This window comes from Drosophila erecta, unplaced genomic scaffold (assembly GCF_003286155.1).
Source record: "Drosophila erecta strain 14021-0224.00,06,07 unplaced genomic scaffold, DereRS2 tig00000126-arrow-pilon, whole genome shotgun sequence".
In the NCBI taxonomy this organism is placed as follows: Eukaryota; Metazoa; Arthropoda; class Insecta; order Diptera; family Drosophilidae; genus Drosophila; species Drosophila erecta.
The window spans coordinates 15,219,422-15,487,500 of NW_020825209.1; the positions used below are offsets into that span (position 1 = coordinate 15,219,422).

At 44.5% G+C, this 268,079-nt stretch overlaps 24 protein-coding genes, 1 long non-coding RNA gene and 3 other non-coding genes across 49 annotated transcripts; 13 read left to right on the forward strand and 15 right to left on the reverse strand.

Moving 5' to 3' along the window:
• Nucleotides 1-21,824: 21,824 nt before the first annotated feature.
• Nucleotides 21,825-24,773, forward strand: LOC113564527. The gene is made up of 3 exons (XR_003408070.1): nucleotides 21,825-22,104; nucleotides 23,698-23,862; nucleotides 24,703-24,773. It is a non-coding gene; the product is annotated as an uncharacterized LOC113564527 (long non-coding RNA).
• Nucleotides 24,774-25,012: 239 nt separating this feature from the next.
• LOC6549926 (ATP-binding cassette sub-family A member 3) lies at nucleotides 25,013-32,559 on the forward strand. Its single transcript, XM_001978640.3, has 10 exons — nucleotides 25,013-25,954; nucleotides 26,014-26,157; nucleotides 26,386-27,681; nucleotides 27,806-28,185; nucleotides 28,882-29,334; nucleotides 29,547-29,887; nucleotides 30,041-30,364; nucleotides 30,462-30,810; nucleotides 31,263-32,012; nucleotides 32,084-32,559. Exons 1-10 carry the CDS (start codon nucleotides 25,079-25,081, stop codon nucleotides 32,262-32,264), a joined length of 5,094 nt encoding a protein of 1,697 aa, XP_001978676.2. The 5' UTR covers nucleotides 25,013-25,078; the 3' UTR covers nucleotides 32,265-32,559.
• A 154-nt stretch (nucleotides 32,560-32,713) lies between these two features.
• LOC6549927 (ATP-binding cassette sub-family A member 3) lies at nucleotides 32,714-47,931 on the reverse strand. Of its 3 annotated transcripts, XM_026981842.1 has the most exons (14): nucleotides 47,513-47,931; nucleotides 46,685-46,896; nucleotides 40,179-40,465; nucleotides 39,507-39,572; nucleotides 38,353-38,941; nucleotides 36,857-38,281; nucleotides 36,457-36,793; nucleotides 36,021-36,391; nucleotides 35,109-35,961; nucleotides 34,735-34,885; nucleotides 34,498-34,674; nucleotides 33,634-34,407; nucleotides 33,374-33,562; nucleotides 32,714-32,983 (listed from the first exon to the last, which is right to left on the reverse strand). In XM_026981842.1, exons 3-14 carry the CDS (start codon nucleotides 40,388-40,390, stop codon nucleotides 32,929-32,931), a joined length of 5,199 nt encoding a protein of 1,732 aa, XP_026837643.1. In that variant the 5' UTR covers nucleotides 40,391-40,465; nucleotides 46,685-46,896; nucleotides 47,513-47,931; the 3' UTR covers nucleotides 32,714-32,928. The 3 variants fall into 3 exon arrangements, with proteins under 3 accessions (XP_026837643.1, XP_001978677.2, XP_015010571.1); XM_015155085.2 differs by having other exon boundaries at nucleotides 32,937-33,562; XM_001978641.3 differs by lacking the exons at nucleotides 39,507-39,572; nucleotides 46,685-46,896; nucleotides 47,513-47,931 and having other exon boundaries at nucleotides 40,179-40,460.
• Trnay-gua lies at nucleotides 45,606-45,700 on the reverse strand. The gene is made up of 2 exons: nucleotides 45,664-45,700; nucleotides 45,606-45,641 (listed from the first exon to the last, which is right to left on the reverse strand). It is a non-coding gene; the product is annotated as a tRNA-Tyr (tRNA).
• Nucleotides 45,868-45,975, forward strand: Trnay-gua. Its single transcript has 2 exons — nucleotides 45,868-45,904; nucleotides 45,940-45,975. It is a non-coding gene; the product is annotated as a tRNA-Tyr (tRNA).
• Nucleotides 47,932-48,817: 886 nt separating the features above from the next.
• Nucleotides 48,818-58,389, reverse strand: LOC6549930 (ATP-binding cassette sub-family A member 3). Its single transcript, XM_001978642.3, has 14 exons — nucleotides 58,208-58,389; nucleotides 55,790-56,064; nucleotides 55,041-55,626; nucleotides 54,832-54,975; nucleotides 54,009-54,765; nucleotides 53,133-53,617; nucleotides 52,753-53,032; nucleotides 52,094-52,604; nucleotides 51,069-51,754; nucleotides 50,795-50,933; nucleotides 50,554-50,736; nucleotides 49,492-50,151; nucleotides 49,362-49,427; nucleotides 48,818-49,190 (listed from the first exon to the last, which is right to left on the reverse strand). The coding sequence occupies exons 2-14, from the start codon at nucleotides 56,005-56,007 to the stop codon at nucleotides 48,938-48,940; spliced, it is 4,968 nt and encodes a 1,655-aa protein (XP_001978678.2). The 5' UTR covers nucleotides 56,008-56,064; nucleotides 58,208-58,389; the 3' UTR covers nucleotides 48,818-48,937.
• On the forward strand, nucleotides 56,584-58,535 carry LOC6549931 (26S proteasome regulatory subunit 8). Its single transcript, XM_001978643.3, has 3 exons — nucleotides 56,584-56,779; nucleotides 56,842-56,986; nucleotides 57,416-58,535. Exons 1-3 carry the CDS (start codon nucleotides 56,762-56,764, stop codon nucleotides 58,468-58,470), a joined length of 1,218 nt encoding a protein of 405 aa, XP_001978679.1. The 5' UTR covers nucleotides 56,584-56,761; the 3' UTR covers nucleotides 58,471-58,535.
• Nucleotides 58,536-58,951: 416 nt separating this feature from the next.
• Nucleotides 58,952-59,735, reverse strand: LOC6549932 (acyl-CoA-binding domain-containing protein 6). Its single transcript, XM_001978644.3, has one exon. It carries the CDS (start codon nucleotides 59,718-59,720, stop codon nucleotides 58,989-58,991), a length of 732 nt encoding a protein of 243 aa, XP_001978680.1. The 5' UTR covers nucleotides 59,721-59,735; the 3' UTR covers nucleotides 58,952-58,988.
• LOC6549933 (SRA stem-loop-interacting RNA-binding protein, mitochondrial) lies at nucleotides 59,711-60,242 on the reverse strand. Its single transcript, XM_001978645.3, has 2 exons — nucleotides 60,132-60,242; nucleotides 59,711-60,065 (listed from the first exon to the last, which is right to left on the reverse strand). Exon 2 carries the CDS (start codon nucleotides 60,050-60,052, stop codon nucleotides 59,780-59,782), a length of 273 nt encoding a protein of 90 aa, XP_001978681.1. The 5' UTR covers nucleotides 60,053-60,065; nucleotides 60,132-60,242; the 3' UTR covers nucleotides 59,711-59,779.
• A 499-nt stretch (nucleotides 60,243-60,741) lies between these two features.
• LOC6549934 (CTD nuclear envelope phosphatase 1 homolog) lies at nucleotides 60,742-65,215 on the reverse strand. Of its 2 annotated transcripts, none has more exons than XM_015155084.2 (4): nucleotides 64,329-65,215; nucleotides 62,858-63,106; nucleotides 62,559-62,741; nucleotides 60,742-62,367 (listed from the first exon to the last, which is right to left on the reverse strand). In XM_015155084.2, exons 1-4 carry the CDS (start codon nucleotides 64,425-64,427, stop codon nucleotides 62,176-62,178), a joined length of 723 nt encoding a protein of 240 aa, XP_015010570.1. In that variant the 5' UTR covers nucleotides 64,428-65,215; the 3' UTR covers nucleotides 60,742-62,175. The 2 variants fall into 2 exon arrangements, with proteins under 2 accessions (XP_015010570.1, XP_001978682.1); XM_001978646.3 differs by having other exon boundaries at nucleotides 62,858-63,115.
• A 77-nt stretch (nucleotides 65,216-65,292) lies between these two features.
• On the forward strand, nucleotides 65,293-69,503 carry LOC6549935 (pyridoxal-dependent decarboxylase domain-containing protein 1). Its single transcript, XM_026981589.1, has 6 exons — nucleotides 65,293-65,847; nucleotides 65,982-67,094; nucleotides 67,157-67,441; nucleotides 67,500-68,015; nucleotides 68,075-68,268; nucleotides 68,332-69,503. The coding sequence occupies exons 1-6, from the start codon at nucleotides 65,737-65,739 to the stop codon at nucleotides 68,672-68,674; spliced, it is 2,562 nt and encodes an 853-aa protein (XP_026837390.1). The 5' UTR covers nucleotides 65,293-65,736; the 3' UTR covers nucleotides 68,675-69,503.
• A 2,860-nt stretch (nucleotides 69,504-72,363) lies between these two features.
• On the reverse strand, nucleotides 72,364-80,339 carry LOC6549936 (protein tweety). Of its 3 annotated transcripts, none has more exons than XM_001978648.3 (8): nucleotides 80,002-80,339; nucleotides 77,885-78,197; nucleotides 77,014-77,499; nucleotides 76,183-76,946; nucleotides 75,888-76,057; nucleotides 75,074-75,085; nucleotides 74,056-74,992; nucleotides 72,364-73,366 (listed from the first exon to the last, which is right to left on the reverse strand). In XM_001978648.3, the coding sequence occupies exons 2-8, from the start codon at nucleotides 78,020-78,022 to the stop codon at nucleotides 72,970-72,972; spliced, it is 2,904 nt and encodes a 967-aa protein (XP_001978684.1). In that variant the 5' UTR covers nucleotides 78,023-78,197; nucleotides 80,002-80,339; the 3' UTR covers nucleotides 72,364-72,969. The 3 variants fall into 3 exon arrangements, with proteins under 3 accessions (XP_001978684.1, XP_026837673.1, XP_015010569.1); XM_026981872.1 differs by lacking the exon at nucleotides 80,002-80,339 and adding an exon at nucleotides 79,415-79,831; XM_015155083.2 differs by lacking the exons at nucleotides 72,364-73,366; nucleotides 74,056-74,992; nucleotides 75,074-75,085 and having other exon boundaries at nucleotides 75,957-76,946.
• A 633-nt stretch (nucleotides 80,340-80,972) lies between these two features.
• On the forward strand, nucleotides 80,973-86,261 carry LOC6549937 (protein flightless-1). The gene is made up of 4 exons (XM_001978649.3): nucleotides 80,973-81,207; nucleotides 81,385-84,539; nucleotides 84,808-84,958; nucleotides 85,088-86,261. Exons 1-4 carry the CDS (start codon nucleotides 81,154-81,156, stop codon nucleotides 85,496-85,498), a joined length of 3,771 nt encoding a protein of 1,256 aa, XP_001978685.1. The 5' UTR covers nucleotides 80,973-81,153; the 3' UTR covers nucleotides 85,499-86,261.
• A 553-nt stretch (nucleotides 86,262-86,814) lies between these two features.
• Nucleotides 86,815-88,149, forward strand: LOC6549938 (putative peptidyl-prolyl cis-trans isomerase dodo). Its single transcript, XM_001978650.3, has 3 exons — nucleotides 86,815-86,998; nucleotides 87,102-87,443; nucleotides 87,956-88,149. Exons 1-3 carry the CDS (start codon nucleotides 86,941-86,943, stop codon nucleotides 88,063-88,065), a joined length of 510 nt encoding a protein of 169 aa, XP_001978686.1. The 5' UTR covers nucleotides 86,815-86,940; the 3' UTR covers nucleotides 88,066-88,149.
• Nucleotides 88,133-91,428, reverse strand: LOC6549948 (protein penguin). Its single transcript, XM_001978651.3, has 5 exons — nucleotides 90,868-91,428; nucleotides 89,594-90,296; nucleotides 89,123-89,525; nucleotides 88,580-89,043; nucleotides 88,133-88,386 (listed from the first exon to the last, which is right to left on the reverse strand). The coding sequence occupies exons 1-5, from the start codon at nucleotides 91,296-91,298 to the stop codon at nucleotides 88,201-88,203; spliced, it is 2,187 nt and encodes a 728-aa protein (XP_001978687.1). The 5' UTR covers nucleotides 91,299-91,428; the 3' UTR covers nucleotides 88,133-88,200.
• A 331-nt stretch (nucleotides 91,429-91,759) lies between these two features.
• On the forward strand, nucleotides 91,760-99,589 carry LOC6549949 (calpain-D). 7 transcript variants are annotated; one of them, XM_001978652.3, is made up of 9 exons: nucleotides 91,760-92,465; nucleotides 93,506-94,113; nucleotides 94,421-95,300; nucleotides 95,759-96,105; nucleotides 96,171-97,753; nucleotides 97,816-98,322; nucleotides 98,389-98,655; nucleotides 98,724-98,866; nucleotides 98,931-99,589. In XM_001978652.3, exons 1-9 carry the CDS (start codon nucleotides 92,206-92,208, stop codon nucleotides 99,106-99,108), a joined length of 4,773 nt encoding a protein of 1,590 aa, XP_001978688.1. In that variant the 5' UTR covers nucleotides 91,760-92,205; the 3' UTR covers nucleotides 99,109-99,589. The 7 variants fall into 7 exon arrangements, with proteins under 7 accessions (XP_001978688.1, XP_026838351.1, XP_015011406.1 ...); XM_026982550.1 differs by having other exon boundaries at nucleotides 96,174-97,753; XM_015155920.2 differs by lacking the exons at nucleotides 93,506-94,113; nucleotides 94,421-95,300 and having other exon boundaries at nucleotides 91,762-92,465.
• A 327-nt stretch (nucleotides 99,590-99,916) lies between these two features.
• On the forward strand, nucleotides 99,917-103,526 carry LOC6549950 (septin-1). Its single transcript, XM_001978653.3, has 5 exons — nucleotides 99,917-100,053; nucleotides 101,291-101,483; nucleotides 101,552-101,810; nucleotides 101,981-102,346; nucleotides 102,417-103,526. The coding sequence occupies exons 1-5, from the start codon at nucleotides 100,036-100,038 to the stop codon at nucleotides 102,664-102,666; spliced, it is 1,086 nt and encodes a 361-aa protein (XP_001978689.1). The 5' UTR covers nucleotides 99,917-100,035; the 3' UTR covers nucleotides 102,667-103,526.
• A 636-nt stretch (nucleotides 103,527-104,162) lies between these two features.
• Nucleotides 104,163-114,342, forward strand: LOC6549952. 4 transcript variants are annotated; one of them, XM_015155922.2, is made up of 5 exons: nucleotides 104,163-104,720; nucleotides 104,778-106,377; nucleotides 110,950-111,965; nucleotides 112,033-112,114; nucleotides 112,231-114,342. In XM_015155922.2, exons 3-5 carry the CDS (start codon nucleotides 111,007-111,009, stop codon nucleotides 113,488-113,490), a joined length of 2,301 nt encoding a protein of 766 aa, XP_015011408.1. In that variant the 5' UTR covers nucleotides 104,163-104,720; nucleotides 104,778-106,377; nucleotides 110,950-111,006; the 3' UTR covers nucleotides 113,491-114,342. The 4 variants fall into 4 exon arrangements, with proteins under 4 accessions (XP_015011408.1, XP_026837541.1, XP_001978691.1 ...); XM_026981740.1 differs by lacking the exons at nucleotides 104,163-104,720; nucleotides 104,778-106,377 and adding an exon at nucleotides 109,224-109,532; XM_001978655.3 differs by lacking the exons at nucleotides 104,163-104,720; nucleotides 104,778-106,377 and adding an exon at nucleotides 109,224-109,389.
• On the forward strand, nucleotides 104,259-106,325 carry LOC6549951 (translation factor waclaw, mitochondrial). Its single transcript, XM_001978654.3, has 2 exons — nucleotides 104,259-104,720; nucleotides 104,778-106,325. The coding sequence occupies exons 1-2, from the start codon at nucleotides 104,259-104,261 to the stop codon at nucleotides 106,323-106,325; spliced, it is 2,010 nt and encodes a 669-aa protein (XP_001978690.3).
• A 1,214-nt stretch (nucleotides 114,343-115,556) lies between the features above and the next one.
• Nucleotides 115,557-126,514, forward strand: LOC6549953 (proline dehydrogenase 1, mitochondrial). Of its 8 annotated transcripts, none has more exons than XM_026982576.1 (11): nucleotides 115,557-116,110; nucleotides 117,461-118,007; nucleotides 120,928-121,049; nucleotides 121,931-122,017; nucleotides 122,143-122,324; nucleotides 123,430-123,494; nucleotides 123,880-124,058; nucleotides 124,126-124,300; nucleotides 124,358-124,711; nucleotides 124,780-124,957; nucleotides 125,030-126,514. In XM_026982576.1, exons 2-11 carry the CDS (start codon nucleotides 117,546-117,548, stop codon nucleotides 125,233-125,235), a joined length of 2,010 nt encoding a protein of 669 aa, XP_026838377.1. In that variant the 5' UTR covers nucleotides 115,557-116,110; nucleotides 117,461-117,545; the 3' UTR covers nucleotides 125,236-126,514. The 8 variants fall into 8 exon arrangements, with proteins under 8 accessions (XP_026838377.1, XP_015011409.1, XP_015011411.1 ...); XM_015155923.2 differs by having other exon boundaries at nucleotides 115,557-116,029; XM_015155925.2 differs by lacking the exon at nucleotides 120,928-121,049 and adding an exon at nucleotides 121,307-121,428 and having other exon boundaries at nucleotides 115,557-116,029.
• A 412-nt stretch (nucleotides 126,515-126,926) lies between these two features.
• LOC6549954 (probable ATP-dependent RNA helicase DDX56) lies at nucleotides 126,927-129,293 on the reverse strand. The gene is made up of 4 exons (XM_001978657.3): nucleotides 129,138-129,293; nucleotides 128,325-129,076; nucleotides 127,703-128,131; nucleotides 126,927-127,644 (listed from the first exon to the last, which is right to left on the reverse strand). Exons 1-4 carry the CDS (start codon nucleotides 129,201-129,203, stop codon nucleotides 127,212-127,214), a joined length of 1,680 nt encoding a protein of 559 aa, XP_001978693.1. The 5' UTR covers nucleotides 129,204-129,293; the 3' UTR covers nucleotides 126,927-127,211.
• Nucleotides 128,196-128,288, reverse strand: LOC6549955. The gene has a single exon (XR_046805.2). It is a non-coding gene; the product is annotated as a small nucleolar RNA Z30a (small nucleolar RNA).
• A 647-nt stretch (nucleotides 129,294-129,940) lies between the features above and the next one.
• LOC6549956 (protein misato) lies at nucleotides 129,941-132,120 on the forward strand. Its single transcript, XM_001978658.3, has 3 exons — nucleotides 129,941-130,121; nucleotides 130,178-130,907; nucleotides 130,968-132,120. The coding sequence occupies exons 1-3, from the start codon at nucleotides 130,041-130,043 to the stop codon at nucleotides 131,879-131,881; spliced, it is 1,725 nt and encodes a 574-aa protein (XP_001978694.1). The 5' UTR covers nucleotides 129,941-130,040; the 3' UTR covers nucleotides 131,882-132,120.
• Nucleotides 132,121-138,138: 6,018 nt separating this feature from the next.
• LOC6549957 (putative polyketide hydroxylase) lies at nucleotides 138,139-138,516 on the reverse strand. The gene has a single exon (XM_001978659.1). The coding sequence runs from the start codon at nucleotides 138,514-138,516 to the stop codon at nucleotides 138,139-138,141; it is 378 nt and encodes a 125-aa protein (XP_001978695.1).
• Nucleotides 138,517-142,028: 3,512 nt separating this feature from the next.
• On the reverse strand, nucleotides 142,029-142,395 carry LOC113564524 (proline-rich proteoglycan 2). Its single transcript, XM_026982152.1, has one exon. It carries the CDS (start codon nucleotides 142,358-142,360, stop codon nucleotides 142,124-142,126), a length of 237 nt encoding a protein of 78 aa, XP_026837953.1. The 5' UTR covers nucleotides 142,361-142,395; the 3' UTR covers nucleotides 142,029-142,123.
• A 20,320-nt stretch (nucleotides 142,396-162,715) lies between these two features.
• On the reverse strand, nucleotides 162,716-194,508 carry LOC6549960 (neurotrimin). The gene is made up of 10 exons (XM_026981876.1): nucleotides 194,241-194,508; nucleotides 180,389-180,719; nucleotides 179,621-179,760; nucleotides 173,338-173,523; nucleotides 170,022-170,214; nucleotides 169,659-169,787; nucleotides 164,525-164,644; nucleotides 163,526-163,696; nucleotides 163,232-163,287; nucleotides 162,716-163,114 (listed from the first exon to the last, which is right to left on the reverse strand). The coding sequence occupies exons 2-10, from the start codon at nucleotides 180,651-180,653 to the stop codon at nucleotides 162,716-162,718; spliced, it is 1,659 nt and encodes a 552-aa protein (XP_026837677.1). The 5' UTR covers nucleotides 180,654-180,719; nucleotides 194,241-194,508.
• An 11,806-nt stretch (nucleotides 194,509-206,314) lies between these two features.
• On the reverse strand, nucleotides 206,315-207,994 carry LOC6549964. Its single transcript, XM_001978666.1, has one exon. The coding sequence runs from the start codon at nucleotides 207,992-207,994 to the stop codon at nucleotides 206,315-206,317; it is 1,680 nt and encodes a 559-aa protein (XP_001978702.1).
• A 37,863-nt stretch (nucleotides 207,995-245,857) lies between these two features.
• Nucleotides 245,858-247,692, reverse strand: LOC6549655 (probable cytochrome P450 6t1). Its single transcript, XM_001978668.3, has one exon. It carries the CDS (start codon nucleotides 247,676-247,678, stop codon nucleotides 246,089-246,091), a length of 1,590 nt encoding a protein of 529 aa, XP_001978704.1. The 5' UTR covers nucleotides 247,679-247,692; the 3' UTR covers nucleotides 245,858-246,088.
• Nucleotides 247,693-268,079: the final 20,387 nt, after the last annotated feature.

Below are 268,079 nucleotides of genomic sequence, written 5' to 3' on the forward strand. Positions count from 1 at the left end.
TGCTAAGTACTTCTGAAAATAACGCCACAAATCCCTACGCCACTCGTTTCATTAAAACCCTCAACACTTGGGCACATTTCCCATCTCAGAAACGCATTGAATCAGTCATCATTGATAATCCTTTGCCCCAGTTGAACGTCCTCAAAGTGTGTTGCACTTAATCAAATCAAATGGCATTCCATTTCCTTAATTTGGATTGATTCCCTCGCACCTATTTCTTAATTGTCGGTAATTCCACGTGGAGAGGATTAAGCTTAAAACAAAATAAAGGAATAAATATTATATTATGCTTTTAATATACAAAATGAAATAGTTTTCCAAGCAATTACTTCACTTCTCTGTCAATTTTTCCTGGGTATCAAGCTGCCTAGAGGAGGTCAAGTTTTTCGCCTGCACTGCTGAGTAAATGAAGAGCTTGGATTTGCTTTCCCCGCCGCCACTTTTCCACATATGGAGTGTGGAAAAATTGTGGCAGGATAATGGGGCAGCCGCAGGGGTCGGAGTTCAAGCCCGGACGCAGTTGGCCTGGCCCAGGTCGAGGACTCAACATTTTAATTGCCTCGATGTGAGAGCGCAGTCTTCCACCGCACGACTTCCAATTTTCAACTCGAAAACTCCAATTTCGTGTGCAATTTTCTTGGGTCTGCCGGCGGAAAATGCAGAAGGTAGCCGGTTGCCATATAAAAACACATAGAAAAGGCTAAACGACTTGCCTGATAACTCGCTAAGCCGCAAAACGTTCCGCAGTTCGTTTTAGTTGTTTTTATCCCGTAGCATTTCCACTGTCCTCGCCATGCTTTTCCCCCTTTTTCCCCCTGTTTCCCCCTGTTTCCCCCTGTTTTCCCCCTATTTTCCGAGCCCCTCCCACTCACGCCTCGGCAGTTTGTCCCTCAACTAATCCGCCTCAAAATTTATTTGCTTAATTTCATTTGTTGGCTGCAACTTTTCGGGGGCCAGAGGACAAGAACTGAACTCAACTGAACTGAACTGAACTGAAGCGAAGCTTTGCGGACGTGCGGTAATGTTTCGGCTTAAGCTCTCTTCTTCCACCGTCCAGCCGTCTCTTTCGCAGCTCCTATTGCTCTCTCTTTCGCACGGCGATTTTCTCCAACTGGTCAGTGGCCAAAAACCAACTTGGCTTTGGATCATAAATAATCAGTGCCAGTGTATAAATCAGGTCTGCACTTGCCACTGAAGCACAAGATTTGGAAATGGAGGGGCTACAAAGAAAAAACTCCTCAGATCATCCGACATTTTATTAATTTAACATGCCTAACAAATGAATACATTAGTTAAACAGCTCACACAATACCGTATTCTCGTTCTCTGCCACTCGAAAGCTTTCAACGGCGCCTTAAATTTCGCTCACACATCCTGCAGTTTGCATTTCCCTGCTGAAATACTTAAATTTCCATTTCATTGCGACGCGTCCCGCCTAAAACTATTTTTGCCCAACGGAGGGTATACGCTGGCAGAGACATGGGAACGCATCTTCATTATTTCATTTTCCGCGCATCGACTGCAAGCGTTGGCCTCGCGGAAAACCCTCGGAAAAGTCCTTGCGAAAATTCCAGCCTTCGTTTCAATTAATTTTCGCGACATTGATGCGCCTTGGCAGCCCGTAGAAGCTGCTACCCATTTCAGCTCGGTCCCCAGCGTTTCCCGCTGCAATTTTCCCAGCCCTGCTGAATTTTCCCACACCCACACCCACAACCCCACCCCGCCGTTTAACCCACTCTGAGATTGCCGCGAAAACTCCTTGACGCCCGCGTTTGTTGTCATCGCAAGCTTAAAACATTTTTGCCGGCGCGTTTTTAATTAATTTAAAGTTATTTTGCCTGTCGCCAGCCACTCCCCTTTTCGTATACGCCTTTATTAAATCCGTCGGCATTGCGTTTTAATTGAAATCCGCTTGTTGCTCAATAAATTTACATAAATATCGTAATGGCTGCAAGGAGAGCCAGTCAGCGGAAGAGACCGGCTGTTTGGAAAATGCGATGGAAATGCGGCGAAAACGCCGAGGATTCCGTACCATTTTCCATGATTTCTGATTAGCCCGCTCTACGCCAGGATCCCCAGGTGGGGGGCAGAGACAGATGCAATATCCGCAGACAGGAATCACCAGCAACTCCGGAGGCAGCAGCTGCAGCTGGCATAATTAATATTTCCTCTCGCCTCCGGTGAGATGCGGAATGGAAAGGGGGAAAATTCAGACGGGGTTGTCAAGTCCAACAGATATTAGCTCTCTTTCAAATGTTTCAATTGCCGCAAAACCTTCGCAAATATACTCGTATATGACAAAGCCCAAACTTTGCCTAAAATAATATTCACTTTGAACCATATATGTACATATTATTTAACTAATTTAAAAGGGTATACATGTAAATACTTGGATTTATAATAGAGGACTTTTTTAAGCGCATTAGCTAAGGGATTCTTGGCTCGACTTGGAAGTTAATTTGCAAACTCCCCTTAACTTGGGGGACTTGATACAGTTGCCTATTTCGAAATGAAAGTTTTGAGCATCCGCACACGAGTTTTCCATTTCGGACTTGCCCAAATCCGAACACTCGGTTTATACAAATTTTAGTCGGCTTGCTTTTTCCAGTTTTCCGTTTTCCGTTTTCCGTGCTCTTTTGCCGGCCTCTCTATTTGTGTTTGCATGTGTTTCTGTGTTTCTGTGTTGCTGTGTATTTGTTTGTCTGTTTGTTTATTTGTTTGTTTGTTTGTTTGTTTGATGTCAACATGGCCTAGGCATATGAGCAGCAGCAACTGGAGCCGTGCACTGCCAAGTGGCAAGTGCATCCTGGCATGTCCTCCTCTAAATTCAGGGCCCCATTCCGGCTCCCTCTGCCTTCATTAGCCTTTGGCAGCAAGTCAGAGGCGCCCTGTATTTACCAGTATCTGTGTATCTGCGTATCTGTGTAACTGTGCAGCTGTGTGCATCTGTGCGCTCGACAAAGAGCCTTTTGTGCGATACACAGCCGCACCACTACACGTGCATCTATGCTGCCGTAGTGCCATACATCTATGGCCGCACGGACATGGCATTGACTTTTGTCTCGTCCTGCGAGCCCGAATTGTTGCCATTTTCTATTGATTACCCTGTGGTAGCTAAAACTGCAGCCTAGGCAATCGCAAGGTAAGAACACGAAGTGTGGAAGACGGGCCTGGATGCAAATTTAATTAAAAGATTTGCCATATGAGTGTGTGATCAAAGAGATCTGTACTCCCAGAACGAGCAAAAGTTACATTTTAAATAGGATGTACAAAGATGATTACCTAATGAATTATATTTGCAACTTATGACACCCTTTTCAAAGCGATTTCATACATTCTTATAGTTCTTATTCCCTTAGACTATAGAACATATTTTCCTTCAGGTGGGCTTGGATGGCACCACTTGATGTTTTGCGTGTGTTAATGTCAGCAAGTGTATTATTATGCTTGACATGACGTCAAAAGCCATACAATGCTTGTCGGAATTGCTAGTGTGACGAAAACTCGACTATCAGATACCCTGGGCTGGATCCAATTTCACTTTAAAGACTTAAAGCATGGAATTTCCCCATACTCTACTGCATTTCTATATATAGATGTAATCCTGATACTCAAAATGCGTTCAGTTGTAGGTGTTAACATTAATTGATAGCAATCTCAAATTTTCCCAAATTGTAAAAGCGAATTTATGCTTGAGTAAGCTTTACAACCTCAATCCACTTTACATTGGCCTTATTAGAACATAATCAGCTTAGAAAAATTGCAGCAAACATCAGTTTCTATTTAATAAATAAAGATCTACTCCATTTCCTGGCCTGCCATTCCTGTTTGTATAGGTTTAACTGAGGCTGACAGCTCGCTGTTTGCATGTGTGTGGGGGTGTATGGTGTGCGGGTGTGCGGGTGTGCGGTTGTGCGGGTGTGTGTGAGTGGGCATTGCATTAAAGTCATCACAAGGCAATCTAATTTGAAGAAAGCGCCGCAAAGTCTGCAACAGAAGGCAGCAGCACATGCAATGCCAACTCGCATGTCACCCGGCGAATTTCGGCGAGGAAAGTCGCGGGAAAAGGTCGTGGAGAAAGGCCGGGAAAACGCGGGAAAGTGCGGGAAAGTGCGGGAATGCTAAGGCCCGAATGGCGGGGATGCCACACACGTTTAAACATAATAATTCTCAATTTCGTCAGCGATATCAATGGCAGCGGCAGCAGCGCGACAGGAAAAGCATGCACACATCAACATAAACTGGCGTTTTTTGTATGAAATTGAGCACACGAGCACCCGAAAAAATAGAGTCAAACTTATTCGCACAGCAGTGCTCGCAATAATAGGAGCTGTCCGTTTCAGTTGCCCATCAGAAGTGAAATAGAACTCTTTGAGCCAAAAAAGAAATTAGCACTTGCAGTAATCATTTCGAAGACAATGCCGCATATAAGAGCTGTGATCTTGAAATATGCTGCTCTATTATTTCGACCGCAGCTGTGCATTCATACATAAAAACCGAGCCATAGCAGAGGGCGGAAAAAAAGAAAATCAGGCAAACGAAGAAGAAAAGTCGGCGGCAAGAAAAACTCAAACGACATGCGGAAATCATGTCAGATGAAGCAGCAGCAGTCGCTGCAGTCGGAAAAAAGTAAAATTACACACAGACTCCAGCGAAATAAATGGAGGCCCACTCACACATATGCCAGTCCGCCATCCACACACACACACACACACACACACACACTCGCACATATGCACAGCGGAAACGGAAGGAGTTGTACATGTTTGATGGCAGGGTTGCAACTGCAACTGCAACTGCCGTTTAGAGTGCGCATAGCGGGCAAACACTGTACGGTGGAGAATCAGACTTATGAAATTCGATAAATATTTTGCATTTCACTTTGGGACGCACTAAAATGTAGCAACTACTATTGCTTTACTTCCCGTTAAAGCACCTTCAATGCCCTGGATGTGCAACTACATAAAGAATCACATTATTGTTTGTATATCAGCCAACGAAAGTCCATTTTGTGTGTGACCCGATTGCTGACATAGACAGCCCGCAATTGTATCGGGTTTGCAAGGCACGTTACCCGTCCAGTATTTCGTTCAATTTTTCAGCTTTCACAAACATTTGATATGGCATCTGGAACAAAACCGCAAGCACCACAGGGATTATCTTACACTCACACACACTCGATGGCATTAAAGTGCGCACTTGCACTGCAATTGATCCCACTGTGCGGCATTGTCATTACTATTTGCGCTCGTTTAGGGCTGCTGATGCATCTGATGCTTCAGATGCTGCTGCGACTATAAGTGCATGGTAATGTTTTAAAAACGCGACACAGACGCCTGACGATAACAGCCAACAGGGGGGAGGTGTGGAAAATTGGGGGAAATCGGTGGGAAATCGGGGAAAAGCGGAAAAGCGGAAGAGCGGAATGGTGCAGCCAACAAGCGATGCCATATCAATTTTCAATTTCCAGCGAGCCAGCAACTGTCAGGGTGTCTGGGACACCAGACTCGGCCATTCAAGCCCACACCTAATGCCTACACTGGGCGAAAAAGCGCCAGCACTGGGCACGAGGTTCTAGAAAGTAATGACGAAACTGCGCTATAAGTACGAACACGATATTCTAATATTCCTGCACAAATTCCATTCGCCTGGCAAGGAAACCGTTTTTTAGAAATATATTTCGATTGTTGATATATGTGAAAGAAAAAAAAAGAAGAAAAAAGTTTCTTTCACTGCATGTTGCACGCATCGCCAGCAAACTTCGGGCAGACCAAAGACCATTAGAGAAATATCCAAATCAACAATGAAATGCAATTTTTTCCCTAGCAAGACAGGCTGCATTTCCAGCCAGCTCAACTATAAATTGCCCATTGTGTTGATTGGGAAAAGCAGTGATCAAATAAAAAGACACAGCGCATGTCCAGCATTTGGTGTGGAAATTTAAAAATGCTTCATAAACAACACATTTAAATTGGCAAGTACAAATTTGCAGCACAGTACTGCGATACAGGGTTTTTATGCTATTAAGCAACTTAATCTAGCTACGTACACTCGTAGATGTTTTTTGTGTTTATAACGATAATATTCAAGTTTCAACAGAGCTTAGAATTAGTATAAGTAACATGAAGTTGACATAAAGGGTTTTGTGCTAATGCAAGCAGTATTAGTCGAGAAAAGGCCTTATAAGCATGCAGTTCCTTAAAGGCACGACTGAATTGAAGCAAACTATCGCACGGTCTGAAGCAGATGGTGGCCATTAATCTCATATTCCCACGGCGTTTCCAGGGTACGACCAAGTGTCTGGACAGTCGTTTATTGTCAACTCATTTGTTTTCGCTTGGCCCAATTTGGAGTTTGATTTATGTCGAAAATATTTTAATTTTATTGGCACAGCAGCACAGGTGAGAGTGGCCCCAAAATGTAGTTGTCGTTGTGTCCGGGAGGATAACCCAAATTCCACTGGCACGCACACACAAAACGTGCACACACACACACACACACCGGCTGTGTCCTTTCGTCCTTGCTGCATCTGTTTTGATAAACTGCATTGTTATGGATTCTCTTGCCGAATTTCTGGCGAATTTTTCGCCCTTGTGTGCCGTGTTGGCCCACATTCCACACACGGCCTATACGTTGTAATCACATGAATTGCAGTTTTTGTTCAGGCGTAAGTCCTTCTGATATTTTTTCATCATCTCAGCTTTCGTTTCATTACGCCCTGGCTGTGGGCTCAAGTCTGCTGTCTATTTTTGTGGGCAAAAATAAACGGAAATTGCATTCGAAATCTATTTATTTGCCACACTGCACTGGGCCGTGTTATCTGCATTCAAATCAAATTTGCAGTCCCAATGAGAAGAGAAATTATTATTTTGGTCAGTCAATTAATTGGCTTTTATTCTGAGCGACAGTTTTCAGCAATTAAACTTCTGAAATCCAATTCTATCTGCTGAAAGGTTATGCCTTTGATTGATATATGGGATAAAATGATTAAAAACAAAAAAAAAACAATATTAAAGAACAACGAGTAGAAAAAGACAATTGGGAAACTGATTGCCATTGGTAAATGCTAGTTTCACACCTTAAAGATCTATTTTTTATTGCTACCTGTAGTCTTGATCATTAAATAGCGCAAAAAAATGCAAGCCCAACAAAGGCACTTATTTGATATCAAACAAATTTGAAAGCAAACAATTGCGGCAGCCCTCTGAGGTAGGCAACAATTTGTATTCCCAAGATGGATGGCACTCGAGTGTTTTCGTCCATCTCTCAATCAGATTAATTAATTGGATTTTGTCAAGCGGCACTTCAATTAATCAAAATCAAATTAGAGCTAGAAAAAAGGCGAGAAAAATGTGTTGACTTGAGGCTTGCCACCCATTTTCCGGCCGCAAGTCCTCCGGGACTCATTAGGCCAAAGAGATATACGTTGACACACATTGATAGCCGCACATACATGTGTGTGTGTGTGTGTGTGTGTGTCTGGCCCTAATTAACCCACTAATGCCATTTGCCGACTAACGTCGCTAATTAAGCTTAAAAATGAGTAAGGGAAAGAGTGCACGAAAAAAGCGCAGAACAAAACGAGAAAAATTTTCCCTGCCTGCGGAAAAGGTCAAAGCATAAATCAGAAGGCGAGGGGCGGTGGGCGGTGGGCGGGGCCCTGCAGGATGCAATTGCCTGGCCTGGCCCACTTTTCCATTTTTTTTTCTTTTTTTTTGTGTGTGTGTTTTTTTTTCACCCAGCCAGCAGCAAAAGGGGTCACCATAAAGTTTTGCCATTTCTGGGATCCAGTTTCAAGCAATTTCATTTAGAAGTGGCCTTTCACAGGTGGAGAATGAAATGAAATCTGCCTTAACCGTGTCTATCTGGATATGGTGTGCATCTGGATAGCAAGTTCAGGCGGAAGTTCATATGCGATATCTTTTACGGCCATCTGGCAGCCACTAAAGAATGTAAACGTGCTTATTTCGGTCATTTTTTATCGCCTTTTTAGTGGGTGGGTGGCTCCATTGCGAGTCCTTCAAGCAGGATAATGCTCACATTCATGTGGCAGATCAATTCAATAGCCCAGCTTATTGCTGTAAGTCGCGCTATAGTCTTTTATTTTTATACATTTCAAACTGGGATACCGAAACCGGACTTGGAGGTGAAATGTGAAGTGTGGGGAAAATTAGAAACCAAATCTGAGCGCATATTAGTCTTTCTGTCTTTGGCTTTTCGAGGATCTCTGCGACTCCGCGCCGGTGACACAGTTCTCGTTCTCGTTCTCGTTCGCGTTCTCGTTCGCGTTCTCGTTTGCGTTCTCGTTTGCGTTCTCGTTCGCCCAAAATGCGGAGCTCCTTCGCAGGGGTCAGGGGTCAGCGGTGACGCTGGCGATGGCGATGGCGATGGCAGCACAATGTATTTCAAGTGGAGCGAGTGCAAATAAAATTAAAAAACAACAAGAGCATCAACAAAGCGAGATAGAAAAAAAAAGAACGAAGCCGAAAACAAAAAAATATATGGCGCCGACCTCATTTTGGAAAAGGGGTGCTGCTGGTGGGTAGTGGCAGCGTTGACTTGTTTTGCCACTTTTGGGTGCCACTCCACCTAACCCCACCCCCTGCAATTTCCAACCCCTCCCCCACTGTTTGTCTGTCGACACTTGGCGACCTCTGCCGCTGTCTCTGCCTCTGCCGCTGCCGCTGCCTCTGCCTCTGCCGGCGTTTTGTCATTGTTTGCATTTGGCGCGCATTTTTTTGTTTTCGCTTGTGGTTTTCTTTTGTTTTTGCCGCATCCAGTAAGGAGAAAAACAAGGAAAACTATGCAAAGAAAATGCGCATATGGCATACCCTCTAAAATAAGACAAGTATCAGCCGGTTCATAGTGTTGTAAAAGTAGTTACGAAAATATAACATCTAAACAAGTATTTATGGATCGAAAATAATATCATAGTTGAAGTAATATGAGTGGACCACCAGCATCTACTCGTATATACAAATTATATACATTTTTAAGTAGAACCGCCATCTTGAACGGGTGCTGATTTATAAAATACGTCAAAGATGCAGCGTAAATATTTTTGAAGTCGGTGGGAGGACACTGGCTTTGTTTGATTTTTCACCTCCTAATCTTGCCCATGTTCCACATACCCCTTGCCAGATACCTCTTGCGTCCAGAAGTATAAACATTTTACGTGGCACACATTTTTGTACATATTTGCCGCTGAGGGCTTTGTTGTTGTTTACTTGGTTGGCCCGAGCTCATTGAGTCGCCTGGCGGCCATTTTGTCATATTTGCTGGCACCTTTGTCAAGGACGCGTTCCTGTTGGCCACTTGCGCATCCTTCGCTGTTCCGCATCCTTCGCTGCCACATTCCATCAAGTGTGGCCAACCGAATTTCTGTGTTTTGCAACGTTTTCGTACTTTTTCTGTGGTAATTTGAAAAGGCAGCGGCGGTGATGGGCAGGGCAGATCTGCAGGAAGTTGTGCAAAATTTAAAACGGAAGTCAATTGCCAGACAGCCAGCAATGGCCGCCGGAAGTGGCAGCTGCATGCAGCATCAGCAGCGCCATGTTGGTTTCCCTTCTTTATTGTTTTTTTTAAGCCATGATTTTTTTGTCATTTTTGTTTTATTGAGTTATTGGCGCATTCATTTGCCATACGCCGCATGCAAGATTTATGCCCGCCATGTGTCATGTGGCTAAAAACAAACCTACCCCACCCATTTCCAGCAGCCATTTCCCAACATTTTCCCCATTTAGCATTTACCATTTCCCACCATTTCCATACGTAAACACACGCACACACACACACACACACACACATTCATGCTGGCTGGCCAAATTGTTTAAAAGCCTCGGCAACAACAAACGGAACGATTGCGGGACAAAAATATGTTCTCCACGCTCTCTCTGATCTCTCTCCTCTTTTGCGAAATGTTTGCATAATTTTCCCAGTCCGAAATTCGGTTTGGAGACATTCGGATGCGGATTTGGAATTTGGCAAAATGCTGCCCCAAAAAATGCCTCCAATCCCACTAAAAGCCTTTGCATTTGGTCTTAGGCAGACTTTAAAACGTGTGAGAAACATTGTTCTTAAGTCGCAACAAACACAAAAATAGTTGTGGTTCATTTTCAGGCAGATACTATCTAAAAGGGGTACTATTCAAAGTGCGACCTATGCGCAATTGAATAATCAAACCTAACAAGCTGATGGATCAAAAACACTCGAGGCAAGTTTTTGACATTTATCGTGCCAAGCCCCTTGACATTTTCTTTCCCATTGACACTTTGACATTGACACATCATTTGACAGATCGCCGTCATATTTCATTGAGTTATGCGCAAAACCAAAACAACCAAAAATAAAATATGTAGTATTCAAAGGCTAATGCGTAATTAATGGACAACGGACAATTGTTGCTCCACACATTGTTCGCCATTGCAAAATCGGATAATAAGCCAAACCCGAATCGTGTTTAGCAATTAAAACGAAATTAAAGTTCATTTTGATGTGCAATTAAATGCGAACCGGTGAGAGAAACGGCAACTACTGCCCATCCAATCCAATCCAATCCAATCCAACCCATTCCATTCCATTCCAAACCAAAACCAATCCGATCCGATCCGATCTGATCCACGCCCCCTTTTCATTCCGCCCAGCGCTACATGTCAAAGTTGAAATGCTGACGCAGTCGCGGCTTTCCCCCCTCCCCCGGGAAAACCGACCCCTGACCTCAACGAAGTCGTTTATTATTTGCCGCCTGCTGTTGCGTCATAAATAAATTTTGCAGTGCATTTAACGAATTGTGAACTCGCCAAAGGGAAATGCCTCGATATTCATACTGCGTATACGAGTATATGTTTTTTGGTAGGGTGTAGCCAATGCCAGTTATTCAATGAACCTGTTATTCATTGCCAATACTTATTGCACTCAATAGGAGTACAAATTTGTGCAATTTTAATGTACATAATGTACAAATGTACAAATCTATTGAAATGCAAAACAAAGTTTCTTTGCAAACAGATAATTGAAATTTGAAGGGCAAATCATTAGTATGAAAGGCAAAATTTTATACAAAACTGGAATTATAAATATATTTACAGTATCAATGCGCAAGGCAGCGAGCAAGATTTATACTCAACTGCAGCAGCTAGCGGCAATTAAAAGTAATTGTTTTCGTATTTTCGCGTATTGGTCACCCTAGTGTGCACATCACAGTATCTGTGTGTTTGCACGGCCATGCTTGTGTGCGGGTGAATATTTATCTCTTGATTTACTGTCCGAGTCTGAATGAAAGCCGGGAGTTTTGGGGCTCATCATTACGGCCATTGTATGGGCCCAATGTAAAACAGAACACAGCCAGCGGGCATGCTCGACCAAATGGGGCAATGAATTAAACGCGAATGAGTTGAAGGCCAAAAAATCGAGTTACGGAAGAAATCGGAGGAGCTATATGATTTATGCCTTGGAGTGAGTTTTCCGCATTCGGCCTAATTTCCATTATTTCCGCACAATTTATTCGCCTGCTAATGAGCCACTATCGCTTTACAGGGTATTACTTCGGTTCGGTCTACAACGTTTTCGCCATTTTCATGGGCGGACTTTGGCGATGAGTTGGCGATGAGAAAAAGCAAAACTTAATGCGCTTGCAAAATTTATTCATAATTAAATATAAATTTATGCTCAATTGTGGTTTAACACGATGACGACCCACACACGTGTGCATTTTCTTGCCCCGCCTGTGAAAATATATCATTTGTCAACTTTTCCCTGTGTGGATTTATGATAAATTCGTTCGAAGTTCACTCAATCATCGGCGACGTCATTAGTTTTGAACAGCACTTTTCCAGCCCATTTATTTTTGCAGGCAATGCAAATATTATTCAAATAAATCAAAATGAATTCGATTTTAATTATTCAGAAAAATAAAAAGAAAAAAAACAAACAAAGCCATGACTCACAGACTTCATTTTCCAACTGGAGTTTAGGCGAAAAACAATCACTTAAATTTTGTATACTGATTAAAATTCTCTCGTCTTGTTTAAGCTTAGGCTTTAGCTTAATTTTTATGACAAATTATTTCAAATAATGCAATGGCTATATTAATATTTAATGGCTTTGCAAACAATTAGTGTAAATTATGAATTCGAATGCGTTGCATACTGGCAAGCCAGTGAACCGTGTAAGTACATCCATTCAATCATACTATAAAATATATAAAAAATAGCCGTTTTTAGAAATCTTTCCACTCAATCGATACAATATTGTGCCTGGCATATTAAATACATCAAATTCTGCGTATATTCATAATAAATGATTTGCGATTTCCACAGAGCTGATAAACCGCAGGGCGGAAAATGGAAAACGAGCGACGGACGGGGTGAGGCGTGGAAAATCCCAAACAACAATAAAGTTTAATAACCCAAAGGAATCCGGCGAGGAGACGCGTATAATCAGCATCATCAGCGACATCAATTTGTTGGCCCCGCCCCCTTTTCATGTATAGGCGCTAAGCTGTTAAAGTGTAAATGACGTGTAAATGGGCGACCCAAAAAAATGAAGGAATAAAGGGCACTTTTTGGGAAGGGAAGTATTTTCCCCCATATTTGGCTCCCTTTTGAAAAGGAGACGAGCACGAAGTGTATACTCGCATGTATAAAAATAGAATTCATCTTTCAGTCACCGTTGATTGAACAAATTGTGAACGAAAATCTATACGTATATTTAAATGTTTGCATGTATTCCGCTATTATTTCCCAGAGATTTATCCAACAATGGCAACGCAACTCAGACGACGAGGCACTTAAAAAACTTTAGCATAAAAACCATGAAAAGGTGTGAGAAGCGAGCGAAAATGAAATTCCCCCAAACCATCCAAACATTTTTTGAGTTGGGTAAAGTTCGGCTCATAATTTACATAAATCACAATGGCCTTTTCAATTGCTTTCTTTTGTGATGAGGCGCACAGGCAGCCGCTCTGGCGATTCTTTATAATTAAATCATAAATTATACATGAAAAATTATATTGGCCCAATGGATAAAATCGGTGAAAAAATTGGCAGAGTTCTAGGTGACAGAGCGACTAGCAAATACTTCTGCATTTACGTGATTTATTTGGGGGAATTTCCGTTTTGGAAATGGAAAATTGAAATGGAAAAGCTGAAATGGGAAATCTATTTGCAATAATGTAATTTTAATTATGCTAAAACAAGTAGAGTGCCAACAGATTAGCAAATACTGGCTTAGTTTTTACAAAGCATAATGCGATCAACCAGCGAAAAAGCCAAAGCAGTTGCCATTCAATTGCGATACTGAAACACAAAAGGGGTAAAAAAAGCCAACTAATTTACAATGTCGCTGCCATTGCTAACGAAGTTTGTAATTAATGTGCAATTAAGTTGCCGCTCTGCGTGGAACCAATTTCCAGTTTTCAGTGACGTGACGAATGCAGTGACTTCCTCGGGGGTGCGCTTTATTACGCATACGTCGTGTGGTCCCCGGCCCAATCAACCCACCAATCCGCTCACTCGTGCTGACTCTCGTCTTGATTTGATTTGATTTATGCCCTGCTGAATGCAAAGCGAGCTGGCAAATGACTTAATATTTATGGAAAACATTACCGCAATATCCTTGCTAGACAGACACATGTAGACGTATGTACGGGTATGTACGTATGCATACATACATCATAGTACATATAGCAACACTCCAACCTCTGCTCCTGTTGCAGCGTTTTATGTTCTTTTAATTTGCCCCACCCACTCTGTGGGGGGTGTGGGGTTACAAGTGGGTGGCTGGGGGTGGCTGGGGGTGGGCAAGGCAAGCGGCTGTCTCAAGGGCGCCACAAAAACCGCGACATACGAAAAGTGGGAGGCAAAGGGCTGCGGTTGAGCTAGGATTGCAATAGCAAATTTTCGTGCAAAAATCAAAAAGTTTCACCCGCCGGCAGTTCGTGAGAAATTCGCATAAGTCCTCAGATTTCCAGGGGGTTGTAATAAAATATTTATTACTCCACTTATAGAAATGCATATACACCACCAGCTGCGCAAATCCCACAGAACATTGAACTGCATTGAGCGAAAGCTTTCAAGTTAATCAAAAATTCAAGCTCCAGATGTTGCTAAGATTTAAGAAATTTATACGAGACCTGATGGATCCCATAATAGGTTTTGTATCCTTATCCTGTCAATAAACGCATATCAAGTGTGCTTATTATGTGATTTCGTGCAGCTTAAGTTCACATCGAAATGGTTTACTAAATGGCAAATTTTATGACTCATGAAAAACAGTTCGTAGGTCGTAGTTCTCTACTTGTACACTCGTATTGTCTTTACACGCATATTGCAACAGTCTATTTTCCTAAGAGCTTCATAAATAATCAAGATATTCCGGTGTGATTCCCCAATGGATTTTCTTGAGTGATGCACAGATGCAAAAATAAACACATCCCGATGTGTTACTCACAATTTCACTCACAAGTGCTTGGGGGAATCATTAATGCCATGCAACACACTTTTACAACATAGTACTCCTACATGCCTCCTCTTATTTCCAGCTACGATATTTCCATCGCCTTTAATAGTAGTCGCCATGGAACTCCAACTAAATATTTGCAAAATTCTTATTCTCCTTTGAGCGACAAGCAAACGAGAACAAAGGCAAACAAATCAACAAACACACAATATCTGCTGTTATCTGAGCGCTTACACACCGACTTTATTCAATCGCAGCCCCTTCCTTAACCCACAACGACCAGTCCCCGTGTCGCCCCTTAACCCACAAGTAGCCCCGAGTCATTTCTAATGCGAAAACTATCGACAGTCCATCGCACTGAGTCCGAGTGAGCTGTAACTGCTACTGCTACTATTTACTGGATGGTGTTTGCTATATCTGTAAACGAATCAAATTGAAAAAGGCAAATGCGAGTGGGCGGTCGTGCACTGAGCGAAAAACGGGGCTCTGTTTGGCGGGAACCATTCACATAGGCATATCAGAAAAGTGCATCCTTTAGGATCATTTTCACTTTAGGCTATCACAATGGCTAATAGTCATCTGTAAAAAATTAGTAATATAAACGAATAGTTCATGGATAGTTCACTTTGAAGTCATTGTCTAACTTTTGTACTCATACTGTATGACCTTCTAAGCAATCGTAAGCTTATTGAAATGACAATTTTGAAGTGACAGCAAAATGTCACTGAATTCTTTACAGTATTCAAGTCTAATCTAGCAGTAGAAAGTATCGACTTTTTTCGCACTGCAATCCAATCCGGCTCAGAAGTGAGCAGATGACATGACAAATTTCGCTGAGCTGCAGTCAAAGTTGAAGCTGAATCCGAAATCCTAAATCGAAAATCGAAACCAGAAGCCAGGAGCCAGAAGCCAGAAACCAGAATCCAGAAAAGTGAGCAAGGATTCAGAAATCGGGGAAAACGGTACGGTGCTGACAATTCAATTGTCACATCCGCTTATAAAGTTGGCAACCGTGGCTGAGAGAGAACATTTCAAGGTTAACGCTGGCCAAATCGTGGCGAAATCGTGGAAGAAGTCCAAAGGCTGAAAGCCAGACAGACAACTTCAATTTCATTCCGTCTCGCTGTGCTGGTGATTCAGATCCAACTCGGATTCCTATTCCGATTCCTATTCCTATTCCTATTCCGAGTCCAAGTCCGAGTCCGAGTCCGACTCCGAATCAGATTCAGATTCAGATTCAGTTACTTCTGCCATTGCTATGACTGTTTCCTGTCTGTCTTCCACTTCCTGCCCTCGATTTTAATTTGGCCGCCCTTCAATTTCACAGATTCTCGAGCGGAATGTGGCATCGACAGCAGATTGTGAGGGGCGATTAGGATGGGGCCACTCAAAAATTGAAAACTTCTCCCTCATATTTTTTATTTCGAGCCACAAAATCAAGTCGAGCGTCAAATCACTCAAACAACTTTAGACGACCCTCCGTCGCATTTGATTTATTTCTTTTTCGGCTGTGTGTCGTTTATTAAATATTTAAACATAATCCCGTGGGGAAAATTGAAAGCAAATAGCTTATGATAAACAAGCATTGTCCTGTTAGTAAACGACTGGAAATAAAACGCTAGATAAAGTACATTCGCAATATTTATTTACCCTAGGGCTATTTAATGTCGAATCAATTTATCGAATGCATAGGAACAAAAAATACAGTCACCAAAGTGGCCATCAAATTACATTTAATACAATTTTATTAATACACGTTTTGATTGGGTCTCAATGCGGTTGAAAACACATTACAATTTTAAACAGCGTCACAGAATGGTTTCAAGTAATTTGGGTCAAATGAAATTTAAAATGGCCTTTGCCATATTCAAATGTAATCTTCCTCCTAATATATGCAGCAATTCATCGGGTATTTTACTACGTTGTTTAGGAAATAATCCGATTATTAATAGTTCGCCCTAATACACGGGCAGAGCTTTTCTCGAACATTAGAATTATATGCCACGAAAACGCTTTTCCATTCATATTTCTGAGGCGTATTTATGGGACACCTTAATTCTATAGAACTGACAGCTACGTATAACTTTTTATAATTATACAGCAAATCGCTAAGTCGCCCTGCCTCTCTTGTGGGGAAATACGCGAAGAAAAAACTAACAGAAAAATATTCGAGATTATATTATTCTAATGATCTTCGAAACGACCTGAAAACGCGGAGACTGTGCTGATGGCGATAACCCTTGGGGTCAGTTTGCTATCTGAAAACGTGTGTTATATGCGGGGCGCACAAATCTTTGTGCATAGTCCTACACTATACTCTATACATATACGAGTATTTGACTTTGTCTTCGTGTTTGCGGCATCTTAACCAATCTACACGTAATCCAATTTGCCCTCGCCGCCGACGAAGAAGCTCTCCAACAATTGTTTTTGATTATTTAATTTGCCAGAATTTTGCTTTGATTTAGTTTCGTTTCGTTTCGTTTCGCTTCGTTTCGTTTGGTTTGGTTTGGTTTGGCTTGGTTTGGGTCGGAGCAGATCCCTGCTTCCTGCCATAGCTTTATCCTGGGGCCTTGAGGCGGGTTCAGCCGACCACAAGATGTGTCCTTAGCCCTTTGCTTTGCTCTGCGTTGTCCCTGCCTATGATTTACTCCTGCCGCAGTTCTGGGACCTTGAAAATGTGGCAGAGAGCATTGTTACCAAACCTTGTTTTTGGCCCACAGACCGCAGTGCACCGAGTGCCACCGAATGCCACTGCCACAGTGGGCAACAAAAGCAGGTCGCCGAGTGGCGGTGGATCTGCGGAATGTGGCCAGTAATGCAGTAATGGGTGATTCGAGTACATTCGCTGATAGTTGAACAAACGCACCCATCTCGGAAGAACCTCTGAACTCCAATCCCTACTAATAAAGGGATTTCTGGAAATGCTGCTCAAGGACCTATAAACTGACTGGTTTCAATTTTCTTTGGCCTTTTAAAGAGTTATTTGAAGTATATAAAAAAAAAGTATATATAATATGGACGAATTATTTGGTGTCAGCATAGGACAATAAATTGGATACCTAACGGTCGACTCTCGACACAGGACGTGCAACATGGCTCATTTCCACCTCAGATGGCTCAAACCCCTTGGACCCTCTTTCACCGCTTTTGCACCCCTTTTAGCCTTTGTCTCTGTGCATTTGGCTTGACAGTCGCAGCAACCAAAAGTGCGCTATGAGCTTTTGTTTTTCGCCTTTCTCTCGATTCCAGTATTGTTTTGTTTCAGTTTTTGTTGTCGTTGCGCTTAGCCGATTTGTCTTGCCCTTTTCCCCGTTTTTCCCAATTTTCCCCGATTTCCTTGGCTATTTCTGCGGCTTGCCAGGCTTTCGGAGAACATTTTGCAGCACTTTTTGCAGGTTTGCATTATTAAAATACGTTTAAAGCTCGAATACCTTTAGACACAATTATCATCGGTGTGTTTTCTGGGCATAACTTTCAATCGCAGCTAATTGTTGGCGTCAGCAAAAACTTTCGGAGATTCCCCCACAATAATGCACGGTCCTCGCCTACAAATTAAATTTTGCCAAGCAAAAAAGTTGCAAATAATTTGCTTGTGGGTCGGGGGATAATCGAATATAACTTAGCCCCATGAAAATTATTTGTTGCGAAAGTTTTGCCCGCCTAGGCAAACTTTGCGACTCGTTTTGCATAATAGCGATATAATTTTTGGCCATTTTTCGACTCTGATATGGGGGCATTTAATTGATTTTGATCGATAGTAGAAGACTAATTGAGTTCGGCCTTGGTCTTAAGATGTTTGAGATTATAGACTTGACTTTGATAGATGGGTTAATTGCTAACTTAGTTGTGTGAGCTGTAGATTTACCTCTTATACAAGAGGTTTTTGCAGAGTTTGAAACGTGTATTAAAGTGTTTGTTGCAGTAAACCTAAATTCTTTTGGCAAATAGGAAAAACAACTTTCAAATGAAATTGTGCACCAACTTTACCAAGTTTTAAATAATATATAGAGGCCACACAACTATGTTGTTCATCCAATAAAACCTTTGGCTTGAAACTGAATACGTTCCCTCCGCAATAAAATTGAAATATAATAACCACCGTTCTGCGTTTTCGTTGTTGAATTTTCAGCGCACTCATGAATTAAAAAACAAAAAAATGTCAGAAAAGAGTTGAATTAATTTTAGAGAAATTTAATATATACACTTTATATTTTTATAAAATAGAGTAAGGGGCGTACTCTATTTTCGTTGGAAAAATAGCACTACTGGCCAATTGATCAACATTTTCAATAAAATCTGCTATAAACACGTTATTCCAAACGATTGTCAAAAATGTTTTCCTGCCGCATTTCAGGCGGCTTTGCTTAAGTTTTCCTGATTGATTTGTCGGAACCCACAAGACTTTGCCGACTTTCCCAGCTAGAATGCAGCGAAACAAAAGTCGCAGTAAATTAATAAGCCTGCCGCAGACGCGGGGGGCAGTAAAGCCCCCGGAACCCCCGGAACACCCGGAAACCCCGGACCAAAATAGTAACACATGGCCAAATAGTAACACATACTGACCTGACCTACTCTCCGGTTGCGGGGTGGAGCACGGGATCCAGAACGGGAACGAGAACGAGAACGGGAACGGGAACGAGAACGGGAGCGTTGCACAGCGGTGGCAGTGGCGAAAAAAATAACATAAAGAATAAAACACAAAAAAATATGTAGAAAAAAATATAGAAAATTTTGTTATAGAAAAAATTGTACTCTATGTGGTATAGGCTTATAAGTACGGGCACTTGAGCGTACACTGAGCGCAATGGGGCAACTCGCCCTTTGAAGGCGGATCATTTCAGCGAGTTAAATGCAATGATTTTTCACTAAGTTGGATTGAATCCCTGAAGTGGCTGCAGTTCAGCAATTTGGTTATTTATTTTACTGAAGGGGGGGGGGGGGGGGGGGGGGGGGGCCTTAAAACGGCTGACAACTAGAATATATATTAAGTTAATGTATATCTCTAATGAATTTGCCGCTGTGTAAAGTGGAGACTGGGAGCCTTTGGAGCCCTCGCTGTTTGAAGCCCCTTTGCTGCCCCCTGATCCCCGGCGAGAGTCCTTCATGCTGAGCCCCCGGAACACGCGATGTTACTGGAGGGGAGTATATATACGACAGTTGGGGTAGGGGTCCACATATATATGTACATATATGTATATATATACATATATATTCCGGGGGATGCAAAGGGGTCTAAAACGGCGACGGTGGGCATGGCTGACTTTATTCTGACGGACTGTTGCGTGTTTTGGAGCCAACAACTGCGATGTACTCGTTGCCATTGTTGTTGCTGTTGCTGTTGCTGTTGTTGTTTTCGTTACTTTGTTGTTGCGGCTTCCATATACTTTCTATTGTATTATATTTTATATGCTTTGACAAAGCCCCAAGCCACTTAGACAAACTGCTTCAACTTTCTGCCCGGCTCTTGTTGCTGTTTATTATTGTTATTTAATGTTTATAGTTCGCCGAACAAGACGCGATATGTGGGTGGTTTCGGGCGGCATCCCCCCTTCACTTTCGAAGGCGTAAGAAAAGGGATTATTAGCCATGTATATTAGATGACGTTACACGACCCGGCGGCCTACAAAAGAAACACGGAGAACCTCAGAGGAAATTGCTGGACAAAGTGGAACACTCGACACTGATCATCGCAATTACATACATACTATATCGGCATTTAAAGGTAGTAGCATTAAACATAGTTGAATCATGTGTTATATGTTTCAAATCATTTTTCCAGATTTAATTAATGCGTAGAAAATGTTTTCGCCTTAATGTGTACAAGTCTTCTAAACCTTGAACTATTAATGTTTTGCGTTCGAAAATTATTTTCGATCATTTCGGATTTTTCACAAAAAAATTAAAAACTTTTTCCTAACAAGTTCAATGGCATTATTCGGCAACCTAAACAATGAACATATAAACTGAAAGCTTTTGCGGAATTTACCTATGCACTCGGCACTATTTTTTTTAACTTGGAATCAATCAATAAATTGAGCTGCAAAAACAACATTCGAATTGCTAATTAGCAAGAGAGAGAATCAAATAAGAAAAGGCAAAGCGGAGATGACGATCACGATCACGATCTCACACACTCGAAAAAAATCTATATGCAAATAAGTTTTTATTGAGCACAACAACAATGGCAACAACGGTGGCGGCACAGATTGGATTCACTTTGTTTTTAGCACTTTTTCGCTGAAAAGATGATTTAATGGCACACAAACGAACAAAAAAAATACAACACAATTAAAAAAATATTTAAGTTGCGAGAAAAAATCCCAAATCATTAGCACTTTAATTGTGTGTTTGGGTTTATTTTCAGTTTCTTTTTTTTCGTTAGTTTATAATGGTTTATTTTTTGGTTTTTCCTTTTCTTTTGAAGCGAAACGCGTTTCGTGAAATCACCGGCTTACGTACGTTTATAATTTGCGTCAAAATCGCTGAGAACTGCGTTCGCTGTGGGAGCTAAAAGTTAAACCGTCGGGAGCCCAACTGACACCTTCAGTGCTTCGTTTTGCACTGAGCGCCAACGCAGCGCCAATGTAGCGCCAAAAACCGGTTCGGCTCCACGTCCAACGGTTCATGGGGACTCGGGCATCTTCGGCAAATTGGCCTTCGTGCCCGCATCGCATCATCTCGCTCTTCCCCTCTCTGCCGCACTGCCGTCCTATCTTACCCCGCCATCCCCGTCGCACATACTCGATTTCAATGCCAAGCCAAAGCAGCTGTTTCCAGCGTGGATTTTGTTGTTTTGATTTTTTGTCGCGCTCGCACGTGCGCGAGTGTGTGCGTGTTTGTTTTGTTGGCAGCAAGTGCAAGCCTACGAATACCGTACAACTTTAGATAGCGCTGAATTGAAGAAGAAGAAATAACTAGCATAAGCAACCTATGTACATAGACATGTACATACATTATATATAAAATACATAATATCTAATATCTAATAATAAAATACATATATATAATACATAATAAAGCACTAATTTACAACTCCTTCAAACAAACATACAAACAGCCCTAACTTATGTAGCAGAAGCAATGTAAAAATAGTTTATTGTGGGTGTAACAGATTAATACTTATTCAACAGATTTATGTATTAAGAAAGACTGCATTCTTTAAGTCTTACTTAAGTGATCTTCGAACAAAAATTGTACATCCCTTCATGCGATTTTCTTTCACATACATATGTACGTATAACTGAATTAATAAGTAAAAAAGTTAAAAACGCGCGGAAGGCCCAACAGACTCCTGCATACCTTGCATATTTACCACTAACGGCACTTACTCACGCCGTAGTAAAAAGAAGAAGACGGCTGGCGAAGAAGAAGAAACAGCAGAAACGCCAGTTAAAAGAAAGTTAGCAGCGCAATGATTTTAGTTGGGAATCGTTTATGGGACAGAGATTTTTCTAATCCAAATGAGTTATTCGGTCATTAGTAAAGCTATTAGGGTTCCATCCCGCACATAGTGTCTCCCACTCCCTCGCACTCTCTGCTGCCTGCATTCTGTGCCGAGTGCCTTTCACTTGATACCCTATACGAGAGATTTGTTAATGTGGTACCCTATTTTTTTGTGGAACTGAAATGTCCAAATTTAAGAGGGTAAGTATCCACTAGGTGGCTATTAAACACATTAGGTAATACATCACTTAACATTTTCGGAAAGATTTCATAGTGTACTTTAAGATTCGGCTCGAATTCGTAGCTTTTCTTATTATTACATATATGTACATATGTTACATACATATGTATACATATATTTGCAGTTGTTGTCATAAGCAACACAGAACGAATTTTTCAAGTTCAACATGTCGCCGCTTATTTTAATTTTAATCACACAACACAAAACATGAGCCGTGGTTATTGCTGCTGTTGTTGTGGCTTTTTGTGTTACATTTTAATGTTATGCGGCCTTTGTTTGTTTGTTTATGCACACAAAACATTCATGAAAGTGCCCCAGGGTGGACTTCAATTGTTCCTAAAATTTAAGGGGACGTGCGGTGCAGTTTGTAGGATTTTATTTGAGGCGGAACAGCAATCTAATTAATTTAAATTAATATAAATGCCTAACATCTGAATAACAAGAATTAGTCATATATGTATGTATGGCACTCATCTATTTTTTTTCCGAAATGAAGCGAAACTAATATGTGATAAATGTTCAAAAATAAGGAATTTCTGAACCTTTTCGAAGTCCACTCCAAATGACGCATATTTTATGGGATATTTTTCTGGCCCTCCTTATTTCGACTTTTGGGCCTTAATGTCCTCTATGAGATATTATGTGCCATGCACACACACTAGCACATATCCAAAGATAACTGTAATGTTGTAATGTAGTCCATTTGCGACAAATATGCGCACCCAAAAAATGCTCCTCGGACAATGGCTGAAATTGTTCGCATATTCATGACCGAATTACCCACATTCGGCTGGCGAGTGAGCGAGAGGAGAGACCTTCCAGGGGGAGCGAGAGGGAAGACGAAAAGGGGCGCGGGGAGGGGCGGATGACTGGACACAGCAGAACAAACAAAACCATTGGCAAGGCACGCAAATCTCGGCTATGACCAAAATATTTGCCAAAGTTCGTCGAGTCCTAAAAAATCAGAAAAAATGTACACCGAACAAAAAACTCAAAGCAACCTTGAATGCCAGAAGATTGAGGACGACTTGCAATAGTAAACATGTTTCCTATTTCCTATTATTCAAAATTTTAAAACATCTAGTACTTTGTTTTCCTGTTTTGTTGTCAATATTTTGAAAACCTAAAGAAGTAGTTTTCAAATAACATAAACTTTATGCTACAAAGAGACGAAGAGGCAAGTTTTATAGTTTTAACAGATATAGTCAATAACAAGAGATATTTTCTAGACTATAAGAGACCATTTACTTGCCGCATCAAACGAAACTTGCAAAAATAACAGTAAATTCCAAAAAATTTTCGAAATTGTGGGCGTGACAGCTTTTGCGGCTTGTGGGCGTTAGCTTGGGCGTGGTCGAAACGTTCATACGGACGAACAAACGGAAAATGTTGTTCTGTAAATCCCTGATTTCTGATTTTAGTACAATATTTTATAATACATATGTACCTTTAATTTTGAAACGCATTTTTTTTGTTTCCAACGACTATTTTCCATAGGCCAAATTCAGTTTGTGATAACCTTATTCAAATCTGAAATATGTCATTTTTTTTAGTGTGCGAGTGTGTAAAAAAGCATTGCCAAGAAATCAAAGTGAGAGAGTTTGACGACGGCAACGGGGGGATGAAACCAGGCCGGATATATTAGCCAAGACAGGACAGGGACAGGGACAGCATCATCGTTTCATTTTGCTGCCTGCGTCAATGACAACAAATTTCATGTAAGTCCTTCTCCCAAAAAATTGGTGGGGATTCACTCCATTGACGATGGGCAACTAATATTTGCCAAGCGTAAAGTAATAAAATATTTCCTTGGTCAATAAATGCAATGGAATGTGTGGCCCAGAGCCGAAGACTCGAATGAAATGGAAACGAGTCCAAAAGCGCTAAGGACGCAGATACAAATTAAACGAGTTCAGGGAAACCCACGAACTTGATATGCTCTAGTAAATAGAGCATTTTGGAAAAGGGTTCATCAAAATATAAGTGAATCATATGTGTAAAGCAAAGATGTTTCATATTTTTAAATAAAGTAAAGCAAAGATGTTTTATATTTTTAAATATTTCAACTGAATATGTATGGAATACATATTGAAAAAAAATATTTCAAACTGGAGTAATCTATTTTTTCAGAATGCAATACCTCTTTATGCCAACGAGCATTTACATTCCATAGAATTCCATCGAATTAAACTAGAGTGATCAAAAACAATCTATTATAATAGAGTGAACAGCAAGTGTGAGGGAACTGACTTTGAATGTTGAGGATTATATCCTGTCATCGCCTCCTGAGCACCTCCCCCTCTCGCCTGGACCTTATAACAGTTTTTTCTCGTTTTCATTTTTCCTTTGGAAGCACTCTGGTGTCATTTTAATGCCCACTCCCGCGCTTTTCTTTCGGAGGAATATACGTAAAAGCTTTTATTGTCATTTGTTTGCTTTAGAATGCAATAAAAATGTTATGCCAAAGGATAAATAAATACGCCTGCATGTTGCCAAAAATCAACATGCGACTGACACGCTATTCTATCCTCCTATCTTATATATGCATTTCTATAAAGAGGAGCACATTTATACATCAAAGATGACCATCGAAAGGAGCGAAAAAGAGCGGATAGGAAAATTGTCTGCAAAAGGACTTCCATGGAGGAGGGCGCAGTTATCAAAGGTGCTGGAGAATAGCAAAAAGATAAAGAATTATATTATATTACACAGCTGCGTGTCTGGCGGTCAATATTGCTATTGATAATTTAACTTCCTTTGATTGAAGTCTCTTACTTGCAGTGAATGGTCGAAGGTAACAGCTCGGGCATCCACCATTATTTTATATTTGTTATTTTCAACAAGGCTCAGCACTCAATCGCAGTAGCAGTAGTAGGCACAAAAGCAAACGTAACATTTATAGAGTCCAACCCGACCCCATCTGAAACCGCTGGAATGATGACAGTGCGCGGCTACATCCGCAAGTTTTTGCTGATGAACTGGAAGAACCACAAGTTGCAGCTGGCCAATCCGTTGGAACTGGTGGTCATATTACTGCTGCCGCCACTGTTCACTCTCTTGGCGGTGCTGATGCGGTTCTTCATACCGGTGGATCCCCGATCCGATAGGGTGTACGATCCCATCGACCTGGACCGCAGCTGGATGCAGATGATCGACAAGCTGGAGCGGGCGCGACAGGTGGCCGATATGCACAACGTGATGGGGAACCCGTTTACGCCGCATCTGATCATTGGCTGGGCACCGAAACGCTATACCATATTTCAGGCCATGATGCGCAGGGTCGAGAAGCAAGTCGACCCGATGACCATGGTGGGCTTCGAGGATTGCGAAAAGATGCGAGAGTCGATGATCCAGAACAGCCTGTTCGCGGGCATCTGCTTCGATGGGACTCCCTTCGATGAGAACGAAGTCTTTGAGGAGGACACCTTGGAGAGCACTACGAACATTCTGCCGATGCTCAACTACACAATCCTCCTGCCCAGCGAGCTGAGGCTGCTGGACGGCGACTTTCGGATGGCCAATTGGATGACCCTCTACAATGACGATCCGCACACCTATGTTCTGATTCGACTCAACCAGCCGTATGAGGGCGGATTCGTTGGCTATGTTCGCGAGGGCTTCATTCGGCTCCAGAAGGCCGTCAGCGAGTCCTTCCTGCTTCTGACCAGTCACAAGTCCTTGCCGACCATACAGATTAGACGCTTTCCCGTCACAGGCCGCAAACAGGATCCGCTGATGGGCAATCTCGACTACGGCATGTCCTTCATAATCATAATAGGGTTCCTCTTTCCCGCCCAGCTACTCGTGTGGGTAAGCCGAAATCCTCAATGACGTCGTTGAAAGCACTTCTAAGCTTATTCTTTCCTTAGCAGGTGGTATCTGAGAAGCAGACCCAAGTTCGCCAGTTTCTGATCAACATGAACATTGGCAATCTCATCCACTTCGTGTCGTGGTACCTCAAGGGCTTAATATACGAGATGATAAGCTCGGTAATCATCGCAGGACTTTTGAAGGTAGGATACATTTCAATTTCCTTGTCATCGTTAGAAAGTCCTCCCTTGACCAGTGAAACCCACAATCATTTGTCATTTGCAAATGATTCATTCTTAGTCTTGGCCTTCTTGTATAAGTCCGCATGCTACTTAATCTACACTCGCAAAGAAGTTCGAAGCACACATCATTTTAGCTCGATGATTATCGTTATGCTAACATACGAATATGATCATTTCCACACTCTGCAGATAAGGTGGGACCAGGACCATGGGGTGCTGACCCAAACACCCTGGTACATACTGCTCCTAGTGCTGTTCTGCTACAACTGCGCTACGGTGGCCTTTGCCCTAATGGTGGCAGCCTTTTTCCGGAACGCCCTCAATGCCGTTCGGGTGTTGACAATCTTGTGGATAATGTCCTACCTGCCCACCTTCATTCTGTCGAACAACGTGGAGGGAAATATCCACGCCCTGCGCTACGTGTCGTATGTGCTGCCAAATGTGGTGGCAACTCTGGTGTTCGAGTTTCTCATCGAACGGGAGTCGATCGTCCATCTTACGTGGGAGGACAGTGGGTACAACCTCAACTACAACCCCGGCCCCATAACGGTGACCTCCAGCGCCTGGATCCTGATACTCAACTCGTTGGTCTACTGCACAATTGGTCTCTACGTGGACATGTGGCGAGGTGGCAATCGATCCGCTAAGAAGGCGAAGAAACCCACTGATGTCATTGCCAGTATACACGAAGATTCATACCACGATCGGGGGGACAGCTTCACTCATCAGAACCAGGCCATTGGCGTTAACTCCACGAAAATCTATGAGGTGGAACCCTCCCATCGCCGCTTCAAGGTGAAGATCAAGAAACTGTGCAAGCGGTTTGCGGCGAACGATCGGCCGGCATTAAATCTCTTCTCTTGGAATGTGTACGAGAACGAGGTCACCGTTCTGATGGGCCACAATGGCTGTGGGAAGAGTACACTGCTCAAAATACTAGCCGGCTTGGTGGTACCCAACCGGGGCACTGTGATGATATCCACCCACAATATACAGACGGAACGGAAGGCGGCCTTAATGGAGCTGGGCATCGCATTCAGCTATGACATGCTTCTGACCGGCTTCACTGTCCTTGATTATATGCGATTCATTTGCCGAGTCAAGGGACTGCACAATAACATCGAGATCGATGGCCAGTCCAACTACTATCTAAACGTTCTGCAAATCGGAGACCTAAGGACCAAGCGAATCCGCACTCTCACCGATCGCGATCTGTGCCTGGTTCTCATTTGCTGTGCCTTTGTCGGTAATAGTCCTATAGTCCTCATAGACGACATTCACGCGGATCTGGACAAGAACTCGCAGTCGCTGGTCTGGAAACTGATTAACGAGGAGAAGTCCAAGCGCACTATTATCCTGGTGTCCAACTCGCCGGCTCTGGCGGAGAATATTGCCGATCGGATGGCCATTATGTCCAATGGGGAGCTCAAGTGTACCGGAACGAAACCGTTTTTGAAGAATATGTACGGACATGGCTATCGATTGGTGAGGTTTTAAGTACTCCGTTCTCCTATTCCTGCAATTTCCAGAGCATACTACGAGCTCTTAAGAATCCGCGTATTACATTTCTCTAACAGTCTTGATTCCTCCTCCATCTGATTGCTTCCAGACCTGCGTAAAGGGCAAGAACTACAAAATGGAGGATCTGTTCGGCATGATGAACAGCTATATGCCCAACATGAGTATCGAGAGGGATATTGGGTACAAGGTCACCTTCGTGCTGGAGAACAAGTACGAGGATCAGTTCCCTATGCTGATCGATGATCTGGAGAGGAATATGCAACAACTGGGCGTGGTCAGCTTCCGGATTCGGGACACGTCGATGGAGGAAATCTTCCTGCGATTTGGATGCGAGGACAATGAACAGAGTGGCGCTTTTCAGTCGCACGAAAACACCCAAATCCTGCTGGAGGAGTACTATTCCACTCTGGCTTGGGCCAATGAAAAGGGTCGTAGGGCTGGCTGGAAACTGTTTTTATTGCATGGCAGGTATTTGCAGTATTCTATAAAAGCTATATACATATATTTTGAAAAGAGCTCCACCAATAGGTATTTCCTTTGAATAGTGTGATGCTTCAATAGCTGCCCTTATTTATATTAATCTCTTACAATTTTTTTTTTATTATTTTTTTTTTTTTTACAATTTCTATCGATAGGCCAAAAAGAATGTTGAACTTTCTCGTTGACACTCCCACCATTTCCTTTAAATAGTGTGATGGTTTAATAGCTGCCCTTATTATTTATATTAATCTCTTACTATTTAATTTTTTTTAATTTTTTTTTTTTTTATTATTTTTTTTTTTTGACAATTTCTATCGCTAGGCCAAAAAGAATGTTGAACTTTCTCGTTGACACTCCCACCATTTCCTTTAAATAGTGTGATGGTTCAATAGCTGCCCTTATTATTTATATTAATCTCTTACTATTTAATTTTTTAAAATTTTTTTTTTTTGACAATTTCTATCGACAAGCCAAAAAGAATGTTGAACTTTCTCGTTGCCACTCCCACTAGCTGAATAACGGGTATCTGCTAGTCGAGGAACGCGACAATAGCATTCTCTCTTGTTTTATATCGATACTAGTAAAAAATTATATATCGATACTGGGAAAAATAACAAATGAAAGAGGCATTAATATTATTTACCAAGCATTATTTGAAGCTTTAATATGTAACCCTAATGCCAGGGCGGTGATCTTGAAGCGTTGGATTGCGGCCCTCCGACACTGGACCGTTTTGATTTTCGAGATACTGGCCATGGCCCTGATAGCAGTGTGCACCTTCTCCGGCGTTTTCATCTACGACAGGAACTATGAGTTGGCACCGCTGACCTTTAACCTCAGCCAGCTGAACACAGTGGACGCCTTCGTGGAGCTCTTCTCCGACGAAGAGGACGTCAAGGACATGTACGCCTACTACACGGAGCTGCTCTATTGGTACGACGCCCATGTGGCGACGCTGACAAGAGGTCGGCAAAACGCATACACCTTGTTGACCCAAAACGAGTTCACCTCCCATGTCAACTCCCGCTACATTTTCGGGGCCACCTTTGATGAGCAGATCGTCACCGCCTGGTTCAATAATATACCACTGCACGCGGCGCCCTATGCCTTGAATATTGTCCATAATGCGGTAGCCAGGTGGGTTCAATTTGGTTTAACAGGTCAAACATCTTTGATAAAGACGTTCGAGATTTGCAATGCAATAAATACTTTCTGTGCGAACTTTCTGTTGCATTTTAATTAATTCGTTTCAAATACCTTTAAATATTAACCGCATGCATGCACATTTTCATACCCAACTAGTTCAGGGTTCATACACTCAACCTTTTTTTGTATACCATATGCCACAGGCACTTGTTCGACGAGGAGGCCACCATCGACGTGACCCTGACGCCGCTGCCATTCCGGACGACCATCAACTCCTTCCCGCCTAGCAGTCACACCTTTGGCGGCTGTTTGGCGTTCGGTATTAGCTTCGTGCTAACCTTTATCTGGCCAGCATTCTCGATTTACCTGATCACCGAGCGAGGAAGCGTGCTGAAGAAGCAACAGTATTTGGCCGGAGTCAGGGTGTGCAGCTACTGGACGTTCACGGTGATATACGATTTGCTGATCCTGCTGATCCTCTGCGCGAGCGTTGTGGCCATGGTGGCCATATACGAGGATCCCAGCCACGACGTCATGCTATACGGTGATTTGTCCCGCTGAAATGCCTGTCGGTTAGGTGACGATAACAAATTGTAAAATGAATTTTAGACATGCCAGAAATACGCATGGTTATCATCACTGAACATGGTAGTCATTTGCCGCACGGTATTTTGATCATGCCTATTCCCATCCACAGCTTACATAACGCTCACATTGGTGCTGGGTGGTTTCTGGGTGATCCTGCTCGCGTATATTATGGCAACCCTCTGCCGGAATCCGTGCTATGGATACTTGTGGCTGTGCGGCATTAACAGTGTCGGCCTCGTCTGCTTCTCGCAGTTCTATAAGACTGACACCAAAAATATGCTCTTTGAGCCGACCTTTTTGGCCATGTACACGGTGGGCACAGTAATATGCAAGCTTTTCATGATCTTCGAATTCAAGCTAATCTGCACGGATCCCATCGTGAAATTCACCTCCGTTGAGGTATTCAAGTGCAATAGCACCCCCAATTGCTGCAGTTGAGTACGATTCCATAAGAAACAAACATTTAAGATACGAAAATAATGTTCTTTGGTTGGCACAGACATTTCCTTAATCTCTCTAATATGTTATAGTAAAAATGGACTACAACACTGACACCGCGGGCGTCTACCAGGATCTGGTGGTACTGACCATACTTGATATAATCCTTCTGGCTTGTTTTTTTGTCGTCGAGTATCATTCAATCTTGGGTTTTGCGGACTGTCGTATGTCTTCCAGGACGCAGCAACCGTCGGATAGCAATCAGGATAGCGATGAGTTCCCTGGCGTTATATCTAAGGATAACAGGGCTTTTCCAGAAAAAGAACGGGCTAAGGACTTGGACGAAGTGGAGCGCAGAAAGTACGCCGCGGTCGGGATTGGGATTGTCGCCAAATATCGAGAAAACCAAGTGCTCAGAGATCTGGACTTCACCGTGGCCAAGCAAGTATTAGTTTAGGAATTACGCTCAGATTGTAGTATGCACGATTCGTTGTATACGGGTGTCCTGCCCTGTAGAGTATCTATATTTTTGTTCCGTCCATCTGTCCAAACAAGCACTATGTTTGTTCCAGGACACTCTCTAAAAGCATCACGCCTATACTTTTGTTTTCATTTTTTTAAGTGCTATTATTTGCCTTGTCAATTTCTATGTGTACGATCCAAAACTGCGAAATGCTGGCACACCCCACATTTTCAAAAGTAATTTTGTTGTATTATTTTATAAAAAAGTTTACAAATTTGCACTGCCACTAGGTGAGGAACAGGTATCTGATAGTTCTGGAGCTCGACTTTAGCGTTTTCCCTTAATAAAATATAAAATTACTGAATGTAATTTTCTACAACGTACAAATATAAACCGCCTTTGAACGTTAATAAATATTATTTGTTCCCAGATCGGAGTGCTTGAGCATCAATGGAGCGAACAACTCCGGCAAGACTACGCTGCTCAAGGTGATGGTGAATGAGATGAAGATGAACGCTGGACAGCTCTGGATCCGCGACTGCAAGGTGAACGAACACCCTCTCCGGTGCTACCGGATGGTGGGCTACTGCCCGCAGAAGGACAGCCTTCCGCCGGAGTTCACACCCAGGGAATTGCTGTACATTCACGCCATGTTCCAGGGCCACAGGCACTACATAGGCCGCGAATTGTCGGATGCGCTGCTCCGGCTGATGGGACTCACCCCATGCTGGAATCGGTCGGTGCGCATGTGCACCTCAGGTCAAATCAGGCGGTTATACTTCGCCTACGCCGTGCTGGGATCACCGGAGCTCATCTGTGTGGACGGTGTGCCGGCTGGACTGGATCCCACCGGCAAGCGAATCGTCCTGATGATGACCTCCAGCATGCAGGCAATGGGCTGCAGTTTCCTGTACACCACGCTCACTGGCCTGGACGCCGAGCGGCTGTCCCCGCGCACGCCACTTCTTTTAGAGGGCCAACTCTGGATGATACGGCCCATGGACGAGGGCAGCGAGAACTACCGGTATGGCTATCAGGTGGAGGTTCGATTCAAGAGGAAGGTCAATCCCAATGTCAGCATGTCACGCGCCACCTGGAACCTAATCAATCACTTTCCCATGTCACCGACCAAGAAGTTCAGTGCCTTCATGGAGATCAAGTTTCCCACTGCCGTGCTCAAGTAAGTCTAAGCTTTGGCTCTTCGCCAATAGGTAATAGCTGCACTCATAACAATGATGTTTTCATCTCCAGAATTGAAAGGGAGGACTCGATGGTATATCAAATTCCGTTGGGCACCACCTGCTTCTCGGAGATATTTCTTACATTGCGAAAAGATGCCTTTGAAATGAACATCGAGGACTACTTCATCACACGCAACATGCTCGTCGGCTTCCAGATCTTTACCTATGATCAACATCAGGACAATCCATAAGTTTCAAATTTTCAAAACGGTTTATCGGTCTGCTTTAAATCATTTGGACCCATTCAAGGAATTGCCTTGTCGGATTTAAGAAGTTCGCACTGCTCTCAAAAATACTAAAACTTTGGTTTACGTTTAGATAAAATTTAATTCAATCGTATAGTATTACATTTATATAGTGTACATTTAACACAGTTTGTAAATTCTCATATGTATCGTAGAGTTTGTGCCACATTTAAATTGACTTATTTACACGCTTTGGTAAGCCGGTCTAAGTACATCGAAATAAAAAACACGAAAAAACGCATATTACTATATGCAAAAGGTTTCCTTTGGGCGCTGGGAACAATTTCGGGCCAAATCTGGCCAATACTTTTAGAGGGCGAATAAATCAAAACTAAAAGATCTTGGGAATTTATCGTGCAAATCAAGCGTTTATATATGCATATATATATAAGCATATACATATATATGTATACATATACAAATTAAAGATCTCTCGTCGTTTGGTGTAAATTTCGCTAGATGATCACAATGAAATAAGGCATAATCGCTGCTATCTATTGTCAGGTCGAGCTTAGAAACTATTTGTTAGCTTTACAGGCATCGGCGTTGTTTTGGTGAGTGTAAGATCAGGTCAAGATCGGATCCCAACGGACCCGTCCAGGTAGTTGGTTTATAACTCATTAGCTAGCAGGCACTTGCACAGCTTCCTCAATTCCGAGAGGCGGCTGGATATGGGAGGGAAAGATTTCAAAAGGAAAAAGAAAGAACAGACATAACACGGTTAGCATCAGCTCTGCATTCGGGGCGGACGTTAGTTAGTAGGATTGTTAGCTCCTTGAGGAATATGCGCATGCAGCTGAGTTAGCTTGTAACATTAGGGTTAGGGTGTTGGCTAAAACTACAAACAAAAAATCATTAAATGACAGATGACTACTCCGAGAGCTGTTGTGCATGAGAAATAGGATGTTCTGGCGGTGCTGCGGTGCTCGTTTTGTTTAGGTGCTGGCAATGCGATGTGAAGCGACAGGTAGGAAAGAAGCCAGAAAGCAAGAAGCCCGTTAAAGCCCAGGTGGTGTTATCAACTGGGTGTCAGGTCTTGTTGGGTTCTAGCTCACTGATTGGCGCGCGTATCCTCGCGCTGGTATTTGGCGAACTCCAGAAAGATCTCCTCCAGCGTTGTTTGGCTGACTGAGTAGTCTTCCACATTCAGCTGGTCGCGATTGCTCTCCATCAAGCCGAAGATGCGCGACCACTTCACCCCAGTCAGTGGAATGTAGAATGTTAAGATGCCCTGGTACTCCTCCCTTTTAGAGAAAAGAAAAGATGGAAATATACACTCAATGAAGAAAAACGCTAAATGAAAACTTTAACTCACTGCAGAATAGAATTTGGATACTCGTGCTCCACGAACTCCTTGACGGCCTCTATGTCCTGCTGGGCCATTCGGGCGGACACGGTCTGGTCATCCGGATTTCGCGCAAAGCCGCCACTTAAACGCGCTTGACGCAACGCCTCCAGATCGCGGCGCACCTTGATCTTGAGTATAAGACCCTTGGAGAACTTGTTCTTTAGATGCTGCGTGGAGCCAATGCATTTGAATTCCCCGTTCACCATAATTGCCAGTCGCGTACAGAGTGCCTCACACTCCTCCATGCTGTGGGATGTGAGCACAATAGATTTACCCGAATCACGGATTTTACACACCATGTTCCATAACTGGCGCCTGGCCGCCGGATCCATGCCGGTTGTGGGTTCATCTAGGTAAATAACGGACGGACCTCCGATCACAGCAATGGCCGTACTTAGCTTGCGCTTATTTCCGCCACTATAGGCGTGAGTTTGCTTATCGATGTGCTTCATAAAGCCAAATGACTTGGCTAGATCCTCGGACAATTGGCGGATGCGAGTCTCCTGGACCCCGCGTAACATGCAGAAAATGCGGAGCACCTCGCGACCCGTCAGATCATCTAAGAGTGCATCGAACTGCGGACAGTAACCGATCATCTTGTAAATGCTGTTCATGTTCGACTCCAGGCTCAGACCTTGGACGTAAGCGGATCCCGAGGTAATGCGCTCGTCGCCGGTCATCATCTTAAATGTGGTCGTTTTGCCTGCTCCGTTCACGCCCAACAGCCCAAAACATTCGACTCTGTGGAAGGGAAAAGCGATGGTTAGACAATCTTAAAAAATATATACATATTATAATAATATAGAATGCATTTTAGCATATTTAACATACTCCTGTACGCAGAGCGACACCTGATTAACAGCCAGAAACTGTCCGTAATACTTGGTGACCCGGTCGAGCACCAAATTCTTGGCGGCCAGCTCATTAGAGGACATCTCCAGAATTCGTTCCCGCTCGCTAGCAACATCGTCATCCAATTGACCTTCCGGTGGTGGCGGTGGAGGTTTGCTAAATAAGATACACATCGTTAGACGGGACATAAGTCCGGAGTGGCAATATGTAACTTACGATAGCAGTTGACGGATTTTGAACATCAATTCGTTGATCAATCTGAACTCAAGCACAATAATGATGAGGAAGAAGACGACGCCGGTGACGGTCATGTACACAGTCTCGGGCAGAACACCAGGCTCCTCCCAAGCGAAGTAGGGCTTAATGTCTGGAATTAGAGGTATAAATTAATAGCTAGGAAGATTTTTTTTTTACTTTGTCTGATGAGGACCTTAAAACATCCTAAAATGTTTAAGCATCTCTTATATTTCGACAACTTATCAGCTCTACCTAAGCTAACTCACTGAAGTAAGATTATGTAAGCCAGTTTAAGTATATCCAAGGATTTCTTAAGAATGGTTCGTTACGGGGAAGATAAGACAAATACTCACTGCAGCATGGTGGCACCAACTCGCAAAGCAGAATGGGTGGAAGAGCTCCCGCCTTGGCGCAGGCATTCCTTGTGGCTGTGTTAATGTAGAGCTTATTCAAACTCATGGCAAGCGAAAAGTGTGGAAAGATTCGGAAGATCCAGCCCAATATGTCCGCAGTATCCTTCGTATCGAATAATTCCGAGGACATCACCACGACCACAATGAAAAGGGCCATGCCACAAAAGATATTAACAATGGATACCCTAGCAAAACCTGTGGCCGGTTCACTAAAGAACAACGACATAATGTAGATGAAGGGCAGCACGGCGATTCCGAAGAGCAGTAACAGTAAATAGTATCTTCCCAGTTCTCCGAAACTGGATAGCCCGGGCTCCTGGAAACAGACAATCGTAATCACCACGATCAGAGCCGTCACAATGTAGGATGCGAAATCGCAGATGAATTGCGACAACCAGAAGGTCCAAACTTTCACGCCGCCCACAAACTGCAGCAACTTGGCTCTGGACTCTCGCTCCTTGATCAGAAACAGAATATATATTGAGCTCACGAAGCACATGCAGAAGCACAGATTGGAGGCCAGTTGGGTGCCCAGATTATTGCCCGTGCTCAGCTGAGAAAGCAACGTACTGGTCGTGTAAGGCAGTGGTGCATTTGTCACCTGGATCTTCACCGATGGACCAAAAAGCTTATGGGCAATGGCATTGTGGACCATGTTCACAGTCAATGGAGCAGTGTGCAACGCTTGGTTGTTCAGCCAGGCAGTGATAGTGGACTCGTTGATTGTGGCGGCCACCAAATAGCGCGAGTTGATGCGCACCTGGATCGTTCTTCCCAGATCCAGGATGTAAGCCTAAAATTATGATAATAATGCGTAAGGAGGAGCAAAGACGATAAATAAAGATAACCTACCTGAAAGGCCTTGTCGTCCGTTAGTTCCAGACCATAATTACTTCCATAGGATCGAGCCAAATTCTCGTATTTATTAGCTATTTCATAGCTGCTAGTATCGTTTCTCACATTAGAACGATCTAAAACGGTTACAGCCAGGGGATATTGAGTCAACGAAATCGTAATCGGCTTTAATTCTTGGAAAGTTCCCTGCGTTTTTATAATCAAAATGGTGACAACCACGAAAAAGACGGGCATAATGTTTTGGATCAGCAGTAGCAGCTTGTTGCGCCACGTGTAGAGGAGCTTTTTGAGCAGCATAGCCTTCCATTGGTTTGATAGCAACTGCAATCCCTGGAGCAGTCGTCGATTCTCCGAGAAGATGCCGTCCGCTGCAAACAGTTAATTGAGCTTATCAAGAGTCCAAGATCCCAGATCGAGTTCAAACACTGCTTACACTGAACAGATTCGTTGTCATCCTCGCCACGGAATCCACTGCCTCCGTTCATAACCTCATGTTGGTCCTTTATGTTGCCGGCATTGTCTTTTTCTGCGCCAACCTTCATGAACACCTCCTCCATCGATGTGATGCCCACGCCATAGCCATTTAGATGCAGTTCGTCTGATTGTTCCTCCAGTTGTCCAAACATTTCCTCAAATTTGGTAGAGGCGCTGTCCGGCAGTTGATAGGACAGTTCCGCGCCAATATCGCACTCCGGCTTTAAGCCCGGAATGTACTTGTTCAGAAGAGCTGTCACCTCATTTGTCTCGCAGTCATCTCGTTTCACACAGATCTTAACGGATTGACAAGTTTTATAAGTAAATGTGCCTTGAAATAAATGTTGATCCCCACTTACCAATCGGTAGCCCGATCCATATTGCTTCTTTAGGAAAAATGAGGTTCCTTGGCACTTCAGCTCACCATCGCACATGATGGCAATCCGATCGCCCAGCACATCAGCCTCGTCCATAAAGTGAGTAGTCAGCAGCAGAGTGCGCCCCACCTTCTCCTGCTGCAGCAAATCCCACAACTGCCGCCTTGCCGACGGATCCATTCCTGAGCTCGGTTCATCGCAAAGCACCACCTTTGTGTCTCCGCAGAGGGCGCAACAAACGGACAGTTTGCGTTTCATGCCGCCGGACAGTTTAGATGAGGCCACATTCGCCTTGTCCTCCAGCTCGATCATCTTCAGATACTTGGCCACCTCCTGTTCTACGGCCTTGCCGCGCAGTCCCTTCATCCTGCTGAAAAACCGAATGTGATTCGACACACTCATCTCATCGAAAAGGACATTGTGCTGTGGACAGATGCCCAGGGACATACGGGCTCCTTCGATATTGGTGCGGATGTCACTGCCGTTTATAATGGCTGTCCCGCTCGTTGGCGGAAACATGCCCGTCAGCATCGATATGGTCGTAGTTTTGCCGGCTCCATTGTGACCAAGCAGAACTGTTATCTCATCCTCAAACATATTCATCGAAAGGCCTTTTACGACCATTTTATCACCAAAACGCTTTTTGAGGTGTCGCATCTGTAGGCCAATATGCTTGCCCTCCGGTTCCGTTTCGAAGGCCTTGGGATCCCGCTGCTCCATATGCCCATTGGGAATGTCCTCCACGCCCGTGTACTCCCGTTCGCCGCACCAAAACTCACGGGTGAACGGAAAGTTCCAGGGACGAGGCACTCCGAAACTACCCGGCATCACTTGCTCAACGTACAAGCAGATACACATGTAAATTACGCACGATACCAGCATCATGATCATCACGGCTCCCAAAGTCAACGTGTCGTCCACGGAAACCGGCGTGAAGAAGTTGCTCCACTGCAGACCCTCGCCTGTTCCTTCGAAGCCCAGGATCAGTTTGATACCAAAGCCCATGGCCGTGTTTGAGATCAAGCTCCAGCTCAACTTGGCGGAAAGACTCAGGTCGTCGTATTTATTAATGGTAAACGAATACGGAATGTAGGCGATGAACCAAATTAAGCCCGTAACGGCGGCCGCAGTGCTCGCTCTTGAAAAGAATGTGGCCATCATGAAGCAGAAGCAGATGCTCGATACGATGTATATTATCAGAAAGAAGACCAAAGCCGAAAAATTAGCATGTGTCAGTACGGCTACGCCCTCAGACCAATTGATTTTGACCAAAATGGCAATCAGAATGGCCGATATGGTCAGCATGATGAAGGACTTAACAAACCAAGCGGTCCAATGGAGCCAGTTGCTCAGCCCCATGATCTTCATCACCTCCTTGAGCTGTTTCTCCTTCTCGGCGGTGATGTACTGCAAGTGAATGAAATGCCGTGAGTGGAGAAGGTATTTTTAATAACCACAATCCCGGCACTGTCACTTACCTTGGTGATGTACGTGCAGGGATAAATAAAGCTCAACAGTATGATCAGCGACATTATCGAGGACATGCCCTCCAGGAGAGGATCAAAGATGTAGGAGGGATACGGATAACGTTGCATCACCACATGCGGCAGATCCTGTTCACCCGATTTTTGCCTTAAATAAGCCATTGAAAGGCTGTGCTGCAGGGGCAGGAATCCCTCTCGCAAATAGCCCGGCGGAATGCCACCATCATCGTCTCCTTCGTTTCGCGGTCCAGTCAGATCGATTGTGGGAAACAACCGCATCGTTAGCCAAGTATTCGCTATGGCAATCGTCGCCGTTCGAAGCTCCGCTGGGAATCTCAGTGCGAAATGGAAGTCATCGGGTAGGTTGTCATTCTCCGTAAGATTCGCCCAGCCATCGTCGAACTGGACGCCGGCAAAGGCGTTCCTGCTAACCGTATCCAACTCCAGTTGGGCGGCATTCTTCGATTCGCAGAATTCGCTGAATCCGAGGCTCTTCCACGCCTCTCTTACCAGTTTCTCCAGCACAGGATTTGCGGGCGAGTAGCACAGAGTGTACTCAAATTTTGGCATTCCGACCTTCTCCCTAAGCCATGAAAATCAACCGACATTAATATGAGTCTTGAGTACGTATTAAACATATATGGTTAGTATTTAAATGAATTACTGTTAAGATGGGAGTGCAGGCTTTATTACAATTCCAGGATTTCACTTTAATATCATAACTATATCAATCCGTTATCGCAACTGGTAATTGGCAACAATATAAGTGTGTCTCGTGTTAAAATTCAAAATAAAACATATCTGCAAGCAGTGCTTGCGTCTAAGTGCATGACAAGATTATTTTAAAAAGTTATTAGGAACTCGAAGAAAATAGTCTCATATTGGTCAAAAGCTTGAATATACATAACTTCAAAAAATATAATTTTTATTTAATACCCCATTATACTAAAGACTCGACTCACTTGACATTAATACATTCTTATTAAACTTGTAACTATGTTTTGTGTATTAGGTTATTTTTGTTTTAAACGTGCACGTGAAACAATCCGAATTGTTGCATTTTGTTATTAGCATTTGTTAGGATGGCCGGTTAAGGTTAAGTTGGTTAAACTTTGATTTGTGTTCGGTTTCATTTTGGATTTGTTTACCTCCGTCGATTGGGTGCAATCAGCGCTATGAGCTTGCCAAGGTAGGACGATCTATGCAACGAATGTCTTCAGGTTTTGTGGCCAGAACAAGACAAAAAACATTTACATATATTGGATATGGAAAAATCTAAAGGGGTGATTGCCTTGAACAGCCGTAAGCAAAAGTATAAATTCGCATAGAAGCCAATAAAGATAGGAAATTAAGCATTACTATTAAGATCTGTTTTGTTGGCGTAATGCAGTTGCAAACTAGCAACACAAATTATACAAAAAATAATACGAATTATGAAATGCAAATTAAATTAAAGTGATTAGATTAATAATAAGAATTATGAAATGCAAGTTAAAGTACTTAGACAAGTAAAACATGTAACTTGGCCAATCGCAAATTGTAAAGCTATAGTAAATTTAAGTGTTATATACATATAACATAAAACATCTTATAGTCGAACTGACATAAAAACATAAATTGACATTTGCGCAACTCAAATAAATCAATTTAATAAATACTGTAAAAAAGACAATAACATTTAATCAATTGCATAAAGCACTTAGGCTAATTCATTTTATGTGAGAAATAAATAAATCTCTGAAAATGTATACAATGAAATAAAAAAAATGAAATGCCAGGACAAGAAGCACAGATATCCAGATATCATGGTAAAAACTCACTCCAGCAGACTGAGATCTGTTAAATTCTGCGCGTTAAAGTACCGATCTCCTTTTTCCTCCGTATCCACCAAGGTGCGGACTAAAACGAGGAGCAGGGAGAATATCGCCGGTAGCACCAGCTCGATAGCCATCTGCCACTTGTGGTTCCATTGGAGGGTCCAGTTCTTCCACAAAAGCAGCACAAACTTATCCCAGTTCGTGACTTTTGCCATTTTGCAGATTTGTTCGATTGGCTTTTGGTTTTTTATAGTTTACCTTAACATTAAAATTTGTTAAAATATATGCATCTGTAGAAAAAGAAATATATATTTTTTTTAAACCTTGACGTTGAACGTAATAATAATGTACAATTTTTGGGTAGGAGATATTTTATACCCGTTACTCGTAGAGTAAAGGGGTCTAAAAGTATGTATCAGGTAGAAGAAAGCGTTTCTGGCCATATAAAGTATATATTTTCTTGATCAGGATCAATAGACGAGTCGAACTGGCCATGTCCGTCCGTTGGTCCGTCTGTTTGTTCGTATGAACGTCTCGATCACAAGAACTATAAAAGATATAAGAGAGTTTAAGCTTGCAGCTTCCAGAGACAAGTTTGTTTCCACCCAAACAATCACGCCCATACGTTTGAAAAATGTTGTATTTTTTTCATTTAATTATTTCTTTCCCTAGTTCTATCAATATGCCGGAAAAATGGGAAAAATTCTTGTTCGCACTTCCACTAGCTGAGTAATGGGTAACTGATATTCGGGGAACTCGACTATATCGTTGTCTCTTCTTTTTTTTACAAACGTTATTAAATAATTTTTATCTAAACAAACAAACGGTAATAATATTTTTATGTTTACGGAACTAAATGCCACTCAAGAGTGTTAATCATTGTAGTAATTGAACAACAATAGATTGTTGAATGTCAAGTGCTCTATCGATCTATGCGTTCTATGTGTAGTATAGCTATCTAATCATCGCCGCTGATGTTAGACTGATATGGCTGTGCCCGCCCTCTCAAAGCTAAAAAAAACACATGTACCGAAATAAATCATAACCCTTGTAAAACCATTGTTATTTCGCGGTCAGCCACACCAGAACATTGACATTCCTAGAAATTCCGAAGCTAGCAGTGTTTTTATAGACCTATTATAATTTAAGTGTGCTCATAACATGTACCTAAAACTATGAAAACCGAGTAAACGGTATATACGGATAATTAGTTTTAAAATTATACCCGATACTCGTATATTAAAAAAGTATACTAGATTCGTTGAAAGTATGTAACTGATGGACGGACCCGATAAGGTATTTATATTCTTGCTCAGTATAGTGCCAAGTCCATTCGTGTGTTCGTCCGTATGATCGTCGAGTTCATGAGAACCGTACAAGCGCAAGTTTGTTTGTCAAAACTGTTCTACGCCCAATACAACGCCCACAAACGCCTTTAACGGCCATTCCTAATGTATCCTAATGTAAATGGCATTTTGTTTAACTTACCAATTTTCATCTAGGTCCCAAATATTGTTATTGTTATTGTTTACTGTTTTCATATGACCATTTCTCTTGCACACCCATTAGCTGAGCAATGGGTATCCCATAGCCTCGGCACCCGACTATCGCATTCTCTCTTGTTGTTAGATTCGTTGAAAAGTATGTAACAGGCAGAAGGAAACGTGTTCGACCATATAAAGTATATATGTATATTCTTGATCAGGATAAATAGCCGAGTCGATCTGGCCATGTTCGTCTGTCCGTCCGTCTGTCCGTATGATCGCCTCGATCTCAGGAACTACAAAAGCTAGAATATGGAGATTAAGCATGCATGTCTTAAGCAGAGACATAGGCGCAGCGCAAGTTTATTTCCAAATGTTGTCACGTCCACTCTAACGGCCACAAACCGCAAAAAACTGTCAAGCTCACAATTTTGAAAAATGTTTAGATATTTCTTCACTTTTGAATATGTATATCTTGTAAATTTCTACAGATTTACCAAAAATACTTTTTGCCACGGCCACAAACCAAATCTGTCACGCTCATAATTTTGAAATATATTATGTTTTGATATTTTTTCACTTTTTTATATTATATATCTTATAATTTTCTATAGATTTGCCAAAAAACTTTTTGACGCGCCCACTCTAAAGCCCACAAACCGCCCAAAAATCTTACGCCCACATTTTTAAAATTTTTTTTATTTTATTATTTTTTTCCCACTTTTTACCGATATTTCAGAAAATTTTGAAATTTCTCGTTTGCACTTCCACTAGCTGAGTAACGGGTATCTGATAGTCGGTGATCTCGAACATTCTATCTTGTTTTACTCTAACAACCTTCGATCCCTTTAGTTACCTACCATAAATACATACATACATATACATACGTACTTTATTAACCCTGAAATACACATTTATTACTCTATTTCAGTTTGCATTATCAAATGCACTCAAAATGTCTGGTATTTTAATCTTTCTATGGCCTGATACCCTGTGTGTCTAAAATTAAAGATCGTTAGTCCAAAAAGTCTGCTTTGTTTAAAATATGAGAGTACATACATACATATGTATGCATGTATAACTCGGTTAGTAACAATGACTCTGTTAAAATCAGATTTATTGGCAGCTGCCAGCTACCAACTGGAACTAAAATTAAAATGGAATCTACTCGTATGTCTGGTTCTGATAAACATGAAGTGTTTGGTCGTCAATTAAAAAAACTTGCTGATCTAAGGATGATTCACATAAAATTAAAGTTTAATGTACACAAAATACGATAAGGTGAAAGCTACCGAGGAATTTCTTCTAAAACAGATGTTTTAGTTAATAAATACTGCAAAAAGATATGTCACGGTTTTGATTAAAATTTTTGGTAGACATATGTTTGCTATTTAGATTAGAAATAAATGTACACAAACTGCATCTTTTACACAATTATTTTTTGAAAAAAAAAAGAAAACGTCACAAAAAATGAACCAGAAATACGTGCCCTTTTACGCGGTAATTATACCCGTTACTCGTAGAGTAAAAGGGTATACTAGATTCGTTGAAAAGTATGTAACAGGCAGAAGGAAACTTTTCCGACCATATAAAGTATATATATTCTTGATCAGGATCAATATCCGAGTCGATCTGGCCATGTGCAGACGCACATGTCCGTATGAACGCCTCGATCTTAGGAACAACAAAAGCTAGAATATTGAGATTTGGCACGCAGCTTCCAGAGACATAGACGCAGTGCAAGTTTGTTTCCAAATGTTGCCACGCTCACAAACCGCCCAAAACTGTCACGCCCACAATTTTGAAAAAGGTTGATATTTTTCACTTTTTTATATATTTTGTAAATTTCTACAGATTTGCCAAAATACTTTTTGCCACGCCCACTCCTAAGCCCACAAACGGCGCAAAACTGTCACGCTCACACTTTCACAAAATTTTTAAGTGTTTTATCCACTAGCTGAGTGACGGGTATCTGATAGTCGGGGAACTCGACTATGGCATTCTATCTTGGTTTTATATAATAACACGACAATGAACAATATAAGTAAGCAGTATAGAAGATTACATAAATATAAATGCATATTATAAATTTAAAAATAAAAACGTAGTTATACCAAAAAGAACAAAAACATCGAAATAGGGATTTCTTGGTGGTCGACCGATTTGGACCAAATTAAAACCGAAAATGTATATTGTCAAAAACCTGCCGTATGCCAAATTAGATCCCTTTATGAGCAAAAACAGGGAAGGTAGATTTATTTACACTTAGTTTCAATTATTCCTATGACAGCTATATGATATGGTGGTCCGATCCAGCCAGTTCCGACTCATATCCAATTCAATTCAATTTGAGTACCCAAAAACTTTTTTTGAGATAACAATATGTATCGATTTCAAATTATTTAGCTGAATGCTTGCTTAACTGCACAATCGATTGGCTTTTGGTCAATCTTATCCGTCACCAGCTTATCCGTCAGAAGAGGCACTAATGCACAAACCCGTGTGGAACAGGAATAAACAGAGATATAGCGGCATAAATCCAGCAGGTGACTAGCGACAGGTACATACTAGCGATATGATAATCCGAAGGCGGATTGGGCCGTAGGCGATGGGTGTGGCATTTGCACCTGCCAAGCACCGGCACTTACCCGTAGTTTTGCCAAATAAAGATTGTCACACAGCCGCGGCACAAGAACAAATAAAAAAAACAATCGGTCTGAATGGATAGGCGGGAACTTGAGCTCGAGAACTCGGCAAATTGGTAAATCGAGAACTCGCGGACTCCACCGAACACTCGACCGTATCGGCGAGCGGACTTTTTCGAACTGAATCGCAACGCGAGCCAATCATCCTTTTTTATCAATAGAGCGCAATCTAGCCCTGTTCCATAGAAGGAAATCCATAAAACAAATAGCATTTATTCATTTGGTCGGCTAAAAAATGATAAGCTCAAACTCTTTTTCGGTACAGACATATGTCCGCGTTCGATTTTGTGATGTATCCCCAATACATAAGGAATGTATAAAGCCCCAATATCGGAAGGGAACCTAATACTATTGGATTACTCGCAATTCGATGGCATTACTTTTAATATTGGCCAATTACAAGGTTTATTTAATTACTCGATAAAAACAGCGACAAGTTATGACTAATTCAAAAACCCTTAAAACTTCTAATTCTTTTTCACTTATTCAGCCTTTGAGTTGACTCATAACGGACGCGTGGCTGTTGTCATTATGTGTGAGCCCTATTTTTTGTCGAATATTATTACTTTTCTGACATACGCCCGCCACTAAAGTATAAAATTTTATGATTCAAGTTAGTTATGGTTAATTGCTTATCTGGCTTATGTGAAGTTTGAGTTGTCATGTTAAGATGGTGACGAAGTTAACCCTTGACTATTGCGTTTGGACAGATCAGCTATTTGGCAAAATTCTTAAATACCGTGTTGCTCAAATCTTTGACTATACATATACGGATAAATTTTCACGAACCCTGCTCTTCGCCTAGGTCTTATCGCAAATCAATTTGAACGATAAATTTAGAACTAAAATCGAATATTATATTGCTGCTCAAGAGTTTCTGCATGCTTTGGGCCAAAAAGTTTGGAGTAAACTGTACGCGTTCTGTAACGAATGGCCAGATACTTAAGGTTCTCACGAATGGTAAAAAATATGATATAAATCTACTTGTGAGGGGTTGCATTCAAATACTATTTACCCACAAAGTTCCTCGACTATTAGATACTTTACTCAGATAGTGGAAGGGCAAGGAAGAAATTTTAATATCGAAAAAACAGTCAGGACTAGAATATTCGAATATTTAATTTAATTTAATTAATTTGTATATCTTTCACTTCAATGGCGAATGTTTCCATGGCAGCTCTATGATATATTTACTGGTTATATGTCTTTAGTGCAAAAAATAAAATGAATGTAGAAAAAAATCCTTCGAGCCGGATTTGAACCAGCGACCTATGGATCCCTGCCGTTGTGATTAACCATCTACAGTCCACCGCTCTACCAACTGAGCTATCGAAGGGGCGATGGGCGCTGCGGCTGAGCAGCTAAACTAGAGCTACGAAAAACGAAGCCACACGAACTAGTAAAAGTGAAAGGTAAGCTATGAGATGCGCATAGCTGGCATACATATATTATAGAGAAATTTAAAATTAAGCAGTGTCGACGGGGGCAGAGATTTTGACATAACCTTCGATAGCTCAGTTGGTAGAGCGGTGGACTGTAGACGGTTCCAAATTGAATGCAGAATGCAAAGCAGAGATCCATAGGTCGCTGGTTCAAATCCGGCTCGAAGGATAGTTTTTTTTTGGCCCCAACCCGTTTCGAAATGCCATGGTTTGCCCAGGGTGATCTTGAACCATAAAGTATTGGACTCGAAGGCACCCAATAGCAATACGATGCGGAATGTTGATATGGATTGTTTCGCAGAATGTATCGAAAGCAGTAAGAGCTCCATTCATCACGAGGACCTCTCGCACTTGCTGACTAATATGGAGCAATGAATCATCGATTGTCGTTGATGGCGACGCCTAACATTTTGACATGTGACGCACATAAAAGAAGCAGCACTGTACTATCGCCAACTGATTGGCCAATTTATCGGCTAATTTAGCATTTCTCTTGGAGGTGAGGTGATAATAGTGGCATTATCGTGCCTACCCACGCTACCCATTCACTTCCCAGGGGTCTGTTAGACTAGAAAGTTTAGAAACTGATAAAGCTTACTTATCGTAAAACAAACATATGTAAGGTTGGGCCTATTAGTCATATTAGCAATCTCATTGCAAGATCATGCTCTCAAAATCCAGATAAGAATAACGAATACCCTCGTTTTTGATTTTTAAGTAAAGAGTATACGGTATATGGGTTTAGTATCAGATATGTTCATTCAGTCGACCAATCGGAAATCAGAACATGTATATCCCCCAATGATCGTTATACACTTTTTAATAACATGGAACCACCCATAAAAAATTAAATAATGTTCAATTATTCTTGCACTTACCCCTTGTACGTTTTGCAGGCGATAATTGAAATTGCAACTCTGTTTGTTTTGCACAGTTTGTTGTTCTTGCGATTAAGTGCGGGCCCACTTAGTCATAAAAATTAGTACTACATTGGTCATTACTGCATAATGGATTGTCAATCAAATTGCTGCAATTGCAATTAATTATTTAGGCTGACGCGTTGCCCTTTATGCAGTTGTATTTGCAGTCACTAAAATTGGTATATTAATAATTAATTATTTGCGTATACTATATCAATTGCGTATACTATAACGCATTTATTAGAATAACAGGGCTGCACAGCACTGCATTAGTTCATCGAACTAAATTAAGCCCTGAATCGGGATTCGTAAACTATTTTAAAACAAAAACTCTTAAGCCACTTTGGTTAATTTCGAATATTTTGCACAGTATTTGCACATATATACAATATATACAATGTAAATGTATATCTATATATGTATGTATATTTAAAAACCAAGTTATGGGTAAGCATAAAACCTCAAGAAATGTATGTAGTTATTTGCTTATCTTGTGCATGGGTTTCGCCGTTAAGGGTGTTATGAACTTCAAAACCCTTGCGATCGCATTTACCAGCCCTGGGAATTAACGGTCAAAGTTCAATGGCGGTGCGCTCTAACTGTAAATGTCACTGCATCACTTGAGGATGCGCATGCAACACTTAACGCCCGGGAAAAATGTGTGTATGCACCGTTATACAGACAACTTTGGCGCCTCTCATAGAACCGTGCAAGTGTGTGCGTGCGTTTTGGCCAAAATATTCGAAAAACAACTTTTCACATGCGACAACAGCAACAACTACGAACCGGCGACTCTGCTGCAATAACTCCGATTTCGCCCACTGTACGCCGCCTAATGATTATTCCGCACAAACAATGCAATACACAAACAACAAATGTATATTATACATAAGTGCGTTGTATGAATTTAGGGCTGTTAATAGTTTTTATCTTTTGCTGCGTCATTGAGCTGCCCAGAAGTTCATAGGTTAATCAATTATGGCAACACCGTACGCACTTCTATTTGATTTGGTTTTATATCAATAGTTTCGCTTAATTTTTGTTTTTGGGACTGAACAGCTGTTGCCGACACACACACAGAAACGCACGAGAAAAAAATGATAAAAGAATTGTAGTACTTCTAATGTCGCCGGAGATGCCAAGCAAAATGAATAGAAACGAACGGTTAGGCGGCAATAACATCAATGAGCGCGCAGAGCGCAAAGCAGTGCTGAGCATTCAGATTCCAGCTATTGTTTTCTTTGCGGTAGAATTTGTCTAATGGCATTTATCAACATATTGTAAGCGGGCTAACAAAATCTTTTCAAAATATACAATATTCATGCTTATTTGTTTCCACTAATGTAAGTTAAGCACCACGAAAATAGGAGCAACTGTTGATTTACTTCTAAAGTTTCTCTAGACCTTTGAAAGCAGCTTTTTTAAAGCCAAAATGTGCGCCGCACTAGGGTAACAAAGAGAGCGAATTACAACTGTTACGTCAGCTGGCATTGAAAGTGAGAGCGAGCAATATTCTAACGACAAAAATATGACCATCGATTATTCGTCTATCGATAGCTGTTGCGCGCTTAGTGATAAGTCTTAAAATCTTTTTTGAAATTAGTTTCAAATCTACTTAAATCCGCTCAATTATTTTTAAAGTGCATTTTTGCAAAAAACTTCTAATGTCATTGACAGCTTATAGTAGTACAAAATGACACCTGCTGCTAAACTACCTATTCATCAATTATCAATTTCTAGTCCAAAATGTGTCAGTGGAACGATGATTTCTATTGGGCACACAAATGAAAAATGAATGCGTGCACGTGCAGAACTTCCCAGAACCTGTAAACTTCCCCAGGGATTATTATTAATTATGCAAAACCACACGTGTGGAACCCTCAAAGTTCTCATTTGTTAAAAGCGGGAAATCCCACATTTTCTACGGCCTTCGTCTGGACAACCGAGGCCAGACATTGACCTCCGAATGACTTGGCCAAAGCGTCAACGAGCATACATACATACATATGAATTACAGAGAGATATGAGGTATACTTCAGATTTGGTTGAGTTAGTTAGCCACCCCCCTTAAAAACATTTTAAATCATTGTTGAAAATGTAATAAATTTTACATTTCAACACTGCTTAGAAACATTTTATGGTACGGTTTATAGAACATGCGTGGCATAGCGTGGTATAGAACGGCACGGCTTCCCCTATAACTGATCGGAATTACTTCCTTTCCCTGCCCCAGTTGGGGCCCGCAGTTTCCAGGGGGAGGGGGCCCTCCGTCTGGACGAGATGGTGCTTCAACTGGGCCCGTGTCTCCTGCACCTGGGCTACCACACTGATCATGTCCGCCTGGTAGATGCAGTAGTCACTGATGTTTAGACGCGACTTGTTCTTCTCCATGGAGCCATATAGAAATGAGTAAACGATGTGGCCAACGGGCACGTAGAACTTGAACCAATTGTTAAGTCGACCTCTGAAACACATATAAGAAACACATCATAAGAAATAAGTTATTATGAAAAAACAAATTATTTAAGAAAAAATCAAGTATTGATCCAGTAAAAGTGAACCCTATTTAAACGATAACAAGTGAAGATTAAATTATATCCAAAATAAATTTATATGGCTGCGGGCAAAGACTTACACTAGCTCGGATCTGTTGTGCAGGAAGTTGACGAACTTGGCCAAATTTTCAACATCCTTACGCAAACTGAAGGAGAGAAAAGAGTGATTATTGAACGATGAACCAGAGGACATAGCCCTGTTAAACCCACTTCTCCTCCGATTCGGCGAGGGTGGATCCATCGCGGATGAGCCGAATCTCAAGATAGAATCCATGGCTGTACTTGTATCGCAGATACTGCAGACTACCGATGGCCAGCATCTCGCTGTCCTGAAACAGGATAATAAAGTCGGCAAGGATCTTGCACTCGAGTTCATCGTTGGTGGCAAAAATGATCGTCTTGCCGCAGTATCGGATATACCGAAGGATATTCCAGATTTCCCGCCTGGTAGTTGCCGGCATGCCGCAAGTGGGCTCGTCCAGAACGACGATCTTGTTGTAGGCCACCAGTGCCATGGCGATTTTTAACTTCTGCTTCTTCTCCGCCGTCAGCAAACTGCACTTTCGGTGCATCCACCCGGTCATGTTGAGCATGAGACAAAGATCATGCATCTTTTCCCCGATCTTAGCCTCGGGAACACCACGGATCATGCACAACAGCCGGATGTGCTCTCGGGGTGTCAAGTCGCGTAGGAGTCCTTGGTGCTGCGGGGAGTAGCCCATGTAGGTGTGGATGCTTTCCAGATCAAACTTGAAGTCCAGACCACGCACGTAGATCTCGCCAAAGGCGAATCCATCCTGGCCCACCAGCTGCCTCATCAAGTGACTTTTGCCAGAGTTGCGAGGCCCAAAGATGCCCATACTCATGTATCTAAAAAAACACACAATAGTGGTGAATAAGTAAAAAGTTCGAGCTTAGGGAAAAACAAGACTAATCTCACTAATCTTTTTTTCGAAAAAAATTAACATATAAGTAAATAACTTTCTAATGGCGCGATACCAACAATAAGTAGATGGATATTAATGTTATTAATTTTAATAACATTAATAATGTAGTGAGCGTGGGAACGTTTTGAAACAAACTGCTTAGAGCCACTGGAATCTCATGCCTAATCGCAGCCTTCTAGGTCTTATAGTTCCTGGGATCTTGTCGCTTATACGGACGGACAGACAAACGGACAATCGGGCAGACGGACATGGGCAAATCGACTTGGCTAGTGATCCTTAATGGGGCTTTCTTTCTTATGTATATAGGGGACTACTCCACACTCACTTGTTCAGGGCAAAGGAGACAGTGTGTACCCTTTTGCCAGCAGCTGGGACTCTGGCCTCCACCTGATCCACTAAGAAGACGGACTGCTTGGCCTTGGCGTTATCCGCTTCGGCGATCTTTTGCTTCACGTCCGCCACATCACCATCGTCGAAGGGATACGTGGCGGTTCTCATATTACTAAGACTGTCGGAGAATCGTCCTTTTTTATAGGAGGAAGCCTTTCCATATATTACAAACTCACTCTCTGGAGGTATGGAACTTCTTCTCCCTGCGATGCAACTCAATCCAGAAAATCAGCATTAAGAATATTAAAGCGGACACTACCATGTACACCATGGGCGGCAAAATCCCCGGTGAAGCCCACTTGAACAAAGTGTCAACTAGATAAAACCAAAAATTAAATAATAAAATGAGTAATAAATATTAGTATTAATATTAAAAAGCATTTTTAAATAAATTAAAAATGATAACTAAAATGGAGGGTAAATGATGGAATATCCAGACGGGAGACTCACATTTGCAATTCGGCACCTCCTCGTCCATGTTCTCCTTCGTGCAGGTGTCGAGCGCCTCGCACTTGTCCTTGCAGATTGCCTGCTCCAGATACTGGGCGTACACATTGCTGATTCCGTCCAGGAGCGAAAATCCGGGCGACATGCAGGCGGCGTAGAAGAAGATCTTATTGCTGTTCGCGACGTCCCAGTAGATGATATATACTACCAATCCAGACACTCCCTGCAGGAGTACGGAAACGAGAAATGCCCGGATAATCGACTTGTTCACGTACATGGACACCAGGTAGGTGAGTGGCAGGGCCGCCAGTCCGAAGATGGTCAATAGAAGCACCAGGATAGCATTCTCGTGGAAACCAAAGCCACCGATGCCCATCAAGCTCATGATAACCACAATGATGATCGAGTAGACGAAGAAGGTGAACCAGTCCCAAAACAGATTGATGCCCCAGAAGACCTTCAACCCAAGTCCGGCCATGTGCTGCAGGAATCGAACATCGCATATCTCCTCCTCCACCAGGGGGATGACGAAAACGGACACGGTCAGCGGTATGATGCAGCCGACAACCAAGGGCACATGGATGTGCGCGATCTTGTTGTCCAGCACATTGATCTTACGGGACAGCTGTGTGGGCAGCGGATGGTTCTCCACCAGGACAACTATATCCTTATCCTCGGGATATGCAAGTCTAAAAATAATAAAAAGCACAGTGGTCGATTTAGTCGTGTACATCGCCAATTAGAAACCCATAACTCAGCTAATAGAACTATGTATATACTAGAACGACTGAAATATGCAACCAGAAAGGTTGAGGGTGGTAGTGTGCGTCACTAGAATCTCCTCCTCTCTAGCTCGCATAGTTCCAGAAATCACGCCATTCATACGGACAAATTGACGGACGGACAAACGCACAAGGGTGATCCTAATCGATGGTATATATACTTTATAGGGTTGGAGAGCTCCCTTGTATACCTGCTGTATACTCTTCAACAAATCTAGTATTCTTTAATATAATGCAAACTCTCACCTAAGCATGACATTTTGCAGCAAATTGAGCATCATGGGAGCCGAGTGAAATATATCCTGGCTTATATAGCCGTTTAGGTGCTGGTCCCCGTCCGCCTCCACTGCCCCAAAACTGCTCAGCTCGTTCTTCTTTTTAAGATCGTTCCGATAGCTACCTTTTTCACAAACAAAGGATTGATCATTAAAAGTTCGGGAGACATCGACGCTTCTCTTCTTGTTAGCTTTCACCGCTGACCGGATGTCGATGTACCCGCAGTCCTGCAGTCTTGGCATGTTTTTGATCACGTCCTCTTGGTCCTTGAAACCGATGTGAATCGAGTTCTGGCGCTCTTTCGGCATATCGAGCAGCACGGACAAGCGGGCAATGATGGCAACCAAAATGAAACTGGTGAAGATCATGATAATGGGCCAGACATTAGGCGCCGTGTTGATCATCTTCTTGTAGAACATGGCCCGCATGCGTTGTATGGTCAGTTGCGTCTTGGAAACCACCTGGTATTTGAAAGTTTGCGCTGCAGAATTGGGTGGCATTTATATTCAATCTGTAGCACTTATTTTAAGTTACAGAATAGTTCCCCTCCCCCAGCTGGCTAAATATAAATTTACCAAATTACCAAAGTATATTAGGTATTTCCCCAGGTGTGATGGCTTTATACGTACTGACATCCGGAATCATCTGCTGCTGCAGTCGAAACGAGGTGACCAGTGTCATGTAAATGTCGGAGAGTTCCGCACCCACCACTTTTACATTCTCAATGCCCAGCATCTTGCTATCGATCTCCAGGTGAATCAGTAGTTTCTGCAGCCTTGGACGGTATATCACAGGCAGCTTGTAAGTCAGCGTATCACCGATCTCATTTTCCGGCTCGATGTTCGGAATAACCTGGTTTATGTAGTCAGTGATGGGCTGATCAGGCACATGTGGCTTCTTGATAATGACCTTGAAAATGATACCGATACAAGTTTGAGAAGAAATATTTGAAATCACATCAGTTATAGATCTGTTCGTATAAAATCGTATAAAAGCGGTTCATAAATACCAGATCCACACTGCTGCTGAACTTGGCTCGCAAAAAGAAGGGCGTCCCACTGGCCTCCAGGACGCCCATGCTGAGGATACCGATGCGATCTGCGACGTGCTCCGCTTCGCCAACATTGTAAGTGGATATGATAAAGGCGCGATTTTCCTTCTCCGCATGGACAATAGACCAAAACATCTGCGCCTCCCGTCCCGTCAGGCTTGCGGTCGGCTCCTCCATTATAATGATGGGCGTATTTCCGGCCAAGCAGCAGCACAGCGCCACCAGTTTCATGGCGCCCGCACTCAGCTTTTCGACCCGGACCCTCCGACTCTCGACGTGCTGATCCAGTATGGCCAACCACTTGCGCCTCTCGATTTCGTAGCGGTCGGAATCGCTGGGCGACAGCTTAAGACGCACATGGTAGTCGATGGTCTGTTCCACGGTCAAGTGCTTGTTGAGCCCATGCTCATCGAAACGGAAGTCCAGCATGCGACGGGCTTCGCCTAGATGAATTTCTTTTTATGAGTATGAGTATGACGACAGCGTGCCGCGACTATTGGATACCCTCGACTCAGCTGATGGAAGTGCGAGAATGTTGGAGATATGCAGCAGGAATTGTGTGCTTAGGCATGCAGACGGAGAAGTCTCATTTCAATGAACTTTTAGTGGGTTTCGATTGGTGGGTGAGGGGCGTTCTAGTGGGCGTGGCCAACTTCCACTGCGAGGAACGTTTATACGAACGGACAGAGATGCGGACAGAGGGACATGGCCAGATTAACTTGGCTATTGATCCTGATTAAGAATATGTACAATGTATAGGATCGGTAATTACCTCTTAATTACGTATTAACGCATCACATGTACCCTTTTACTGTTCAGGATCAACCAACTTACCACGGGGCACAAAAATTTTGCCCATAACGAATATACTGCCGCGCAGCGGGAACTTGAGCCCGGCCAAAATCCTCAGAAGTGTAAGTTTACCGGAGCCAATGTGGCCGAGGATCACATACACCTCCCCACGATAGATTCGCATGGATATATTCTTCAGGATCTTCCGCTCCGTTTCGTGATGCGAAGTGCTGACATGACGCAATCGCATGAACTCCACACTGCCCACATCGCCGAACTCAAAGTTCTGGAAACTCGGAGCCTTGCCCAAATACACAACGGTGGCGTCCGAGTCCTGCTGCTTCCGGGGCCTATTGTTCACTACCCGCCGACTGAGAAAGGTGCCCGGCATGCGCCACTGAATCGCCAATAGAATCAGAAGGTAAATCAAGGCCGAACTTATGGCCGATGTGAAGATCAGGACGAAATCAATAGTGTTCACCATATCCGGTTCCTCGATGCAGTTCCTGAACAAGCTCATGCTGAAGTGCATCTGGCAGTTGAAGAAAGCCACCAGGATGAAGAACACGTAGTACTTGTGGATGTCCCAGTAGCGTTCCAGTATAATGCAGAAAGCCGCGTACATGAACAGCCAGACCATCAAGGCGAAAAGAACCGCATTTGTGGGATTGGCAAACAGTTTGGCCACCACCATTCCCGTGATAATGATCTCCACGGTGTACAGTATGATGAAGCAGACGAAGGCTATCGTTCCAATGCCGGAAAACTCCCCTTCTCGTCCCCCAAATCCCCAAAAAGCCTAAATATATTGTTTCAATTAGTATGGTACTATGTAGGTAAGTACGGTAAAGTGACAAGAACTCACTAACAACATTACTGTATATATGGCACCCAAAATGGACATTTTGAGAAAAAGCACCAAAAACTTAATGCCCCACTGCATGCCAAAGGAGTAGCCGTAGTGCCACTGATGCACCATCACTCCATCCTCCACCTGGGCAGCCACGTTCTGAGAAATGGCCAGAGGGCTTTCTAATATTTGATGTTGCAGTGCTTAGGTGTGGGCGTACTCACTCTGATGATATTCAGGAAGGGCAGAAGGTATATAAAGTTATACAAGAATGTGGGCAGCTGGGCGACACTCATCACGGAGCACGGCTCGTCTGCGGCCTGCATTAGGATGTTGAAGACCTCGACATGGGGTTCGGTATAGGTGGTGATCACGTCTGTGCGCAAACGGTGGTACCATTCGACAAAGACCTGATGCTGCAGCTGCAGGAAACCCTCGCGAATGTATATATCTTGTTGCTTATCATGTTTGGCCCGATCCCGCACGGGATTAATGCGACCCGAGCAGCGGGTTATCCACAGGCGATCTTCAGTGAGGAACGGTGTGATTGTGCGGAACTGGCTGGGGAATCGTATCGAGATGGATAGCATCAGCGGAGTGCCCTCATCATGGAGGTTATTGAAAACAATGCCCGCCAGGGTAGTCCGCTCGTCGAACTGATTTTGCATTTCGGACTCGCTATCGTAGCCCAAGGTTGAGCTCAGTTCCAGCGTTTTGGCCACTTTGTTGACCACGTCCGTTGTAAACGCCGTTTCGGGCGTGAAGGCTAGAATGTACTTGGGTTTCTCCCGCTTTGAGTCCGTCATGCGTCTGCGGAAAGTAATATAACCATGGTGGTATGAGCATAAAGTTGAGACCCTTGGTATGGGGCTACCAGCTTTAGATGGCACTACATTAAAAGGTACTTTCAAAATGACGATGCCATGCGTTCATATTTCGGATAGGTAAACCCATTTGAAGACCTTGCACTTACGACAATATATTTATGTCCTGCAGCTTGTGGGATACGATGCTCTGTTCGTCTTCATTCTCGGTGGTCGTGTAAAGTAGTTTCTTGGAGTGGGCGATGGGATTTAGAAAGATCACAAGGACCATTACCACCAGGGTGATGATCTCGAAGAGCGTCCGTTGCCACAAGTTTAACTCGATCCGGATGTAGCGCTTGAACAGGAGTCCCTTGGTGGCCGGCATTTTAGACTTTAAAATAGGAATTTAACAGACAACAGGAAATTGGCTGTGAGATCTGCACTCTCGCACAAAATGTAAAGTTAAAATGTTGGAGGTTCGAGTTTCGGCAGGGGATTTTGAATATAATTTTTGTTTTGATTTAAAATATATCAGTACTTTGTTCTCAAAGCACATTTTGATCAATTCCGTTCCCTTTGATACTCAATTTTTTTACACGTTGAATGATAATGTTGACTGATATTCAACTTTGTTTTTGATTAACAAGGTCTTTAATTCACATTTACTATTCACAATTAATAAAAAGTACATTACATACTCCTGATTTTTCAATAGCAGCGATTATTCTCAATTACTTTTAAATTTGTGTTGGTGATATGCAAATAAAAACAAGTAACTCTATAGAGATTCGACTATCAGATACCCCATACTCGCTAAAGCGTCTACAACACGGATATCGCCTGTTACATATATTTAGAATTTTTTAATGTACTTTTAAGCTGCTTTTTTAAGCAATTAAATTTCAATTTAAAAAACCTTAGCTAGGTTTCCCACCTATCCATTTTATCGATTCCGATTACTCTGTGACATCGGTAGCAAGCTGCAGTCCGATTTAGGGCATGTTCCATCTCCAAAAGCAAATGCCGAGTCATACAAAAACCGAGCCATACTAAAACCCAACAAATAAACGTTTTTGCATTGCGAAGGAAGGACGACGAATAATAACAAATTAATCTGTAAGCACGCGTAGGCAAACAAAATGACGGTGACGAATCGGGTATGTGCATTTGAATCCCCTAGCTTTTCCACCGTGGAAAACCAATGCTGATGTTTTCGCAGATGGAAATCGAGTCGGCCTACCAAAAAGGCGAGGGATTCCGGTCTTACTACATCCAAAAGATCGAGGAACTGCAGCTGGTTGTGGCTGAGAAGCACCAGAATCTAAGACGTCTGCAGGCCCAGCGCAATGAGCTCAATGCTAAAGGTAAATTTCTTACTGGATGCCCATTATAGGTTATTTCCTTTGTTGGTTAGCTAAATTTCATATCTTCAAAACTGGACGTGGGCAAAAAAAAACTAATTGGTGGGCAAACATGGGCAAACGATTCCAACTTTCAAAAATTCCATTTTACCGAACCCAGCTTCTTTGAACTGTTAGCTGTAGGACATACATATACATAATACATAACTCTGAAATCTCGGTATAATCCACAATCACGATAAAGGGACTTACACACATTTAAGGCTCTTTATGCCAAGGTAAATTCAAACCACATTTTACGGAGGACCAAGAATTTACTTTCTTATTTGAGATTTTATCATCATAGCATTTTACCATTGAGAACCGAAAGATAAGTCTTGTTTTTGGGCTTTACATTTAAGAAACCAATCCTAATAAGCACGTCTTTTGCAGTTCGCATGCTCCGGGAGGAGCTGCAGCTGCTCCAGGAACAGGGTAGCTATGTGGGCGAGGTTGTGAAACCCATGGACAAGAAGAAGGTGCTGGTCAAGGTGCATCCCGAGGGCAAGTTCGTCGTCGATCTGGACAAAAACATCGATATCAACGACGTTACTCCCAATTGCCGTGTGGCCCTGCGCAATGAGAGCTATACGCTGCACAAGATTCTGCCCAATAAGGTGGATCCGCTGGTCTCGCTTATGATGGTCGAAAAAGTACCTGATTCTACATATGAAATGGTTGGCGGCCTGGACAAACAGATTAAGGAGATCAAGGAGGTAATTGAGTTGCCCGTAAAGCATCCAGAGCTGTTCGATGCTTTGGGTATTGCGCAGCCGAAGGGAGTGCTTCTTTATGGGCCTCCGGGTACAGGAAAGACTTTACTGGCCAGGGCCGTTGCCCATCACACCGAGTGCACCTTCATTCGTGTCTCTGGCTCGGAGCTGGTCCAGAAATTCATCGGTGAGGGTTCGCGCATGGTGCGAGAACTATTCGTAATGGCCCGCGAACATGCGCCTTCCATTATTTTTATGGACGAAATCGATTCCATTGGCTCCTCGCGTATTGAGTCGGGATCCGGCGGCGATTCCGAGGTGCAGCGTACTATGCTGGAGCTACTCAACCAGCTGGATGGCTTTGAGGCCACCAAGAACATCAAGGTGATCATGGCCACTAATCGCATTGACATCCTGGATCCCGCTCTGCTGCGTCCTGGCCGCATTGATCGCAAGATCGAGTTCCCGCCACCAAACGAGGAGGCGCGTCTGGACATCTTGAAGATTCACTCCCGTAAGATGAACCTCACGCGTGGCATTAATCTACGCAAGATCGCCGAGCTAATGCCAGGTGCATCGGGTGCGGAAGTCAAGGGCGTTTGCACGGAGGCAGGCATGTATGCGCTTCGCGAGCGCCGTGTCCATGTCACCCAGGAGGATTTCGAGATGGCCGTGGCCAAGGTGATGCAGAAGGACTCGGAGAAGAACATGTCTATCAAGAAGCTGTGGAAGTAGGCGTTGATCGGCCACTACAAACGAACCTTATTTCATCGTCAATAAATACATCAGTTAGTAACAAATTCATTCTTGTGTCATTGGAATTACTCCTTATTCAATATGGTCTGATTTCCTGAGCAATGATATTTCAAGAATTCAATAGATTATCATATTATAGTTGGAGCTCTAGAAAAAGTACATCTAAGAGTGTTTTCATCAGGCTGCTTAATCATAATAACAACAAATTTGCTATCCATCTCTTTCTTTTTCAGAGCATGACGCTTGTAATGCTTGCGATATATGTATGTATGTACACAAATCAGGTCCGAATGAAAAGATTTCCTAAAATTCCAATCCATTAGATAATTGTAGAGGAAATTACATTCAAAATTGCATTTACGAATGTTTATTATAATTTAACAACTTAAAATGTTAAATATCGTAAAAAGAAATCAAATGCTTTCGAACCAAAGTTGAAGGGGACTTGTCGGTGATTTACAATGGTGCACAACACCTAGCAACTTAAGATTTTGGCATCACGATGCGGATCCAGCGAGTCGTTCTCTTTCCATTTGAAGCACCTGGCATATTTGTTCATCGTCAGCCACGTCGTAAGAAGTCTGTCCATCTGCATCGCATAGCTCCAGATTGGCCCGTAGCTCCAGCAGGCATCGAAGCGCCTCCAAGTGTCCACAACTGGCGGCGTAGTGCAGTGGAGTCTGTTGTTCCGCATCTCGCTGATCTACACTGGCCCCACTCCGCACCAGAAACCGAATGATTTCGACGGCATTGCGATCGGTGGCCCAGTGGATGAGCGCCATGCCATGCTCGTCCAGCTTAACCAAATCACCGGGCTGCAGCAGTTCCCTGAGCCTGTCCAGATTGTTCTCTTTCACGTGGTCAAACAGGGTCTTTTCGCTGTCCAAACGCTGGTCCTCCAATGGTGCCGATTCAATAGAATGAACGACCCAGCCTGGGTTGCGCCGGGACCGCCAGTTGGGTTGCAGCTCCTGCAGCTTCTGGACGTAGGCCTGCCTAGCAGCGAGGGGGGACATTGTGCCCAGATTGCGCCACGCCTGCCATTTGCTCTTGGCCTTCAATTGAAGCAGACCTGGACTTGGCTCCTCGCAGGGGCCAATCGTGGCCTGCTTGTAGTATCCGTAAAAGAGAAGAAGGTCCGCGGAGCCAATGCTGGTCGAGTGTTTGGCCACATGCTCGGTGGCTAGGTGAAATAGCTCCTCCTCGGGATCCGATTCGCTGTCCGACATGTCAAAAAAAAAAAAAAACTACTACGCTTATAAACTAAATGACAATTGAAGAGGGGAATCTAGGATTTCTGTATGTTGAGGTAGTTGCCCTCCAGTATGTGTTTCTGTTCGTTCTCGATCTTCTCCAGCGCGGCCAAACTGTTGAAGCTAACGAAGCCGTAGCCCTTGGAGCACCCCGTTCGCTTGTCAAAGATCACGTTCGCGGACACCACGCGTCCGAACTCGCGGAAGTAGCCACGCAACTCCTGGTGGCCCACTGTCCACGGCAGATTGCCCACGAAAATGCGGTGCACTGATTTTCCGACTTTTGCTACAGCTGCGGCGGTGGCCATGGATTCGGTTTTCCTAAATACGGGCAGGCTTCGCGTTAAATATGGTTCAATGCTTCTTGGGGCCAAGGCGACTCCTTACCAGTTGCGTTGCGTAAAAACTGCGGCGCTTCTGTTTCACGGTAACTTGCTGTTTTCGTCGGAAAAGCGGGCGGTCATAACCTCAAAGTGACAGCTAACAGCACTTTGCGATACTCTCTATATGTCTCGTACATCGACTTACGCATATAATCGAGAAACTACAGTGAACAACGTATTGATTACATATTGGTTTGAAAAAACCTGCAATGATTTTTAAATTACGGTACGCTTAAAATAGTTGATACAAAATAAAATGTTTGTTTTGTATATCTACTATTCGCTCTGTTGGTTTTAATAGATTTATTTTTTAGAACCGTTTTCATTATAATTCATCGTTATCGTGCCTATCAAAGTGTAAGCATTTTTCTCACGGTAAAATTATTTTTTTCAAATTTCAAATAGAGTATCAAATAGTTTATGTCAACTTACCAAAAGCAGTCTTCATTCATTATATGTGCGCTTAACAGCACATATTTGGCCCTAACAGTTTCTTGGTAGCAGTCTGTTAAACGACGTAATTCTGCAGAACAGAAGAGAGCGCCAAATTAAAACATCAGATTAATGAAAACGCAATGTTCTTGATTTTGCATGATTTTGATGTATTTTTGTAATTCTTTTTCTGATTTCGTGTTCCCTTTCTCATTTATTTCATTTACTTTTCAGTTTAACAAATTTGCTACAAACTACTTAAAATTAACAACATCGCATACACGTATTATTCTCGTTTTCCTTGCAATAAATAAACAGATATTGATTGTTATAAATGTACAATACGATAAAAAGAACAATTGGATAAGGGTGGGGTTAAGGGTAAGGGCGTGTGCAAGCTTTTGTTGTTTAGTTTAGAGTGGTGTATTTATGCTTTTGGAAATAACATTAACTATGGAAGCAGTTTTCACGTGTTTCTTTCCCTCTATCGCTTAATTTCTCTGCTGCTATCCTGCTGAATATCCTGTGATGCCTCGGATGATGTGCCACGATTTCTCAATTCTCAGACCAACTCGGTTCTCGTATAATTAGTGATTTGGCTCTCTAAACTCCCTATATATTTCTGTCCCAGTCTGCGGCTCATTAACCTGATCTGATCCGATCCTATCAGAATTAATGTGATTTTTAATTCTTTTTGCTACTTGGCTCGCCTTACAAAATATAACTTTTGCCTTACTTGCTTGCTTGTCGGTTGTTGTTTACTTTAATAGTAGTTTATAGTTGTTGGTTGTTGCTTAGTCGTAGATTTTTATATATATGTATAAATATATAACTTCCCCGAAAGACAAAAATCTGATCCATAGAAAAGTGTTATGTTTGGTTTGCAAGCAATGAAACTCTTGAAGATCTTCCATCCGTTTAGTTTTGTACAGGAAACGAGGGCAGAACATATATAAGTCTTTACAGAATCGGTTACATATTCAATAATTATCCATAATAATGATGTTCAGGAAAGTTTCGTAATCAACTAATTTGTATAAATATAAATATTTTGCTTTGTCTCCTTATCTCCACAAAAACAACTCTAGAAATTACAAGACTCTTGTTGTAAGCGGCCTTAGATTTAATTTATAATAATATGATATACAACTTGACAAATTTGTTCTTAATGTTGTTGCTTCGCTTTCCGCTTAGCTCCACTTTTATATATATACTGTGTTCAAGAGTTTCCATTTGATATTATAATCAAAATATACACGCACAAAACAAGCAAAAAAAATAATAATAATTCTAATAAAAATAGCTGGTCTACATATGTATATGGTCAAATATGCATGTATAGTTAGATTGTTACAAAATCTGTTAGTCTCTATACACAAAAGGAAAAAAAACCATCGCTTTCAAATCTGCCAATCTATCCTCAACTTTCTCTTTTATCTGTGTGTCTCTCCGCTCATCTGACTGAATAGTAAAAATAATAATAATGAAAAAATTCGTTAATGTGTCACAGCACCACCATGTTTGTTGTTAATTTCAGAAGATATTATCCCCACTTCGCTGGCTTTCATTGCTCCTCCTAAATAGATAGACTAAACTAGCGACAGGCGGCCCACCTGCTACCAGAGGCGGTGCAGGTGCAAATTCCTCGACAGCACCGATCTCACGTCGTTCGTAAACCTCAGCGCATCCAGCATGGGCAGCAGCGACAGCAGCGCCGTGTCCATTGGGTCTGAGAACCAACTCTTGATGGGTATGGCGTTGTTGGGAAAACAGCGATAGGCCCCGGGCGAATTGTCAATGATGAATATCTGCAAAGAAGCGTCGGTCAATAAGGAATCAAATTCTCTTTCTGTTCCATAGATACTAAATAATATAAATTACATAATAATTTGGTATCTACTTAATATTGTATTAAATCCATGTCAATTTGCAAGTTCTCCTCATTATCAAGTTGGACCGGAAGGCTGGCATGGAGTGAGTTGCAAGTTCCCGAGCTTACCCTATTTAAGTCACTGCAGATGGCCGACAGGTCTTTGGTATAGGATCCGTAGTCGGGCGTGCAGTGTTGTCTGTAGTATCGCCTCCGGAGGATGTTACGTCCGTTGTCCAGCTTGTCTGCCACCGCCGCTCCGTAAATCTCCATGCTGGCCGTAAAGACCACCAGATCATACCATTGCGAGACCTGCGGGGAATGGAAAGTTAGTTAATGTGGCTATATTCTTAAAACGCACGTCAACGTGAGGAAACTTAAATGCGGAAGTGCATCTATCTGTTTGGCCAATCCCTTCAGGAACTTACCACGTCAAGGAAGTAGTCCACATGCGGTCGCTTGTGCACGAAAAAGCGCACTGGATTCCGATCGATGGTCACTTTGACGGTAAAATCATGCGGCGTGCCCGGCTTCACCGTGTTCCGGGGCATCGCATTATGATGGGAGTGGATCAGCGTTTCGTCCAGGTCCAGAACGAGGGTCTTTCGCTGCACCAGGCTCAGGCGATGCCGCGAGACGGGTGACAGCGGGAAGAGTTCGTATTTAACCGGTTGATACTGGATAAACTAAGAAAGTTAATACATAATCAACGGAGCAGTACTTGAAATGCATTCGACATGGGGTTCAGATGGGGTCAGATGGGCTTGATGGTCATACGTCTATAGACTAAGCGGGTTTGGGTGCATGGGGATGTTGGAGGTGCTCAAGAAGGCTAAGTAATTGCCTTTATCGCTAGTGCATAGGAAACCCCAATTTACTGATTTAAGCATGATTTATTACACCGAAATGGAGGCCGTTATCATTTAAAATAAAATATTAAAAATGTGTTATTATTATTAGCTGTGTTTAACATATGTTGATGTGGATTCCGCGATATCTACATAGACGTTACTTGAGCTTGTAATGGTGGGTGGGAAAGTACAAGTTAGCAGGCCAAAGGTCAGTGCTTCTTGCCGCGTCACGATTTCCAAAAATGCCGGCCCCGTGGAGAACATTGAAGGCGGGTGCTCGATAAGGTGGATGGGTGAACAGTGGACAATGGATAGCACTTCTGGGAGGAGCGGGGATTCGGTGGAACAAGCCCCATTAAACGTGTGGCGAAAAATCTTGATAGAGACTCATTCTAACACTGGTGTCACCAGCTAAGCAGTACCAAGAAAAACTATAACTTAAAAATATAACTATAATAACTATATAACTATAAATAATACCTATAAAAATTATACATTTTACTGCGACATGTTTAAGATTAGAAATCTGGTGCATGTATGTATTAAAAGTTACTCTAAAACTTGTTCCATTTCACTTTTAAAAACTATCTTTAGGATGTGAAGTAATGTAAATATATTTCGAAAAGTTAATAATTACTTTAGGAATTGAATAGATTTTAGATACAAACAGCAAGATTATATTAACTCCTTAGAATGACTTTTTAAAGAATAATATTTCCCTTTGGATTTCGTTTCAGAAAACATAAATTTTATGAGAATTTGTTTGGTAACCAGTTCAAATACAATGCTTTTATTCGTACAAATCTTCAGATATAGTTCCAAAGTGAATGCATCACACCCTCTGTGCACTGTAGTGAGTACGGACTGTAACATTAAAATTGTTATCAGTGTGTCCGCTTTTATTATTATTATTCTGTAGCAGTAGTACTTGAGTGCCGATTGCGGGAGCGGGTTGTGGGATATGTTTTGGCGGTTTCGGGCGGGTAAAAATAAAACTATTTTCGTTTTTGATTTATTCCTTCTGCTTTGTGACAATTTCAGTACTTACAGCTCGCACTTGGCGATTGAACATGAAACAGATGCATGTCCATACTTTTGATAGCAACAACAAAAGCGCATGGAATTTCATTTGCAGCAGCGAAATCATTTGAAACAATTCAACTACTTGTACGGTGGTTTTTTTGTCGGGACGATTTATTCGATAAATCCGACCACGATCCGCGATTGACCGCGGTGCGAGCGAAATGGCGCGATTTGCAACCGGCTAAAGAAGATTCCTGCTTCTTCTTTATTTCTCCTTTTGCAGCGAATTGTTGTTGTTTTTGATAACGCGCCGAGAGCACACACACACCCACACCCACACACACCAGAACGCTGGCGCGCTTCACACACACAAACACCCGGAACAAAATCGATAACAAGGCTTCGAGTTATTTTGGTTGAAAATAGTTTTTCCCCAAATTTTCGCGGTTTTTTTGGGGTTCACTTATTAGTTGTCGCCTAGTTTTATTACCCCTTTTTAGGGCGTGAGGAGGGGGTGGTCTTATTTCCACTTCTTTTGGGGGCCTTTTTATAGCTGGCGTCTGCTCTTGTTCTTCCTTTTTGTTGTCTTGCACGCGTGTGTGTGTGTTGTGTTTTTTTTTTGTGTAGTTGATTTTATTTTTTGGCGACTATCGTACCGAATTGTGGATAGATTTTGTTTTTGGTTGAGCAAAACGAATCAATTGATTGAGCTATTGCACTTTGATTGCAGTCGATTGAGGGGTGCATTCGCTTAAAAAGTACTACCTATCCGCGGGCTGCTCATTACACTTTGGCGCTGCGGCTTGGCGTTTATTACATAAATATAGTTTGTCCGCGTTTCGTTTTTGTTTAATAAATTCCCTCACTCATGCACACACTCATGTTTATTCGATACTATCGCGCATTCGCAGCATCGATGATTTTCCGCAACTATCGGCCTCTGCTTAGAAGGACCGTGCGCGGGTGGCTTCAAGATACCGAAATCGATTTTCATTCTCACCCTCAGCGGGGACCCAAACCGTGGTCCATATAGGTGGTTACATAAGTCACTTTGATTGTTTATTGTTTATTACAATTGAACCATAATATTTTTAATATTTCCGCCGGTGTTTATATACGCCTGTGTACTGCAATTCAACTTCTTTGAATACCGCGCATTATGAGGTTATGAGTTTTTCAATTGACCCGCGTACTTGTTCCATCGCCAGAACCATGGGCCAGCAATCGCACACCATTCGCGGTCTTATTCCGCCGCCCCCACTAAGGTCACACCATTCCACATCGGCCTCTCTCCTACCAACACACGCACACACGCCCTCCCCCACACACACACACACACACACCCACCCATACAGCCGCAGTGGCACGAAACGAAAACAATTATTTTGCATCGCAGGCGATAAGTTAAAAGTGATTTAGACCGCACTGAAACCATGTCAGCGGCTGGTAGATCGGAGGACGATCCCGGCCAGAGTCCGGTCATAGACCAAGAACCGGATCCGGGTCAATCAACGCCAGCGGTGGCCGAAATCGCCGCTTCCAGTGTGAGTGTTTCGTGTTTTTCGCCCTGCTTCTTTTTTTTTTTTTGCTGACGACGACGGAAGACACGTCAACTTCTGAGCGCTGTTGTTTATCTTGTCGACTATGCCGCCTAATTAGCCATGTATTCATCACATAGATTCGATCGGGCCTGGCGGAGCTGGAGCTGCGATCCTCGCAGGTGCTGCAGCGCTTGGAGAACGTTAAGGTGTCGTCCACGCCAGAAAACCCACATCTCGTCGAGAACGAGGAGGAGGCTGAGGAACGGGTGATCAGCGAGGACCTACTGCCGGCGAAGCACCGAGTGCCCTCCGACATTCTAAAGTCCCTGGAGCAATTGGTTTCCTACACGGACAGCGACGATGATCCGGAGTTCCCGCTGCCCGCTTTGGATGACGTCTCGCACTTGGCCCTCATATCGCACAGCATTGTGGCCTATTTGTCGCACCTGGACCGCCAGCAGCTGCTTCGGGTGACGAACAGCATTTCCGGGGACGCCACCCGATGGTTGGGCACGTTGTTTCACTTTGCCCACCCTGCGAGCAGCTTCCATGCGGACAATGCGGACGCAGTTCTGCGCACGGTGCGACTGGCCATCGTGGCCAGGTGTCCGGGATACTTGGAGGGTGGCATACCCGCCTTGGCGCAGCCCACGTTTTATATCTCGGAGAATACGACGCCGATGAGGCTGCACTACGCCTGCCGCCAGTTGGGCATCCCGCTGGAGGCTATCAAGGTCATACCGGAGCACAGCCAGTCCGGGACAATGGATGTGACGCTGCTGCAGAAGCAAATTCAGCAGGATGTGGGCAATAATCGGACGCCGCTGCTGGTTGTCGCCGACATTGGAGCCTCGCTGTGTGGCTATGTGGACAACCTGCTCCGGCTGAGGGACGTGTGCAAGGCGCACAACATGTGGCTGCATGCCAGTGGCCACGGACTGGCCGCCTTGGTCTGCGCCCAGAATCAGGGCCATGTGGAGGAGGTGCTCCACTCTATGGCCCTCAATTTGGGTAGCTGGCTGGGTGTGCCCAGTCTGCCGATCGTCCTGCTGCACCGTCCGCTACAGAACAGCGCTCTGAGTGCCTTCGAATCCGATCCCATACTGTCGCGTCGTCTCAATGCCCTGTCCTTGTGGACCAGTCTGCAGGCTCTGGGCCGGAAGGCGATTGCAGAGCGACTGCATGTGGCCTTCCAGACGTGCAGTATTCTCTTCGAGATTGCCTCCAAGTGTGAGGGCATCCGGGTGTTGGTAAATTGATGGAATATTCTCGGAAATGTTTTTAGTTTACCAAAGGTGTTCCCCTTTTTCAGAGCCATACTCCTGGAGCGCAAACCGGAGCTTCTTTGTCGGACATCATTCAGAGCCCCTTCGATGTGCAGGCGCTTTTTGATGCCGCCGCCCCCGTGGTCGCCTATCAGTTCGACGGCAGCACCACAATTCCACTGGGTGGAAGTGGCTCCACTGCCGCCGCCGCCGCCGCTGCTGAGCGGGAAACGGCCGAAGGCCTCAAGCCGCTGGAGAAGATAAACAATGCTTCCTACTTCGACCGCCTCAACTCATGGCTGGGTCAAATCTTGCAACGCGACTGTCCCAATGTATGCAGTGTGAAAATAATCAGCCCATTGTATGAACCTAATCACCATGTTTTTGCAGTTTGACTTTGAAGTGATTGAACACCCGACGCACGGCAGCTGCATCCGCTACTGTCCGCTAGAATTGGGGTTGGGTGAGCAGCCGCCGAGCTCCGAGAATCTGGAGAGCTTCGCTCAGAGCTTAGAGGCACATGTTGACATCCTGCGCGCGACCATCAAGCACAAGGCACGCTTCATTCATTTGGTGGAGCGCAGCGAGGTGCTGCGCCTCGTTCCACTGCCCGAATGGGCGGGCATGGGCGGCGTTCGCTTCGTGCCCGAGGGCTGGGAGTCCCTGCTGACGGACCAGGCCAAAACAGAGCTAAACAAGCTGAACATCGATCTGGTGGAGGCCCTGAAGTCCACGGACAATGCCTTTTCACTGGGCGAGGGCACCGATGGCCTGATTTGTGTGCGATTCGGAATGGTCACCCACGAAACGGAGGTCGAAGAGCTGCTAGACTTGGTGGTCACGGTGGGCAAAAGCGTCCAGGAAAACTCGCGGGTATTGGACACCATGTCGGAGATTGTTAAAAAGGTTGGCTACCACCTCCTGCTGAATTAATGTAACATGTGGTAATTTATTTGTACCCTCAGGGCATTGAGGCGGTCACCGCAGATTTGCAGCGCGAATCGGAGGAGAAACTTTGGCAGGAGGGCATCCTGCGCCACGTGCCTGTGGTGGGACGCGTTTTCAACTGGTGGTCCCCACCGGCCAAGGAGTCGGGCATCAAGGGGCGGAGCCTCAATCTCACCCAAGGTGTTGTCGAAAGCACCGAGAACATATACAAGTAGGTTCCAAAGGTCGTTAGATATTGTGCCCTGATTTAATGTTCATTAACTTTTCTGCAAAGGTACCACATGCAGATGACAGGAGCCACTGCACATCAGTTGCCAGCGAATCGTTCGCCTCCCACACCAATGGTGCAGACGCCCGTGGGCGCGCCCGCTTCGCCGCCCGTCTTTCCCACGGTGGAGCCCGTGCCAGTACCCGGAAACGGAGCCGGAACGGGTGAGGACACGCCTGTGCAGTCGGTAGATGCTTCAGGATCGCTACCAGGCGCCTCGGGAGCGACACCGTCTGCGGCGCCAACACAAAACCATGTGGATCATGCCCGCACTGTCAGTCAGAGCAGTGCCGCCTCCTCCAGCGTGCCCGAGCTAGTGGCCGCCAGCAGTGCAATTAACAATAATTAACACAAGTACGAGTATATTTCAAAAATAACTATAACTGAACAGCAGATACAAAATACTTAGATCAAGGCAGAGCCAGCAAAATGGATTTCAGAGCGGGAGAGGCCTTAAAAGCAGCAATATCAAACCAAGGCTTGAACAGAAACGCGTAGACAAAAACTGAGCAGATTACCATACATAACGTATATGGACGGCTTCATTCCCACTTTCCCTACTTAAATGAAAAACGAAAACAATTCCAAAGAAGATGATTGTTCGCCGGAAAAGATGATAACGCAAAATCCAATTAAATGGCTTTTATGTATTTATATATGGCTATTTTTATGATCTTTTATATATCTCTATTACATATTATATTATTTAACCTTATGCTTTACTCCCACCATTGTTGTTGATTATGATCAGAAAGAAATGCGCGGAATTTTGTCCCCTTTTCGCTTTTATTTTTTGTAATAATTTACCTTAATATTTGTTCGCCTTAATTTGTAATTATTATTCATCTGAATAGTACCTTTGAGAGACATAATATATTATATAGGCAATTCTTCAATGTTCAATTGTGCGAAGCAATAAATTGCGCTATTCTTATTTGTTAAGCTAAGTGACAGCACACTAAAGAAATTAAAGAAAACGAGGAAAAAGAATATAATTAAATGACAAGAATATATTTATTATACTGCTATTATGCTGCTATAAGAAAAAATCTGCACAAAATATGATAAAAGGAACTATATAAAATAAAATGTGAAATAATTTAGAAAGAGAAAGCATGTGGTTCTTCTTCGCCTTTCGTTTCTAAATGATAATGTCTTCTCCTATCAGTGGTACTTTCCTAAAGCGATCCGAAGTGTTTTTAATTTGTGGGTTTAAAAGTTTTAGTTTTCATATGCCAAACTTAACTCACAATAATTCCTAAGCTTATGATCCGATACTCAGAAACTTTCTTCCGCAGATTTACAAATTTTGTAGTATTTACTAATATTAAATTGAAAAAAAGATACTTGTTTGGTTTGTGATTTTCAGCAAATGGGTACTTTTTTGGAGACACTCCTATATGTTTCCCAAAAATAGTTTTGAATACTTTTTTATAGTCAATCATCGTTTGAAGTATTTTATGTTATGTTATGAAAAGTTACTAAGTTTTTATGACTTTCCCAAACCTACCTTCCGCATTCGTCGCTTCATTGGCGCCCAGTAAAAACAACAGTTTTCCATCTAACTAATGCAATTAAATTTTATATTTTTATTTTATTTAATATTTCTGTTGGATGTTTTTTAGCGCTTTACTTTGCCGCTATTTGCTTTTGAAAGAAATTCCTCTTGACTTCGCGCTCTTCGTTACCCGACTCTTTTCGATTTTTCGCATAAAATAATTCATTCAATTTCATTCCAGAAATTTGGTTTCTCCCGCTCATTGGAACAATTCCGAAAGCAGACGGGGCAAAAGTGGTTTCTGGAACGCACTTATTAGTTAATTTTGTATTTCGTTCTTATGCAAATTTTTAAACTGTTCTTACGATTCGTTAGAATCACCTTTGTGGTTCATTTTTGGTTTTATTCGTTTATTAATATGCCACTAAGCGCTTCGATTTATGCTTCTGTTCTTTACATTTTCTTTAACTATGCATACTATATATTTAAATATATATTTATATATATATATATGTTGTACAACTCGATCTTCTCTCGTCTTATTGCTGCTGCCGCCGAGCCTTCGAAAAAAATGTGCGAATTTCGTTTGGAATCTCCTGTTGGCATTTTCTCGGATTTAGGGTATTTCGAGTTCGGCGCACTTGTTTTGCGTTATTCTTAGGGATTTTTCTTTGTAATAACTACAACGCGTACGGTGACAACATTTAACACAGAAATATATTTACGAACTAATTGTGTTATATTTATATGTACGTGTATGTGGAGTTCCGATCTGAGCTCGGAACTCCCATGACCAAAACTTTGCCTACCAAGGGGCTTCTTCGGGGCTTTCCCATTTATTATGCGGTATCCTTAAATTGGATCCTTAAAGGATTCAGTTTCGATTCGTTTTTTTTTTTATTTATTTATTTTTTTTTTGTCGAAGGGGGGCCCCTTGAGTAGACATGTTGTTCGATTTTGTTCGTATTTTCGTTTGTTTTATAACTGGTAATTGTATAATAAGCGAATAAAAAACTTGATTAGTTTGTTCCGTCCTCTTTACAGCGTCTTTACATACATGCTCACTTTAAAAATGCCTTTCGTGTCTTGCGATTGAGCCAATTTCGATCCGAGTGCCCGATTGTTAATATCTTACAGTTGATCATTTCAATGGGAGTTCGCTCTAGCTAGGGTTCGTTAGGTGTATGGTATGGTATATTATGGCTAGTAAACGCTGAGAACTTTCGCTGTGTGGGCAGTGTTCGGGTGCGACTTAGTTGGTTGGCCGGCCACTTGGCGTCCGCTGGAATTGGCCTCCGGGAATCCGGCATTTAAAAATGCGTCGATTATTCTTGCTGTGAGTTGCTGGTATATAGTTGTCGATAGGCTTAAGTATCTTGTCTATAACTATTTTATAATACTCGTATCTATTCGTGTATATATCGCGTGTGTATATAAATATCTATATAACTTTGTAGTTCGGTTTGTCGTCTGCTTGTTTTCTTGTTTTGTTGTTGGGGGAGGAGGGGCAGTACTTTGCTTTGTGTTAGTTTTATATTGCTATCGGTTTCATACCAAGTCGAATTGTTCATCTCTCGTCTATTTGGTTATTGTTTACGCTAGTAAGCTAGTACTACGCATGCCTTTCGTTTAGCTACTAAATATACAGTTAGCCCACTATGTATCTACATATATCTTCGTTTAAGTTTAGGTTTAATAAATGCATTCCATGTTAAGCTTAGGTTAAATACACAATAAAATCGCGGGCTCGAATCCTCTACCGATTCAGCCCGCCAGTCCCGGACGATCCCGTCCAGGTGTGGGGATCGTCCGCAGCACAACCCAGACCCAGGACAGAGTCGAGCACTAAATGGGGGATCATCCCAGTGGAATGGGCAGTGGTTGGGTTCGGCGTCTTAAAGGTAGCAGTACCAGTACCAGTCCGTGGGTGCTTAAATAATTCTAAGTCTCCAACTAATGTGGGTTTGGCATACTCGAGGTCATATCGGTTCGGTTCGCATGTTAGCATTGCTAAGTATTTTGGAGTAGGCATAAATGCAGTCAGTCAGGAACTTAGGCCATGAAAAGTGTGTAAGCGAAAGAAGAATATCGCAAATAAACTTAGGTCTTTCGAAAATGAATAGAACGACTAGAAGTTATCACAAATGTGTATTACTATTGTAGAAGTTTGAGGAAAGTTCGTTAGATGCCGTTGGATTCAGTTTGCGGTGCGCACTTTTCAGAATGTAAACCTAATTACAAGTAACAATATTGGTTATGCAAAACAAAAAGCTAGTAAGAACCTGCCACGCCCATTTGCCCATCCATTCAGTTGCCCGTTTTCTACTTAAAAATTGACTCCCGCCAAGTGCCTAAAAAATCTTTTCTAACTTTTCTACTACAGTTCGATTCTAGAACTTATGACCTACGATCCGAATTCGATTTAAATATTTGGTGGTTGCTTATTAGGTGCAAGGGTCGGTCTTTCGTTTTCGGTATGGTTGCCATTTCCATTTCCATTTTCATTATCGTTATCGTTTTCTTCTCAGTTTTCATTTTTCATTTTTCTGTTTCTCTGTTTCTCTGTTTTTTGTTGTAGAGGATATACAATTTATATTTTTTCGTAGATTAATGTTGTATAATACAATAAGTCAGCCCCGATAAAATTGTTTCTGTCTGACAATTTAGCGCTTTAAAATTGGTAAAAATATGCTATTATCAAAAAGGAATAACCGTGTCCTAAATGGATATATATATATTTATATAAGTAATAGATCGCTGATATATGTTACATGTGTCCGTCCATCTGTCTGTCTGCGGGTGTCTAGTATCTGTGTCTCAATCCTTCTCCATGTCGCTTTCCTTGGAATGTTCGGGTATAGTTCGGTGTATAGTATGTACAAAAGTCGAAACGCAGGATTCCGGTCTAGGATACGATTACGATACGATAAATGTACGTTAAATGCAACAAATCAAGAAGGAACACTCGCCGCTCCTGCAATCCTTAGTTCCATTTCCCCGATTTTCCCGATTCCCTCGATATATGTATGTATATCTATCCTACATCCGAGTTCTAGGAAGACGCCCCAATCCCAAGTCCTGACCAATTCCTGTCTCACATGTCCTGCCTGCCTCCACTGGGTGTCGTGGTATTAGCAGCAACCATCTTACAGCTCCGTCACCGCATAGTTGCTTTCGTCGGTTATCGCTGGCGGTGGCGGCGGCAGATCATCATCGTCGTCCACCGCTCCTCCGCCACCACCGGTTACGCCTCCACCGCCATTGTGCAGCACCTTGCCATTGGCCGGCGGTCCTGCGCCCATTCGGCCCTTTGTCGCCTCCGTTTGCGCTTCCAGCGGCGGCGGCGGCAGCGACGTGTCCTCGTTGGCGTTTCCCCCTCCTCCTACAACGCCTCCTCCGTTCTGCAGACCCGACGGCACTCCTCCATTGGCCTCGTTCAGCGGCTGGGCGACGGGCGGGGGCGGCGAGGTGGGCGTGCCAATGCGCGGCGGTGGAATCGCCTTCATCTGGGGCGGCAATTTCATCGGTGGACGCTGCAGGGTCCTGGACAGAGAGGGAAAATTCAGTTTCAAATATCATAGCATGGTAGGTAAAATTGTGAAAGCCTTTTTTATGTCAGAAACATTTTGTAATCTTGTAACCATGAACGCAGGGTAGTAGTTTAAAAATAAGCAATCATTATTCAAAACAAAACACAGAGCGCTATAGTCGAGTGCCTCGACTATCAGATACCGCTTACTCAGCCAGTGCGAGCGAGAAGGCGATGTGCGAAACAGAAAAGAGGAGATTGCTCACTAGCGCCACCTGCAATCTAAAATTTCTAGCTTAGATATCTAGAGATCTTGCATTTATACGGACAGGCGTTCGGACTTTTTTCGATGTTTCTTACTTTCCAACGAATCCAGTATACCCTTTCCTCTGCCAACGGGATGAAAGGGATTCAAAATGGGGAGTTGGACATAAAACTAAAATAAAAGCTAAAATAAAAGTAAACATAAACATAACTAGTTTTCCGAATAGTCTTGCATTTAAACAATCAAAAAAACAGTAAACATAAATAAATAAAATGTTAATTATTACATATTCTTGAATATTGTGCTAACACTATCCTTATTGATGGTTAATAGAATTAAAGAATAAAATATAATGTTTAAATCATTTTTCAAGCAGTCATGAAAGGAATTTGGAGTCCTTCTATTTGCACACTGGTACAAAAGCACCCCAACACCTACTTGGAGTAGTTTTGGTGGTGGGCCTGCTGACGCTGCTCGTAGATGGACTCCACCTTGGGCTGCTCCGCATCTTTTGGGATCTCCGGCAGTGGGCAGTTGAGTATCGATGGCTTGTACTTGGGATCAAACTTGCCGCCCTGCCGCAAAGTGGAGCACTTGTAGATCTGCTTATCCCGATCATAAATGGCGCTATCCATGGCCGTGCTGATGGGCACGACATCCGATTCGGTTTGCTGTTGCTGCTGATGATGTTGCTGCTGCTGTTGCTGCTGCTGGTGATGCTGCTGCTGCTGTTGCTGCTGGTGATGTTGCTGCTGCTGGTGCTGCTGCAGCTGCTGCTGGTGTTGCTGCGGGGACTTGAGCTGATGCAGCTGCTGCTGCTGCTGCGAGGGAGGCGGTGGTTGCTGCTGTTGCTGATGCAAGCTGGGTGGATGCTGGTGCGCCGGTATCTGTGGTCCGCCCTGACTGTTTTGGCGACGCATTGTGGCTAAATTGGATACATATATGGAGCCCTGGCTGACAGCAACTAGCGGCTGATATATGGAATGGGGATTGCCATTGGCCGCCAGTTGGGGCGCCAAATGCGCCGGTATCTGCTGGTAGATCTGGCTCTGGCCCGGCCCCAGATGATGCGGTGCATGGTGGGCCGCAGTAGTATAGGTGCCATATTGCTGCGCCTGCTGTTGGTGGTAGATCGCATGCTGGTGCTGCACTGCAGCGGCCACGGCGGCGGCCGAGTGCGAATGCGGATGCTGGTGCGGATGGGGATGTGGATGCTGGTGGGGATGATGGCAGTAGATGGGCTGTGGTCCTCCTAGCTGTTGCTGTGCCTGCTGCTGTTGCTGTTGTGCCTGCTGCTGCTGCTGTTGCTGTTGGGCGGCCTGCGTGGTCGGCGGCATGTTGGCGGCGGCGTTTGCTGCTGCTGCGACTGCTGCTGCTGCGGGGGGTGGCGACGGTTTTCAGTAAAAGTCATTCGCTTCCAATGTCTTGCATTGTTTGCTTAGGGTTGCATATTTACCATTATTGGGACCTACAAAAGTGCACACACACAACGATTAGCAATAGGCGCGGGTTGGACGAAGGATGTGGATGTGGACGTTGGATACGGATGCAGGATGCAGGGTGCAGGTGGTCGGCGCAACGATGGTGTGGTCGTGAAATGGGTTGATGGATGGGCGCGGGCATTACCATGGAATGAGATTATATAGAAGAGTATACGTGATGAGAGCGAATTGAGCGGTTTGCCGTTTATTTGGGACGCGAAGCTAGTTTACAAATAGCTGAACCGGTTGCGAATTGGTTGAGTATCGGTTATTTATATTCAAAGTCCGATGAAATCGGTTATGAACCGGTATTAACGCTGATTGCTTATTTTTTTTTCTCAACATTGCCTGAATGTTAAAAATGCCATACATATTAGATTTTTTTAGGACACAAAACAAGTTAATTCAAGATTTTACTGAATTACGCAACATTTTCCTATTCGATTCCCAGCTCAATTTCGTCTTTGGACTTAATACACATATGGACACTAAGATTGATATAAATATGTACAAGTACACGTAGATAAAAATCGCCTTAATGAAAGCTGATAAAAGTATCAAAAAGCTGATATTTTTTAAATTCTTACAAAAATTTTAAACATTTTCGAAATGTTTTCAATGAATAGCTCAAATTCTTTAAGTAGAATCTTTAAATTTGTATTTTTTTTTTGTTTCATTAATTTCTGTGCTTCTTCAGCTTAGGGCGTTTTTTCCTCAGTGTAAAGTCAGATAGAGTAGTGGGCGTGTGTTTCGAGTTTCGGGAGTGGGTGGTGCGGGCTCCCCACTTACCGGTCATGTGGGTGGGGCTGTGGTTGTGCGACGGCAGCCGGCCCAGCGTGTGGGTGCCCATGGCGCGCATGTTCTGCTGGATGTGGGCGTGGGCCATCATCTCGTGCTGCTGGCGCTTGCTGGGATGCTGGAGCGTATGGGAGCCGCTGATCACCGGCGGACTGAAGTGCCTGGAATGTCAGATATGGCGCAAGAGCAGAGAAAACGGGACGAGAGAGAACAGAGAAAGAGAGTTCGAGAGAATGGAGGCGGGAATCGGGCGGGACGGGTCACGTGGGGATCTTCTAAAACATACCCATTATGATTTCGTGGCAATGTCCTGGCGGCGTTCATCATCTGCTGGTGGTTCTGCGGTGCCGGATGCGAAATATACGACGGCTCATCCACCTGGGCATAGTCATTCCGTTTCCGTATATAGATCCACGTGTGCGAGTCCACCCACACCATGATGGTTAGCAAAATGGCGGCAATAAAGCTGGCTATTAGCATAAGAACCAGTCCCAGTAATCCTCCCTCGCAAAGTCCCCGAGCGGCGGCCAGAAAATTGTGATGCACTGCCTTGCAATCAACGAGCGCCGTCAGTTGGGTCAGCAATCTCTCACTGCTATTCAGATCCGCATTCACAGCACCCAACTTGGGCTGCAGCCCCGAGGATTTGAAGAGCACCAGCGATATCTTCATAACTGTGGCCATGGCGCTGCGAGCATTGTTTAGGGAATTCTGTGATTCCCTCAGGCGTTGGGTAAACGGATTCGTATGACCTGGCTCGCATTGGGTGTAGTGCAGCAGCACATTCGTGGGCAGGTCCCTGGGCGCAGTGGACACCAGGAAATCCGCTGGCGAGATGCACAGATCGCCGACAGCCACCGAGGAGGAGAGATAGAGACCGGACATCAGCCAGGAACCGGTGACGGCTAGCAAGCCGCACACGCTGAACAGGATTAGGGCGCAACGCGAGTGCCGGGCCACGCCCACCAGCAGCACGGCACACAACACAAGGAGCAGGGCCAAAGTGGCCACCGTGCCCGGCCAGCGAATCAGTTCCCATTGGTCGCCGCGCTGTTGGGATAAAAATGTCATCAATTGGCATTATAGCTGTCTACATGTATATATAGGAAGCGCTTACCGTCAGGAAGTGCGTCATGGAGATGCCCATCAGGGGTCGTCGGATATCGCTGGCCGCATTTGTGGCTAGGGTAACATTTCCCTGGACAATATTTAGCGACACAAAGAGCTTGGAGAGGGCAGTTTGATTCGACACCGGCTGATCGAAGATGTCCGCCAGTTCCACCAGCTGCGGCCGTATGCGATTCGTCAGCGTGTTCTCCAAGATGTGCGTCTGGTTCCGAATGGTCGTGACCAGATTGTCCACCTTCCTGCCCGCCGTCAGCACCTCCAGCAGTCCGTTGTGCAGATCATCATTCCCGTACAGTCCCAACCCAATCGCCGCACAGCACATCACCGTAACGATGGACAGGGCCACCTTCAGGCTGGTGATCGAGTGCGCTGGTCGGGGCTTCCGGTCACAGCAGCGGGTCATTAGGTAGAAGAGCAGTCCCAGCAGCGAGACGATCAGCAGGGCAGCCGGAACCGAGCCCAGAATGCCCAGGCTCTAAAAGTGACATCAAGGGAAGTGAAGTTGGTAAAACTTATAAAAGCTCTATATATTTATTTATATTATATTCCACTTAGACCCAATAATAAAATATACGATGAACGCTTCAATAGAATTTAAGATATGTGTTGAAAATTATTACAAAAACAATTGAATTTGTATTTATGAATGGCACATTAATGACTTTATATTTGTGCAATTTCTATTTTAAGAGACCATCTGTCTAAATAGTAAAACAAAAAACAAATTAAATTCCAAATTCTACCAAAAGAGCTGGTAAGCTAATAGTCAAAACTTCTCTGAACTCAATTTCGACTTCGAGTCATATGAATTCCGTATACGGAAGTACTATTGTACTCCTGTACCGAGAGAGTTTACTCACCTCCAGGTAGATCTCATCGTTGGGCCGGAACGTGCTGTTGATCTTGTGGAACGTGATGTTGTAGTGGGGCAGGGCGTGGAGTAGCTTCGCTATCACCGGCACCTTGTACTGGTCCGTAAACTCGTGATAGTCGCCCATCCTGGCCTGCGTTCCTCGGCTCCTCCCCTTGTGGAATAGGAATGTGTTCCTGCTCTTCCTGTCCTTTGTTGCTCCTGGCGGTTTTCCTTTTCCTCGTTACAGCTGCGTTTTCCTGCTACGTGCTCACGGGCCTGAGTTTCCTAACCTCTTGACACCAAATCCAAATTGCTGTGCACTGGAGAAAGGGTGAAGGAAACGGGGAAAGGGATATTAGGTAACCAGAAGTGTGCGTTCCTTAATTAATTTATATGTTGAGGCCCCGAAGGCACTTTCTGCACTGAACTCAAGTCAATGAAATCTGACAGATGGACTATGTTCGCTTTTCAAAACACTTACTATCACTTAACTTTTGCAAAGAGATTTTACGTGTGACCGATAAGAGTTTGACCCTCAGAGGCAGATTAGAATATTCCCAAAATGTTTGATTTGATGTTAAAATCGCGTGTTGTAATGAACAATCGCGACTTTATAAAAACAGCCAAAACAGACCACAAATTATGGCATTCCAATCTTAACAAAAACATTGCATACAAAACGGCGTAACAACTTTACACGCGCAATATTTGAAATGTGCACACCGTAGAATCACGCGATTTGAGGGCGTGGCAATGTTTGCAATGCGTTTCGTGAATGTTTAGTTTTAGAGATTTTAGTTTTAGTTGGGTTCAGACGGACATAACTGGTTGCTAGGCATAACTAGTGATCCTGACCAAGAAAATGTTTATGCATATACATATGTACACATACGTACATGCATATGTGCATACATATGTATATGTATTCTTATTGGGTCGGAAAACGCAATATACTCTTTTCACTCTACAAACAAATATGTATGTGCATAGATATCCAAAACAGCTGTACACTTGTGATTACGTCTTTAATTTTATGGACCATCTATTTAGAGCATCTTGTTGTTCATATTATACGTATTATGTATATTGCAAGTGATTTTGAAATATATTGAGCACAAAATGTTGCATGTGTAACAACCCCGAATTCATGAACTACATACATATGTACGTGATAATTTCTCGGATCCACTGAAATACGCAAAAAGAAGCTGACTTCTTCCTCTTCCTTATGCTTTATAGGATCTGCGATTTCGATTTTAACCCCACTTCTTGGCATACTCGAACTAACGGCTCCTGCATGTACACACACGCACACACATACATACACGAGTATGTGGGCGTGCATGCGTGGGCATGGCCTTAATTGCTCAATAAGTAGGTTGCCCCACACTTTCGGGCACTTTTCAATTAAAAAACAAAGCCGAGGACCAGCCGGTTCATGTATTACAGCTTTGTACTTATTCCGTTAAACGATTTAGCTGCGCGAACGCGAATGTTTTTTTTATTTTCCAGTACTTTTTCCCCCAATTCACATTACTTGATTTCGGGATTGAGGACGAACGATGCTGCCCAGCGCAATAGCAATTTTGTTCACTTGCTTCCTCTTCCTGCTTCGTCCAGTGCAGCAACAACACCAACACCAACACCAACAGCATCGGAGAGGCATGGCAAAGAGGCGGCAGCGAGTGTGCGAGTAACGGTAACGCGGCTGCGCGTGCGTTTGTATATCTATTGATTAAAAGTTCGCTCTGCTCTGGCCACTGCTTCCCCTTCCCCTTCCTCTTCCTCTTCCGTATCCTTATTTCTTTTGGCAGTTCTCTCGTAATTGCTGCGCCCACTTTCCGCCGTCCCCGCCCACCCCGTTTCATCTGTCTCCCCACCCACCCCCGCACCCGCGCACACACCAACTGCAAAGTGCGTTTGCTATACAACGGCAAATGCAACAATAACACACGCACACACCCACACAATAACGGCATAAATCAAATTCGCCAACAATTTGGTGTTTCAGCTAGTGACGAACGACGGCAAATGAAAACACTCCCTTTTTCGGGGGTACACAATTTTCCACAACAAACAAAGCCCAGTGCCGCAGTGTCTCGGCAAAAAATTCGAAATTATTACTTTTTGCTGCACTATCTCCAGTTGGCATTAATTTTAACAATTTGCCGTAATTCTTGCACTTGCGTATATATTCAATTTCATTCAGGTTTGTATTGTTTTTGGAGACTTGATTTGATTTTATGTTTTTGCAATATCGGTGAAAAGGCAACAAAACACACGAGCGAGGACCTTCACATTCCGAAGACTGGGCAAAGTATGAAAATTTCGTGTCGTTCAATTTGGTCACACCCTCTGGATTATGCTCACGATACGATGTTGCTGTTTTTTTTCGCAGGACGAAAAGGACCCTTCGAAAAACCCGAACCCCATCCAGTGTGACCGCCTTGAGCAAGTTAACATACACCGAAGGGTTGCGGCTCTTCCAGTTTGCCAAAAAGGTATTTAATTTATTAAAGACTAAAGGCATATAACAAATGTATAGTTAGCAAATTGTATTCAAATTGTATTCAAAATATGTCTGTTACTTAAAGTTCTTTAGGTATTAAATAATAATAACATTGGTTTCAATCATTTATTCCGTAAGTTTTAAATATGTCTTTAGTAATGCAATAAAAGCCCTTGAAATTAACGGTTCTGTTTTCAAAACGAAACATAAACTTAAAAATGTAGTTTACCTTAAACTCGTTTCCGGGAATTCACAATAAATTTAAAATAAGCCACACAGTAGTTAGCAATTCACGGTCACACTCGACTTGGACCATAGAATACAATGGTGGCCGAACAGTTAATAGCATGTAATATTAATATTTAAAAGAGAAATTATATTTTAGCCCACAAAAGCTATTCATGCCGTAAAAACGGCAACATTTTTAAATTTACTTAAGCTCACAAAGCTCCCATTCTATGTGACAAGTCAGCTGAAATCGAACCCAGCTGGCCCTACAGAGCGCAACGCGAGTGTGCCTTCTGTGATTTCCAACACTTTAGTGTTGTTTAACGCTAGACAAGTGCTCAGTGTGCCCAGATCCGGCAACTGCATACAAAGGTGCGACCAGCAGTCTAGCCGTTTGCTGGGGGAGCGGCGAACGGTCACCAGCTACTCTTCTTTTTTTTTAGTGCAAAAAAAAAACAAAATAAAGAAGAAGAAACGAAAAACAGGGCCAGCAGCTTGAGCCCAAATATATAACAAATATAACATTTTATGTGGTCAAAATGAGCGTGCTGCCGTTCGTGCGCGGTGTGGACTTTACGAAAAATGATTTCAGCGTGAGTACAACCAGCAAAAACGGCCGCACCGTTGTTGATTTTTCGGAGGGGTTCAGGTTCTAAAAAAAAAAGAAGCGAGGAAACAGGTCACCGAAAAAGCACACACACGAAAAACTTGGGCATTAGTCATAAGTTCGGAGCAGAGATAATCCCAAAATATGATTGATTCCATTGCAGGCAACATTCCCCAGCTCCATGCGGCAGATGTCGCGGGTGCAGTGGCTCACACTGGATCGCACGCAGCTGGCGGAGATTCCCGAGGAGCTCGGCCTCCTACAGAAGCTGGAGCACCTGTCGCTGAACCACAACCGCCTGGAGAAGATCTTTGGCGAGCTGACGGAGCTGTCCTGCCTGCGATCCCTCGACTTGCGGCACAATCAGCTAAAGAACAGCGGTATTCCGCCGGAGCTCTTTCATCTGGAGGAGCTGACCACGCTGGACCTGTCGCACAACAAACTGAAGGAGGTTCCCGAGGGCCTGGAACGGGCCAAGAACCTGATAGTGCTCAACCTGAGCAACAATCAGATCGAAAGCATACCCACGCCGCTGTTCATCCATCTCACGGATCTGCTGTTCCTGGATCTGTCGCACAATCGACTGGAGACACTGCCACCGCAGACGCGACGTCTAATTAATCTGAAAACCCTCGACCTATCGCACAATCCGCTGGAGCTGTTTCAACTGCGCCAACTGCCCTCGCTGCAGAGCTTGGAGGTCCTCAAGATGAGCGGCACTCAGCGCACGCTCCTCAATTTCCCCACCAGCCTAGACAGTTTGGCCAATCTCTGCGAGCTGGACTTGTCGCACAATTCCCTGCCCAAGCTGCCCGATTGCGTCTACAATGTGGTCACCCTGGTGCGACTGAATCTGAGCGACAACGAGCTAACCGAACTGAGTGCCGGCGTGGAGCTTTGGCAGCGTCTTGAGTCGCTGAATCTGTCGCGGAATCAACTGGTTGCCCTTCCTGCTGCCCTCTGCAAACTACCAAAACTGCGGCGATTGCTGGTGAACGACAATAAGCTGAATTTCGAGGGCATACCCTCGGGCATCGGCAAACTCGGTGCCCTGGAGGTTTTTTCGGCTGCCAACAACCTGCTGGAAATGGTGCCAGAGGGACTCTGCCGATGCGGTGCTTTGAAGCAGCTCAACTTGAGCTGCAATCGGCTGATAACCCTGCCCGATGCCATTCACCTGCTCGAGGGCCTGGATCAGTTGGACTTGCGCAACAATCCGGAGCTAGTGATGCCACCCAAGCCAAGCGAAGCAAGCAAAGCCACCAGTCTAGAGTTCTACAACATAGATTTTAGTCTGCAAACTCAGCTGAGGCTAGCTGGGGCTGCTGTGCCGCCTTCAATGCCATCGTCAGCAACGCCCAAGGATTCAACGGCAAGAAAGATCCGTTTGCGTCGCGGTCCTCGCAGCGAAGGCGATCAGGATGCTGCCAAGGTGCTCAAGGGCATGAAGGACGTGGCAAAGGATAAGGATAACGAGGCGGGTGCTCTGCCCGAGGACGGCAAGCCAGAGTCCCTGAAACCTAAGAGGTGGGACGAGTCGCTGGAAAAACCGCAGCTGGACTACTCAAAGTTCTTTGAGAAGGACGATGGCCAGCTGCCGGGCTTGACCATTTGGGAGATCGAGAACTTCCTGCCCAACAAAATTGACGAGGTTGTGCATGGCAAATTCTATGAGGGCGACTGCTACATAGTCCTCAAGACCAAGTTCGATGACCTGGGCCTGCTCGATTGGGAAATATTCTTTTGGATAGGCAACGAAGCCACCCTGGACAAACGAGCGTGTGCTGCAATTCATGCAGTGAACCTAAGGAACTTCCTGGGCGCCCGATGTCGAACGGTCCGCGAGGAGCAGGGCGATGAATCCGATCAGTTTCTGGCCCTCTTCGAGACGGAAGTCATATACATCGAGGGCGGGCGCACAGCTACTGGTTTCTATACCATAGAAGAGATGATACATATCACCAGATTGTATTTAGTGCATGCCTATGGTGCTACTATTCATCTGGAGCCAGTGGCTCCTTCTGTTACCTCTCTGGATCCCCGACACGCCTTTGTCCTGGATCTGGGCACCCACATTTACATTTGGATGGGCGAGAGATCGAAGAACACGCTAAACTCCAAGGCCAGATTAATGGCGGAAAAGATCAGAAAGACGGAGCGAAAGAACAAGTGTGAAATCCAGTTGGAGCGGCAGGGCGAGGAGAGTCCAGAGTTTTGGCAGGGACTGGACATGACTCCGGAGGAGGGAGGCGCCGCAGAGGCACCAAAGGAGCACGTTCCAGAGGACTATCAGCCGGTGCAGCCTCGCCTCTACCAGGTGCAGCTGGGCATGGGATATCTGGAGTTGCCGCAAGTGGAGTTACCTGAGCAAAAACTTTGCCATACCTTGCTAAATAGCAAGCACGTCTATATACTCGACTGCTACACCGATCTGTTCGTTTGGTTTGGCAAGAAGTCGACGAGATTGGTCCGAGCGGCGGCTGTCAAGCTGAGTCGAGAGCTCTTCAACATGATGGATCGTCCGGATTACGCCCTGGTGATGCGTGTGCCCGAGGGCAATGAAATGCAGATCTTCCGGACCAAGTTCGCTGGCTGGGATGAGGTAATGGCCGTGGACTTTACGAGAACGGCGAAGTCGGTGGCCAAGACAGGGGCAAATCTCACACAGTGGGCTCGGCAGCAAGAGACGCGCACGGATCTTGCCGCGCTTTTTATGCCCCGGCAGTCGGCCATGCCCTTGGCAGAGGCGGAACAGCTGGAGGAGGAGTGGAACTACGATCTGGAGATGATGGAGGCCTTTGTACTGGAGAACAAGAAGTTTGTCCGGCTGCCCGAGGAGGAATTGGGTCGCTTTTACACCGGCGAATGCTATGTGTTCCTCTGTCGCTATTGCATTCCCATCGAGGAGACCGACAATGGCCCCGAAGATGGTGCGAACCCAGCCGCAGACGACAGTAAATCCAGCGCCAACAATCAACCAGAGGACGAGATCCAGTGCGTCGTTTACTTTTGGCAGGGACGCAATGCCGGCAATATGGGATGGCTCACGTTTACCTTTACGCTGCAGAAGAAGTTCAAGGCTATGTTCGGCGAGGAACTGGAGGTGGTGCGCATCTTTCAGCAGCAGGAGAACCTCAAGTTTATGTCGCACTTCAAGCGGAAGTTCATTATACACACCGGCAAGCGGAAGGACAAGGCGCTCACGGAGAAGGGCAAGTCACCAGTTGAGTTCTTTCACCTGCGATCAAACGGCGGTGCGCTCACTACGCGCCTTATTCAAATTAATCCCGATGCAGTGCATCTCAATTCGGCCTTCTGGTGAGTACTTTTTTGTATTATTTATCAATTTGGTGTGGTTCATACTTAGGTCAGGTTTCTATTTTAAGATGTATGCCATGTACGATTTTATAGGATCAAGATTCTTATCTTATCGTTGCTTAAAATTGAAATTCCAGAAGCCAACGTGACATGCTCCAGTATTATATCCAAAAGATAATGAACATAGTCCATTGACCAAGTGTACACCAAATGTACACTGTACTTTTTTACGCTTTCCATTATTAATATTTGGTGCCTTTTCTTTCAGCTACATCCTCCATGTGCCATTTGAAACGGAGGACGATTCGCAGTCGGGGATTGTGTACGTGTGGATAGGCAGCAAGGCCTGCAACGAGGAGGCCAAACTGGTGCAGGATATTGCCGAGCAGATGTTCAACTCGCCGTGGGTGAGCTTGCAAGTAGGTTCCATGTGTTAAACTGGTCGCGGCCACTAGGCCACTAGGTCACCCACATTTGTCAATTCAAATGATTATGGAATATATGGGTACACGATTTTGTTAATTCCTTACCCAAACAATCCTTTGCAGATTCTTAACGAGGGCGACGAGCCGGAGAACTTCTTCTGGGTGGCGCTGGGCGGCCGCAAGCCCTACGACACAGACGCGGAGTACATGAACTATACGCGGCTGTTTCGGTGCTCCAACGAGCGAGGCTACTACACGGTGGCCGAGAAGTGCGCCGACTTTTGCCAGGATGATCTGGCCGACGACGACATCATGATCCTGGACAATGGCGAGCACGTCTTTCTGTGGATGGGGCCGCGTTGCAGCGAGGTGGAGGTGAAGCTGGCCTACAAGTCCGCCCAGGTGTACATCCAGCACATGCGGATCAAGCAGCCGGATCGGCCAAGGAAGCTCTTCCTCACCATGAAGAACAAGGAGTCGCGCCGGTTCACCAAGTGCTTCCACGGCTGGAGCGCCTTCAAGGTGTATTTATAATTTTAGGCAACTGAAGGAGCATCTTCGAGAAGTTCTTTTATATTTCCCTAATTCATGCACCATCGCGTGGACACTTAGTTCTCCAAATCAATAAGGTGTGCGTTTAATTTGTACAGCGTATAGAGAGCGCCTTTAAGGCGCTAACTTAGTTATACAAATCAAATGGCGCCTTTGAGTCCTGCCAGAACTAGTGAATCGCCTTCGGGAAGTGCATTTATTAACCAGAAGTTGAAGAGCACCCTTGCAGTGTGAGCTTAGTTTTATGGAATGGATAGAGGCACCTTAGAGGTGTTACCTTCATTTAAACACGTTTGAGGAGCCCCTTCGGGGTGTAAAGTGGTTTAAAAGAGTTAAGTTACATTCTGGTAGCTGGATGTGGATGGTGATCGCTGGGCAGCTGCCGTGACAGAGTAGCTGTCCCAGTGGACATGACAAAGTAAAACCGTATCGAGGGAAATCATGTTTGTACTTTTATAAAATGTATTTAATTGTTTTGTATAATTAATTTAAATTTTTTTATTAGCTCACTTGCTCCCGCCCCTAACTAATTAGCTAACAACTCCAAGAACGCCAAGTATTCGCCCACTCTCTTACGAGAAAACCCCATGAGTATATATAATGCAGATATATATCACATATGCCTACAAATACGCAATATTTATATACATACGCTGAGCTGAGAGGATTATTCCTTGTGCTAGTCCTTTTAAAATGTTAACCTACTTAAAGCTAGCCTGTAATAAAATCGAATGAAACACTACAACTAATTGTACAAATGCCACGTATTTATTTTATTTTTATTAATCCCCTGAATAAACAAACATTAGAAAAATTGCAATTCGTTCGTTTGTGTGTCGGATTCCAGGAGGTATTGAAATGTATTTGGAAACCTGCATTTAAGCATTATTTTAATAGGTTAAGCCAATTTTGGGGCCTTTGTGCAAGGGGGGCTAAAAATAAATACGTTTATTGGTTGCAACCAAACGGAAAACTTTTATTTTTTTGAGTGATTTAACTTGCAAAATTGTAAGCTGTAGCTCTATTTCGAGCAGAGTTTTATTATACGAAAAATTATATTTTTGCAGGTTCTTAAACCAGCAATATGTGGTATTTAGCTAGTTAACGTGTAGTCAGTTTTCAATTTGCTGCTATTATTTTGGCCTCAGCAGTATCTGCGGTTAGCGAATGCACACACCACAGTTAGCGAGCATACACACCGCAGTTAGCGAGTGTCCACACCAAATCTAGCGCGTATACACACCACGGTTAGCAAGTACCCGCACCACATTTAGCGACTTCACCACATTGTGTATCGATAAGCATGCGCACGCGTTATCGATTTTGATGGATGGTATTTAAAGCGTGTTTGACGCGGTCACACTGGTGGTTTACTTTATTCCGAAAATTTTTTTGTAATTTAGTTATAATAAAACGAAAACAGCATGCCTGACTCCGAGCAACTACCGGAGGGCTGGGAGAAGCGCACCAGCCGCTCCACAGGTAAGCATCAAAAGCACTACCGCTCATGCCCGGCCGCCGGTTGCCCGGCAAAATGCGGAACCGGCACGCTATATTGAACCTGGACATGATTGGCTTTTTGCAGGTATGAGCTATTACCTTAATGTGTACACAAAGGAGTCGCAGTGGGATCAGCCCACTGAGCCGGCAAAGAAGACAGGCGGAGCGGGCGGCGCATCCTCCGGCAGCGGAGATGCCCCAGACGAGGTGCAGTGCCTGCATCTCCTGGTGAAGCACAAGGGCAGCCGGCGTCCCAGCTCGTGGCGCGAGGCGAACATCACCCGCACCAAGGAGGAGGCCCAGATGCTCCTGGAGGTCTATCGCAACAAAATCGTCCAGCAGGAGGCCACCTTCGACGAGCTGGCCCGCTCCTACTCCGACTGCAGCTCCTCCAAGAGGGGCGGCGACCTGGGAAAGTTCGGCAGAGGTACGACCAAGTCACATCTCACAGTGCATTCGTTACTATTTGTTATCAAGGCTCTTAGAGAGCTCAGCATACAGAGCTCCTCGATCTGTGGCCGACTGTGATCAACGTGTTTCCCAGTTGATGATTCTCGTTCGAGTCGCAATCCAGACCAAAGTGGTACAATGTTGAATCAACTTCCCCTAAGATCACTGCTTGTTTTTCGCAAAATCAGCATTGTAGGTTTTCATTTTTTAAATTAGAATTCAATATTTTAGTTTCCTATCCATATTCTTCAAAAGATTATGAATGTGAGAGTAAAATGCAACTTAAATCGAGATATAGACCACTAAGACATGATGGATTGTTAAAATAACAGACAAACACAAGGCAATTGGCTTTGGTGTTCCTTTATCAATGTTGCCCTAAAATTATAATATCCATAAGCTCACAATAGACTTCAAAGTGCTAGGTACTTGTAATCTGCTTAATAGGCCACCCAATCTGACTGTTTCTCATTACCCTTCTCCTCACAGGTCAGATGCAGGCGGCATTCGAGGAAGCCGCCTTCAAGTTGAACGTTGGCCAGCTGTCGGGCATCGTGGACAGCGATTCCGGCCTGCACATTATCCTGCGCAAGGCCTAGACTCATCGAGCACCGACCCCACACAGCACAACTCACGTCACTTCACATAAATAAAACGGAATTTACAGCCATTTCAATATAGAATTATGTATTGTATTTTAAAATGTTAGGTCTTGTCTAAGCTAGAAGCGTTTTTCAGTTGCCAATGTCCAGTTTGGCGGCCAGCAGCTTGGCACCGGGCGTCTTCCGCTCCGCGAGTAGCTGGCTAAGACTCCTCTCGGCCGCGAGGACTTTCTTGCAGTCTTCCAGCAGTGAGGGGCACTCCTCCACCAGCTTCAGCAGGACGAAACAGGCCCGATTTACGCCCAGCCAGGCTTTTAGCTGTAAAGGTGGAAACGTATAAAGAAATGGAAATCTGAGTGAGCCTGTTTACTTTGCGAACGGTTGCTTAAAACTACTTATAATTATACTAAAGTAATGTCGAAGAATCTTGAAATAAACTTTGATCAATTTTACCAACTATTTGAATTGCGTTCACAATTCTTAGAACTAAATGGCAATTTTAAGTACTTACCACCGCGGAGGACAGGTTTTGGACAAGCTGCTGGCTGAATGGAGTGCCCTCTCGCTTGCCATCGTTCTTGAGTATCTTTTTCAATACAATGTGCATCCCGGCCTCCTCGATTCCGGAGACCAATGGAGTGGCTGGCTCCTCCTCCTTTGCCTTTGGCTTTTTGGGCTCTTTTTTAGCTTTCTTCAGCTTGGGTTCGGCATCATCTTCGGCCTCCTCCTTTTGCTCCTTCTCGACTTCTTCATCGTCATTGTCGTCTTCCTCATCTTCATCGTCGCTGCTGCTGTCGACATTGAGCAGTTTTCTGCGCCGCTTGGTGGCCTCGGCTATAATGGCCTCTACATCATTGTGGGGCTTCTTCTTGTCCAGCGGCAGCGGACCGGCGGCGTCTGCTGAAATGCGCCACTCCGGTTGGGCGACGACTTGGGCAAGGGCTGATGCCGCCTTCTCATAGGATTCGCCTTGAACTGAAAGGCAGAGATGCAGATTAAAATGTATATTAAAATAAAAATACATGGCTTTCTTTGGTTAGAAGTGTGCACTCACTGTGATTAAGAATGTCGCCGGTGACCAGACCGATGTGGCTGTTGGACAGCCAAAAGGCGGCATCCTCAGCGATGGACTGTGCAATCGGCGCCTCTATCTGCTCGAGGATCTCCTTGCGACGCAGCTCCTTCTCCTTTTTGCCAAATGCCAGACCCTCCTCAACAGTGCGAATGAACTCTGGATGGAAGCATGTGGTATCGCCCGGAGCCACTAGCCATTGAATCACTCGTCGACCGTACTGGTTGCTCATCAGCGCCTTAAGATCCCCGTGTAGGTGGTCGTAGATTGCCTTCTTAGTTGCTTTAGTGTCGTCCAGGGCGTTTAGCAGCGAGATGAGGAACACGTGGCCATGCTCGTGGGTGGCGATCTTGAGCAGGTGCTCCTTAATGTTCTTGATGATGGCCTGTGGAAAGGTTTAAAATATATATTAGACTCTACTTCATTACCACACGGTATGTATTATGCACTTACTCTGCGGTTCTTGGGCGTCGACTTGTAGAAGCATATAACACCCGCTTCGCTGCCCTCCTTGGTGGACAGCATGTGGGGCACTAGAGCCGCAAACGCAGTGACCGTCTCCTCCAGCTTCTCCTCATCTTCGTCGCAGGCGCGCAGGTACTCCAGCATTACGGCGTGCACCAGCGAACTGTCCACCAGCTGCTTGTTGGCCACATGATCCAGGTTTGCTTTAACCGATCCCAAAATGGAGGCCTTCATGTTCGTGGCCTCCTTATACGTATCGCTCAGAGTCTTTACATTTGAATCCTTGGCCTTCCGGTACAGATCGCCGTAGAACTCCTGGCGCATGAAGGTGCGCTGCTTCGGTGTGGCGCTCTGGTACATCGTGTCCAGCAGCCCACTGCCGATGTTGTGTCCAGCCAAACGCACTATATGTCCGTACAGGCTGTCCACCAGCTTTGATTTGGTGGCCGGGGCACCGTATTTGAGCATCCGCTGCACACAGAACTGGGCGTACTTTGACTGGCACATGTCCACGGTGAAGGGAAGCAGCTTCTCGGAGATCTCGGCCCGCAAAGCTGGCGACGCGTACTTTAGCATGCTCTGGATCACGCGGGCGGTGTCGTGGGCCTTCACCACCTTCGAAATGGTGTCGCCCACGTTGAGCACCTTGTAAATCTGCTCCACCAGCTTGTCCTTGTTCTCCGTTCGGCGACTGCAAGACGAGCACCAAATGATGTTAGTACATTTCAAACTAATAGGAATTTCGCACTTATTAATTACTATTTTCAAATAAAAACGCGCTAGGGCTTGGAATTGATATGTTTGTAACCCTCGTATGAAAATAGCTTGCGCTTCCCTTTTTGGTTCCAACTTCAAGCCCTTAGAGTTCCCGAGATCTCAAATATACAGACATACAACATTAATGGATACTACTTTATCCCTAGAACTATCTATAACTTTGTTAAGAACTCAAACAAAATGTGTGTTTTTGGTTTCGAGCTTAAATTGTTTTGGCAGAAGCACTTTCTTTATAACTACCATGCTTCTGCTTCGTTTTGGGTGCTCATGCCCATATATGTATGTTACTAACTAACTAAAAACCAGGAAGCTATATCGTACGGATGCCTAATGAAAATCCAAAACGTGAACAACTTTTCACGTTTTAAGTGCAGAATAAGTACAGAAGTGTTAAGTTAAACTAATTTTGGACGCTCTACGGATGATTATTTCAGATTGTTGTCATATCTGTTTGGGCTGTCCCTCGTGTTTTTGGATAGTCTCACCATCGCAGCTTCTCGTGGATCTGGTTGGCCTCCTTGCTGATCTCGTAAGTGTCCTTGGCGCTCTTGCGCTTCAGCTTGAGGTCCTTCTTCTCCTTTTTGAACTTGTTCCAGTCCTGTTTCTCGCCCTCCGCCGGCGCCTGTGGCTGTGTTTGTGGTTTGCCTCGGAACTTGTTGCCCTCGGCGAACTTGTTGCCGCCAAGCCTTTTGTCGCCGGCTGCTCCGGACTTGTCAAACTTTCTGAAGCCCCCGGACCCTGACTTGTCGAACTTCCTGGCACCACCAGCGCCGGATTTGTCGAATTTCTTGGCGCCTCCAGCTCCGCCGGGCTTAAACTTCTGTCCATTGGCGGGCTTGCCCGGCGATTTGTTGGCCTTGAAGGGCGAGGCCGTTTTGGCCACGTTCGCAGGTCCTTTCGGCTCCGAACTAACCATCTTTTCTGCGTGTTTTTCCGACACTTAAACTAACTTATAGCAAATATTGTTGCCAAAAAAACGAACTACACGTGCTGCTGACGCAGAGTGACCAGAAGGGTGCAATATACCCAAACCATGTTAATAATACTGAGTGCGGTATTTTCGTTACCGATACAGTAAACACCTATGAGGTACTTTAATTTCTTTAAGGCTCAGTTCAAAAACAAAGTGGATTTAATTAAACCGTATGGACCCTTTGATATTTTATTTGAAAGGAGCCAGGCGCCTAAAATATAATAATGTGCGTTAAAGTCTGCTGAAACAGAGCTCTACTGATTTTGATAAGAAGTATGACTGAGTCAAATGATTTCACACATTGCCCTTCGTTGCCATATCCATAAATGTATGTATTTTTTCCCAAAAACTTATAAAAATTGGTTTAAAAGCTTAGGGTACTGTATTTTTCAACAACGGAACTTGCCAACACTGGCTTTGCGGGGTAGCACCAGCCGCCGTCGATGGCAACCCTGTCGGGCAGGGTTCACGCACTCGGGCAACCTTGTCGTTGGAGGTGTTCGCGCACGTCGACAACTCTAGCGGCAACAGTTAAAAAATGGTGTGAAACGGCGACGGAGAACGCGGCGTGCAACTGTTGGAAGCCATTGCTTGGTCCTCGTTTTGGTCCCAGGTTCTGGTCCTCCTTTCGATCTCCATCTCCGCCCGGCCACCAGCTCGCCAGCGCACCCACACACCGTTTCCATTGACAGTTCCACATTCACTCCCCCGCCAGCCAGCCAGCCAGCCAGCCAGCCAGCGAACAACAACAACAACAACATCAACAATAGCAGCAGTAGCAGCAGCAGCAGCAGGAGGAGTAGCTCACAACTCGAAACGAATCTCGGAACTCCTGCGACTCCCCCGCGAAATGGGCACCATCTCATCCGTGCTGCAGTGGTCGTGCACCAAGTGCAACACGATCAATCCCACGGAATCGCTCAAGTGCTTCAACTGCGGCACCGTCCGCAAGGTGTTCCCCCAACAGCAACAGCAACAACTGCAGCATCAGCAGCAGCAGCAGCATCGAAGGGTCACCGCCTCCTGGACAGCTGACGATGCACTGGAGCAGGAGCAGGCGGAGAAGGAGCAGGAGAGGGACAAGGAGAAGGGCAGGGCGGCGGTTGCCAGGTAAGCTAAGCGGTCGCCACAAAAACAAACAGCCTGTGCCTCCTCTGCGAGGATGTGCGCGTGTGTGTGTGTGTGTCTGTGTCTCTGTGTGTGCCCGTGTGCGTGTGGGCGCCAGTGGTGGCATCCAATTGGAGGACAAAAATGCTAGCTAAAAGCACGTCGGCTTCCAGAAACGCATTTTGAAATGTCTATGGAAATCGGTGGCGTTTTCAAATGCAGCTTTTTTCCGCACACCCATTCTATGTATACTTTGAAAAACGTTTTCAAGTGAAGTACGAAAATACTTTCTTCGACACAATTCTTCACACAAAACATCAAATTTAGGGGGCAGAACTTTCAATGAATAATATTAGCTAACGGTTACCAATGCGAACTAATTTTCGGTACATTAATATTCAAAGGCAGTCCTAGTAAATCCCAGTAAATAAATTTGATAGTTCTGAGTTCATAAGCCCTTTTGTACATAGTGAAACTTAAAGAAATAGCAGAAATATATTGGGATTGTTATTCAAACAATGAAAACTGTTAGGAAACTGATGAATTATTATTATTAATTTTTAAGAACAAGAGTTTCGAAAGACTAGGGAAACGAGTGATGAGTGCATTGAGTATCAGCTACGATGGTCGGCGCCTAGTTCTAAAAGCCTAGCTTTAAAAGCCAAGCCGTCTGCACTAACGATTGTCCCTGAGCGTGTGTGTGTGTGTGTGTGCGAATGTGTGTATGTGAGAGCATGTATACACAGCAGCGGCAGAAGCAACAACAAAACAGTCGAGCAGCGAGAATTGGGGAAAATCGATTGGGATAAAGAAGCATTGTTTACAAGTTTATCGATTCGCGAACTCGCTCGCCGAGCAGAAGAGCTGAAGAACTCCCGAGTGGAGCGGACGAGCGGAGAGTAGGAAAATGGCCAGTCATTGAGATAACCTTTGCGGTCAGGAAGTCAGGAAGTCGAGAAGTCGGGAGGGCCCAAAAGCCCCAGAGCACTAAATCCCATCCAAACCCGACGAAAAACGAAAAACCCCATTTACCTATTTTGCAGGAGTGAGTACAAGCATGTGTACAAGTCCCTGCTGCGCGGATGCTTGAAAAGACCACAGCGGAACAGCCAGAACCTGCCCGCCAACTGTGTGGATTGCGAGGATACGCGCAAGTACATCAAGAGCTCTATTGAGCTGTATCGCCACTTCTCGAACCCGGCCCTGAATCGGCGGTGGGTTTGCCACGCCTGCGGCACGGACAACAGCTCGGTCACCTGGCACTGCCTCATCTGCGACACGGTCAGCTATCTGGCTCCCATTTACAAGGACGCCATCGCCGCCGACCGAGGCCAGGAGCTGGCTGGCAGCCTGGGCAATCGCGGCGAGCTGCTGGCGGCGGACCATCCACATCATCATCACCAATACCTCCATCAGGAGCTGGAGGAGCAGCATCAGCATCAGTTACATTCCCAGCACTTGCACAAGAGGCACCTTAAAGGTCGTTCTGCATCCGGATCGGGATCGGGTTCTGGACTGCGCCGCACTCAGAGCCTGAGCACCGCCATCGACAAAAGCGCTTCCGGCCGCAGCTGCCACATTTGCTATGCGAACAACCAGAGCAAGGACATCTTCAATCTGCCGCAGATCAAGCCGCCGCCGCAGCTGACAGGTGCGTTCATCAGCTAGCTTTAGGATAGTGCCATGGAGACTAGGTATACAGATCAATATACAAGATCCATTATCCCAGCGAATATAACTATTAAGTATCCTCCTGAGCCGATCGTTTCAAAATCTTTACTTAAAGAAACCCTTTTCGAGGGTCAACTAATGTAACTAGTTCACTTTTATAATAGGTTTAGTCGATTAGAGTGTTAGCAATTCGCAGATAGCTTTCAATAACTAACTAGGGAGTGTACGCACTTACGCTCCGAAAATCCAATCATATGACATTCTAATCCCAATGCGTTTTCTCGCAGGGATTCCCCCCGTGGCCGCCTGTAGCAATTCCCGATTTGCCATCGCCAACGACACGTTTTGCAGGCGCAAACAGAACAACAATAACAAGAACCAGAACCACAAGGTGGTTCGCGAGAGCGGGGCCAAGCGGAAGTACAACTTCACCATCACTACGCTCTCACGGTCGGCGGCCAAGGATGCCGGCCAGGGCCAAATGAAGCCACTGCGTCAGACCGTTAATCTAAATCTGAATCTTCAGCAGGAGCAACAGCCGAAGTCGCCGGCAAATCCACAGCAGCTGCAGAGGAAGACCCAGCGGGAGCCAGCAGCAGTGAGTATGAATCCAACGCAGTTCACCATTCCGCGGAACGGCGTCTTCATAGCCGTCAACGAGTGGTCGGAGCCCATGGCCAGTAGCTCCTCCGTCTCCTCTAGCTCCAATCATCACCATCACAGCAACAGCAACAGCAACATCATCAACAACAACAGCAGCAGCTCCGGCAGCAGCAACAAGTTGTATGAGAACGAGTGCGTGGCCTTGGCTCAGCAGCAACTAAGAGCAGCTGCTGCGCAGGCGGCACAGGCAGCCGCGACGGCGGTGGCCATTGCTAGTTCGCCTTCCGCCAAGACGGCGGCCGAAACTGCACTGGCTACCATGCCCATCTATGCGCAGGTAAACAAGCAGCACAAGCTCAAAAAGAAGCAACAGATTGCCAGCGAATCGCAAACGAACAACAACGGCAGTGGTGAGATCACGGATGCGGTCAGTGAATCCCTCACAGGACTGGGCACCAGCACCGATGGCAGCGGCGAGGCCAGCGAATCCGAGTCGCAGGTGGAGGAGCACTCCATCTACGCCAAGGTGTGGAAGGGACCGCGCAAGGCGACCGAGTCGAAAATGTAATTGGCAGCGAGCGTGCGACGGAGATTAGTCTACACCCATCCAACTTCCTATCCCTCCAAATGGCTTATCAGTTGAATAGGTTTTTTTTTTTGCTGATAATTTGCGTGGCGCTTAGTCACTGCTGCATTCTGTTTATACTTCGCTTTTTTCCGACCACCAGCTTATTTTTTCTGTCTGTTATTAGTTCTGTTGTATTATTTAAGCAAATCGTTTATGGGTATGATTTGAATTAATGATTGGCCTACCAAGAGATTGTCATAACTTGAGTAGGATTATCACTTATGCACTGCAATAAGTTCTTTTATTCATCCCGAACAATCGTGCTCCTCTCAGCTGTGACAATCTGCGGGGCAAGTGAGCAATTTAATTAACTATTGTTTTTGCTTATCTCCCGTCTTGAAAGAATTTTGAACTTGGCTGTATTATAATTGATTGGTTTGTTTTCGCTTTACAGTATGCATGATCCAGGGAGCAGCAGTCGCCTGTCAGGAGTCGCATCCGTCGCAGCAGGGACGGCGTCCACGGGAACGTCGGGAGTTGGAGCGACAGCTGCATCAGCAGGAGCAGGAACAGTTGCTGCCACGCGGCACGACAATAAAACACAGCTTGGCAACGGCAGCCGCAGTAAGATGTGGACGTGCATCAAATGTTCCTATGCCTACAACCGACTCTGGCTGCAGAACTGCGAGATGTGCGAGGCCAAAGCTGAACAGCAGCAACAGCAACTGCAGCAGCAACAACAACTGCAGCAGCAGCAGCAACACCACCACCACCACCACCATTTACAGCAGCAACAGGCAGGTGTGTCATCCCTAATTCAGGAAAAGGGCAATGCTTACTAAAGCGAATATCTAATGCATTTCCAGAAGCACCCCGCGACGAGCCCTGGACCTGCAAGAAGTGCACCCTGGTTAACTACTCGACAGCAATGGCCTGTGTTGTGTGCGGCGGCTCCAAACTGAAAAGCATCTCTTCCATCGAGGACATGACGTTGCGAAAGGGCGAGTTCTGGACCTGCAGCCACTGTACGCTAAAGAACTCGCTGCACTCGCCGGTATGCAGTGCCTGCAAGTCCCACCGTCAGCCGCAGCTCTCGATGGCCATGGAGGCGGTGCGGGAGCGACCGGATGGCCAGTCGTACGAGGAGCAGGATGCGGCAGCCGTCGGGGGCGGAGGAGGCAGCGCAGCCAGTGCCCATCAGTCGGGCGCCAATGAGGTCAAAGCACCTACAGCTTTGAATCTCCCGCTGGCTTCGGTGGCGCTGCCCATGCCCATGCTGCAGATTCCGACGTCATCAGCGGCTGGCCTGCGTGGCTCACGCAGTCCCTCGCCTAGGATGCAGCCACTGCCATCGCTCCAGCAGCAGAGGAATCCCAGCTCTTCTGGCGCTATACCTAAACGCCACAGCACCGGCGGCTCTATTGTGCCCAGAAACATCTCCATCGCTGGTCTGGCCACCTACAACTTACAGCAGGGCCAGGCAGTCGGCTCCGCATCGGTAGTGTCTGCTTCTGCAGCTGCAGTCGGAGCTAGTTCCAGCTCAAAGAAGTGGCAGTGTCCTGCGTGCACGTACGATAACTGTGCCGCTTCCGTGGTATGTGACATCTGCTCGAGTCCGCGTGGCTTAGCGAGCGCCGTTTTGGGTGAGGCATTGGGCAGAAAGTCCATTCGGGTTGCCCTCACCCCGGCGGATATTCGGCAGGAGAGCAAACTGATGGAGAACCTTCGACAGCTGGAGGAGACCGAAGCGTTAACCAAGTGGCAAAACATCATCCAGTACTGCCGTGACAACAGCGAGCTTTTCGTGGACGATTCGTTTCCGCCGGCGCCGAAGAGCCTGTACTACAATCCCGCGAGCGGAGCAGCCGAGGGCAATCCGGTAGTGCAGTGGCGACGACCGCACGAGATTAACTGCGACGGCGGTGCGTATCCGCCATGGGCTGTGTTCCGCACCCCGCTGCCCTCGGACATCTGCCAGGGCGTCTTGGGCAACTGCTGGCTACTCAGTGCCCTGGCGGTGCTGGCGGAGCGCGAGGATCTGGTTAAGGAGGTGCTGGTCACGAAGGAGATATGTGGCCAGGGCGCTTACCAGGTGCGCCTCTGCAAAGATGGCAAGTGGACGACGGTGCTGGTGGATGATCTGCTGCCGTGCGACAAGCGTGGCCATCTGGTTTACTCGCAGGCCAAGCGCAAGCAGCTATGGGTGCCGCTAATCGAGAAGGCTGTGGCCAAGATCCACGGCTGCTACGAGGCTCTGGTCTCGGGCCGGGCGATCGAGGGCCTGGCCACGCTGACAGGAGCGCCTTGCGAGAGCATACCGCTACAGGCCAGTAGCCTACCCATGCCCAGCGAGGACGAGCTGGACAAGGACCTGATATGGGCCCAGCTGCTGAGCTCTCGCTGCGTACGATTCCTCATGGGCGCCAGCTGTGGCGGTGGCAACATGAAGGTGGGTTCTGCGTTACTAAGTTGTCTATTTATATTGTTATGTTAACCAACCCTCAACCAAAGGTGGACGAAGATGAGTACCAGCAGAAGGGGCTGCGCCCGCGACACGCGTACTCGGTGCTGGACGTGAAGGACATCCAGGGACATCGACTGCTCAAGCTGCGCAATCCGTGGGGTCACTATTCGTGGCGTGGCGATTGGTCGGACGACTCCTCTTTGTGGACGGACGACCTCCGGGATGCTCTAATGCCGCACGGCGCTAGCGAGGGCGTCTTCTGGATCTCGTTCGAGGATGTGCTCAACTACTTCGACTGCATTGATATCTGTAAGGTGCGCTCCGGCTGGAACGAGGTGCGTCTGCAGGGCACTTTGCAGCCCCTGTGCTCCATCTCCTGTGTGCTGCTCACCGTGCTGGAGCCGACGGAGGCAGAGTTTACGCTATTCCAGGAGGGGCAGCGCAACTCGGAAAAGTCGCAGCGATCGCAGCTGGACCTGTGCGTTGTGATATTCCGCACCCGCTCCCCGGCGGCGCCGGAAATTGGCCGATTAGTGGAGCACAGCAAGCGCCAGGTTGGTGCTTCTTGTGGGCATGCGTAGTTCAACATCCTAAAAATTCCGTTCATGCGTTCATTTTAGGTGCGAGGCTTTGTGGGATGCCACAAGATGCTGGAGCGGGACATTTACCTGCTGGTGTGTCTGGCCTTTAACCACTGGCACACGGGCATCGAGGATCCCCACCAGTATCCTCAATGCATCCTGGCGATACACAGCTCCAAGCGTCTGCTGGTGGAGCAGATTAGTCCCTCTCCGCACCTCCTGGCCGATGCCATTATTAGCCTGACCCTAACCAAGGGTCAGCGGCACGAGGGGCGCGAGGGGATGACCGCCTACTATCTGACCAAGGCAAGTGCTCCAGGAAATGCACTGCAGGATGTTGTGGCTATACTAACGTTACTCAATTTCGCTTGCAGGGCTGGGCGGGTCTGGTTGTGATGGTGGAAAATAGACATGAGAACAAGTGGATCCATGTGAAATGTGATTGCCAGGAGAGCTACAATGTAGTGTCGACACGCGGCGAACTCAAAACAGTGGACTCTGTGCCGCCGCTGCAGAGGTTGGCTCTCAATCTGCTAATTCGAATCTTTAACTAATTGCTTATGTGTGTATAATGTTTTCAGGCAAGTGATCATCGTGCTCACCCAACTAGAGGGCAGTGGCGGCTTCAGCATTGCCCACCGGCTGACCCATCGGCTGGCAAACTCCCGCGGCCTACACGACTGGGGACCACCCGGTGCCACCCACTGTCCGCCGATCGAGAATGTTCATGGACTGCACGCTCCACGGCTAATTACCTAGGATGGGTCTGGGATTGGCATTGGCATCGGCATTAGCTAGGTAGTGGGGCAATTTCGATGTTCGATCGCGATCTGTCCTTGTACGTATCCTGATTTGCATGCGTCTCCTCTCAATTCTACCCGTACTCTAGTCGATGTTTTGTTAACGAATCACATCACAGCGAAAAACCAAAAGTTAAAACCAATCAACAAGCAGAACAATTCATATATATGTGTATAGAGCCGTGCAGATATGATATATGTGTTTATGTACTAAGGCGTATCTGAAAATGGGAGCAGATTGGTTGGAATACGGCAGAGCCCAAATGCCCCAGTCCGGAGTCCTAAGGCCTCGGCTCGATTCCCTCGAGATCAAATGATATATGTTTTGATTGGAGCGCCTATGATTATGGATTATATAGATATGTATTGTGAATTTAAGTGCATCCAATATTAATATGTGTATTGTTTTAAAAATAAAGACTACAAGTTATAAAAGCCACGAATGTTTGAGCAATTTCAAATGTGGATTTTTAAAATTCCGATTTTTGGAATCAATTCTTAAGAAATATGCATTGCCATATAGATGGCGCCAGGGGATTGTCGACAATGTATCTACATACGTTATAATAACCCAGGCTTAAAAGCCTTAAATTGGTTAATTTCCAATTATACAAATGAAATCTGAACCGATTAAAACAAGAGCGCCACTTCCAGTAGTTTAATAACCGATTTAATTGAAAGTGGTATTTTACGCTCAACGAAATGTTTCAATTAAATACCAGCTTGAGTCTTGATCGCGGATGCGTTTGTGGTATTTTTCTGTGCCGCCGAGCTGGTCCCACTGGCGGCAGGTTCCGCCAGTTGCGCGCTGCGGTCACACTAGTTGCCCTGCTATTTTGTTCGTCATTACGTTGATTTCTTCGTTCGTTTCGTGTTTTTTTTTAAAATGGCCGATACAAAGGGCGTGAGTAGCCGCTGTTTATTCGTCCAAGTGCCAATGGCCAGTCCGCATGAACCCGATCCGCCGAAAATGCGCGTGGTGTGCCGCCAGCGCCCAAATCCCATTTAGATTCCACTCCTGATTGTTAAATTGCGTGTGCATCGGATGCCGACGATGTCGAATGCGGCGCTGCTGTTGATTTGTTTGCCGCTCATCCCTCCTCGCCCGTTCATCAGACGCTCCTCCTCCTCCTCCTCCTCCACTGGGAGGGAAAGGGACTCGCTGAGCGGGAGTGGAGGTGGAAGTGCAAGTCAAGTGATTCACAACATGCCGGTGGCGTCGGCGTTGTTCCTTTGTTACCGGGATCTCTGCCGCCCACGCTCTGCTTCGCTCCTTTGGGCGCCTGTGACCCACATGTCAACGCTTTCTGCGCCGGAGAAATAGGTGGCGGCGTGCCCATTGTTTTGGGCGTCCAAGAGAAATCTGATCCGCGCGTGATAAGCATGCAAATCAAGCCAAGCCATCGCTTTCTAAGACCCAAAACTCTAACTTAGCAGACACTAGCCAGACACCCCAATCGAATGGTTACGAGTTAATGGGATAGATGAGATACTTAGCAAGATAAAATATACAAGATTTTGAGGTCATATCCTTCAACCACCTTTTGTTAAGGTGCATTCCTTAACGTTGGGTTCCTAACTCTAAGAACTTCCATCACCACGCCTATTTTCACTTCACAACATGCAAGTTTTCCCTATCTTGAAACATTGTTCCCATTAATTCGTAGATAAATTTATCGATCGCAGATATGCCAATATTACAATTTACAATGCAATACAATATTATTATGATTTATCGTCAGCCTGCATTGCGGGCTTAATAGCATAATCAGCATAGGCTGACCTACTTAAAACGCAATTTAAAATTTTCGCATATATAACACAATGCACTTAGTTATGTTTATACCATTCACATACAAATTAACTTTAAAGATGACTACAACAAAGTCAACATTTGCTTTCGCCTACAGTCCCTTCCAGTGCTAGTTTTGATAAAGAGCTGACTAATGACTAATGCTTGGTTTTCCGATAGTATACTCCACATATTAGTTCGAAAACCTATTATAAAACTAACAAAATTACCTACCTGGTAAACTGACAGAAGGTTTTTAAAATTGTATTCATAATCATATTCATATTCATTTACTTATCTCGTTGACGACTTTTGGCTAATCACTAATGATTCAATTATTTTCGTGCAGTTTTCCAGCATCGAGACGCCCGGCTACGTGGGCTTCGCCAACCTGCCCAACCAGGTGCATCGAAAGTCCGTGAAGAAGGGATTTGAGTTCACCCTAATGGTGGTGGGCGAGTCTGGACTGGGCAAGTCCACGCTGGTCAACAGTCTCTTTCTCACGGATCTCTATCCCGAGCGCATCATTCCGGATGCCATAGGTGGGCACGGTCTCTTTATTCAGTGTTCGCTTTGATTACTCATCCAGGGAACCATTCACCTCTTACAGAGAAACAAAAACAGACCGTAAAGCTGGAGGCATCGACGGTGGAAATCGAGGAACGCGGCGTCAAGCTGAGACTGACGGTGGTGGACACACCCGGATTCGGCGATGCCATCGACAACTCCAACAGCTTTGGCGCCATACTCGAGTACATTGATGAGCAATACGAGCGCTTCCTGCGCGACGAAAGTGGCCTCAACAGACGCAACATTGTGGACAATCGCATTCATTGCTGTTTCTACTTTATATCGCCCTTCGGTCATGGGTGCGTACCACTTCTGTTTACCTTTTCGTATTGCGCATGTAAAAGCAGAGATCATTTTTAATTTTTGAATATTTGATATTCGATATTTGTTTATTATTTGTTGTCAATATTAGCCTGCATAGACTGTATAATAGAAAGTATCTAAATGAATACATCAATTTGTTACCCAGGCTAAAACCCCTCGACGTAGAGTTCATGAAGAAGCTGCACTCCAAAGTTAACATTGTGCCCGTGATCGCCAAGGCAGATTGCCTCACAAAGAAGGAGATTCTGCGCCTGAAGTGCCGCATTATGCAGGAGATCGAGAGCCACGGCATCAAGATCTACCCACTGCCAGACTGTGATTCCGACGAGGATGAGGACTACAAGGAGCAGGTGAAGCAACTGAAGGAAGCTGTGCCTTTCGCCGTCTGCGGCGCCAACACACTGCTCGAGGTCAAGGGCAAGAAAGTGCGCGGTCGTCTGTATCCATGGGGCGTGGTCGAGGTGGAGAACCCCGATCACTGTGACTTCATCAAGCTGCGCACCATGCTCATGTAAGTGCAAACAAATTGCCGAATATCTGATTGCTTATTGACTAACCACCTATTCCCTGCTGCGCCACAGCACCCACATGCAGGACCTGCAGGAGGTGACGCAGGAGGTGCACTACGAGAACTACCGCTCCGACCGCCTCGCCAAGGGCATCAAGGGCAAGGAGAACGGCGTGAAGGCCGAGCGGGACAGCAGCTCGCAGGTGGTGTCGAACAGCGTGCTCGGCGAAAAGGACCGCATCCTGCAGGAGAAGGAGGCCGAGCTGCGGCGCATGCAGGAGATGCTCGCCCAGATGCAGGCGCGCATGCAGGCCCAGCAATGAGCAGGCGGGTATATTTTTTATATACGCGCTCAGCGGAGGCGGCAATCTATAGTTATACACACAGGTCGTATATATACATATACACAACATATATTTTGTACGCAGATTTTGGTTGCGATCGCGCTTTAATTATACTCTCAATTGTGAAACGACGGGCGCTAAGTATTCTGTATTAATTTCGCATTCTCCATATATATATTCGTAGTATCTAGGTATACAAACCATATACATTTATACACACCGCCAACTTTATCTTACACCTGCCGCGTATGCAAACGCCTGCAATGCAATTGTTCCATCAAAAAAACAAAAAACAAAACAAAAAGAAAAAGAAAACCAACCATCAGCGAACTCATATCACTCCTATCACGAAACACACACGAAAACATCTGTATTCCTACTATGTATTTAGACGCGATTAACAATGGATTATTATTGTACTATGCATCTAGGCTAAGCGAATCCAATCCGATTTATATTGTATGTTGATTCATTTTTGTCTGTTTACCTTACCCTCTGTGCAGTCTCAAAGCGAGCAATTTATTTAGGTTATACTATATGTGCGTAGCAGCCTGTCCTTCCGATCTTCATCGACCACCATGACTCTATCCCCCAGTGCCGCCCGATTCCTAAGCACGATCTGATTGAATAAACAGTGATCCCTTCCTAGGCGGCCCCGGGATCCCATGGCTAGTTGCAGAAACTCGGTTTGGCAGGCTGCTCGCTTAAAAGTGCACTCCTTTAACGGATGAAACAAAAACCAAAATGTGAAATCTCTTTTATTATGTATATGAAGACTTTTTTAACCCAATATAATCCTCTATGAATACATAAACATGCTTTTTATACAATTTGTAAAACATCCCGTCTTGTGCATTTTCTTCTAATGATTTCGATCTTTCAGGAAATCAGATACACTTGCAGTAGCACAATCTTGAACAGTCTTTGTAGATGGTGATATCAAGACTACTCTTTCCAAGCCCCCATGAATGACACTATGTCCTTTTGCTAATCCTTAAGGCGAGAAAGAAATATGGATTTTTTCCCGGTTCTTTGAACTATTGAACTTAGCAGCAGTTCCCAGCTCACTTGCTAGACTATTATGATGGGCATTTAGCATTTCTAGATACCATTGCGAGACGTGGTTCTCCTATGTCATATGTCAAGGGTCGGGGTGCTGGTATGGAGTTTTAGATCATGACCTTTCCCCACTGATTGGATGGAAGTTTGATTTCTTGGTGAGAGAATCATTAGATTGGTTAGTGAAGGATACGATGTGGAATACGTCTTGAAAAATAAACTAGTTGAGTCCGCCAAATGTATGATAAATTGCTCACTACTTTAGTTTATTTTACTTTTTAAAACATATTTTTTAATTTGGATCAAAAACAAATTAGTAGGACAATATTTTAAGTTGTTTATATTTTTTTTTATGTCTAAACCCCTCGTTTCGCAGATTACCAACAGATGTCGCTGTTCGCCAGTATTTTTCAGCTTTTTCGTCTACTTGGTATTTATTCGTCATACGGTCACACGGCGCACATGGTGTGCGGTAACAACTTTTTTGCCGGCAAAGAAATGTAAATTCAGCCATGATCCGGACGATTTCTATCCGCTGGCTGCAGCAGCGTATTGGGGACAACCGGCCCTCCGCCTGGCTGGTGGGCAGCTCAAGGAGCTTCTTCGCCCGCAGCCTGAGCACCACCAATCAGGTCAAGGCCGAAACGGAGGAGTCCCTGGCCAAAGTGGTGGAGCCCTCGCAGGCGGAGCTGTTGCGCGAATTTGCCCGCATGCCGGTGGAGCGCATCCGGAACTTTAGCATCATTGCGCATGTGGATCACGGCAAGAGCACATTGGCTGACCGGCTGCTAGAGCTCACGGGAGCCATTGCACGGAATGCCGGGCAGCATCAGGTGCTGGACAGCCTGCAAGTGGAGCGGGAGCGCGGGATCACGGTCAAGGCCCAGACCGCATCGATCTTCCACCGTCACAGGGGACAGCTTTATCTGCTCAACCTTATTGACACTCCTGGTCACGTCGATTTCTCCAATGAAGTGGGTTTCAGGTCAAAAGTCAGCTAATTATTTTGCTAATCATTGCGCATTACACAGGTTTCCCGATCTCTGGCTGCCTGCGATGGTGTGGTACTCCTGGTGGACGCATGTCACGGTGTTCAGGCTCAAACCGTGGCCAACTATCACCTAGCCAAGCAACGGCAGCTGGCAGTGGTCCCCGTGCTCAACAAGATAGACATCAAGCACGCAAACCCTGATCAAGTCTGCCAGGATCTAAAGCTGTTGTTCGGCATAGATCCTGATCAGGTGCTGCGCGTGTCCGCCAAGCTGGGCACCGGCGTATCTGAAGTCTTAGAAAGGGTAATAGAAACAGTGCCGCCCCCACAAGTTCAACGGGACAGCGACTTCCGGGCCCTAATCTTTGACAGCTGGTTCGACAAGTATCGCGGAGCCCTTAATCTAATTTATGTGCTGAATGGCAAGCTAGAGCAGAACCAGGACATTCAGTCGCTGGCCACCAAGAAGGTGTATCCCGTAAAAAGCATCTCTGTGTTGCGACCAGCCGAGTGTCCTGTTCCGGATCTATCCGCTGGTCAAGTGGGTTTGATTGCTTGCAATATGCGAAACAGCAAGGAGTCCATTGTGGGCGACACCATCCACCTGAAGAATCAATCAGTCCCCGCCGCAGGTAGCTATCGTCCGCAACAGCCGCTTGTTTTTGCGGGAGTTTTTCCCGCCGATCAGTCAAAACATGTCGCCTTGCGCAGTGCCATCGATAAAATGGTACTCAATGACTCAGCGGTCACTGTAAAAGTAGATTCCAGCCCGGCTTTGGGACAAGGCTGGCGTTTGGGCTTTCTAGGACTTCTGCACATGGAGGTCTTCTGCCAGCGTCTGGAGCAGGAGCATGGTGCCGAGCCCATAATCACAGCGCCCTCCGTCACATATCGTTTGGTATTGAGTAATCCAAAGATGATCAGGCAACAGGGTCGCGATACCATGGATATTTCCAACGCAGCCCTCTTCCCGGAACCGTATTCCATCAAGGAGTACTATGAACCCCTGGTTTTGGGCACCATCATCACGCCCACGGAGTATGTTGGACAGGTGATCAGCCTGTGTGTGGAGCGACGGGGATTGCAGCAGAGTTCGGTGAACATCGACGAGACCCGTGTGCTAATGAAGTACGTCTTGCCGTTAAGCGAGATCATCCTGGACTTCCACGACCGTCTCAAGTCATTGAGCTCTGGCTACGCTAGTTTCAGCTACGAAGACCACGGCTATCATCCTTCGCACTTGGTTCGTTTGGACATCCATCTGAACGGCAAGCCCGTGGAGGAGCTGTGCCGCATTGTCCATGTGTCTAAGGCAACGGGCGTGGCTCGGCAGATGGTTCTGAAGTTGCGGGAGCTTATTCCGAAACAGATGATACAGATCGCTATCCAGGCATGCGTGGGCAGCAAAGTGCTCGCGCGCGAGACCATCAAGGCGTATCGCAAGGATGTGACAGCCAAGCTCTACGGAGGGGATGTCACCCGGCGGATGAAGCTGCTCAAGCAGCAGGCCGAGGGCAAGAAGAAGATGCGCATGTTCGCCAACATCCGCGTGCCGCACGAGACCTTCATCAATGTGCTCAAGCGGTAGGATCAATCCCGACCAGAACATCACTTATCGAAGCTGTTTGTGACCAATTTAGGTGAGTGACTGTTGTCATTTTATAAAATATAAAGCTAGATATAACTATTTCTTAATCAATTGATGGCTTTAATCATTTTGATGTTTCCTTCCCCAATTCGTTTGAATTCAAACCTAAATATTTAGCATCGTTTAAAAAATACTTCAGGGTGGGGCTGTCGCTTATCACCCTTATGCACCCTTCACCCGCCCCCATTTTCCTTTCCAGTTTCCGCGGTTTGTGCGATACGTCTTATCATTGGCTCTTGGCTGTAAATAGAATAATAATTCCGTCTTATGATAATATACCCGCGGAATTGGGCGCGGTTGCAGAAAGCCCCTTTTTAAAGTTCATTAACATTAGAGCTAGACTAAAACTAGCACAAATCAAACTGAAAAGTGCGATAGTGCAGAGCATTACTAATTTTTTACTAGTTTTCGAAGTGGTTATTGGTTTTTCATAGCCCACTGCTTTGACATCGCAGCCAATTCTTATTAAATAGTTATTTATTTATGTGAATAAATTGTCATAACGATAATACATATATATACCCGGTCAAAGATCTTGATCAAAATCCCCATCCGAGCCGAGTCATCGCTGTTTGTTCGTCAGGATTATACGATCTCGAAACATCGGAGTAAACATACATATGTACACATTTTAGTGACGTTCACGCAAATCAAGTTTAGTTTTGAACGTGATTCGTATTGGTGTATTAAACAGTAATGAATAATGAAATCTCTAAAGCTATTACGTCGGTTCTTCGGTACTCGGCAATCTTCCTTTCTTAGTAACCAGTACACTTGAGTCATTAATAAGTTTTCACAAAATCATGTTCGAAAAGGAAATTTCAAATCCTTTCAGTTTCGAAAAAAATAATGAGTATTTAAAGTTTAGCACAATCTTTAATGATTTCTGCATCATTATTTTTAGTAATTCGCTACTGATGAATACAACATATTTCTATTGAAGAAGAAAGGTTATTTAGGTTTCTTACCTATTAGCATTTCCAACAGGGGTTTCCCTCATTTAGTTTGGCCTTGACCATATTGTTGTTGTGTTAGTGGGTCGCCCGCAGAAGGAAAACCACAGGGAAGAAGAAGAGCCGGAGACAGTCGGACACAAAAATCGAATTTCCCTGACCCTGAAAACTGCCACCAAGCAACATGCAACCAAACTCACAGACAACAGTCACAAGTAGGGAGAGAAGAGAGAGAGTGAGAGAGCTAGAAATAGTGCATAACGGTATCACCAGCCGCCCCAAAATCATACGTAAATACAGTGCACGCCCAAAGTAGTGAACCGTCCGTTTTAAAATATGTTTAAGCAGTCAAATTATTTTTCAATTCAATTGAATTTCAATTTCAAGTCTAGTACTTTAATTTCACTAATACTCGTTTTTATATAAAAGCTTTTGAGTCTAATTAATTTTAACATGTGAAAGAAATGATTATTTGAATATTTTTGAAACATTTATTTTGTGCAAAAAGACGAAAGTTACAACTTATAATCAAATACTCAGTTGGTCAACCATTGGTTCACTGTATCGAGAGCAGATGGTATTCGGCGGACTGTGTGTGTGAGATAGCCAGTTCGTTGGGTCGCTTGTGTCGCTCTCACAGCCGAAAAATGAGAGACGAGTGAACTGAAGTGAACCTCCAAACCTGAACCGTCGAGTGTGGGGTGGGTGGTGAATTGCAGGGGGTGGCGGTGGATGGGTTGTTGTTTTGCCGTTTATTTCGCTCTGCATGTGTGTGTGTGACCTTGAAAAACAATAACATTGTTGTTGCCCCTGGCTTGGGCAAAAATGCAAATTGCAAACAAACCGAATCGGCAACCGTTCGAGCAAAACTGTTAAATGCGGTTATGCAATAAAAAAGCACGGCAATAGGTTTCGTTTGGGCAAGGAAGAGGGGTGGGGGTGGGTGTATTTCCATGTATATAGATTGCACATATGTAGAATACGCACACAGTCACTAATAGTGAAATTTGTGGATCAACTTGTTGCAAAAAAAGTCGAAGAGGGTAGAATAATTCACCCAGGCTGAGAACGACTTTTTTAATTTACAGATTCAAACCACTTTTTGTGCATCATACCCATTTCAGGGTAATACAATTCGTTGCTTTTAATTAGAAAATTGAAAAATAGTTACTTTATTATCTTATGCATTTTGAATCATTTTTGAAAGTTTTCGAAAATGTTTCCCAATACTTTTATTAAGGTTTCTTAATTTTATTGCAACAATGTGCAGATTCATGGATTCTCAAAACTTACGTTTTTTCAAATCCCCTTTCAAGAAATGAACTGTACTCTGTGCGACTCTCCCCGTGACAACAAGAACAAAGCCAAAACAGCTGAGCGAGTGCAGCAGGTGCAACAGAGATGGCTGCACTCTTCCGTCCCACTCGTCAAACGGTTACTTTGTTATTGTTTTTGGAGAGAGGCTACCAAGTGTGTATGTGTGAATACGGATGCGCTGCGGATATGGGGAGCTCACATACACTCACACGTACAGGGGGCGCCTGCAGAAAGAAAAAGTAAAATAAAATACATTTCGCTCTTGTGTTGTTGTTGCTGCTGAGCGCAATTAAACGTCAGCAGCGACGCCACGCACAGTGGGGCCAATTGGGGGCTCCACTCAATTTCGCAGTCAAGTTAATGCCAGTAAAAACTGAACTAGGGGTTCACAGAAACTTTCGAGAATTATTTATTATATAAAAAAGTTATACAAATGTTTAATATTTAAATAAACACACAGCGCACCCAAATTTCAAAACGTTGGAACATTACACATTACACATTGGCATTACACTAATTTGTTCAACTTGAAGGAAATTTTGCAATCAGGCCCACAGTGCGAGTTGACGTCTCCACATCGTCGTCTTTGCTGCCGACGTTGCTGCTTCTGGCCGCCGCACAAAAACACAAAAACAGAAAACACAGTCAGTTTTCATTCTCATTTGACATCATCAACATTGAAATTTAATTAAACGAGAGCAGAGTCTTCGGTTCGAGGCAATAGTTTCATTCAAGTAAAGCGCGATTTGAACAAACTTTTATTTACGACAAGGCAATAAAAAACACTTTTCATTTAGCATTATTGCTTTATGCGAAAATACCCTAAAAACTAAGCGACGCGCAAAAAATATCAAACGTCATCAGCTGTTCTTTGTTGGTGTGTGTGTGAGAGTGTGTGAGCTTTATATGCGGGCGAACTCAATGTGTTTGTGCTGCTTTTATATTTTGTTTTTATTTTTTTATATTTTTTTTATTATGTTAAAGTCAAATAGAGAACCTAACCTAAAAAACTAGAACTAAACGTTTGAAGGTTATGAACAGACCTGTCCCTCCCACCGCCGAACGCCCCTTTTAAAACTTGGCCTTGACCGTGTGCATCTGTGTGTGTGAGAGTGAACGAGATGGAAAGAGATGGGCAACGGTAACCAACAGCTGACAGCTGCATTTTACTTTGCCAGGTGGCAACGCTGGTACCACGATCCTCTTCCCCTCTCTTTCCCTCCAAAAATGTCCACAATAACAACAAAGGCAGTGCGTTGCTCGCACAAACAAATAAGTAGAATAACAAAGCAACAAGAACAGAACAGCAACAACAATGCGTTAATCAAGTTCAAAGCGAACTTTGCGAAAAAGAGAGAAGCCAACGCACTCGCTCTCTTCTCAAGCGCTCTCCCGCTCGCACACACACACAAACACATACAAGCCAACGCTCAGCTGTACACGTAGCCTGTTTTCGTTTTTTTGTTTTCCTTTTTCCATTTCTTTATTTGTGTGTTTTGTTTGTCACATAATTGTGCAATAGCAGAACAAAAAACAAGTATTTATCGATATTAAAAACTATTATTAAACTTTGCATTCAGTATTGGAAGTAAAACGTATCTTATGCACAAAACGCACAGATAATGTTACTTGTTATTAAACTAAGCACTAAAGAAAGCGAGTGAATTTTGTCTGTGCTTCAATACTAGCTTTAATTATCTAAAAAATCGTGCAAAAATTTCTACACATTATTGGGGAAAGGTTTGTAATCATATTAGGCTTATCCAATTGATCATAATAATCAAATTTTTTGTTATGTTCCTGTTGTTGTTAACCTTCAGAAGCAGTGTTGTAAAATTTTGCAAGTCAATAAGTAACCGTAACTTTTTTTTTAGTGCGTTGCATTTTGCAGTTGCTTTATTTATTTTTTTTTAGCAAATATTTAAATGCTTATTTGTTCATAGACTGTTTTCTTTTTTGTATTAGTTTTTATGTATGCGTATGGGATTCGCATAAATTTCATAACAATGAAAAAATCGCTTTGTTTGTGTGCGTTGAGTTTTTATTTTTGTTTAAGGAAATTTTGTGTGAGAAAAAAAGAGAAAGAGAAAAGGCGTCACAGCACGCACAAACACACACGCACAGCTGATCTATCTCGCTCGCTCTCTTTCTCTGGAAATTTGTAAACAACTCAATATCGCAAAATCCAGAGCTGCCAATTAGTTTTTTATTTTCCAGCCACACTGGCAGCGCCGTTTTCTTGCATTTGTGAAATTCACCCACTAAAAAGCACTTAAATTGTTCCATACTTGCAGCGTAATATGTTCGAGGATCGGGACTAGACAAATAGGTGGAAAACGAAAGCTAGGAACATGATCAACGGCCTGAGCGTTGGCGGTGGTCAGCAGGTGGCGCAGGTGACGCCAACAGGTGCTGCAATTAAATTGCACTTTGCCTACAACAACAGCAACAACAACAGCAGCAGCAACAAAAACAACTACAATAACCTTAAAACAGCGGAGCCAAAAATGAGCAACAACAAGCACTACGCGGGCAGAGCGCTGAAAATAGTTGAGAAGATACCAGGAGCAAGTGGAGTAATCGCCGCCACAAACGCCAACCAAGGAGCAGGAAGCCTTGTGGGATTTTCTCCGGCAACGGCATCCTATGTTTCAGGCTTGTCCAGGGATTTCTTGATATCCAGAGAACTTTCCCAAAGATCGGGAGATTTCCTGACAGCTGCTGCAAAAATGGTATCCCAAATGGGAGCAGGCGAACTCCGCTGGATGCCAATGCCCAGGACCAAAGATAAGCCATCGAACGCAGAAGCTAAAACATTGGAAAGGGAAGCACACGGATCACCTGAAAATGCAGCCAAAAGTGCCTTAGCTGACCCCCAGCCTCAGCGCACCGAAGACCAAGAAAATGCCTTTCGGCGCATCGAGGATGTGCACAACTATGCCAAGTTGCAGGACTGCAGCAGCGACACCGACGACGAGGACGACGAAGAGGAAGATCTCGATGAGGAGGAGGAGGATGATGAGGAAGAGGAGGAGGCGGAGATCCAAGTGCAGTTGCCTGTGCAGCAGGAGGTCACGCGCATTCGTCGCGAGGCCGCCGAAGAACATGTGGACGTGGACGTGGTCACAGTGCCGCAGCCGGAGCAGGATCAAGATAGCCATCAAGTAGAGCCGCGACAGCTTCAGCAGGATCAGGCAGCTGATACCACACGACCGGAGCATCATGCCCGCCGCCCCATGAATGCCTTCCTCATATTCTGCAAGAGACACCGCGGTATCGTCAAGGAGCGTTACAAAACCTTGGAGAACCGGTGGGTTTTTGCCAGCTGCACCCATTTGGGTTGCGGGAAAATTACTGTCGCTGTTTTCCTATTTTAGTGCCATTACGAAGATACTGGGCGACTGGTGGGCCGCTCTCGACGAGCAGGAGAAACACTGCTTCACAGATCTGGCACAGCAGGTGAGGATCATAGCCATACCATCATTACCCGTGCAAATACTTTACTTTTGCTGAACAAGCCTGTAGTGCGTTGTGTTCAAAGAGTTTTATTGAATTGAATTGATTTTCTTTTGTAGAACAAAGACGCCTTCTTCAATGCTAATCCAAACTTCAAGTGGTACAAACTGCCAGCTCCGCCGCTGCGAACACTGGCTACCCGTCCCAGCAACGCGGCTGCTGCTTTGCTCATCCCCAACGAAGATCAGCCGCAGCAACAGGTGCCGACTTCCCTGCAAATGCAGTGGGCAGAGCGAGGGGAGATGCCTCGTGCTATGCTGCGCCCCAACTACTTTAAACTGGCAGACGAAACGCAGATGGGCGAGCTAAGCTCCCTACTGCAAGTTCAAGTACAAGAAAAGGACTTCGCCCTGCAGCAGGTGCTTAGCGAGACAAGTCAGTTTCTATCTGCCCACATGCCAGGTGGCAATTCCGATGGGAATGGCAATAAGCGCTCCTTGCAGGACAGCAACTCGAGCAACTCCAGCGAGGAGGAGGCGGCCAGTGGTAGCTCGCCCAATAAGAAGGTCAAGTCATCACGCTCCTGCAAGGGCAAGATTTATCAGGAATTGGTCAACTCCGGTCAATTGGCGGCCATAGCTAAAAAGAGCAAGGCTCGCTCGCCGCCGGCCGGAGGTATGGGTGGAAACTTTGTGGACATCCCGTTAGATGCGGGCCCCAATACACCGCCCGTTTCGCCACCGGAACGCCAGGGTACAAGTCCGGATTCCATGCAAAAACATATGAGGAGCGTTTCCGAGTCAAGCAGCAGTGGTTTCTTTGATCTCGAGGAGAAAATCAAAGAGCTGCCGGCCCTCAGCTTGGACGCTTACCTGCAGCGCAAACGTAGCACCAAAAAGAAGAAGAAGTTTAGCGGCACCAAGAAACAGAGGAATTCAAACAGCACAAGTGGTGCATCAGCAGCTTCGAATGCAACAGCAGTAGATGCTACGGCAAAAGGAGCAGTCCCAGCAACTAACGAGCACCTGGTGAGGATCAAGCAGCAGCAGCAGCAACTGCAGGCCGTGGGTAGCCAGCGACGAAAGGCGCGCAAAGAAAGTATCACTCGGCGCGATGTCAGTGCCATTGAACAGGAGGTGGCCTCAATTCTGCCTCTGACCATTAATGGCAGCTACTACTTCAACCAGAGCGGTACTCCCAAGGCGGTGAATGCCTCTGTAACCTCGTCGTCGGCCTCGCCACCGCTGTCTTCGAACTCCTCGTCGTCATCCTCGTCGCTCTCCTCGCAGGCGGCCTTCGACGTGACCTCCTCTACCTCAGATCTACTCATTCTGGCCGAAGTGGCCGCCAACCGCACTGAGCTGACCAAGTCCAACTAGCGCCTGAAACACCACTAACATCAGCAGCTCCACTGGCTGTCCAGCATTACCACCAAATAGTTAGCCCAAATTAAAATAGGGAACTGCAAGATTGTCATAACTTCTAAAAGATATATTCACATATATCATAATCTTATAATTTGAAATTCTGTTTAGATATTTCAACTATTTCCTGTTTACCATATTATATAGTTTTTAAGGAAGAAAACAGTTATTCATATCATCCATTACGTCAGAGCTGAGGAATAATACTTTATATTCAATTTATACATACATGGGTTTTAACATGATTTTCGGCTTATGTGCACACATATTCGAAATATTCAGTTCTTATTCATATTATCAATCGAAAACTAAACTAAATGTATCTCCTCATTTGTCGCCTTTATGATAGTCTTGCGGTTAAGTTGAGCACCCCTTTTCGATACTTACAATCTTGAAAGCTATTTGCTGGTAGTGCCTTATGGAGATGGAAAAACAGACATTCGTTGATCTACAATTTAGTCAATAATATTATGTAATTACAAAAAAAATGCAAGCCAGCAGAAGAGAATACGAAAAGAGAGTCGCGGCGATAGCGAATTATGTATTGTTTGTTATGACGGCGGTAGGAGGAGATCCGCGTCAGTTTCACACGCATATATCTATATATTTGGTATTTAGATAACTTGTTCTGTTTTTTTCTTGTTAAGTTTCTCCTTTTTCGGGCCGCGTTCGTATAAGCAGCAAAATCAACAGCAGCGAACGTTCATTAAATGTTAATTTTTATTATTTCAAATATATAGTCGTAACTTATTGCTATATTTGTCAAAACGCAAACAATTTGCAACCAAAAATATATTCATTTTAAAGTGGAAACATGGGAATTTTCATTTGAAGAGCCAATATTGCAATATTTAATTATGAATTCCAAGATAGTAAGTACTATATATGTACATATACATATATATATATACTCAATATATATATGTATATATAAATATTATTGAGTGTGCACCGTTTGTAGTTTACTTCATACATGTGCATATATGCTGATGTCCTTGATGCCATATATAGTTTTTTTTTTACTTTTATACCCTTCCTTGTCTATTTTGAAAGAGTTTTAAAGATCAACCACATTGCTGAATGCGAATCGGTTTAATACGATGAAAATTCGCTGTTTGCTGAAGAAATCCTTAAAAATATCCCTAAACTATTTTTGTGGTTCAAGTGGTTATTTTGTGTTTATTTACTTATACTCACAACATATGTACATATATGTGTATATATGTATGAATATACATATATGTTCATACATAGGAGCAATATTTTGATTTAAAAAAGAAGCAGTGGGTGGGCTAAAACCTTCTGACCATATAGTAAAGAAAAATCTAATTCTTACACAGCATGTGTACATACATATATAGGAAAAATGGTGCGACCACATGCATGAGTTCGAATACCCGAATTCGCAAAAATACTGGAATTATCTGATTGATGCTCTCTTAATGTAAGTAATAAAGGCTAGATTTCTAAAATATTTTCACATTCAGTTTCCTGTGCATTTATGAAGCCAAATTTTAAATTTGATAGCGCTTATCGATAAATTTCTCCAATTCTCTGTGTGTAAAGCAACCCTGTTGCCATGCCAGTGTTGCAAGACGCTGGCAAAGCTCGGCATTTAGCCGGTTGGCAAAACGAGTGGTCGCCTGAAAGTGATATAGAGAGAGAGAGCAAGAGAAAGGAGAGAGGAATGGAAGAAGGAACGGTTAGTTGGGGGCGGTGGGAAGGCCCATTGATAAGATAAGAGCACAAACGATTCCTGGCCAACCGCCAGGGGCGTAGATAAGCGTACCGATTTTAATTGGGCAGTAAGAGGGGACAAAATGGCGATTAACTCTCGATTGGATTTCGTTTTTTTCCTCACGTGCAGCGCCAACAGCTGCTGGGGGTGGCCCACCACGCCCGCTCTCTACCCAAGATGCTTTCTGCCCCTCACCTTCCTGTCCGTCAATCGTTTTGACCATTTCTCACAAGCTTTTTTGGACGAGCTTTCGCCGTGTTGGCCTTAATTTCGCTTTATCTGTTTCAGTTTGTTCGCGAATTCAGACCCTTGCAGTCGTTCTCTCTCCCTCTCGCGCGTGCTCACGCTCTCCCGCGCAGCAGCAGCAAAAACCAAAAACCTCGAAGAACAACATAGACTCGAAAAAACCGAAAAATTATTATAATTCTGCTTGTTTATTTTGTGAGGTGAGGAAATGCACTGTCAGAAACAGGATCTTTTCTACTTACCTCGCAGGCTGCTGTGAGAAGTTTGTCAAACAAACAAGAGTTTTTCCGGAAAGCTGTTTGGCGATTGTACAAAATTTTCAACAAACAATTTTAATAATTGTTTACCCTTTTGTGGTTTTTGGGTGGTTGCTAGTTATGTATCGTAGTTTGTTTTTTTTTAAGTGACAAAACAACCGTTGAAGCAAAATTTAAATCGAGAAAATAGAGGAAAACCGCAAAGCAAGGGAAAAAATTTAGGGAAAGTCAAGCGAAATTTTGCAGTGTACATGTGAGTGTGTGTGTTGTATTCGTATCATAAAAGGATCTCTACAAAGAGAGGCAGAGAGCAGTAAGCAGTGTTATATAATAGGTACAATTCGCTGCATAGCAACAAAAAAAAGAACAAACAAAAAAGAAACAACATTCTGATGAATTCGCAATTTAAGTACGCTAGCTCCCCGCCTCCCATTAACCAAGGCGGCCAGAGCGAGACAGAACTTGATATTGACCATAATGAAGTGTAATGAAATCTGTGCAATGAAACCCGCCAAGTTTTTTTCGATTTGATTGCAGCCTCTCGTCTGGCGATTATTTAGCGGGCTGCTAATTAATAAATAAAATGAAAACGGTAAAGGGGGTTAATGGGTGGAAAATAGAGAACGACGATGGGGGAGAATCAAGGAGAGCCGCAATTAACACCAATTAGTGTATGCTTGCGGCGCATTCAATTAAATCAAAACAAATGCCAAATCAAAATCAAAATCAAAAGGGCTCGCATGCCTGTGACGTCACACAGTCTCAGTTACAATTACGGTACAATCTCGGTTACATTTACAGTTACATAAACGGGAGCGAAGCGGCGAAAAGGATTTTTTCGCCTTCGGGTCCTTCCTCGTTTCGCTTCGTTGAATTCGCCGACATTCACCTAACAATTCGCCCCATTTTCAGGCGTCTTCGTCGCATTTGGTTTCGTGCTTTTGCGGCGTATACAACGCTCAAAGCGTAATAGAATAAATAATAAAAACGAAGTAAGAAAGAAACCGAAAAGACACATAATAGCGAAAGGTATATCTCAGGCCAGAAATTTGATTTTTTAATTGAACATTTCGACGGTGTACTCGAGTACGTGTGTGTTTGCCTTGTGCTGTTTTTTCGGCTTCGCCGTTCTTCCGCTCTCTTTCCCTCTCCACCTCACGTTTTACGCATTTGTTGTATAACATGCGGAGCGAGCGAAAGAGGGAGAGTGCGCCCCAGAGCGGAAAGCTCTCCGTAAATCAGACAAAATCAGCTGTGATCAGTGGCGTAGGCGGGAGGATGTGGGGCAAAAAGCACTCTATTAGCCCAATTGTTCCAAATAATATGTGAAATGTATTGATTCCTGCTTATGGCATTATGACTTAAAAATTAATTTTATAATACCTTCGTTTGTTATTCTTTTATTGGTTGAGTATCTTTCAATTAGAATTAAATCGATCTTATCTGACCTTACTGAAAATCAAAATCAATAATTTACGACAACTTGCAGTGGTAATTTATTATTTATTCTATTTGTAAATATTCCAATATCGTTAAAAATATTCTTGCACTTATCGAATTGGGATCGAGATAAGAAACTTTAGTGATTTCATGGCTACGCCACTGTCTTCCCTCAGATTCATAGTGATTTGCAGAGATAATAGTGAAAACTACCTCACCTCTGATTTTGCATTGTTTTTTGCAGCAACAACCGAGATCGGAGTGCGTTTTAATATCCGTCTCAGAAGCCGGAGAGCAGAAAGCAGAAATAAACCGCAGAATCCATTGTAATGGCTTTACTCCGTTCGCTGAGCATTCAACGAACAGCCATCGGTTTGGTCTACGGCCGTAATAGCAGCAAGTCGAGCAATTCCGTGGCCGTCGCTGCCTGCAGAAGTTTCCATCAGCGTGGCAGCAAGACCACCAGCACCGCCGGAGAAGGAGCAACATCGGAGTCCACGAGAGGAGTCAATGGGGCGCGCTTCCTGCACAGCGGCGAACGGCCGCTGCAGGCCTCCGCTCTGGTACAACCGGATTTGGTGGCCGGCGATACGGTGAAGCGATCGATGAAGCAGGAGTCGTCCCAGGAGAAGAACCCCTCTCCCGCCGGCTCACCGCAGAGGGATCCCCTGGACGTGAGCTTCAATGATCCGATTGCCGCCTTCAAGAGCAAGACCACTGGCGAGCTGATACGCGCCTATCTCGTCTATATGATATGTTCCAGCGAGAAGCTGGTCGAGCACAACATGACGGTGAGTTAACCGGCGTCCCACGCTCCTCCTCCACCGAGTCCTGCGTCCTTTGACCCTTATATTGGTCCAATCCATCGACTAGCTGAGCATCCCTCTCTGTTTCTGGTTTCTGGTTCTGTATGCTGAGAAATCAAGGATGGGTCGTCTGAGACTCTGTTAGTGGTTAACCCCTGATCTATTTCTAACCCATTTGTTCGAACTCCAGATTTGATCGCGACCCTTGGCTAAATTGGCTAAATTGTCTCCTTTTGTGTCTTCAATTTACAATAATTCATTTATTCATTTTAAACACTTTCCTTAATATTTTTCATTGACATATACACATATAAATGTAACTTGGAGTTTAAACGAAAGTTATGAATAGCTAAGGCCATTCAATTCCATGGCTAATGGTCAAGTTGTCTAAACGAATTATTAATTCTTTTCTTCAAAGTTTATTCGTATGTTTGCTCTTCCATTCACGAAGTTTTGCCTTATTCATGAATTATATCGACCCTGCTCTGTATTTTGCTTGGGCACTTTCACCTGCCGCTTCCAGTCGCTTGACTCCGATTTTCCGGGCAACCAAAACCCGTGTCAGGTGGCTGGCTGCCTTCCTTCCGATTTTCCGCCTTGCTTCCGCTATTCAATTCACTTGCTCCCCTCCTCGTGCTGATGAATTCCTGGCTAATTGCTTGTTGCATTTGCTGCCACTTTCTGGCAGGTGCTGCAGTCGCACAGAAGATTGAATGAGTGCCTGATTGACGGCAGGAAAAAGGGAAACTTTGGCATGCAAATTGCCGATGCGATGGCGACCTTGCCCGGTCCACTGTTTGCTCTTAACTCGTGCGTATTTGCTCAGCGAGACGTATGGATTATGTGGACTCTATAGTATAGGTCGTTATATAGTCAGGCCCCCGAATGAGCGCCAATCGGAATCGTTGGAAAACCCCTCGCATTTCCCTCACTTTGGCTAGCGTGCTTCTATTTAATTACGATCATTTGATTGCTTATCGATTACTCAAAGTGCATGCGTCGCCAAGACGCTTACTTATTTATCATTTTTCCGCTCCGCTCGATGCAATTTGCATACACTCGTATGTAGGGATGGCCAAATGACACAGCTCCCTGGGATCGGGGGCATCACATCACATGGGGCATTAGTCAGGCATCGACTTTGGCCATATCTCAGCGTTTTGCTGCGATGCACTGGAAGAAATCGGGCAACCACTCCTTAGTGGCAGCGATAAACCACTTGACTTGGCGATAGTTAAAAAAAAATTCGCTTGCACAATCGTTTTTGAACATTCTAGCATTCAGTTAGTTATGAATTTGATACTATAAGTATAGGAAGATGTAAGAACCTCCTCGAATTCGTTTGCCTTGTGGTTAACGAAGGTGTGTTTTTGCGCACCGTTCATTAACACAATTGAGTTCTCATATTCGGGTGATTTTTTATCAAAGTGTACTCATTTGTTCGTTATTTCTATTTACAGTAGCGCGTCGATTGCTTTTGGCGACCGAGCGGTCGTGATGGTGAGTCTCGTGATATGTGAGAATGGGTTGGGTATTGATGGCTAAAAAACATGAAACATGGTGGAAGTGGGGTTCAGGGGCAGGTGGCTGGTGGCTGATGGCTGGTGGCTGGTGGCATGTGCCAGGTGACCGGGGGTGGTGTTAGCTAGGGGCAGCTTTTTCTTGGGGCCAGAGCTCAACGGCAAACACCTGTCCTCGGTTTCGAAATGTCTGCCAAAGAAAAAGTTAAGAGACTAGAAAAGCAAAACATGCCATACCCAAAAAAAAATATAAAGCGAAACGAGAATTTGTTTTATGTAACCAGTTTTGGTGATGGTATATTTATATTGTCGGCTATGTTCTTTCGCCAACTTTGTACTCAATTAATTACCTCAGTGCTCTCGACGAAACCGGTTCCCCCAGACGGTGAATGCTCTTTTCTTTACCCCCTCCACCTCCCCGGAATCCCATTCATTTGATGGATCCCGCATCAAGCAAAGCACACACGTGCGAGGGAATCATTTATCAGAGGCCAATGCTCTGTGTTTTCCACCTTGTAAGGAATGATTTGTGAGGAAACCGGAAACTTGATTCCCAAATTGGCCGATCTCTTCCTGCCCTTATTGCCAGGTTTTATTACTTGCAGTTCCACATTTTTTCGTTTCCACAAAGATCCAAAAATGCAACAGTTGGATTAATGCATTGCAAGTTGTAGTTAAATAAATAAATATACGCTAAGAGATAGTATTCCTACTAGTCGCATAAGCTCTACATTAATAAGTTTGGAAAAGCGTCTATATTATTGTTTTATTTTTTGGCTCATCAGGAGAAGTGCTCATGTTTTCTTTGCCTGAAATTTTAAGGTACGCACCATTTATATTATATGTTCAGAGGATTTCCGTTTGCGTTGATGGATCCGCGGCGGATCGTCTTTCTTTGAGTACTAGGCTCAATTGGGAAATGGGATGGTTATGTGCGTGTTTAGCTGTCACTCGTTTAAATAACATGCAGCCTCTTCAGAATAATACACACTGCCGCCTCCGCACTTTTTGTCGCATTTTCCACGCCGTATTGTTGGACTTTGGCAAAGATTTTGGCCTTGACTGCGTTCACGTTTTTTATTTTGCCACTTGGCCAAATTCCAAATGATTTATGTGAGATCAAGGCGATGGAAAATTGAACGAACCAGGGAGGAGGGACCTCAGCTAGATTCGATGGTTATTAGTTGCATCTTTTTAAAACTCTGTCCTTGCTACATATGTATATCAACTTTGTATTGCATCAAACGGAAAATTAAAACTATCTCGAATTCAATTTTTGACGCCGCACACAACATGACAATATACCGAAAAACCGAAAAAAAACAAAATCTATAACCGACAATCTTTAAAAACTTACTATGTATGCCGCATAAATCCGAACGCAGCTTATGAAATGGTCAAAGAACGTATTGGGTCAACGGTTATTTACAGCATTGATGAAGGCGACCTTCTATGGCCACTTTGTCGCCGGCGAGGATCAGATCAAGATCATACCCACACTGGAAAGGTAATTGCCCACCACGACACTCCCACTCACTTATCGCCTTTTTCTTTTCTTGTTTTTTCCGTTTCTATATTGCTTTCTGCCGCCCTATGGTTTTGTGTTTACTTCATGTTATTATTTTGGCCGCGAATCGCGGGCTGCGAAACGGTTATGCGAAACCCGCTTAAATGCCCACACTTGTATTGTAATGGAAAACCCTGCAAAAACCGAACACATTTACCGATAATAATCGAACAAACACCGATAACGCCGATAAACAGCTGATGAAACTGGCGCGCAACCTGCTCGGCCAGAAGCTCTTCGTCCTGCTGATGAAGTCCAGTTTCTACGGACACTTTGTGGCCGGCGAGAATCGTCACACGATCGTGCCCGCCTTAGAGAGGTTAACACCCTCCCCCTAAAACACTGCACCCCATGCACCCCATTATATCCGATACTACAAATGCATATAAATGGTTTCCGCCGAAGTAATAGCACTCGAAGCACGATAGCGTGTTTTCAAAACACTGCTTTAATGCTGCTTTGACAATTTTGAGTGGACAATTCAGAAAGTTTTGCTAAAACATCTTAGGTGCTATTATTTCCACCAGCCATATACATGTATATACCACACATGTTGCTACTAATGTTCTAAAACTCTGTCCAAGCTAAGACCGCACTAATGGCAGGTCCTTCCAAGTCCTGGGCATGTGCCAGCATGAAAGATCTACTCAAACATTCAGATGCAAATCCCCAATCCGAATTCGATCCCCTTTAACGAAAGAACTTGAAATTTTCTCAACGAACCGCTAACCCAGCCATATTCAAAATTCTTTTATTTACTAATATTTTGTGTTTTCTTGGCTCGTTTAAGACTTGCGATAATGCATATTATACAATTACAGGCTAAGATCCTTCGGCGTTAAGCCGATTCTCGACTATTCCGTTGAGGAGGATATCACCCAGGAGGAGGCCGAGAAACGTGAAGTTGAGTAAGTTCTTGATTTGCCGGCAACTTTTACTTAGTAGTAGGAAAACATTCCATAAGATTGCATAGGCAATGCCTGATATCGCCATTCAGTTTCTTTAATTTGCATACTTATTCATTTCCTTTCAGATCTTCCGTCTCCAGTGCAGGCGACAAAAAGGAGGAGGGCAGCATGCCGCAGTACCATGTGGACAAGTCCTTCGCCGATCGGCGCTACAAGGTCAGCAGTGCTCGCACCTACTTCTACTTGAACGAGGCCACCTGCGAGCGGAACATGGAGATCTTCATCAAGTGTCTGGAGGCCGTTTCGGGTATGTTCTTGGCCAGTTTTCCCGCTGGTTCCCGATAGCCGACTGCGGCATGCAAGTTCCTTGAGTTCACATCCTCACGATCCCCGACTTCCTTTGTACAAATGTTTCAATTTAGAACGTGTAATGCAAACGCATCCATTGCTAATCGTTAAGCATGCAGTTTAATTTTGTTTGTTTCGTTTCTAGTGTACTGAACGAAAGACATGACATATCGAGCTATGAGTTTTACCTTATTCAATCAGACGGAACAAGTAAAATCAGTATGCTAGCTTTACTTTAATCGAAATATGACTTCCTACAAAATGAAACCAGAATAAGAATGTCGTATAAAACTACTTGCTCACTTTCAACTCGATATGTCACTACTTAAGACCAATATGACCGCTCTAGGTGAGAACATACCCCTAGATCTTTGTAGTTCCCCCGTCCTGCATTTCAATGCTTTTGGGGTTTCAGGCTGTTTCCTGGTAGGCTTTCTCCTTTAATCTATTTTTCCACACTCGATCTCTTTTTCTGAAATAAACTGTAATTGATGATTAATTAACTATTTTTTCTGCCCCGCAAATATCCCCAAAAACGGCACCAATCCATCGATTATCGAATAACCCCCACATAACCTAAAATCAAAAATCAATTCGAATTCGTTGCGAATCCAAACATGAACAGATGATGATCGCAAGGCGCCCCGGGCAGTGGCCACGGGTAAGCCGAGAAATTAACGAACACACACCCAAAACGCCAACAAGTAACTCCGAAAACTATCCAACAAGTATCCGAAATACCCGAAAGTATAACCATTAATGGCCAAATCCGTATTTCGACAGAGCAATGCAAACTAGTTAGACTTTCTAGCCATTTCCTGTGCGTTTGTCGTTGCTTCGTACATATCTCTGAGTCTGCAGCTCAATCCGTACTCGTATCCGTAACTCTTGACGCTTTTATGTGCTGTAGTTAGACATACTCGTATATGCTATGTATCTGTAGAATCCGCTTTCCAACTCTCGCCTCTGACACCGCATCGCATTCACCGATTGCTCTGCTCTTTCTCCAAATGCTTTTCATTTCCGCCAACCGACCATCGATTGATCCGAATATCGACCTGCAGGCGCCACCTTCGGAACTGGCATCACCGCCATTAAACTCACCGCCCTGGGCCGTCCACAATTGCTGGTAAGTTCGCACAAAGTAATCCCCTTGAAAACCACATAATTGAGAAGCTTTATTTGTGCGGGAAACACAGGGGTTAATAGGTGTTAATAAATGGGAAAAGGAACACAGTTAATTGACTCTAATGGATAGTAAAAGCAACTGATTCGTAAACGTTTTACTTGCCGTTGCAAATAAATGTCAAACTCCAATGATTTCCTCAAAGTTATAAAAGCAAATCTTTAAAAAGTTGTCTTCAAAGAGAAACCTTGCCAATCCGAATACGTTCTTTATGACACATATGATTTTTTTTATTAACTGTCATTAGGGCCTATGCTTATCAGCCTAAACCTCACCCATTCATCCATTCATCCATCCATCCATTGATGATCGCGACTCTCCTTTGCAGCTGCAATTGTCCGAGGTAATTATGCGCACACGCAAGTACATGGAGGACATGGTGGGCGGTCAGGGCAATGTGCTGACTCACCACAAGACCATCAAGGATCTCGAGAAGTATTACGCCACGCTGGGCGACAATAAGGACGTGAAAGAGTTCCTGAACAATGTAACGTCCGATAAGGAGGGGTAAGTCCGTTTTTTATTATCAAATCCCCTAACGATCTGACTTACCATGCTCGTCAACCGCATTTAGAATTTTGCATCTGTTCCCCTGGTCGGGCATCGTAGACGAGGACTCGCAGCTGAGCGACACCTTCCGCGTTCCCGATCCACAAACCGGACAGATGCGTCGACTGATCTCACAAATACCGCCCAAGGAGGAGGAGATGTTCAGGAACATGATCCGTCGCCTCAACACGATCGTAAAGGTGTGTTCTGACATTCTAGTTGTGGAATCGTACTAAAATGGTATTTGCAAACCCCAGGCTGCTGCGGATTTGGATGTCCGCATCATGGTGGATGCGGAGCAGACTTACTTCCAGCCGGCCATCTCACGCATCACCCTGGAAATGATGCGCAAGTACAACAAGGACAAGGCCATTGTCTTTAATACGTACCAATGCTACCTGCGCGAGACGTTCCGCGAGGTGAACACCGATCTGGAGCAGGCCAAGCGCCAGAACTTCTACTTCGGGGCCAAGCTGGTGCGCGGTGCCTATATGGACCAGGAGCGTGACCGTGCCAAGTCCTTGGGCTATCCGGATCCCGTAAATCCCACTTTTGAGGCCACCACGGAAATGTATCACAAGACGTTGTCCGAGTGCTTGCGACGCATTAAGGTGGGAAATTGTGGATTTCGGTATCAGTCCGGGTTAAAAATAACCCAATAATTTCTTTATAATCCCAGCTGATGAAGGACTGTGATGACGATGCCAGGAAGATTGGCATTATGGTGGCCTCGCACAACGAAGACACCGTGCGATTTGCCATCCAGCAGATGAAGGAGATCGGCATCTCACCAGAGGACAAGGTGATCTGCTTCGGCCAACTGCTGGGCATGTGCGACTACATCACCTTCCCACTGGGTGTGTTTCCCTACCTTACCCCCTTCACTTGTTTTCCATATGTATTTCATTTGTGCTATTTCCCACCTACAGGTCAAGCGGGCTACTCGGCGTACAAGTACATACCATACGGCCCAGTCGAAGAGGTGCTGCCCTACTTGTCTCGTCGTGCCCAGGAGAACAAGGGTGTGCTGAAGAAGATCAAGAAGGAAAAGCGCCTTCTGCTCTCCGAGATCCGGCGCCGTCTGATGCGTGGCCAGTTGTTCTACAAGCCCAAGGGCAACTACGTGCCCATCTAAGCTGGTCTTGAAGGATGGAATCACTCTCACCCACACACATCCCTGAGGCGGCAAATCGGTTGCCAATTATATCCGGCTGAGGATATCGCCAGGAAATCGATAGCTTCGGACCTATTTTAATGTTTTTTTTTGTCGTTCTTATTACTCTTACGAAATTTGCGTATATCCACAGTGTATACATATATGAAATCTTGTGTATATACCAAGGTCCTGCAAAGGAGCGAAAATGTTCTAACTCATTGTGTCGTCCTGCAAATCTGCAGGACCTCATTCGCCCGCAAACAACTTCAATTAGAGACGGTAGCACTGAGCGGTGGTAATTTTTGATGGAAATATGTATATTTTTACGTCTTGTTGCAACAATAATCTAAACGAGTTCTGTATGTGTGTTACAAAGAAAAAATAGAAAAACAAAACTGAAGAGCGTCAAAAGCGTAAGAAAGCGAATGTGGGATTTCCACAACGAGGATTTTGAAAAAGGGGATTGAATTAAAGCGAACATTTTTTAGCATCGTAACAAATAAAACATAAAACGTATGGTATATACATATTATATACAATATAATGAGAGCAAACGTTTATAGAGATATAACTACATAGATACATGTATGTGTATGGCTGCATTTTAGTCTAGATTCATTAACTTCGTGATTGTGCCTGTTCCTCAGTATCAGTATATCAGTTGTTAGTTATCCATTCTTCATTTGCAATGTGATTTCATGTTCGTTTTCCCTAAGTTATACCATAAACTATATATTTATATAGCGCAATATCGAGAGAGAGAAAGTGTGCAGAGCATTTGTTCCTCCAGCTCGTGGCCATCCCATCCGAAATAGTCAAATAATACTGTTCATAGGAACCTGGGAGAACCGCGCATACCTATGTATACCTAAACCTAGCGAGTTTTACTACGATTATGCTAAATTAACTTAAATGTATATGTTTAATTTAGCACTTAACGGAGCGATATTATAAAAGTCATTACTACGATAGTCGATGGATGAGACCCCGCAACAAAAACTGTAAAACTGTCCCCCTGTTTTCAATACGTTTCCATATCCGTTTCCGCGATTCGATTGCTCAGACAACTACATACTTATATAGACAGACACAGACAGACAGACTTGGCCATATACTGAGGCGCGCAGATCGAACCGAATAGTTTTTTATTATTACCCTCATGATTATTATTGTATTGCATAAACGCTATAAATAAATGAATAAATAATTGTATGAATGTTAACTATTTCAATGACAATAATAAAATGTTAAAAACGAATCACCATGCATCGCTTAAATTTCATTTGAGTGCAGTTCTCCATGCAAATTATCCAAATCGGCGCTAATGGTGATCTATTGTTCCCGAGACTCTCAGTATAATAACCTAAATGGTATCCAGCTGCTGGATAATCATCGCTGTGAGCTACGACGATCTACTGGCAATTTGCGTAATGGGACTCGTAGATTTATCTCATTGTGCGCCCGCTGTTCAGTCAGAAGAGTTAAGCAAATGATTTAGTGCCTTCTCCGTCTAGCTGGCTTAGTAGTCACCCAACGCCACCCGAACAGCAAGGTTTTCAGCACCTAAGCACCCACTTGTAGATTCCGAATTTAAAGACTTTACTTGCTTATCCGCTGGATAATTGCATAACCACATTTCAGGGGAATGCCATCAATTATATACATATAAATCTGTTACAGGGGCTCACAAATTATATTGTTAATATGCATGTGTAACTTGCATAAGGCCTGATATTCACACCTTTGATGTCAAATTCCATATTTATGTATACAATTTTCATATAGATTTATATATGAGGAAGAAAATTACTCGAGTTTGCCAAGTAAAGTTATATCCTGTTTGAATTGCGAAATAAAATAACAGTATTTAAATAGCAAACATCTTTGAAGGCCCGTTTTATGTTTTCCTTACATCAACTTATAGACTAATGCGACTATGAATACAATGTGCTCGCCTACAACGCCTTCTTTTTTCGCCGGGGGCCAGGACGTCGCTTGAAGTCGACCTGGGTAGCCATCAGAGGATCATTGGCCTGGCGCTCGAAGGCAGCCTTGGCGGCCGACTGTCGTGGCTGTTTGGTTTCCGAGGCTCCGGCGGTGGAAGGGTTCGTTCCAACCACTCGCTTCAGGGCCTTTGGCACTATGTACTCGGGCATGTCAGATAGATGACTCTGCACCTTGATGGCGCGCAGAGGCTTGTCGTGCCGAAGCGCTTGCAGATCGCGTTTGTTCTCCTCGAAAAATCCCTTCAGCTTCTCGCAGTTGAGAATCTCTGTTTTTATCTCCCGAATGCGAGTGTCGTGAACAGCGACGCGAGTTGCAGCACGCCAGCAATCCTGAGCACGATAACGGAAGGATTCCACTTCTTCCATTTTAAACTGGTAGTTCCTGAAATGAAGGCACACTTAGCAATATAACATTTTTGAAGATGCTATCCTATACTCACTTAATGATCTGTTCGCCCTCTTGGGCAGCAAAGCTATCGCACAGTTTCTTCTCAACGGCATCGTTCACCTTAGCCTCCTTCATGCTAACGAATGACAAGACGGATCCCTTGTTGTTTCCTCTGGCCGTTCTACCAGCCCGATGGATATAGGACGTAACATCCCTGGGGAAGTCGAAGTTGATTACGTTGTTCACGCACTGGAAGTCGATGCCGCGTGAAGCACTGGACTCCATGTCGCCGCTGCGCGGGGATTTTCGGTTAGTCGCTGATTTGCCTCCGGGCTGTTCCAGATGATGTTCGTCGGAGGCAATGATTATGTCGTAGGTGCCCTTGTTGAACTGGCTAATAGTGTGGATGCGAATGTTGGCCGGCAGCTCGGAGTTCAAGACGCAGGCACGGATGCCGAACTGCTCAAGGAACAAGCGAACCCTGAAACAGTTAATTGGCTAATGATAAGGACGAACTATAGTAAGTATTAAAGGTCGGATGGGAATGCCATCAGCGAGAAGATTAGTTACTGGTCATGCGTGCGCCAACTGTTGCCAGCTGCCCACTCTCTGCATTAATAGTTTTATCATCATAAGCTCCTATACATTTACTGGGATTGGAATGTTTTACTCACTTGTAACAACGATCGATGCTGTTCACAAAGATGATGCTCTTGCCGCGTATAAGCCGCAGCTTTAATAAGGCGTACAATATAGCAGGCTTGTCGTTCTCCTCAGCCAGGATGCGCTGGTGCGTCAACTGATCTTGCGACACCACCTCCGGCTCCTCGAGTTTCAGCGTCACCGGGTTGTTCAGGCACAGGCCCTTCATGCGCACCACATCGTCGGTGAGGGTAGCGGAGACCAGGACAGCCTGGTAGATGGGAGGCAGGTGCTTGATCAATCGCTTGAAGTCCTTCTCGTAGCCAAAGGCAAACACCAGATCCGCCTCGTCCACCACCAAGGTCTCCACATGCTTCAGATCCACCACGCTACCAGCCTCGGCGTGGGCCAGCAACTTGGCGGGTGTGGCGACCACTATGTCGGGTCTTTCAGCCAAGGCGTGCCGCTGGGTCACCGTATCGTTGGAGCTACCGGCAATATCCGCCACGCGCACAACCTTGCCGCAGGACTCGACCAGCTGCTCGATCACCTTACGGGACTGCCGGCATAGCTCCTTGGTGGGCGCCAGGACCACGGCGCTCACACACTGCTCGCTGGCGTTCAGTTTGGAATTGAGGATCTTCTGAATCAGGGGCAGGGCGTATGTGGCAGTCTTGCCGGATCCGGTGCGGGCACGCACCACCACATCCTTGCCCTCCAGGAGCAGCGGTATCGCCGTCGACTGGATGAGTGTGGGCTGCTGCCAACCCAGCTGGGCCACCGCCTGTAAGATGAGCACAGCAGTTTGAAACCAGGAACTGTCAACCACAAGCCGTGGCACTCACCTTAAGGATGCGCTGATCCAGCTCCAGCTCGTGGAACTGCACCGTTTTCTGGGTCTTCTGGCTCATGGTAGGCGACGGTTTAAAAAAAAAACCCTGGAAAATGCGCAGCGCACGTTTTCGGGCCCAACAACAAAAAGAGTGAGGTATCGGTCTATCGGATTATCGGCGGCTGTGCCGGTCTATCGATAGTGGAAATGCACTGTTATTGAAATCCATATTTGATAAACGATCTGAAGAAATATATTTAAAAAAATATATATTAATTTTAGTAATTAAATTTAATTAAGTTTAATATTTACCTTAAGTAAAAGAGGTATTTAAAATCAGCTTAGAATTAGTAGACTGCCAAAACTTAAATTCCGAAATTGTATATAATCCTGATTTCCTTGCTAATTTATTAAAGGTATATATCGCTGTGAGAATCGTCTATTTCTATAAAAGTACGTTTAAGCCGACTTATAGATTCTTCATGCAGCGATCCTTTTCATAAGGTTTTGCCTTATCGACTTTATGGCAATAAAATCTGTTGCAATACGATAACTAAACAATTGGAGCATTTTTTAGATTTTTCCGAATGACATTAACGGAATGGAATTTTTAAAGTTGACAGAACCTCCACTTAATCTCACGAATGTGCTCGATGGAATTGAATACTAAGGTCATATCGATATAATACCATAAACATTTCAATAAGTACTATATTGCAGATTGATCAAAATGTGGAAATATTTCACGGCACACTGTTGTTCAATTACAAACAATAATTTTGAACTTAATTAGAGGGTATCCCGCCTTCGAAGGTTAAAGCGTACTCGCGCACACACCTATCGATACATCCGAGCGAATCGATAGTTCCGCGGGCTCGCGCAATTGCATCCGAATTAGTCACTTTCGCCGGCTGTTATGGACCATACACGTGAAATTTTGACCTTCCAGCTCGGAACGTACGCGAACTACGTGGGCGCGCACTTCTGGAACCAGCAGGTGAGTTGTCCCACCCACTTGGGAGTCGGGAAGCCTGACGAATTCCGCATTTCCAGGAGGCCAACTTCAGGTACGGAGACGAAAGCGAACAGGTGGCCGAGGAGCAGCTGCCCAACAATGATATTTTGTACCGGGAAGGGCGGAACGACCTTAATCGCACCACATACACGCCTCGCCTGCTGTCCGTGGACTTGGCTGGGACCCTGGGGCATCTTCCAGTCACCGGCGAGCTATACGGAAATTTTGTGCAGCGGGATGAGGAGTTGCTGTCCCTAAGCACCGGAGAGGAACTAGAACAGGCTCGCAAGCGGGCAGAGGAGAGCGGCGTATGCGCTCCGGAGCAGCTGGAAGTGCAGGAGCAGCCAAAGGCGGCCATTTCCGAGTATCAGCGGGATTTGCTCAAAAATGCAGTGGTGCCCGAGAAAAACTACCAGCTGGCAGCGACGGCAAACAGTTGGGCGGATTTTCTTTACGCCCGCTATCACCCGCGAACCTTAAATGTCTTGCCGGGATTGATCCGAGATCCGGCTACCCAAGCGCTGGGTACCTACTCAGCCGGAACAGAACTGTGGCAAGAAGTCTCCTTCAACGAGGAGTTCTGCGACCGCATCCGTTTGTATGTAGAGGAGTGCGATGGCCTGCAGGGCTTTCAAGTGCTGTTCGACATTGACGATGGCTTCGGCGGACTGGCCGGGAAGTGCCTGGAGCACCTAAACGATGAGTATAGCCGGGCGAGTTTCGTGCTGCCACTTCACTATCCCAGAATCACTAGTTATGCTCAAGCGGGTAAGTAAGGTGACTTTAGAAAAAAGTATAGCATATAAACACAGTTTCACCACTTTCAAGATCCCCGCCTGTCGCACAGCATTCGGGTGGTGAACAATGTGCTGGGATACCATCAACTTAGCGAGCAGGCTATGATGTTCACGCCGCTGTCCACGCTGGAGACCATCTGGCGGAACAATAATCTGAAGTCGCGCAGTCTGCCGGGACTCCAGTGGCAGGCGGATAACCTCTACCAGACTTCGGCGCTGCTGGCTGCCTTTTTGGACACGGCCACCTTAAGTTACCGCCTACGGCAAACGCAGGAGTCTTTGCTACGCTTTTGCGAACGCGTTACTCCAGCGGGCAGAAAGATGACTGCCGCTGGATTGGCTCTGCCATTTGGCCTGAATGAGGGACAGGATTTGATAGAGTTTCTAGACCAGAGTGGCGATCAGGCGCTGCTCACACAACTCACACCTGGTTGTGAACCGGGCACATCCTACGTGGTGCAATCGGTGACGGCTCGTGGCATTCCCGCGGAACGTTTAAAACGCCCCCGGGAGCAGGCCGGTGATCAACTTCGGATGGCTGCCTATGGCTGCGATAGTGTCTCCCATATGCTGCAGCTGTACTACCAGTGCACTTATCATGGCAGTGTCACAAATGCGGCAGCCACACCACTGCCACTAAAGACGCAACTACCCTTTCCCTATGAAATGTTTGGAGCAGGTATCTCTGGCGGTGGATACCGCTTGCCTAAAGGAGCGGAACGCGAGTCGAGTAGTCGTGTGGATTCCGCACCCATGCTGGCCGCGCTACAGAACTCTACAAAGCTGGGCGAGCATCTGGACAACTTGCACGCCCAAACGCATCGCGTGCAGCTGGCCAAGTTGCAAGCGTACTCCCATTCTGGCTTGGAGCGGGATGAGTACGATACGGCGCTGGATCAGCTGCTAGAGTTCCGCGACCTCTATGCAGACTCGCAGTATCTATAGGATGGTAAGATTCCCTTGTTCCGGGAAACGAGATTTTGTGATAAGCCTAGGATAATGTACACAATAAACACTCGTATGCAGTCGAATTCAAGAGAAATCTCGGCTTTCGGTCATATTTTATTTTGACCCCGAATTGTATTTTCTTTCGGTATAAACAAAATGATTTATAAGTTTTTATGTATTTAAGCCCCCTGGCTTTGTAAAATAATTTAGTTTGATTTAGTTTTTTGTGCATATTTATTTTATTTCTGTTAAATTGTAACGCCTTTAGTAGTTATGCTTATAGCAAACTGGGCAAATTTACAAATTCATACTTCAATCTTATGTATTTTTACGACTTTAACGACGATGTGATACTCAAACTCAACTCGGCGATGCACACGAAATTTGCCTAGCTTAAAGAGTTCATGAAACCATCGCTACGGCCTGTAAATATAAGCTTTATGTGCCATACTCCTTGTCTTCCAAGGTGTCAGGTTGGTTAGGTTTCCCCGGAGCGGAAGTTGATGGGCTGTGGCCCCACCCGCGGCACTTCGTGATTGGCAGTCTCGGAAGCGGCTTTGATATTTTCGCGTTTCCAGGAAGGCGAGGAAAATCCAAAACAAAACAAAAACAGTTTTGCCTGGACAGAGAAATTTTGAGAGTCGTCAATGAAGTTCCTAACAACAACGCATAGTGGTCACAAATGGACAATTTTATGATTATTTCTTAAATATTTTGAATTCTGAGCGATCACTACTAAGCTAAGCTTAATATTAATTTATATCTTTAGTTTTTCACATGCACGCTTTGCTTTTTCCCTTAAATAGTAACCATTTTCGAGGTATTTTTATGTTGGGTTACTAATTTTTATGGTGTTACAAATAAACTTCACCTTGTAAGTACTGGAATTTGGCCAAAAAAAGTTTTTTATTCTATTTTTTATTTCGATTGTATTTCATTTGAGAAATGTTGGCTTTGACGGTCAAGACGTTATTAAATTGTACGTGCCGTATTGGCCATTTGGCCCACTGTGCGACCATGACGACATGGACGTGCCCAAAGAAATCGGTGAATTTTTATTTGCATGGCAATCAATTTTTATTCCCGCTATCCTGGAAAATGCCAGGGGCATATTTGTTTATTGGAAAGGTCTTTATTAAAAAGAGTAGACTTTATAGTCGCAAAACTGAGTAAGTAGATATGGGGCTAATGGCTTTTTAGATAGTACATATTTGCACGATATACATTTTTCGATTGCCTATATTATGCAACTCTGTACTTAAAAAACACTTCATTGTATGAAAAATATATTTTGTAAAGTATTTGCTAGTTATACAAGAGATGTCTCACGCAAGTCCACTTCAATACGAACTACCCCCGTTCGGAGCGCCCTTTTGGCTAGATTGCTGTCTTCTCCGTTGACCCAAAGGACCCTTCCTGACCGACTTCACCTTTCCGCGTCGTCTACGTGCGGCTACTGGCCGCTTTGTTTAACCTTAACCCTTGCGGATCGGATCGGGAGCTGGGCCGCTTAATTTATACGAAAATTTATTGCCAATAAAGCGGCAGTAATTGAAATCTCAACGGGAGTAAATCACAATTTTATGGACTGCTAACGGGCGGCGACTAGGTGAATGGGATTGGGATTAGGGCCTGGAGAAGGGGTTTAATAATTTGGTTGTTTGGGTGTTTCTGTTCGACGGTCAAGTTTTCCGCACCAGCCCTGCGCGCGTCCACATTGTTGTGCAAATTAAATTTCAATTTGATTGGCAACGCTCCTTTAACATCCTGCCGTCTTTTTATCCCAGGTCCTTAAAGCAGCTGCTGCTTTCTAGCTGCTGTTGGTGTGCTTTCGTGGAAAAAGGACCAATTCCGAAATTAAAATTACGCCAACGACTTTAATGGAATATGTGCGTTGAATTCGAAATGCCAAACTGAATAGCCTGCCGAGCTAGTGGAGTGTATATATTTCGTATATTGTTTTTTGCAGCTTTTAATTTCGTTTTCGTTATCGTTTTCGTTTTCATTCGCTTGCCTTTCGCTCCGGTCTGCATGTGAATCGGGACGAGTCCTTGCATTAGCATGCAGTCCTGTACAGTGGCACATCCTGCCGCCCACTCCACCTGCAATAGGAGTACATGTATTTGATTAATGTGGGCTGCGCCTCCGCTGCCTCGATCCAAACAAGGCCACTGGGTGTCAACTTTTGTAGAATTTCAATTTTATAATCAGGCAGATCTTAAAGCGTTTGGAATGTGAGCTGAAATAAGGCGAGGGATGCAAAATAGTTTCATTTTGTAGGCCAAATTTGCACAGCTCGAATCTAAAACGCAGAAGAAGTTAATGTTTTAACTGCGACTCCGCTACACTGAGATAATTCAAATGGGAAGTGATTCTCGTCAAGGTGTTCTTTATTATATACATAATTGCATAAATCCAAAATAAAAATTGTTTAATTATCTTACCCAATTTTTAAATAGATGGAACTTAATAATTCCAATGGAATACCTTAAGTACAGGTTCAGCCCATATGTTCACCTGTATCAATGCTACTTTTTAATTAGCTTTAATTATTTCATTTAATTAATATACAATAGGAAGGATAGGAGGGTTGTTGGTGGGAGGGTGGTAGGAACATGGTTTCGGCCATGTTAACGGATGTATGCGGCTTCCAGTTGGCGGATGCGAGGAGTGATGATTGGCTTGCGAAGGAAGTGAACCACGTGACGGTTGTACGATCTATTTCGGTACGGAGTTAAGCATTTCCTGATACCACGTGTATTGCGGAAACCATTGAACCAGATCCTGCGGTGGAGCTCCAAGACCTGGGACAGGTTTGCTCGACGAACTATGTGCTTGCATGTGGTCTAAAATTTGACCTTATCATTATTAAGCAGCAGCTCACTCACTTGAGAAAGTTGGTTAGTGGACAGATCGAATAGTATTAGGCCAAGATGGCTGTCTTGCGGAACTCCTTGGGTGCGGCTTATTAAATTGTACTCGTGGGTTACGATTAAATTCATATTAGCAAGGCTTAGGGGAAACCAAGAAGCTCAAGTAGGTGTATCGGTAGTTTGTGATTGACCAAATTAAAGGCTTTGCTGAAGTGGGTGAAAACTGATTCGAAACCCAACATATATCCTGGCTGTGCTAAGTGGACTAATATCTTTGATGGCACCAGGATACTAGGATATGAGGTTATACTTCTGAGTGCTGGAAATGAAAGCACACAGCAATGTACCCCCCACGTTTTTCTGTGTATCCAAAGCTCCGTTATCCCTTTATCCCTTCGTTTTCAATTAGCTCCTTCAATTACTCAGTTGGTCTGCTGCTTAAGTGCTCGGCTTGTTCGCCCACGCGGCAGTTGATTTTTAATTTCTGCCCGTCTTGGCCCCCATTGCAGCACCATCATCCGCACAACCATCCGGCTTTATCTGTGGTCCCACCGCCGGCTGGGCACTTCATCATCCGGCGGAGCTACTCGGAGGCGGCGGCCGACACTCGACTCCCGTGGCCAAAACAAACTTAACAAAGTTAGCTAAATTTGGCCGAAGGCGTCATTTTAACTGCCGCTTACTACCACCCACTCATTCGGCTGCCTCCCATCGCCCTTTCAATGCCGATGTCGACATTTCAATGCCTTTTTAATCTGGAACAAAAGCAAACTTAATTTGCCACAACATCTGAGAAGATAGCAAAAGGACGACAAGCGGCCCGAAGGAGGGCTAACATCGAATGCCATCCTGTACATCCATTGTACTCGGGAAAATCGGGTCTCGGTTCTGGTTAGTAAACACTCCGGATATAATATTATTATTATCCGTTTAACATTCATATACTTATGTGGAGTAATTAGATTTATGTGCCATATTTTCGGGGTATTCTTTCCGATATATTTTATGCATATTTTTGCATTCATTTGCTCAATACTGTTTACCATTTAATACAAATTAATTTATTGCGTTTGTGTTTAGTATTATGTATGTTTTCCTTTTTCATGTTGAGCATTTCATTTATCCAGGATTATTTTTTAAGTGTATGTGAAAGGAGAAGAGAAAGATTGTGAGAACGTCACTTGGCACATAATTTAATTACAACAACACTTTTGGGGGCCATAGTCATTCAGAAGGCGATGGCACTTTGAAGTTAACCACCCATCACCCAACCACCCACCACTTCCATCCCCCCGCCGACTCCACCACTCAGCGCCAGGAGTCGAGTGTTGAATGAGCAACAACTTTCGAGTGCAACGCGTCCTGAATTGTAATTAGTGCCCAGGAGGAGCCAGTTGGAGGCGGATTGGGGCAGGGTTTCTGGCCAGTTCATTCGAAAGGGGGACGGACAGCATGGAGATGGAGATCTCCAGGAGATGGCTTCACTTGATTTATGGAGCGCGCGCATTTGTAATTGTTATTACGTGTAAACGCTCCACTCCAAAACAATCAACTCGCATCTCGTTTGCCCCTTTTCACCAGAACCGTTCCCAGATGCGGCATCCTGACCATAAATTAGTTATCGGTGCTAATTGTTAAATGGATGAAGCGTGATTTGATAAGGACGTAACTGGTGGTCATTGAGTAAAGGCCAACTATTGTTGGCCCGCTAACATTGACCCACTGCCGTCCGATGTCTACTTAATTAATAGGTAACGTGGTTGGAATTATGCGCTGTGTAAACTTCAAAGGGAATATAAGATCGTTTTAAATAATCAAGAAAAAAAGGTACAAGTATCACTGCTGGATATTAACGCATCTTCTGAAGAGATGTGAAGCATTTTTTAACAAATTGTACATTGTTGTAATTGCTTAAAAATTGCTTAAAATTGCTCTACCTAGCATTAAAAGTCAACTTACTAATTGAGAGTTCAGTTGGTTAAATTCTTATATATTATAATGGTATTTGGAGAACCCATTCACAAATTTTTTCTTTTTCTCTGTTTTTGAATCTTGGTAACATTGGAAGAGAATTTTCACCATTTTCAATGCTTTTTGTGTTAAAAATTTAATTTATGTTGTACTACGATCGTTCAGTATTAGTATGAAGACATAGTGGAGTGCCTCGACTATCAGATACTTGTTACTTAAGTTACTTGGACCCCAACAATGAGTGGCTCGCGAATTTTAGGTGTTGCGTTAGACGTTACCTACAAAAATATTTATTGTCTGTACCATGTCGCTACATATCTACATATTGCAATATGTAGATCTTAGAGTGGGCGTGGCCAAATTGCATATTAAACTTGATTATAACACTAATTTAGATAAAACTAGCTCTGCGTAATTGCCCCTAAAATCCATTTTCATACGGAGGGACAAACGAACCTGGTCAGATCGGCTCGGCTAATGAACCCAATCAAGAATATATATGCACTATAATATCTGTTACGTACTGAGCAAAGAATCTAATATACCCCTTACCTCTACGAGTAGCGGGTAAAACTAGTAAGGGAGACAAGCCCCATTTACACATGCGTGTAATGGAACATAAATGTTAAACCGAGACCAAAATCGAATTTTTATAAGAAACAGATATTCGAAATGTACGAACGCATCCTGGCTTAATCTGAAAACAGGAGTATTTATGAGAAGCCACACAAAACTTCATTGTTCACTTGCACATAACTAGTTGAGTGAGTGTGTGTTCGTTGTGGCCAAGCTATAATCCTGTTGTTTTATAGCTTTTAATGCCTCTTAACCCTGTTGCAGCTACTCGGGCTCATCCTGCTAAGCTCCTTTACCTTCTCCTTGGATGTCGGCTGCCGTTTACGTGCCTTTTGTGTGCAAGGGCAGCAGAAAGTTGTGTCGCAAATTGAACAAATGAAATTAAATGGTAAACAATTTGGCTTTCCAATTGCCCCGCGGAATGATTTGTTTCATATCCTCAATGCACTCCCTAATCGGCAGTAAATAATTGAACACTTCCGCTGCATAATGCCATTTAACTAATTATTATTAGTTATAATTATTATTATTAAACTCACGAACAGCTTTCGTGTAGGCCATGGTAATTAAATGGCTCAAATATTTCTTCTGGTTTGAGACGGAAAGTTGCCCGTATACGAAAGCAAGATGATGGTCCTTTGGCGCACCAACAATTATTATTGCTCAAGGATTTACTTGGCTAAAAAAGCTCACTTGTATTACTCGCCATTTCAGAAATATTATGGGTAAAAATAGGATTTTTTAGTATGCACAGATCCGCTCTTTAATATATACACTTATTTCTGAACCCGGCAAAGCAAAAAGCAAAGCTCGAACGGGAACATGTCAAGCAAATTAATCTGTGGAGGAAGCGGTGGACGATTCCGTTGTGGTGGAGGACACCGTAGTGGTGGAATCGCTCGTGGAGGCCTCTGTTGTGGATGTGGTACGGTTGCATGACGGTCCCCATGGTCTGTGGCCACCTGGTCCTCCAGGTCCGCGACCTGGTCCTCCTGGGCCTCCTGGTCCTCCAGGTCCGCGTGCTGGTCCTCCAGGGCCACCCGGTCCTCCAGGGCCGCGTCCTGGTCCTCCTCGACCACGACCACCTGGTCCACCTAGTCCACCTGGTCCACCTGGGCCACCTGGGCCACGTGGACCCCATGGACCTCCGGGTCCTTGAGCGGAGGCCACTGCGACCACAACAACGAGAGTAACAAGGATGAGGGTACGCATTTCGTTATCGAATAGTAAACGACTCGAACTGATCTCGGCATCACCTGCCGGCGGTATATATACCCACCATCTGGGAAAAGTCTCGGCGGCACATGTGTTCCATCGGTGACGTTTGCGAGTTGAGCAAATTAACGTCAGTGTGGATTGGTGGATTGGTACATTCCACTTTCCAAGTCAGTCACTTCGCAATTGACATTGGCCTTCATTATGGGGTTCCATCAGATGGAAAGACCTAATGTTTGTAAACATTTCTTGATTCATGATTATGTTTTTCAAAGGAAACCTTTTTTCACAATGTTTATTCCAAATGAGTCTATTTAAAATAAAATCATTCTTCTTTTTTTCTAAACGGTATAAGTTTTATAAATTTAAATGTATGTATACTGAACTACTATAATCGTATGCATATGTATATCGGAAATTACTTGTAAAACGAATTGCTGGATAAATGCGTTTTTAAATCAATTTAATTAAAACTATTTTCATTCAGAACTTGGCAATACTTTTACCTTATAACAAAGTACGTAGAACTTCTACTAGCTGTTTGGATTGCCTCGATCTTACATAAAAGAATCAGCAAGTTCCTTAAGTCAATATCTGAGCTAAATATTTGCGAACCATCGATATGTGATGCACTTTGTGGCCAGGCGTCAGTGGACTTGGTGTTTATAAAACATCAGTCGTGTCTTTGCCATGAGTGTGAATTACCTAAGAATATTCCACAATGAATAAGGATGTTTGAACAAGTGGTTTTCTTAGGCTTCTGTATATTAAAGTTCACTTTGCAAACACATTAAGTTGAAAACACGTCAAGGGATGGCACATCGTAACCCATTTTGGAATAGAACAGAATTGCCGATAGTACCCAAACTCCTTTTCGGGCTCTATGGCTTACCACTTATTAGTGAACTTCGCTCAGTATAATGTCATGATACATCATACGCCTAAATAAATTGTTCCAGAAATAAAAGCCAATGTCATTGGCATTGGTGATGGTGGCTAGGAATTTTTTACATTCATTATTCTCTCCGCAAGTCAACGTCTATTGCTTTTTCTAATACTCCTAATACTTTCAAGGAATTTACGCAACTGTCATTTGCAGTGTTGGAAAGTGTTTTTGTTCAATTATTTCCATGCGATGCCCGTAGCGTTCCGTCCCCCATCGCGCTCGCTCGCACATATGCATGGCACGAAGTTGTTGTTGTTAATTGGAATAAATTGCTTCTGTGCTTTATTTAAAGAGGAATTTGTTTTGTTGCAGCATTGTACATCAAAATGCTTAATTAAGTTTTTGCTGGTGGTGCTTCAATTGTTGTTTACCTACACTTTTTCCAAATGCCTCTGGCTGTGTGTGGGTGTGTGTGTGCGTGTGAAAGCTTCAGCGCGAGTGTGCAAGTGAGAGGGCGTGAGTCAAATAAACAGTTAGAAAATGCAATGGCTGCTACACACGTAGAAAAATCGCCCTAAAACGTTTTTTTTTATACATCCGTCCATCTGTTTGTCCGTATGAATGTTTTGATCTCGGGAACTAGAAAAGCAAGGAAGTTGAGATAAAGCATGCATAGTCTAGAAACATTTGTTTTAATTATTTAACACATTCTATTTTTTTCAAAATAACTTTACAATTTCGCCCTCCCACTAGCTGAATAAAGAATATATGATAATCGGGGGAATACCTTATGTCTAAAGGTTTTTATAAAAGTATAAGTATATAAAGTATAAGTTTTTATAAAAAATATGTCTAAAATTGGTTATCTAGCGTAAAAATCTATATGTACATTAAGTTTTAAAACTTACGACTTCTCACGGATTTCCCAACACTACAGTTCAGCTTTTATAAATGTGTTCCTAGTACAAAGATATTCCGAAAGATATGAGTTAATAGATAAACATCTTAATAGATAAATAAAATATGTTCTGAATTATAATGTTATTATCACTATATTACTATTACTATAATGTTATTATACTATATAAGCGTAACTATGCAATCTGTTAGATGTTTCTTACATACACTTGTTCCTTGCACTGTTGATTTGAACGATTCCGTAGCATTTTGAGTGAAATTAAAATTGCCACACTTAATTTTGCAGTTTTGTTGTTACCGTCGTTTTTTGTCTGTGATTTCCACGTTCTTGTTGTTCCTTCTCGGTGGGCGGATGTCGGGCGTGTGGGCCCTGTAAGGGTTAAGCTGCTAAACCACGATGGGCAAAATGCCGAAAGAAAAACAAAAGAAAAGTTTTATTTGCATTTCTTTGGCATTTCGCTGCCAAAGGAAAGTGAAGCGAAGTCTGCAGGTATGCGATGCGGCATGTCCTGGCCCAGAATCCAAAATCCAGGATCCTTCTGCAGGATGGCTTTCCGGCCCAGGGGAAGGTCCCCGTCCACGTGAAACTTGTTTCATCTTGAAAAGTACAACACAGAAATGGCAGCCAAAATACAACACAAAAAAAATTAAATAAAATAAAATGCGGGGAAAAAACCATACTCATTTTACAGAGATTCCTCGTCGTTCCTACTTTTCAACTTCCTTCAGCCAAGCCACTCAAACCCATTTCTCTACATATAACCAATTGAAATGAATTTGTATCCTGTGGACATACACACACACACACACAGCCGCACGCATGCAACAACAACAAGGAGAGCAACAAGGACGAAGGAGGCGAAAACTTTGCCGACAAACTTTGACTTTGGTTATTGTTACAGTTTAACTTTGTTGCCTTTGCTATTCATCGTTTTGGTCTTATTTCGGCAGTCACTTCTTGGCAGGATATGCGCTATCTGATTACCCATTAAAAGTGGACCAAATTATTTGTGCTCTAAATGGATGAAATGGTGATGGAAATCGCCGTAGAATATCTTGTATAATTTAATTGTCTTGAAACCAGTTATCGTTTGTTTTTATTTAAGTGCATATTTAGTTAAGTTAGTGCTTCGTGCGTATAAGATGTTGGTGTATCAGGGAATATCCTTTGATTTATAAGTTATCCTAATTAAAATACGCAAAATGGTTTAGAAAGGCATTCATTTACAACTAAGTAGTTAGCCTCTGCCGTACGTAGTATTAAATTCATATTTAGCCAAAAAAGATTTTTTTCCATATTTGATTGATTCTCCATCTTTATAGTTTAGAAGCTTTGATTATTATTTTATGGGTATAATAGGTACTTCCAAGTCGTGAGGGCACTTCGAACCGCTTGCAGCTGCCCTTATTGTTGTTGTACCGCTGTTGCCCTTGTTGCTTTTGTTTCGCCCGATGTTGCTGGTGTCGCCAACGCAGACGTCGCCGTCTTCTGCCAGCGAAGAGTGGGGGCGGCAGCTGGAGGGGGCGTGCCGAAGGGAAACTTTTCAAATAAAATGATTTCTTATTTAGGCAGCCGATTTGAGCCACGCCCCCATACCCACACACACATACCCTTGCCAGTTGTCGTTCTCATTCCTCTGGCCGGAGTTACCATTACTCGGAGTTAGAAATGGAAATTTGAACGGCTAATGGAATCACTGGACGGTTTTGTTTTGAAATAAACGGAATATATATCTTTATTCAAAGATTTGAATATGTTTTTCTGTGGAGGACTCGGCGATCGAGTTCCTAGGCGGCTGCCTAGCTGGAGCCCTCCTGGGAGGAAGAGTCCTCGGAGGAGGATGAGTTGCCGCCTTGAGGAGGTCCTTGCGGTAGTCCCTGGGGAGGTCCTTGCGGGGGTCCCTGGGGAAGTCCCTCAGGAGGTCCCTGGGGTGGTCCCTGGGGTGGTCCTCCAAACGGAGGTCCTGGAGGACGACGTCCTTGGACAGCAGACAGGGCCACCAAGGCGAGCAGAACGACGAGGAAGAAAACACGCATTTTGATTTTGTAGATGATTGACTTGGCAAATTCAACTGACTTCTCCAACTGCTCCCGAGCCCTATATATACTTCAGAGATTTCTACGGAATCGGATGCATCGCAGGTGTTTTGCAGTTCCATGTTTTCGATGGACAAACAACAATATTGTGCAAACTGCGATGCAGCTACTGCCCCAAGTGGAGTTGTGTAAACCCTTCATAAGGGAAATACCTAGCCAACTGATGATCTTAGAATATTGGACAAATAAACATCGTCGTTATAAAACTTAGCGTTCACGACTGTCTAAAGCCATTCCGAATGATCCAATGAATAAATTGTAGATTTCAGTTTTAATATTTTTAATATTATATTTCGTTTATCAGTATCTGAAACTATAAGATTCAATTTTCAAGTTTCTCCTCTTCGTAAATATGCATTTGAATTTCGCTTAAAGCCTTTCCCGGCACACTCGAGATGTGGAAATATAAAAATGGCAATGAAATAAAGTCGGGCAAAACAATTGAGCTGAAACCTTAAGCTCTTTGCTGGGATTTGGCCAAAGAAAGTGGAAAGTACTTGCACTTGTCTTGCCCCACGAATCCGCCACTCCACGCATTTCAAAGATCCTGGGGCATTTGCCACTTGGATGATATACCCAACTTATAAAAATTTCTGCACATGATTCCGCTTTATTGCTTTATGACTGTGTGTGAGTTCCACTTGTAAGGGTGGCCAAGTTCGTGGAAAACTCTGGTGTCTATCGGGTACGAAAAGAAAATGTTTCAACATAGAGATTTGGCTTCTTGCGCTCTGGTTTTTTTTTAATAGGATCCGCTTCTCAGCTACCGTGTGTCTGTTGTTTTTTTGCTTAAATTATTTCACTCCGTGCTGCTGCCTAGCCGGCATACATTTATACTCCGTCTGCTGGTTTTAGTTTTCAACTCTAATCCTGTTTTCCTTAGTGTACACTCTTATGAATATTTCAAAGTACTGCCGGGCTCAAACTTTGACATTCAGACTGGAATTCGCCTTTATCCCGCGAAGAAATGCAGGCACATACATACACATACGAGTATATCCAGTATCCTTGCAGCGAGAGTATTGGGTCCCCAAAGTGTTAACACTTTCACTTGCAGGATTTCTCTTGGCTTATTTTCCTGTCGCACGATTGTCGACATGTAGTGCTGCTTATGAATCTATTTACAACAGCAACAAAAGGACCTTTTCCGTACTCGTAATAACCTTTGATGATCTGTTTGCACGGCGCGTGCTGTGAATTGTCAATAAAAAGGCAATTTCGACGCTCTAAAACCAGCTCGGTGGACTGGATATTCCCCTTGAGCACCGCACTTTCCACTTTTCCCATGTGGCTGCCGTTATGTGGTTGCTTTATCGACAGGACCCACACGATGCGATACAAAGTTCTGGATGTCAGGATTCATTTTGGAGTTCAGCCGGAGGAGGGCTGGCTAATGCCCTCAAGAATTGGCGGTCGCTTCAATTAATTGATTTAATCCTTCAGATATTTAAATTTCCGCGCTTTCAATTGATCTAAACTAGCTTCTACAGATTTTCGTGTGCTAAAGGATGGGAGGTTTAGCCAATTTCGAGTTGCATACAAGCACTTCACAGCTCAGTTGCTTATCCCAGGACTTTTGCTAAGGACGATTAAAAAGATGCCTTAGCGGGCTTGATTATTGGGGTAATGGGCCGCCCGGACGTCCCGTTGATTTGCGGTCAACTGTCGTTGCCATCGGTCACATTTTGATTAACCCGAACGCAAATCCACTCACACACTCAGATAAACACTCACCGGAATGCTGATGAGGCATTTAGTGTCTGGTGTCGAAGTCCGGTTCGCATGGTCATGGGATCGGCTGGCCCACCTCCACCTCCGCCTCCACCTCCGCATTCGCATCCGCATCCACATCCATCCGGTACGTACTGCTAATGCGCCAAACGGGGTATAATAGGCCTGATTCGATTGCACAATCGGTCAGTCCGCAGGCCAAGCTCCAATTTCGAGATTTCACTCCCGCCGAAACTCTGGAATCTACGAAAATACCCAAACTAGCGAGCCATCAAGGAACACGCCCATTTCCAACCCCAAGCCATCAGTAAGCTCGGTTGAGTGAACCGAACTGGGGCCAGAAATGTTATTATGCAAAATAATAACAACGCATCGCACTATGAAATTAAATTTTGAATCCCAGCAGTGAGTAAACTTAAAATACAAGTTATTGCAACACCGCAAACCGTTTCACATGTGTGGATCCCAGCAGGCGAGTTGCCACATGACTGCCTTTGACTCCGACTCCGACTCGAGCCCTGCGGATGCGGATGCGGATGGGGATGCGGATGGGGATGCGGATGGGGATGAGGATGTGAATGCGGATGTGAATGCGGATGTAAATGGGGATGCGGATGGGGATGCGGATGCGAATGCGGATGGGGATGAGGATGTGAATGCGGATGTGAATGCGGATGTGAGTGCGGATGTGAATGCGGATGCGAAGGCGAGTAGGAACTGCCCGCTCATTCGACGCTACTTCGATGGCAGGGCATCGCCAGTATTCGGTTAAATAACAGTAGTCCCCTTTTTATAGCCAAGAGACCAGAATGATACGATTCCAATTGTGTGGCTTATCCCATGCTAAAAGCTACAGATTAACAATCAAGGCAACTTTTGATTACGACTTCAATTATATACCCGTATTGTTAAATGCATACATATTTAAACCGTTTAAACTGGAAAGAATTGCATAGTAACGACCTTAGATTAGCTGTATTGAGTACACTTCGAGTTCCTCCTTATTTTTACCTGTACTTTCCACTCACCCGAATGGCAAGTGTGCCTGCATCGATTGGATAAGTGTATTCCCGATTCGTGTTGATAATATCTGGGAACCGCCTCTGCTTTCTCGCAGCAGTTTTCTGGCTCTTTTCATTTAGTTATTGGGGTCCTGGATCGGGGATTCCCCTCGCTGTTGCATTTGCCGTTCCTGGCTCCTTTTCGTTTTCGTTTTCGTGGGAGTTGCAAGACAAATTGATTTCATGTCTGAAACTTCTTAAGCGCCTGCACCGGGGGAATCCTTGGCGCTTGGCGCCCGCCCCATTATCTCCGCATCCCCTCCTGGTTTCCGTCTGTGTCTGCGGCCATCCGAGTTGTGTTTGTGTTTTCAAATTTGATATTGCACACATGAAGCGCAGCCAGAGCCACCTACGACCGACTGGATTCGCTGCTTTTTGGGGCTCCTGCCCGTATCCACGTATGCTACGTACCTACACACAAGTACTTCTTTTTGTCGGTCCTTTTGAGTTGGTGTGTGCTGAATTTGTCTAGAAATTGATGCGCATGCCGTCGAAACAATATAGCGAGACAACAGGGCAAAGGCAACATGTTGCAAGGCCCCATCCCCTTTCTGGCCGCCCCTCCAATCCGGGTTGCATGCTTTTGGCGAATATTTTGCGGCACGTCGCTGCGGCTTCGCCTCCGCTGTCATAGACATGAGCAATAGACAGATACATACATTCGAGCACATGTGCACTCGAGCAGCGTACACTGAGCGAAAACCAGTTGGCAAGCCATGGCTGTCTCCCTGCGTTGGCCAAGTTTAGCTAAGTTATGGAGGGTAGCATACTTTGCTGTTTCGATTAATAGAAATACATATTTTACAAATGACACCTTTCGCCCTTTTCGAAACGGGACTAAAAGTGAAAGCCCCAAAGGCCAGATTTACACAGCACTTGAAACTGTCCACTGAAAGAGCATTTTGGAAAGTGCACTTAAACTTGTATATCTGCGTGAGCTGCGGTATAAGTATATGGCTAAATATTTGCAATTTCGTGTTCGGTATTCCCCCAAGTGTGGCCATAAATTGCCCCCTCTTTAATACGAGGTGCAATCCCCTTGTTTTCCCACACTGGCCGTCCTGGCTATCGATTTGTTATCCTTTATTTTTCTGTTGGCTTTCCTAATCAGTTCGGTGGCCGTCGAGGAGCTGACCCAAAGAAGGCAACCAAGGGATTCAAGTCAAGTGGAACAAAGTGGGCAAAAAGGAAGGCATCTGCAATGCATGTTGGCGGCTCATTCAGTCGAAAAGGATTGCGTTATGATCTATCGAGGTTTCGGGCCATCCCCAGGGCATTTCCAATATGACTTATAAGGCGGCTATTAACTATCTTGAGAATAGAGCTTTGGGTAGAGCTGGTGGAAGGCAGCGCCTGGCTTTCCCGTTAACAATCGGTGATTAAAAAGCGAAAGCTGCTTGTAATTAATAAGTAACTTACGAGTACGTATTTATGGTGTCGGCAAGCACCTTTAATCAGTGTGGCAACGGACAGGCTTGCCTGCAGTATAAAAATTAATTATACAGTTCTTTGCGGCTTAAGTAAATCCCCTTAATTGATATTCCTTTCCAGTGGTTAACGGTCCACCAACTTTCTCTATCATGGCACAGCACCCGTGGGAGACACACGAGCTCATAAAGTACTTTCGCCAGGGAATGCGTTGGAAGTTGCAGTTGGATGAATGGAAACAAATTCCGCACAATATTTGCAGTATCAATAACTTGAACGTTTTTAGTTATAACAACAGTTTATCCATACTAAGTACGCTGCTGGGTGACTCCTACTCCAATGGCCATTCTCCTAGGGCCCCCATCAGTTTTGTTCTCCTCCATCGACTGCGAAACTATAAAATGCCAGTCAAAAAAACAGCAAGAGTGGAATAAACCAGACTTGGCAAGGTGGAGGTGGGCTTGGAGTGGGCAAAGTTTGCACTGCAACTTTTTTGTTTTCCACACGCTTTCGAAGCAGTCCCGACTTTCCCCACTTTCCCGAGTTTCCCGCACTTCTAGCGCCGCACAGTGCAACGGAGTATGCGTGAAAATCTTGGCAACTTGTTAGCTTATCCGGTGATTACATCGATAATGCTACGTGGTGTTTTAGCTTCCCGACTACGTGCTGTTTATGCCCGGGGAGCCGGCGGGTCGGGCTGTCCATGGAAATCCGATGGGGCGAGGGGAGCCCGTGGAATGATACTGTTGCCGTATCTGTTCGACTGCCTCAATGTGTCTGGGCTGCGCCGTGTTACTTTTGGCCAGGACTAAGGAGTTCCCTTTGTTGTGCGCTGCCGATAAGTAGAACTCTGCAGTTTTTCGGTCCTTCCCACTTTCCCACTTTCCCATTTGCAACTGCCTTTCTGCACTTGGAATACCTCTTACCTTCTTATACACAATCAGATGTTGCAGCCAAACAACACGCCTAATATTTTCGCATATTTGTTGCACTTTTCTATATTTAAATACAATATTTTAGTGCACATGTATGATATATTCACAGTAAAAGTTAGTGCCTGCATTTGTAGGGAAAGTCCGAGTTCGCATATCTTCCCAGCTTGTGGCATACAAATGCGCAAGCTGCAGTGCTTGCAAGCTGGGTGGCTTTTACAGATACCCTGTAGTTCCCCTTCCTAGCCACCAACTGGCACATTGTACATTTTATTGCCTTCCGCCGATGCGACTCGAGTCGGCAGTCGTAAGCAGATACATTTGTATGGGCGAGCATGTATCTGCAGCTACACGTAGACCCCACAAGCGGTGGAAAGGATCCTCCGAAGGACTCACGCCCTCGGCAAGCCATTTCACTTGCTGTTATTCACGCGCTCAATCAATTTTTCAAGTTTTTACAGCCAGGAAACGGGCGTGAAGCAAAAGCAGCTTGCCATCGGTTTCTGCTGCAGTTTGCGGTGCACATTTCGTGTCGTTTTCCTTGCCACTCTCTTTTTTGGCCAGCTCCTAATGCAGTTTCCTCTGGCTCTGAGTCTGGCACTAATGATATTTCATTGGTTCTGATTTATGGCCAGTTGCTTGCTTCTTAGCCGGTTTTTATCCACGCCACCTTGTGTTTTGCATCGATAACGGAGGAGGAGAAGTTTGTCCAGGGAATGGTAATGAGTCAACAGGTGGCATCCGACAGATAAGAGAACAGATTACGGGCCCTTTTCCCAAACCCATTCTAAATAGTACACTGCAAGAACGCAGCCCATACACATGAAATATGTACATTTATTATTATTCTCTTCACATTTTGCCAAAGATTCTATGATGCTAATATAAAGCAGAAATGCCCTTGGACCACGCGGAATATGATTAATTATTGAGCCTAAAATCTGTATTAAAGTTCATGCAATGACTAATACTTAATTAATACACGGTTTTATTACCTTGCACATAGTATAACAGGTATTTTTAGCAACTGCTCAGAATCCTTCAGATAATAAAACTAAATTATTCGCATATTTTTTTATCCCAGGCCTATCTGCCGCTTTGAAACTGTGGCAATAAAGCGAAACTTAACAAAGCGATATGAAATAAAAGCAAGAGTTTATTATCCGCCACTCGAAATTAATGCGTAAATTAAATTTCAACTTGGCGCGTTAAAGAAAGCTGCGAAGACAATTTGATGAAGTTTTATAATATGCCTTTTCCCAGTGCTATATGGTACGCGCTATATGCTATACGCCACATTGCCTGCGCGCCGCTTTTTGAGATGGGGATGCTGGTGGAGCACGGAGCATGGGGATGGAGATGTCCTGGCCTGGTTGAAAGTTGCTCCGCCAACTCATCCGGCTACGCGGCTACTACTGCCGTTGGTTCCCATCTCGAAGGCCGTTATGTTAACGCAATTATTACGCATTTCTTATGATGTAATCAGACGCAGCTTGGTTTTGAAATGAAAATATGCCATTCTTATCCCCATTTCCGCATCCGCATTCGCATCCGGAATCGGGAATTCAGTGCCCGCCCGCCAGTTTTCCTTGCGCTTTTTGCGGCAAAACTTTCGCCAGGTAGCATGCCGCAGTCGCCCTTCGTTTTTGCCCTGAAAATGAAGCAAAATAAAACTAAATTATGGCAATTGAAAATGAAAAGCGAAAATTAAGCGCATAATGAGTCGCAATGGAGGGGGATTTCCATGGGTGGAGGCAGCGGTGAACCGGGAATCGGGGCATCCAAGATTAAAGCAACAAGCGACAACAATACAGGATAATACAATAAAAGGCCGACAAACAACAAACTGCCAAATTATGAGGCAAAAGTTGGCGTGAAGCAATCTCGAGAGGAATACAAAGGGATCCGGGCGATTGGGGTCGTGGTCGCGTAGGGAAAGCGCATTATCCAGCGCCCTAATGCACTGGCTCACAATGAACCTGGCGCCCTCAACGTGAACTCTGCCCTGGGAGCCACTTGAGAAAGTCCTTGGGTTGCTCGGATTTTCCTGGATTTTCCAGGAATTTTCGGAGGATGTGGTGGGCCATTTGGGGCCGCTTTTCGGGGCTTTCGGAGCGATTGACTGCTCGGCGGTGTGTTTTTGCAGGTAGGCTGGAGTATCGCAGGGCGGCCAAAAAAAGTGCAAGTTTTGTTGAGATTTTGTGTCACTAAAAAATTAACGAAGCTTCTTTTTGTAGTGGTGAAATAAACTGGCTGTTCAATACAAAGTGCTGCGATTATTTGTGCCACACGAAGTAACAGTACTGAGGATTACCTAAAAGCAGGCGCTACTGAAAAGAAATAATACATTGACATACAATCAGCAATGGATTTGTATTATTTTTTTAAAAAAGGGCACCTGAAAAAACAAGTCCGTGGTATTGGAAAACGCTGAAACGCTTTGGTTGACTTTTGCCATTTTTTGTTAAGTTCAATTAGAGAGCGAAGCCATTAATTGGGTTCAAACGAAGACGAGTTTTCAACAAAATAAGTGCTGCAAAGTATTCAAAAGATAAACCTAAAATTGTTAAAATGTTTTGAACAGAGCACTGGGATAAAGTGCCAAATGTATCCAACGAGTTCTTGTAAATTTCACTCATTTAGACGCGCAATTGTGCGTGATTATATGGAACAAATATCGCCGAAAGCTAGAGATTAAACTTATTTTGCTTCCGATCCAGGACATTTTTGTCGCCTGCCAAAGGACTAATGCATTCACTGCATAGCTGCATGTGGATGCCCCGTTGAACATCCTTTTGCCCACGTGCAGCCAGCGAAAGGCAAACAAACGGCTCTGTCACTCAAATCTGACACAAGACAAATCGCATTGAGGCGACTGCCGAATTGATCGCCCGACTTTGCCAGCTCCGCCCTGCCCCGGGAAAAGTTCCCCGGAAAATTCGCTACACTCGAGCAATCAATTCACAATTACGGAACTGCCGCTTCAATCTCATTCCCATTCCCATTCGCATTCCCATTCCCATTCCCAACCTCATTCCCATTGCCAACTTCATTCCCATTCCCATTCCCATTCCCAGGCACATTCGCATCCACACTCGCTCGAATGCAAAGTTCAATTCAATCTTTCAGTTGTCACTGGCAAAAACAATAAGCGAAAGGATGCATCGGTTGCTCGTGTGTTGCCTGCATCTCAGGATCCAGCTGTACACAGATACACACACATACACACGCGCGTGCACACATGTTTATGCACTACAGACATCTGTAATGGCATTTGCAATGCGAAATCTAATGAAACGTGCTTAAAACAATTTGTTCCCAATATTGAATTATTCACATGAGTGCATTTTGACTTCTTTCCATGATTCCGAAGGTGTTTTTGCTGGGGCTGCACCGTGGGCTACAGAAGCAGTTTGGCAGGAAGGCGGCTTACACGTGTGCGTGTGTGCGCGTGTGTGTGTGCATAAATTAAGCTGTGTGCGTTTGCGGTGCAAGATCAATGCTCATTTGGCTGGCAATCAATCCGAGCCCCGAGTCCTTGTGGGCACTCAGCCAGGCTAAAGACACTTACTCGCTGGCACTTCAGTGCACTCAAATTGGTACTTGGGGCAGCGAGTGGGGCGGTATTGGCATCAGAATCAGTTGGAGAGGAATGAAACTTACTTACCCTGCGTTTGCTATTCTTCTCTTCGAAGGATGTGTAGTCCTGTGTCCCGACTTTTTGATATCCGCTACTCAGCTAATGAATGATAAGGAAAGAATGGATGTGGCTCTTTAACTTGGCTATTTTTATTTGGAGTATTTATAAAGTTTTTTAGTCTATCAAATACTAACAACACTTTACAATACTAAGGAATATAAAAACAATAAAACAATACTAACATATAACAAACTTGATTTAGAAACTAAAAATAAACTAGAAAGAAATAATTTCAACTGATTTGAACTTTCCTAGCGTACTACTTATGCCTAGAACTATGCCTACACTTTCACATGAACACCGATTTACCACCAATAAAATATTTTTCTTTTACATTTTGGAAATCTATTATTCATCCAATTAATAAAAACACACATATTTTTCTTGCGCTCTTATAAAGAACAATGTTTAAACGGCTTAAGTCAATGGTAAATTTCAACCTTCGCCGTCTTATTTGTTAATTTTTTTTTTAATTGCTTGGCCACATATTTCTTTAAGTATTTCTTATGAGGCAACCAAACAGTATATTTTTATTACCACGTAAAACTATGTTTAATGATTCTTTGTTAGTGGTAAAATAACGAAAGAAGTTACCCGAGGAAGAACACTTCCTTACTTAGCATAAGTGCTAATAATATATTATATAATAATTTTAATATATAATTAATAATATATAATATATTATATAACAATATATAATTATTATATTATAATATATTATAGCTTAGATGTCTGTACCGCTTTAAAATACATATTTTTTGTTATAGGACAAACCGCGAAGGTTTGATATTCTATTCTTTTATTTTCTTGCCCAGATTTTTAAGGATTTCCAACTCCAAGCCAAAGTTGCATACTCGCAATACTATAGGGCACTTATATGCTTTTCCACATTAGAAGCCGCACTAATCTGCAATAATCCCAAGTGTTAAACTAATTATATTTCCTGTATTATTAAATGAAGAAAAGGATATTTGCACAACTGCCGACCGACTGTAGTTCATGCGCCCAAAATTACGTATACGCAGTGTTGTTCATTATTATGAATAGACACATTTGCCTTCGGCCGCGTATTGGCCAAGTACATTTTGCACTGATTTAATCTATTTTTAATATGTGCTGAGGCGTCCACCGCTGGTGGAAATGAAAATGGCTCAAAGGCAAAAAATCCGGAGAAGGCGAAATGGGCATTGCACTCATAATAAAATTGAAGCAGCAAGCGGCCGAAGGATGCAGTTCGGCTGGGGGAAAAAGGACGCAGGATATGGGCCCGAATGGCCGCAAAAAATAATAATAAACAACAATAATAACAACACGAGGAAACTGCAACAAACATTGTGTAAACACATGTAAGACTTGCTCGATTGTTGTTGCCCTTTTTGTTGTTTATCCCCTTCTGATATTCTTGTTATTGTTGCCTTTGTTGTTGGTGCCGGCGTTGTCTGTCTGGTAAACCAAAATTGTTGCTTGTTTTCCGCATGAATCACTTGCATCCTCATCATCCTCATCCGCATCCTCATCATCATCATCGCCATCGTCATCGTCATCATGGCCAGTTTTCGTTGCCAGTGCCGCACTATATGTTCATGCATCCACACATAACACACATAACCGCAACACTGCAAATATCTGTGTGTTTGCGAGTGGGCGTGCCTCGGCGTGTGTGCCGCCATAACCCCATTTTCGCTCAGTGTACATGTGCGAGTGCACGTGTATATGTACGTGTACGTGTATGTGACTGAACACGGGCCAAAGCGTTTGGCTCTGCACTTTGTAAGTAGCTTTTAATATATTTTGCCACAAGCCAGGGGAAAAAATCAGGAAAATAAAAAACACCCACCCGTATACAAATAAAAATAAATTCTCTTCGTTGGCCTTTTGTGTGTGTGCAGAAATTGGATTAAAATTAAAATAAAACGAAGCGAGGGATACATACATACATCCCATACACGTATATGTGTACATAAATAAAAGTAAATAAATTAAAAAAAACAGTTTCCAAAGAGCACAAAATTAAATGAAATAAAATGCACAACGCACACATGGAAGAAAGGGTGAAGACGAAAGGGTCAAAGGTCGGGGTAAGTTGAGGTGAGCAGCCCGAAACTGCAACAATACGAGTACGTGTATGAATATGATACCAGTGCACGAGTATGTGTGTGTCTGTGTGTGTGTGTGTGTGTGTGTGTGGCAAGTGCCAAGAAGGTCGGAATCCTGTATTAGCAAAAAGTTGGTCACGACTGGAATTTCCTTTGCCAAATTTTTTGATAGCTTGGCATTCCATTTGGCTTCCTCCTTTTTTCCGCTTGCTGTGCAATTATTTGATGTAATTTGCAAAATCCGCATATTGCACTTTGTCGCGGTTTGACACACAAATTGGTTTGGTCGGTGGCTTTGCGTTCAAGTTTGGTTTCCGGAAACAGCTCCTCTGCAATGCGATTATGGGGTAAAATCGTTTTCCCAGCCTTACAAACCATTACTAAAAATTGTTGCTAATTCTAAATATTCTATGCAATGCTAATAAAATACTAATAATAGTATAATACAAAGCAGCAATGTAGACCATTAAACGATTTTCTTTCCTGATACGGTTACAAGCTAATATACTTTGCCTGGTAATATTCCATTAAAGTGCGTTGATAGTGCATTTTTGCTTACAAGAAACTACCAACACTTACTGCTTGAGCCTATAATTTGATCCTGACAATGGTCCGTGCGTCCATGAAGCATTCGCCCGTTGACACGCCGGCTTCACAGTGCAAATTTGGGCGGATGGCGGGGTTGTCAAGGTCTCGACCAAACCAATTACTGGCTGGACATGCAACCGAGTCGCCGAGTCACCGCCCATCCACTGATTTTCCTTGGCCACGCCCCCTCAGCTCGGTGAGCCGTCGCCTCTTTGACACTTTCGATTGCTTTTCATTTTGTTCCGTTTCTCCCAGTGCCCCGGGAGGAGGAGCGCTTTTCCTGCTTAGCTTGGCACTTTCCACTTTCCATCGGAGCATTTGGATTGCCTGTTCGGTCGAAACTTTTGCTGACGTCGGCAGTGGCAAACTGTTGTGTACTGGTCAATGTTACATATGCCATATTAACCACCGGTGACCCCTGCATCCGTGAGCCAACCCCCCGCGGCGCCCCTGGAGCCCCTGGAGCCCCTGGAGCCCCTGGAGTCCTCAATCATGTCAATTACTCGCCAATTGTTGGTGTCCTCGGCGAGCAGTTGAAAATGTGTTATATCTGACGTCTGCGATGTTTCGCCTGATGGGCATAAATTTTGATTTATGAGCAGCCGCAGAGATACTACATAAATGCCCACATATTATATGAATATAGCAAACGTACATACGCACGTCGAGTATGAATAAATGTATTCATGCGAGATATATAGCACGTGTATCTGTACCGGCGCGCTTCATTAATTTGTCATATGTAGCGATGCATGAAGTGAGGCGATATAACCCTGCAAAGGACTCCGCGCAATCCTCGCACAGTTTAAGTTTTCAATTAATGCGTAAATTATGAATATTCGTGTATTTTTCGCAATTCGCAATTCGCAATTTTAAATGCGCCTCAAATGAGATTTAAATAACAAAAACCACTGATTGGTCTGGTCAGCGGACGGGGCTGCCTCTACTTGGGGACATGCCTCTTTATTTAACCATGATTTTCGAAAATCAGCATTGGGTGGAAGTGGAAGTGGAAGTGGCGACGGCGATGGCGATGGCGGTGGCATAATAACGCTGATTTATGAGCCGGCCCGATTTGGTGGTGGCCAACTGGCCCGCTCTTCCGCCTCCACGGCTTATTCCTTATTTATTGTTTGCCTCCTTTGGCTGCATTAACCTTGGGCTGATCCGCTTCCAGGGGCTCAACTTCACCCGGGGGCCAACAATTGAAATTATGGATTTTATGTGTCATAAGCTTTTATTGATGCAACAATCAAATATTTATGATGACAATTCCCGCTGACAATGATGGCAATAAAAGTGCTTTACCCCCCACGAAGCTCTCTTTCATTGGGATATATTATTGTCGCTTTTTTCAGGCCGTCAGTTTGGTTGAGGTGAGCTGAGCAGGAGGGGAATGGGATGGGATGGACTGGGATGGAGTGGGATGGCCTGGGAAGGATAACGAGAAAGAGCGGGCGGCAAGGACAATTGAAATTCGATTCCGATTGATGAGCGCCGTTGGAAAAATATCCATTTGTGTTTGCTTGAAAGCCACTTTGTCTCCCAGTTGCTATAGCCGTGCTTGGGCTCTTTAAAGCCGCTTTACTCTTGTCTAGACACTGATGTGACTTTCGCCGTTTGCAGTGTTTTGCTCTTCGGATTTTTGGCACATTTGCATGCTCGCATCAAACAGCCCAAAGCTAAGAGGCGAAATGTGAGACAAAGTTCAAAGTTGGCCCAACACCCGTATGCCGTATAAATACAGGAGAAGTGGAGCTCTGGCCCGCAGGTAAATGTAATTTATCTAGACGAGCTCGCCCACACAATTGTGCCTTTAACCCAACCAAATCCGCATGGAGTCCGTGCAGATTCTCGGATGTTTCGCGCTGCTTTTGAAGAACCCTCCAGCGAGCCACCTGCCCTCGTGCTCCTCTAGGCGAAATATCTATGAGTGCATCCATTATCCTTAATACACTTACGTGCACTAATGTGCTCCACATTAATGTGGAGCTGCTTGAAAATTTTAGGTTTTCCGCTTGCTTCAATGTCTGTTTCAGTTCCGACGGCGTGCCCCGTGCCCCGTGCCCCGTGCCCCCTGCCCCCTGCCCCCCTCCTCGCCCCATCCTGGCATCGCAGCAACAATAACTACAGCGCCATATGAGGTCCTTTGTTGGCTGAGAGCACGAGGTCTCCTGGGCAACACGTTGGATATCCGTTTCCATTTCCATTGCTCCCCATTCCCATTCCACCGGCTAGCATGCAATCACGCCCACAGGCCGACTTGCAAGTGGTGGGCGTGGTCATCTAAATACTGCCTGAATTCTGGGAAAGTTACACTACATTCCCCTCGAACTATGGTTAATTAATGCCATTATTTGCCGCTTCAGTCTTTCGAATGAAGTTCAAATTGTTCGTGCGCCCTCAGGATTCCTATTTGTATTAATAAATATTTTTTTTAATTTTTGGAAATTGTTTTGAATAAATGGTCGCGGCCTGAAATGTTTAAGAAATATGAGTTATTTTGCATTATAAACATTTATTGAAGTGCATTTACATTTGACCTCTTTTAACGCTAGTACATCTTTTTATATAAAATACAGGGTTTTAGGCAAATAAAAATTAGTTTCGATGAGTACAACCTGTTCCCTATGGCAGCCTGCATAGCTTTTTTGCATTTACAATGTCAAAAAATATTTGCGGGCAAACAAAAGAAAATATTTAATAAATCAATTAATTAACAAATTAGCTTAGTGCTGGGCGTTTGGCGCTTGGCGTTTGGCGGTGGACGACATGCCACACATCCTTGCATCCTGGCGTCAAACAACCCGTGTTTGCATTTATTTATTTGTTGATTTCTGGTCGTTGCAAATAGCAAACAAACTAAATGCTTAAACGATTTAAAACACTACGCGGGTGGATTTCAATTTGCAAAAAAGGAGTAAAGCAAAAAGCAGCGAGTAAATAAGCATACTCAGGCGGGTAAACAAGAAGCAGGGGCCCAAAAGGGGCCAACGAAAAGGAAAGAAGGAAAAAAGCGGGGTCAGAGAGGACGACGGGTCAAATTTTATGCAGGCGCAAATATTTTAAATGTTAACAATAAAACATGAACACAGTAAATAAATGCACATGTGAGTGTAAACAGGCTGCAGAAGGGCAAACACACATGCACACACAGGCACAGACATGCACACACATGCACACACAGGCACACACTGGCAAGCAAACCAACAGCAGAGCCTAAAAGTATGCAATAACCCCCAGGAAAACCCCTCGCCACATTCAAACAAAAACCGCTTAAAACACTTTACTATCGCATTTTGGAATTGTTCAAATATTTTCGCTCTTCTTTTTGCGCCGCTTGTTGCTGTATTGTTGCTGCATTTTTTCTAGCCCTATCTGTCTCTCTCTCTCTCTCTCTCTCTCGCTCATTCTCGCAAATACAAACAATTAAAATCCTCAAATATTTGCGCCAACTGCAAAAAAACAAATGTGAACTCAGTGGGCAAAGAAATAAGTACGAGGAAAAAGAAAAGAATGGGGCAGCGGAAAAGCGCCTGGAAAAGCGGGCATTTTAAGTTGAAGTTGGTCAGCAATTTCTACAGATATAAATAAAAATTCGCTGCCGCTTTCGTTTTTTCCACCATTTCTTTCTTACTCACCTTAACTTTTGTCTGCTTACCTTTTTTCACCGGACCGTCTTATACTCTTTGCTTGTGTGTGTGTGCACTACACCTACACATGCAGCTGTGTGCTTAAATTGTCTGCGAATGGCAGCTGCACTTCACATTTAATTTCCTCTTACGTATACGTAATATTCAAATATCGTTACGCATACGCAGTGTGGGTTCTCTTTAAGATAAAATGCGAAATATACGTAAGTAACCAGGACAATCGACATTTGGCTAATTGGTGGGTAATTTTCACCTTATTGCCCACTTCAATATATTTGTGTACAAGGCAAAAATATAATATTCTTTTGGCTTATATTAATTTGATTTCTATATACAACTTATGGATCCGCATGAGCAACAAATTACGCGCAAGTATCCCAGTACTCATACAATACGGAGGCTTGAAGTCGTTACAATTACATTAGTTTTCCATTGTTTGCCTGAATTCCGAGTCCAACTAAATTAGAAATAGCTGTAAAATTTAATCAAGCCCAAGGATGTTTTACTTCCCAATTAGATACTAGTCTTGATTTCACATACTAGTTGCAGTGCTAGTTGCACTTTGCTAAATACATTTGTGAATTTTCTTCGATTATTGCATGTTGGTTTTACCTTTTCCGTGTTACCGCAAAATCATATTTTGAGAACCTACACAAACGCAATAAAACGAAATTAGACTTGTTTCCAGCTCCTCAAGTAGAGTACTCCCTGGAACTGAGAATTGCTTCTATTTTCACACACCAAGCTCATATTTTTCGTCGATTCGGCATTTGTTTGCCTGCCCAATTGGAGTGGCTTCAACGTTATAATTTGGGCTAATCGATTTCTCCGACCATTTATCAGGTGGCAGCTGGAAATGCAAACTCTGCATTTCCGGGGCTATCAAGGACATGCAAAAAGCTAGCGTGCATTGCCGAGATATATCCTAGATACATGTACACATATTTAGATGTGATGTGTGGATGCGGATGCGGATGAAGAAACATTAGACGGAGAGCTTTGCATTTGACGTCGTCACGTGGTTGCTGCTGTGTTCCTGGGTCCCAGCTGCCTTGCTCGCTCCTCCGCCCTCGTTTTCCTCGCCTTGGCTTTCCCGCTTTTCCCCCGGAAAAGGGAGACAACATCAAATCATTAGCAGTGCATAAAGCGTGAAACCAGGCACAGACATGCAGATGAATTTAAACTATTAGCAGCGGCAAGAGGAAAGAATGGAGCGGACTGACTATGCCAACAATGTTGGACTCTCATCCGCCTGCAAGGTGCATCCATCGTTAGGCAGCTGGATTCGGTTGGGTTTTCCCAGCTCACTGCTACACTGACGGAAAATGCGTCTTGAAGTGCTGGAAATGCGTCTTGAGTCAAAAAGCCCAAAAGTATGCAACAATATTCCTTGAATTCAAAAGTTATACATCCTCGCATCTTAAAACCGTGCTATAATTTATGTTTTCCTGTGCTAGAGTTTAATTTCTAACTAACTTTTATTCAATATTATATAATTATGTGGGAGAAACCACCTAGTTGCGATGCAATAAAATAGAGAAAATAGCCCGCGAAATAGCTGGTTAAATAAAAATAATACTAAAAATAAAACAAATTAATATATATAATAAAATATGATATAATCCATAAATATATATAATATAATGACGGCGGCAATAGTAGCAAATAAAAGGTGGGTATTTTTGGGGCCCGAAAATGCACGAGAGGGATGTTCATTTTTGGAACCTGATCTTTTCCCCAGTGCATCACCCCACCCCGCCCGCCTGTTCCCTTGGCAATGCTCGTCCTTGTTCTGCTTCAGGATCTGGTTCTGGTTGACATAACCCCGCACATTGTTATAAACGCAATCTTCGCTTCCTCCCTTGGCCTTTATTTGTGTCGTGTGAATATAAAAGATGCAAATGCAAAGATATTTTTTCCATTTTCCATTTTCGTTTTAGGCTGGCAGGAGGCGGAGATGGCGATGGCGATGGCGATGGCGGGGCTGTGAGTCGGATACGGCTTCAGATTCGGATTCGGATTCGCATTCGGATTCTGTGTTGAGTTGCGGTGAGTGCAACTTTCTGGGGCAACATTGTCGCACAGTTCCATCCATTGTGTGGCAGAGCGGTTCTGTGCAATATAAATAACTCGGCCGGAGTTGTGTGCATATTTTGTAACTGCCCGTACAACTTAAAATAAATACAAAATGTTGGTTAGTTCCTCTGCTGCCGGCGACCATCATTTGACCAATTCAAAACACACACTCGCACACACACATCGAAAATATTTGCACAGCTCCTGTTTGTGTTTGTGTTTGTGTGTTTTGTGTTGTGTGTTGTGTGTTGTGTTTGAATTTTGTATTTATTCATCACGATACAAATCGAGCGCAGTCCTCATATTCCGATGGCAAAGCTTTTATATTTGCCCTTGTGGTTTCTTTTTTAATCAGTCATGAATGTGTGGAAAAATTTGCATTGACACATTCACTCGGAAGTAAGAGTAATAGTTTTGAAATATATTTCACATACACAGTTGATTTTGTGTTGCTTAAGCTGCCAAATACACAGATTGCTATAATCATCAAATCAAATATTGTCTATTTTACAGCACAGCTTTCGACAGCAGATTATTTGCAGCCCATCAAACCGCTGCAAATTTAATAAAATAAATCTTGCACTTACCCTTGTACGAGTATGTAAAATTGATTGAATGCTCATTAGGTTTCCATAGGTATTTCTCTTTATTTATTTTTATTTCTTATTTTTGTTTTTGTGGGGTCTTTTCGATTGCGCGTTTTTGAATATTCAGTTTCATAATCAGATTTTACAGTACAAACATTGGGTTTCGCTCATTTCTTATGTACATACATAAACATAAATTCAACTAAATGCTATCTTTACGTTGTTTTGTTGAATCAATAATCGTGGAATTTCGCATTATTACGCAGCAAACTTTCGTTTTTGTTTTACATGGGCTTACATCTTGAAATTGTTGGATATTCTCATTGCATATGTACTTGTCAAATATTTGTATACTCTTCTCGTTTATGGTTTATTTTGGTATGGCTGTAGCGTAGACATTGAATTCTTTATGACTTGAATGGTTTTCTGGTTTTAACTTAGTTCGTTAGTTCTTACGTTTTACTATAGTTTAGTTGCCTTGCCTGTCTTTCTCCGCCTGCAATTTCCACTAAATGTACTTGTAGTTGGTTTCTTTTTCAACAATGCGATCGCCTGGGGTTCCATTTAGATGAGTTAATAATTATTTTCCTTGCCTTACACGTGTAGGTTAAACGTAACTTTGATTTGCTAGGCGATTACGTTACTCTCGTACCCGCAAAAAAAAAATACTCCCTATATTTAATTAACTTTATTTTATGTATATCTTCATTAAATTTAAAATGTATTCCTCCCTTCCTGTTTCCCGCCCCATACATTTGCTTTTTGGTACGTATATGAGTCAGAGTACATCTGAGTAGTCGGCCTTCAAATAATTCTAACCAACTGGATTTTGGGGAACGGAGTTGGATATGCGGATTATACATATGTCTGGGTATTACTGTATTTTGTATCTTGTATTTTGTATTTCAGATATGAACACACACATTTTAATTCGCTATTACCTCTGCTTATTTACGCCTCTTGCACTGCTTTGCTTCAAGTTGCTTTTAATGCTTTTGGCACATTTATTTCTATTTATTCGGGTTTCCTTTCCTTTGATTTACATTCTATTTAAACATGGAATTGAGCTGGACACGCACACAAGAGTATTACGGAAACATATACGTGGGTTTCAGTGTGTGTGTGTGTGAGTCTGGCGTTAGAAAATGAATATCGTGGTACCTAAAATATCATATATAAGGTCTGAGGAACTATTTAAATCGCTTCGCGCAAGTAATCCAGAATTTGCTAGAAATATTATACTGCTACATTACTGATACCTTGAAACAACTAACTTGAAACACTAACGAGATGGGGGTGTATTTAAAAATCAATTTATGGATTGCTGCTTTCCACATAGTAAACAATATTAAGTTGACTGAAAGTATTAGGTTACCATGTGTTTTTGACACTAAACATGCCATTCTCAATGTACGAGTTAAGTGTGGAAGAATTCGAAAGAATCTCATTCTCATTCTCCTGATCCATATCGTGAAATAAAACAAATCCCATATCTCATCGCTACAGATTCCAAAGATTGAAGATGTTAATGAACATTGGTTTTATTGAAGGCGTGTTGAATTTTCTAAGCTAAATTCACACACACACCATTTGCTTGTGGGATTCGAAAGTTGGCTTAAATCTAGGGTCCGCTTAGTCTTTTGAGCCGTGAGAACGGAGGTGACAACAAAGGGGTCCAAAAATAGAACCATTTTTACCACGATAACAACGAAACTTTCTCGGGATTAAAGGGTAAAGGGTGTAAATATTTACAGCTTACGGTATGCAAGATCGTCTAAACATATTTCCTTAGACACGGATGTCCTTCTCTTTGAGCAGGCCTTAAATATATATACAGAACTCTTGATTAAACACCTAATACATGTAGCTTTATGTATACGTGTAAATATTTCATCTAGAAACACGAACTCAACAAATTAGGGACTTGGTTGAACGAAAGCAAACGTTACCTATCATATAGACATGTAGAAATATCCGTATCAATGTCTTTACCGTAATCATTATTTATAGTACGCAAATATCCTTCTGCGGGCGTACTTTTGTTTACTTCAGAGTAGCTAAAGCCATTCAAAGAACCGAACACCATTTAATCTTAATATTGTTTATAGTTGACTGCCATTTGTGGGGGTTGGGTTTTCCTTGCCATCCTTGCCATCCTTGCCTTCATTTTCCACTAACGAGGTAACATTTAAACGCGTTTTCTTTCCACTTAACTACGACACTTTAGGTTTTCTCCCTTCCTTTTGATTTAATATGCATTCAATTAGCCCTGCCCCGTGCCGACGCCCCTCACCCCTCACCCCTTGCAATTAGCAGGGGCGTAGATGACTAGCCATCCCCATTGATTAATGCCCCTTTTTCCTGCCCCAGCGTGTGCTTATGTGGGTGTGGCAGGGCGGCACGGGCGGCAGAGGCTCCTTGCATCATAATCTTGCTTGAACACTTACAATTGAATTAAGCTATAATAATCTAACTCTGGCGGCGCTGACCGCCTCCAACTCCGCGCCGATCTCTCCCAGCACTTGCTCCACTTCTCCCGCCGCCCGGTCGAGCTCGTTTCCTTGGCCTTCTTCTTTTGTCTGCCGCCTTTTGTGCGGCAGGACAATGTGGTTGGCCCGGCCTCGTCCTCGTCCTCGTCCTCGTCCTGGGCCTCGGCCCGCGCCGTGAATAATACCAATAAGGCTAATAGAAATGTCCCGATTAGCCGCATTGTCCCTCCTCCGCGGAGCGGGTCACTCCCGCTGGCCGGGTGCTGATCCGGAGCGCGGTCCTTGTAGAGCCTGCCGTTCAGGTTGCGTGACCCATCCTCGCTGCGCGTGTCCTTCTGCACCACCTCGTTTTTCTGCGGGATGAAAGAAAGCAAGTGCGTTTTGTTTTCTTTTGTTCCATTTCGATTGTCTCGCCAAGGTTGGGCAAAGTTCCTAAATATGTGGGTTCTGGGATGCAGGGGTCAACTTACCGACACTTCGTTGAGATCGTCGTCACGGAGGATTTTCTTGCCGGGACGCTCCATTTCTGGAAGCACAATGGGAGAGCAAAGGGCGTGCGCTTTAATTTATATTAATCTATTGTTGGACACTGATACCAAGAAATGAATCATAAAAACATTTACTGGCATCTGTCTAATCTGTCTAATTTGTGTCTTTTTCCAAATGCGAAACATGTGTTTAGTGTTTATTGTTAGCTTTCTAATTTGCCACGAAATCGAGCAACTGAAGGGCTTCGATGTGTACAAGAGCTAGTCATTCCTTACCATATAGCCGGATGGTGCCCTCGGTGTCGCCGATGCTGTTCTTCGAGATGCACTTGTAGCCACCGAAATCGCTTGTCTGCAGCCGCTTGATGTGCAGAATCATCTCGATGGCATACATATTATTCTCCTTTTCGGTGAGCGCGTAACGATCGCCGGCAATAATCATTTCACCTGTTTTCGGGCCAAAGAGGTAAGAGTGGAAAATGTAGACAACTCGAAATGAGCAGCGATGAAAACGGGATGTGATGAGTTGAGGTGTGAATGAAGTCATGAATACGAAGCAGGGAATCGGGCCAAATGAGCTCGGGTTACGTGAGAAGAAAGGCGGAGAAAGGCGGAGGCAAGCGGAGAAAGGGGCTGAAAGGACTCCGTTGACGAGGAGACGAGCCATGGATGATGACATTTCTGGCGCTGCCGTGAAGCGTTTCACGTTTACACTGCGGCTCTCGTCACGTCTGCAATATACGTCAAATGCACTTGACAAAAGATCCAGGCAGCCAGTGCTCCCCTTTCTACGGCTCCTCCACATTTCCCCCCTTTGGCGGGGGACAACAAAATATTTGAGCTGGGAACACGAACCAAATAAAGACAAATTGCGGCATTGAAAGGTTTATAAAGTTTGAACCAGTCCGAGTTCCAACTCGAGCGGATGCTAAATGAAAAATTCTATTCGTGGCCACTCCCGCTCAGCAGGCACACTGAGAAAAATGAAATCAAGTGAGGGTGCACGAAATAAGAAAGCATTAAGTCGACCCACATGCACATTGCATTATTATTACTAATGTTCAAGGAATTGAATTACACTTTAATCTGAGCTAAAAACGTGTTAGCAGTTAGTCCAAAATCATAAAGGTCCGCATATCGGATACTTGGCCGAACTAAAAACCAGTAATAAAATAGCTAATTCAGTGAGTTAGTATGTCGGACAATCAAAATCAGCTAAATGACATTCAAGATGTTGCCAGTGGATTGGCTTCCGAGTGGCGCTGTGCAACTTACCATTCTCGCGCTGCCAATAATTGATGGCCTTCGGCGATGCCTCGACATTGCAAATTAATGTGACATCCGTAAGGACCGGGGCGCCGACCAATTGATTTGGCACTTGCACCAGCGGATGAACTGCGAAGGAGAAGAAGGAGCAAGTGGGTGGCCAGTGAGTCAGGGTGCATGAGTCGCGGATGAGTGCTCCCCCGTTGGGAGCCCATTGTTAAGCCATCAGAGTGGCCTTCTGACCTTGCCGACCCGCCCAACCCGCTGAACCTGCTGGCCCCCGGCTCTTAGCTGCTAACCCTTAACCCCCCTAACCCTTAACCCTCTCAGCCCCGCGGACTAGACCGGCAATTAAGCTGGCAACCAGGGAGCCATGCCAAACTTCAAACCCTTTGTCGGACTCCGGATTCCCGATTCCAGCTGTGATTTGTATTTTTTCGCTGTTGGTTAATGGCAGCGCCAACAACAACTGATACGATTTTAATTGAAAATGAATTATTTTGTTGTTAGAGCAAGAGCCAGCAATCCTGGCCAGCAATCAGGACCAGCGCCATGACCATGACCAGCGCCCGCCAGCAGCAGCATCATCCATCGCTTTCGCCCAGTGGTCAGTCAGTGGCAAATGAAACCAGTTTCTCCTTGGTTTTCTCATCGGATTTTCCCATTTTCCACTTCCTAATAGGGATACACTCACTTATCTGGCCCGACTGGGAATTGGCTTTCCCAGTCGGAGGAGTGATGTTCCCAGAACGGTTTGATGATCCCTCTATCGAGGCGTCTTTTCGTTTGAACTTTGGTAATTGCGTTAGCGATTCGAAGGATTTGTATTCAGGCAACTTTTTGGGCAACCAAATTGTTCAATTAAATTTCTATTTCAAGTCAAATGTATTTATGAATGTTTTTAGTTACCATAGCGTAAAGTGAAGTAATGCAAAAGTTACGAAGTGAATGAAGTTTGTATCTGCGACATGTGTTGGGATAGGAATAAGGTGGAATCATTTTTGAAAAGGTTTTAAGGCTATTTAGGAGCGGAGTTAATTGTTTTCGCCAACTGTTCTTCGTTTGCTTGCCCTCGAATAGAGCATTTTTAGTTCGCCAAGGACGTGGCACTAATTCATTGGGTTTGCCCTTTGGAGTTTTCCATGTTGTTCGTGTCGTGTTGAGTTGGTTTTTTGTTCATTTTCGGAGTTTTTTGCCAGTTGATTTTTTGCGTTTTTCGTATTTTTTGTTCGCGTTTTCTTTGACCCTTCTCCCTTGTCTTTGACGTTGTCTTGAAGCCGCCCCAGGGAGCGCACACGGAAAAGCGAAGGACCAGAGGACCAGAGGACCAGAGGACCAAAGGACCAAAGAACCGCAGGCCAGAGCCACTGACCATCATTGTTTTTTGGCTTTTCAACTTTGCTCCTACATCCGCCCTGCCTTTCAGCGCCCTTCGCCTCGAAATGCATTCGAGCGTTCATTATTGGCCAATTTATTGGATTTGTGCATGCCGCACTCTCGGCCTGGCTCCATATGCCGTCCGGATTTTTGGTCCGTTCTCCGTACGCTTCCCGTGCCGCCGTTCGTTGCGCCACCCCTTCGGACTCGAAACAGTGCAGCGTATGTCATGTGGTGTTCTCAGTGGTGTCGGGACTCGGGATATACCCGATTCCCCTTGGCCTGCCACTTATTGAAATTTCAATTTGCCCTAATAGAGCTTTTCAGCAGGCAGCAGCTGGCGGGCAGCAGAAATATAAAATCATTTACTAATATCGTGATTAAATTATCAAAATACCTGGCCTAAATATATCCCTTTTATTTTAAATACAACTACCTATTTGCTTTTCGATTCCATCCGTTACTCAGTAAGTAAACGGCTATCTAATGAATTAGCAAGCAGTTAAGATGCTGCTTTACAGTCGTTGCTTTACAGTCGTGATCTTCGTCCAAATGTTCTGAAACAAGCCGTCTTAATACGGACGACCAGACGGGCGGACAAACGGACAAAAGGACGGACAAACGGACGGACAAACGGACGGACAAACGGACGGACAAACGGACGGCCAAACGGATGGACAAACGGACGGACAAACGGACGGACAAACGAACGGACAAACGGACGGACAGAGGGACGGACAAACGGACGGACAATCCGACGGACAATCCGACGGACAAACGGACGGACATGGCTGGAAAGACTCGGCTAGTGTTACACGGCGAGTAATATCTTCCAAGAAAAGAACTGGCGTTTCAATGTGCCAATTGGATTTTATTTGCATGCATTTAGAAAGTTTCTGAAAGTTGTCAATACTCGGCGATTGAGATTTAGAATCTATCCCGAACCAGTGGTGCTATCCGTGGAGCTATCAATGGAGCTAGCTGTGGAGCTGGCAGATGAGCTATCAGTAGAGCTATCCGTGGAGATATCAGTGGACGAGCTGTTGACGGCGGAGCTGGAGGAGCTGCTGGTTGTGCTGCTGTTGTTGGCCAAGGAACTCTCCGTTGTGCTCCAGACAGGTCTTGGGCGACGAGGACGTGGACGTGGGCCCCATCTGCCGGGACCACCGAATCCACCATTGAAGCCTCCGGGAACGCCAAAGGCGCCAGGACCTCCGAATCCTCCGCGACCGCCGAAGCCTCCAGGGCCTTCAATGCGACCAGGACCGCCAAAGCCTCCAGGGCCTCCAAAGCGACCAGGACCGCCGAAGCCACCGGGGCCACCGGGGCCACCGCGACCACCGAAGCCACCAGGACCGCCTTCACGTCCGCCTCGACGTCCGCGTCCACGTCCGCCGAATCCTCCCAGACTGCGAGCACCTCCTCCGCCGCCACCGCGTCCTCCACGTCTTCCGCCTCCTCCTTGGGCCACAACAACTGCCACCAGGGCCAGAAGGGTAATTGCAATGTAGGCACGCATTCTCGGGCTTTTGCTCCAATCGCAACTGGTTCCAATTATCCACACAAAGCCCCTTTTATACCAAAAATTTGGAGGCGATCTCATCCCTCAGCCGGCCAAGAATCCCCCGTGACGTCAGCATTGGCTGTGTGCTTAGCTGGATACTTCGAAGACCGGAGAATGGAGCGAAGAACTGAAGAACTCCCCGAAGAGCTGAGCTCGAGTTCTTCGCATCTAGTAATCCGTGCGTCTCTTGTTTTTCCCGTGTGGCAACAGCTGGTCCATGTTTGGATAAGGTCTATTGTTTACTATTTTAATCAAGCCGTTTGAGTCTGAAGTGCGTTGTCAAATGGGGAGATTTGCAGACATTTACGCCAATTTGTTTAGAAGAAAACGAATGTCTCTTTGTAGGCTTATAACCCTACTGCAAATCATTGTTTATAACGTTTTATTTGGTTTTATAAAGTTTCAACAACTGGGTTATTTAATCAGAGAAACAAGAGCTTAGTCTTTTCTTTATTCTCTTAAAATTTCTTAGTTTGCTTAGATCGCGACAGAGTAGCAACCTAAAATGTTGTTTTCTAATGATGTTGGTCTGCTTTATGAGGTGTTAGAAATTATTTTTTTTAGGACTATTTAAGTGAATAGAATGCCATTTCATGCAGTAATAAAAGAAAATATGCGTGGAGTGTATATGTAACGTCCGACAAAGAATAAAATAGGTAAGATTTCATATGAATTTAAATATTCATTTACCTACTAACTTAATTTACTGCCAATAGTTAGGTTCATTAGTATATATACCGCTTGGGGTATATATATTAAGGTTCATAACAAATAATAAACATATTACTGATATTATTTTACGCGCGCTTGCCGAGCTTAGAAAATTGAAGACAGATGTGGATTGCGTTTTGCAAAGTATAGCAGAGTTGGAGCAGCTTTTCCGACTTTCCCAGTTCGAGCTGCGAATGTCGAGGGAGAGAAACAACAGGAAGAGAAATCTTTAAGATTCCACACCCACTTAGTGCTAATACACGGCAAAAGACCTCGAGGAGCCACTTAATTTTCTGATTAGAATCAATCAGGGCGTCGAGTGAAATGTGCGGCTGAGACAAGGACCCCAAGTTGGGCGGGGGGTTAAGGAAACGCGGCTTTTCCTGCTTTTCGCACATATGGATTTTTAAATTGAAAGTTCGGGGGCCAGGAGGTGGATGAGTTCGTTCCAAGCCGAATGGAAATGAAATGACAATGAGAAAAAGAAGGGAATTTGCGGCGTAGATACAAAAAATAGAAATGAAAATTAATTTTTGCTGCAAGTCGAGTGTCAAAAGTGTGTGTGTGTGTGGCTAAAGAAACTGGCGCCGCATTTTCACGACCGTGTCAATATAATTTTCGGATACAATCTTTTGGGGTTTCAGAGAAGCTGATGCTTCTAGGTATTCTTCGCTGTCGCCCCTACGCTTTTCCCTTCGTTTTCCCGCACTTTTCCCCTTTTAGCGTATTTTTTCTGTGTTCTGTGTTCCTCTTGCTTTTCCGCTTGCCAAATTGTCGTCGTTTGAACTTTTGCCCCTTTTGGAAATTTCATTAACTTTGATGCGGGAAGGTAAAACAGTTGCGGGGGGGTTTTAAAGGGGTCTTAAAGGGGTTTTTATGTGGGGGGCAGACAGAGGGAAAGTGCAGAACTGCCCTTAACAATTACCACTTCACATGATACACACACTCGCCGGCACACACAAGTTTAAAGTTTTACTGCAGAAACGTGACGTTGCGTTGCCCCAAGAAACCCTCCCCTCTCCCATCTCCCATCTCCCCGCGTTTTCCACGTTCCCCATTTCCCCATTTTCGTACGGAAAAATGCCCTTTGACCCCACATCCGCCAGTTTGGCGCCCTAATGCATTTGGAAAGTTTGCCGGCCACGTGAAGGAAGCTGCCGGATATCGAAACGGAAACACTTGCAGTTGCCGCCGCTGCGTTATTGCTGCGGTTCTGTTCCCGCTCCCGCTCCCGCTCCCGTTCCCGTTCCTGTTCCTCTTCCGTTTCCGGTTATAGTTCTGCCGTACATGCGGTGCAGCCCCCTTCTGGAACACGCACGGCACATCCGAACCGGGCTATATGTTACCATTATGATTATTATGCGGCATTAGCTGCCTGCGACTGCCATAAATCAGGCCATTTTCTTGGCCAACAGCTGCAGGTGGCGCCCCCCATTTATCATGTATCACATATGAGCAGATATATATGTATATACTGTAGACTGTACTCACAGTGCACCTGTAGCTTCATCCGCTTGCTCACCGTCGGCGGCACTCCGTTGGAGGCGATGCACATGTAGGCGCCCATTTCCGATCGCGTGATCTTCGACAGCGTCAGCATTTCGCCCTCCACCGATTGGGCTGTGGGTGAAGAAATGCGTATGCACAGGAAAGGGGTTAGTACATAACAGTATGTGCTTATAACAATGTGTGTTTTTGCCTTAAAATGGAGCCCTGCGTTTAAATCGTTGTGCAAATGGGTAGTTCAGTGAAGTTACTCTAAAGTAAGCTTGAAGCTTTAATTTGTTTCACAGGAGTCATGTTCCATTTGTAACTCGATTTTCTAAGTCGGTGAGCAGAAAGTGTGGCACCTACCTTTTGTTTTCTGGTGCGAGCCGTTGCGGGCAATAATCTCCCGGCCATCTTCCCGTCGCCACGTGATCTTCGGCTTGGGATGACCACGTGCTCGGCAGACGAGTTTGGCGGATCCGCCCTCTGGGACCATCATATCTCCGGAGGTCTCTTCGTTTATGATGTCCGGCGGTATGACCACTTCCAAGGTGGCCGTCTGCAAGCGAAGCGAGCGGTTACTCATTAGATTCCCAAAAGTAGGCGAAAATCGAGCATACGCCCCGTTTTATATAAGTTAAGCATACGCCCTGTATACGTGTTTGTAGATAATTGTAAGCTTTTTAACACAGCACTTGTTGATTTCAAATCACTTGTACATTTGAATAAATGTTTTTTGTACTTATATCTTCTCTAATATGTTCAACGATCCAATCGTTGCGCTTTTATCTACATGCCATTGAAAATGCCACAAAAGTGAGCCCGTTTAATGAGTATTGGTCACCATTTTAGCTGCACTCAGCGACAAATAGCCGTCTCATTATGGAGCCCAAAGTCCTGCGCCTCTCTTTCATTTTTTGCCATTTTTTTGTTTTTTGCCATTTTTGCCGTTTTGCCGTTTTGGCCGTTTTTGTTTCATTCTGCGGTTGCTGGCTGCTAGCAACAATAACCGAATTGCTGCTATCATTGTCGTTGTCATTGTCATTGTTCCCGCTGCAGTTGACAGTTGTGTCATAAAATAAAGTTGACGTCACTGGGAAAAAAGGAGAGGCTGGCTGGCAGCAAAAAAGGGAAAACCCCAAACGAGCCAAGCGCGAAATATATACGGCAGTGGGTAAAAAAAGGCTGGAAAGCAGGACGGCATGCGAGAAAGCTGGAGAAATGTCAAGCCTGTTTGCGTTTTATTTGTCTCATATTTGCTTTTCACTCAATTCGCTTTGTTAGGTTGATTTTATTACAAAGAGGGTAATGGGAAGTGGGGAATGGGGAATGGGGAATGAGGATGGCTGGTGCCGCCACCCACCCACGTTTTCCTCTCATCGCCTTCTTTGCAGCATAAATGAAATGAAATTGAAAACGCAATCGTTTTCCACATGTCGCTTAATGGTGGGGTGGTGCTGCATAAAAAAACTCAATTCGACTCGACTCGACTCGACTCGACTCGAGTAACACCAAACGTCAGATGAAAACGACGCGCACACATAGGAAAATTCGCCCGGAAAACTCGCCCGGAAAATTCCAGAGGACCCCCGCAAACACACACATATGCGCTCTTTGGTGACGTCAACATTGCAGCGGCGCTGTGTTCGTTATTTATTTTTGTCATTAAAGCGCTTCATTGTTTATATATCGTGTTTAAATGTCACCCCGCACAGACACACAGCAGCGGCGAAAAATGAAAAAATAAAATAGAAGGAGGCCAGGACATGTGCACACACACAGCAACACACCAACACATGCGAAGGCCCAAGAGGGATCCCCAACATTCCCGGAATAATTTCATTATACCCTACTCTTCCAGGAATTTTTTACGCCGCCCTTCGCAAAGGCAACCGAAAGTTGATAGCTTTGATGCTTTGTAAGTTTCAAGAAATTAGGCTGCAGCAAAAGGGGAAAGCCGTTCACGGGAGATGCAAATACTTGATGCCTCAGAAAAAGATACAAAAAAAAGGAAACTACATGCACCTCTTTGTTTTGCCTTATGCCGAACATTTGCATTTGCAACAGAAGAAATTAGAAAACACTTTGTTTAGGAAATTCATATGACTTGCAAAGGTTGTTCAAGGTACCCCACAAAAGGGCTTGTTTTTCCATCTCTTTATTCATTAGTTGACGTACGTAGGATCTTGATTGAGCAATAGAAAAGCTCGGTTATTCGGCCTATCAGTACTAAACCTTTAAATATGTTATTTTATGCGTCAACACAAAGCAAAGCTCATTTATATTTCAGTCAAATTGGATAAGTAGTTGGATAGTGTGTTAATACTTAATAGCAGTAAGTTTTGAAATCCAATATACATTTGCCAACTTTAAAACCATCTAGTGAGTGGAATGATACATAAAACTGTTAAATGCTCTGTTTCTCAATTCCTAATCAAACTTACTAAGTTAATGACCAGACTCAGCTTTCAAAAAGTCACATTTATCTCGCTTGATTTTTAGATATATATCTCTTTTATTGAGAACATGTAATATTGCTATCGGTTTTACGTTTCGCTTTTTTAAGGCAGGAACATTTTAAAATTACGTTTCTTGCAATCAATTTTGAGGATGAGTTTGTTTTTACATTTGTTGTCAATTGGATTGTCAATTGGATTTAAGTTGACAGAGCTCTGGCTTACGAAAAATATTAAAAGTGCTACAGATGCTGTCATTTTTATCATAGTATCTCATAGTATCTTATAATATCTAATAGTATCTCGTAGAATCTCATAGTATATTATATCGTAGTATCTCGTAGTATCTCATAGTATCTCACAGTATATCGTAGTATCTCATAGTATCTCGTAGTATCTCATAGTATCTCATAGTTTTTCATAGTATATCATAGTATCTCATAGTATCTCATAGTATCTCATAGTATCTTATAGTATCTCATAGTATCTCAGAGTATCTCATAGTATCTCGAAGTATCTCATAGTATCTCATAGTATCTCATAGTATCTCAAGTATCTCATAGTATCTTATAATATCTAATGGTATCTAATGGTATCTCATAGTACCTCATAGTATCTCATAGTATCTCATAGTATCTCATAGTATCTCATAGTATCTCACAGTATCTTGAAGTATCTTGTAGTATCTCATAGTATATCGTAGTATCTCATAGTAGCTCTTAGTATCGCATAGTATCTCATAGTATCTCATAGTATCTTATAATATCTAATGGTATCTCATAGTATCTCATAGTATCTCATAGTATCTCAGAGTATCACATAGTATTTCATAGTATCTCATAGTATCTCATAGTATCTCATAGTATCTCATAGTATCTCATAGTATCCAATAGTATCTCATAGTTTCTCATAGTATCTTATAGTATCTCATAGTATCTCATAGTATCTCATAGTATCTCATAGTATCTCATAGTATCTCATAGTATCTCATAGTATCCCATAGTATCTCATAGTTTCTCATAGTATCTCATAGTATATGGCATCCTGCCGTTTCACTTGATTTTGTGGGTAGCGAGTTGGCTAAGAATCATATTTTGTATCAAGCCAAGGGGGCTCATGGCAAGACACCATGGCCTTTTTAACTTTGCAGAAAAGCCGGTGGCAGCGACATTTATTATAATCGAGACAGAAAACAAATGATTCGTTTTTCCGGGGAAGCCACTCACCTGCATCTTCATGGGATCCGTGTTGACCTGACACATGTATTTGCCGGCGTCCTCCATTTTGACGCTGCGTATGTTGAGCGTCCATGTGTTGTAGTCATTGTGCTGCACCGATAATCGATCATTGTTGGTTATCACGTGCTCGTGAATGGCCAGAATTGCCTTGGCATCGGCCTTAATCCAGGCGACCTGATGGTGCCAGTTTGCCAAATGGAAAGGGGGCGGTCGGCGGACGTCGGGAACAATGGTGGGAAATCGAGGGGAGTCAAGGGGAATTGTGGAAATCGAGGGGATTCGGGGGGAATTGGGGAAATCGGGGAAATGAAAGTGGGGATAAAGGGATGACCATTGTTGTTGTTGAGTTGATGACAGCGCCGGTTTGAATGTCCATGTGAGTGTAAGTGTGAGTGTGTGTGCGAGTGCGAGTGCGTTGATGAAGACAACGGTTGGCCGTTGTTGCATGTCAAAGTGTTGTTTGTGTTTGTGTTCCAGGATATATATGTACGCGCGGATGTGAGCGGACGCCAGATGTTCGGAAATTGCAGTTTGATATCCACCCACCCACAGGAAAAGTTTTGGGGTCATTATATTTAGTTAATGCCAATGTGGGCAACATTCGCGAGTTGTCGCATTGTTGTGTTGTTCGGTTGTCCGAAAGTTAAGGTTGTCCAATATTGTTGTCGATTTTAAAGAACCACCCATGTTCGCAGGATCATATGGTTGTTGAATTAACGCAACATTGGGTTGAGTATCGAACATTCGTGTGATTAGGAAAGGTTGTTGAAATACCAAATACCAATTGAGTTCATTGATGAATATGTGCATCGATGTTTTTAAATATGGTTGATTTTTTGATGGATTGGGTTTCATTGTTTGTCCAGTTTTAGTTTCGGTGCATTGGAGTGTTGGGCAGGGGCGGTGAAAATTGTGTGACGGATTTCCCAAGGTTGGCCATTTGCGCCAGTGTCGTTGCAATGGATTCAAAGGAGCCGGCGATAGTGTTGATAGTCAGTTTGGTTTTAGATTTGAGGTCGTTGTTGTTGTATTGTGTTGGTGTAGCATTGTTATTGGTATTTTTGTTGTTGTCATCGTCAGATGTCAGCGCAATTTGACGCCATTTTCCATTTCGCACAGGAGCGGTGGAGGAATTTTTGCAAGTTTTTGGTTTTTGGGTGGGTTGGGCATTGGGTTGGAGGATTTTGTTGTTTTTTTTCCGGTGGTTTTGCCATCGAGAGCAGATTGTTAGAGTCATTGTTGGTGGTGTTGTTATGGTCGGTGGATATGAAAAGGGATATTTCAAGTGCAATTAGTGGAATTGGGTTTGTGGTTTTCGGGTTTTGGGTTTCGGTTTTCGGTTTTCAGCGTCCATCGTTAGCCATTTGGCGAATGGATTTTAGTGTGTTTTTTGTGGATACGTTTTTAGGTTTTTGTTTGTATTTGTGTTTGTGTTTGTGGAGAGAAGAAACATTCAACAATTAGTTAACATTTTGCGCTTATGTAATCTCTTCTTATTTCTTATGCATTTCTATACATGTTATTTTCCTTCTGTTTGTAACCAAAGAGCAATGATAAAACAAACGTACATACAACAGGAAATAACGCTCACATGTGCATGGCACACACACACACACACAGACAGAGTGAGTGTGTGTGTGAGATAGAGAGAGAGACAGCGAGACAGAGAGAGAGAGAGAGTGAGATAGTCCGACAGACAGAAACGAAGGGAAAGGAAACACAAGAGTCATGAATTATGGGTGCAGTTGGCGGTGCGTTGTAAAGCGGCTAATCAGTTGGCATTAACATCGCATGCACAATTAGAAAAAAGAGTGGATAAACGTCAAGGGAAGAGGACTAAAAGGATATATGGGTATACATATATGTGTGGGTATATATGGGTACATTTAGGGGGCCGGCAGGCAAACGTTGCAACACTCGCAATGCTCCCCCATTCCACTAATCCCAGCCCAGGCCCGCCCCGTCCCGTCCCGTCCCCTCCCAGCTCCTCTACTCCGCCTAGTTTTAATTAGCATTATGATGTCCCGACTGAGAGCAGTCGACGGGTTTTAGCTAATAGGCTTAAGCGGCTTTGTGCGGACGAAACGAAACGGGTTTCGCAAATCCGGAGAGTGGAACGGGGAAAGGAAACGGAAGCGGGAACACTGAACACTGAACACTGGAAAGGGAACTTACGAACGATAAAGTCGGATCGGTACACTCAGGCAAAAACTGGACAGATAGGCTTTGTACGAGTATTATGAAAAATCCTCTAACCTGTACGAATTTTTTCCATTTCCGAATGGTGTCTTCGCGGCTTAGAATTCCCAAGTCATTATTCTGAGGAAGTAGCGTATATATATGGCTTTAAGAAAAAAGTTTTTCAATTAACAGTTTAATTTTTAAGCCTATTTTAGTTGGCAACTGATTGTGATTTTGATTCGACATTTTTTAAGTATTTTTCAGGTCACCAAACAATTAGAGCCCTTCTTGGCTTACAATTTCAAATATCACATTTATTTAGTTGATGATAGCACATTTATTTAGTTGATGAAAAGGTGATTTCAAATGAGAAGGACTAGTTTTTGCAGTGTATTACATTTGTTCAAGCCCTTAGAAGTCAATTGAATGTTATATATGTATGTTATCTGTATGAATTGAAAAACGACGAATCTAATAAGGAAAACTATTGCTTAAAAATGCCCAAAAATGATTTTTAAAACTACCAATATTCTTGCGTCTACTAAGTATTCCCATTATGCCTTGATATAATTTTAACGTACGTAACGTAAGCGCACCAAATTATTATTTTTTGTTAGAATTTGGTTCAATAATTATCCTCTTTTAGCACAATTTTTCTAAGTTTCAAAGCCCTGATGAAAAAGTGCAAATGAAAAACCCCAGAAACTCTGTGTAGAATCAGTAAAAACTAGAAACTGAAATAGCCATGGCTCTAGCTCTTTTTTTAATCGCTGCCGATTGATACAACTTTTGACTAAAGTGATAAAATATTTGCCATTAGTCCTTTGTGATCTGCCAACCAGGCAGTCGTTTTGCACGTTTACATTGTACCGGGTCCGGCAATCCAATAAGCAGGAATGCCAATACAGCTGAGACCCAGACCTCGCATTTCGCTTTTTTCCCTCGTTTTTTATTGAGTGTGTCAATAGCAGGACGTTCGAGGGGTGTGGTGTTGCAAGGTGGGTGCTCGGAAATGTGGAGGGGGTAGAGCGGATGATGCGGGGGTGTGGGGGTGTGGGGTATGGGGCACGGGGCATGGGTGATGGGTTATGAGCCCTCTTGGAAAATAAATACCCATGAACGGCAGCCAGGACGAACGTTTGATGTTGCAGCGCGACGGCGGCACTGGCGTTTTATTTATTTACTCAATAAAGCAAATTTATTGAGTAATGCATGGATGGGATGGGGTGGGGTGGAGAGATCAGGGGCTTTTTGGAGGGTCCGCGATTTCAAACAAAGGCTCAAACGGATTGTGACGAAAATAAGGCAAACAAAGAGTGGGTCAACAAAAAATCTGTGCGGAGAAGTGGATATGTAAAACGGATTGTAAAAAATTTTCAAATGTAAATGCAAATAAAGCGAGCAAATGTCATAAAGTAAATCTACAGTTACTACATGGACAATACACGACTACATAAAGCACAACTCTCACGCACACACAAACAAACACATTCGCACACACTCGCACACACTCGCACACGAGCACTCACATGGATTAAACATACGTATGTTATATATACATATACAAAAATGGTGCAAAGTTTGTTTCGGTTTGAACTCGGTGCGCTTGAATTTATTTTTATTAATATTTTTCTGTATTTTACTAACCAAAAATGAAAACAGTAAAAGATGCCCGAGAATGTGGGCCAAAAAACGAACCGAAAATCGGAAAGGAAAGTACAAACAGAGGGACAGAGATAGAGATACACTCCGGGGAGCGAGTGCGACCGAGAGGGCAACACAAATGCAAACAATGCCATGAATTTCGCATTGTTCGCAGAGTTGTTGGCTTCGTCGTTTAACAAATGGATGAGCAGCAGGAGTCGCGGTTCGCAATTTCATCTAAAGTTTTATGAGAAAGAAATCTTAAATTATGCATTGCCGACGAGGAACAGAGTATAATTGCATGGGACTGCATTGAATTGAACCCTGGTCACACTTGGCCTTTTTTATGCTAGAACATTTTAAGCAGACCAGCCCCAAGAGCCCCAAATGGATTGAAGTTATAAATCTTTAACTTGACCGTCTGATTAGGTATCTTTCAATACTCGCTTTCTAATAACTGGAAAAGAATAATAAGAATATACAAGTTGTTATACCTTTATTGAACAAAAATTGAAAAGACCGATTGCACGCTTATTTTACATTGTCACCGAAAAAATGAATTGTAATTTAACTTTAGAGCATCCCATATCTTCAATTTCAGCTGGTATCCATCGCCTCGCCATTTATTTTATTAGGTTAAAAATAACTTATTTGTGGGAATATTTATACTTTAAATGAAATGACATCGGGCATTACGACTACCCTTTTTCCTGTGCGCTTCAGCCATTTCATTGCAGTTTGGCTTTGTTCTTTTTGTTTGATTGAAGCATCGAAGGATTTATATGAAATGGCGTTTTTATTTATGATGCCATTTCGTTGATTAACACTCTTTGATGTGCGACGCAAAAATTCGCAGTGCGACAGGGACAGAGACATAGGCGGAGGCGCAAGAAAGAGAGAGAGAGGTAGTCAGGACTACCAGATACCCTATTGATGGGGTCACAAAAACTGTGGAGCAGCCACTGTGGTTGTTCACCAACCTAAGAAAGTAAGTGAAGTCATGGAATTTTGTACGACATTAGTCCATATAAAGGGGACTAAATGTGTAGCTGTGACTCAATTTGTGTAACCTTAAACAAAGCATTCGATATTTCTTATTGTTGCAAAAACGCATTTAGCGCGAAAGCATCGAAAACTGAAACAAAAAGACTTTCTCTGGACTGCCTGTCATTTGAAGTTGTTCTTCAGTTTCACTGCAATGTTTTCACTTCAATGGTTTCGAAACGATTAATAGGTATGTAGTAGACTTTACAAACGAATTCATGGCCTTTGTCATTGAAAATGTACATGTAATGCTTAGATAACTTAAAAATCTTTTTAATTTTGTTATGCACTTAATGTTTTTCTACAGGCATTTAAAAGTAAAACTTATCAATTAACCAATCCAGTTACTCTCCACAGCTTTGTATTCCTACTTATGGATTATGACAATCACATAAAATCCCATGTTGTTCGCTTAGAACGAATGACTTCCGCGATTAAGGGATAACCAGGCTTAAAGAGATTAAATCCTCGCTGATACAACGACTTAATTTGTTTTCATTGTTTACGCGATGCGATGCGATGCGACCTCATATATGTAAGTACAACCCCCTGGGAGGCGCTGAATAAAAGCTATTTCGCATTTATTATTGTAATATTAATTTTTTTCGTTTTTTACGATTCACGATTGTTTATTGTTGTTAACAACAATCGCTTTCAGCTGGTGGTTTTTGTGCGCTGCTCTTTTATCGCTTAAATTCTTTGGCACAATGCCGGAGTCGGGAACCCGTATCCCCGGAACCCCGGATTCCCCGTTTTGTGAGTGTTATAAATTAAATGTGAGTGCTAATAATAATATAATACGATGATAAAAACAATAAGCTATGCATTTTTCGGTTTCGGTTTCGCATCGCACAAATTGTGCCATGTTTATTTAAATTTATTTTGATGCCGCTGCTCGATTCGACGATGCGATTCAAATCGATTCGAATCGATTCAATGCGATTGTTGATATTTTCGCTACTGTTATTGTTTGGTACTTTTGTCTCAGTCGTTGCTGTTGCTTTTGGCTGTGCATCGGGGCGTTTAATATGCAGAGTGCTCTATATACATATTTTTTGTGGGTACTATATATATTGTATATATCGTAAATATTGTATGGTGCTATGATTGTTATACTGGTAGTTAACTATAGATATGCGTATAATAGGAATAGGTGCGCTTAACGGTTACATAATTGCGATAATTGTGGTGCAGTTGGGAACTCGTTATTGTTATTGGTGCCTTTTAGATTGGAAAATCGTTAAAACTGTATTAAGTTATTTGCATAAGGTGCACTTGAAATGGCAAATGAAACGGAACGGAAGAGATCGGAAACAAAACGAAGTTACTCGAAACGGAACGGAATGGAACGGAACGGAACGGAAGTTGAGAATTCAACGCTGCGCTTGAAACCGATACATACCTTGGCTGGGGCTGACGAACCGTCACCACTCACCCGATGACCCCCGAGGTTGTTCACCACGCACGTGAAGGTCGCGTCCCGACCTTGGGCGATGGTCACGTTCTCCAGCGGAATCACAAAGTCCGGCTCGAAGGCGCCCACTGAGGAGATTTTGTTCGAAACGGTAAGATCTTCATTTCAATTGACATTTCCATGAAGAGAAGACATTGATTGAACAATTAACACAATTTCGAACAAATTTACATATGCTATGTGCGGTGTGTGCGTGTAATTGGATGTTCATGTCTGTGTGTGTGTGAGGGTTAGTGCACAGAGAAGAAAAATTTACGTTCAAATTAACAACCATCACAAAACGGAAATCACACTTTCTGTTTATACTTAGAAACGCTCTTTAAGCGCCGGCATTTAGCATTTTATAAAACGTTACGGCCACTCAAAGTTAATAATTTTTTTCTCCGTGTATATGCTTCTGTACAAGTGGATAAGTGTCAGTAGCGAGCGGCCTGTTAACGGTAGGCAAATTAATATGGTTAAGCTGAACAAACCAATTAGGTCGATAACTGCCATCGACCTAAACGGGAAAATCAAGCAAGCATAACGTGGTAAAAGCTGGAATATATGTAAATCGATTACAGTGAGTGATCGATTACCAATATTCGAGCCATTCGACAGTGCAGGATTATCGTAATAAAGGAAGCAAAGCGAAAACATTAATCGGCATTTGCCCAGCGCCAGAGCTCGTTCATTTGAGGATCCGTCGTCACTTACCAATGCAATTACAGAGCAGGAGCAGTAGCAGCAACTGCCACCGAATTGCAGGACCGCACCCACTTCCGATTCCGATTCCGGTCCCGTTTCCGTTTCCGGTTCCTGATCCCACCAGCCCCGATCCCGGTGCAATCTCCAGCTGCGCCAGCTTGCGTTGTTTGGCTACTTGGGACAGTTTCGGTAGAGATTGGGTATTGTGCTCCTGGCTGCAGCTGATGTCGGCGATCCGCTCGCCGCTCTCCTTCACCACCAGCAAGTTCATCATAATACTGTCCCAGCTTCCATTGGCATGATTTCTCTGGTGTTTAATCGGCAAGTTTTGGCGGGGATGCTGGAAAAAGTTATAAGGCAAAGGTACGAATTTAGTTATACACGGTCTATTAGAACTTTGTTTGATTTCCACTGATGAATGAACGATTAAAGGTACGAGTATACGAGTATATCGAACAAAGAGCACACCATCCATTTATCTTTCCCTTTTCATCTTTCCCACTTCACATAGCAAACTATAAAGTGCCACTCAGTTATACACAATGGAACCACCGATTAACTCTAATTAGTTATATACATTTCCTCCACTTTAAGCACTCCTTTCTTTGCCTTTCTAATGTTTGCTTGTCTCCAATTCCGTTCACCTTTTCCGCACTGTCAAATTGTCAAAATAAAGAATCTTGGTAGACGTACGTACATATTGCACTATTTGCCATGCTATCTTATTTCTGGTAGCTTGTATTTTGTATGTCTTATAGTGTGGCTACATTATCTATTGACAGAGCGTTGCATGTGGCAGTGTGGCAACTAGTCGACAGGGCACCCGGGAAACAAAACTCGGGACTTGGCTCCAGGGACTCCAGACGAGCTGCCTCGCCTTTGTTTGGCGACGCCACCATTTTTATTGCCAGAACGGAGGAGCCCGCGAAGGATCGGCAGTTGGATTTTTAATGCAACAAAGAGCGGCAACCTTTTCAGTACAGAGGAAAAAAGTCTTTTCATTGGGAGATGCCTATTTCCAAAGAAATCAAGCTACTTAAATGTTAAAGGAAATGTGTGTTTAGCTTTTTTCTCACAATACCCACTTATGCATCTCTGAATCCAAATATATCTATGTATATCTAATTATATTTTCAAAAAACTTCGCTGAAATCATTTTTGCTGTCTGATACCTGGTTTAGTTTTTTAAGACTATTTTACTGGCGTAAGGGCGAATCACAAGTTAAATGTAGTTCATTTCTGTACTGTTTTTTGAAGAGGTTCAGAAATAGTAAAAGATGCGATTTATTCTATCGAAAACAGCTACATGATACATTTTGAACTGCTATACAAAACGTAATAGACAGAAAATACCAAGCCCCATACATAGTGTATGCTAAGTGCATAAGTGCGCCATCTGTGCAAAGATGGATTTAAAACTGGTTAACAGAGTAACGTGTTTTTGATGGCCAAAGCACTTGGCTAAAGCGTTTATACACCCGCCACTCGTGGAGTTGAATATTATACTAGATTCGTTTCAAAATTCATAGCAACCAGAGTACAGCGATTCCGACATTATAAAGTGTACATATTTTCGATCAGTGCGATTGGCCGGTGAATGCAACTGTGTACGTCTGTCTGTCCGTATGTCCGTATGTCCGTATGTCCATCTGCCTGTCCGTTTGTCTGTCCGTATGAACTTCGAAAGTTCGAAAGTTCGGGAACTATAGCAGCCACGAAGTTGGTATTAAGTCTACCTCTTACTCTGCAAGTAAGGGATATAGAAATGATGTCGCTGAGTAGTTTGCAATATCATAACTCACTTCGCAGCGTTACATACTCGTATATCAAACAAGATAGTCACCGCATTCAAAATATTAAATATGTAATAAGATATTGATATAGCTAAACCCCTCTGGCAGAATATTTCGCATGCTTTTCTAGCGTGTATCTGGTATCTGGTTGTCCTCGGCACGGGGCTAGAACCTTTCGCAAAGCCGAAGGACAGTGAAGCGCAGGATACGGAGCCCGCACGTGCCGCTATTTACATTTGCACGTAATAAATTCTGAGAGCGAAGGACGAGGACTAGGAGTCGCAGCCGGAAATGTGCCGGAAGTGCATATGCCGGCTGTCGTTCGCCCCGTCCTTCGTCCTTCGTCCTTCCGCCTCGTGCTCCTCGTCTTTCGAAGGACACCGACACGGACAGGGACACGGACACGGAGCAACGTGTTGCATTCGGCACCACTCTCCTTTTGCAGCGGCACACATATTTACATTGACGAAATTTAATGAGCTCACAAAAGCTGGGCCCAAATATTTGAGCTGCGAAGGCTGGATCGAAGCCAGCACATTAGTGTGGGGACGTGTGCGAGGCGTTTTATTGAAAACGTGTCCTATCTGTCGTCCATGTCCAATCCTAGCTCCTCAGCACTTAGTCCTCGGTCCTTGTCGCCCCTCAATAATCTATGCGGGTGTCTTTTGTGCACTCGCCACTCAAACATTTTCCACACTTTCCACGCTTTTCACACTTTTCACACTTCCCCACTTTTCACACTTTCCACACTTTTCACACCTTCTACACTTGTCACAGTTGCCGTTCCAGTTTGGTGGCCCAGCCAGCTGAGATCGCCAGATAAGTAGGCGTTCCCTCGATACCAAAGGACAGCCCCAATTCCATATAAATAATTGTTTGACTGCAGCTTTAGTGACACAGTTTGGTGCTCGGATATTTACCAATTAATCCCCATTGTGCTTGGCTCAATAACTGTGAATTAATTGATTGGCAGCAAATAGACAACCGAATTAGGCTGCCATTACCATGTTTAACCAGCTTTGGTAAGAAGGGTACACGAAACTGTTTCATGCTATTTAATGTATATTTTTTATACATTTCTCCTAGATGTATTTTCTTTGCTTTTGTAATGACTTATAGTTACTTCAGGAAATTCTGAACACATTCGGTTTATTCACTGGAAATGCGCAATGCCCGAAATACTCAGGCATATTTACTTGAAACTGTTGCCCTGCACGAGCTTAAATTCTTTGGGCTTTTGGGCAGAATTGGTTAAATGAAAATTGTAGAAGGAGGTACATAAAAGATGCCTTAAATAAATCTGGTGTCCTTTAAAAAGGTGTACGTGTGCCGTGTGGAGAGCGCATTTCCTTTCGTTGCACTTTCGACGGATCAAATTGAATTGCCAGGGATAATATTATAATGATTTTGGGCTGCACACAGGGAGAGTTAACAATATGGTTAAAATTTACCTTGTGAAGGAACAAATTGACGGTTCTGCCAGGTACACTCTTATTAGGGTCAGGTTGAAAGGTAGCAGCCGGTGGCCTCCACACCCGGACCCGGCCAATCTGAAATTCCAGCCCTTTTCAGGCGGCTCAACGGGCATTTTCAGGCTTTTAATTGAAACAAAGTGCCATGGCTGAAACTCAATATTAGAGTAAATATTGCTGGTGCCTCGAAATAATTTCCCAGGGACGGGGAGCCGAGATCACAGGCTCAGGCAGTCTAATATAATTTTTTGTTTGTGCAGAAGGCGAACGGAAATTGCTGGCTATTAATTGTTTTGCTTGTTGCCTAAGTGACATTCTTCTTGCATTTTCCCCCGTCTTCCCCCCTCTTCCCCCCTCTTCCGCCCGTGATTTTTCCAGCAGCAAAATATTTTCCTCTCCGCCTCGAATTGGCTTTTGTTTTCTCCTGCCGAAAACTTTAAGTAAATCCGTTTGTGTTTGCGGCCAAGTATGCTTGTGTGCTTTTGTTGCTGACATTTAAAATTACACACTTGGGAATGCCAAGTTTTGCTTCAAAGTAAACAGTATTAGACAGATAGTTTCGGGCTGTGGTGGGTGGCTGAGGGGCAGATGACTACTGGCCATCGACTGGCCATGGAACGTGCTCATTTTCCCGTTTTCCCATTTGCCCGTTTGCCCATTTGGCCATTTTCCCACCCACTTTACCCCAACGTGGTCGTTGTCATGGTCAGCAAAACTTACTTCTCGCGGCGCTTGTGAAAATGGGGACGCAGATTTCTGGGGGCTGAAATGGGTTTGGACACCACTGTACAACTAGTATAACTGTATTTGCCTAGCATCTAACAAGCACACACGCCGAGAATCCCACATGCCATAGTTGTGTGTGTGAGAAATCCAAATATCTAACAATCGAGCTGCGTGTTCCAACTAGTTGGTACCCCTTGCACACATTTTGTTGCGGTCGTTTTACGGCTTGTTTTGTTCCAAAATATCAGATCTTAAGCATTTCACAACTCTTGAGACATTTCGAATCCTTATTTGATCTTTTGGTATTACCATACAAAAGTGTTACAGTTTGCGGTTGAATATCACTATAGTTCTCGAAATCACTATCGTTCTCATTAGCTGCGACTCGAGCTCCAGCTGCCAGATACCTCGCACAATAATGCAGCAAACCGTTTGACTTGCCCCACCCATTGTTGAAAGACCCCCTGTGCACGAGTACCCCGCCCGGAATGCCACATGCCCACATGCACCTCGTGTTAGTCTGGGACTTTAGTGCTGATGCGACAGATTTTCGAGACACTGGGACATGTGGCAAAGTGTAAATGAGCAGTCCAGGCCAGGATTCTCGCCTCGTGTGGCCGGCGGCGCAATTGTCGCCCAGTAGGAGGGCGACGCCCCTGCCACGCCCCTCTGGCCAGAGCTGGGAAACGCCTGAATATGCGTGAGTGTGTCAACTGGTCCAGAGAAAACTGCCAGCTCGCGTCATATTTTTATTTGCTGCTACAACTCCCACCACCGACTTTCCACCGACTTTCCACCTCTTTGGCTCCGTCGTTTGTTACTTGGCCACGCCCACCAGCCAGCGCCCACCACGCCTTGTGGTCTAATTGACCGCTCTGGGTCTGGCATTGGATTTAGCTCTCGTTTTGGCTTTGGCCTGGCTTTAACTTCAATATCATCTCCACCAACCTGACCTGGCAGCCATTGAGCCGGCTAAAAGGAGGAGAAGTGGGGCAGCTGATGTGCCACGAGCATGGCTGGACAATTGTCCTATTGGCCTGATCCTTAGTTATCCTTAGTTATGCTGTGTGTGCCCGCGCTCAAGTGGAAAAGTGCCTTGCTCTGTGATGGGAATGAAGAAGGAAGTCGAAGGCTCGGATCTGCGGATTTGTTTTCCCGGTTTGCGGCCACTTCTTAGCTGCAAATCTCTTTAATTGAGTCCCTTGGGTTGTAAGGTCTTTTTAATTGAACACAAGTTCAGGTTTCTGAATCTCGTAGAGGGACTTAGGCAAATGTGTTTCCAAAGCTCGAAACGCACACCTAATATTTTAAAATGTTGTTTGTTTCAAATGTTTTACAATGTATTCTAGTCTTCAGTTCATGTAAATGACAGCTCAAAATGAAAACTAAAAGTTATATTGATAAATAAGTAGTCGCAATCCAAGCAATTTCGATGAATAGATATAGTCGATTTTTCCACCACTGCACAGTGATATAGGAGTACCATGGTACTGGAACCTTTTAAAATAGAAGCCCTTGGAATTTATGAGATTTCGATTGAAAATCAACAGCCAGAACGTCTCCTTAGATAGCGGCAATGAAGCGAAAATCCGAGTCACTTGGCACCCAAGTCCACGACCCATCACCCATCACCCATCCGCCCAGTTGTCCCAGTCCTCGGTTCCCAATCCCCACTTCCGAGTCGCCAGTCCGCAAACCTCAATCCGTAATCCGTAATAAGCTCTATCAATAGCCGGCCAAGTCAATAAGCGACCGAGGAGCAGCGGCTCAGCTGAGTTCGGGATTGGCTTGGCTGAGCTGAGTGAAGGCAATTGCCGGCAAGTGCCAAATAAAGGCATAACTCGGCAGTCAGGACACGACATCCGACCTGCCCAAAAGGATGTGGCCAAGAAGATGAAACGAAGAGGGGCGACGGGCCGAAACTTGAGGCATAAAGATGGAAACTTGTAAATGGGCAAATAAAATGGAAATGAATATAATAAAGTCTCCGACGCGGAGCCTTCCGCATTCGTTCTTCCGCCCTATTTTCCCCCAGTAAAAAGCTGACAAGCAGCTTACGTAAATAATGTCAACGCAACAATAAAAATAATAAACGAATTAGCTGCTTATTCAAGGGCCATGACCCGAGGGCTCTTGCTAAAAAAGCGGGTGCTAAGGTCGCACAAAAAGGCAAATCCCCCGGACAAACATTCAAATTGACTTGGCAACTCTGAGAGCGCTTGTTGGGTTTACAATTTCAAAGAGCGACCCCGCCACCCCCGCCGACTTCTGCAAGTCCTGTGACTCCTGCGACATTTGTAACTCTAGTCTATTTGTCTGCGCTGGATGGAAATGGTGAATGGTGAATGGTGAATGCTGAATGCTGAATGGTAAATGGTAAATGGCGAATGGTACATGGGAAGCGGAAAAGCGGAAGAGCGGAAGAGCGGAAAAGCGGGGACGGGCACAAGGACGTTAAGATGTTTATGGCTTGTCAAGGATTATTGTTATCACCAGCTAGCCAGGTATGCAAACAAACGACTTTGGCCCCGTCCCGCGTCGCCCAAAAAAGCTGAGAAGCTGCTTTTCCCAGCTTTCCACGCTCTCTGTCATGTAATTGCCGTGTAACAGAGATGGCAACCGAGACCCACAGATCCCCGACAGACTATCCCCAGACTGGGTGAAGGGTCGCGAATGAGCCGGGCTGGGGGGCAGGCCATGTCTGGCCGGAGCCACAGCTTCAGTTTTAATCTCGCCCAACTCGAGCCAGGAAACCGACCGAAAAGGGGGAAAACGAAAAGGGAAAAGAAAAACTATGGGAAATGTAAAATGTTATTAGAGCTGCGAAAACGAGAGGTGCGAGGGGTGCGAGGGGTGCGCACGCAGTGCGGGGTAGCCGAGGGTAGCTCTGTTTTGACTTCAGTTGCTCTGAAGGTGTAGAGTAAACAATGGAAAGGGCTTAGGCTAAAACTTAATTGAAAAAGGGTTTTGTTGGCTTTCCAATGCGCCACCTTTGATTCTATGTGCATATAGGCGCCACTATTTTCTTGTTCATAAGTATATCCAAAGCTTAAAACGCTAGGTAATCAATTGATAAGCTTATATTCATCTACTATATTCAAAGTCAAGTTTGCTTTCGTTTTATGTCTACAAGTATTATTTCTGAATTTCGGCCAACTTCGGCTAGAGGTAATCTTTAAGTCCAGCCTAATCCTGCCGGAAGAGCAATTTATGAGCAGACTCGCCTAGCTCCTGCCCATTTTCGGCTGCCGCCGGAGCGGAACGGAGCGGATGCTGGAAACGGAGCAGCTGGAGCAAGCCAAGATCGAGTTGGACATAGAGCTGGAGTGGGCAAAGGAGCAGGAGCAGGAGCAGGAGCGCCGAAAAGCTGGCAAGTCATGAACTGTGACAAAAGGATTACAAGGAGGATTCTGGCGGAGCTGGTTTCGTGGCTCTGACCAGTGCGGCTGCAGGTTAAGTGAGATCAATTCCGAGATTAAGCAGGAGTACAACAATGGCCGCCGCAGGGATCTGGATGTCCTGTGTGTGTGTGTCCTGTTCACACTTATCCTGTCTGGTGCCTTTCAATTCAGTCGCTCGCCTGTCGATTCGGTCAACGTGCAAATTTATTAGATTAACAGCAAATATCAAATAGGAAATTAACTGTCGTCTGGACGCCCAATGGAGTGCGATGGCAGGTGGGTGGGTCACTGACTGGTGGCTTGTCCACCCGACAACTCAAGCGACTGTCACTCTGCGGTTGATGTTTGTCCGTCTGTCTGTTTGTCTGTTTGTCCGTCTGGCTTTTGTGTTTCTTTGTCGCCCGTTGACATGCAGAAATCCGATTGCTGGGCGAACGAATTTCGATATTTCTGGACTCTGTTCACCTGTGCCCCTGTTTGCTCCTGGGGCATGTGGGCTAGGTGTGGCATAATGAGGTCACCAAGTAGAGCCCACTGCTCAGGGCTGACTTAATGGCGAAACAATGTAATCTGTGACTGATAATCGCTGGAAAGGGTCTTCAGCAGATGTCACAGATTATTCGAATGTGCGTCCAGAAGCAGGGAATAAATGATGCAAGTTTGTTGAATGTTCCACGATGCACTTGCCCTAACGCGAACGTGTTAAACCAGCTTTGAAAACATTGAGAAGCTCGTATCCAAACGCAGCACCCGGGCCGCAGCAAGTGGCATTTAGCGAGTGGGCACTGTAGTCTCGTGGTGACGGCTGTGAATCCCAGCAATTTGCTAACGCTCGTGCGTCGACTCCAAGTCCATCAGGCAGGAGATGCCAGCAGCAGGAGCGAGTGAGGTGGTGCAGCAGCATGGACGAGCATGGAGCAAGTGACAAGTGCCAGCAGCAGGAGCAGGAGGAGGAGCAGGAGCAGGAGGAGGAGCAGGAGCAGTAGGGAAACCACTTGGGGCATGCGGATGTGTATTAAATGCTACAAATAGCTGAATCCATTCAATAGAGAGGAAAGGCTGAGGTCAACTCCACAAATGGCAAGCAAAACATGACTCGCTGACTTGTTGCTGTTGCTGCTGCAGTTGCTCTCGCTCTGGTTGTGTGGGTGTGGTGTGCCTGTGTGCCTGTGTGCCTGTGTGTGCGATGCCATGAGTCAACGTCGCAAGGACACATCCTTTTTCATGTCGGAGAAAGAGACCGACTGCTGGCAGGGACACCTGGGGGGCAGAGCGAGAGGGAGGAGACCTCAAACGAAAGCAGGGCTTGCTGTGTGCATGTGTGTGCGCCTGCACTGAGAACAAATTCCGTGAGTAACAGATTGAGCAGCTCAGAAATACCCCATGCTGATGTTGCCACACAGCCTTGCTGCTCAGAACTAAAACACTTTTCTTTCAGTGTGGGCCTTGGGGCGGCTGGGCGAGATGGGCGTGGTGGGGCGTGTGCCTGCATGTCCCGATTTTGTCAGTTGAAAAGGGTTCAGACAAATTTTTAAATTAATGACAAAACGAGCACCGCGAGACAAAAATGGCTCTGGATATGGGGAGGAATTTCGCTTTTGCACCACACCGCAGTTTGTTTGCCAATGGAAAATCGTTTTAATTAAATTTCGTGGCCAGCTGGCAATGCCAAGCGGCAACAACGGCAGATTTACAACAAAAGCACTGGACTTGCAACTGCCAGTAGAATTTACTCCATATTATTTATAAACACCGCCGAGGAATTGTGGGCCCCTTTTGTTGTTCCCCAAAAGCAAATGAAAATGGCCAATTGATTTGAGTCCTTATTTCGCAATAAATTCCCACCGACTGTGCCGAATGCCTTTCATGGCCGCCCGGCTGGTTAATCAGCATTATACTTTCTGTGCCCCTCAGTTCCAAGATTCACCTCCATTAAATCGGCCTTAATTATGGCCAAAGCTCAGCGCTCAGCGGTGCCTCGATGTCTGCAAATATCTGCCGTAAAGTGTGAAATATCTTGGCCAAGCCCTAGCTGCCAAAGGGCTCATGCAATTTACTGCAAGCCACAGGCCAAATTCGCTCAAGCTCCTACTTGAGAAAGGCACTTTAATCAGGCCAAAAATACCCACATACTCGCATGTAAATGCACACGCACGTCTGTATTTATTACACTTAATATGCCACTATTGTCATACATTAAGTTGTTCGCCTTCTTGTTTCGGCCTTTATTGTTGATATTCAACAGAATATTTGTGCCGACATTTCTGCGAGCGAGTTTAATCAAAATTCAAGTGGCCTACCACCAAGTATCTCTGCTCTATTTGGTATTGGCTCGATGCAAATATTGTGCAAATGATCTGCTCAACTTGCTTATTGCAGCTACACATGCGAAAGGGGAAGCCCTCGAAAAAAGCGCTTAAATGGGTGTCGAAGTTCGATGTATCTTGTGTTTATACGAGTCACTTTTCACGGTTTCTTCTCTGCGCCAATTCGTGTCTGCATAAACAACTGCTTTTCACGATTTCTCTGCCACACGAAAGTGGACTATTGCTTCAGAAGCACTTATTGTAGAAGGCTTTAATTGGACGAACTTTGTGCACTACCATGAATCTCGTATCTTTTAGATACTTTCATATACGTAAGTCACTACTGTAGTGCCTGATTTTAGAACAGAGATGACCCACTGGAGTATCTTTCAGACTGAATCTAACATTTATCGTATTTACCAAAAGATTACTAAAAGGCTTTTAATGGCCACTTACTAATGCGACTTTCAATAATATCTTTTTTCCGCGTGCAGCTGCCTCGATGCGAGTAGATAGCACTTCTCATTAGTTCCTTCGATAGAACGCGCGCAGCTGATTTCCCTGGATGCATTTGCCCCTTCCGGGTTTTCCGGCGCCTTTCTTTGTTATTTACCTGTTGTCTTGCTGGCTAATTTCTGCTGTCAAATTGCCCTCGCTTTTCCAAGCTTCGCCCGGGACTACATTACTCATACGCAGCGTGGTCCGCGGGGAAAAGCTCCTGGCATTGCCATTGCCATTTCCCGGTTTTGCTGCAGTGGCATTATTTTTTCTTACTTGAGGCAACTGAAACCGTTGCGCGCTGGCATTTCCTCCCAATTGTTTGTGCAATTTTCTTTTTATGTATGGAAAATATTTCTTTTATTGTGTGGCTGCTGCCGCCGTTGTTTGCCTTTTGTTAATGTGCAAGTGCTGGTTGTTTGTGGTTTGCTTTGCTGGCCAACCCAGCCCGCCCTTAACCCTTGGCTGCCCGGGCGCCACTCTCACATGTGTAACCATTCGCCACTGATGCGTTTTTAATTGTGTTTGTTTCCGCTTCGCTGTGACACGTCATTTATTAGCCCACAAAAACGGAAATCACGCTGCCTTAAGAACTCTTTCGCTCGCTCCACCATATATCTCCACTGGGTCTCGATCAATCTTGGGGTTAAATATGTATTGCAGCCTGATTTATTCGCTGGCATTTTGCATTATACTCGTATGCAGGAGCCATACTCTTTTTGTGCCGACAAAAAATGAAACAAGCAAACGGGGTTATTTACAACAGGATTCGGGGCGAATTGGGCTGCGGAACCGGGTCTGGTCCGGAAAATAATGCTTGCGAAAATTTCGTTTTCGTTTAATTTCGCTGGGCGGTGGCCGCTGTTGTGCTTTGTTCTCCAATGTCTTTTGTTGTCGATTTTCCCATAATTATTGTGCGAGGTTTCCCTTTGTTTCGTTGCGCCTTGCCTATGAAATCAATAAGTGGCGGTCCGGAAAACAGATTATTCGGGAACATGAGTCCATCATTGCATGTAGATTTGATTTGAATGTCTATCTCGTCCATCTATTTGCAGGTAACACGAACATTCACTTTCCCAAAACGCATCTTCCATCGGTTGCACTTCGCTGCCCACGTTATCAGTCAGCACTCGGATCGCCGGACATATCCTATGTCCAAATAGCGCTGATTAAATATCCAGCCAGCCGTCAGTTTGGCCATTTCGACGGGGAAATTGGAGCTTCACAATTCCTGGCACAATGCGAGGTGGATCCACCTTGGAATGCAGCTATTACTCTAATTTGCTGTAATTAGAGAGCATCGATTGCTTAATTGCAGAAACGTACAAATTCACCTATTTAGCTGGACCCAAAAAGCAGACTGTAAATATGCTTCACAGTCTCAAATGCAGGCGGAAGTCCAAGACTCAGTAGCTTACTAAATATATAGCCAAAAGTTATAATTAGAGCTTTTTAATTATAATAAAAGTGCATATTAGATGGCGGTTGTGTCAGCGCCAGCGGCTTTTGCATAGCTGGTAAAATTTTAATGAAAAGATGCCAACAGTTTTGGGCTATCACCAGCCATACGCAAATACCCTTTTCCACATTTAGGATGATTTTTAAGCTGGAGCCAAAGCGGTTTACAGTAAATATTTTGCAATTTAAATATAAAAACCCTTTTTAAAAGTTTTTTGTGCTCAGAGCGAGAAACGAATTTCTAAATACCTGCGTATATCTGGAAATATATCTGATGCATTGTTGCATCAGTTGCGATCCTTGCAAGTAAAGTTTAAAAACCATTTGCTTTGGTAAATAGTTTCCTAGTTTGGAAAATAAGTTGCTAAGCTGTGTACATTTTCAAGCAGATTTCCAAATCCAAAGACCAAATGCTTAACTTGATTTAATTAAGGTGTTAATTGGTTACTTGCACATGTAAAGTTGCTAAGGAATTACATCGAGTTAGTCTTGAAGAACTGCATTTGCAATTCTCTCTGTGCACTGCGGAGAGTGAGATTTTCCGTTCCGAAAATGTCCAAATTTACATTTGCCGCATAAAGCCCTTTCATTTTGGTCTTTGCTCTTTTTTGTGCCACTGCATACATTGTACACACTTCATTATTTAATATAAAATGCATCCTCACACGCACACCTGCGCACAAGGAAGACAATTGCTGGGCAAGGCGGTGCGAATGAGTAAAAACGTTATTTAATTAATTAATTTTCATTAAAAACACGACAAAATGGGATGGCAGATGGGCGGGGAGGGCGTGGCTGGACGTGGCTGGACGAGGGCGGCGCAGGACATTAAAGGACGAGCAGATGCCTGCTCCTCCCTTGTCCTGTCACGCTGGCTGTCATTTACAATTTTAATCTCGCTGTGCAGCAGTTTAGCTTAAGTTCGGACGGCAGGATAATGAGCGGCCGGGTCCGCGCTTAAGGATAATGGCGCCTGCAGCCGGACGGGAGTAGCCGACCCACTCCATCAGTAATTAAACAATCGCGCATGCAGCCAGCACTGCCTTCACCTGGTCGAATAAGGGCCAACGACGAAGTTGGCTCACAAATTTCATGGCTAATAAATCACTTTTAATATTAATAAAACATAAATCACGGCCAACTAAAAACTTGGCCTGCTGGCTGGATGCTGCAGTCTCATTTTGGCGCCTTTTGTTCGATGGCAAAAAGTTTCGGAGGAGTCTTCCAGAAAAGGTTCCTCAGGAATGTGCCAAACTGGTGGCGGATGGCGAGGGATAAGCGTGAGATTGAATGGGTTAAAGTTCAGGTGGGTGAAAGTTCTTCAAGGGAATCAGGAACACAAAACACAAAAAGGGTGCGAAGCAATCTATGGATGGCAGTTTTGGAATGGGACATGTTTCCAGTGGTTTTGCAAGCCAATAAAATGATTAGGTATTTAAAAAATAATTTATTGTCTTATACAAAATATTCAATATCTGTTAAATTTAGGCCATTAAAAACAAAAGAAAGCAGGCAGTTTTAAACTATGTTTAACTTTATGTTTTAATCATTAATATGCGACCTTGCAAAGATACATTTTATTGCTCTTCTCTGCAAATAAATTTTAGCTTGTAATTGATTTCCAGATACGTCCACAAGATATATGCACATATATTCTCTTCACAAAAGGGCTAAAATACGGTCAACATCTTATCATCATTTAAGCAAACACAAAGGTACAATGAAACTTGTTTCAGGGAAATAACTGGCAAGGATTAATTAACTCCTAATAGAGGCAAATAAACAGTTTAATTCACTGAGTACAAGAAACGAGGAGAAATGTTGCCAGCAAGTGACTTAAGATGCACAAATCCCAACAAGGAAAGTTAATGTAAGCAAAGAGGACCTACATAGAAATGCAATGAACTGAATAGGCATTCACTCATGAACAGCCGAGGGAATTCACAAAGAAACAACTCGATGGGTGTAGAAATTGGTTGACTGGCGGTGAAAGGAATGGAAAAGCTATCATACCGATAATGCAATTGACAACTGGGTGAACAATCGTACGAGTATGTGAAATACTTTTGGCAGCGATCGTCGGTCAGTGGAGTAAAGGATTGGACGAGGGATTGACTTCTCCTCACCAGTGATTTCTAGGATAGGCAGTCTCAACTCACATTGAAGATTTCGCGAAATACTTTTGAGTCTGGGGTTTTTAGAATTACCTTTTTCGAAAAAACGAGCGAAGTTCGAACTGGTCCAAAGCACTGGCCAACACTCAAAAAAAACTTGGAAAATAATCAAGCAACACTGGTCAAAAACTCGCTTTTTGACTTTCTGCTAGAGTAATTATATCACTCCTTGCTGTTTCGCGCCACTCAAAAACGCTTTTCGAAACTTCAGAATTCTTAATTTGGTACTGAGTCCTTTCGTGTCTCGAATCCACTGGACTGAACTGAACCGACGCGCTAGGAAGTTGCCCGAGCACTGAACCTGTCGCGCCAAGCGCGTTTCGCATTGGGCCGACCTAGCGCAATGTGCTCGTCCTTCGGCAGCACGGAAGTCCCGATTTCCAATTTTCCCGACTCCCGATGTCCTGGCACTGTGGAGTCCCGTCTCCTGTGCCTGCCATTCCGAAGCCAGCCGAAGCGAGCCTCTGCGTCCGAAGGACGCCTCGTGTGGCGGCGAAGGCGTCTGGGCTTGTCCTCTGGCAACATGTTGCCAGCAACATTTTGAAGATGCTTCATTTACCAGAGCATTTGGCCTTACTTGAAACGCAGGGATCTGCATAAGTGACAGCTTGCTCTTGCTCAGTTGACTATCATTGGCTTAGCATCATTCTAAAAGAAAACAGAAACCAATTAGTTAAATATGTAATGTTTTGATAGTTTTGTTTCTTGGTTTTTAGGTATGATTTTTTAATACAATGGTGTGTATTCATTTGTAGATATACTAAAAGAAACCACTATGAACAAGGTAATACTCGTTTAATATGTATGTAAGTGCTTAGTGCAAGATTTAGTTTATTCCGCGGAATGGCTTGATCATTTGCATATTTGTGGTTTATGCAAAATGAATGCTTGCAGAAATATGGAGTTGTTTTGGAACTCATACAGAACTCATATAAACCGACTTTACATGATTTTTCAAACCTTATATTATATTATTGAGCATATTATTATTTTGAGGAAAGTGAAACACTACGAGAGCTTATGGGAAAAAAAACCTACGTTTATTTAGATAGCTTCATTTTAATTAATTTATTTAAATTAACAAATAGGATTTAATAAAAGTGAGAGAGCGTTGTAGTCGAGTGTCGCGACTATCAGATACCTATTACGCACCTAAATGAAGTGCAAGGGAGGTGGAAACATGCAAGCAGAAGTCTCCATAGACGTTTACTTAATTTTCAACCGGTTTGGTAGGTAATAAAATATTGTGGGACCAACTTCAGCGTTATTGGCAAATTTAAGGCAACTGTGTGCTGTAGATAGGCGTCACTAGAATTCTCAACTTTGTACTGGTGTACTAGATTGCTTAGGAGGTAAGAACAAGTTTTCTACACTTCATATCCTTGCACATCACCTTGAAAATCAGCACTCCGCTGGTAAGGGCAGTAAAGTAGGCGGATAGTTTTGGCGAAGCTCTCTTTGAACAGCTGAGATGTCCTTTATGTTCTGGATTCCTCCTTTTCAAAATATAATTACGTCTGCTGGCGGCAAAGGAGCGTTAAATAACTTAAATAACTGCGGCTTTTGCAATCAAAGTCATTTAGTTGGCGCTCTCCTTCCTTCGGGAAATTCACTTACCAGGTGCTTAAAGAAGGACTCCTGCTCCTGCCTTTCCCCTTTCTCGGAGCCGGTTTTCCCTTCCCTTCCACACATCACTTAGGCAAATCAAGGAGACCAATGAAGGCAAAAAGGCGGCAACACTTAGTCAGCCAGCTCGAGATGAGAGTGAGAGTGAGAGTCCTGGCAGGATCCGCTGCGTATCATAAGTCGTCCTTCCATGTGTGGGAAAGTGGGCGTGGATGGATGGATGGGTGGGTGGATGGGCACAGTTGAGCTAGGTGGGCTAGGTAAAAGCACTTTTGCGCTTGTTTTAATGAAATTCAATGCGTCGACGGCGGCTACGGCGGCTACGGCGACGTCGTCAAACCTTTTCACCAAATGAACACGAAAATTTTCATCAATGTCTGGGACAAAATGTGCGAAATGGGGTCTGCCTATACCCGAAAGTAACCAAAGAAACCCACTTTCATGCTTCATAAGTAAATTCATTTGGCACGCCAGCCAGTTCCTCCCGCGACCCCACCATGGGCTTAATGAAATGTCATCAACTTTGAGGTGTTTATTGCGCTGACAACCCAGGAGGAATTACATCAGCGGTGGGAGCGTGAGTGGAGTCGGCTTCCGAATCACTCCGCTCACGGTGCAAGCCCGACTTGGGCGCAGCTACTCCGGCTAAGCAAATTGATTCCGGCACCAGATACGGAAAGAAATATGTATGTTCCTGGGAGGGATTGGGGTGCTGGGCCCCAAGGAAGTCACGCACTCATCTCCGAAACATGTAAATACATCAAGGAATACGTCGGGGGTCGGGGAAAACCCTTTGAGCAGGACTGAGGTAAACCGAGCCCAAAGTAATCTTTGAGTCCTACTGTCAACCTACGACGGGTGCAAAAGGTGTGTGTGCTAAGCAGGAAAAACATTTTCATGTATCATAAATTGTCTAACACTTAAAAAGTGATTACGTCTGCGTGTACCACCCCGTTTCCCTGCTCCTTTGCGATGTGGAGACCCTTCTTTGCCGGAGCAATCCAATCGAGGACATCAATTTATAGAGTTGCCAACGGAGGAGCTTAGCACTTTAGATAAACAATTTTGTGCAAGTTGTTAACTTTTACGATGACTCATTAATTTTGTAGATTTTCGCTCGTAGTTTGAATAGATGAACGGATGGGCCGGGCGGATGTAGCAACGTAGTTTCTGCTGAATTGTTGTTTCGCAAAAGTTGTTTGTCGATTTTAATGATGTGACACTAAATACTGTCTGAGGGCTCCGAAGGCCCCGCATCCTGTTTGGCCCCAAACTTTTGCATAACAAAGCCGTGGGTTCCTGTTTCCACAAATCCGCAACGCATCCTGCCAAGGACAATAATCATATCGCATTCGAAATAGATGGCAGCACATCATACAATTAGATTTCAAAACCCTTTATACCGGCGGGACCGAAAGATGCGTGTTGAAAACTATATCATTTTGGAGATGGGCTGTCGTTTGATAGCGTTTGGGTTATGGGGCATGTAACTTATCGGCATTGTTCTGCGTTTGTGGCATCTAGGGATTCTACTCTAGTTTTAGGTCCCATTCAGAAAAATTGCTGTGTTGGTTTGTTGAATTCTGGCACATTCGAACAAATTGGATTACTATCAATGTCAATGACAATGGAAAACGCGCAGTCCTTCGTTTCACCATAATCTCCAACTCAGCGGTGTTTAGAAACTGAACCAATGAATTATAAAATCCACGAAATAAAACAAAAAGTATGCAACATATATTATAACATATTAAAATGCAACAACTGTGCTTTAGAGAAAGAGCGGTTCGTCACTCGTGGGAAAGTTATCTGAGATTTAATACCCCCCTCGGTCAGTTTTCGCTTTCCCCTCCCCTCCAAAATAGAATGTGGGGGCCAAAAGGACCCCATTTCACGGCTATAATTTGATGTTCGGAAATCAACAAACTCGGCCCCTGCCCCATTGAAATCCCTATTTTTCCGTGCCGTCCCTTGTGTTTGATGCTTTATTGGTGTTGTCGGGCAAATCGCTACAAAATGTAACTACTTAACAGCGACAACATTGCCTCAGGGCGTTGCGGAGGTCAGGGGTCACGGGTCAGGGGCCAGGGACCAGGAGGCTTTCGGAGGACCTTATGGCCTGGCAAATTAAGGAATTTTCATTGAAAAAAACTTGCCAGTCACGCAACAATCATTTGGGCCGGGTCAACGTCAACAAATACCAGTTACACCGAAAAAAATACCCTACCGTTCACAATAAATATATCTAGGTTGTACATTATCAAATAGTAAATAGTAATAGTGGTATTATAAATCTTGAATCAAGCTCTCTTAATTAAATAAAATAAATAAAATATTTACGTTATTTTAACTTTTTCCAACGCTCTTTTTACCACAAATTGTTTTTACAATTTGTTTGAAAATGTATATTTTTGATCTTAAACTGATCCACACATAGTTACCTTCATTCTTCTCTTCAATAAGAATTCTAAGAATAATCTAAGCAATTTCTAATAAACAGAAAGTCAATAATAAGACGAAAAGAGTACTCGATTCACTCAAATTCTGGCTAATTATGGCTAATTCAGACACTACAAGTGTGTTTAATTGGCAAGCCCCCGGTTCTTTTTTCGGTGTACCCTCAAAAACCCTCCTTTGGCCTCTGAGCCTGTCCATCAGTGGAAATATGTGCCCCCGTTTGGCTGCGACTGCCTCTGACCCGCACTTTATTATTTCTTATTGAATAATTATGGGTCATTTGGTTGCGGCGACTGGTGGGCGTGGTGGGCGTGGTGGGCGTGGTGGGCGTGTCAGGGGTCGCGAGTTCGCCTGCCACCTCACGTGCTTATCTTGTTTCCGTTGCTTCATTTAAAAGTTAATGACTGCTTTTAATGCCAGCGAATCGGACTTGCACTGCGGAGTGGGACAGAGCTTCAGCTTCCGGTCGGTGGCCGTGTCACCAGACAGGCAAATTGATTAGGTTTAAAGGCAAAAATCATGGCGTACATTAGGGACGCCCGTCCACATCCAGCCGGCGAGCGACGGCGCCCATTAAGGCGAAAATGTTTAACAAATTGAAAGTCACGCAACAATTGACCGGCCCAGCCATTCAGAGCTGTCCTCCTCTCCTGCCGCTCTAAACATAAAAAAGAACTCAATAAAGAGAAAGTAACCACATTAATGTCGGTGGTTGTCTCGCAAACGCCAGCGGCTATCAAAGGCTAATGTTATTGAATCATTAACACCTGGACTCTGGCTGCCCGGCCTGGCTGCTGAAAAAATGATGCCATAAAGTTGATTAGAAGTCACTTAATGGCAGCGGATGTGCAGGTTTATTACAATTTGTAACGAGAGCCCGAAAGCTCCGGGTGTCCTGGCAGTTCCTGTGGCTTCTCCGGGGCTGCGGGGCCTTGGAGGCTTCCACCGCGTCCGACATTAGCGCTTATAAAATATGCAGCGGTCGCGTGTCTGTTTCCAATAAATACGGGGCACCCGGCAGGAATCGGAGTCGGGAATCCTTGGACCACGACCACTCGGCCTCAACCGAACCGAACTGAGCTGAGCTGAGCTGAGCAGGACTGGCATTCCATTCCGGCATTCCGGCTGGGACCACGGCACTTAAATAGCCGTAAAGACAGCGACGAATGCTGTTCGAGGTTCCAGGTTCGAGGTTCGAGCGGCGGGTGCTAAGCGATTTGGGCAGGAGCCGCGGGTGTTGGCGTTTCGGTCGATCTGGAATGGGCACTGGGGTACATAAGCACGTGCAGTAGCGGTCCAAATAATAGCACCACACTCGTAAAAAGTATGCTAGTTCCTAACCCAACGATAATATAATTATTTTTTGATTTTTTAATTGACTTATTGCACTTACAATCAAGAAAGTGCATGGTTAGGTTTGCATGAAGCTATCTATGTGCATTTTATAAGAGAGTGTTTGAGGAAAGTGCTAGTATTTTGACCGCAGTTGTACATTGCCTTTATACAGGATGTTTAATAATACATATTAGTGTAACTAATATTTATTTTTTGTATACTTTTCCCTTATGTCGTCACTGATCCCTAATCCATTCGACGTTACTAGCCACCGAACCTTCTTAGTGACTTTACTGCTCTTCCATCCACATTATGTGTTTGCCACGAAGGACATCATATTAGCCGGGCCCTCGTCCAAATTGTGGGCGTAGAAAGGACGAGGTGGGCGGACCGAGGACCGAGGAGCAGAAGAGAATTGGAACGAGAAGGCGGTGCAGGACTACAGGGACAGCTGATGGTGTTTTTAATGTTGCCAACAATTTTTAAGTAGCACAAAAATGACGCAAGACAGTCGACTCGGGGATGTTGAAGAAGTGGAGTTTGCGGTGGCAAGGTGGACGGAATTTCAGGTTGACAGCCAGGAGGGCAGGACGCCTAAAGGAGGAAGGACGCCGAAGGACTGGCGACGACGTCGTCGCTGGTCGACGCACGCTTAAGCATAAGTACTTCCGACTTTAAAAGGATGTCACATCCGGTTTCGCTTCTGGAGCGTGAAGCGCAGACTGGCGACGCGATAAGAGCCAGGCCAGGGAAACCTGGGCCCCTGGTATCCTGGGACTCGGGAACGAAGGGTCGAGGAGTCGGGTAGCGGGTAGCGGGAACCGGGGAATAAGAGGCGCAATTTAAGGTGCAACAGTTTGACAGGCTTAAGCCTTTCCTCCCCTCCCCTGTTGCGCTTCGTATTTGACCGGTGATTTCCCGGCGAAGTGCGTTGGGCCCTTTCCTGTGGCAGCAAAAGTCGCCAAGGAGGAAATGTGAACAAAGCTGCTTAGAAGGCACACTTTCTGCCAGTGTGACCGTACCTGCACGATAAGGCGGTCATTGCAAATCGGCTTGCAACCTAAGCCCGATCGAAGAAAGCTGTGCCGGATATTCTTCCGCAAAGTAGATTTGCGCCGTGCAGGTGGTAAATATATATATTATATAGAACGCTCTTTTTAATAGTCATTCATTCAAAGACCATCCAAATGAGATACAAGCAAATTCTCTTTACCATCGACAAGAGTAAGGTAAACAGAAGAAGTAGATTCTAGCATCATTTTGGAAAATGTCCAAGTTAAAGCTCTAAATAAAGCTGGTTTGATATGTGTACTATATGCAAAGTCAAAGGGTTGAAATCTTTAAGATGTGTATATTGTGGTTGCCAAGCGCGCACCTCGCCGATGATAATGGTAGTTACGATGATGACGATGATGTTGTAATGAGTTTGGGAACCAGCAGCCCTTGCGAGCTGAGACAATGGCCTGATGCTGACATTTATGCAGTTAGACAACAGCACTGAATGCGGAATTGTTGTTAGATGCGAGGCAAACGCGACAATGACAATAGAAATCTGCCTACCCCTCTGCCGCGCCCCCGGAGAGAGGGCACAAAAAAGAACCAAGATTGATGAAGAAGTGCCTCAGCAAAAACAATAAAATGTATCTGAGGCGGCACAGGCGCAGGAGGAAAGGGTAACGGGTGGAAGAGGGGGTCGGGCAGACCGTTAGCATCTGTATCTATGACAATCTGCGGCAACAATAAAAAAGGAAGCACTGAAGGGAAAGAAACACGCAGTGAAAACCACGGGGAAAGCGACGAGTGCAGAGAAGAAAAACCGGCAGCAGAACGAATTGGGATCGGCTTGGGCTTTTCACCCCTTCCCGCGACTGGGGGCTCGGCTCAGCTTAAAACAATACGTTTGACAAAAGTGGAGTCAACTGCAACGGCTGCAGCCTGCACGTTGCACAATGACAGTGGGCTTGCTGGGCTGCCACCGCATAATATGTGTAAAGCCAAAAGGATTTGTTATTCGAAACCGAGCGAAAAGATAAATAAAGAAAAGAAGATTCCTTGCCACCCCACTCTCCGCAAGCAACAACCACCCACCACCCACCGAGCACCGCCCATCCGCCCATTTGTGGGTGGTTTCGGTGGACAGACAAAGGCTCCAAGGTTCCTGCTGTAACAAAAACCAAGAAAAAATACCAGAAAATTTTTAATAAGTGCCACAATGCAGCAGCAGAAATAAAACCGAGATGGTGGAAACAGCGTGAAGACACGGACACAGATACAGATGGAGACACGGATACAGATACAGATACAGATACAGATACAGATACAGGCACAGTGGGCAATGGAGGGAGCAATAATGAATGCCCGGACACACACACACACACACAGTGGCGCAGGGAAGCAGGGAAGCACATGTGTGTGTGCCGCCATTAGAAGTCAGCCAGGGGCCAAATTCCAAATACCAAACACCAAACACCGAAATCCAGACAGCCACGTTGATGGGATGTCAACCAAAACGTTTGAGCGACATGGCCAAGCGAGAACAAATAAAAATTGTTGCATTCCCACTCTCGTTCCGGCCGTTTTGGCTGCAGTGTGGCGGGTCGTGCACGCGAGTAATCACTGTGGCTCGGTGCCGCCTCATGTGTCCCCTCATTTGGGTAAGTGTACTTGGGAGTACGAATATCAATGGGCACGATCGAATCATTTGATTCCACTCCTGAACTGAGCTGCAGTTCTGTAAGTGGAGAAGCGAGACTGCTGAAGTTCTTCCTGCTGACGCTTCACTGTAGCTCGCGATCTGCGATCTGGGCGCAGGCACGTAGTCACTGTGCGGCTTTATTTCCACTGCAGCGTTTGGCACTCGAATGAGGACATAAAACATATTTAGGCGCGCCGAACGCCGAAGCAAAAAGGATAAAAAGTGGCAGGACTTGTGCTCATCCGCCCCCTGCAAACTGCAGTGTAACCTGCAAAAAAAAAAACAAGAAATAGGAGCAGAAAAAATAGAAAGGAAAAGAAAAGTGCACAAAAGCCGACAGCAAATGCAAATAACAATAAAAAGAAAATAGTGGACCAAGGAAAATGGCATTTCAGGCAAGCGGCGGCGGCCAACGGAATTGCAAAATGCAAACAAATAGTCCACAATTTTAATAACTCACATTTTGCGCCAGCGTTTGGCGGTATATTCGGAATTAAAAGGGAAGTCCAGCGCGAGGGGCGGGTTATCCTGCAGGGGGGCACTGGGGTAACTGGGGTAACTGGGGTAACTGCTGGTAACTGCTGGTAACCGGGGATTGTTCGCACCCCCAGTCGGTCGTTTGGTCGACTGGGCGGTTGGTCAATTGCTGCCATTGTTGGCGCTGCGGTTCGGTAACTTGTTGGCCGATTTTCACTCTTCACTCCCCTTTTGCAGCCCCAAAAATGTCGCCACAATGCGATCGAGTCGGTTATGATGCGGATGACAGCAATGGTGGCGACGATGGCGATGGCGATGATGAGGCATAAGTGCTGTCCACAGGCCGCAGACGGATTTAATGATTCAGCCAACTCGAGCTGAAAAAGCAAGCGAGCAGTTCGCAGGCGACTTTATTATTCATGTCCTCTTTACAGCCCATAAATTGTGGCAGCCTCTTTGGCGGGCACAAAGGTACTGCAACCAATGAACAATTAATTGTTGCAATGCCAAATGTGCGGCAGCCATATTTAATCTTAAATGAAAAAGCCGCGCACGCGGAGGAATATTTCGGGACAATAAAACCGATTCCTACGAGCAGTTCGCTGCAAACTTGTAATTAGTAGGTACACATAAATTCTCCTATTTTAATTAACTTTATAAGCAATGAGTGGCTGTAAAACAAGCGACTGCGTTGATTCTTCTGGGTCATGTATCCCGTTCTCGAGGCCCTTCGAACTATTGCAATCCGAGTTTGATGGAATGCGCGACAAGTGTGAATAATGAGTGGTATTTGCCGCGCGCTTCGCCCACGCCTCTTGTGCGTCCAGGTCCTTCATTATTTATGTGAATAATTAAGGGTGTATTTTTTCTTTTAATTAATATCACCTGAAATTATTCCGATTCGGGTGCAGTGCGCGTGATTAATGCAAGAAGGACGCGCTCAGGACAGCGCCACATCGCCACATCGCCACACCGCCACTGGCGCACATATGTTAACCGTTTGTTTGCAGAGAGATTTACCAATTTTTCACTCTGTTTGTTTGTTAATTTTGTAAAATTATACAATTTAATTGCACACACGAGCCGCAAACAGGAGCACTGGCCATTTGGGCCAAAAGCTTACCTTCTGCGGTTTTTCACGTGGCGCCGAGTGAGTTGCATGTGCAACAATATGCGCATTAATTGTGCGACTCTAATGATGCGCGGTCTCCTCTCGTTTTATATTTAATTAATGCGCAATTTTCACTTTTAGTCCAGTTGGCATCTTCCGACCAGCGAACCGGATGTGCCACTCCCCCAGTGCCGCCGCCCACTTCCGCTTGTTGCTGTGCGAGTTGATGAGTGACGCTCATCAATTTAGGCAGCTAGCCAGCTAAATTAGTGGTTTCAATTACAATTGATCCGCCCCTAGGATTTTCAATATCGAGTCTGAATGTACATCGAATCACTATTATCGAATGCTTAAAGTTCGAAGTTCATCGAAGTTAAAGCTCTTCGGCTTTCCAAGTCGCACAATTTGTTGTCCAAATGCAATTATCTGCGATGCGAGCCGCTGAAAACAGCAACAAGCGCTGATCCGCCCCCTGAACTTCCGCCCCTGAACCTGCGACCCCTGAACTTCCGCCCCCATCGAACACTCGCCGCGCGGCTGTCAGCGGCGACCTCAAAACTCATCCTCACCCGGCCAATAATTTAAGTGTTTTTCGGCTGGGGGCCCGCCGTGCGGTCCAGAGGCCAACATCAATTTAAAATCATTTAATAAATTCGCACTAAATTTCAATTCCGCTTTCATTAAATGCCACATAAATTATACGCACTGCGATGGCTGCGGGGTGGGGTGGGGTGGGGTTGTGTGGGGATGTCCCCGTGTCCCACTGAAGGGGTGGAGGGGGTGGGTGGTGGTTGGTGGAGTTGTCAGCTGGGGCCGCCAAATCGCGTGTTACCATATTTCGCATTCGTTTCAAGCGCCGCGCGCCATTCGCACATAAAATGCTTTTAATTTTTCGTTACATTTGTCCCAGCTTGTTATTGTAGTTGTTGTCGCTGTTATTGTTGCCCCCCCCCCGGAATTTCATCCCCCTTTGACGCCTTTCGCCCACTTGGCCACATTTTCAATTCGACCTCAATAAAATTTACGCCCAAAGGCGGCAGACGAACGGCCGCGCGAGGGGCGGGGTGGGGAGTGGGGAGTGGCAGAGGTCACGGGCGAAGACAGCTGACATCGAAGGGGGCGGGGCCCCCCATTCAGCGAATACTCTGCCGGCTTATAGGGCCACTTTTCACACGGCTCAAATAAATGACGCATATTTAATTACTCGGCGACCTTTCAGTAACTCTTTCGCTTAAATTACTTAGCAACATCAAGCTGAAATCGTAAGCCTAATCACTCACAGCTAATCACCCGCTAAACAGACGTCTGTTGGATGTGCTAGGCGTCGAAAGGGTGTTCCCTATTCGTTGTTGGCCGCTGTTGTTGTGCTCGTGAGTTGCCCCAAAGCCCAAAAAGTGTTCATTTCCTTTCTGGCGTGTTATCATCGCCACTTCCGGCGGCGCGGCGGGGAGCAGCAGCGCGACAAGGACGGCAAGGACGGCAAGGACGACAAGGACGACAAGGACGAGGACTTGGACGGCGGTCGACATTGAATATCGGCAGTTAACATACAGCATGTATGAGCATATGTAGGTATGTACAAGAAGCCGCCGCCAATTGAAAACGTGGCTTTAATGTGGACCTTTGATGGGCCCACTTGCCAGTTGACACGCCGCCCCTTTCCCGACGACCTTGGGCGTGGCGCGGCAGTTAAGTAAAATAGAAAACAGAATAAAAGTTTTCCCTCTGTTCCAGACGAATGCAAACACAATTTGAATGCTGCCGCTGCCAGCAAATCGAGCGGAAAACATCCATCGCCAAACGCCGCTTTTCCGAAGCGGGAAAAGTGCACAGAACTTTTCACTTAATCGCTTTTCGTTGCGTTTGAGGGAAAACAAACAGAGCTAATTTGACTTTATCTCCTTGGCGTCAAGTTTCGTTTTCGCTTTAGTTTTCGTTTTCGTTTTCTTTTTCCACAGTCCCATATTTTATTTGCCTGCGCCAATTTTCCCCATGAACTTTAACTAGTTTTCCAGGCCAATCCAACAGATTTCTAGGGATTCTAAATGCAAAAGTTTTTGCAATGAATAATATTGTAATCTCAGGCGAAAGTAGCATCATTTACTCAAGGTTTATATTTTATTAGCATTTTACGACAGAGAGCGGATCAATTTAATGCGTTCCATGATGGTTTAAATTAATATTTTATTTAATAATATAGTAAACAACAATTGATAGTACTCTTCGAATATTACGTTCAGCTTGGTAAATGAATAAATGTTTAGTAATGTTCGTATTAAAAGTGCTATTAAGTACTATAATATTTTGTACTGAATATTGTTTGAATATTTTATGTATGCAGGATTATAGCACACTTTCCTTATAATACGTTGTTACCAAATTGCTTTGGAAATATTTAAAAATATCTTACAAGCTGCTGAGGAATACGTTGCCGTAAAAGTACAACAGCTCCACCAGGAAAACAGCAGCGGCCACGGCGATGGATGCTCCACAGACCCGCCAGACAAACTCCAAGTCCCCGATACTCAGGGGCCTAAGGATCTCCAGTTGGCTGTAGTCCTTGATGCTCATCCTGCCGGCCTGGACCATGTCGTAGAAGCTCTTTCGAATCCAGTGCCGCATCAGACCTGCTTGATGGATACTGAAGGTGAAGTCCTTCAAGGACTCCCAGTATATCGAGTCGGGGGCCAGGACAGCGCTGGTGGGCATGAAGTCACAGAAGCAGAGATCCGAGGCCCAGCGGAAAACCGGCTTGGCAAAGTGCCGTTGCTGGGTTTTTATCACCAGCCACTTTATGTAGGGCATGGTGTAGGCCCACGTCGTGTTGAAGTGGTTGCGCAGGTCGAAGAGCTCGTCGGGATCGTCAATCAGGTGAAATATGCCGGCATACCGCGCCCGCAGAGCCGCATCCATGTCGTAGAACTCGTGCCGTATTCCCATGATCTTCCGGTCGCCGCGCAGCAGATCCTCGAAGCTGGCGATCCTGTCTGGATAGGGCGGGGAGATCAGCAGCGCTAGGAGTTGGGCGCTGCAGGTGGTCAGTAGGAGCAGGGCCAGCAGGTGGGGCAGGATTCGTGCCGGCCTTGAGTTCTTCAATCGTGTCAGGCAACGCAGATGCCTGAACAACAGCCAGGTGACGAGGATGACGGGTAGTAGGGTCATGGCCAACGCTGGACACACGATCCGGCCGAACAAGTATGGAGTTGGCAGGGGCTCCTCCACCGGCAACATGGTGCACCAGCTGGAGGCCAGTAGCGGGTAGCTGTACTGATGGATGGCCCAGAGATTCCGCTTGGTGATCAGCGTGGTGGTCAGGCCCACGTCTATGAAGCCCTTCGCGGCGTACTCCAACATGTAGGTGCTCTCCGAGGACGAACCTGCTCGCCAACTGGGACGAACTACCTCCAGACCAGCATTCACGCGACTGGCAAAGGTGGCCATGAAGTCCCACAGGTAGCCGGCCACCTGGTCATCCCCCCTGGCATCGCGATAGGAAAAGGTGTTCGGCGGCGACAGATCCGGCATCACACGCAGACGATGTCCCCGCAGATTATCCAATTTATGGGCAAACAGTTGCACGCCTTGTCCGCCGGAAACCCGCCTCCTGACCAGCTCGAAGCTGGGAAAAGCGCGGAAGGCGTAGAGCATCAGGGAGTGCTGGTAGTCTCGGAAGTACAGCTCCACTCGCAGCATGCTCCGCTGCAGGCAAACTGAGAGATACCTACTGGCCAGTGCTGCCTGATCAGCACCAGCCACTTCGATGAGCACTCGGGCCAGCGTCCGCAGGTGGCTCAGGCTGTGGGCCAACTCTTCCAGCTGAAGTACTGCACTGGAGTCCATCGGCAGGCAGGCCAGCACCAGGAGCTGCCCATTAAGCTGATCGTGGAGATCCGGGTGCGAGTGCCACACGATCTGCGGATGGGCAGACAGGTTGCGCGGCCACAGGACCTCCCAGCTGCAGTCGAGTCCTGCGGGATTGTAGTACACCAGTGTGCGCTCTTCCCTCAGCAGCAGATGAACCACCAGGCCGTAGAGCTCCAGCAGCTCGGCGGGAGGACCAGTGCTCGGCTTCCAGCTGGCCAACATGTCGCCGGCATTGCAGGAACCGACTGACCGGCTCTGGAAATTTTGTCTGGAGAGTGCTCTGCTCCTCGCGGTGCACACCACTACCACTCCTTATCGAGGCCATCTGGTGTAATTGAGCTGGGACAAGTGCATCGGTCGCAACTCCCAGGTATTTGCCTTGGAGCCTTGAAGTTGGAGCTGCATATTCCGAGGAATGGAGTGCGTCCTGGGGCTTCCGTCTGGAATCTAGAACTCCATCTCCTGGTATTATAATGTGTTACGTTTAAAACGTGATTGCTGTGTGTTCCTTTGGGTCATTGGGACTGGGAGACTATAGTATACACCAGAGAACTACAAGAGTGGCATTTTTGCCACCCGACTCACACTCAAAAAATTTGAGTGTCGAGTGCCACTCACCACCGGGCTTCGCGGGTACCTACAAACACCCAGTCAAAATCTTAGGGTGTTTGCAAGCGCCCGGGTGTGTGCGCACCCAAGTCAATACGACACTCTTCGTCGCGGGTGAAGATCACACTCGCCACTCATAACGGGACAAAAAGAAGGCGAACAGTCAGAAGAATGCAAGTGCGCAAAAAGGGTTAAGTGGCAAAGACACTCATTTATGGCCCGAGTGCTTCGTGCCGCGGATTTATGACCTGGGTGTCTCGTAGACACTCGAGTGTCTCGGGTGTTAATTGGGTGGTAATTGATCTTTGTTTTTTACTTGTGCACTTGCTAGCGTGTTGGGATTAATTCCGATTTTGAAGCCAACGAAAAAGGTCGCAATTATGGCAGGAACGGCAGATTTTGTAAAAAATAAAATTTTAAAACTAAAAAAAATTTTGTTAAATCCTAAAAACTTGTGAAAAATTAAGTCCTTTTGTAATGCGTCTTAAAATATTTAATATATACTTTTTAAGCCCAGTTTGTTATTATTGCTTATAATAATACATTAAAAACGTAATAAATTAAAAAATGACCTCTTAAACCTCAAATATTCCTTGTGCCCGAAAAGCAAAAACATGTGCCCGATCTTTTTCTTGGGTATTCCCATTCACCCATTCCCATTTTATGAATACAGGAAATGACCTACGGCCGATCGTTGCTGTGTGTCGGCTGACCCGAAACGCTAGTAACAAAAAGTAGTTAGTAAAAAAGTTAGTAACGAAAAGTAACAAAAAACAACCGAGTGGCAAAGGACTTGGGTGTTTGGTATTGCCGCAGATAGAGTGTCAAGAAACACCCGGGTGCTGAGACACCCAGTGTTTAGTGGGTACTTAGAGTGCCGGTGGCTTGCTGCAGTTCTCTGGTATACACTTCTGAACTATATAAACTATATATATAACTAATATATATAATAATATATATATAATAACAACAATATATATATATCGCCACAATCAGCCATCGAACTGCTTTATAGGAAAGCTGGCTCTGAAACGGAAAAGTCCGGCAACAAGAAGGAATCAGCGCATTTTGCAGCAGTTGTTTCGCTACTTCTGCCGAAGTGGACCACTCACCTGTGCCACCTTTGGGCAGCCCCCCTCTGGGCGAAACCCCCTGGAAAGGCCGCCAAAAATGGCGAGTATGCGACGAGCGCCCACGCAACTATTTGCCGGCGAAATGTTTTGCGCATTTCGCCGCCGCGTTTTTCAAATACACTTGCGACATTTGACAGCTCCAACTGTCAGTGCAATGTGTCGCTGTGTGTGTGGGTGTGTGTGTGTGTGTGTGTGTGTGGCTGCGGCTGTATCTGTGCGCGTATCTGTATCCGTGCGCTGCATGTTGATTTTGCCGAGTTGTTTTGTGGGGGACGCCCCCTTCAGCGTTAACCCTTCAGCTGCCATTGGCATTCATTCACGTGGCAGCGCCATCGTCATCTCGACCCTGACGCTGGCTGCAGTTGTAAATAAATTTGCATTTTTGTCAATTTTGATGGCGACCACATGCACACACGCACACACGCACACAGGGGGTGTTGGGGTGTTGGGGCTGCACCAACACACACACAGCCGCGCATGAATGCCTGCAAAGTATGCAAAGTTTATTCATGAACGAGTGTTTTGCGGCCACATCAACTGGCCAGGGCTGCAAAGCCTCCTTTAAATGATCGGCGAGTGTCCTTTCGAATGCCTTGCAACAAGCTGGGACTTGGGTTTAATATCGTTTTCCCTAAAACCATCCGAATTCATGTTCAAACCATACATTTGCCAGCCATGCTATCTGATTTCATCACACATTTGGCTTCATTTAGATCGAAGTTAATTGTTGGAAGGTATTTATGGCTCCATTGACCGAGCGACAGTTCCTGGAAATATTTAAACATGCTTTGATTGCCGAGGTTTTTGACTACCAAACCCGACATTTTAATATCTTCCTTTGTTCCCATGAACACTGTCGTTTAACCACGTTTTTGAAATGATTCATAGAAGGATTACCCTGTACTTTAATGGTATTACCTGTCCAGCCCCGCCTTGCCCATTTTGCCCGTCTGCCCGATACAACCATGTTGGTACCCAAACTACGCGGCTCTCCGGCCAGATGCAGCTGGGCTGGGAATGGACATGTTCATGGAAGTGGGCGGCATACTCCTCGCATTAGGACCTTGATCGTCAGGGGATTGGGGGATTGGGGGATCGGGGGATCGGGGGATCGGGGGGTGGGAAAAATTTGTTGTTCAAATGGTCACAAAGTTGCTGACTGCGTTTTTGGTCATCACTTTGTCGTCATTCTTGTGGTGCCCCCGACATTGTTGTTGTCGCTTCCATTGTTGTTGTTATTCTCGTTAATATTGCTATTGTTGCTGTTGCTGTTGCTGTTGTTGTTGCTGTTGTCGGCAGGCTAAACACTATTATCGCTGCTTTGCCTCTGCGAATGCTGGTCTGAGTGAGTGAAGGTGTTTGTTGGTGTTACCAAAAATTAATTTGCATAATGGACAGATACACACACACCCACACAACATTAGCGCATCCTTGAGGGCGGTGGGCGTAGGTGTGTGTGTGGGGGGCGTGGCAGGAGCAGCATCAACATTGCTGGCATATTTCCACGTCGAGGACAAAGAAGAAAGCAAATTCGTTAAATCTGAAATAAAATCAAAAAACAATGCGACCCACACACACGCATATTTGCGGACATGTCCTTTTGACGCCATTTATTAACTGCGAGTGCCGAACAATGTTTGCATTTTGCATTTTTGATTGCTCCTGTCCAGCTGCTCACCACACCCCCTCCACACCGCCGATCGACCACACCCCCTGCTCGTCCTGCAAATCGCACACAGCAGCGAAATTAATGAAAAATGCCCTCGTATTTGTTTAATTCGTGATAAATTATTTAATGCTCCTGATAGGATTACCATATGGGCGTTTGGCGTTTTTCTTCTGTTTAAGTTTATTATTGATTCGCTGTCGAATCATTGAAAAATGCGTAACGCTATTAATTTAATTAAATGCATGTTATTATTGGGGCTTGCTAAATCAATTTATTTTAATTTTATCTGTTACGGCTTTTGCGCAAACAAACGAATGCAATAAAGCGTTATCACGGCCAATAAAAGTCTTAGATATAATAGCTCGAGCGAAACTAGATTGCAGTCAGATTTAACACAAGAAACAGGATTAAAGTTAATTAGTTAAATGAACTCAATTTTTATTTATGATAAATACGAGCCCCAGCTGAACTGAGACCAATTTGAATTTCAAAATATTACCATATTTTGAAACGATCCATTTGTGTCTCTTCACTTATAGCATTTTCTTCTAATTACATCGATTTCATATCTAAAAATTGGGCTTTCAAAATGAATACGATCGAAACTAATTTGTCCATCAAAACTATACAATAAACTGCAATAATTAATTGAGATCAAAGATTCTTAGTTTAATATTCCAAGAATTGCTTTGCTTTATTCCGTATAATATCAAGAGTCTGTCTTAATAGAGATCACAGATTTTAAACAGCATAAATATATAGTATATTGACTTGCTTCGAATCGGGAATTGTGGGTTAACTATTTTAAGTTTCCAGCTTCCAGTTGGTGCCATGTGCACCGCATCCTGAATCCTTCCTTGGGCCATGGTCGTGGCCTCGACTGGCGGAAGTCCTTAGAATCTATGTTGCAGCTACTTAAACTTAGTTGGCCAACAGTTTGCAGTGCTTTTCTTTCCCGCTTCCTTTGGACGCGGCCAGAAAGTTTGCGCAGAATGGCGGAATGCAATGACAATGTGATGAGAGCCGGAGAGGAAAATCGCGGAAAATGAAGGGGCTGGACTGAAAAGTGCCACATAAGCATAACAATAAAATCCAATAGAAGTGGCTAGAACGACGATAATGCGACGGGGCTGGCCGAAAAAGGGCGAAAAATCCGTTCAGGCCGCCGAAGACGGAAGACGAAAGCGGAAACGGAAACGGAAACGATTTTCGCTTTAAAAAGGAATGTAAGGAAAATCTGGACTCGGAGTTTTGGGATTACTCAGCAAATGTTCGGAATGTCGCACTTTTAATCACAGACAGCTACAAATTGTTGTAGCTTTCGTTGGGTTATGTCTCGGTTGCGTTGTTAAATGCCATGTTAATTCCCTCGTAATACGCGTGTTCATTATGTTAAACACTTAACATGCGTGGGTGTGTGTGGGTGTGCGTTGCTGTGTGTGTTGTGAGTGTCAGGGTGTGTGAGAGCGGCGAGAGGAGCGGGGCCCTCTGCTGCATGTGTGTGTTTGCATTTTGGTTGTTATACAAGAGAGTTGTTGTCAGCCTCGTCATCGCAGCTCGCTCGCCCCCTGAACAATAAATGAAAGTGTAACACACTAATTAGTCCTGTATGCGATTCATAATGATAACAGTAATTAACATGTGTGCCTGTGTGTGTGCGCACTATGAGGACTCGGCAACAACAGCACACACATCCCCACGTCCTTTCATCAAAGCGCCCGCCTCGGATGAACTTTGACTCGCTTGCGGCGCTGCTCTTTTCCGCGTTTATGCGGTGGCCCAGTTCACGAACTCGCGCTCGCGCTCACGAAAAAGGATCTCAGCAGCTAAAGTTTTCGGCTTGATCTAAGCATTCAGCATAGTAATTACTAAGTGTACAATTATTTGATGTCCTTTTTCAAGCCAAGCTTAATTCGCATTTTAAGACTCATAACCTGAGTAAATGATGTACAAAATATCAAAGTGAAAAGTGTAGCACAGCTGCAAATCGCATATGATAAAAATGAGGGTTTTTGAAATCAGTTTGCACGAGAAGCAACTATTTAGAGTTAATGCACAACCTAAAATATATATTATATTGCCCATCTCGCGACACTTTTCGTTACACTTGCAGCGGCATGCTTGCTGCCTTGTACTTTTTACTGCCGGCGCTTCCTGGGCGGGAAAAACAACATCTCATCCTCATTCAGATCCACATCCGCACATCCGCACATCCGCCCCCGGCCAACCCCCTCCCGCTGCTCACGGACCACGCCACCTTGGGCGCTTGTTTATTGCCCAAGTGTTGCCAAGAGCCAGGATACCAACACACAGCCACCCACACGGCAAACATGGTAGTATGTGTGAGAGCAAACATTTACACATCAGTACACACACTCACTCCGGCGGGGGGTTGGCGAGGGGGGTAGCTGGCGGTGGGCGCATTTTGATTCTCGCAGGATGCCATGTCATGTTTTCATTATGCTCATGTGTCTAAACAATTATCCTGCAGGCATAATTATGGCTGACGTTTATAAGCTTTGACACTTTCGGTTTTCGGTAACATGTCGAGCCACTCGGCAGGGTTTTCCATCCACCCCATCCAACCCACTCCCACTCCCCCACCCATAACCGACGGCTTTAAAACGTCGGTACATCGTAATGATTACAACTAATTAGGCTTCGGTTAGTCCTCAGCCTGGACTCCGGCAGGAGCCACTCCCACTTGCGGCCCACTCCCGCATTGGGGTGAAAAATTACTGGCATGGCCAAACTTATTTTGGCGTAAAATTGAAAAATTCTTTTGTATAAGGAATTAAGAGTAAGTTGATTCTTTGTTTTCTGCTCGGTTTTTTTTGTTTTTTTTTTTCTGTTGTCTTCGCTGTTCGGTTGGAATGTGTGTGAGTCCTGGTGAGTCCTGGAGAGTCCTGGTGGAGAGTCCTGGCCGCCCGCTCCGCTGTTTACGCTATTTTATTATGCAAGAAACAAAAGTTTCATTTGTTTGTCCCGTTCTTCGTTAAGAAAAACCATCAATCATTCGCCGTGTTTTACGATGTCCTCCAGGACGACACAGAAAACCCTGGCGCGAGCAGATTGGGGGAGTGGCAGCGACAACAAAAATGTTTCATTTTCACACACTAAACAAATTACATGCCGACATGCCGCCGCCGGGAAACTTCACCCCGTCTTCCACGTCCACGTCCACATCCACATCCACATCCACCGCCGCCGCCACATCCACCGCCACTTCCACTTCTCATTCCCAATTTGCCGCCCAGCATTCCGCTCACCATCTTCCACTAGGTGGCAAATAGTTTCCATAATGTGCCCTGCTGTGCGGATGCCCAGGAACTGGAATTCCAGTCGCCTGGTTGCATTCCCTTGACTAACGGCTCCTTCGACCCCCAAAGGTTCAACCATGCCGAATCCACCGCAATTCCATCCACGCATCGTGCTCCTTGCAACCGCAGCTCATTCCAAGCAGCAGAATGCACAGCGGAGCATTGGGTCCATTGTTTAACATAATGCATTTTATGGGCTACACAAGGGGATGGGTTTTCATGCATGTTATTTATATACATGTACATACATATTATGTATGTATTCATAAAAATCCAAACTAATTTCCAGATCAACACGATTAATTACGTATATACATATGTATATATTTATATAGATTTTTGGTTCGATCCAATAGTTGAAACTCATTTGCCACTGAATATATCGCTACAAACTATGCAATTCCAATCCAAATATATTGGGATCCTTCTATGATATCCTTCTATGATATCCTTCCATGAACCAGTGCAAAGCTGGAAGTGTCTAATAGCATACTTGTTTGGGCTGTCTTGTATCATTAACAGGGGAGAACGCCATTGTCGAGTTCCCCGACTATCACATACCCATCACTCATTTTCTGGAATATCGGTAAAACTTGAGAAAAACTTGAGATAGTTTTGGTCCGTCAATATCTCGGGAATCTGCATGACTCATCCTAACTTTTTGGATTCAATAGTTCCTGAGTTCATACGGACAGACAAACGGACGGACAGACGAACGGACAGACGGACGGACAGACGGACAACAGACGGACGGACAGACGGACGGACAGACGGACGGACGGACAGACGGACATGGCCAGTTCGACTGGGCTACTGATCCTGATCAGGATACTTCATTTGGTCGGGAAGCGTTTCCGACGCGTTACACACCTTCAAACGAATCAAGTATACCCTTTAACTCTGCGAGTAGCGGGTATAAGAAGTATATGGTATCAATAGGTATCGAGTGTAAATATTCCAGTTTGCTTTTATAATGAATGTGCCCTTCAAGCTCTCCAGGTTGTGGTAAGTGGTGTTTATTCTCGAAGCACATTGCCACCCGCCGCCCACAAATGGTCATTTGTCGATTGGCAATTGAAATTCATGTTAAAGCATTTATCCATTTCACCTTGGCACGGCATTTGACCTTCAAGAGGGCCGCAAATTCCGCAAGGAGTGCCCAGAAGTGGGGTCCAAAGGGGCGTGGACTGGGCGTGGTCGTGGGGGTGGTGGGGTTCTTCTTTTGAAGACCGAAACTTAAACCAAAACCGAACCGAACCGAACATGAACATGAACCTGTTTTTGGTTTCTGGTCTGTGTGGGAGCAATTTATTTTGCAACTAATAGCGCTCCGCCCCTGCGTCCTGACCCCCTGACCCCCTTTCGCTTCTACCCCACTTCCCTGCGCCCCTGGACTCGACACTTGAGCCATGCAACTTAAATTTATAGAAGCACATTAAACTTTTAAATGATAAATTGCTGAATATAATTTACGTGGAAGGTGGAGGGGAATGCCGAAAAGGGGTTCCCAGGATAAGCATTGCTCCTTTTGACGTTGACGTCGTGGCAGGCCCAGTTAATAACTCTTGCGCTGTTGCCTTTGGCTTTTCCGAGGGGGGTGGGCTTTTCCAGAGGGGCAGGCGGCGGCGGGTGTTCTCGGGCTGGCGTTCATTCAGGCAGCCCCTGTGCAAAGTAAACTGTTTAATATGCACGCAATGTCAGCGTAAATGTTTGTTGATTAGTGTGTCCTTAGTTTTTAGTGCCTTGCGATGGAACTGACGAATGCGTTTCCGTTTTACACACTGATGGGGGTTGGGGTTTGGGGCGGAAAAAGGGGTGGAAAAGGGGCGGCCGAGGGGTGGCCTTCGCAGCACCCAGCACTTCATATTCATGCTCATTGACAGCACGCTAACGGCATATAAATTGACAGTTGTTCGCGTGCCAAGAGCAAGACAGCAAATGAGCGGGGGACAGAGATGGGGCGAGGCAGCCCTCCCTCTTCCGCTTTCTAGAAGCGTTTCGCACAGCATTTATGTCAAAGAAGCAACTCAATGCTTTTTGCACTCTTTCTTTCTACACCGAAAAAATAATCTCTTCCTGATAAGCGAATATGAAATTGAGACGCACTAACTTTGTGGGCGTGTTCCATATCACCACAAAAAATAAAAGTCTTATGCTGCCTTTCACGTAAAGTTTTACAATGTAAAGGATTATGATCCTTTTTCCCATCATCAAACGAATTTAGTTCTCTCAATGGGAAAATGGTAGTGCATTTCATATAATAGCTGCTTTTTAAACGATTCGTTTATGCGATCGATTTAGTCAATTCTGCTTACTTTAGCTACAGCTTTTACAAAAACCTATGAGCTTGCTATGCCGCTTTTCGTTCAGTGCATCCCCATTGTTCCCTTTCTGTCTTTCTTCTTTGTTTGAGTGGCTCTGTGTGGGTGAGTGTTTTTCCGTCCTTATTGCCTGGCATATCCCTTTGTTGTTTTTGCATTTTCATTTTCAATTACAAATGACACAAGTGCCTCACGCTCCAGTTTTCCGCACTGCGAGTGTGTGTGTGTGTGTGTGTGTGCGCTTATACGTAGCTGTGTGTGTAACTGTCATGATAATAACGAGTACCGCAATTTGTTGTTGGGCACCCACAAGCCTACAAAATCAGCAACAACAACAGAAACAGCCCAAAGAACTCAGCACGATTCTATTTTCATTTCTGTCTCTGTTTCTATTCCTATTTCTGTTTCTATTTCAGCTTTTGCCTCTTCCACTTCTCGTTTGTGGAACAGGTGAATGTGCGAGAGTGTGTGTGTGTGTCAAACACCTTTTCGAAGGACTCCCCGGGGGAATTTAACATTTCGATTTCGATGTGGCCAATTGGGCCAAGATAAAATTCAAGTGTGCTCCACTGATCCTTTTGCGATTTAAGCGAGCAGACTCTGTGGCCAATCTAAAGGGCTGGAATCGGTTAAAAGGTGAACAGGATTAAAGGGGAAACATCGGGAGAAAAGCTCAGCGTAATATCTGTTAAAATGACACATGGGAATTCGAGATGAGTGTGATTGCATTGGATGTATTTTAAGCACTAAATAGGTCAAAAGCTTAGAAATCAGATAAAGTAACGATGAGGCGTCGACAGGGTTACCACAATCGCCAAGATTTTAAGGAAAATCAGAGTGAATGATGATTCAGACGTCATCGCATCATGTCTGCTGTCTAGTGATATTTACATTTATATTTATTGACAATGATTCTCTGCAAGAACACAGACGAGCTTTGCTTAAAAGATTTCAATTTGCAGAGACGATAAGCTCGTAGATTGTGATGACAACCAACCGATAACAACTCGGCAGACCTTCTCGCTGAAAAATCTCGTTAAATGATCGCCAGCAAGCGAATGAAAACACACTTGCGCTGGCACAAATGCCAAAACTCGCTCAAGTTTAGTGCTTTCGATAAGAATTTTTACGATATTAGCGAGTGAAATCGTGGAGGGTGGGTGGAAACTGGGGGAAAATGGGGGAAACTGCAGCTCTTGGCGACCGCAGACCGCAAGTCGATTATAGAAAACTTGTAATAAAATTTTCGTTAGCCGAAACCAGCAAATGGAACGCAGCCACGAGGGGCTGCAGAAGATGCAGTTGCGGTCTGGGGGGAAGCGGAGAGTGGAAAATTGGTGGAAAGTTCGCTGGGAAAAGAATGGAAAAAGAGGGAAAAACTGCGACAACAACCGCTGAACTCTTGGCAATTGGAAACTATGAAACAAGCGACCGCAAGGCGAAGGAAATGGAAAAAGGGGCGGGACAGCTGCGAAAATTGTGTTTATTTAACGCTGCTGCATGAGCGGGCAAAGGGAAGGCGGGGGAAGAGCGGAAAAGCGGGAGAGAAAAGCTGCGGGCCAAGGCGCCTCGCAAACCTGCGGTTCCTTCTTCGCCTTCAAGATAAAAAGCATTTATGCGCGAAATTTCGCCAGCCAACTAAGGGTTAAGCGGGGGAGGGCTTAAGCGGACGGCCGTGGGCGTGGTCAGCCACATGAGCCCAAACTAAGCCTGCTAACGAACTCTGAACTCTGAGCCAGGCCAATTCACTTAACAACTTTATCGGCAACTTCATCATCGTCGAGGAGCTCGAGCAACTCGAGGAATGAGGAATGAGGACTGAGGACTGAGGAACCGGGCCCAAAGCCTCGACATTGTCAGCTACAGATGCGGATACAGCTAACGATACAGATACGGATTCAGATGCCCCGTGCAGAAACAGGTCCAGGCAGAGATACACTGAGATACACTGGAAAGAAGTAAGTAAATGAATAGAATAAAATCTTTTTGATATAATAATTTCGAGTTTGGACTTAAAGCACAATCTGTGCCCGGCTCAGCTCTCCGTTTAGTAGTGGGTGTTTTTTCTCTCAGTGCAGGATAAGCCCCCACACCTACCCGTATAATTTTCAATTTGATTTCAATTCGTTGACGGCCTACGGCACAACGTCATCATGATCTTAACCCAGCGACCGATATGCGAGCAGGCTCCTCGCAAAGATTCGGGGAAGGGGAAGACAAGAGAAATCCGGCGTACGTGATTTTCCACCTTAATGCCATTTTTTAGTTGACAACCTCTGACAATTTGGCACCCTCCATGTAGATCCACTCATTCACTTTGGACTTCTCGTTTTTTTCCTGAATACATTGCTTGCTGGGCATCTCACAATCCCACAGCACACTCTATAGGGAGGAATTCCCCCTGACCTTGCCGGCCACCCAACCCAACCCAACCCCTTGGCTTATCGTGCAAAGTTTTTAAGTTTCGATTCGTGTTTGGCATACCTAATGGGGCATTTTTTCTGGCCCGCCTTCCCCTGCGACTTCCTGAAATGTACCCCCTTTTTTGGCAGTGCAGCCTTTGCTGCCTTTCAATTTGCAGATTTCCGAATTTTCTATTTTGGCTCTTTGCGCCGAGGTTAAAGCCTATGAGATGGCCGTATAAATTATTGAATTTGGCTGCTTTTGATGGGGTGCTTTTGTTGATGTACATCCTCGTATGTATTGTAATATCCAGTGATGCCGACTTCGGGCTTTCATTTTCCATGACTCGACTAGCTCCTTCTCAATTTCAGCTCAACCGAAGAATTCCGCAAAAGAATATTGCAATATTTCCTTGTGCAATTAATAAAGAAAGATACTCGCATACGACATGCGAGTATGTGAGCACAAATTGTAATAGTTGTGTATGTTTTTAGTTGCTTAATTTTGTGTTGAATTTTTGCGAACGAATTTTTTCCAAATAAAACTCGCTCTAAACTCGGCTTTAAATGTAGTAAGCGGGAATAAGTCCACACATTTGACTGCCGGAAAGTAACTCATTCAAACGGATGATTTGACAATCAGCGACAGATTCGAAGGCAAAAAGTTGGTGATCTGCAAATCGCAGCGTTTATCGACCTGATGTGATGGGAACGCGTATTCTGATTACATCTGGGGCTGTGTAAACATCGGATTGGAGCCAGTAAATCGTATCTGCCGTATCTCTTTCCGTAAGCCGCTTACCAAAATAACAGCAAAACAAAGCTGGCAACAAATCAAGGTAATCAACGTGAAATCAATCGATTTGCTCTTTTAGGCGCTTCCAATTCGATTTTCCTACTTTGCTATTCCCTTTTGTCGCCTCCATTGTTTTCAGGAAACAGAGCAACAAAATTGCACAAAAAAGAACGCACAATTTAAAAATGCCTTTGTTTGGGGGGATGATATGGGGATGATATGGGGCTGGCTGGTTGCTAAGGACTGGCTTCACGGAGCAAACAAAGGACACTGGCACAGGACGCCGAGCATTTTCGGGATGTACCAAATGCAACAATGGAAAAAACAAGAGCGTCGTGTGTGGACCCCGAAGGGGGGTGGGCCCCAAAGGGGGCGGGCGGGGACAGCGGCTTACGGCAAATAGAAATGCTAATAAAAAAATTCCAACATCAATCTGTGGAATTTGTGTTGAGCATATGCGCCAATAATGTTGGAGCCCCTCGCCCCCAAGCCCCCACTCACTGGGCCAGGGGGGTGGGGGGTGGCGGGGTTAGGGGTTGGGGTGGCAAACAGGACCTGCTGCCACGTCCTTGCTCGATGAGGTCGATATGTTTGCTTAGCTGAATGTTGGTGATGATGTGTAAACATTTACATGACGTGCTCCAGTTTATTTTAACCTTTGATCGGAGCCCTTGGCGCTGCCGCTGCCGCTGCCTCAGTCGACGTCGCTGCCGCAGTCGACGTCGCTGCCAGCGTTTGGCACCTGCTTCAAGAGTGTGCAGAAAGGCAAGGAAAAATATTTGCATTAAAAATGACTTGTTTGTGTAGGCAGGCGGCATTCGACAAGGAGTTTTGGTTTTAGGGCCGCACTGAAGGCGACTCTCAGCAGATTAGGATTCGGAATTACTTGGGCCATTTAAGTGCAGCCCATGGCCAAAAGATAGGCCAATACTTTGGCTAGCAAACTGCCTGGCAAAAATGTCGGTGTCAAATCTTCGTGCCCTGTTTATATACATTGTATATTGGCTTTTTTATTCAGGCTCGAGGAGAAGGACACACGCCCAACCGAAAACTAAACAAAGCCGATTTAAAGGCCATCAGATACTCACCAACACACCTTTAAGCAGCACACCCGCTCCATAAACGGGAAAGCGCAAATGAAACCTCAGGCCACGATAAATCCGAGGACTCCGGCCCCTGCAAGATGTCCTATGAAGGATGTGCGGGTTAACGGGCGCAGATTAGGGAGGTGGGAGGTGGGAGTTGGGAGGTGGGAGGTGGAGTAGGTTCCCGGGGACTGGGCGCCACTAAGTGTGCCAATAAGCTAAAGTACGTGCTGCAATCCAGGCGGCCATAAACGCATTTGCGATCGCTGCCTTTAAGTTGAATCCTTAAAGTGGACTGGACTGCGTGTTCCGTTTGCGGTGTTTAGCTGGCTTTATTGAATTGAAACTTGTACGTATAACTTCGGAAATACACTGTAATATATGTGTGTAATATAAACAACAAACTGTTGAGGGAAAAGATTGACAGATCAATAGTTGGAAGCACAAAGGAGCGCTATGTTGATGGTCGGCACCACCAGATACTTGTTATAGATTTATTATATATTCCAAACATCAAGGCCGATTTTAAAATCACTAGCATTAATTAGAAGGCTTTGCGAATATCCATGGATACTGGGGAAGAGCTAAAAACTTTCTGGCCCTTTTTATTCCCGGAACTCAACGTTTCAATCACCTAACATTATTATAAATAAATGAATTTGCTTTATCATAAAATTTGTATAGTATTTTGCTTAAAGCTAGCTTAAATGTAGTTTACAGAGATAAGATTTTAAGGCAACTTAACAATTGAAAAATTTTAAAAAATTGAATATTACAATTTATTGATTTAAAGCAAGAAAAAGGTGGTACAAAAAATCTTGAGCAGATGAACTTAAAACTACATTATAACTAACTTGACAACTAATCACCTAACATTATTATTAATTAGTGAGTTTGCTTTATTATCATACAATTTGTATATTTTGCTTAAAGCTTAAATGTAGTTTACAGAGATTAGATCTTAAGGCATCTTAACAACTGAAAAATTTATTGATTTAGTATTTTAAAGCGAGGAAGAAGTGGTACAAAAACCTTGAGCAGATGAACCAAAAACTATATTATAATATAACTAATTTAACAACTAAAGGATCTGCTCGCACTTGATTTTGCGTAATAAAATTTATTTTGAAATAAAATTTATTTTCGTTTCGTTTGATGACAACATCAAGCGGCTTTATATTTGCTTTCTCGTGCAATTTACAAGTTGAAAAATAAGAGTATCATTTTTAAAATCTTATTTTGATCTTGTTTATTTTTTAAAATCTCATTATGAGTATGTGCACGATTTCCCCAAATCTCACCTAACATTATTAAATGTTAAGTTTTGCTCAATAATTCTCTTTAATACGTTTCCTAAGTTTTGTTTTGGAAAGGATAAGTTGGACAGTCGGGGTCACGAAATATCCCCAATCAATAGAACAATACCCTTTCCAATTTAAATGCACTTAAGCCCTCCGCGCGAGATGGCTTGATGCACTCGATAAAGCCAACCAGGAATAACAAAGCGTATTTATTTATGGCATTTATACACGGCCCGAAGGGGTTAAAAGCCGCAGAGAACAAAATAAAATCGAGGGGCAGTAAAAGCCAGAAAGGGAAAATCCCACACCGGCTCAAGCTTTTTCGACAAGGTCCTGGCCGTGGACAGGGGCAATCCTGCCCTGCCGTTGCTGGGGGTCATCAGCATGGGGCTTCGAAGGGTTCTAAGTTGGGTGCGTTGTGGGTGGCTGGGTGGCTGTTCCATGTTGATCCTGGTATCATGGTAATCACTGCTCCTTGCGTCGCGCTCTGTCGCGCCGAGCTTTTTATGCCTTTTTATTGCTTGTTTATGACGTAGACGTTGAAAGGCCGCCCCCTCCACCGGCCCCGCCCCCTTCCTTTGTTTCGGGTGTGTTGGTGTGTGTGTGCCTTTGGACAAAGGATATCTGTTGGCTCTGCATGTGCGTGCGTTTTGTGGCAACACAAAAGCAAAGGCGGGAAGGAAAAAAGGATTCCCGGCAACAGCAGCACAAAGGTATGCATTTTTGATCGTATTTGATTAGTTTACCTACAATTTCCGCCATTAACTGGCTTCTGCAATCGGACTATCTGTGCGCCAAAAGTATTGCCTACTTTTGGGCGCAAAGTGCAAAATGCATGTTCATTGACCAAACTTATTGCAAAGAATGTATTCGTAATTTCACAAATTACATGCAGCCTGCGCAGATTGTATGCAAATGCATTGCATGTAATTATGTTAATGTATTGCTCAGCAAATTGGCAAAAAGAATGCTGGCTGATTTGATCTCCGGGCATAGAAAACAGCGTGAAATCGGCTGATGAAACGAGATACTGTTTGTTTCAGTGCACTTGGAAAAACAAAAGCAAGGCGAGTTTTACGAGCGCATAATCGAAAAACTTCCCTTCCGGCGGCGAACTTGGGACGCTTTGGGGTTCGGATATGGATATGCCACACATGAACACACAAGTGTGACATGGGGGTTAACAGATGGGGCGCCACGCAGCCCTAAACTCATTTCCCTTGAATGGGAAGGACCGGGAAGGACCCCCTGCCAGCCGCCGGGGCAAACAGCTGCTTTGAATACAAAACACAAAACACAAAACACAACACACAACATACAACATACTAAATACAAAATACAAAAGCAGCGACAATGAGCCGGACAACTTTTTCATTGTTGGCCATTTCGATGTCTGAAAACATCCGTCTCATAAGCCGTGTTCGCCGTCTGGCTAATTGTGTGCGCGACTTTTTGATTCCCCATTTGTCTGCTTTCTTTTCTTGTCTCGCTAATTGTTGTGCGAGTATCTGTGTGCGAGTATCTGTGTGTGTGGAGGGGGCAGGGGGCTCTGACATGGCCAATGTCACGTGAGTTCCTGTGCAGTGGCTTGGGGAAAAACAATTACAGCCCAATGTGGCCGCTTAAACTACGAAATGTCTAGCTGGGCCGTATTAAATTAGAAATGCCTGCATTCTACTAATTTTAAAATAAATGCCTAGCTAGTCAGCAAAACAGAGGCATATCTATGTATAATATCTATGAATCGTATTTAAAATAAAAGTGTTGAGCTTTAATAATCTGCAATAGTTATGCCAACAAATAGAAACGCAATACCCTAGATTAAACTAAACAGTGACTTACCCTTTTTCCTCGCGAGTGCCGGGGATATTATAAATATGTGGCTACTGTTTCTGGTTTCTCAATTGAGTTCGCCATGGGCTACTCCACTGCTGATCTGTAATTTCAATTGCATCGGAAGCTTTGAGCTGGCGCGACTGCCATCAGTAAATTGCAACATTCCTGGCAGGGTATCAAAACTGCAACAAAATACTGCAGCTGCAACACGAGCTGCAACTTTATTAGCTTTGACAGCAAAGTGAAAAGCGTGCAGGAAAATCCGGGGTAGGTTGGGTTGGGATTTTCCCGCTTCTCAGTTGGTGACAAGCGATGCAGCAAAGTTTTCCCCATCTTCTCATATTTATCATATTTAATTAGTAAGCGGAGTGCAGTGCAACAAAATATGGCCAGTCGTGCATTTTCAGTCCTATTTTCAGTTGTTTTGCAGCCCCAGTTCCAGGACTTTTCCCGCATCTCAGCCGCTGCTGAGTCAGTCAACCAACTTGGCTGTTATAAAGTAATTTTCGCCACTCGCAAGAAATAAGTCAACAATGTTGTTGCATTTACTCTAGTCCAGGACCACGCCCCACGCCCCACACGCCGCCCCCAATCCGCTGATTACACAGTAGTGTGCGTATGTGTTGTCAACAAATATTTGCCGCTATATTGCATTATTAGTTTGTGTGAGTTGTGAAAAGTTAAATAATTGCACGCACCGAGTGATGGAAATCTAAGCCAAGTTTGTGGACGCTGCCAGATGGCAAAGGGGGCGTGCCGTCGCCTGGATTTTTGCTGACACACGTATTGCCGCTCCTTGATTGCCATCGCGATGGAAGATCCATCCTTGGATGGAAGATGTTGGGGAAAAACAAACTGGAGAAGCCAAAAGTTGCAGCAAAGTGTCGACAAGTTGACCTCACACCCATTTTCCCACTTTTTCTTTTTTCTGCGCAAAATTGGAAAAGTGTCCGAGTCACGGGGCCGCTATAAGTTAGTGCTCCCCAGATAGTAATTATCAGTGGATTGTTGTTGTTCAGCCGGGCTCACAAGCTCGCAAAACGGAAGTTTGACAAGTTTTGTAATCGGTTTTTGCCATTTTGATTTCATTTATTGTACTTGACAGTGGCACCGGCGCGGCGGGGAAACTGAGGCCATGATTATTTTCGAATTGTGATGACACGATAAGCTAGACGGCGTGTGTATACCCTGAAATGGGCATACTAGACCCGCTGAAAAGTATGTAACAGGTAGATGCTGCGTCGAGATCTCTGGAACTATAAGAGCTTAGCATGTAAGATTCAGCATTTTAATTTTAGCTACATCACGCAGTGCAAGTTTTGTTCCAGAAGATTGTCGAACGGCCACAAGTAAAAAAAACTGTAAGCACTATTTTGAAAAATATTCACTAACTCCTACAAATTTACGCTAGTTTCCAATATCTCTTACATTCAGAGTCTCATTATCTGAGTGGCGAGTATCTAAAATCAGTAGTAATAGTAATATAGTATCTAATATCTAATAATATGACTCCACCATAGCAGCGTATCCACATAATTTACTTATGCCGATTTGGTCAGAAGTTTCCAACTCTAAAAAAGAGACATTGGCCACCATATAAAGCAGTCAGTATCACCGGTCAAGTCGATATAGCCATGTAAGTCCGTCCGTCCGTATCTACGCAATCTAGTCTCTCTTCTTTAAAGCTATTTGCATTTAACTTTTCCAAACTCTTCTTTCTGTTGCAGGTTACACGGATCTGTATAGAGGATCGGATTGGAATATATACATATATCATAATATAAAGATGGAAAATTACCAGCTATTTATTGTGAATTAAGTCGTACTGCTTTGTTATCGATCTTGTAGCGTTTTATACATATATCTGTTATATATTTTATATATTTTTAATTTGGTCAATCTCTGATGACTATAACATTTAGGTGCCCTAGGAACAGTCAGAAAATTAATTGAAAACAAGATAGAATGCTATGGTCGAGTTCCCCGACTATACGATACCCGTTACTCAGCTAGCAAACGAGAAATTTCAAAATTTTTGGAATATCGGTAGAAATCGGAAAAAAAAAATAATAAAACGAAAAAAACTTTAAAATTTTTTTAAAATGTGGGCGTGACAGTTTTGTGGGGCTTGTGGACGTTGGAGTGGGCGTGGCAAAAAGTTTTTTGGCAAACTTATATAAATTTACAAAATATATAAAAAAAACAAGCTTGCTCATGCTTAATTTCAACATTCTAGCTTTTTTTTTTCCTAAGATCGAGGCGTTCATACGGACGGACAAACGGACATGGTCAGATCGACTCGGCTATTGATCCTGATCAAGAATATAATATATATACTTTATATGGTCGGAAACGTTTCATTCTGCCTGTTACAAACTTTTCAACGAATCTAGTATACCCTTTTACTCTACGAGTAACGGATATAAAAACCGTTACTCAGCAAGTGGAAGTGGGAACGAAAAATGTCAATTTTTTTTTGTTATATCGGTAGAAATTTTGAAAAACAATAATACAAAAAAAAAAATAAAAATGTTTCAAAAGTGTGGGCGTGGCAGACTTGGGCTGTCGAGATCGAGGCGTTCATACTAACAGATGGACGGACAGACAGACGGACATGGCCAGATCGACTGGGCTATTGATCCCGATCAAAAATATATATGTATACTTTATGTGGTCGGAAAGACTTCCTTCTACCTATTACATACTTTGCAACGGTATATATGTAGCTGCTTTACAGCAGTCAAGTTTCGCCTTTTGGCCAAAAAAACGCAATAAATATGGGAAATATGGGAAGCCTGCAAGAGCAAAATACAACATAATGTCGCCATTGGGGACTTAAAACCAAGACTTGAGACTCAGGGTCTTAACTTTTTTGGATGTTCATTTCTAGTTTAAAACAAAAATCCAATTTATTGAAGCAGCTTGTAAGAACGATTATAACTTTGATAAAAAGAATGCCATATCCAAAAGCTTGGCTGTTGTATCCAGCTTGTTATTAGTTTGTTTAAATGTAACTGGCGTAAACTGGCGTAAAATCTAAAAAATGTCTAAGTTAAAATCAACTATTGCTTAACAAGGCTTAGAACGTTTGGCAATACAATAAAATTCACCTATCATAACCGTAAGAAATAATGTGAGCCACATGGGAAACTCACTCGGACAATCTTTCTGTGCATTCTGCTTCTGTCGGTTTCCTTTTTTCCACAACCAGAAAATCACCGAAGAAAACCAAGTCGAATTCGAACAGCATTAATAGGAAAGTGGTCACCGCAAATTAACTGATCCATTCGATTGAAAAATTCGATAATTTACTTGGCCGGCAACCAGCAAATTGAACGATGATGAACGCAATTCGGACTCCGAGTTGGCCAATTTCCGGTGCCGACACCGTCCAATTGGCAGGCGTGGCAGCCCAGGAGACAATCTCCATTGGCCCCCTGAAAGCGGCCACACTTCTAGCCGCCTTCGTCCTTGTTCTCCCCCTGCTGCCAAAACAGGACGCCCAAGGAAATATTGAATAGTCGTAGTTGGCTGTCGTCGTTCTGGTCGTTGTCTGCAGGAATATAAGAGGAGTATCGGACGAAGTCACCATATCATCAGCATCGGCCGAGCTCTTGCTCCTCCTACTGGGCGGGCAGTCGCAGACACACATTCGCAGCATGCCACACACTAACGCACGTGCACTGAGAAAAAGCACAGACTCATTGCATTTCCTTGCTATGATTTTTACAGGTGCCAAGTGCGATGAAAAATGGCGCTTACACACTATGCTTTAGCCTAAATTATAATATTGTACATAGAATGTATTACTTACAATTAAAAAAGATAATTAATTAGTTGCATCTATCTACTAGTATAAGCTACTTGCACTCTATTTGTAAGTAACTAAAAAAATAGTAAATTTGACGGCAATTTTTCTCACTGCAAGTGCACACATATGCTTGTGTCTGTGTGGTCACACGCACACAAAGTTAAAGGAAATGAAAAATTCTTAGTAAAATTCCCATCATCCCTTATTGTGCTCTGGGGCATTTCGCCCGATTTTCCCTCAACCCACTTATTCAATTTTCTTGGCCTCCCCTCTTCCACTTTCTCCCATCCCGCCCCGCAAAATCACCCACATTTTCTATATTTTTATATGGCGAAATTGCAGTAGTGTGTGCTTTTTCTTTTTGTGGGCGAGCCTGTGTGCGTTGACAATAAACACACAATATGTAATAAAATCGGACGCGTTATAGAAAACGCCGCGGGCACCATCAACGATGATGATTTCCAGATAGGAACGGGATTACAAGGGAAAGCTGGCAGGGCGCCCGTCCTGAGCATAAAATATAAAATTTAGGAGAAATATATTGAATTTGCCCGGAATGCAATAAGAAGAAAGGCGGGGCATTGGCCCAGTGGCTAACTTTAAAACATTCAAGCCAAATCCCGTAACTAACGAAGGCCGCATTAAAACGAAATAGTTGTATTAATAAGAATCTTATCTAGAAATTCTAAGCCAAATGTAAATTGGACAAAATAATTCGTTGTTTTCAATATTTCCATGTTCCCAAATTAAAAATAACCTGAGCCCGTCCAAGTCCGAAAATAAGTTAATTGATGCTTAATTATATTCCACATGTTGAATGAAATAATTATTTGCTAACAATGGCTGTATGCCAACTATGTTATCCGATTATAGATTTAATCCCTCCACTGCCGACCGATTCAGTAGATCAGAACCTCAGTTTCCCCGCTTTTCCGCTTTTCCGGACCCTTCCTCGGGCTTTGAAGCAATTAAGCCAGCATAATTGAATTCCGCCTGCCCTGCAGGTCCGAGTATTTGTTTGTTTGCCCAAGTTGTTGGCTTTTTGGACAAACTAATTAAAATAGCAAGCGATTTGCGAGCAGCCTTCTCCTTCAGTTGAAGGTCTGCAAGAAACTTTTGGTCAAACGCAAAAACCGAAAGCCTTCGGTTCTGGGTTTCAATGGGCCGCAGAGGGGGAGTCTGGGAAATCTGGGAAAACTGCAGCACATGACGACCAAAGTCAAACACACCGAGCGCAAGGATGCGAGCTTGCAAGGAGCAGCAACAGGATGCAGCACCTAGGACAATGCAAACAGGCAAACAGAACAAAATGGCAAATAAATAAATATTAAGTATTTGCAATTGTTGTTGAATTGGCCAAAGGGCGAGCGGAATAGCTCGAGTAACGAAGGACTGGACAGGACTCTCCGGTTCGAGCCATCTGCTGATTGATATATTGTCAACAGAGTGGGCCCGGAAATTTACTGCAGGTGAAACCGGACTACATCGCATTAATCCCGAAACCGTTCTGACCTTTGATGGGCAACCAAATTGATTCTGTCTGCCGGCTATTTATATGCGAATACGACCACCATGCGTAATTTAAGGAAAATTGTTTTACGAATAACGCCAATAAAACTTTAACAAAATATCTTGTACCCTTATACCTTTGCGTATACCTTTGTACATAAATAAATACTTTTCCCCTATCTAGATTTTATGCCAGATACTTATAGTGCTTTTGTGTATCTCAAAGTTTCACACGAAAATTGGGATTGCACTTGAAAGTGAAAAGCTGCTGTTCGGCTCGAAAATTCGCTGATGGATTGTGAGGATGGCGAACTCGACCTTGGAGTTCCAAAGGCCTAGACGATGCGAGGTGTGTGGATCCCTTAGCACGAGTTATGAATTCAAAATACATATATTGCTATTACAACTTGAAAAGGCATTCCACAATGAAGACAACCACTTTGCGATGTGCGTTATTCATTTAGGATGTCGAGTTTCCAGCCTGAATGGCTCTTAATTTGCTCGGAGAAGTTAGCAGCCTGTCTTGTTCATCCACACATCCACACATCCCGCCAATCGCTATTTTCCGGAGCTGGGTGGATTGGGCCAGGCCCGTCTAATTTAATTACCGCAATTCGTGGGGGCGGCGAGGCGTGGCACGCGCCTCTCCTGTTGCGCCAACAACAATGGAGTGCAGCCTGCTTAGAATAGCAATTAAGGCGATGAGAGTCGTCGACTCGCAGCCAAAAGGAAAGCCAAGTTTGGGGACAAACTGTGTTCCACCCACTGGGAGAACCACCCCCCACCCACAAATGTGCGTGCACGTGCCACAAAAAGGGGCGCAAAACGGCTTGGAGCCCTGGGGCTTCGCCTCTCCCCTCGAATCCGCCGACCATGCCCATTGACGTGTGGCCACAATTTCGTTTTCATTGAGCCAACTTTTGGTCGCCCATGCCCCACGCCCCACGCCCCATGACCTTCCCCTCCTCTCTGCCGGCCTTTGCACTCCAACTGAAATGCGGTAACTTGTTTGGCAATTTGCCGGCGAGCAAATCTTCCGGCTTAATCCAGCTTTAGCTGCACGTCCATTGATCCTGGAACCACCACTCAAGTATGGGGCGTTCCTTTCGGCTCGATCTGCTCGAGATCTGGGGCATTATAGGGGCTATACTTGGCCATTCACATTCTTGTGAATTTTATTTCAAGACATTGTCGCGCTCAATAAGGCCTACACAAAGTGGCAACGTTTTTTAGCTTACCAATGGCAATCTACATGCTCAAAAATAAAATCCGCAATTAAAGGCATTTGAATTCAGCGTATTATATGCATATTCCGCGCACTTCCATTAGCTGAATAGGAAGTATCTGATAGTCGAGTCTCTCGTCGAAGACAAAATCCGTGGAACAAATGGTAGTCAACGAAATGCGGAAGTTTGGATTCCAAAATGGTATTTACACTATTATCTTAAAACATAAATAGTTTTCTTCCTTGCGAATTTGTTCTTTAAGCTATTTAGGCTAATTGCTTTGTTAGTCTTTATTTATAATAAATGCTCTTTTTCCCGCAAAGGCTAATAGATTTCACCTGCACCGCACCTTTATACGTACTTAAAGGTGTCCCTTCCAAAGGTTGAAAATGTGGAAATTCTCGGAAGAGGCAAAGGTAACATGCACACCACAGTCTCGCATTTATTCAGTTGTGCTGCATTTAATCGCACCTGCTCCCTTCCACTCCCTCAAAGCCACCGAAAATGATGCATTCGGAATAATCGATGCTTGCTGGTTGTTTGCCAGGCCAAAACCCTGCTCATTGGGCCATCCTGCCATCCAGCCATCCAGCCATCGAGCCATCCTGCCATCAGGCAGTCCGTCCATTTCCAAACGCGTCCAACGCTCGTCCCTCGTCCCTCGTCCTTCGTCCTTTTGGCCATTCAGAGGAGTGGCATTTGCTTTATTATGCCCGGTGCACTGAGGCCAAAGAATTTCATAGGCACTTTCGACACTTTCGTTTCATTTTCTACGCTTCAATGTTTAATTAGTCATGGCATTTAAAGTTACCAACCATGTAGTATGAACCTACGAAATTCCCATAAGTAATTACTGCCTAAACATGACATATCTTAGCCAATGTCAGGCTGAAACTTGTAATTGAAAATTTTCAAAATGCACTAGGTGCATTGCATGTGAGAAACTGCCATCAGTACATGCAGTTCAATCCGCTAATGCTCCATTCTAAAGCATAATTATTGAATAAGCCAGCAATGGCCGCGGCTATTAATAAGTTGATCAAATAAAAGATTTTTTAATGAGATAATAATCCAGTATTGGGGCGGAAATCCACTTTGGGCCGGCGAAAATCGAGAGCTGGTCCAAAAATCCATATTTCAGCCCGATTTTTACCATTTTCACCATTTTCAACCTTTTATCCACTTAACCGAATTCCCCGCAGTGCACTGCAGTCTGATCGGTGGGCTCATTGAATGATGCGTTTGATAATTTACGGCTTTGCTGATTGCACAGCTCTCCACATGGTTACCTCGGCCGGGCAAATCCTCCAGCACGGCCGCATCATCATCATAACCAGATGTAGGCCCAGAATCGAAATCGAAATCTGAGTCGGAGTCGGAGTTGGAGTCGGAGTTGGAGTCGGAGTTGAAGTCGGTGGGCGCAGTAAACACATCATCGCAGTGCAGGCGAGGTCCATGAATTAATTCCACATTAATTTGCCTTAATTGCGAGAGCTGGGCGAAAACTTTAACGTCCACTTCCGCTTAATTTCACCGCATGTAAACATAACCATGACATTTAGCGTTATTCGGCAGTTTATGCGGCCACACAGTCGCCATTCCGGATCCTGGCTGCTAACTTTTGCCCGGCAACCGGGATGCAGCAGCCGGGATGCAGGGGATGCAGGGGATGCAGGGCACTCCCGGGGTCGCGCCATTTAAGGCCACACTCGGTTGCGCCAGTTGCCGACGCCATTTTCCATTATCCGTTAGTTTTGCGCATTTCCGGTTCATGCGATTGCCGGCGCTGCAGTTGGACCCGGAATCGGAATCAGAATCAGAATCAGAATCGGAACGGAGTTGGGGAGTTGCGGAGTCCGACTTGGCTGGAGCTGGCACTACCAAGTACCGAGTCCAGATCGCAGGGGCGTGGTGGCAACTGAATGATGGCCGAGACCGCCTCCTTGCCATGCACTTTAATTTTTACCAGCCCATTACGTTTGCAAAGTAACAGCCCCTTAAATTGCATTTAAGGTTTTAGGTAACAAACAAACTTGTGCCAAATTATGTACCATTGCATTTGGTGGAAATGCACCTTTATTGCATTTTTGATTTGCATATTTTCGTCAATTAGATACTAAAAACATCGCTGCATTAAATGTTGGCCCCTGCCAACCACGCCACTGCAGCCACTAATACTCAGGAGTTTCTGCTGACCTCCAATTGGACCCGACACACAATTGCTGTTGAATTTTTAATGCGCTGCGAGTGTTACTGCGGCATATCCACGTGCATACATACACTCGAGTTCGAGTGCGAGTACATACGAACAGGGCAATTGCACTTTTAATTAAATTTGTGTACGAATTTCTGTTTCGTTTCGTGGGCAAGGCATCGGCAACTGTGTCAGCCGCTGGCTCGGGCTTCAAGTTTCCTCGGAGTCAAGGTTTCACCATCTCCCCTGGCGATTTACCGCCGCCAGGCGCCCAATCTTGAACAATTTCCAAGCACGCTGCACTTTTTATGCCCCGTCCACACACATGTGTGCGTGTATCTGTGTGTGTGGGGAGGGGGGGCATCAGACAGATATATATCACCGGCGAGAACAAAGCTCTCCTTTCGCCGAAAGGAGGAGCAGGACCAAAAGGAGCAGCGGCGCCAGCACCACGAGCAACAAACCAGCATTAACACCATCAAAGTTGGTAAACAGAGATACAGCACGTATCTAATAAAAGGCCACAACGTGATGCCAGCGTCGTGGTCGCGACAAGCGACTAGCCCCGCAGCCACGCCCCCCCTGCCACCGGAGATGGGCGGCCGCGAGCCGCAGTCACGCCAGCGGGAACGGTCACGGGTTCGCAAGGTCACAGTCACTTTATGTGCGTATTATAGATGAGCGTGGCCAATATTTGAGCTTTCTGGAAGCGTGTCTTAGAACGAAATAGCTTGGGATTGCCAAGCCTTTGTTGCAGGGAGATTACAAATGCCGCGACCACGAATATTTCATTTTCAGGACATCACATTTTTCGCTGCCTTAATTGATTCCAAGACCCCAAAGGACACGGAGAAAGGTGCTGACACTGATACATGGCGGCAAATAATCGAAAACGGTGACTGAATCCATCATCTCTGGCGGAATGTGGGGGCGTGGGACTGTCGACTGAGATTTCCTGTCACTGGCTGCAGTCAGCGGAGTCAGTTGCCCGATGTCGCCGTTCAACTTACAATACTTCCATGCGTTTCGCTGAGACAAAACCCCGGGAAACGGAAGGCGGCAAGGCGGGAGGGGGGAAGGGGGGGGAGGGATCTGGGGGAGCCGGCTTCTTTCAGCGCTTTTGCCAGTTGATATCCTGCTTAAGGATGCGCTCAAGTACTTTCAAGTCACTTGGCAGCTGCTTAAGTTAACTTTTACTTGGCTTTGTCAGCGGAAAGGACGAGCCAGTCGCCGGGGGCAGGAAGAAGGCGCTGGGGGCGGGGGGTTAGGGGCCAGAGCCATGAATGTGTTTCAATGTTGACGCAACAAGAGGCTGCGAGGCTGCCAGGCTGCCAGGCTGCCAGGCTGCGAAGGAGCGCCACAGGACGAAGGTCGTCGCCAGGCATACCTTTCACCTTCTTCTTCATCTTCTGCTTCTTGGCCAACAAGCCCCTCCCTTCCCGCTCAGCCACCGCCTGTTGTCCCCACTGCACTTGACTCAAGTGGCCTCCTCGACTGCTTCAAAGCGGCAAAAGTGTCGCCGCAACTGTTGCGGTTGTATCTACAACCAGTCGGGTTGCCTTGGCTGGCTTGGCTTGGCCAACACAGACGCACACCAGGTTGGCCAACAACCGGAGCTACAGCCTCGGCAGCAAGCCATGCCAATCCATTGGCCAAAGGGCACGGCGGTGGCCTACACTTGCAGAAATCGCAGGGCAGTGCATTTTAATAGGATAAGTTACTGCTGACTGAAAACATTTCTTATGGAAGGAAGTAGGTGGATTGCAAAGTCCTTTAACAAATTGAATTGTTAAGACCACAACAACTTGATGCTTTTACAAAGTACGTTTTATATTTATACTCTTTCATTTATTGGCAACTAGAGCAAACAACTGCGGGAGAGGATTGATAAAAGAGATGACTTGAAATAAAAAATAATGATAAGTGGTAAAGGAATGCGACGGAATTATAGAAGATAAATAGTAAATTCATAAATATAGTAACCAATGCAAGTAAATCCGAGTTCGAGTTGATAAGTGCGAATTTAGTAGACTCTTTGTTCAGTTAGTAGCGCTCGTCCAATTCGTTTCGTGCTTCTTGTCGTGCAACTTCCGTTTCCGTTTCTGTGTCTGTTTCCGCTCCGCCACTCTCCCAATGCCAATCCTTTAAGGCGTACGCATGTGTGTGTGCACACGGATATATCCACCCAGGCATGCCGATTCATTCGCCAAGCACTTGACATTGTTTTGCAAGTTATTTTCGCATTGTTTGATTTCACTTTTAAATTTCATCTGCTTGCTCAGACACGGGGGTAAATACGAGTAATGCGCCAGCTCAGCTCAGCTCAGCTTAGCTCACCTGCCCATTTTCCGATTTTCCACAGCTTTTCCACCCCCTTGCCAGTTTTCCAGGCCCACGCACTGCCAGTTTTCGCCAGCAGCGCACTTGTATTTGGATTTGGTTATAAACATTTTAGTGGAATTACTTTTAGTTTAAGTTGCTTTAAGTAAATTGTGTCTGCCTTGTCTTTGCCACTTTTCGGCATTTTAATTCCGTATGAGTGATTTGCCTTTAAGCCTCTACGAAATTAAAGCTTAAGCAGTAGCCGGCTAATAACAGAAGAATCCAGATCGATTTTGTGATTAAATTTGATTTATTCTTCTAAAAAAATAAATGAATATATTTTCCTAATATAATTTCCTGAATAAGTAAATAAATATATATTTAAATGTTCTTCCAACTCATTTAAAAACTTAAAAAAACATAATGGAAATAAACTAAAATATCACAGGTTTATGTGCTTTAAAATAACTTAGCTGCGTTTCAATATTAAGCTTTTGATAAAATTTTTCACCCTGTAATACGTTTACCATTAAGAGTTCAATTAATTCATATTTTATTAAGTATTTCCCTACTAAAGGAATATAACAAACTCTAAGGCAAGAAAGCACTTGCCTTTAAAAATTCTAAAGTACAGATTATATTCTGAAATAAACTCAAATAAGCCACTTAGCCCGGCCAAGAATTCACAGGCAATGTGAAAGCATTTAAATGAAGTCAAGCTGTCAAACAAAGCGCTAAACAGGCCCGTCTACCAGCTCGATTTCCGATTGGAAAATGTGTGGAAAATATTGGAAAATATCTGGCTTTTGGGGCGACAATTGAAAGTCCAGGGCCACTTTAAAAGTGGCCCCACTGCACCACTGCACCACCCACTTGGAGGGTTGTGGTTGGGCCAAAGGTTAAGTTAAGCTCCGTTTGAGTTGAACTCCAGTTTCATTTCATTTCAGCTCGTTTCGTTACGATTCGACTGTGGTTCTGCTCCAGGTTCTGCTGTTGGTTTCGGGGTTTTTGGTTTCTCCATCTCCCTCTCTATATGCACCACCAGTGCCAATGCCGACCATTTTCATTCTCCTCTTTTCCAGCCGCCCGAGTTTTCCTTTTTGCCTCTTTTGCTCGAGCGGAATGCAAAAAGGCAACGCACATGTTGCAGCGCCCCTTCCGCTCTTCCGTTTTTCCGCTTTTCCGACCGGCTAGCGGAAATACTTGAAATTCTTCAAGAATTCAGCTGCCCGGCAATCGAACTGCAGCAGCCACTGCATCTGAACTTGCACCTTGGACTGCCAGCTACCAGCTACCAGCTACCTGTAACCTGTAACCACCGATGCGCCTCGTTGCTGCACGAACACTGTGCCGCAAAGAGGCAGGCCCGCTTTTCCGACTTTTCCGACTTGGCCGACTTGGCCGCGGCCGAGGCACGAAGCCGGGAAGTCGTGAAAGTCCCAGTGAGCCAATTGGACGAGGCTTTTCCACACGGCCGGCAACATTGTTGCTGACGCCGGGCACATGCTGCTGCGAGGCCAGCAACATGCCGAGTGCAACATGCAACACGAAACACGCAGCGCAACACGCAAACGATTGCCCATTACTAATTATTAACGCAATTATTGTCGGACGGCTCGAAAGAGGGCGACTTTGATCTGGGTATGGGCATTTCCTGAGCCCGGTCACGTCCCACGTCCCACGTCCCCACGTCCCTCTATCCAACTATAACGATGCAAATTAGCTAACGGAATTATGAGTGCAGCGGGGGAAAGTTTCGCCTCCCCCCCCGCACTTTCCATCATCATAATCATCATCCGCGCGGCTTTGGCGTCATCTTCATCGGCGAAAGGAAAGGAAAACTTTCGTCAGTCGGGTGCGAGTTCGGGCCCGGGGTTAATTTCAGTTTCTTATTGCAGTTAATTAAGTGAAACTTGAGTTGCCGTCGACGGAAAGGCGAGGAAAAGCGGGCCAAAGGCGGCAAATGCTCAATTTTAATTTATGCGGCGTCTTTCCATCCCAGTTGCTCTGCATGTCAAAGTGCTGACAATCAGCCGGCAATCAGCCGACAATCAGCCAACAATCCCAACAATGATAATCAAGTGCAGCGCGCTGCCAGAAATTCAAAAAAGTCACGCATTGAGCGGAAGGGATGAGAAACGCCCAGTAATTAACGGGCCAAGATTAAGGGCTTAAACACAAGATATAGGTTGATTTGTGATTAATGCAGAGGCTTAAACACCCGATAGTTTGAAGCAGAGCTCTCGGAAATGAAGTATCCCATAACTGCACATTTGGGTGCTGAACGGATTGCTTAACCTCGCCAGTTCCTTGTGCGAAATTCGATGCTTTGTAGTTATGAGCTCTGCAGAGTAGGACACTCTATCCGCCAGCAAACTGACTGGAATGCATCTCACATGAGCACGAGTATTTTGAGCAATTAGCAAAGCATTCTCGGCACGGACAGGGTATCAGATGACCGACTGGCCAAGCTGCTCATGTCGCAAAAGTGGTCCGCCTCACATCTCAGTGGTATCTCAGTTGCTCGTTACCCCTGTAAATCTTAAAGGAGCCTGCGGATCGGGCTTTAAGATTGTCGTCACTGGGACTACGTTCCTCCTGGTGGGGCCCATCACCAGCTGCCCGGCAATGTGGATTCAATTGGATTGCCTTCGACCTCCCAGTGACCAGCAGCCCACTGGGAGTCCCAAGGTGCAGACACGACTGTGATTGCGCCAAGGACATAAAGTATGCAGCACTCGCAGCGAGGACGAGCCAATGCCCACTGAATTCACAATGGAGTCGGGGCAGTGGATGGTGAATCGGAGCTCGGAGCTGGGAACTCGGGGATCCGGCGTCGGTGGAGTCGATGGAGTCGATGGTGTCCACGTATAATCATCATAATGGCAAATTATATATAATAATAAAATATTTCGTGTCCGAACTAACAAACTTTGGTTCAAACGATTCAATGGGTTCCGGAGAGCGTGTGTGCCAGCGTGTTTTTCAATACACAATGCGTACGTGCAGTTGCCACATTCCATATCCCTTATGCCATACCCCATGTTCCGTACTCAAATATGCCCGGGCCGGTCCCCAATTCCCTGGCCACGATGTCGACTTTAAGCAAATCCTTTTCAGCCAGTTTTCGGGGCAATCCGGCAAACACTCCGCTACAGTTCCCCACCGACTTTTCCGCTCCGTCTGGCCATTTTCGTAGACGGCGTGACAATGGCCCGTTTCCAAATCAATCGTCTGCGTGACCATGCCCCATGCCACGCCCCTCTGCCGCACGCCCCCCGTGCGACGCCTTTGTGCGCTGCATGCAAAATTAGCCGGGGCGAGAGAAAATGAAATGTTTGGAGACCTTGAGTCCTCATCCTGCTGAGCTCCATCCCCCCGAGCACTGTACCATATCCATTTCCGTTTCCGGCACTCGTCGAAGAGTCGCTTTCAATTCAGTGCGTGCCTCTCCGATTCGATAACCCACGCCGAAGTCTTCGATTTTCGGGTCAATTAAGAAGTGGCTTGCGAAAAATAAATCGTAAATATACGTAGCCACTGCGAGTTTAAAGTCGCTGATTGCGCATCTGAAGAATTCGAGTGCCCATCTTTCGTTGATAGCCTCTTTACGATAGGATACTCACAGATAGGATAGAAGTTCTCATATACAGTACCCTACTATACATATCAGCACTTATTAGTATTATCAGTTAGTTGGCTATTTCAATTTTTAAAAATATTTCAGTGAGTGAAATCTAAAACTACTCAACTGACGCTTCTCAAAATCTTTCTTGATGCACTGGTCGAAGATCTATTGGCAGGATCCGTTTCCTTATTTCCGTTGCAACTTGAAAGGCTTTCCACACTCCCGCACACGCAGACCAAGTCAATTTGCAACTTTTCCTGTCTTCCGCCCATTTTCCCAGCCGCTTTTCCCCCTCTTTGGAGGTGGCAACCGCAAGGCGGCTTCCTTCTTCTTCGCCGGCAAAGTGTTCCATTTCCTTTGTGCCGGGAAAATTCGATGCTTGGAGTGGGCAGAGTGGGCGGAGTGGGTGGGGCAGCTCTTTAAGTGTGGCAGCCGCGGTTTTCACCACCACCACAGCCAAACGGCGAAGTTCAAAGCGAACATTTTCGATTTCGCCATTAATTAACGTTAGTAAATTAGCGGCTTCGGCGCAGACTGCATTGAAAATCTTTCCCAAAACTATCAACCGAGGACAGGTTCATTGATTCGCAATCAACATACCACGCACTTGATTTATTCGACCCGCGGCACAGCTTTTGACATTTTGTATTTTTGTATTTGGATTATGGTGCACAATGAACTACAGTCACAAAACTGTTTTGAAAATCCTTTTCAAATGAAACTCGTCCAACTCCCGGGAATTACAAGCCTAAAAAGTTCGGCCTGAGCAATCTAGAGACGCATGCACATTGACAAGTGTACAATAATTTAATTTAATTGTAAACAATAATTTAAAATTTACAATTTAAAACAATAAGCTTCTGTTTCTGAGGTGCATAGCTGTACGGCACTAATTGAAACAAAAGTCGGAGTAAATTGATAGTTTTGATAGTCTGATATTCCATCACGTACACATTGGAGCAGTGTTCATTGCAACGTTGAGCACGGGACTTGTTGTTAATTCTTTGGAAATCGATCCATTCAGGAAATGCCCATTGAGAGGCGTTGGCTGCGTCGCCCGAACGGCCTGCCTGAAAAGCCATCAGGAAAATGTGGCATCCATCGCAACTTATAGTTTACGGATACAACAGCTGCCTCGGCCCGATACTCCAACTGGTGATAATCGAAGCAACCGGATGGGCGGTAAACAACAGAAGTGACATTAAAGACACATCAGAATTCATCAAGCATCAAACTAATAGAAAAAGTTCTGGCAGCAGCCGGCCCTGTTTCTAGTTTTTTCCGGCTGTCCCGTCCTGTTTGCGTCCAGATTTGCTGGCACTGCCACTGCCACTGCCACTGCCACTGCCACTTTCCATCTTCCTTTCCATTTACGGCCCCTTCGGCATTAAAGCTAAATAGTGAAAACAATTGCAGAGCTGCAGTTCCAATTCCTGCTGCACTTTCCAGGCCAGGGCGGCACATAAAAATGATTTAAATGCAGGCTGCGCGCTGCATTACGAGCTTACTGGCCAGGACCTGCTCCTGCTCCGGCTCCAGCTCCAGCTCCGACTCTCTTCTTCTGGCTGGGCACTCGTTGAGTGACAAGCTCCTTGCCCGGGGCCATGTATCAAGTTGATGGCTGCCCGGTGGCAAGCAGCGGTGGCAACTTCGTTATGACCGTTAGCAGCTCTATTTGCCCGACTCGGAACCAAACTCGATCCACACTGCGAAAATCAAACCTGCGTTTAGTTCTTGGCATGGCGAGCAGTGGCACATCAATAGCCTTTTTCCAAGCCCATGCTAATGTGATTCTGGCAAAGCTTGTCTGCTGCAATCGAAGATCTAGCAATTCCACAGCCTCATTAAGTAAGCTTCAAACGTCGTCTATTATCTGCGGCAATTCAAGGCATTTTGCCACGAGAGTATGGCAAAATTAAGAGGTTCTTCGTAAACAAAAAAAGAAAAACAGATCTGGGGCTCCCCTCCACAACTTCAATTTGGGAGTGAATGGCATTTTCTTGAGTGCAGCTACTCCACTTCATGGACTCTGTAGCGCAGTTCGCTGTGGAGTGGGATCTGCACTCCATCTGCATACTTAATGCATTTTCATTTTATTTCATTGCTTTAGTTTTGACCAGGCCAACGGCAGGGGGACGAGGTCGCATCGTCTGGTCCTGGAGCTCATCCCCCTGCACTTGCACTTGGACTTGGCCCGGACCCGTATCCGTATCTGTATCTGTGGCTCCAGCTCTATCTGCATCCTTATCTGCCGCTCGCTCCAACTATTTGCTCTACGGCTTGTCTTGTGTTTGCTTACTTTCATTTGTGTACTTGTGTTTCATTCGGTTAAGTGCTTCCTTGATTGTTTTGCCCGCGCCTGCTCCATCTTCTTTATTTCGAGTAATTTCGGGACTGGGCCTGCAGTTTATGGCGAAGTTTTAAGCCACCCAGCGCCATCGAGCTAGTGCGAGTTCCCTGGGCCACTTGTTAACAACATTGTTGGGGATTACGTCCGGCTTTTGACACCAAATGCCCACCGGCGAGTCAATAAATATGTGCTGGCGTGCTGGCGTGCCCACGGACGGCGGCATCTGGGCTATATACATATAGTCGCCCGATTTGCATGGATTATCCGGAGTGTTTGTGTGTGCAGATCCTTTTCCCGCCGCCGGTGTTGTTGTTGCTATAGCACCACAGCCATTGACCATAAACATGCAGCCTTTATGCATACATTATTTTAATGAATTATTGATTTCGTTCGATTCCATAACTTGGACGGCTCGCAAAATCAGCGCAGCAGCAGGGAAATACTCTTATTTCGAGCGGTGGAACTGTGAACTATTTTAAAATATCTCGGATACTCTTCAAGAGTTTAAGCTACTAACTGACTAACTAGGAGTTTAAGGCCCAACACAGACTTAGGATAAATTTGCCAATCGGAAATGAAAAATAGTTGGTATAATAATGAATATTATGAGATGTTCAAAAATCACTACTTACAGCATTAACTTCCAATTCGATTAATATGCCAAAATGTTATGCATAGAGTATGTAGTAGGGTTAATGGATAACTACTGGCTCTGTTAATTTAAGATTAAATTTAAAATTTAGTTATTGTCATACTTGCTTGGGACTGATTTAAAAAAAAAAAAAAAAATAAATAAAAAAATGATTGAAAGGGTACTGTTCGGCCAAGTACTGTCCGATTTTATGCAAATCCGTTAATCATTTTTTATCGAGCATTGGCCTAAGCTTTATACCATAATGTCAGTAATAGCAGTTGGTTAGAAAACAGCGCATCGAGAGCTTAAAGCCAATCAAGTTGCCCTGTGCCAGTGTGCGTGTGTCCATTTCCATATAATTTATAATGCTTAATTTCCATTCAATCCATTTTGGCATTGTGCGGAGTATCTTACGCATTGATAACTGCTAGCTACCTTTGCTCTTTCTTCCTGCTCTCCACTTAAGTGAGGGGGTTTCCCTTTTCCCTTTTATTTCCTTTGTGCATTTGTGTGAATGCGTGTGTGCGAGTGTGCGAGTGTGCGGTGTGAGACTTCTGTGTGGTTTTTGTGGCCTAAAATAGCACTTTGTTGGCCCATCGAAAGGTTAGCCGGAGAGGACGCATTAATGGAAATAATGGCGTATCTATTCAATTATATCGAAGCCGTTGCTTCGCCTCCAGGATCTCCGCTTCGGGGTCAGGTACTCCCGATTCCGATTCCGATTCCGATCCCTCCGACGAACCCGAAAACCTCCCACCAGTGCGCCCTAATGGATGACAAAAGCACTTTTATGGACATTTTATGTTAGTGCATATTATTTATTATATTAAAAATCCATTAGTGATTTTTGAAACTTGTGGTCGCCGCCAGCCACATCTTTCATTTTCCCATTGATTCGCGTTTTCGGTTTCACTATGGTTTCACTATGGTTTGGTATGGTTTGGTTTGGTTTGGTTTGGTTTGGTTTGGTTTGGCTCTGCATACAGTTTTCATTTTCCATTTACATTTTGGCCCTTGTCGAGACCGGAGTGACGTCAATAAAATCGACTGTCGCCATATTGTGGCCACTAATTGCATTTTGGTTAAGCCTGGGATGGAGATGTGGCTTGGACTCTGTGCGGGATGCGAGTTGGGTCTGGATCTGGTGCTGCTTCTGGTGCTGGTGCTGGTACTGGTGCTGGTTCCGTTTTGCATCTCGCAGATAGCAGATAGCTGATAGCAGCTAGCCCGCTGCACTTGATTTAAGCCACCCAGACACGCCTACTCGCCCCACTTTTAAGCTCAAAGTAGTGGGGGGAGTGGCTGGATGACAACGACAAAGTCGCGCCATTAATGCATAAAGTGGCAGAGATAAGTGCGAAAGCTGGGGGCGTGGTGCCAGTTTTTATGGTGCCTCCCCGGAGCAGCCACTTCTTGAGATCCATCTAACTGTTGCAGGGATTAAAGTTGCTTGCATAATTTCGCGCGCATAATGAAGCCAACTGCAAAGACAAAAAGATGGCGCCCAACAAAAGCGAGAGGCCACGAAGGAAGGTCGCTCAGGAAGGAGCCAGCAAAACAATTAAAGCGCGGCTAGTTTCAATTTAAGACCAAAAATCCCAATCAATATGCGTTTCAACGAAAAACAACCATATTTCAGAGCTCGTTTAAAGGAGCTCAGTGTTCTGAGTAATTCATTTCATAACATTAGTTGGGAATAGATCGTCCACCCCTTTAAAACTCTAGACCTGTTTGAGTAATGCGCTGGATTACTCCTCACATTTGCCAGATCATCCGATGCAAATGCTCGGCCTCTGGGCTGCCCGTCGACTCCTTTGTCCTGTCACAATGGAAAAGAGGGCATTTCAAATCCAATTTACTTAGTCATCGCACTCAAAGGAGGTCGGAAAACGAGGAAACGGGTGGGTCAGTTCAATGGCCATTTGTATCCCGTTCCGGTTGGGTCGGTGTCTCTGTATCGGTCCGGTCTCAGTGCATTAAGCAGTTTATCACGTTAAAAAGATTGAATAGATGCCCTGCGATTCGGGCACAAAGGATAACTTTACTGGGACAATCCTCAGCTCACTTGGTCTGTTGGCGGCATGGGATCTTGACTCCAATGGCAGCAGGACAATAATCGATACACTCGTAAAGCGGAATCAAAACGGATCCGTCCTAATGTCTCCCATCTCCAGCCTGAGAAATGCGTTTTCCGAGAGAAACACTTGCCCCTTAAGTGGCCAAGTCGCCACAAACATGTTGTCACAATTGCCAGAGTGCCTCATAGAGAATTATTACACTTCAGAAACACCATAGTAGATGTACCAGGACACCATCAATGTACCATCTCGCTGTCAAATAAATAAATCAGCTACCGGATAAAGTACGCAGTGGCAATTGCCAAATACTCCAGCTCAAAAGTGCCCCAGATGTCTTCGAATCCAGCCAAGGCCCATTGCATTATTAGCTTTTCGCAAGTTTATTTATTTCTGGCAGGCAAAGCGGCGAGCCAAGCGCCATTTCCCCGCTTCCGAGCAATAAGACATATTTCACAGCCCCCCACCACGAGGATGTATCGTATCTATCTCTCCCACATGGGCCCGCGGCTAATTGAGTCATATGTCAGGTTGAAATCGGGAACCTAATGCCGCAGAGGAGCTGCAATGCAATTCGCATTGACTGCCAACCAGGGAGCAATCTGCTTCCTTGATTTTGAGTTTGAGTTGCCCGTTTGCCATAAAAAATGAATGCCTACCGCCTTCGCCTTCACCTTCACCTCTGGCGCTCCGGATCTCTGGGCTTCTGGATCTCTGGATCTCTGGGTTTCCGGGCTTCTGGGCTTCTGGGCTTCTGGGTTTCGGTTCCGGGGACTGAGTGGCAGGGGCGGGGCGTTCCTGGAGGTTTTTAATTGAAAACAAACAAGGTTAAGCCAACTCTGGATCTCCGGGCCACCTTTGACCCACAGCCACCTCGCAGATTGTTTGCATGCGTGTCGCTGACGTTGACAGTTCCGAGCACTCGGATTTCGGGGAGCTGCCAGATCGAGGGGTTAACTTCTGGGGTTACTCCTGGGGGCGGCGTATCTGCAGACAGTGGCAGCCTGCGGGCTGCCCAAAGTGGCCATCGAAAGTGAAATGTGAGCTGCGCACTCCACTGCCAAGGCGGCTTAGTTTCGGGCGGGAGGGGCTCCGGAGGTTCCGGAGCGGAGCGGAGCATAAAAGTGAAAAACAATTGAACCCTTGGGCGAAATTGGTTTTGACAATGTAAATAAATAAAACACAAGCATAAATATTTACTGCTGACGGCAGTTTCGTTAAGGGCTTAGGCTGCCAGTGCTTCTGGGGGTTTCGGAAATGAGAGGCGAAGCCGGCGTAAGCACGGGGATTACAGGGGCTCAGTGAAGTAAATTTTCGAATGGGTTTCGGCCGGAGTCCGGGGCGGGGCGGGGCGGGGCGGTGCTGTTGTCGAAAGGATTTGCAGCTCATTTCATCCCCAGGACCCATCAGCCGAACCCTTTGGCCTTGCCAACCCGAGTGCTAATATTTGATTGTGTTGTCGGGTCAATGGGCAACGCAAATTCAAAACTCAACTGGGCAAGGGCAGAATGCTTCGAGGTCTTGGCATTTATGCAGCTCCATATTCTATACTCCGATTAGACAGCTGCCAGAGTTACCTGCTCCTTGCAGGATGTCGGAGGGGCTTGGTGGGGCTCAGCTCCTTTGTTGCCGCACAGATCAGCTCCCATTTAGCCAACATTAGTCTCCAATTTGTGTGTAGTTATGGCTCGACCAGTTACGACCCAATTCCTTTAGCAAAGGTGCCAAACCGGGTCGCCTTTGGTCGGTATTACTTCGATATAGACACATTTACGAGAATGGTACGAGAATGCAATTAATGCAGACCAATTGCCAGATGGACTTGCAACTTCCATTTCCCCCTTTCAATTGTGCAAATGGTATGTTCGTTGACTAGCTTCTGTTATTTAAGAACTAGATGAACAAGATTGCACTAGATAAACAATGCAAATATTACATAGAAGTCCCAAAAAGTGCATCAATTTAAACCTGTCCATATCCACATGGTACATTCTTTGAAGATTTATATGCAACATTCTCAACAGTAAGTGTGCAACTCAGATCCCAGTGTTTTATACACCAAAGTTGACCTGGCACAACCATTACTAGACGTGGTTCAAAGAGGACTCCTGACGAAACGTAAGTAGGTCCCATTGTGGGCAGTTAGCACAAAGGACTTGGGATCGAACCGCATTTGCGGCAGGCTCCTCTCGCAGAGCTCCACCCGGAAGTGCCTCAAGATGTGCAGCAGTCCAACCTTTATCTCCAGCTGCCCCAGAAGCGTCCCAATGCAACCCCTTGGTCCCGCGCCGAAGGGCAAGTACGTCATGGGATGGTGCTGTTGCCGCTGCTCGGCCGAGAAGCGCTCCGGGTCAAAGACTTCCGGGCTGGGCCAGTACTGTGCATCTCGATGGAGTCCCAGTACCGATATGTAGACAGGCGTGCCTGCACGCAGTGTGAACGGCGATCCGCCGTTCCAGGGTGAGAGGTCATAGCCCGCCGAGGAATTGCAGCATCTGTCCAGGAACGCCGTGGGCGGATAAAGCCGCAAGACTTCATCGACCACCTGTCGCAGGTATGGCAATCCGGAGACGCTGTCGCAGCCCAGCTGCCGATCCTGGCTAGAGTGCAGCGCAGATCGGAGCTCCGTCCGCAGGCGGTGCTGAATGGTGGCGTTCTTGGCCAGCTCGTAGAGGGCAAAGGTTATGGTGGACGAGGAGGTGTCGAAGCCAGCCAAGAGCAGAAAAGCAGCCTGGGCTGCGAAGAAATCCGGCCGATGGATTATGCTGTCCGCCGACTCCGTACGCTGCAGCTGCAGGAATATATCGATTAGGTCGTGGCGCTTCTCGCCACTTGTGGCGCGTTGGGTCAGCACATAGTCCATGGACTTGCGCATGAACCGCTCGTACTCCTCGGAGTACAGATGGGTGCGCACCCGGTGCGCCAGGCGCGGAAAGAAGAACATTGTGAAGAGGTGCAGCAGGCGCTTTGGCCTGGGGTCGTTGACCTCGATGCACATGCGGCGGAACTCGGCCTCGGGATTCTGCAAGCTGCGCGCCTCTATGCCAAAGGCCAGTGATGCAATGATGTCCGTGGTGAAGAGAGCGCACAACTGCTTGACCTCCAGCTCCATGCTGTCCCTGCCACCCAGCTGCCGTTCCATGTGCTCCTCCAGCCGCTGTCCAATGTGCTCCAGAAGCCCGTACATCTGGCGCACCTTTCCGGCAGCGAAGAAGGGCGCAAAGAGCTTGTGCGTCTGCCGCCAAGTCTCGTACTTGGAAAAGAAGAGGTTCTGCGAGCCCATCGTGTCACGAGTGGAGTCCGTGGTCTCAAAGCGGCTCGAGAACTGGGCAAAGTCTTCCACCATGACGCGCTTGATCAGAGCCGGATCTCGGAGGAGCAGTGCGTGGTTGTGCAGCACGTGGATGCCCACGAAGGCGCGCCCGGCAGCCTCCTTGCTCTCGTACAACTCGCGAAACTGATCGCCGAAGCAGCAGGCTCCGCGCAAGAGGCGCCACACATTCCCCACAAATGGAGCAGCCGGAACACAGGGCACGCCCAGCCGTCGCCAGTGCCCGAAGTGCCGATGTTGCCACAGCCAGGCGATTCCCAAAACAAGGAGACATCCACCGCCAACGGCGGTGACAGCAAGTAGACATCCAACTCCAAGGGCAGCCGCAAAAAGTGCAAAAACTACGATAATCATGGTTACTTGACGGGTGGCTGACCACAACTGCAGCCACGGTGTGTGCAAGGTGACTATATGTATGCAGCAGCTTGATTGATTATTTATCGCTATCTAATCGCGTATCTTATCTTGGGCGGCTATTTAAAGGTAGCCGCTTAGGTTCGTCGCCGTGACAAGACCTAAGTAATACCATCGCACCTGTACAAGTTCCTCGACATGTTCCTCTAAATATACTCAGTACACAGCCTAAAAATAGTACAAGAAGTAGACAAGAGTAAGGCAATGTGGTAAGTCTACTAGATTGAAGAAAGCATTTATTACCATGAACATAAACGAGTATTTCGCATTTCATCCTAACCGAGACTCCAATTCAAGCTGTCCGTTCGCGTGTCCGTCCGTATGAACGTCGGGGCTTCACACATTTTAAGCGCTAAGGTCTTGAATACTAATAAAATTACTCATTTCAATAACAGACCCTAGATATGAATTAAATCACAATTCAGACTGCCAATGTAAGTGTGTTAAATAACCTATTTTTGATAGGGCTACTGGGTACTGAATAGTCGAGCTACTAGCGTTGCCAATTTTGTACTTAGCACCTTCACGAAATCATAGAAATCTTCCCAGCACCTGAGCGTCGGTAGCAAATGAAACAACATTGGTAATTAGCCACTTGCGAGTCAATTGAAAGGCGACTTCAACAAAAGCGCTACCCATCCACCCATCCGAATGGTCGACATCTTGGGGCGTGGAGGCTGGGGAGCGGCCTGGAGCTGCATTAATTTTACATTACTATTATCACATGAGTGGGGGCGACTGCTCGGCGACTCGGCCATAATAATTTTCCGCGTAATTTATTTGAGCGCCATAATATCATATTTCACGCTGGGCGCGGGGAAATGGGAGTTTTTGGAGCGACTTCCGTTGAATAATTTAAGCGCGCACATGTGCGCATCGGGGTGCCCCCATTGGGGGCACGGTGTGGGGCACGTTAAAATAGGCGGAAGACGATTATCAGACAGTTTGCACACAATGTCGTCGGTGGCGCAGCGGCTGCCAGGATACTGGAGTGCCGGAGTCCTGGAGCCCTGAAGTCCTGGAGTGCTCGATCCTGAATCCAGTACCCAGTATCCAGAAACCCGAAAGCGGTTCGCATTTATTGCCAAAATTAAATGACAATGTATGTATGTATGCAGCTCCAAGTTTGTTGTAACCGGAGATAGATGTGGATGGGAAAGGGAAAAGGAAAAGGGAAAGGGGCAGATAACTCCGCTTTCTCCAGCGCATGCATGCATACATACGCGTCGGAGTTTTTGGTGGGGCCAAGTAATTTTTCATCGAGTTTTACACAATTTTGGGCGCGCTTTCCTCGAGCTCCAGTTTCTCCGCGTGGCATCAGTCCAAGTGTAAAGGAATTTTAACGCTCACTGACGCAGTTCTGGCAGATTGTTTGGTTTAACTGTGGCGCCAAGTGCCACCCACTCTGCCACCAAAGCGGGCGCAAGGATGGTGGGCGGTGGTGCAGGTGGTGCGGCCGCTTTTGTTGAACTTTTGCGTAAGATTGCGCAGTAAATTGTCGAAAATTAATTTTCATGTTGAAAAGCTGCAAATTGCAGAGAAAGCGGCAAGAAAGAGATATGGCGGTGGGTTGGCTGCCTGCGTGGGTGGTTGGGTGGTTGGGTGGTTGGGTGGTTCGTACGTGTGGTGGGCGGGCGTTGAGTGGTTGGCGAAAAACTCAAGAATAAGGTTTGTCAATTAATTTCTTGAATGGTTTGCCTAATTGAAATTTTATGGCTTTTGTGTTTCCTTGTCTGCTTTCGCCAGCACACACACGCACTCGATGGAGGTGGGCGGTGGGCGGTGGGCGGTGGCTGGTGGGTGGTGGGTAGTGGGCGTGGCATGCCTCCGACAACAATTCATTAGGCTTTTTGCGATTCTGAGTGGGCGATAACGTTTAAGGATCACAAGAGTTTTAACAATTTGGGGATTTTTAACCGAAAAAAGAAGAGATGGATCATTTTAGGCATGTGCCACGACCATCTGATACCTGATACTCTTGCCTTTATTATACTTTGATATACAAATCAGTCAGCGTTCAAAATTTGGCCAATTTGAGATACTGGGGCTGATTACGCCGGCCGTGAATTTAATTTGGCCGGAAAGTATGCAACACTTATTTGTTGAGAAACGAAAGATAACACTGTCGAGTAACTGACTATCAGATACCTGTTACTCAACTAAAGGTAGGGAGGTGGATACTACGAAAGGCGCCAGCTTGCACTGATAAGAGAAATAATAAAATTTATGATAAACAAATGGAAACATTTATCACAATTGTGGTCGCGATGGTTTTGGGTGGGTTTCCAGATGATACGACTAGTGATTCACTTTGGAAACTTTTTTTGTAATGATGTACTGAAATTAAGAATTTTTAAGCAAGCCCACAAGCCATAGGAAGAATATATTTCTAAATTAAACTGTGTCAGTTTTGTCATTTGTCGAACTTTTACCACCCGCACGATGATACGAGTATATCACGAAATACCTCTGTGACACTTTAATACATAACTCAACTTACCACATATCTTTTTGCAGTGTAATTTTGTAAAATTATTTTAAATTTGTTTAGAATGTGTGGACGCTGTGCACTTTTTGCTGTCCAATAGTGTCCTGACACATAGTATTCATTTCAATTCACTGAACTTTTATTTATAATTACGCAAACAGAATAACAAACAAAAAACGCTCACTAACGCCATGTAGTGTCGTTGTCAAATTTGAGGAGCTCGGAAAACTCATATCAAAAATCCCAGCTTGCTGTGTAATTCAATTAGAGTTCATTAAAATGATTACATAATAAATTATTACCAATGACTGACTGCGGTATGTCCATTTCCCTCCTCCATTTGATTTAGACCGCGGTTCGTCGGGGATTTGGGATCATCGGGGAAAGCATATGGCTGTTCCACGGATGATTTACTTTTAATTAGATTAAGCACAGTGTTATGAAATAAATGCACTCTTAACGGCTGATAATGTGCACGGACATTTGGAGCCGTCTGATTTTCGCATATGGTTTTTGGCAAATTTAAATATACGAGTATGTGTCAAATTGCAAATAAATTGTATTAATAATAATTGTCGATTTCTTTTGCCTTGGCTTATACATAAATAATACACATAAATATATAACGTGGTTTGACCCTGCTAACCTGAGTTTTCATGCAAATGGAATTATAAAATGGATACGATCTTTCCGCCCGCTTGTTTTCCCTGGATTTTGGGTATTCGCTGAAGCAAAATGAGTCACCAAGTCACCATTTTAGAGGTTTAGAGGGATTACGATAATGCAGGTAGTTGAATGTAAGTAGAGCTTTTGTTTATACCCCTCTCTCGTAAGGTAATAGGGTACACTTTAAGCCCTAATAAGAATAACGGGCAAAAGGATTCGATTTCCACACATCACTGTATATCAGGACCAATGGAGGAATTTATCTGTCTGCCGATCGTCTGTCCTTTTGCGTGTCCGTATGAACGCAATGATTTTGGAACCCATAGGTGCTGGAATCTTGGGCCTAAGTGAGTTTCCTACTAGACATTAGTTCAAGCATTCCAATTCTGCGCCATTCCTATCCCTAATACTTGCAACGCAGCTCAGCTTTAACCAAAAACAAGAGAGAACGCTCGAATTGCTTGACTATCAGATACCCGTTACTTACCTAGTAGGAGTGCAAGAAGTTCAACCATCTTTTTGGCATATCGATAAAAATTGGCGAGAAACATAATAAAATGTAAAAAATAAAAAAAAATTCTAAAGTGTGGGCGTGGCAACATGGGTCGATCAACTTGCGCTGCGTCTATGTCTCTGGAATCGCATACTCTAGCTTTTGTGGTTCCCGAGATCTCGAAGTTCATACGGACGGACAGACGGACATGGCCAGATTGAATCACTTTATAAGGGCGGAGCGCTTCCTTCTCCATGATACATACTCTTCAGCGAGTCTGGTACACCCATTACATTACATCCAGTCCTCAGCCTTGACAACACTGAAAACACTGACGTGGGGGACACGTGGATGTGCCGACAAAAGGTGGAAGCCGAAAGGCTGGCGCTCTGGAGCCCTGCATTCAATAGCCCGTTGGGCTTCCCTTTAATTTTCCCAGGTGATCCCAGCCCGTCCGAACTTAAAGGTGACACGACGAGCCTGCGACGCGTTTGCTCGCGTTTTGTTAATTACAATTATGATAATGAATCTTACAAAGGCTAATTAGTATGGTAAAAATTGCGACGCCACAAGGGCGTCGAGTTTAAGAGAGTGCTGCACCATGCTGGGCAGAGTTTTCCGCTTTTTCCTTCAAGTGCTGCACTCTTGCGGTGTCCTTGTTTTCCACGGATAAAGAATTTGCGACACACGCAGTGTTGCATAACATTAAAGCACGCGTTTGCATTTGAGTAAGCAACTTAACGTGCTTTGTGCGTATAATGGTATGATTCGGGAAAAGTAATTTCACTAATATTAGCACAAACAATTGTGTGTTTTTCTGCGCTGAATTGGCTGGTTGCTGGCTGCATTTCAGTTTGCTGCTAATGAAGCATTATTTAAATCAAAATCGCAACCACGATTGTGTTAACATTTCGGTTGCACCCTGTTTGCCGTCCACATGCAGACATCAATGGCATTACAATTACAAAAATATTAAGTGATGGCGAAAGAGGCGTCAGCTATTCATTTAATTATGAAATTTACAAATGTCACACGAGCGTATTTCAATGTGCATTTGCGGTCTGTCCGGTGTAATTGATATTAATTTTAGACATTTGCACATTTATTTAACTATAATTGGGGGAAACAGCTCAGAGCACGCAGAGGTGCATGTTTTTTGCACAAAGGCAACGTTTTTCAGTTATTCCATTTCGCAGGCTTCTGAAAAGTCGGCTAGAGAGACATGGCAGAATATTGGAGGCTGGAAGGACAAAAAAGTGTACCGTGCCACTACTGAACTTGCATCTCCATTTGGCCAATTAAGTCGTGGCCTAATCGGCTCGATGTCAGGCCCCTTAAACCTTATGCCTTACAATCGACATCCGAATCCGAATCCGAATAGGAATCCGTTGACTTTTTAATCGATTTAAGAGTCACCGCCGACGGCAGTCAACGGATCCTGCAGTCGACACATGAATTAGCCTGACAATGGGCGATGGCGATAACAGGATGTCGACGTCGAGGAAAAGGAGCAGAAGTCACAGGAGCAGAGAAAAATGCGGAGAAGGAAGTGGAGCCAGCGCTGGATTTTCCAGAAAAATGTACCTCCCCTGCCAACAAGTTGTAGATTTTCATTTCGATTCCGATTTGCGTGCAGCTCAGCTCCTTCAGGCCACAAATTGCCGTAGCATTTGCATATGGCTGCCGCAAAATGGGTGGCAAGTGGGTGGCAAGTGGGCGGCACAGTGGGTGGCAAATTGGGGTACACAGCATTCGATGCCTGTGCGCGACATGCACTCAAATGAAATCGATAAACAGTTTGGCATTTAATAAAATCAACATCAAACCGCTCTGACTTGCCGATTTCCCGATTTTCTTTCTTCTTCCGCACTTTTCCGCGCATTTTCAATGCACAAAAGTTTGCACTCCCCCGCCTCGGCACTTAATTACTTCAGGTTGTAGTCGAGTAGTTGAGTATTAATTGCCCCAACTTCTCGGATCACGACCTGGCGGCCTCTTGATTTATCGTACGTTGCCGGCTGCTCCGCTTTTTAATCCCTCTGATTTTTCACCATTCTGCTGTGCACCACTTGAATCTGTTTAAACAGGTGACCGGGAAAAGGACAACACTGCTGTCTAGATCTAAAGGAGTCCTTCTACACCGTGAGAAGCCAGTACTTGTATTTTGTATATTGTACAACATATATGGATATTTAGCTGGTTTATAGCTCAGTTTATAGATGCAGCGCATTAAGCCGGAAGAAAATTAAGGCATATTGGAATCTATTAGAATAATACAGCGGAGCCATAAGCTTTCCTTAGATAAATGTGTTCTAAACGCAGTTCTGGTTACATCAAGTTTTAACTCGTGAACCATTTTTAGAAACATCTTTAACTGCAACGAAGTTTTCCTTTACTTGTCCCAACTACAATTGTTCCTAAAGCTGCCAAGCAATGCCTTACATGTTTTATTTTTGACTTCTTTATGAAAATGGGCATATCTATGGCATGGGCATAGCTATTTCAGAATAAGGAAATAAAAAAAGTATTAACTTTTATTAAGCCAAGTGGGTAAATGAGGTGCCAATTGATCTGAGCCAAATGGTAAAGCCCCGAGGCAGAAACTTAAGTCCGACTCTGAGAGGCATTTTGGAGATTCGGCCAGGATTTTCCCGCAGTGCTCCGCCGACCACGGCAATCTCAATCCCATCTGTCTGGCCTGCAGACCTTTGGCTAACTCGCATTAAATTCGTACGAGTTTCAACATTTAGCATATTAAGCGGGCACGGTTGCCTCGCCGTAACTGGCTCGCAGGCAGACTGGACTCTCCGGACAGCGGACAGCGGACGGCGGACGGCGGACTCCGGACTGCGGACTCCGGGTTTCGGGCTCCGGCTGGAGTCCGTAGTAAAGCTGGTCGTCTCGCTGCCGTGCACTGCCGGATACGGGTGTGCACGTGTGTGTGTGTGTGTGTGTGTGGGGCAGTGGACAAGCGGATGTTGTGTGATGCTGTTTATGCCTTTTACATTTTCCGCCGTAATGAATTCAACGTAACAGCAGCCGGGATCTGGGAACGCAGGGCGGAGGACGGCAGCACACTGTGAAATTTCTAACTTCCGCTTTTTGCAAAGTTGACAACATGTCCGTCCAGCTGTCCCTTGTCCGTTGTCCGGTTGTCCGGCTGTCCGGCTGTCCGGCTGTCCGGGTCTTCAGCGGCACAGCATCATATGCGTCTTGCCCACATGTCGGCCTCGTGTGTCCTTAAAGTTGGCTTAGAGTCCTGACCCATTAGTGCGCGGCCCAATGTGTGCAACGTACTTGGGGCTCATTTTGGCAGCAACTCCGACTGCAAAGTGAAGAATTTAAGTACTTTCAGCACATCGCAACGCAAGCAGGGCAAATATCACTCATATCGATAGCAACTGGGTTGGATACCACAGGGCCATCATAAGAAACAAGTGGAGGAACTGAAAACACTGAAGACATGTCCAGAAATCACATTTTAAGTGCTTAACTTCTTCCTTTAAACTATAAATAAATATGACATTTTTTAATATGGAATTCTCGATCCCAGCAAGGACTCGAAAAGGATCACATGCACAAGGGATAAAAAACAAGTAAAGAAAATGAAAAACTGAAGACATGTCCCGAAATCAAATCACATTTTAAGTGTCTAACTTCTTCCTTGTAAGCTATAAGTAAATATGACATTTTTTAATATGAAATTCCCGATCCCACAAGAGATCGGTTTCAATGTCATCGCACTGCCAAGTTGGCAAGGTGAAAGTATTTGCAGGACTGCGGCTGGAGGAGCTGGCGATTCGAAGGGGAATGGCACGGACTTCCTCGGGCCAACATGATAAAGTGTCGCCGCAGAGAAGACACCGCCGCCCAGAAGAAGGGACGCCCGTGTGGGTCTGCGTCCTGCGCTTGGACTCCGATTCCCTTCCCGGATCCGGGCCATAATTCCAGTGCATTGTGTGCACGGCATGTCCGCATCCGCCGCAGCCGCAACAATGCAAAAAATCAGTGGCAGCAGGAGCAGCATTAAAAATTAAAGCGTAAGAGAGGAGAAAAAGGCGCAAAACTTAATTGAAAGTCAAGTCAACAAGTCCTAGCCAAAAGGCCCTGCAAATACTTAAGCAATACAAGCCAATGGGCAATTAGATCGCAGGGAACATCACAGTAATATTTGTCTTAGCAACAGCCAAGACTGTTGCACCTGCAACACCAATGCCAGTCTTGCAGCAACAAGGCTCGCAACACAAAAAGGGCGCTGAAGTGGTAACACCAGCAACATGGGCAGCATAAGTAGCAGCAACCTCAGTAACAAGGCCAGAAACAAGGGAAACAACGCAGCAACATGGGCGGAAATCAGCAGTATCTGCAGCGGGGGCGCCACTCCACCCAACACAGCGGCAACTTGGTAAACTTGGGCAACTTGGGCGACTCGTGCAACTTGGGGCAACTTGGGGCAACAGCATCGTGGGCAACGGCTGCAGCAATCAGCATGCATAAGCCACAACAGCGGCAGCAACATCCATCGCTGGCATGAAAGAAAAATATTAAAATAAATTTGAATAAAAATGTCTGCAAAGATTAAATCGCCATTGCCATGGGCCGCCGTCGTCTGCAATTCCCAGACGTTTCCCGCCACCACCGTTAGCCGTCTCGAATTGCAACTGCTCGTTTGGCTTATTGTTGCCGCTTTGGGCCAGTGCTCGCTGGCCTGGCACAAATAATACGTATCCGTTGCGGGTTGCGGGGTGCGGATTGCGGGTTGCGCCACCCAGCAGACGCGGCATCCTCGTGCCCATTCCCACTGCAGCTCCCCCGATCTCGTCCCCGCCCTTGGCAACTTCTTAATTTGTTTATTTGTGGCCCTTGCCAGCGCCCCGCCCCCATCGCTTTCACCTTTAAACAATTCCATTTACATGCGGCGACAAATTTCTGTTTTTATTACTTTCGTTGTCAACTTCCTTCGCGGCCGCTCTTTGGGTCACCGCATCTGCACGTCGGGGCCACCCACTTGCCTGAATTTTCCGCAGTTTCCTCGGAACGAACGGAGCAGTAGGCACTGGCCATTTGAGGCGACCGCAGTGGGCAATAACAATAAATAAGTTAATTTACATACAATAAACACAGACGAGCCCGTCTGGACAAGGAGGAAGTTGGAAATCAAGCGCCCTGTCCTTCACGGATTCCAATTTAGCGCCTAGCAATTGATCTTCCCTCTTAGTTTTATGCTATGTTTGGACCTCTTTATGTGGAAGTGATTATACCCGCTACTGGTAGAGTAGCAGGTCACTACTACTTCGTTAAAAAGTGTGCAACTGTGAGAAGGAGGCGTTTCCGACCATATAAAGTATCAGTATCCATAACTTTGAACAATCGATGCAATTCTTGAATTTAAAATATTTTTTCCCAATTTCCATCGGTTTGAGTTACCTTCTTTGTAGTTGCCGATACATGAGTTGTCAAAAAATACGGTCTAAATCTATTAGGGATCCCAACTTACACTTTAAATAGTTATGATCTCCAATTTTGTGAAGATAAATAACCACATAATCAAATAATTTATTAATGTAAAGGTGCAAAGCCTAATTGTTTTGGTAAATCATTCCATTCCATTGGTTAAAGAATACTATAATAAGAATAAGAATACTATAATACTATAACAGAAGAATACTTAATAGAAAAAAAAATATAAAATATAATAAAAAAAAAAAACTCTTTTTTACATATTATTACTACAAGCTGCGTCTTGCCAAAGCTAATATCCACAATTCTTGTAATCACTTCTTGAATTCTAAACTAAAATTAAGACTCAACTAGCTGTTACCTACTTTTCATCGAAGGTATACCCTTTTGCTCCAGAAATTTAGGATGAGCCACTATTAATTAAAATCCTCCATACGGGTAATGTCTCTTCTTAGCGGATATTAAATTTACCATGAATAGTTTCTCTTTTGAATAATAATCAATAATTTCTTTAATAATAATAAAAATAATAATAATAATAATAATTTTGAAATATTCTCAATAATTTTTGTTCGCCAGATGGCCAAAATGTAAACGATGCGTGAATTCTTGTTTTGGCTCTTCTGTAGTTGTATTATACTCGTATTTGTATTAAGTAGTTATTGAGCTGAAGAATTAGTATTTCTAGTGACTGCACAATTGGCAAAATCAACACAACGAGCGTGTTATCAGGCGGAAAAATCATTTACCTGTCATTGGGCAAGTGCTGCGAAAAGAGCAGGGAAAAAAGCGATGCCAGGAAAAATAAGTGGAATTAAGTCTGACATTATTCGAGTGACTAGGCATGTAAAGCAAATACAGCCAATGTAAAGCGATAGAAATCAGATTCGCTTGAACATCCCGCAAAGTTCCTAATTAAAATTCACACAATTTCAAATGCATTGAGTTGACAGGCTTCAAATTGCAAAATTGATTCTACGAAGATTACCAAATGTAAGAGGCCATAAGTTTTTGCTGGAAAAATCCCTGTGAGTAATCTGAAGTAAAGTCAACACAATTTTTCCCATTTTATTTGGCATTATTTGTTTTTCTGTTTTGAGTAAGAGCTTTAAATGGGCGCCCCATAAAATGTGTTCTGTTCTGTTCTGTTCCGTTCTGTTTTGTTGCGGAAAAAATCAGTTAGTGATCCAGGTCCCGTTCCCATTTGCTTTCCTTCCACCTGGCAGTGTTTGGCCCCAAGATAAATGGAACACGAAAGGCTTTGAGTCTGCATTAAAAGTCCCCTAACCGTCTGCAGAGGCGCCACCTGGCGGCGGGGGTCAACAGGAGGTTCGGCAGGCATAAAAATTCATTCGCCTAATGGCTCGTCACTGCAGCCGGGGGCGGGGCACGCCCTATCCCATTTGTGTTTGCACTTCTATTGGCAACATGTGGCGCTTTTATTAAAAATTCATTTGCTCATCATGCACACACAGCCGGAAGAGCAGAAAGAGACGGGTAGTGGTCGCCCGAAAGAGACGGCGCGACTGCAACGATGTCTGACGATGATGATAACGGTGATGTCGGTTCATCTTGGCGCCCAACGCCCCTTGCCAACTCTTTTTGACCTTCAACAGCTGCCACATATTCATGCGCATTCCTTGCAGCCCCGCCACGCCCCCCACCTGTCTGTTTGGAGACCTTTTGGCCAAAGTATTTTGACCCGCATACGTCGAAAAAAGCCCGAGTGATGGATGGCTTAAATCCCCAACGAGCCTTCACTGAATGTAAATGCTATTGGCTTTAAGCAAGTCGATTTTGTAGGTAGAAATTGAGAGGCAAGTACTTTAGATTTTTTGCCAACTCAATAAACTTTAGCTTACATATTTGTTTCCCTCACTTACCGAATATTGTATTATATATACCTATAAGCTTAGGTATAAGATACTAAGATAACATTACTAAGATACGAAAAGATTCCTTTGAAGTCCAATTGTAAACATTCATAAGACTCGCCCGACTTATCGGCCACCAGCCCATCTAGGTGTTAAATTAACTGATAACATTCAATTTAAGTCAACACTAGATTTTCCTATAGTCGCTTTTCTATAAATAATAGTTCAAAAGGCGCAAAAGCTGAACGGAGACCAGAATTTGGACTTCAATCTGCTGCCAACCAAAGGACTCCATGGAACGATAATGAAGAGTATTAACTTAACGACATCTGATATGCGATGAGTGGGTAACACGTCGCATAATCTGTTTTGGCCAGTGGAAAAACACAAAAATTCTTTTCAATGATGGTCAAGTCAAGTGAATTTCTGCGTTCGTTTTGCCAGTTGCTGTGCTGTCCTCATTCACTTCGAGCCAAATGCTAAATGAACTGGAAGCAAGGAATTTCACACAATGCGCATCTAACATCTAACCTTTGCCCCTTCGTCCCACATGTGACTGGCTGTGCAGGGGCGGGTGGGGGCATGGGGGCATGGGGGCATGGGGGAGGGCTCCAACAAATAAACAGCCACAAAAACACCATTCACAAACCAGAGAACGAAACGAAAATAAACCAGCAATACCCGCAGCAGGGGGTCGAGCGAGTGGGAAGCTGGAGAGGAATGGATCCCTTTCTGGGGTTCCAGGGGTGTTCCACAGAACAGGGTGTTCGGGGGGGATCCGCTGGAGGAGCAGAGGTGGAGCGATGTGAGCATTCCGGCAAGAATTCGGTTCGGCACGGAAATCACAAAAGTACACAGTGCAGCATGCCGTCTGTCCCTTGCAGTTAGTTGCCGGCCATTGTCATCCGACAACCCTTGACCCCCGTTGCCCAAATCGCTTGACCCCTTGCCCCCTCCCTTACCTTTTGGCGGCGCATCAAGAAGTACTTCATTATTGCCCTCAATTGAGCACGTGTTGTTTATTACAGCGAGAAGAATGCGATAGTCGATTGACTTGAATAATGTTTTTGGTAAAAGGTTATTACCACAATTGAAAAGTGACTTTGAACCGAAGCTAAGCACATTATAGGCCTCTAATAATTCAAATTGCAACTTGCATCCATGTGTTTTTCCAGTGAGTATTGCCTGTCGTTGATTCCAGTGCAAATGTGGCTAAAAGTCCTGCTAAAGGACTCACGTAGCTCGACAGGCGAGAAGTCCTGGCAGCTGGGAGGGCAGGACACTCTGGCCACAGGACAACAGCATTTCATTTGTTGTCCTTCACATTCCCTTTTCACACTTGGCACATAAACAAAGGGAATGTCCTCGCCAACTGGGAGATGAGCAGCAGTCCTGGCGTTGCCTTCTGCATTGCAATATGTCACACCCCCTCCGAAAAGCGCCTCCAACGCCACCTGGTACACCTGGTACAGCTGGTACACCTGGTTCACCTGGCTCACCTGGATCACCTGGCACATTCGCCGCCCCCTGGACCGCAACTTTAGCTGTCTGTCAAATATGCTGGAGAAATATTTCGAATTGTGGCTGCTAAAAATTGAACATCCCACCTCCGGCTGGCGGGTTTCCTTCACTGACCTCGTGCTTTGTCCACTGGGGTTTTCCCATTTCATTTTCCTCGTCTTCCTCTTCTTTTTGGCAGTATTCATTTCATTTATTTATTTAGTATTCAAAGCGCAAGTCGCGCCACGCCCCTCCGCTCCGCCGCTCCTCTGGCCGCCTCCTTTCATATGCACGAGCATCTAGAATTTCATTATCCGCACCTTTCGGGTGTGTGTTTGAGTGTCATTTTAAAGCAGAACATGGAGCACTCCTAAATTATTCATTGGCACAGCAGCAACAATGAACCCACTGAAAAGATACTTTACGTTTTTCTTCATTTCGAGTTCTTTTTACCAGCTTCTAGCGTCAGGAAGTAGTTTCTATTTCTCCGATAATACCTGTGTGCATTCTGATTTCTGATTTCCAGCCCACTTTTTTCAAAATTTTCTAAATTTTCTTTCTGTTTACAGTATCTCAGCAAATCGGAACCAGAATTACGATTTTAAGTTTAATAGTTTAAATTCATTTTCCCGCGCATTTTGTTGTTTTTATTAAAGAAAATAAAACCATATACATTTTTGAGAAATTAAGTGTTTTTATTTTCAACTAACCAACTTGCAACGTTTGTTTAAGGAACCTGAAATGAAAATCCATAACATATTTATAATTTAAGTGCCTATTGATTTGAATCAGGAGGAAATCGAACTGGCCGGTTTGGATATCCTTTTTCATGGTGCTTTTTTAATTGCTCTGGTGACGGTAACTGAAGATACTTTTCCATGACGAGATTCATGCGCGGGAATATAGGAAAAAAAGGATTATTCATGTATAAGTACTGGCCAATAATTATAGAGTACTCAAATTATTATGTTTTAGCAATTTGCAAATGCATACAAGTTTGAAAAAGCGTGTTTGGTGCACTGTTTTAAATCAGCCAACTTTAAGGCTATTAAAAAAATGTATCAGGGCAAGCATTAATTTTGTTATTTGATTAAGTTAATCACACATAGTCGTGCATTAAACTTTAGACCTAGCAAAAGCATAAATTCAGGATGCATCGTGATACCAATTCGTGTATATTTAGAAATTTCAAGAATGGAAATTTAATATTACCTATAAGCATTTTTCGCCCGTAAACTTACCATTCCATCTGAATTTGTGGCAACTGATTAGCTTTCCGCGTTTTTTTCACTATCAATCACTCTGCTGATCGCATTTCTCTTGGCCGTAAGTCCACGAAATGGCTACAAATTTACAATATTAACTGGGAAATTTGTACCAAGCCCGTAGACATTCGGACACCAGATGAAAGCGCATTTCTCCTTTGCAGCCATTAGTCGGCCCTTCACGAATCCTTCAGATGCGGTCATAAGAAACTTTTAATTTGGCCTAAGTGACCGCAACGATGATTATACGGCTGAGATCCTCAATCAAAGAACGCATTGGAGCGCAGATGAAAGCCAAACAACGCATTGCAATTTGATGAAAACCGAGAAAAGGGATATTATCTGATGTGTATGCTAAGATTATTTTTCTTTCTGTTCCTACACGGTGCAAAATTGAAATGAATTTAAATTTTATAATGTGATCCAAGCAGAACAAAAGGGAATATTCTCTTGCTGGCTTGAAATATATACAAATATATACAAATTTATAGCTTATGAAAAAATGTCGATAGCGTGTTTTGTATTGCCTTTTTAATGCAATTTATAGTTTTATTAACAAGAGGAATTTGGAAAAATACTTTGCGAGTGCTGGAGGCAGAAGAATTGGGCAAGAAAAAATCAATTTAGCCCAAAATTAGATTTTCAAAATAAACAAAAACACACACGCACACACACATGACTGACTGGGACGAGGACATTAGCGGACCCCGCCCCTTCCGCCCCGCCCACCAGCGCACATCCACAGGCGCAAAGTTTAAATATGAGTTTGGTAAAAAGTTTGGCGAGGCGTAAATATTTTGTGTGGCAGCCGGCTCAGCACGGTTGGGTTTTTCTTCCCGTTTGCCATTCGAACAGCCCCGCCCCGCCCCCAGATTTCCCAGCCCCTGGGCCCCATGTTTATCCTTTTTTCCCAGGCAGCTCACGAAAATTGCCGTCCCAGTGTTTGATTTATGCCGGTTGAATTTTAAAATTCTCCCTTTTCAGGCGCAAAGCGCTCGCCAAATCCGATTAAGTTTTCACAGCCTCCCCGGCGTTTCCGCCCCTCGCCGATATGTGAGCAGAAAAGAGTTTTAAAAAGATAAAAAAGCACCCACACACACACACACACGCACACACGCAAAGGGAAACGAAAACTTGCACACTTTTCAATCTCAAGACAGCGCCGCGGCCTTTTCCCCCATAAAAGAAAGCGAAAGGATTCAATTTTCCAAGTAAAGAGCACGCGACCAGCAACAACAAGCAGGGCGCCAAATCAAAGCCTTTGAAGTGCCGCCGAGGGGCGTGGCCAACCCACCGTAGCCCACGACCTTGCTAAATAGTTGACACATGTCACACACACCAGCACACACACATGGACGGTTCCCATGACTGACAGCCGAAATGTGTCAAGTTCCCTTCTTTCGAATTTCATGCTCTTTCTTTACAGTTTTGAGCAGGTATGTTGTCGAAATCGAATCTATTATTTTCGAATAGTAGATATTACAGCAGATATTCATGATGTTTCAAAAAACCTCTTTCGAAATCTCGTTGTACTCGTATGTACATTGCAATTTGACCAGCAAAGCTTTTGTACATAAATATAGAATATACATTATCTCAGCATGTTTTTGGCATGGGAAAAGCAAGTTCAATTGCAAGTGGAACCCGACAATTAAGCAATAAAGCCAGAATCCATAACGCAACCTTAATTTGAAGGTGCAAAATGGCTTTGTTTGGGACGCGCACTTTATTTGCCAGGGCATTTAAATTTCAAACGAAAAGTCCGCATTTTCCCGCGGAACTTCCGAGCTGCTCCACCGTTTGCCCTTCTCGATTTTCACTTTCCAAGCCGGGAGTTTGACGTTCGTGTTGGCATTTTTATGACTTTGTCGCCCTGCCGAGAAAACGGGAAAATTACGTGGGTGGCGGTGGGAATGGCGACGGGAATGGGAAGCTCCTAATTTGGTAATACAATAATTACCGACGAGGACTTGTGGCCAAGGAAAGGCGGAGGCGGCTTAATCATTAATGACTTTCCGTCAACTTGTCAGCGCCCAAATGTCATAATAGATTTCCTCACGCTTTTGCTTTTGCTTTTGCTTTTGTTTTTGTTTGCACCAAATTGATGTGGCACTCTCGGGCGGATAAACAGCTCCCCACCCCCGAAACCATCCACCAACCAGGCCTAATGCCTCTTGGTCGCCCCAGCCGCGGAAATTTCCGCTGCCTTCGTTGATTTGTTGATTTTGTTTGCTGATACGGCGGCCTTCCACAGAAATCGGACATTCCGGCGTCTCATTACGACCACAATTGATTATTTCACACGCCACTCAATGGTCCTGGTTCAGCAGATTACTTAACGACCAAAACTGTGCTGAGCTCGAATATCATTACTGATCATGTGTATCATTTACTGATACACATGTTTCGGTAGTTTCAATCGCGTTGTTCGCATTTATTTCACTTATGTTCACCAAGCAAGGGAACATTCTTCAGCAGCAAAACGCGAAAATTACACAGAGAAAGTCTTGGAATTGACCAATGCTTTCTAGCATAGTGTATAAATAAACTTGGATACACTGTGATATTAAGGTGGCAGTGGTCTAGACTAGAGTTACCCAAGATAGATTCACAAAAACAAGCAGAACACTTTCACGGAAGACCTTTGAAAAACTCCGCAAAGGTCTAGAATGTATTGCTAAATTCGCAAATCACTGAGCTATACTTTCCTGACCTTAAGGGAATTTCACAACAATCTCGAGGTTCCAGGCAATAATTCTCAGCCACGAAATCTGGCGAGCCGATCGCGCGGCAAAAATACACTGAGGATCTGGGCTGCAGATCGATTAGAAGTCGATTCGCAGCGGAAGCTTTGATTACTCAGCAAAACGGCGGAAATTGTTCAATACTTGTTGGCTCTGTTAACGCCGATCCGCCGGCAAATCGAGCTGTAATCTCTGCAAATTGAATGTTATTATTTTTTTCAATCCTGCCGGATGCGTAGAGCGAAAAGCCAATGAAATGATTGTGCTGCAGAGAGCAAGCCAAAAGCCAAAGGGAAGCTGGCAGAGTCGGGAAATTCTCGCAGCTCCCGACTTTCCCGCTTTCCCACTTTCCCTCCAGCTCCAGCCAGATAAAGTTTTAAATGCCGCTGCAGACCGAAAGAAACCGAAGAGGTGGCGCTTGAAAAGCTAAGACGGAGCTGCTGGAAACTTAAAACTAACATAAAAAGCCAAATCTTGCAGCACTTGAAGACGCCGAGCCAGATAAAGTTTACGCTCGATTTTTCAGGGGTTCCAGGGGCCAGGAGGGCTAGTGGCGCTCCAACTCGTGGCAGGGGCAGGGGCAGGAGCGGAGCATATTTCCAGCACTTGATTCACATTGATTTCTGAGCTGGGCCACTGGGAATGCGGACCGACTCTTAAAACTGTCTCAAGGCGAGAACGCGTCGAAAGTTGTAATTAAAACCTTGAAGCCAAAGTCGCGCAGAGAACCACCCACAGACGCCAGCCATTCGACATGGGTCTTCCAGTAGATCAGCTAGAGGCTGCTGCTCGACACTAGGGCACTTGGGGCAGAAGCTATTTACATTTTGCTTGGGCAGGGTAGTTGCAGGTCGGTCCTGCCAGGAACCGAGCTCGCCGGCAGAAAACCAATTGAGGTACGAAACTGCCAACTTTGTCTGCGCCGGAAGTGTGGGGAACCAGCCTGGTCCCCACCGGAGCTGGAGGAGCTGGAGTCTGTCGCCCGCCCTGCGGAAATATTGATTCTCGCCTGGCACTCCACCGTATGCCCTACGCCCCAGCGAAATTCCGCCAGCGGCGTCGAGAGGCCAAAGTTTGCATTTTTCGCCAGACTCGACACCAACTTCTTTGCAGTTTTTCACTCGGTGTGTGTGTCATGCTAATTATAAATCGAAACTTCCGCGGAGACTTTGTCAACTGCAAGAAGTCCTGCCAGCTCCGCCGGATTGTCTTCCACTTTTGGCACTTTCCTGACACTTTCCGAGATTTCTTCCTGGTAGGTTTCTTCCACGCTGTAAGTGAATTAAAATCAATTAAATTAATGCAGCACGCAACTCTCGGCGAAATGCCTCAATTGTCGAACGCTTAAGTAGAGTTGGAATTTCCCAAAGGTTATCCACACTCAATTTGTTGTTACTTTCCAATAGGTCTAGTTTACTTTAAGGGCCAAACTTTGGCCCAGCCAGCTAGCTGTTGTTTTCAGTATTTACGAGTGTATTTCAAGCTCGAAATATTCCTGGATAATTTATCGACTCATAATTTAAGTGAAAACTATTTAAAAATGTACTTTTCCGCACGCTGCATGCTTTATTATTTTATATTAATCTGTTTTAAAAAGGAACATAACCAGCTTTGAGCCGCCCCTGGCGGCTTTTTGCTCTCTTTCATCCAACACCTGCCCACAAAAATGTATAATTAATTGAATTAATGAAGTATTTTAAAATCATAAGGTCTGACAGTCGCCCGCCGACAGACAGCTACCGCAATCGCTCATCGACTAAAAGCAATCAACGTCAGTCTGCGGATGGGTGGGCGGTAAGGGTTTCCATTCTGCGGCGGCTGGAGATTCGGGGCACTTTTTGGACACCGGCGCTCTCAGACCGGAGTACTCAGTCCACGACTGGGTGACAGTGGCGGGTAATTTGATTTGGAGTCAGACTCGTAATGCCTATTATCGGGTGCCTGGTGCCTGCATGTGTCTAATATATTTGATGTCGGGGAAACAAGTGTTAGGCAAATGTGTACGCATTAAAGATCCTTAAAGATTGAAGCAAAAATCGGTAAAGGTAAAAAGCAAGCAGTTAATTACGCATTTGAATACCTCAAGAACTACGGCTTAACAATCAAATTACTAGTGCAAATTTAATTGGGTAGATGCAAAACTATTTTAGCCGTGAACAACAATGTATGCTTAATCCGTTAATCTCATGGAAGGAATAATGAAACTCACAATTTATTAGTGCAAAAACCGCACAAGCCTGAAACGCCGGTGACACCATCCACTTCATTGTGTCGGCATTTTTCGGAAGCGAAGGGCAGAGGATCACCCTGCTGCACTGCACCATCTCCCTGGGCTTGAGCCTTCGTCCTGCGGAGGCAATTTCACCCAGAAATTATCCGCACCGCTTCCAATTCCCCGTCGCCTGCTGGACAGGGACATTAATGTGGCATCTGGCTTCCGACGTCTTCGGAGGACATTCTCTGCCTCGCCTTCTGGCTCTCCGCTATTTTCCGCCACTTCGCCTTCGGCCATCAACAATGTTGTCCGCATCCTCCGCAGACTCCTCTGGAGTGCGGAAATTTGCTTTTAATTTTTTAATGACGCATTTAGAGGACTCGCTCCTCGGGCTACCGACATCCACATTCCCCCACGTGGCTTGTGCCCAGATTCGCGCAGGACGAAGGACTCGCTCTAATATCTGTTAGTGGCCAACAAATCGCATCTTGAGATGATGTAGCACATTCAGGTGTTAACCAATTAGCAAATTGGACAGGTGGACAATGCCACGAAGAAAACACAGAGCTTCACGACAAATCGGTCATGTTTGGACAGCAGACGTGAAGGCCATTTCCAAATTATGGTAATATTATGCATTAATAATGACGAATCCATTCCATTCCGAAAACGTAGGAAAAATATATCATTATGCTAAATGCTGAAACAAGTATCTAATTAACAAGGGCGTACATTATTGTCTAAAGCCTAACCTTTTTAAATTGAATTATCTAGTTACCTTTCACCTGTAAATGAAGCTGAAATAAATATAAAATAAATCAATTAATATCTACCGAAGCTATGCTGATAACTCATGTTACATGGCGTGCAACAAATCAATCATTTTGATATGTACGAAATAATCAAAAATCAGTTCACAACTAGCATGTACTCCCCATTTTGGTTTAAACTTGCACATTAACATAATTGGGAGAGGCGTTCGATGCATGTTAATTAAGAAAATTGCCAAAGCCTGACCACATCTTATTGAGTTAATATCCTGGCTAGGATTGCACAGCCGTTATGCACACACCCAAAGTTCCTAGTTCCTAGCTGTGTGAAAGGGAAAACTATTGAAATGCCAAGGGGCTGTGAGGGTGTCCTTTGGCCTCCCACACACACACACACACACACACACATGCACACGTGTACGCCAGGCCATATCCTTTGACAATGCCAATTGGGGGCAACCCTGGCGTTGTCCTTTTTACAATTTTATTGCTTGTTTACGAGCTGCTTTTCGGGTTTACTTTGCTTTGGGGCTCCCCTCGCCCACTGTATTCGCCACTTTATCGCTCCGATATCAACAACAAAATGAGAGGTTTAGTTCCTTTCGGTTCTTGTTATTTCTGCTGTTGTTGTCGATGTGCGGTTGAATTGCGGTTCGCTTTTGGCCAACTCAGTTCAGTGGCCCAGGACCAAAAAGCGTTGGCTCGTCGGATGGGTGGGCTGTGTTTGCGCACAAACACCGAAAAACTTTCACAAGCATATAATCGAAAAAGTTTCTCCCTTTTCGGGGGCAGGGAGTTCTGGTAAACTGTCCTCAAACAAGCCAAAGAACCAGCGTCGAAATCCGCATCGAAGACGTGGAGATGCC

What these genes read in the sequence shown, in the direction of transcription:
- LOC6549926 (XM_001978640.3), top strand. Translation starts at nt 25,079, where the DNA reads ATGATGACAGTGCGCGGCTACATCCGCAAGTTTTTGCTGATGAACTGG. An exon ending in TCATCGCAGGACTTTTGAAG is followed by an intron (nt 26,158 to 26,385) that starts GTAGGATACATT and finishes CACACTCTGCAG; the next exon opens with ATAAGGTGGGACCAGGACCA. An exon ending in TAGCACCCCCAATTGCTGCA is followed by an intron (nt 30,365 to 30,461) that starts GTTGAGTACGAT and finishes AATATGTTATAG; the next exon opens with TAAAAATGGACTACAACACT.
- LOC6549927 (XM_026981842.1), bottom strand. Translation starts at nt 40,390, where the DNA reads ATGGCAAAAGTCACGAACTGGGATAAGTTTGTGCTGCTTTTGTGGAAG. An exon ending in CGGACGACAAGGCCTTTCAG is followed by an intron (nt 35,962 to 36,020) that starts GTAGGTTATCTT and finishes TCATAATTTTAG; the next exon opens with GCTTACATCCTGGATCTGGG. An exon ending in GAGGATACGCGCGCCAATCA is followed by an intron (nt 32,984 to 33,373) that starts GTGAGCTAGAAC and finishes TCCCATATCCAG; the next exon opens with CCGCCTCTCGGAATTGAGGA.
- LOC6549930 (XM_001978642.3), bottom strand. Translation starts at nt 56,007, where the DNA reads ATGCCGGCCACCAAGGGACTCCTGTTCAAGCGCTACATCCGGATCGAG. An exon ending in GGAGGTGCCGAATTGCAAAT is followed by an intron (nt 50,934 to 51,068) that starts GTGAGTCTCCCG and finishes GGTTTTATCTAG; the next exon opens with TTGACACTTTGTTCAAGTGG. An exon ending in CACAACAGATCCGAGCTAGT is followed by an intron (nt 49,191 to 49,361) that starts GTAAGTCTTTGC and finishes TATGTGTTTCAG; the next exon opens with AGGTCGACTTAACAATTGGT.
- LOC6549931 (XM_001978643.3), top strand. An exon ending in CAATGAGCTCAATGCTAAAG is followed by an intron (nt 56,987 to 57,415) that starts GTAAATTTCTTA and finishes CGTCTTTTGCAG; the next exon opens with TTCGCATGCTCCGGGAGGAG.
- LOC6549932 (XM_001978644.3), bottom strand. Translation starts at nt 59,720, where the DNA reads ATGTCGGACAGCGAATCGGATCCCGAGGAGGAGCTATTTCACCTAGCC.
- LOC6549933 (XM_001978645.3), bottom strand. Translation starts at nt 60,052, where the DNA reads ATGGCCACCGCCGCAGCTGTAGCAAAAGTCGGAAAATCAGTGCACCGC.
- LOC6549934 (XM_001978646.3), bottom strand. Translation starts at nt 64,427, where the DNA reads ATGATTTCGCTGCTGCAAATGAAATTCCATGCGCTTTTGTTGTTGCTA. An exon ending in TGGACTACTTCCTTGACGTG is followed by an intron (nt 62,742 to 62,857) that starts GTAAGTTCCTGA and finishes CATTCCCCGCAG; the next exon opens with GTCTCGCAATGGTATGATCT. An exon ending in TCTGCAGTGACTTAAATAGG is followed by an intron (nt 62,368 to 62,558) that starts GTAAGCTCGGGA and finishes GCTTCTTTGCAG; the next exon opens with ATATTCATCATTGACAATTC.
- LOC6549935 (XM_026981589.1), top strand. Translation starts at nt 65,737, where the DNA reads ATGTCAGCGGCTGGTAGATCGGAGGACGATCCCGGCCAGAGTCCGGTC. An exon ending in TGCAACGCGACTGTCCCAAT is followed by an intron (nt 67,442 to 67,499) that starts GTATGCAGTGTG and finishes ATGTTTTTGCAG; the next exon opens with TTTGACTTTGAAGTGATTGA. An exon ending in TGTCGGAGATTGTTAAAAAG is followed by an intron (nt 68,016 to 68,074) that starts GTTGGCTACCAC and finishes TTGTACCCTCAG; the next exon opens with GGCATTGAGGCGGTCACCGC.
- LOC6549936 (XM_001978648.3), bottom strand. Translation starts at nt 78,022, where the DNA reads ATGGGCGACTATCACGAGTTTACGGACCAGTACAAGGTGCCGGTGATA. An exon ending in ACGATGAGATCTACCTGGAG is followed by an intron (nt 77,500 to 77,884) that starts GTGAGTAAACTC and finishes TGTCACTTTTAG; the next exon opens with AGCCTGGGCATTCTGGGCTC. An exon ending in TTGCCACGAAATCATAATGG is followed by an intron (nt 76,058 to 76,182) that starts GTATGTTTTAGA and finishes CTGACATTCCAG; the next exon opens with GCACTTCAGTCCGCCGGTGA.
- LOC6549937 (XM_001978649.3), top strand. Translation starts at nt 81,154, where the DNA reads ATGAGCGTGCTGCCGTTCGTGCGCGGTGTGGACTTTACGAAAAATGAT. An exon ending in TTACGAAAAATGATTTCAGC is followed by an intron (nt 81,208 to 81,384) that starts GTGAGTACAACC and finishes ATTCCATTGCAG; the next exon opens with GCAACATTCCCCAGCTCCAT. An exon ending in CATCTCAATTCGGCCTTCTG is followed by an intron (nt 84,540 to 84,807) that starts GTGAGTACTTTT and finishes CTTTTCTTTCAG; the next exon opens with CTACATCCTCCATGTGCCAT.
- LOC6549938 (XM_001978650.3), top strand. Translation starts at nt 86,941, where the DNA reads ATGCCTGACTCCGAGCAACTACCGGAGGGCTGGGAGAAGCGCACCAGC. An exon ending in GCGCACCAGCCGCTCCACAG is followed by an intron (nt 86,999 to 87,101) that starts GTAAGCATCAAA and finishes GGCTTTTTGCAG; the next exon opens with GTATGAGCTATTACCTTAAT. An exon ending in CCTGGGAAAGTTCGGCAGAG is followed by an intron (nt 87,444 to 87,955) that starts GTACGACCAAGT and finishes TTCTCCTCACAG; the next exon opens with GTCAGATGCAGGCGGCATTC.
- LOC6549948 (XM_001978651.3), bottom strand. Translation starts at nt 91,298, where the DNA reads ATGGTTAGTTCGGAGCCGAAAGGACCTGCGAACGTGGCCAAAACGGCC. An exon ending in ATCCACGAGAAGCTGCGATG is followed by an intron (nt 90,297 to 90,867) that starts GTGAGACTATCC and finishes CTCGTCTTGCAG; the next exon opens with TCGCCGAACGGAGAACAAGG. An exon ending in AAAACCTGTCCTCCGCGGTG is followed by an intron (nt 88,387 to 88,579) that starts GTAAGTACTTAA and finishes CCACCTTTACAG; the next exon opens with CTAAAAGCCTGGCTGGGCGT.
- LOC6549949 (XM_001978652.3), top strand. Translation starts at nt 92,206, where the DNA reads ATGGGCACCATCTCATCCGTGCTGCAGTGGTCGTGCACCAAGTGCAAC. An exon ending in TTTACAGCAGCAACAGGCAG is followed by an intron (nt 96,106 to 96,170) that starts GTGTGTCATCCC and finishes ATGCATTTCCAG; the next exon opens with AAGCACCCCGCGACGAGCCC. An exon ending in TGGAGCACAGCAAGCGCCAG is followed by an intron (nt 98,323 to 98,388) that starts GTTGGTGCTTCT and finishes CGTTCATTTTAG; the next exon opens with GTGCGAGGCTTTGTGGGATG.
- LOC6549950 (XM_001978653.3), top strand. An exon ending in CATCATTCCGGATGCCATAG is followed by an intron (nt 101,484 to 101,551) that starts GTGGGCACGGTC and finishes CACCTCTTACAG; the next exon opens with AGAAACAAAAACAGACCGTA. An exon ending in AAGCTGCGCACCATGCTCAT is followed by an intron (nt 102,347 to 102,416) that starts GTAAGTGCAAAC and finishes GCTGCGCCACAG; the next exon opens with CACCCACATGCAGGACCTGC.
- LOC6549951 (XM_001978654.3), top strand. Translation starts at nt 104,259, where the DNA reads ATGATCCGGACGATTTCTATCCGCTGGCTGCAGCAGCGTATTGGGGAC. An exon ending in ACGTCGATTTCTCCAATGAA is followed by an intron (nt 104,721 to 104,777) that starts GTGGGTTTCAGG and finishes CGCATTACACAG; the next exon opens with GTTTCCCGATCTCTGGCTGC.
- LOC6549952 (XM_015155922.2), top strand. Translation starts at nt 111,007, where the DNA reads ATGATCAACGGCCTGAGCGTTGGCGGTGGTCAGCAGGTGGCGCAGGTG. An exon ending in TACAAAACCTTGGAGAACCG is followed by an intron (nt 111,966 to 112,032) that starts GTGGGTTTTTGC and finishes TTCCTATTTTAG; the next exon opens with TGCCATTACGAAGATACTGG. An exon ending in TCACAGATCTGGCACAGCAG is followed by an intron (nt 112,115 to 112,230) that starts GTGAGGATCATA and finishes TTTCTTTTGTAG; the next exon opens with AACAAAGACGCCTTCTTCAA.
- LOC6549953 (XM_026982578.1), top strand. Translation starts at nt 117,546, where the DNA reads ATGGCTTTACTCCGTTCGCTGAGCATTCAACGAACAGCCATCGGTTTG. An exon ending in GCCGAGAAACGTGAAGTTGA is followed by an intron (nt 122,018 to 122,142) that starts GTAAGTTCTTGA and finishes ATTTCCTTTCAG; the next exon opens with ATCTTCCGTCTCCAGTGCAG. An exon ending in GTGTCTGGAGGCCGTTTCGG is followed by an intron (nt 122,325 to 122,990) that starts GTATGTTCTTGG and finishes AAACATGAACAG; the next exon opens with ATGATGATCGCAAGGCGCCC.
- LOC6549954 (XM_001978657.3), bottom strand. Translation starts at nt 129,203, where the DNA reads ATGAGCCAGAAGACCCAGAAAACGGTGCAGTTCCACGAGCTGGAGCTG. An exon ending in TGGATCAGCGCATCCTTAAG is followed by an intron (nt 129,077 to 129,137) that starts GTGAGTGCCACG and finishes CTCATCTTACAG; the next exon opens with GCGGTGGCCCAGCTGGGTTG. An exon ending in AGCATCGATCGTTGTTACAA is followed by an intron (nt 128,132 to 128,324) that starts GTGAGTAAAACA and finishes TAACTGTTTCAG; the next exon opens with GGTTCGCTTGTTCCTTGAGC.
- LOC6549956 (XM_001978658.3), top strand. Translation starts at nt 130,041, where the DNA reads ATGGACCATACACGTGAAATTTTGACCTTCCAGCTCGGAACGTACGCG. An exon ending in CGCACTTCTGGAACCAGCAG is followed by an intron (nt 130,122 to 130,177) that starts GTGAGTTGTCCC and finishes CCGCATTTCCAG; the next exon opens with GAGGCCAACTTCAGGTACGG. An exon ending in CACTAGTTATGCTCAAGCGG is followed by an intron (nt 130,908 to 130,967) that starts GTAAGTAAGGTG and finishes ACCACTTTCAAG; the next exon opens with ATCCCCGCCTGTCGCACAGC.
- LOC6549957 (XM_001978659.1), bottom strand. Translation starts at nt 138,516, where the DNA reads ATGCGTACCCTCATCCTTGTTACTCTCGTTGTTGTGGTCGCAGTGGCC.
- LOC113564524 (XM_026982152.1), bottom strand. Translation starts at nt 142,360, where the DNA reads ATGCGTGTTTTCTTCCTCGTCGTTCTGCTCGCCTTGGTGGCCCTGTCT.
- LOC6549960 (XM_026981876.1), bottom strand. Translation starts at nt 180,653, where the DNA reads ATGATGAACTTGCTGGTGGTGAAGGAGAGCGGCGAGCGGATCGCCGAC. An exon ending in GTTCGTCAGCCCCAGCCAAG is followed by an intron (nt 173,524 to 179,620) that starts GTATGTATCGGT and finishes TGGCACCATCAG; the next exon opens with GTCGCCTGGATTAAGGCCGA. An exon ending in GATGAAGCTACAGGTGCACT is followed by an intron (nt 164,645 to 169,658) that starts GTGAGTACAGTC and finishes TCTCCTTCGCAG; the next exon opens with TTCATCCGCTGGTGCAAGTG.
- LOC6549964 (XM_001978666.1), bottom strand. Translation starts at nt 207,994, where the DNA reads ATGTTGGCCAGCTGGAAGCCGAGCACTGGTCCTCCCGCCGAGCTGCTG.
- LOC6549655 (XM_001978668.3), bottom strand. Translation starts at nt 247,678, where the DNA reads ATGATTATCGTAGTTTTTGCACTTTTTGCGGCTGCCCTTGGAGTTGGA.